The 287,530-nt window shown below is 43.3% G+C and overlaps 7 protein-coding genes across 18 annotated transcripts; 3 read left to right on the forward strand and 4 right to left on the reverse strand.

The window, feature by feature from the left end:
• Positions 1-14,392: 14,392 nt before the first annotated feature.
• LLGL1 (LLGL scribble cell polarity complex component 1) lies at positions 14,393-111,392 on the forward strand. 4 transcript variants are annotated; one of them, XM_072597079.1, is made up of 23 exons: positions 14,393-14,718; positions 30,753-30,850; positions 62,230-62,311; positions 62,508-62,638; positions 69,360-69,518; positions 72,364-72,526; positions 72,944-73,079; positions 76,105-76,159; positions 77,151-77,305; positions 77,434-77,651; positions 78,103-78,170; positions 84,618-84,771; positions 88,953-89,057; positions 90,397-90,689; positions 92,941-93,094; positions 94,136-94,289; positions 95,181-95,464; positions 98,574-98,838; positions 103,725-103,839; positions 104,443-104,537; positions 105,642-105,762; positions 106,848-106,927; positions 109,501-111,392. In XM_072597079.1, the coding sequence occupies exons 1-22, from the start codon at positions 14,638-14,640 to the stop codon at positions 106,924-106,926; spliced, it is 3,165 nt and encodes a 1,054-aa protein (XP_072453180.1). In that variant the 5' UTR covers positions 14,393-14,637; the 3' UTR covers position 106,927; positions 109,501-111,392. The 4 variants fall into 4 exon arrangements, with proteins under 4 accessions (XP_072453180.1, XP_072453182.1, XP_072453183.1 ...); XM_072597081.1 differs by having other exon boundaries at positions 105,651-105,762; XM_072597082.1 differs by having other exon boundaries at positions 62,508-62,623.
• Positions 111,393-111,897: 505 nt separating this feature from the next.
• On the reverse strand, positions 111,898-156,301 carry FLII (FLII actin remodeling protein). The gene is made up of 30 exons (XM_072597078.1): positions 156,165-156,301; positions 145,797-145,907; positions 145,563-145,634; positions 143,260-143,340; positions 136,662-136,747; positions 135,834-135,995; positions 135,634-135,737; positions 134,803-134,978; positions 134,341-134,498; positions 130,711-130,795; positions 129,187-129,334; positions 127,579-127,712; positions 124,437-124,649; positions 123,734-123,913; positions 122,949-123,031; positions 122,760-122,834; positions 122,434-122,517; positions 119,974-120,145; positions 119,224-119,328; positions 118,739-118,930; positions 117,222-117,410; positions 116,944-117,083; positions 116,492-116,747; positions 116,092-116,246; positions 115,696-115,756; positions 115,439-115,567; positions 113,743-113,849; positions 113,474-113,579; positions 113,199-113,264; positions 111,898-112,590 (listed from the first exon to the last, which is right to left on the reverse strand). The coding sequence occupies exons 1-30, from the start codon at positions 156,225-156,227 to the stop codon at positions 112,456-112,458; spliced, it is 3,828 nt and encodes a 1,275-aa protein (XP_072453179.1). The 5' UTR covers positions 156,228-156,301; the 3' UTR covers positions 111,898-112,455.
• A 13,750-nt stretch (positions 156,302-170,051) lies between these two features.
• Positions 170,052-181,532, forward strand: MIEF2 (mitochondrial elongation factor 2). Of its 4 annotated transcripts, XM_072597096.1 has the most exons (5): positions 170,052-170,392; positions 170,484-170,508; positions 175,038-175,191; positions 177,504-177,684; positions 179,257-181,532. In XM_072597096.1, exons 1-5 carry the CDS (start codon positions 170,284-170,286, stop codon positions 180,321-180,323), a joined length of 1,536 nt encoding a protein of 511 aa, XP_072453197.1. In that variant the 5' UTR covers positions 170,052-170,283; the 3' UTR covers positions 180,324-181,532. The 4 variants fall into 4 exon arrangements, with proteins under 4 accessions (XP_072453197.1, XP_072453194.1, XP_072453196.1 ...); XM_072597093.1 differs by lacking the exon at positions 170,484-170,508 and having other exon boundaries at positions 170,058-170,252; XM_072597095.1 differs by lacking the exon at positions 170,484-170,508 and having other exon boundaries at positions 170,257-170,392.
• Positions 181,533-190,139: 8,607 nt separating this feature from the next.
• Positions 190,140-228,215, reverse strand: TOP3A (DNA topoisomerase III alpha). 3 transcript variants are annotated; one of them, XM_072597083.1, is made up of 19 exons: positions 227,931-228,215; positions 223,530-223,589; positions 222,469-222,542; positions 218,111-218,186; positions 217,284-217,392; positions 216,139-216,282; positions 215,717-215,887; positions 215,362-215,462; positions 211,289-211,363; positions 209,274-209,356; positions 204,956-205,163; positions 203,561-203,746; positions 199,812-199,941; positions 198,227-198,340; positions 197,957-198,122; positions 196,250-196,393; positions 194,243-194,365; positions 192,913-193,610; positions 190,140-191,157 (listed from the first exon to the last, which is right to left on the reverse strand). In XM_072597083.1, exons 1-19 carry the CDS (start codon positions 228,117-228,119, stop codon positions 190,985-190,987), a joined length of 3,024 nt encoding a protein of 1,007 aa, XP_072453184.1. In that variant the 5' UTR covers positions 228,120-228,215; the 3' UTR covers positions 190,140-190,984. The 3 variants fall into 3 exon arrangements, with proteins under 3 accessions (XP_072453184.1, XP_072453185.1, XP_072453187.1); XM_072597084.1 differs by lacking the exon at positions 222,469-222,542 and having other exon boundaries at positions 227,931-228,120; XM_072597086.1 differs by lacking the exons at positions 222,469-222,542; positions 223,530-223,589 and having other exon boundaries at positions 227,931-228,120.
• Positions 228,216-229,362: 1,147 nt separating this feature from the next.
• SMCR8 (SMCR8-C9orf72 complex subunit) lies at positions 229,363-248,021 on the forward strand. 3 transcript variants are annotated; one of them, XM_072597089.1, is made up of 3 exons: positions 229,363-231,874; positions 233,495-233,911; positions 247,933-248,021. In XM_072597089.1, the coding sequence occupies exons 1-3, from the start codon at positions 229,503-229,505 to the stop codon at positions 247,937-247,939; spliced, it is 2,796 nt and encodes a 931-aa protein (XP_072453190.1). In that variant the 5' UTR covers positions 229,363-229,502; the 3' UTR covers positions 247,940-248,021. The 3 variants fall into 3 exon arrangements, with proteins under 3 accessions (XP_072453190.1, XP_072453189.1, XP_072453188.1); XM_072597088.1 differs by having other exon boundaries at positions 233,495-233,971; positions 247,933-248,007; XM_072597087.1 differs by lacking the exon at positions 247,933-248,021 and having other exon boundaries at positions 233,495-234,793.
• Positions 238,822-270,490, reverse strand: SHMT1 (serine hydroxymethyltransferase 1). Of its 2 annotated transcripts, none has more exons than XM_072597090.1 (12): positions 270,367-270,490; positions 262,225-262,345; positions 260,703-260,848; positions 259,307-259,422; positions 258,474-258,634; positions 257,215-257,296; positions 253,570-253,782; positions 252,592-252,708; positions 247,210-247,332; positions 242,969-243,085; positions 241,776-241,886; positions 238,822-240,000 (listed from the first exon to the last, which is right to left on the reverse strand). In XM_072597090.1, exons 2-12 carry the CDS (start codon positions 262,318-262,320, stop codon positions 239,828-239,830), a joined length of 1,455 nt encoding a protein of 484 aa, XP_072453191.1. In that variant the 5' UTR covers positions 262,321-262,345; positions 270,367-270,490; the 3' UTR covers positions 238,822-239,827. The 2 variants fall into 2 exon arrangements, with proteins under 2 accessions (XP_072453191.1, XP_072453192.1); XM_072597091.1 differs by having other exon boundaries at positions 270,383-270,416.
• A 14,158-nt stretch (positions 270,491-284,648) lies between these two features.
• On the reverse strand, positions 284,649-286,205 carry TICAM2 (TIR domain containing adaptor molecule 2). Its single transcript, XM_072597098.1, has 2 exons — positions 286,113-286,205; positions 284,649-285,464 (listed from the first exon to the last, which is right to left on the reverse strand). The coding sequence occupies exon 2, from the start codon at positions 285,409-285,411 to the stop codon at positions 284,749-284,751; it is 663 nt and encodes a 220-aa protein (XP_072453199.1). The 5' UTR covers positions 285,412-285,464; positions 286,113-286,205; the 3' UTR covers positions 284,649-284,748.
• Positions 286,206-287,530: the final 1,325 nt, after the last annotated feature.

Raw genomic sequence — 287,530 nt, forward strand, 5'->3', positions numbered from 1 at the left:
AATGTTTCACTAACACATTTATTTTTATTCTTTTTTGGGGTGTCACTCTCACTACTCCACTCCAGAAGTTTAGAACCCCCCCAAAAATAACAAAAGCTCTTGTAACAAACAAATGCATTCAAAAACAAAGCTGCACACTGCCCATGTAAATGTATTTCTCATTTGATACCTCTTCTAGCTTTATTGTAGATTATTATCTGTCCTCTCTTGTCTTCCACATATGTGCCCAAATGATCTTCCTAAGACGTGGGTCTGACCATCATTTTCTTGCCAAAAACCTTCTGTGGCTTCCCGTTGCTTCAAGGATAAAATACTAGCTCCTTAGCCTGGTATGGAAGATTTTCCACAATCTACCTTACCAACTTTATTTCACATTAACTCCCTTCCTTTGTTCTATGTTCCAGTCAAACTGGACTGCCAACTATTGCCCAAACTCAACATCCCACCTCCATACATTCCTATATTCCTAGACTACATCCCATTCCCATCTCTGCCAGTCAGAATCCTTGTTCTCTTTCGTGGACCAATCCTTGGTTCCACCTTATCTACAAAGTCTTCTTGGTTACATCATCAAATTATCTTGTATTATGTTAATCTGTGTACATACTGCTTTCCCAGCCCTATATGGAGACAGCTAAATGGCATCTTTCCTGGAGTCAGGAAGACCTGAATTCACTTAGACACTTCCTACATGTGAGATCCTGGGCAAGTCACTTACCTTTGTCTTAGTTTCTCCAACTATAAAATAGGGATAATGATAGCACCTGCTTGGTTCAGGATTGTTGAAAGAATCAAATGAGATAATGTTTGTAGAGTGCTTAACACAGTGCCTGGCATATACTTGTTCCCTCCTTTCTCTTCCCTTTGTCCCTCTCCCCAACGGAAGTATAAAGGCTATTTCTGCTTTCAGCTTTGTGTCTCTAAAACAGAGCACAGTGGGCATTTTGGAAATATTGATTCTATTAGGACCAAGTGGACATTTAGTAAACATAGGTTACAATAGTATTTGCATTTAAGGATGGAGTGATCCAAGCTAGGTTGTGAGAAACTAAGCTTTTAAGGAGAAAAAAAGAAGATGGCAAAGTGATGGGAGATCATGGTGCTGCATGGGAGGGGGCCTGCTTGCAACAGAACCGCCTACCTTCTCCTATAACAGTGCAGTCTCAGATGACTCCTGGGTCCTATCCAATGGGGGGGACCAAGCTAAGGCTTTTAGCAGACATTGAGCACAATGAAACAAAAGCGATTGTGATGGTGCTTGAAATTATTTAATACAAAGAATTATATAAAATACAATATATTCTATATATAATTGCATAGAATATATTGTATTATATAACATAATATATATTATATAATTACATTATATATAATATATAACAATATATAATATATAATATAATTGTATAGAATATATAATTGCATATAATACAAGGAATTTAATGCAAGGAATGAGAATGTTTATCATCCTGGAGAAGGCCTGATAGTCATTTTCAAATATTCAAAGAGTCCTCAAGTCACTAAATGGAACTGGAGTGTTTGTGGATCCCCAGAAATTGGGGGAATATAATTAGGGGACTTGAGCTGATGACAGAGACAAGAGACCTCCCCCAACCCCTTATGGACACTGGAGAACCTCGGGGAAGGGCAAAATAGACCACACCTGGCCTTCATGCGGTGCGAGTGAAGGTCAGAGTAGTTCGCCATTACAGTTATTGCCCTGACCCCTAGGCAAGGACCCAGAGCCATAAAGTCTCCCACAAATCTTTCCCTGCATCTGTGGTAGGAGGGGGAGGAAGAAATGCTTCCCGACTGAGACCCTTCAGAGAAAAGCTAGGAAGGTAAATGGGATGAGGTTGGGGGTGGAGTTAGAAGCTAAATAAGCCATGTGTAGGAGGCCTGGAACATTTTTCCTTGAATTTTGGCTGTTATGTAAACCAAGTGGCCACTCTCGGTGATTGTTGTCTGATATGGGAGGGGAGTTTGTCCTGACCAAAAGAAGAGGTCCCAGAAGTGTGCACAAGGGAGTGTTGGGGGGAGGTAGATTTTTCTAGCACAGAGCACATAGAGTTCTGTTATCTAAATTATTTTAAGCATTATTGTGTAGTTCCCAGTCTAAATTCAGAACGCACTCTCTGGCTGGGCTTTTCAGTGGCTGTGGGCATGGGAGCACTCTGAGCCCTTGGAGATGAAGTGCCCCCAGGTGGTCAGTGGGAACACTGCAGCTTTCAAATAAGGTCGTAATGTGCACTTTCTAGAGATCCCAAGGTTCTTATAATGGCAATTTATTAGGTGCCTACCATGTGCCAGGAACTGGTATATTCAATCAATAAACATTTAATCAAACCCAAAAGTGAAACAGTCCCTGTTACATTCTTCTATATGCATTACATAAAGAGAACTTATTCTATCAGGGGAGTCAACATGCAATTAAATGTGTGAGTTTGCATGTGTGTGTGTGCGCGCGCGTGGTGAGGAACTGTTGTATCCTAGAAGAGGATATAATCCCACTAGTCCAGAATCAGACCAGCTATATTTTCCCTTCACGTTCCTAGGCGTAGGGTTAACTTGGAAGGACTTAGGGGTATCTCTTCTCTAATGCCTTTGGCTTGAGCCCCCATCAGGGGGAACAATTGTGTTCTTCCCATTGTTATGTGCCAGTGAATGACTAGCACCCCAGTTTCATTTAACCAGTTGATACCAATTAGCTTTTTCAGAGGGATATTTACTTTGAAGAGTTGTGGTAATAAAAGTTCAAACACTTCAACATTGGTGACACTTTCTCCCTACCCTGAAAACGGGCTCAGATATAGCAAAATTTCTATGTAGTATCGATCCCACAAAGTTCAGATGTGAAGTGACTACCAGATGAGCCCTTATCTCAGCTACTATGGAGCCAGGTCCCAAAGGCCATTCCTGAAGGGCACTCCTTTTCAGGTATATATGCTCAGTTGGCCACAAAACCCATCATAGCCTCACACTCCTGGACTCCAGGAGGCTCATTTTCTTGAACTTGCAAAAACCACAAGGTGTAAGCCACCGGATTAATCTCCTAGCAAAATGGAAAAGCAAATGACAAAGCAAAAAAAAAATAGAGACTCATTCTACTCAGAGAAAAGATGCAAAGCTTCTCCTCTGACAGCTTTGTTTTTCACCCAACAATTTACTCTCAGCAATGAAATCGACCCAAGAGAGGGAAGCCACACAGAATCTCCCATATTTTCAATACAAACTTTTGACCTGACATCAAGATCTGGAACACCACTGTCTCTGAATGTTAAAGATGGTCCAGAGGCTCCAGAGCAATTCGGAAAGATCCCTTGGCTACTGGTTGGAGGGCAGTTACCATCAGGCAGAGAAATCAAACATAAATCTCAAATCAATCAAATAAAGCTTTCCCTCTTTGGATCATTCATGAAGTGACATGCTAACTTTCTGTAGGCTTAAAGAAACCCAATGCATGTGGGTTGCTTCTGCCACATGGGGTACTACCTAGGCAGCTGGTTGGCACAGTCAATAGAGAGTTAGAGCTTGGAGTCAGAAAGATCTAAGTTCAAATTCTACTTCAGACACTTCCTAACTGTGTGACACTAGGCAAGTCACTTTAGCCTCTCTCAGTCTCAGTTCTCATCATGTATAAAATGGAGCTAATAATAGCACCCACCTCACAGGGTTATTGTAAGGATCAAATGAAAAAGCCCATGTGAAGTGTTCTGAAACCTTAAAGAGCTATACATATATGCTAGCTATTACCAAGCGTACATGCAGCCCACAGATGTCATATAAGAAAAATCTTCAGAGCAATTAGACATTCCAGAAGGAGGCTTGGCTGTAGATTCCCATCACCAGAGGTATGTAAGTAGAAGATGGATGACCATGTACTGCTTGTATTTGTAACCTAAGTCTCAAAGCCCATTGGTATGAGATTGTTAAGAGATATTGGTGTCTCCTCCTTAGTGTAGCCCAATGCCCTGTACCTGGGTGAAGGGCAGAGCAGAGTTATTGAAAGCAGGAGAGAGGAGAGCTATTCTTTCTCTTCAAGTCTCTTCAGGCTTCAGGCACTCCTGGCTTCCAGCTTTGAAAGAGAAAATGGAAGGTGCCAATTGCACTTCAGGTTGCTGAAGGAAAAGAAGCTGGGAAGAAGCTGAAATGAGATGAGCTGGCAATCTCCATCATGTCCCTGTTTTCCCACTTGCTACACTAGAGATTTTGGGGAACTCCCTGTGGGTGAGATCTAGGATTCCCTCTCCTGATTGAGCTGACTTACCTCACTCCCAATGGGAGAGCTCCTTCTCTCTGAGCAGTCTGGTACATATTCTCCTATGTATACTTTCTGTATCAAATTGGATAAATGGGTTTCTTGGCTAATTGCTGCGTGTATTCATTGTAAAACTGATATTTGGTGGGAAAGGGGTCTTGCTCATCTCAATTAATGAAACAACAATCAGAAGTTTGATTGAATCTGAAAACCACATCAGCTAGACTAACAATATTCGAGGGAGAAAATAGATATAATTCTAGCCTAGTATCCTTTCTCTCCCAGGAAAAGAGTTGCCAAGCTTCTGACCCCCCACCTCTTAATTCTCCTTCTGGTAGGAATTAAAGTGTCCCTTGGAGAAGGGTGGGGGGGAGAAGTGGCTAGAGACCTCTGTTCTGTCTCCCTTTCAGCCACACAATGGCACTCCCATGCTACATGTGGGAGACAGACCCTGTTACACAATGTAGAGGGGATTTCTGTTCAACTGAGGGTTGGACTATTTCATCTTAAAGGACCCTTCCAACTCTGAGATTTTGTGATTCTATGATAGCCCTTTGTGGTAGATGCAGTACAAGATAGACATTGGACTGGTTTTTTCTTCCCTCTAAGCAGCCAGGAAGCTATCCCAGAGATTGGATTGGTCCAAGGGATTAAGGCTCACGCTATTGATTTGATTTAGGGCATAAACAACCAGTACACAAGGAGTCAGTGCCCTCAGACTTGGTAATATTCAGCTGCTGTTTTAAGTCACAGCATCCAACATCCTGCTGCCCAGATGTGTTTTCAGATGATGACTAGAGGGTTCAGTCCCTGAACCAGTGCTGTACCCTTATTGAATTTCCTTTTACTTTGTCTAAGTAAACCCTCTTTTGTTCAATGTTACATGATCTAATAATGTTAATATTCTGCAAGTGGCTCATTTTGTTCCAGTCCAAACCTGAACCACCAGGTCAGCCTGAATCAGGTCCAGCCTATTCATATCCTTCATTCTTAAACTCTAAGAAGTGCCTAAAACTAAAGGAGTATATAGAGATGTGACAGAGACCTTCAGCCTTTAGAGAATCAATATGGAGGGTGAGTCAACCAATTCCAAGCTGGTAAAGTCATCCCTAGAAGCTCAGCTACTGGGTAGAGTTTTCAGGGATTCGGGTCATTGCTGCTTTCTCTTTGCTCCTACCAAAGTGTAGCTGACCCTCCTACCCCAGACTCCCAGACACATCAGTAGTAGCTCTTGGGAGTTTAGGGTTAAACTGTGATCATGGAAGAGAGCAAATGTAATGGACCCATAAAGAAGCAAGCAAGCATGGGACCCACATCTAATTTATCATCACTGTCTAACCATTGAGCAAACCTTTTCTGACGGTTACATATAGTATAAGGGGAGAGGTGAGGGTTTAGAATTCTGCACAAAGGACAGATACCAATGAGAACAATGTTCAGGTTTCCCCTCCAAATGGTCCCACCCTACAGAAAGGACAGGAAGAGCAAAAAATGAAGTGAAATCCATGTCATTGGCTTCGGAATCACTTTTTGCTCTGGGAAATCAGAAAAACCAGCTGCTTCCAACAGAGTCAGTTTGTGAAGCTCACAGAGAGAGGTCAAAGGATAAGAAGAAAGGGCGAAGGAATTGAGGGAGTGGCCCCTCGTCTGGAGCCATGGCTCCAGATGGTTATACTTGTAGTTTGTTATATTTAGCCAGGAGGAGAGGTGGAGAGATAGATGGCTGGGTGCAGCTGCCCCACTCACACTAATGTTTAGGGATAGGTGAGTACGACTCAGGTGCATAAAATAAGCAGATACGTCAAATAAGGAGATCTATAAGGAGATACCTCACACAGATAGAGTGATTTATGCTTGTTAAATCAGGGCCATATCTGTTATCTCGACTGATGCTCACAACGCCCTGGGAGCAGACTGGGCAAATGCTATCTCCATTTGACAGGTAAGAAAATGGAGGTTTAAGAAAATGAGACAATTTGCCCAAAGACACCAGGTGAGCCAATAGCAAAATCTAGATTGGGACCCAGGTCTTCTGACTCTGCCTTGTCTCCTAATAAATAGGATGACAGATGAGGCCATTAGATATTCAAAGGGTTGAAAGTTCAAAGGGTTAGGATGAGTATTTAGAATCTTTGGAGCCTAAGGGCAATGATCATGCATCTTTGTGTCTGGCACAGAGATGACCATGGGGGGGTGGGGGTGGGCCATGGTCCTTTGTCCCTACCACTGCCAATATTCACTTCTTTTTCCCCCCCTTTCTTTTTCTTTGCTTCTCTATAGATTCTTTTTTCCTTCTCCCCTGCTGAGGCCTAAGGCTGGCCAAGGGCATTGGGAGGGCTTCCAAGGGGGACATTCTGGCAAGAGGCATGGGAGGCTTGACTCTGCTTGTAGATCCTGCTCCTCATGTCAGGAATCAGGGGTCCCATGACTGACATTTCCAGTGGCCTCTCCTTACAGCTGCAGGGTGAGAATGGCTTAGGGCTTGAGCTGAGTTCAGCATGAATTCCATTCCACTGGCTCTTTTCCTATACTCTCAGTCCAGCTCCATCCGCCACCCAAGCAGTTTTGAATTTGGCAGTCCCCGTAATTTATTTCACGGGTACTCTCCAACAATTTCAGCTCCAGAATGGGAAGGCCTAGAGAGAAGGCTCCATAGTCTGGGGGGGAAGAGGGGAGAAGGTGGCCATAAACCTTGATAAAACAACCTGAAATGAATACGGATAACCATAGGATCATCGATTTGGAGCTAGATAGGAACTTAGAGTCAAGAAGACTCATCTCCCGGAGTTCAAATCCGTCCTCAGACACATAGTAGTTGTATGACCCTGGGCAAGTCACTTTACCCTGTTTGTCTCAGTTACCTCATCTGTAAAATGAGCCAGAGTAGGAAATGGTAACCACTCCAGTATCTTTACCAGGAAAACACCAAATGGGGTCACAAAAAGTCAGACACAATTGAAATGACCAAGCAGCAACAGAACACCTCAGAACCCAACTGGTCCAACTTATTTTATAGGTGAAGAGACTAAGGCCCAAAGAGGTTACTCAAGTTATCATAGGTATTAAGTAGCCAGAGCACTGGTGTTGGGGGTGTAAGTTCAGTTCCATGTGGACAGTCTCGGGTGGGTAAAGGTGAGAGCTTCTAAACCTTAGAGTTCTCATGAGGCCCCCCAGGAAACAGCAGGGAATTGAGGAGTGAGATCTCGTGTATTTCCGCCTCTTCCCATGAGAACGTGATGGGAGAGAGCATCCCCGCCCTCGAGACTGGCCCGGATCTGGGCACACCTATTGTTATCTAACAGGCACCGTATTCAGGTGCAAACTATGCGGCAGGAGAGCTTAAGTAGGGTCAGGAAAGCCCGAAGGCGCTCTTAGCGCTGAGGGGACCTTACAGGACAGAAGGCCCCTTTTCCTCTCTTCGCTCTTCCCTCCCCCCTCTCTCCCCACTTCCACTTCTGCTTTCATTCTCTTACTGTAAGATCTTTGCCTCCTTGGGAGATTCCCCTCTCTCCTAAGGAAGAGTTCCCCCTGCACATGTAACCAGGACCCTGAATAAAGCCTAACCCTTGTTCGACTCCGGAAAGTCTCTTCTCTCATACGTTTATCCGGTTTGGCCAGCCGAAGACCTGTGATAGGTAAGGTAAGACTCGGGTAGCCCTCAGGCCTCTAGGCCTGGCACACTGGGACTCAAAGTCTGACTCTGATGTTTATTATCAGTACTACTAACTTCCTACTATTATTATTGTGACTAAGTGACCCCGGGTAAGTCACTTAGTCCTGTTTCCTCATCTGTAGAATGAAGGGGTTTGATTAGATGGCTTTGGAGGTCCCTTCCCACTGTAGATTTATTCTCCTATGACCCTAAAACAGAGAACCTTCTGACAAGGAATAGATAATTTAGTAGGGTGGATGTGACCCATGTTGATAATAGTCATCCATATTGAAGATCATCTGGTCCTCAGGCTACAAACTCCCGGATGGTGTGGGCTAGTTCTTTTCCTTCCGCTGTTTTCTTCCTTGCCTATGATAGGGTCTTGCTCCAAGGGTACCCAATACATAGTCTTGTCTTCATTCTTCTTGACCAGGAAGGAGTTAAGGGAATGGAACAGAGGTTTAAGATCTGGGAAGAGTAATCCTCTGGCTGGAGATCTTCCCCCAAATGTACTTAGTTATAAGTTCCACGAAGGCAGGGATCATGTCTTGTCTAAACTTTGTATGTTCTTCCTCTGCCCTGAGTCCAGTGCTGAACACACAGCAGGTGATTAATGCATATTTGTTGGGTTGAATGTCAAAGCACTGGGGCCAGCTGGCATAGGGGCTGGAGTTGGGGAGGTACCAAGGACGATCTTGGCCCATTCTCCAAAGCACTTTCCCCTCCTTCCTGTCAGAGCATGCCTGTCATTCTCCCAGCTCAGTGCTCCTCCCTGCCCACCTGCCTTCCTGATTAACCCCACCTTACTCAGCATCTCTGCAGGCCAGCACACAGGTTAAACTTGATTCATTTGCATTCATTGTATTTTTCTGTGCCAATGTTTATGACTTATCTCCATTCCCCCAGCTAGAGTGGGCCTCCCTGAGGGTTCCGCTGGTGCTTCATCAATGCTGCTGGCTGACAGGTCAGGGACCTGATGAAGGAACAACACTGGTTTGGGAAGGAGTTAGGAAGAGGGTATAAGTCCCTCCCCCCACCTCAACCGTCATCCCCCACATGCCACCCCTAAGGCAGATGAGGATAATGGAGGCAGCAAAAGAAGGGAGAACCACCTTCACTGGCCCTGGGTGCCTTGTGGAACATCACAGTTATAAGAAACAGTAAAGACCTCTGGACCAACTCTATTTGGTCAGTCAAGAAGAATTTATTAAGTACCTGCTCTGTGTCAGGCACTATGTGTTGAGCAATGGGGATATAAAGAAAGGTAAAAATATGGTCCTACCCTGCCCTGACCTCAAGGAGCTCACTGTAATGGGTGAGAAAACATGCAGACAACTATGTACAAACAGATATATACCCCATAGATTGGAGGTAACTGCAGACGGAAAGCCCTGGGAGTGAAATTTAAACAGGTTTTTAAAGGAAGCCAAGAGATGGAGGTGAGGAAGTAGAGCATTCCAGGCATGGGAATCTCATATTTGATCCTGGAGGTAACAGGCAGCAGATGGAGTTTACTGAGTAGGGGGGAGGAAGAAGTGGTTAGGAAGTTGGGAGGAAAAGACGTGCTCTAGGAAGATCCTGTTGGCATCTCAGGGGAAGATTTACTGCAGTCAGGAGAAACTTGAGGCAGGTAGACCAGCCAGGAAGCTATAATACAGGCATGAAGTGATGAGAACCTATACAGGGGAAGAGACTGTGTGAGTGAAGAGAGGGAGGGAAATATGTGAGAGAAGTTAAGGCAGAAATAAGACTAGGCAACATGGCCACGTAGGGTGAGCGTGAGAGCTGAAAATGACATTCAAGTTGTGAGCCAGGCTGCCTGGATGGTGGTGTGGTGTAAGAACAAAGTTGAGATAGGTCTAAGGTTTGGAGACTGAGGTCAGAGAGAAGTAACTCAGCCAAGGTCACAAGACTAGTGACTACATCTGGGGCTGGTGAGAGAGAGGTTTTAGTGAGTGCCTTTTCAGCTATACCCTTCTTGCTTTGTACTCTTTGTCAACAGGTGCATTCTCCCAGCACGGTTCTAGTTTTCCTCAGTGAATCACATTCCATACATAAGGCTGGTTTTGGAACCTACCTCTGCTCCCCAGCTGTCTCTTTCACCCATTGTCCTGTGGACTAAGGACAGCCCTCTTTGCCCTGCTCAGTGCTGGCAGCTGGCACAGAGCCAACTCCCAGCAGCTCTGGTTCAGTGTTGACTTGTATTGACAAATTGGGTTTTCTCTTTATTTCTTGGTCCAACAGATGTCCAGACTCCAGATGGGGTATACTTTTTTAAAAGTAAGTTTTATTAATAGCTTTTGTTTTTATAGCACAATAATTTCTAGAAATATCAGCTAAAATTGAATCCTCCTGAGCTAATAAGGAAAACGTTAAACAAAAACACCTGGTTAGAGGGATGGCATCTGATGGTGTGGCAGTAGTAGCCCCTGGCTGCAGGCTGAGTCAGTAATTCAGTCAGTAAACATAGAGGGAGTTATGCTTCATTATTTTCTCGACAATGATATTATTAATTTTTTTACCTGATTATTTCCTTTTCACTTACATCGTTGTAGCTGTGAATACTGTTCTTTGGTTCTTATAGCTTTCCATATTACTTCATACAAATATTCCCACATTTTTCTGAATTCCTCATATTTATCGTTCTTTCTGCCTGACAATATTCCATTACAATTTCTATGCCACAATTTGTTCACTCATTCCTCCATCAATTGGAGCTATAGATGAGATTGAAACAAAACAAAAACACATCTCTTTTTACAATCCCTACAATGGTCCCATTAAGACCGCATCAAAATCATCACTAAGGTGTGTGTGTTTCAGGGATGGGTACCTTTCTCTACCTCTAATCAGTGGGTAACAGCACTGATCACTGTTCAACAATCCTTCCGCCAAGAAAAAACAAAAGTAGTACACACACACACCACACACACACACACACACACACACACACACACTTTAGCATAGGGACCTCCTCAGACCCAGGTAGAACATATTTCTTTTTTTTTTTTTAATTAAATTATTTTATTTGTTTTCAGTTTTTGATAATCACTTCCATATATCTTAGATTTTTTTTCTCTCCCTTCCCCTCTTTCTCCCCTCCCTCCCCACTCACTCTCTCCCTGAGAAGGCATACAATCTTATATAGGTTCTACATATACATTCCTATTAAATGCATGTTGCATAGAAGAATTAAAATGAATGGGAGAAACCATAAAACAAAACAAAACATAATACAAAAGAAAATGGACTGCTTCTGTCTGCAATCCAATTCCATAGTTCCTTCTCTGGATGTGGAAGGCATTTTGGCTCAAGAGTCCACTGGAAATTTTTTAAGTCCTTGCATTGCAATGAAGTACTAAGTCTACCAGAAAAATGCATGTATGTATATAAAATGTATGCATGTTTTTGTAGCCCTTTGGACATAGTTCAAAATTGCTCTCCAGAATAGCTGGATCAGCTCACAGCTCCACCAACAATGAATTAGTGTGCCAACTCTCCCGCATCTTCTCCAACATTTATCATCTTCCTGTTTTGTCATGTTAGCCAATCTGATAGGTGTGATGTGGAATCTCAGAGTTGTATTGATTTGCATCTCTCTAAATCAATAGAGCATTTTTTCATATGACTATAGCTAGCTTTAATTTCTTCTTCTGAAAACTGCCTGTTCATATCCTTTGACCATTTATCAATTGGGGAATGACTTGTATTCTTGTATATTTGACTCAGTTCTCTATATATTTTAGAAATGAGGCTTTTATCACAGATACTAGCTGCAAAAATTCTTTCCCAGTTTTCTGCTTCCCTCCTAATCTTGGTTGCATTGAGTTTGTTTGTGCAAAAACTTTCAATTTAATGTAATCAAAATTATCCATTTTGCATTTCATAATGTTCTCTATCTCTTGTTTGGTCATAAATTTCTCCATTGTCCATAAATCGGACAAATATGCTATTCCTTGCTCCCCTAATTTGTTTATAGTATCAGTCTTTATACCTAGATCATGTATCCATTTGGACTTTATTCTTGTGTACAGTGTCCGGCATTGATCTATGCCCAGTTTCCGCCACACTGCTATCCAGTTTTTCCAGAAATTTTTGTCAAACAGTGAGTTCTCATCCCAGAAGCTGGGGTCCTTTGGTTTATCAAACAGTTGATTGCTATATTCATTAACTACTGTGTCTTGAGTACCTAACTGATTCTACTGGTCTGCCCCTCTGTTTCTTAGCCAGTACCAAGTGGTTTTGATGATTGCTGCTTTATAATACAATTTGAGATCTGGTAGGGCTAGGCCACCTTCCCTAGCAATTCTTTTCATTAGTTGCCTTGATATTCTGGACCTTTTGTTCTTCCAGATGAATTTTGATATTTTTTCTAGCTCTAGAAAATAATTATCTGGTAGTTTGATGGTTATGGCACTAAGTAAATTAATTTAGGTAGAATTGTCATTTTGATTATATTAGCTTGGCCTACCCACAAGCAACTGATGTTTTTCCACTTACCTAGATCTGACTTTATTCGTGGGAAGTGTTTTGTAATTATGTTCATATATTCCTTGGGTTTGTTTTGGCAGGCAGACCCCCAGATATTCTATAGTGTCTACTATAGCTTTAAATGGGATTTCCCTATCTCTTGCTGTTGGACTTCGTTAGTAATATATAGAAATGCAGATGACTTGTCTGGGTTTATTTTGTAACCTGCAACTTTGCCAAAGACGTTTATTATTTCAAGTAGTTTTTTACTTGATACTCTGGGATTCTCTAAATATATCATATCATCTGCAAAGAGTGATAACTTAGTTTCTTCTTTGCCTATTCTAATTCCTTCAATTTCTTTTTCTTCTCTTATTGCTTCAGCTAGCATTTCTAATACCATATTGAATAACAGTGGTGATAATGGACATCCTTGTTTCACCCTGATCTTATTGGAAATACATCTAGCTTAGGTAGAACACATTTCAAAATGTCCTTGGGGCCAGGAAGGGAAGAAACCCTATGCTGGGGGGGAAAGTCCAGTACTGGAAGCCTGGAGATATTCTAAGTAGCCCACGATCATTATGTGACCTTGGTGGGCAAATCACTTCATCTCTTGTGTCTCAGTTTCCTCATCCATTAAATAAGAGAGTTGGACTAGGTAACTGATAAGATCTCTTCTCATGATGACATTCTACATTGTCTTAACATGGATGGAATGTGGTATCCTGGCTTGTTCATTGGCCTGGGAACTGTCAGCTTTCACAACAATGCTGTGCTAACTAGGATAGTTCCTGCACTCCCAGGATCTTCCACACTAAAAGGAGATATGATCTTCATGTCCAATATCACATTATAGGATCACACGTTAAGTAAGAGCCGAAAGGGACCTTAGAGGTCAATCTGATACAACAAATGCGAAAACCAAAGCCCATAGAGGTCAGGTAGCTTCCCCAAGGTTGCACAGGTAGTAAACATAACAAGGATTGGAACCCAGGTCTTCGGTCTCCAAATCCAGCACTTTCCAATCCTAGCTCTGGCTTTGTCTCCTACTGCGTCACTTAACTTCCCCTGAACGTCTTTATCTATGAAATGGGCATAAACTTCTCCTGACCTACTGGGACTTTACTGTTCTTGTAAAGATCAAGTGGGAAAGTAGATATGAAAAGCGCTTTAAAAGTTCTTGAGCCCTAGGATGCAGGATATTGTTATAATTTCTCCTCAAAACAAGTTTTGAGTTGTTCTTGAGATTCTGATTCCGAATCGCTATCCCTTTTGTACGTATTCTTTATCCAACGGAGCCAGTCTTCACAATAGCCCTGCAAAGCGGGAAGGGCAGATATTATGATCATTTTATAAAAAGAAGTGACTCCCCTGGAGTCAAGAAAGCCGGCAGGTGCTGGATTCGAAACCCGATCTCCTAGTTCCACGTCTCCCCTCTGTGCCCCACTGCGGGCTAATGGGATATGAAAGCGAGCCTCCCACTCAGCCCAAGCTACCGCTCACAGCCCAGCACCTCGATGGCACAGTTCTCCCTACAGTCCTCCGCAAAGTTCAAGTCAAACATCTCAGTCCCTGGCCCAAAGCTGGGACATGGCGTGCCAATCCTCGGGCTGCGTTACAGGGAGAGGAAGGGGGAAAAGCAACAACGCACCAAGAGGGGGAGGAAAAAAAGAATCCCAAACCCCAATCACACACCAACAACAGGCAGGCCCTGCACTGGTGGAGAGGAAAAAAATCAAAGACTACCCCCCACCCAGCACGCACAAGCGATCCGCAGGCGCAGGCTTGGTCCCGGGAAAACTACATTTCCCAGCGAGGCGCGCGGCCTTGGCACATGCTCGCTAAGGAAAGCGGAGCCGGGCAAACCCCGGGCCTTTGCCTCTCTCATTGTCTGGCTTCGGGATGCGGGAGTTGCGGGGCGAGGGGAGGGGGGACGGAGGGCGTTGCAGGGAGTAGAGCTGATTGGTCGGGCGGCGCGTCCGTCACTCCCACCTTCTCTCTTTCTCCCCGCCTTCTCCTCCTAACCCCCACCTCCCCTCTTCCACTTCTGCTCCTCCTGCTCCTGCGGCCCCCTCCCCTCCGCCTCCGGCTTCCCCCGGGTTTTGCAGCGGGGCAGCGCCGCTGGATGCCCAGGCTCCCGCGAGGAGGGCGCGCTGGGGGCTTCTTGCATGGGGGGGTGCGGGGGGGAGAGGCCGGTGCTACATTGTTTCCGAACCCTTCCTCCTGAGACCCACGTCCGGCTCCGCAGCCCAAGATGATGAAGTTTCGGTTCAGGCGGCAGGGCAACGACCCCCAGAGAGAGAAGATCAAGCAGGATCTCTTTGCATTTAACAAGGTGAGGGGATGGACTGCGGGGGAAGGGGGGCGGCGGCCGGGCTGGAGCAAAAGCTGCCTGAGATGGGGGGCGTGCGGTGGGTTTGGGGAGGTGGGGGGAAGGAAGAGGAGAAGGAGGAAAGGAGCAGCCACGTTGGGCTAGGAGGGGCTGGGGCGTTGGGGGGACTGGACTTAGCTCTTCGCCCTAACGACGTCCCAGTCCGAGAAGTGAGAGCCCCGGGGCAGAAAGACCCTAACCCACCCACCCTTCGTGCCCCTCGGAAGTGGGTGTGGAAGCTAGGGCCCTTGGAAGCTGATTCACTCTCGGGCTGGGGATCCGAATGCACAATCTCAACTGCCCCGCTCCCCTCCCTCAGTCCAACTCTCTGACTCCCCATATTCCCCAACCGACAATTTCCCTCTGTGTAAGAGAGAGGGGAAGAACTCTCTGCCTTCTCTCCCCTTTTCTCAGCCTTCACTCCCTTTTCCTCCCTCTCCACCCTGCCGTGGAAGTGTCCCCGGAATGGGGGCACAGCATTTTAGGAGTGGAAGAATAGGTTTGTTTTGCTTTGCTAACTGATGCTGGGAGTTGCTGGACAGGGCAAAGGTAGTTGGGATGTTTGCGGCCGGTCGGTGGTAGAGAGAACTATGACTGGGGCAGCTTGGGAACCGAGGGATCACACAGACACAGGCAGAGAAAACAAACAGAACAGTACTGCTCCCTTCCCCCAATATACACACACGCACACGCACACATACACACTCACACACTCACACACTTTCTCTTTCTCTCGCTCTCTGTCTCTCTGTCTCTGTCTCTCTCTGTCTCTCTCTCTCTGTCTCTCTCTCTCTCTCTCTCTCTCTCTCTCTCTCTCTCTCTCTCTCTCTCTCTCTCTCTCTCTGTCTCTCTCTCTGTCTCTCTCTGTCTCTCTCTCTGTCTGTCTCTCTCTCTCTGTGACTTCAGACCTGCTTCTTTGTAAAGCAGTCCGATTACTCTACCCTCATCTCGTCTCCTCTCCTCACCCCCGAAACAAATCTTTTCACCTAGGGATGTGGTTCATCTTGTCCCCAGGGCAAGCGTCCTGCCACTCTTCCTTTGCAACCGTCTCAACTTTTCTTCTGGCCTCTCTGGGTAATTATAGGCACAGAGATGAGAAAGGAAACAGACCCTGAAACAAATGATTCTTGAGTATTAATTACCCCCTACCTGGGTCATTGGCTACTGCCCTTGGGGAGTAGGGACCCTGAATGTGTGGACCATTTAACAAGTTTCATTTGTGGTAAAATACTGAATACATAATTGATACACACAACAATCTGGTGAGAATAGGTATCCCCATTTTATTGAAATTGAAACTCTGAAAAAAGGTAATTTGACCAAAGGCATTCAGTTATTAAGTGGCAAAGCCAGGAGCCCAAGTCTCTCACTTCAGAGGCCTGTGATCTCTCTATTAAACAAGTGGTTTCTAGGCTTTTAAGTATGAGGAGTCTTTTTAACATCAAATATTGTGGACGCCTACAGGATAGTAGTTGTACTATTATCCCTGATTGAGAGAAATGCATGGTAACAAAGTTGCTGTGAATTCAGCAATACTTTTAAGTTTGTATCTTTTTTAATCACAGCATCTTATGTAAGTTTGCAAAATAGTAAAGAGTGTAAGAGACATTTGCTTATTTCTTTACTATTGTTTCTTATTTACAATGTTGATGCCTAATGAGATGGCTGGAGTTTCTTTGCAAAAACTCCCTGGCCCTCAGGTTGGGAACCACAACATTAGACTGTGAAGTACCTGTAACATATCAGATTTTTTTCTCCCTCTGATTTCTCTGTTTTTTTCCCAGCTAACACAATCTTGACATAGATCCCCTCTTGAAAGTAGCCCGGTTCTAAAGTCAGGGAGCCTGAAATCAAACCCTATTTTTGTCACTCACTGTGTGACCTTAGGCAAACCTCCCCAGCCTCAGTTTTCTCATCTGTAAGAGTGTCAGACTAGATGGGCTCTGAGGTCTTTTCTGACTCTGTGAGCCTGTATGGTTCTCCTGAATCACTGGCCCTTCTCTTTCTCTATTTGTGGTCTAGACATTGAACTTTTCTTTACCCATGACAGTTAAAATTAGGCTCCCTGTGCTTAAAATTCTTAAAGTCTAGTTGAGGGGAATAATAGATAGTTGAAAAGATGTGTGCCAAATGAAAGAGGTAGAATTTGAGGCAGGGATGGTCAGAGAAGGCCATGGAGGGGGTAAAATTTGCTTTGAGATTTGAATAATAAGGGATGCAATTCACCTAAGCAACTTTGAAGCAAGTTTCTTGGGCTGGTGGGAAGTGGGGCTGACTTGAGAAGGGATAACTCATTACCAGGAATATGATTTGTGCATAGGAGATGGGAGGGGAACAATCTTCTGGATGGGTAAACCAGTCCCTGGTTAGTCTCAGCTTTGCTACCTCTTTGTCACTTTGGGGCATTCCATTTCCCCTCAGTGGACTCAGTCTCTTCATCTGCTGGAGTAGGCCAATTCTTCCTAGACAGGAGATTCTAATATCCTGTGGTTGGGAAGCCTTGGAACTCCCAGTGGCAGACAGATTGTGTACAGTGTGTGTGTGTGTTGTGTATGTAGGAATCTTATGCCTTTCTGTGGGAAGAATTATAAAAGGTTGCAAGGATTATAAAAAGTGTGTGTGTGTGTGTGTGTGTGTGTGTGTGTGTGTGTGTGTGTGTGTGTTCCCATGCTGTGTTTCCAGGTAAGCCACTTTTAACTTTTGGGTGACTCAAGAAATGTAAACAGGTTATATAGCTGCAGGCTTGTCTGAGGTCTCTTCTGGCCCCCAAGGAATGTCACCCAAATTGGAGATGAGGAAACACATTTGACTAGGTTTTGGGGATCTTCAGGATCAAATCAAGACAGAGATTGTACAGGATGGGCCTTACTTTATTCAATGGTGTCTTTCCAGGGCAACATGGGGTTGTGGGGGGGTTGAGTAGAGGGAACTTGACATTTGAAAGAATCCCTGCCCAACTGAATTCAAATTATTTCATTGGGTAAAACACATTAAAAACAATTGGCATGATCTCAGAGTGTGGGATATCTGTGTGAAGTTTCATAGAATTTTAGATCTGGAAAGGACTTTAGGGGCCATCTTTCTCATAAGTGGTAGAAGGTTGGGAGCAGCTTTGTAACAAGGAGTCTTTTGTATCACTAGGAGAGGGTGGGCAGCTATCTCTTCTACCCCACACCCCAATCGAGAGTTGACTGACCCTTTGGCAAGCTATAACCTGAGGGCCAAATCTACTCCACCCACATTTTTACTGTACAAAGTTTGTCCACCTCTGCTTTAGAGTTATAGTGGTATTTCAATGTGACCAAAAGAGCCTTGGGCATAAAGTTTGGAGATCCATGTTGCTCCTCCTGGCTCTGCCACTGACTGTGTGACCTTGAATAGATCACTTCCCTTCAGTAGGCCTCAGTTTCCTCATTCAATTCAACAAGCATTTGTTAAGCCCTTCCTAGGGGGCCAAGTAGACAGCTAGGTGGCACAGTGGATGCCACAGCCCTGGCATCAGAAAGACATCTTCCTGAGTATAAATCTGGCCTCAGACAGTAGTTGTGACCCTGGGCAAGTCACTTAATCCTTTTTGTCTCAGTTTCCTCTTTTTAAAAAAGAGCTGAAGAAGGAAATGCTAGACCACTACAGTATCTCTGCCAAAAAAGCCCTAAATGGAGTCATGAGGAGTCAGACACAACTGAAAAATAACAGGGGTCAGACACTGTGTGGCCATTGGATTGCAAAGACAAAAAAAAGCTTGCGTTCTAGTGGGAAGGGTCAGCCAGTGAAAACGATAATTGGAGGAAGGTCTGTTGTAGGGAGGTAACAGTTGAGCCTTGAAGGTAGCTGAGATTTTCAAGACTTGGAGGGAAGCAGGGACAGCATTCTGGGCCAGAGATAGGAGATGGGATATCACTGGGGAGAGAGGAGGTGGACATGGATCTTTAAGGTGCCTACCTCCGTGATGCTATTGAGACAGGCATGGAGGCAACCTCTTCACTCCTGTTTCAGTGATAGAGATGAAACTCCCTGTGGGACATCCTCTTCAGACTCTGGCCCTGTCTTCAGTTCTTTCTTTGGGCCCTTGGATAAGTTCAAAGCAGAGGCCGCATTCAGACCTTTTGTAATGACAGTTTTCATAGTTCTGCCCCTTTGCCATAAACCTTTGGGGGGCAGAGAGGCCAAAGGAAAAGGAGGCAATGTAGATTGGAAGTGTGAGGAATCCATCCCTTCCCCCTCTTCCCTCTTTTGAGTTAATCATTTGGTTAAATTGGCATTTCCTTGTTTTAGGAAATGAGGTGTGAAATGGAGACTGGGGTAAGGGGGGGAGGAGATCTGCAGATGGAAAGAATTGTGAAGAATGCTCTCTCCTTCCCTGTGGTATTCTAACCAATGAGGGGAGACCTGTATATCTACTTCCTTTTGATGAACTTGGTACCTAGGGGGTCTTAGCAGATTCTGAGGGGTTGGGAACTTAAACCCATCATTGGCTCTTTAAAATAATAATAATGAGATAAATAATAATGAGAAAAGCCGAAAACCTCCACCCCAAAATAAAACATTCCATTAAGAGGCAGTCTTGATGTGGTAGAAAGTCTACTGGGGCCTAGGAATCAGGAGTTCTAATCCCAGCCCTGTCACCAAGTAGCTGTGTGACCTTGGATGAGTCACTTCCTCCAGGGTCCTCAGTTTACTCACCTGTGTAAAATGAGGAAGTAGGTAATCTCTAAGATTCCTTCCTTTTATCTTTGATATTTGTGGATTCTATTTGGGCTAGATCTCTGGGTGTGAATGAGTGATGTCATGCAGAGAATGAAATTCTCTAATTCCCAGTCATCCAGGTTGGGCTGGATAGGGAGGGAACAGCCTATGGTATCTATGGTTCTCTGGCATTCTAGGTCTTTTGTAAAGAGGGTAAATAAGGGAGTGTGTCTTAGATGACACCTCCAGGGAAGTCCCCGGAGAACAGGGTTCACTTTGGTCCAGTAGAGGAACCTTGGTCCTGGCAGAGATGTGATATTGGGGTGAGGAAGTAGGAGAGAATTTGTCAGAGTGGGTGGGAATCAATTTCTGACAGTCCCACCAGGCTCCCTACTTTGCTTGGTTTCTAGGTATAACTGAGCCCTCTGCATTCCCCTTCCTCACTTCCCCTGCCCATCAGCCATCTTAATCGGCATCCAATCCTTTGGCTTCAGCATGCCCGCTCTATCCTACACTCTCTCTCTCTCTGTCTCTCTCTCTCTCTCACACACACACACACACACACACACACACACACACACACACACACACACTGGACATGTGGCTAGCCCCTTTGTGGGCTGAGATGTGTTGGGGAAGCAAACTGAAGTGATATCCTTGTCATCAAAACCCCCCTCATTTTGCAGCTGAGGAAACCAAGAACCAATTTGCCCAAAGTCACACTGGTGGTAAGCCCAGGTCCTAGAGGCACGAAGGGAAAACTCCAGGTCAGGGAGGAAGCAGGTGTATTTGCAGTGATCAATACCTAACCTTCCATTTCTCATCTCTATGGCTTTGCTTGAAGATGGAGGCTGTCCAGAGCTGTTGCTCAAGTACCATCTCTAACAGTAGGCCTTTCCTAATCCCTCCACTTAGTGTATCTTCCTCCTCCTCCTCTCTTAAATTATCTTGTATCTTGTTATTTTGCCTTTACAGTTTCTTTTTTATATTTGTGTCTTAGCACAGTATCTAGCTCATAGGAGGTTAATATATATTTGTTGAATTGAAAGAACCTCAGAGTTGGTATCTTAGTTGTAGGCAACTGGCCTCTATTTATAGTGAACTGGTAGACCCTGACCTGTGTTAGGAGGGATCTCTTCCTTTTATACTTGAGGAAATGGAGGCAGAAAGCCTTGCCTCTGGTTACATACGTGGTAGTAAGTAGCAGAGTTGGGATTCCATTCACCTTGGATGCCCTGTTATCTCTCTTTTCTGAATGATTTACCTTTGGCTTAGGGAGGTTAAGCTCTGTGAAGGGACTGGTCAGATGTGGGCACCCACATACACTAGTTGCCAGCAGTCCTACATAGAATTTTAGGGACAGATATTTTGTGAGCTCCAGGGAAGCCCAGGCTTGGGACTGACTGGAAATTTCCTGAGCTCCAGTGCTGCCTACTTTTCTCCACCCTGGTACAACACCAACTGCTCACTCTAAATTGTCTCCCCAGAAGAGAGAACAGATTCCTTAAGCCATCTATACCCTTACCTTTTCCTCCTTGTGCTTGGTGGCAGAGCTAGAAAGCAACCAAGTAGAGTTTAGGGCAACATTATATGGCTGGAGAACAGGGCAATGCTGATGTTAAAGACAAGAGACCCTGCCCTATTGGCAATGTGTGCTCTGAACCTGGAGTAGCCAACCACACCCAGGTACCTCCTAGAAGTCCTGAGGCCACAGGAAGGCCTCCCTGCTGAGGGTGTAGGTTAAAGCAGCAGTTCTCAAAATGTAGCCCCCAGGACTCCTGGGAGTCAGAAAGAACCTTTCAGGGGGTCTGGAAGGTCAAAACTATTTTCCTATAATACTAAGATGCTATTTGCCTATTAAAATACTCCTCTCCAACTAGAAATCTGTGTGAGGTCAGATTTTCTTCATATCCTTAAACTAGTTAGTCAGTAAATGTTTATTAAGTACTCACTAGAAGCCAGGGGCAACTAGGTGGAGCAGTGGATAGAGGGGCAGGCCTACAGACAGCAAGTTCAAATCTGGCCTCAGACACTTACTAAGTGACTCGGGGCAAGTCACTTAACCATGTTTGCCTCAGTTTCATCATCTGTAAAATGAGCTAAAGAAGGAAATGGTGAAGCAATCTCGTATCTTTGCCAAGAAAACCCAAAACACAACTGAAACGACTCAACAAAAATGACAAAAAGCCAGACACTGTGCTAAGCTCTGGGTTTGCAAAGAAAGGCAAAAAAGGCAGCTCCTGGACTCAAAGAGCTCATAGTCTAATGGGGGGACTACAGCTGGCAAACACCAATGTACAAATAAACTGTCTACCGGATAAGTCGGAAATAATCAACAGATGGAAAGCACTAGAATCTTAAGGGATAGGGAAAAACATCCTGTAGAAGGTAGGTTTTAGCTAGGACTTGAAGGAAGCCATGAGGCAGAAATAGAGAATTCTGGGTATTGAGAATAGCCATTAAAAGTACCTGAACTTGGGAGGTGTCTTGTTTGAGAAACAGCGAAGCCAGCCAGCCTCACTAAATGGCAGGGGGAGGATGGAGAGGTAAAGTGTAAGAAGACTGGAAAAGGGAGGGGGTGGTTATGAAAGATTTTATATTTCATCTTGGAGTTGGTAGGGAACCACTGGAGTTTCTTGAGGAGGGAGGTGATATGGTCAGAACTGTCATTTCAGAAAATCATTTTGACAACAGATGGGTGGGCTGGATAGGGGCGAGTTATGGGACAGATAGACCAACCAGCAGGCAATTAGTCTAGATATAAGGTGAGGAGCATAGCAGGGCGGCGGCAATGTCAGAGGAGAGGTAAGGAGGCATATGGGAGACATGTTATATAAGGAAAATTGGCTGATCTTGGCAACAGATTAGATGTGGGACTGAAAGTCCAGAGTTGAGGATGATACCCAAGTTATAAGCCTGGGTAACTGGGAGGATGACCGTGCTCTCAGCAGTAAGGGGGAAGTTAAGAAGATGGGAGAGACTGGGGAAAAAATGATGAGTTCAGTTTGGGACATACTGAATTTGAGATGTTGATGGGACATCCAGTTTGAAATGTCCATTAGGTATTTGGAAATGGGAGACTGGATATCAGGAGAGAGATTAGGGCTGGATAAGTAGATTGAGACATGATGGAATCCATGGGAGTGGATGAGATCAGTCACCAAGTGAAATAATATCCCCTCTATGGAGAAGAAAGAGGGTTAGGGCAGAGTCCTGTGAGATACTCATGGTTATGACGCATAATCAAGATGAAGATCCAGCAAAGGAGACGAGAAATAGTGGTCAGATAGGTACGAGGAGAACTAGCAGAGAGTATTGTTACAAAAACCTGGAGGGAAAAGAACAGACCAGAGGTGGGGAACCTGTGGCCTCAAGGCCACATGTGGCCCTGTAGGTCCTCAAGTGTGGCCCTCGGACTGAATGCAAACTTCATAAATGTGAAAATATCAAGGAGAAAAGGGTGACTGACATTGTCAGAGGTTACAGATGAATCAAGAAGGATAGGAACTGAGACGAGGCCATTAGATTTGGCAATTATGAGATCATTAGTAACTTTAGAGATGGAATTTCAGCTGAAGGATGAAGTTGGAGGCTAGACTCTAGAGAGTTAATAAGAGAGTGAGAGAGGAAAGGAAGCAGAGGCACCTAATGTAGAAATTCTTCTCAGAAGAGTTCAGCCACAAAAAGGAGGCCAGAGATGGGACCAAAATTTACGTATCAAAACAGATTGAATGCAGAAGCAGATATGAGAATCCAGCTGTCTTCTATTAAGTCAGGCCGTAGAGATTTGCAGAAATATGTAAAACAATGATATTCTCACTAATTTTTTTATTTTGGAAAATATACTTGTTTTTCATTTTTAAAAGTTATGTTAACTAATAATGGGTTTATTGTTATTTTAAAGTGAAATCATAAATAAATATTTAACAAATATTTTTAAATTTCTAATACAGTAAATACTGATAGATATAATTCATATAAACCAAAGCTCTTTGGATTAAAATCATTTTTAAGAGTATAAAGGGCTTCTTTGACCAAAAATTTTGAGAATTGATGAGTTAAAGTTTGGGCATATTGTAGGAGAAAAGTAAGGGGTGGCGTAAGGCAGGACCAGACAAAGTCTGAATTCCTCCTGTCAAAACCCACTTCTGATCTCATAGAAACCTCTTCAATCTCTGTGCTGATCAGGGAGGATATAGGGATGAGAGTCTTGGAGAGGAGAGGTTGTTTCATTCTGGAAGGACTATTCAGGGAAGGGCTGTGGAGGTGACTAACCAGCCCTCCTCTCTTGTCCCTGACAGTTTGCCTCCTAGATTCTAAAAACTGTTTTGGCCATTTGAGCAAGAAGAGATTTACATCAAGATCTCTTTAATTTAACTCCAATAAAGTTAAAGTTCTGAGAGCAAGGATTGTCCCTAGCTGCTTCTTCCCCTCCCCAAGCTGAAACGTTGCATTTTTTCACAGGCTTATCTGAGTTGGAAATTTTCAATTTAAGTAGATAGGCTTTTGCCTCAGAATGGAGGGGCAGTGACTGATAGTTGAAGACAAATGGGGATGGCATCAGGCGTGATGGGTTCTGATGCCACTAATCTATCTATGGGGCTTCATGTTCCTCCTCTGTGAAATGGGATCATAGGCTCATATATTAAAAGCTGCAAGCAACTTTAGAGATCCACCCCAACTCATTTTACAGAGGAAGAAACTCCGGCTGAGAGAGATGACTAGACTAAGCCCAAGGAAGGGAAGGGAATGAGTATTTGTATAAGATGTCCTTTGTGCCAGGCATTGTGCTAAGCACTTTTTACAAATATTACCTCATTTAATTCTCACAGTAACCTTGGGAGGTACAAGCTATCATTCTTCCCATTTTACAGTTGAGGAGACTGAGGCAAAGACAGGTTAAGTGATTTGCCCAGAGTTGCACAGCCAAGAAGTAAGGTCAAATATGAACTTAGGTCTTTCTGATTTCAGGACAGGCATCTGTTCACTGTGCCACCCTCCATAGTAAGTGATAGAACCCAGATCCTCTTAACTCCAAATCTAGTTCTCTTTGTACCATAATACTCTCTGTCTTCCCGTTGTCACAGAGCTATTGTGAAAGCAGCAGTATGATGTTAAATTCCTCTCCCCACCCCCGGCCCCCCACAAAGGGGAAGGGGTTGGTCAAGGTGAGGGTAGTAGGGGCTGGGGTAGAGAGAATCCCACCATCAGGCATTGATTGACTCCAGAGCTAGCCCAGAGCCTGGGGGATTGTTTCCTGCCTGCTGCTGTGGCTGTTGCTTCGTGACCTAGTACCAGCACTGGGGAGCACCAGTGTTGCCTGTACCAGGATAACATTTCCCCAGAAGTGAAGGGGAGGGAACTGTAGCTTGGAAATGAGGTGTGTGGTGAGGAAAAGAGCTAGCTAGACACATTTGGAGACATGTTTAAATATAGCCCAACTGAGGAGCTAGGGTGGGAGAGGTGAAAGATAGCAAATACACACATACTCAGGCTGAAACTGTACCGAGTGTGAAGTCATGGGGTGCCCCCCCTTCCCACCCTCAGAAGAAACCTGTCATCTCCAGGAGTTGGAAGGGAAGGAATGAGAAAGACAAACTAGAGGTTTATCTAGTGAGTTCAGCCTCCCACCCAATCAGAGAGTCCCCTCCACAGCATCCCTGATAGTCAGATCTAGCCATTGTTTGAATACCTTTACCGATCGTTGCCTTCATGGTATTCATGAGTGTTATGGTTTTCATGGCATTATATTCATGAGTTTATTACCTCCAGCAGTCTGTTCCTTTAGGGGAGAGTTCTTACGATGAGCTGAAATCTACCTGCCTATAGCTTCAGTGTGCTGCTTGTGGTCCTGGGGACCCTAAGGATTGGACTCGATCGACTCTTCTAGTTTCAGTGTTCTGCCATCCTTTTATCATTATTTCTGTCTTTTTTTCCCCAGTAAGACTATAAACTCTCTGAAGGCAAGAATTTCTTGTATGCCCTATAGCACAGAGCTGGAAACCCAGGATCCTACATTTAGAACTAGAAGAGATCTCAGTCTATTTGATATAATCCCCTCACTTTAATAAATTTAATTAGTTTATTAAATATTAAATAGTTTAATTTTAATATTTTAATATAAACCCCTCATTTTAATTTTTTAAATACTTTAACTTTAATATTTTAGTATAACCCCATCATTTAGATGAAGAATTGAGGTCCAGAAATATTAAGTGACTTTCACACAGATAGTGGTCAGAGGTAAGATTTGAACTGAGGTCCTTTGCTCTTTTTTACTGTTACACAGGAGCGGCACAATATGTATTTGTTTCTTAGTTGGCCCCCTACTGCTGCTCTTATCCACTAGGGAAGTCCTATCTAGGTGACATCCTAGGGTTGGGGGGAATGCAGAGAGCTCTGTGTTGTTAAGCTCTCATAGGGAGGCCCAAAAACTACTGCCCAGGAAAAGGTTTGCACTTTGAGGGCGGGGAGCAAATAGGACAAATTTGACCTTTGGCTGGCCGCTGGATTTGAGTTCTTGGAGGTCTGGCTTGGGTTCCGAATTCATCACAGTTTGGGTCCTGTGAGGGAGAGGTATGGGTGGGCTGAAACAAGGGAAAGAATCCTTTAGTTACCGGAATGTGTTTGTAGCCCAATCCAAGACAAATACAGCATTTGACTGGAGCAGTGACAAGCAGTACCTTTGGGAATGGGGAAAGTATGTTGGGAAGGAGGAGACTGGAGAATGGGGATAGGGCGGTCTGAACCCCTCTGGGTTCTTCGAGGTTTCATTGACACCCAAAATGAGAAGTTGTGGAGGAAATTTGGAGTTGACTTCAAAGCATCTTCTCCACCTGGGTTGGGGGAAGGGGGTATAGTTCTCCATCAGCTGGTCTGAGGTCCCAAGAAGCTTGTTAAGACCACCTGCTGGATGATTTGAAGTTGGAAATGGAAACAGCTGCCAGGCCAAAGCTTCCATCCCTCGCTCTGCTTTCCCCATCACTCCTCAGGAATGCTAGGACTCGTGTTGGGAGTCAGGCCTTGGACATCCCTTGGTCAGTAAGCTCTGTTCTGTCTGCTCTTTGGTTAGTTAGAGTTGCAGGAAGACCTTGTAAAGCTATCTGAACCTGCAGAGGAAGGAGGAGGACATAGTCCCTGCTTCATGTTGTTGGAGGTCCCAGGAAGGGGAAGTTTGTGCTTGTAGAGGGCTCTCTTAGCTCCTCAGCTAAGAGCTTCCCTCTGATCAGCAGGCTCTGGATTTAATGTTGGAAGAGACATTACAAGCCTTAAGGTTTGCAAAGTGTTTTACATACATTATCTGACTGGATCCTCCTAGTAACTATAGGTATTAGTATCATTTTACAGATGAGGAAACTGAGGCTCTGGGGAGACTGCAAGCTGCGGGGATGAAATTTAATCATCAAGCATTTCTTAAAACACTGTGTGGACACTGATGAAATATAAAAAAATGAAATAATCCCTTCCCTCCAGGAGGCTATATTTTAATGGGGGAGGGCATAGAGGGGAGGTGAATAACAACTCTATGTGTATATATATGTGTATATAAAGAATACATATAAGGTAGTTGGGGAGGGAGGACCTTAGCAGTTTTGGAGATCAGTTAAGTGCGAGCTGTTTCTTAAAGGAAGAGAAAGATTCTAGAAGGCAAAGGTGGGGAGGGAGTATATTTCAAGTGCATTGCATGACCAATGCAAAGGCACAGAGATGAGAAATGGAACCAAAAGAAAGCAAAGAGTGTGGAAAGGGGAGGATTGTATAATAAGACTAGAAGGGAAGCTTGGAGTTAGGTTGTGAAGGGCTTTAAAAAGGTAAACTGAGGTGTTTATGGGGCAGCCAGGTGGCTCAGTGAATAGAGCGCTGGGTCTAGAATCAGGAAGATTCATGTTCCTGAGTTCAAATCTGACTTTAGACACTTACTAGCTGTGTGACCTTGGGCAAATCACTTAACCCTGTTTGCCTCAGTTTCTTCATCTGTCAAATGAGCCAGAGAAGGAAATGGGAAACCAGTCTAGTATCTCTGCCAAGAAAACCCTAAGTGGGGTCACAGAGAGTCAGACACGACTGAAAAGATTCATCAAAAAAAAAGAGAAGTTTAAATTTAATCCTGGAAGCACTAGGAATCAAGTAGAATTGATAGGGGAAGTGTCATGGTCAGGCCTGTACTTGAGGAAAATAACTTTTGGCAGCTGAGTAGAAGATGAACAGGAAAGGGGAGAGAGTTGAGGTTAGGGAGATCATTCTGGTAGTTCTTGGCACTAGTCTAAGTGAACTAAGGTGTTGGCTATGTGAGTAGACTGAAGGGGTCAGATAAAAGAGATGTTGTGGAGGTGGAAAAGCAAGATTTAGCAACTGATTGGATATATAGGATGAGAGAGAGAGTGAGGAGCTGGGGTTACCAACTGGGAATTAGCAGCCTGGGAAAATGGGAGAAAAATGTTGGTGTCCCCTGCTGCAGAGGTGTCAAACTCAACTCTAGTGAGACCAGAACCAGATTAAAGTATGACTGGGAAATATTTAGCAAAATAAATCAAAATACAATATATCATAGATAATATTAATTTGTGGTTTTCTAAGTCACACAGCCTACAGGGATCCCTTTTTATTTAAGTTTGACAGCACTGCTCTACAGAAGCAGGGATGTTTGGAAGAGGGAGATGTTCTGAGCTGTGTTTTGAATATGTTGCATTTGAGATGTCTCTGAAACATACAGTATAAATATCCAGGAGGAAGTTGATGAGCTGGGAGTGACACTCAGGAGAGAGATTGGGGCTGGATTTATAGATCTGTAAATCATTTACACAGAGATGATAATTAAGCCCAAGGGAACCAGTGAGATCACAAAGAGAAGAGGGCCCAGGGCAGAACTTTAGTGAATACTCACAGTGGATTGCAGAATGGGTGACAAACCAGCAAGGTGTCAGAGAAGCAGTGAGACATGTACGAGGAGAGCTTGGACAGTGGTGTCACAAAGACTAGAGAAGAGTGAGTATCCAGTAGGATAATGTCAGATATCCCAGAGGTCAAGAAGGATGAAGATTAAGGGAGAAAAAAAGTCAAATTTAGCAATTCAAAAATAGATCTCTCCTGACTCTGTATTCAGCTATACCACTGGAGTCCGCAACACATAGGTTTAAATCCTGCCTCTGACCAGTGACTTTACCTCTCAGCCTTGGTTTCCTCATCTGTAAAATGAATGGGTAGGACTGGATTGCTTTTAAGGTCCCTTCCAGCCTTAAATTCTATGAAGGATTGAGGTTAGCTAGAAGGAAGAGTTTTCCTGAGAAGGGAGAATTGTGCCATGTGTGCCTCTGCTTGGAGGCAGAGGGATGAACTTGATGACTTAAACTCCTTCCAGTTGTGGGCTAGATGAACAGATGTTGCCTTCTGAGCCTAGTTCTGTAACCTCTCTGTGGGGCTAAAGCTGGAGATGTACCCTTTCATATGACCTGGGACACTGAGCCTAGTGGATTTATGTTGGTTGTCATTCGTGACATGGTAGGTTTCTATACCGGTATCAGGCTGGCTAGCATAGGCCTTTTCAAGCTAGGAAGAGTGGGAGAGAACTGAATCCATAAAAATAGTGGGAATCTGTGAGTCTAGTCAACCAGCCATTGGAACTGTTGGTCAGTCACCTTTGGAGCTAGAAGGGAGTGATTTCAGAATAAATGATCTCACCAATCATTGATCTTATTGGTGCAAGCTTGTTACTGTTAGAGGTGAGGGAAAGTTTAGAGAAATTCCTGGATGTCAGCCCCCTGGAGTATCATTTAGGTACATCCCTACCCTCTGAGGTGACGTCCAGGAGCATAACTCTGCCTCTCCCACTCTATCATCCGGGATGGTGAGCTGACCTAGAATTATTCTTGGAGGATGGGAAAAAGGTCAGTTATATGCATAACTTTGAGATGAGCTTTTGTGGGGCCATTCTTTCCCTGCTGTTGGTGTTGGAATCACTAGGCATCTGTCCACCTGACTTGGCTGTCTTTGAATATAGCCAGGCACTTTCTGGGTAGACTTCTGTAATTTAGGCTTTGCAAAGTTGATAGGCAGTATTGGGCCTTGCAAGGATCTACGATTATCTGTTTATGTACATTTGTTCATACAGATATTTTAGTATTTACTAAGTATACAGACTTGGGCTAGATACTATGGAAGGATAGAGCCATAAAGCAGAGACCTTGCCTTTGAGGGACATACAATCTAAATTAGACATGTGAGTAACATACATGGAAGTTCATCCACTGTCTCTAAATTAGACTACGCTTCATAAAGCAAAGCCTGCAAACATAATAAATACTTAAATATCTATGATCAAAGCATGACTTGAATGAAGAGCTTCGAGAGGATAGCCCAACCCACCCCTTTGGGGAGAGGTTTTAAACTCTTTCCAATGTATTGATTGATTGGGCTGATTTTTTTTCTTTCTTTTCCTTTCCTTTTTTGGTCTTTAAAACATGCTTTTTGTTTGTATAGGATGACTCTTGGGAAAGGGAGGGATACTGGGGGAAAATATGGTGATATAAAAAATGAAAGATCAATAAAAACCCATTTTAAAAAATCTATGATCATAGCAGGACAATAGATTTAGAAATGAATGGGATCATGGAAGTGATCTCTCACTTTATAGGTGACTTGGCTAAGGTCGCTCTGGCAGATGTTGCAAGGAGCACTGCTCCTTGTATCCAGTGAGTGTTACAGAGGACGCTGGAATCACTAGAGATTGTCATGGTCCAGGAGGGTATTCTAGGCATGGCACTGGTTTGTGTAGGGTGTTTTTATATTTATATAGAATTTTATTTTTTTAGTTCAGTCTTGTTTTCATTTCTGGAATTCTCTATTTCCCATCTTCCCTACCCTTTGAGAAGGCAAGAAAAAACCTGTTTACATAGCATTTTAAGACTCTCCTTACAACAGTGCTATGAGGTAGGCAGTGGGAGTGTGTCTTCCCTTTTGCAGATGAGGAAATCAAGGCTTTAAAGAGTTATCTGAGATTATTTGACTAGTGAAGTGGCAAACCCAGAGTTTGAACTCAGGCCTGGGTGAATCCTGAGTCTGTTGTAATGCACTCCTTCTCCAATGCCAGACTGAGCTGTTTAGACTTGATCCTGTAGGTAATGGAAAGGCATGTGCGATTTTTATGTTTATCAGTTTGTATCTGTGTGTCTGTCTGGGCATGTGTCTGAACCAATCTGTATAACTATCTCTGTGTGTCTCTGCCCCTTGCCCTTTAATATTGGGGACCCCTTATGGGGGCCTGTAACTCGTTCCCTGAGTCTAGAATGTCACCAACTATTTCCTTTTCCCTCTAGACTGTGGAACATGGATTTCCCAACCAGCCCAGTTCTCTGGCTTACGATCCAAAGCTTCGCATCATGGCCATTGGTACAAAATCTGGAGCAGTCAAAATGTATCCTTTTCCCATCTCTGCCAATATCAAGGTGGCCCCAGAAGTCCCCAAGGGGCTGAGAGGTAAGGCTGACTCAGCATAATTTAGAGGCGGGTTCTTCCCCCTTATGCCCTAGGGACCAGAGGGTGGAAGCAAGGATGTGTGGGCCTATACCTCTGAATTTAAAATATCTCTCTGGCTGTGGTTTTTGGAAGAGTAGATGGGAGAAATAGTTGTTGGGTCTTGAATAGTGGGTAGGATTTGGATCCAGGGAAACATTTTTAACATTGGGAGTTAGCTCACAGATGGGAATGAGCATAGAGTATTTCGGGAGGTTTTGGGGTGGAGGGGGTCTGGGTATCATAAAGGGGTACTGTAAGAAATAAGGTCAATTAGACCTCTAAAGGGTCTTGAGTACCAAGCCTGGGAATTTGGACTTGATTTGGTAAAAGAAAAGAAACAATGAAAAGCTCTTGAACCTTCTTGGAAGGATGATGGGATGAAAATAGTCTTAGGAAGAGAGCTCTGGAAACATGTCAGATGGAGTGCCTCAAGCATGTATTGGTGATTAATAAATGCTTATTGAATGAATGGATGAGAAACCTGCATAGGCTGTGGAGGAAGGATTGAGGTTGTTATTATCCTAATTTTAGCCCGTCCTTGGCTTTTCCTTCACCAACTCAAGGGACATCCCTTCGTTTCTGATTTTGGAGTTCTTCACAATTCATAGGGTAGCAGTGAGCAGAGACCTCATCACCTCCTCATGGGCATCCTTATGTCTTTTCCCATCTGTCAGGGTCACCCAGTTGAGCACACAGCTATCCTGGACCAAAATTGGGTCCTTCTGCCTCAAAGCTAAGTGAGTCTTCCCCTACTACATTGTACCAGGTTGGAAAGATGAGACTAGATGGTGGGGTTATGGTCATGGACTTGGGAGACAAAGGTTAAGATTAAAGTAACAGGGATAAGATTATAAGGTTAGGTTTATTAGGGTTAGAATTCATAAGTATAGGGGTAGCCTTTGGAGGGGGAAGGGATGGAAGTTAAGGGAAAGGTCATGTTAGTGACTCTTGGCCTGAGGCTTGGAAGAGATAGGAATGCCAAGGCTTGGAATAAGGTTACCAATAGTCCTGAAAGGGATATAGGAAAGAGGGTTTTAAGTCAGATTTCCTGTCCTAGGCCTAGGTAGGCAAGGGAAAAGGCAAGAATTTCACCAGAGTATGCAGCTAGAACTTCTGCTATCTGTCATCTTTCTCTTTACCCACATTCCCCAGTCCCCCAGGGTGAATGGGCATTTGGCCCCTGGGGACTGACTTCCCCTCCCCTCCTCCACCCAGAAGCCTGCTAAGACCACCTGCTGTATGATTTAGAGTGTGGAATAGCAATGGCTCTCAGGCTGAACTTCCAGCCCCAGCTTTGTCCCCCATCTTCCTTCTTCTCAGGAACATTGGGTCTCTGTGTTGAAAGTCAGGCCTTGGACATCCCTTGGTCAGTCATTCTGGTCCCCAGTTTGTCAGGCAAGGAGGTCCTTATCTGTCAGGCCTCAGAGAGGCAGGCAGACCTCCCCTTCCTACCTCCCTTCCCCTGGCACCACTCCTGGCCCCTAGCCCTGCTGGGTGGGGGAGGGGTGGGCACAATCAGGGTTCCTGTATGGCTGTGGACAAAGCGGGCATTTTCCACTACACAGTGCACCCAGGGATGGCAGGGTCGGCCCTAGCCCAAGCAGCTGAAAGCTCCCCTCCTCCAGCTCGGGAGAGGCAGCCCTCACGTAGCGGAAGTTCAACTCCAATTTTGGAGCTGGACAACCTGGCTTCATATTCCAGGTCTGCCTGTGTAACTTTGGGCAAGTCTCTTAACTACTCTGGTCTCGGATCCCCCCTCTTCAAAATGAGGAGGTTAAATTAGATGATCTCAAGTCTCTTTCAGCTCTAAATCTCAGATCTTGTGAACAAAGAGGCAGCCTGGGAGTCTGAACTCTTGGCTTTCTTTGTGATTTTTGCAAATCTGCCCCTGACTTATATTCCTCTGACCATCCTGGGAAACCACTCTTAAGTGAGATTGAAAGTTACCTTCCCTAGCCCCCCCTACTTTCCAAGCTGACTCACTGACCCTCAGCTCCAAATGAGAGAATAGCCAGAAAGAGAAGCCCCAGTTATGGTAATGTTTAGGGGCCCCTGTCACAATTAAGAAGCCTTCATTGAACGGTTCTAGATAGTCATCCTTTCTTCTTTTGATTTGATTTGATTTGAGTAACAAGTATTTAATTGTCTCTCCCTCTCACCTCCTCTACTGGAACAAAAAATATAATTATATAAATGCAACATGTGTGCATACATGCATAAACCACTAAACACAGAAATCATACATGTCATTCCATTATCTGCAGGATCAAGTCTGAGCAGCTCAGCCTGGCACTAGAAGGGCATTGGGATACCAATGAAAGCACAGTGGGTTCCGCCTTGGCTCTGCCCCTTGTTAGTCGCATGACTTTGGGTGATTCATTTAACATCTCTAAATCTTGATTTGGTCTAGTAGGAGGAAGAAGCTACTGGCAGAAAATTGTCACAGGACAGTGTATGACATGCTGTGGGATTCCAGAGAGGAGGAAGAGGTTAGTGGGAGTAGACAGGAAAGGTTTCATGGACAGGGGTGGGCTCTGCTTTTCTTAAGCCACATGTCTTTGGAAGAGCAACTGGCCACCCTGCTGGTCACCAGTTGACACAAGGGATGGAGACACAAACAGGTGGTCCAGGGGTTAGACAGAGAAGAAACAAGAGACCTCTGTTCTCTCCTGAAAGTAACCAATTGTGTCTCTGCACTGTAGACCATTCATTCCATTCCACAAACATTTATGGAATGCCCACTGTATACAGGACTCAGTGCACAGTGGACACAGATTTCCTTATTTTCACAGAGGAGGAAATGATTATTCCCCAAAGCCACACAGCAAATTAGTGGTAGAGTGGAGACTTGGAACCCAAGTGCTCTCACTTCTAATCCAATGTTCTTTTGTCTGTTATTTTTGTAGAGACATGCCAGAGATTGATTATAGTGTGTGTAAGGGGGGGTATCTGTGGTTCTGCTCCCCCCCTCCAAATTGCTGTTATGTGTACTTTGGGGGGCTAGAGGGATTGAATGATTGGATATGTGTTGGGGATGGCAGGGGAGTCTGAGAATCTAGACTCCTGCTTCTTATTTGCCCACTGATATCCAGCCTGGTCTGGGTTGCCCAGATTGACTCGTCCGAATGCAGTAAGGTTTCTCTACCCTTACCCAATTTGGGGAACCAAATCTTTTCTAGTTGATCACCTAGTAGCTTCTCTCTTGTCATGGGCCCTGCTTCTGTCATTGTCTCCTGAGAATGAGTCACTTTGGAGCTTTCTCACGTCAGGGAAAACATTTTCCTTCCCCTTTCCAAGGCTGGGTGAGAGCAACTGGCTAAGCTCAGAGCTCAGTGAGTATGAGACCCTTGAGTCAGGCCTAGGATGGGGGAGACACCTTGCTATTGGATTGGAGATGTGTGTGAGATCAGTGATTCCAAGATCCAGCAGTTCATAAAACTTTGTAATTATTGAGTCCAGCAGTAGACTGTGGACCCCCAGAGAAGCTGCATGCCTGGCTTAAGGTCACCCAGGGATTAGTGATGCAGCTGAGTCTAGAACTCACATCTCCTCATGTTGTTGATAGAAGTTAAGTGACTTGCTTGAGCTCACGTAGCATGCTAATGGCAGAGGCAGACCTAGAGTCTGTGTCCTTAGGTCTACTAGATCCTGGGCTAAGGCTTCTGTCTGCCTCGTCCTCCTCCCACACCCTCCCCTCACCCCCATATACCACCAGCCGTAAAATCTCCCACCCTATTTCTGTAACAGCCTTTTTTCTTTTGATTTGATTTGATCAATTAACAAGTATTTAATTGTCTCTCCCTCTCACCTCCTCTACTGGGAGAAGAAAAACCCCTTGTAAATATTTGTAGTTAAGCAAAACAAATTCCCACATTGGCCGTGTCCAGAAATGTACGTCCCAATCTGGCATCTTGAGTATATCCCCTCTTTGTCAGGAGGTTATTTTCTACCCATTCTAAAAAAACCCAAACAGCTGACTAGTTCTTCCTGACGGCACGGTTTGCTGTTCTGAGAACTTTAGAGTTCAGAAATCTAGGCTTCCAGGGCAGCGGTCCAGAGAGGGAGTGGCGGAGCATTTTTTCCTTGTCTAACAACTTTTCCTCCTCAGGAACAATTTAGAGAGGTCTGGAGAAGCTGGGACCTAGGTGTGTGCCTGTGTTCAGTCTCAGTTTAAGCATTCAGTGAGATAAGACAAAAGTTACCTCTTTAGGGGGTCTACTCTAAAGCCTGAGACAGGGGAAGAGAGAGCTCCATATAGGATGGGGGTGGGGAAGGCATCTCACTTGACACAGCTGTGTTCTTGAGAAAGGCTAAGTGCTAATTGCATCTGTGTAAAGCAATCTTGCTTTAAAGTGGGGGTGGGGAGGAAATGGAACCTGCTGTTTAAAGGACTGCCCTAATCTGTAAGGAGTCTTCCCGTAAAGAATTAGCTCCTAATTTTCTTGTTTAAATCTGGATTTTCATATACTCAAAGTATAGTGTCCTGATGGGGTAGCTCTCAGGGTTTTTACCTTCCATTTCCCCATCCCCCTCCTCCCCAGGGCCTGTGGCGTGTTTGGCTCTAGATGGAGCTCTGGGCTGGGTCTCTAAAGCAACATCTGGATCTGGCCCAGATGAGGATCCTTTCTGTCTCCCTGGTCTAGGCCATTCTTACAACTGGGGAATCCTACCCATTGTCCCTGTGGCTCTCAATTTTGGGCTCATTAGCTGTCTATCTAACCAGGCCTGACCCTCCCTCCTGATTGACTCATCTGTTTCTGGGTAGGTCAGGCTGAGGTTGGAGGGCCTGCCTCAGAACAGGGCCCCAGAAGCAGAGTAGGTGAGGAGAAAGGTAATTACTGGGGAAGACAACCTGCTGATTCCCCATCTCCCCCCTCTCCATTTCCACAGGGGGTTAGAAGTGGATAAGAACTCTCTCTCTCTCCTAGCTTCGATTTATCCTCTTCCCATCCCCCTACTCTGTGATTGTCTTTAGTATCCTGGGAAACTCCTAACCTGGTTTCATTCACACATACTCAGGACTATAGGCCCACTTTGACCCATAATAGAAATCTCCTATCATGATCAAAGTCTCATTTTATATTTATATATGTATGTACACATATGGAACAGATTTAAATTTATAAGAATAAAAGCCATTTTGTTATATATATGCACACATACATATGTGTATATACATATATGTATATACACATATGGAACAGATTTAAATTTGTAAGAATAAGAGCTGTGTGTGTGTGGTTGTGGGCTATGAGCAGGCAGTCTTCAGGGGGAAGAAATCCAAGCCATGTGGGGGGGAAATGCTACAAATCAATGGAAATTAGAGAAATGCAAATTAAAGCAACCCGGAGATCCATGATCAATGAGGTTGACAAGGAAAATGACAAATGCTGGGCTGTTGGAAAGCAGGCAGCTTCATGCCCTGGGGGTCTAGGCTGTCGGAGCATCAGCCTCAGCACCTGTATCCAGGTGTTGCGGAGAGGAGGGTTTGGGGGGTGGGGAGAGACACAGAAGGTTGTCTTGCCCCTGTTGGTGCCAGGCACCGCTTTACCATTTTCTCTAGAGCTATCTCCTTTGTGGTCAGCTGGGACTCCTGAGCTAAAATGACTTCTGAGGATCTGGAAATGTTAGGGTAAGGGTCCAGGGAGTTTAGAAAATTGAAAGGCAAGGGTTAAGGAAGGGTTTGGAATAAAATAACCATAAGCCATGGCTGGCTTTTACGTAAATGTGTGCCTGAATCATAATATTGGAGCTGGAAGAGACTTTAGAGAGACTCCATCCCTTGCTTGATAGAGAGAAAATTGAAGCCCAGAAAGAAAGAATTTATCCACTTTTTAAGCTAGAATTAGAACCCAGGTCTCCTAACCATTCCTGGTCCACAACTCTGTTTCCATTATACCTCTAGGACCTAGAGCCTATGGACCCAGGGGTGGGGCCACATGTGACCCTCTAGGTCTTCAAGTGCAGCCCTTTGACTGAATCCAAACTTCATAGAACAACCCCGTCATAAAAGGATTTGTTCTGTGAAACTCAGACTCAGTCAAAAGGCCGCACCCAAGGACCTAGAAAACCACATGTGTGACCTTGAAGCTGTAGGTTCCCAGGTCATTGTTTAGGGGTGTCTCTAAAATTGCATTTTGCCATTTGGGACTGCAGTAGTGTGGCTAGAAGACCTTTCTCACCTCAGCCTTGAGCACTGGTGCCCGTCTCTCCCCCAAAGGTGAATTTGATGTGGCTCTGTATTATAGAAGGGGATATTTCCTTGGGATTCCTCACCCAGGGTAGGTTAGGGCAAGGAGACATACCTGGGCATCAACAGCCCCATTAATGAGAGGCTGCTCCTACTGCTAAGTGACCTGTGTCCTCAGAGCCTAGAAACCAGGCCAAGTGAAGGGCTGCCACTCCCTTCAAAGCCAGTCTAGAGTGCCTCCGTCCCTAAGGTAAGGGAGTTGGGGCCCTTGACCCACATAAGAAGCCGAGGGAGGAGCAGTGCATGTATTCTTAATTATTACCCACTTTGTCTGCCCCCTGTGGATTGGGACTCTCCAGTTGCTCCCTTTTCCTCTGCCCCAGATCAGCCCATCATTCTGGCTTCTTTGGGGGTCAAGGAAGGAATTTATATATAGCAGTGCTGAGGAGTCTGCACCTCGATAGTACCTTCTGCTGCTGTCTATGGAAGGGCTCATGCTGGTTTCAGAGAGGATGGTTCTGGAGCCACACATAAGGACTTTGGCACCGTCCGTACCCTTGTGTCTTTCCTTCTGTTTGCCAGGATGATCCAGAGTAGGGGAGGAGGAATGGTTATGATGGTATTTTATGACCTAGGATTTACACTGTACTCTACCTCCAGGAACCCTGCAAATACACTGTCTCCCTCCTCCCCATTTTACAAACGAGGAAACTGAGCCTCAGAGTATTTAAGTCCCTTGCCCATGATGTCACAGCGCTCTAATGTGAGAGCTGGGACTATCTCACAGGGTTGTTTAAGGATCGAATGAGATCATATAAAATGCTTTGCAAAAGGACTAAATAAATGGCAGCTATTTTTTTTATTAAAGTCTTTCTCAAACCTTTAAGCATGATATGCATGTTAGCTATTACTATTATCATCATGGCCACGACTGTTACTCTGTGTTGCCTTGGCCAGGGGGTAAATAGAGCCACTCTCATTTTGCAGATGGAACTACTAAGGCCCAAAGTGACTTAGGCAAAGCCACGTTGGTGGCTAGGACTGGAGATAACATGAATGTCTTCTGAGACCTTCAAGAGGGTCCTCCATCTTAAATCTGATCTTGTCTCCTTGTTCTCAGTTCCAATCCCTGAGCTGCTTGGATTTTACCAGCTGCTAGCTATTCACATTGCCATTGGACATAGGGGCCCCTAGATGGGATGTCAGAGACAGCCGGAGCATACGTATGTGACCTCAGATGCTAGTCTAAGCTTTGCCCAGGCAACCGAAGACTTGGCTAGTGGGATGAGAGCTCCCTTTCAGTAAATGGCATGGGTTGGCTTCTGCCTGGGGTTGCTGTGAAACTAGGGATGGATTCTGGAAAACACACAGCTCTAGGAAGAGAATCTTGCCCCAAGCATATTTAAGCAGAAGGTAGTGATTTTTAAAATGAAATACCAGCCCTTTAAAGGACTTATCCACGTTTAATATTAGAGTTCATCTAATCCAGTATTTTCATTTTGTAGATAAGGGGTAGGGGGAAAGGGAGAGAGAGAGAGGGAGAGAGAGAGACACAGAGAGACAGAGATACAGAGAGACATAGAGAGAGAGAGAGATAGTGAAAGAGAGACAGACATAGAGAGAGACAGAGATAGCAAGAGAGACACAGAGAGACAGAGATAGAGATAGCGAGAGAGACACACAGAGAGATAGAGAGACAGAGAGAGAGGTGTGTGCGCACACACACACATACACACACACAGAATGAATACAAAACCTAGACAAGTCCATTTCACCCTCAGTCTAAAGACTTTTGCATTATCCTACCCAAGTAGGGATGTGTTTGGTGTGATGGGTCCCCCTGCACCAAAGGCTCTGGTCTTGGGTTACAGGAGGACAGATTGAATCTCTGACTCTGTGACTCTTGTGATCCCCCAACCCCTTCCCTTCTCATTCTTGTTTTCATGTGGCTTCCTGTGTCTTTTTCTATAGCTTCAATTTCCAGGGCACAAGCCCTGGTGCGAAGATGAGGGAAAAAATGATCCCATTTTCTTGGGGAGGAGATGGAGGAGAAAGGGCTGACTTTGTAGGGATGGGCCATAGCCAGCCTCAGAGAGCTCATCCTGTAGTAACTCACCTTTAATCCTTATTCCTTCCTTCAGAAACCTTCACCTGGATCCTTCTTGCATATGGGATAAATTTGAAACTCCTCAGCCTGGCATTGAAAGCTGTCTATAGTTTTGTCACCAGGTTCCCTTTCCAGCTGTAGAGAGACCCTATCAGTCACCTCGCATCAGTAATAGCATGAGCTGTTCTGTGCCAGGCACTGTGTTGGACCCCAGAGGAACAAACACAAATAGGAAAATCTAAAGAAAGAGGTGTGTGTGTGTGTGTGTGTGTGTGTGTGCGCACACACAGAGGTTTGTAAAAACTAATAGCTAATGTAATGGTAGCTGATGTTTATAGTGTTAACAGAATGCTTTACATAATATTATTTCACTTAAGCAAAATAGATACAAGATGATGTGGTTGGGGGTGGGGCTGGGGAAGGTGTCAGCAGGTGTCTGGGATCCAGAAAGCCTTCATCCGAAAGGTGGCGCCTGAGCTGAGGGGTGCGTGTGATGGAAACAGAGTATTCGCTTTCTCTTTCGTTGTTGTTTTGGTTTGGTTTTTTTCCCATCGATTCTAATTCCTTTTTTACAACATGACTAATGTGAAAATATGTTTGATATGAACGTATAGATAGAATCTGCATTTAGTTACACACCATCTTGGGGAGGGGAAGAAAATGTAAAACTCAAAATCTTATGGAAGTGAACGTTGAAAACTAAAAATTAATTAATTTTTTTTTTAAAAGAGAGAGGCTGCATGCTAGGCATGGAAAATGACCCATGCAGAGACACCAAGATGAGAGAGGGAGTTTCCTCCATAAGGAACCTTAAAAGGCCAGTTTGGTTGGAGCAGTGTGCATGAAGGGAAGTAATATGGCATAAGGGTGGAAATGTGGAAGTAGGGGCCAGGTTGTGAAACAGGGGAGTTTAGGTTTGACCCTAGACTAATTAGCACTGGAATAAAACTTAGAGGTCCTTTAGTTTAAACCCTTCCCCCCTATTTCCTATGTAGAGAATGAAGCCTTTATCTGCTGATGCTGAGGCAGCTTCTCCTGAAGGATCATTCAGGCTCAGTGTCTGTCATACCTCTGCCCTCTTGTTTTGCCCTAGCTCCTCCTTGTACCCCCTTGGCATCCTACAAAACAGACTGCAGGTATTTTGTAGTTAAACTAAGTTAGATGCGTCAATCACACAGCACTCCATGACAGAGACCAAGGAATGACCTCCATCTTGTAATTGGCATGGCCACCTCTTTGCTGGGGAAAAACTGGGACATGGGATAGGAATGAGCCCAGGTCAGGGTTATACAGCAATCAATCCAGTCAGTGTGCCCAGCCCTGTGCTCTGTGTGGAGGGGATGAGAGGAAGAGATGGCCCTTACCCTGGAGGTGCTCACAGGTCTAACCAAGGAGATAAGTCTGGAAAACATTAGAGAATAGGCCTGGACACATAACCCTGAGCAACATGAAGGATAGGAAGATTCTTAAATGCATTAAGTGGCCATTTCAAAACTCCCAGATCAACCCTGCCACCACCCTCAGACAATCACTGAAGGGCCACTGTCCAGTGTTTTCTACCACCTGTTGCCCAGGATTCAGGTTTCAGGTGCTATGTTTCTGGTGGATGGGAGTAAGGATGGCCTGTACGTGACATCTTCCTGTGAGAAGAGAGAAAAATAGATCTTAGAGCTAGAAGGAACCTTAAGACACCATCTGTTGCTGGATGTGGGGATGCATCCTATAACCTTGCCTCTGGGAAGGCTGAGTTGGCTGGATTACTTGAGCTTAGAAGTTCTGAGCCTCTGTAGGACTGGAGATGATGGAGAGGTCACCCTCTAAGTCTTAAACCAAGATGGTGAGACCTAGAGAGAAGAAAGGGGCCAACTGGCCCAGGTTAGAAATGGAGCAGGTCAAAACTTCACAGAACTATTCCCCACTTGAGGACCTAGAGGGCTACATGTAGCCTGGAGGTTGAAGGTTCCCCAACTCCTACTCTACACCTTTCCCTAGGATCTTTATGAAATGTAAGATATGAGGAAAGCCATTCTAACACTAGTGTTTGCCTTCCTCATAGCATTCCATAGGATCATAGATTTAGAACTCGAAGGAGCTTCAGTGGCCTGGTATCAGGCCCAACACTTTCATTTTACAGATGAGGAAACAGAGGCACAGAGTACTGAAGAGAAGCTGGAGATAGGCTTCCTGCCTGAGGGACTTGTGATCTCACTGCTTAGATAAAGCTGGTATCTGTGGAGTAGTTTAATAACACCAGGCAGTATGGGCTACGTCCTTCATGAGTGATCATGGATACAGACTGAATATCACTGCAGTTAGCTAGAAAATGAGTGTGGATTCTGGGTCTGCTGCTGCAAAATCTGCCTGACCTGGAAACTCCACTTTGTTGTTCAGTCATTTCAGTCCTGTGTGACTCTCCTGTGACCCCTTTTGGGGTTTTCTTGGCGAAGATACTGGAGTGGTTTGCTATTTCCTTCTCCAGCTCACTTGACAGATGAGGAAACTGAGGCAAATAGGCTCAAGTGGCTTGCCCACGATCACATATCTAGTGATTTGCCATTTCTTTCTCCAGCTCATTTGACAGATGAGGAACTGAGGCAGAGAGGGTTAAATGACTTGCCCAGGGCCACAGAGCTGGGAAGTGTTTCAGGCCAGATTTGAACTTGGGAAGATGAGTCTTCCTGATTCCAGGTCCCCTTTGCTATCCACTTAGCCACCTAGCTGCCCCAACTCTACTTCATTTAATGCAATTAACTGCTGCCTGCCTCAATTTCCTCATCTGTAAAAATAATAATAGCACTGAGTTCTCATTGTTTGAGAGGATAAAATGAGATTTGTAAGGTACTTTGCAGATCTGAAAGCACTATATAAATGCTAGCTAATATTATCCTCATGATCTGTATTAGGCAGATAAAATTATTTAATATTTGTAAAATGCTTTGTAAACCATGAGGAGCTATAAAAATGATTGCTCTTGATATAAATACAAGAGGGCAACTAGGTGGCACAGTGGATAGAGCACTGACTCTGGAATCAGGAGGACCTGAGTTCAAATCTGGCCTCACACACTGTGTGACCCTGGGCAAGTCCCTTAACCCCAGTTGCCTCCAAAACAGAAAATATTTTTTAAAAAATATATAAATGCAAGAGGAGGTCAAAGCAGGGTAGGGATGGTCAGGGAAGGCTTTCCACGTGAGAGAGGTAACTCCTTGGCCCTTGAAGCTTGCCTTTCAGTAGCTGCCCTGGGGCTTGGGGCCTACCCAAGGCCAAGAGCTTCAGGAGGGAAATTCCGAGGCTCCCAAAAGGGGATAGAAGGGGGAGAAGTTTTGGGTAGCTGGTGTGGTCTTTTTTCCTCTTCCCTTTCCTGCCCCACCCCCAGCCTCTCTTCTCGCCATCCTATTCCCCCTGGTGCTGGAGAAGACAGGGTCTGGAAATGAATCTTCTATTATCTCTGAGCCTTCAGATCAGGTCTTTGATGAGGCCTACCCTAGGGCCCTCTATCTGGGGCATGCTCAGTAATCACCCCTTCTTTTCTGCTGCCCAAATGACCTTGTCAAATCCCTTCTTTCTGGACCTCAGTTTACTCTTTTGTACAATGAGAGCATAGGATTAGATGTTCATTAGGGGTAAGGAATAGACATGAAAGTTTATTGGTGTAGAGAACCCCCAAGAAAAGGAGACTTCCTCTACCCACACAGGCTGGCACCTTCTCTTCACCCATGTAGTCTGAGACAGTTGCCCAGGGAGGAGGTATCCATCTCAGCCAGGTCTCAGGCACATTAAAGTGTAATTGGGGAAATATTTAACAAAATTAATAAAACAAAACAAAACATAGCATCGTTGTTCAGTCGTGTCTGACTCTTCATGACCCCTTTTTGGGGTTTTCTTGACAAAGATACTGGAGTGGTTTGCCATTTCCTTCTCTAGCTCATTTTACAGATGAGAAAACTGAGGCAAACAGAGGTTGAGGGACTTGCCCAGGGTTTCATAGTGAGTGTCTGAGATGGGATTTAAACTCAGGTATTTCTGTCTCTAGGCCCATCTCCTGAGCCACCTAGCTGCATCTAACACATGGTTAATTTTTGGTTTTCGAAGTCAATATGGGAGGCAGCTAGATGGTTTAGTAGATAGGAGGACTGGCCCTGGAGTCAGGAAGATCTGAGCTCAAATCCAGACTCAGATACTCACTAGCAACGTGACCCTGGGCAAGTCACTTAACCTTTGTTTGCCTTAATCCACTGGAGATTATCCACTTTGCCAAGAAAACCCCATGAACAGTATTGGCATGCTATGATCCACATGATCACAAAGAAACCCAACTGAACTGCTGAACAGCAAAAGAGTCGATATGGGGCTGCAGGGATCTGTTTCTATTTGAGTTTGATGCCTCTGGCCTAGACCGCTGAGAGCTTAAAAGTGACTTACTTCCTTAGGACCAGGATGTATCAGAGGCAACATTTGAACTAGGTCTTCCTGATACAAGGCCAGCTTTCTATATCACAAAGCCTTTCTAAATGATCTAATGGTACTGATAGTACTACTGTTGAGAACCATGAAGTCTGATTTTGATTCCTGTGTGTTAAATTTCCTGAAAGCTAGAGGATCTTGTCTTATTGTGTAAAGGATAACTCTTCCTACCTACCTCCACCTCCATATTGCTAAACACATGGCTGGGCACATGGGTTCTTGATCTGATCTGTGCAATAAGTGACTATAGCTTGGCTTAAGGGGGTGTGGAGTCCTAATAAAATCTCTGGGCTATTGGACCTGAGCCCTGGCCTGGATGCCAGGCAATAGGAGTGCCAGCTGCAGCTGTATCGCCTTGCAAGTCACACATTCTCTCTAGACCTTGGTCTCTCACTCTTTCAAATAGAGATAATAAATGGCCTGAATGAAGATACGTGCCTTGAGATAAGTCTGAGGTCTTCAAAGAGAAGCTAGAGTAACCAGTGGGCTATTTTTGTTATTATAATAATTATCTTAATAATCACTGTGGAATGACACTCATCTCCGGAATACCTGTCTCCTTCCCCCTTCCATCTTAGAGCTGGTGATCCTGGTGACACCCAGGTCATAACTCCAGGTTCCAAATACACTCTGGCCAAGTGGAAAGAACTATTTACTGGTCAAACCAACAGGCATTTTTTTAAGCCCTAGCTATGTGCCATGAACTGTGCTAAGTGACTGAGAAAGAAATGCTAGCAGAAAGAAAGACAGCCCCTGAACTCATGGAGCTTATATTGTAATGAGAAAAGAGGGTATATAAAAGGAGATTGAAAACCTGTTGAGGGAGAAAGGGTGGGAAGAAGGTACTCCTGAGGGAGCGTGTGGCTGGTTTATCCTTTGGTCCTGAGGAGAACCATGACATCAGGGAGATGATGATGTGACTAGAAATTGACTTTGATTTAAGTGAGGGAGGGCTGTCACCAGCCTCACTTTCTCCTCCAGAGCCACCTGGGTCCAGTGACCAGATATGGATGATGACACCTGGAGATGGCCCGGGATGCAGTGTGAGACCTTGGCCCTTTCAAGCTGAAAGCTGCCTGGTTAACTTGGGGTTTACTGGCTAAATTTGTTTCTCAAAGACCAAGCCTTCAACCCAATTCACTCCGCATGTCATGGATTGGACCACAACAGGTCCCTTGCCCAACCACTTCATGCCTGTTTTTTGGGCCCCTCTGGCTCAGAAAGAATGTAAACAGTAATGGCCAGCACCCCTGAGGGTCTTCCTCTCCTAGTCTTATTTATTTTTTTTTAATTAAAGGGGCCATCCTTTGACTCACTTCTTAAAGAGGCCTATTCCCTGGATGGGCATTACCTCACTCCTGAGAGGGCATAAATAGTAGGAAAAGTCCAGAGTCAGAAGGAGAGCCTGGGGGAGGACTGAAGACATGACTGGCTTGGACACTCTCCGTAAAATGGGGATTCTGCAAGAAATCAGAAATCAAAGGAAAGGGCTGAAGAGTAGGAATGTACTTCCAGTGTGAGAAGTCCAGAGGTAGAGTGCATTTCCAGGGAGTAGAGGCTCCTATGGCTTGGAAGAGGAAGTCTTTAATCAGGAGCGTAGCCTAGAGAGGAATGAAGGGGTGGGAGGCTGGTGACTTGAGTTCTCTACTTAGTGTGAGACCTTGGACGAGTCACTTTTATCCTTTAAATGAAGAGGTTTGTTGGTTATCTCTAAGTAGCTTATTCTGGAGTTGGTGCAATAATCTGCATTCCTTCCAGTTTAATTACTTAACCCAAACTGATTTTGTGTCACCCTTTCTTTGTTGTGGGGAGGAGAAGGGGTGTGAGAGGTGAAGAATGCGGTCATTGGTGGTAGGCTGGGGGAGCAGTGTAAGAATCTGACCTGGGCTGCTGGATGACCACATGGATTCCTGGGATGGGCTGTTTCCTGTAGCTTCACAGGAGTGAGTCTCTTGGGCCTTCTGAGAAGCTGGGTGGGTTTAGTCTAGTGATAATTGTAATAGGGAAGGCTGTTCGAGCCATGCTGTAGGCCTTGAACAGATGCTTGGACTGGTCATCTGTGTTGTTTGTAGAAGGAAATCTACCCTAGCCTCAAAGAAGCCCCACCCTTCAGCGTGATTTGGCCTCTATAATCATGATGCATTCAATATGACCTCTAAGTTGGACTTAGGACGAGTGTTGCCTTCAACTTGGATGGACTCCCTCCCCTTAGTCCTTCTGGTCTTGGCAGCGCAGGACAGTGAAAAGAGGGCTGGAATATAAGTTAGAGAACCAGGGTTTGAATCCTAACTGTGATTTCCTATTTGTGTGACCCTGGGCAAATCACTTAACATCACTGTCTCTATTTCTGAATCTTTAAAATAAGGGAGTTGTACTAGGTGATGTCTAAGATCCTTTGCAGCTTTCAATCTATGCTGATCAATATTCCATGATTCCCCCTGGGAAAAGATCTGAGAAACTTTAACTGAATGTTGATTTTGGGATTCCAACCCTTGGCTGAGAGATTCCAGTAGCTATCCTTAGCTTGATGGGAAGCCCTGTTTCCTTAGCTTGGGGAATTACCAGTTTACTCTCCCTAGAAAGTTGTTTGAGATGATTGGGCTCTGTAAAAACTTCTTAACTAATCAGTACTCACAACTTAAGTAGTTGTAAGAACTAGCTTTTCCAATTCAGTGCAGTGAACATGGAGTTTAGCTGAGATTGGTAGAGATGAGTTCCCTGGAACTCTAAGGATGTTATTGAGTCATTTTTGGTTGTCTAACTCTTTGTGACCCCATTTGGGGTTTTCTGGGCAAAGATACCGGAGTGGTTTGCCATTTTCTTCTCTAGCTCATTTTACAGATGAGGAAACTGGGGCAAACAGGGTTAAGTGACTTGCCCAGCTAGTAAGTGTCTAAGGCTGGATTTGAACTTAGGAAGATGATTTTTCCTGATTCCAGTCCCGATACTTCATCCACTTCAGCTCCTCTCATGACATTGGGGAAACAGAATTTTTGATACCATTTGGGTTAAATGACCAACTTTAACTCAACAATTTGGCATGTCTGATGTGTCTTCTGTGCCATGCTCTGGGGCAAAGAGTGAGACACAGCTCTCAAGGAGTTAGCACCCCAACCTCCTGGGGAGACAGATTGCACATGTGTGACATGTGTGAAAGAGTTACCAAACTGAAGTGTATGATTAATTGTTGGTTGTGTGTTTCAGACTATAAGTGCTATCCAAGTTCCAGGGAGACAGAGGATTTATATGGCTTTGGGGAAATCTAGGAAGGCTTTCTGGAGGAGATCAGGAAGACTGAAGAGTTTAAATACTTAGCCCTCTAGGAGGGGATGGAGAAGGAAAAAGGGCAAATACATGGAGGTAGGATTGTATGTGATGTATTTGGGGAGCAGAGATGAGTCTGGTGTGTTGGGGAAGATGCTGCCAGAACTATGATGAAATCTCTAGCCTGCTATCTTAAGAATACATGTGAGATGAACTTGGGGTTTGGTCCTCAGCTTTGGGGATCTTTGGCCAGCTTTGGGTCTGGGTTCTTGAGAGTCATTAAGAGCCAAGGTAGCACCTGTTACGCTTTGGAAATGGTCGTCAGACTCAGCTGGACTGGGAGACTGATGGTGGTGAATACAAGAGAGATAGTGGCTTTACAGATGAGCTTGCTTTCATTGTGCAGTGAAGTCACTATGGCGTTGCATGTAAATTAAGTCCTCTTTCAATTCAAATGACTCCCACAGGGAATCATTTTGTAAGGTGAAGAAGCAGTCCTTAATTTATTCCCTGTGTCAAACAGGATTTTTACATGCTGGGTATGAGGCCTTTGAGGAAATCTGTGCCTGGCAGGAAAGGTAGTAACTGGGCTTCTGGCTCCTGTTAGTCTTGGGTTGTTCCAGCTAGAGAGGACTAGACTCTCAGAATTGGCAAGGTCCTTCCTTAAAGATGTTTTAAGAGAGGGAAGAATGCTGGTTTTGGAGTCAGAGAATCTGGATGTGAATGCTATCTCTGGTACTTCCTACCTGCCTAGTAGGATAGTGGTATTTGTAATATAGAAATAAAGCTGAGTTATAAGCGCCATTTGGGGCTCCTTAGAGATGGGTGCTCTATTTAGTGAGTTGGATCCGAGGAAGAAATCTACTTTGCCCTCAAGGGAGCCCCACCCTTCAGGATAATTTAGAGTCTATCGATTCCACGGAAATAATTTGAATAGAGAAGATGGTAGGATCAGATGCTGGGCCTGGAGTGAGACCTGCAAGTTCAAATCTAGCCTCAGACACTGTCTTGACTTTGTGACCCTGGGCAAGTCACTTAACCATCTGCCTCCTTTTCTTCAGCTGTGAAATGGGGATAACAGTAGAACCTTCCTCACAGGATTATGAAGTAGAACCAAATAAGATATCTGTAAAGCACTTAGCACAATGCTTGGCATATGGTGGGCAATTAATAAATCTTGTTTCCTTTCCTTGTTCCTATTCCCCCACCCCACTTCTTTGGAGTCACCACTGCAGTTTCTGGTCAAGATTGGCATCTTTACAACCCAGGAAGGACCCACAGTGAATAGGAGGAAACAGCTTCATTCCTTCTTATCTTCTCTGCCCCTGAGGATGGGAGAGGGTATTGATCCCCCACAGCCTTTCCTCATACTCTAGCTACGGGGTGGGGAGAAGGTGTCTGTGACGCTGGAAACACAAAAACAAAAACAAACTAACTTCTAACTGAAAGTTAGCATTTCCTTAATAGCCTTATTCTGAGAAGGGGTCCATAGGCTTTAGCAGACTTGTAAGGAGTCTATGACGCACAAAGAAAAGGTTAAGAAGTCTCAGCCTCTCCTCCAGCCAGATCTTGCCTTTCTCTGTCCCAGCCAAGATGTTAGACTGCATTCCCAGTGGGTGAGAAAGGCAGAAGTGGTTCAGCCAGCTGCCTAGAACTGAGCCCTATCGCAAAAATTCTTCCCTTGGGGTTTCTTAAGAACCCTGGATCCATTGCAGGGAAAATCCAGCAAGCAGCTTTAGAGTCCTATCTCCTGCATTTTCAGTAAGGAGAGGAAGCTGTGGTTTCTCCCTTTTTCCCTGACTCTAAGGATTCTGTCAGTCACTCAACAGATCAGTCAGTGCTGAATGCCTCCTGTGTGCCTAGCCCTGTGTGAGCCCTTTGAGGGAGTCAACAGGAGGAGGAGGAGATGGAGACAAATAGAGCAGCAAGACTGATCCACAGAGAGCTCCATGACACAGGATATGACTAAGTGCTAATGCGTGTGGCATGGAAAATGAGAGCTGTGGGGATTCTGAATAAGAGAGGGATCGTGATGAGAGAGAGAGGCTCCTGAGTCCTGGTAGGGTCTGAGTTGGACCTTGAAGAATGGGAATGATTGGTATAATGGGTGGGGAGTGGAGGATATTCCAATCTTGTGTTCAAAAGTATGGAAGCTAGAAGAGGCAAGAATGTGTCCATGGGTATGTATGGAAGGAAGAGACTGGAACCCTGGCTTGCTCAAGGAGTTGTGAGGACAAAACGTGTATACAGAAAGCTTTAGAAAGAATTACCAAGTTCAGAGAAGGGTGAGATCGATGGATCGGGACAGTGCTTTTGCAGAAGAACAGAAAAGTGATTCTGAGGCATTTGAGTTATATTCATTGCCCTTCCCCCCCCTCCCCCTCCAGCTGGGTGGTGCAGAAGATAGAATGCTAGACGTGGAGTCAGGACAACCTGAAATCAAATGTGGCCTCAGATACTTCCTAGCTGTGTGACCCTGGGTCCATCATTAATATCAGTGCCTGGCTGCCTGCCTGCCTCAGTTTCTTTCAGAAAAGATGATAATAATAATAGCACCTACAGTTGTTGTGAGACTTAAATGAGGTAGTATTTGTAAGGCACTTAGCACAGTGCCCAGAACATAGTAGGCGCTTAATAAATGTTTGTTCTCTCCCTCTGCAACTCCCTCTCTCAGAGGATAAATAACTGCTTTCTCCTCTTGCGTGGACACAAATCACTTACCCTCTTTGTGCCTCCGTTTTCTTATCTGTAAAATGGGGATAATAATAGCACCTACATCCCCGGGGTTGTTGTGAGGGTCTAATGAGTGAATACATGTAAAGTGTTTTTGCAAACTCTAAAGAGTGACATAAATGCTAGTTATTTATCATTATTATCCTTACTGTTATACTTGCCCACGGTTATACTGGCAGTCACTGAGATGATGTGGACATAGCCTCTTGCAGTCTTTAATGTGTAAGTGCTGCTTACTGCTGTTGCTGTGTTACGCAGAACAAGTTTTCTCCCTCTCCCCTTCAGGTTTTTGAAGATCATGCTCCTGTTCCTTCCCAGGGCTTTGTCTTCTAGGTCCCCTCAGCATCCTGGACCCTCCCTTGTCTCTCAGGGACTCTCTTAAAACCTGGTGTCCATCGGGACAAATGTCTAGAAGTTACAGGGAAACAGCACAGGAGTTAGAGCTGAATTTGAAGCATCTGTTTCCTCCCTCTAGTTACAGGAACCTGGTAACTCACATGTGTGGTCCAAGTGGAGGAGAACAGAGCAGGGCGATCTCTTTCCTCTCTGTGGTCTGGGCACTGTGCAGATTCATGCAGCCTCAAATTGTTGGAATGGTCAGGGGCTGGGGGATGGGGAGAATTTGGTGGGAGGGGGAGGAGGATGTTCTCTTCCACTTCTACTGACTGACCTCACTGACAGAAGCTTTTCCTGGATCAGGGATGGGGAGGAGAGAGAAAGAGGGAGAGTTTTTTAGCTGAAGAGGATGTGGATGGCAGGATTTGTACCTGGGCTCCTCTCTATTCAGTATTTGTCACACCCCTAAAGATTCAGGCAGGTTCTGGCACTTGGGTTTTTGCTCCTAGGCTCAAGGAGCATTCCCTTTCTCACTACCAGTGGGACTGATCAAGGACATAACACTTCCTTTCTCTGAATTGCCCTTAAGTGAACCCAGGCTATTCTTTGCCAGCCTCTAAAAAGACCAAGGGCATCTGATCATTGTTGGGGCAACTTGGCAGAAGCAGATAGCTAGTGGATGCCTGGATGGAAGAGTTATCCTGTGATATCTTATGATTGACAGAAACTTACAGATCCAGTGGTTCTTAAACTACTTAGTTTCAGGACCCTTTGACACTCTTAAAAATTATTGAGGAACCGTCGCCTCTGCCCCTTGCAAAGACATTTTGTTTATGTGGGTTATTATCTATTAGTATGTTCAATGATTCAGTCATGTCTGACTTTTCATGACTCTGTGGACCATACTGTCCATGGGGTTTTCTCGGCAAAGATGCTGGAGTGGTTTGCCATTTCCTTCTCCACTATCAAGATTTACTGTATTAGAAATTGAAACATCTTATTGTTATGAAGATAGTTTCAACCTCATGGACCCCCTGAAAAGGATCCTCAGACCACACTTGGACTCTAGTCTAACTGCTTTAGATGCTTTAGTCCGTTTTATAGAGGAGAAAACTGAGAGGGGAAATGATTTGCCCAAGGTCACACAGTGAGTGAATGGTAGAAGATTAAAACTCAGGTTTCTTTTTACTCTGCCATACTACTTTGGGCCAATCACTTAATGAGTTCTTGGGCCCTCGTTTCCTCAGCTATAACAATAATCTCCCACATGTGTTTAGCTCTGTTCAATTTTCTTTTTTTTTAATTAATTTATTTTTCATTTTCAACATTCAGTTCCACAAGCTTTTGAGTTTTAATTTTTCTCTGCCTCCTTCCTCTTCCCCTCCCCACGATGGCATGCAATCTGATATAGACTCTGCACCTACATTTATATTAAACATATTTTCACATTAGTCATGTTGTACAGAAGAATTAGAACCAAAGAGAGAAGGAACAAAACAGAAAAAGAGAGAGCAAAGAGTCTGTCTTCAGACTCCATAGTTCTTTCTCTGGATGTGGGTAGCATCTTCCATCATGGGCCCTTTAGAGTTGTCTTAGACCCTTGCGTTGCTGAGAAGAGCCGAGTCTAACAAGGCTGGTCATTTCACAGTGTGGCTGTTACTGTTGCAATGTTCTCCTGCTTCAGCTCACCTCACTCAACGTTAGTTAATATACATCTTTCCAGGTTTTTCTGAAGTCCACCTATTATCATTTCTTTAGCACAATAGTATTCCATTATATTCATATACCACAACTTGTTCAGCCACTCCCCACCAACTTCCAGTTCTTTGCCACCACAAAAAGAGCTGCTATGAATATTTTTGTACACATGTGTCCTTTTCCCATTTTTATGATCTCTTGGGATATAGACCTAGAAGTGGTATTGCTGGGTCAAAGGGTGGGCACATTTTTATAGTTCTTTGGGCATAGTTCCAAATTGCTCTCCAGAATGGCTGGATCAGTTCTCAACTCTACCAACAATGCATTAGTGTTCCAATTTTCCCACATCTTCTCCAGCATCTATAATCTTCCTGTTTTATCATGTTAGCCAATCTGATAGATGTGGTATGGTACCTAAGAGTTGTTTTGATTTGCATTTCTCTAATCAATAGTAATTTAAAGCATTTTTATATGACTATAGATAGCTTTAATTTCTTCCTCTGAAAATTGCCTATTCGTATTTTTTGATCATTTATCAATAGAGAATGACTTGTATCCTTATAAATTTGACTCAGTTCTCTATATGTTTTAGAAATGAGACCTTTAAATGAGGCCTAGTTGTAAAAACTCTTTCTCAGTTTTCTGCTTCTTTCCTAATCACGATTGCATTGGCTTTGTTTGTACAAAAACTTTTCAATTTAATGTAATCAAAATTATCCATTTTGCATTTCATAATGTTCTCTGTCTCTTGTTTGATCATAAATTCTTCCATTCTCCATAAATCTGACAGGTAAACTATTCCTTGCTCTACTAGTTTGCTCATAGTATCAGCTTTTATATCTAAATCCCCCCTAAATAACCCATTTTGACTTTATTTAGGTATATAGTCTCTTCAGTTTTCAAAGCACTTTCACATTTGTCATCTCATTGGATTGTCACAAATAGTTCTGCCTGAGAGACAGGACAGAGATTAATATACCCATTTTACAGATCAGCAGGATGAGACCCAGAGAAGTAAAGGTCACACATTGAGTTTGTGACCCACCTAGCACTTGTGTTTAGGCATTCTGACTCCCACTCTGAACCACAGTTCCTTATATGGTGGGAATCCTGGCAATGACAAAGTCTAAAAAAGTCACAACACACATTGCTTGTCATTGATGAGATGGCAAGATGGAGGGCCACATATTAGGTGTGTCTGGTGACTGCCAGGGCTGAAAGTCTGTAATACCCCTTTGTTCACATGGGCACTTCCAGTCTGGCAAACCCGATAGCCAACTTTGAATTTAATTTATTCTTTCTTTTCTGTAAGACAATAGGACATCCCTGGTAATTTAGTTGTCTTTCCTAATTAAGGGTGGTATTAAAATAATCTCTCGTTACTCCGGAGGTTTCCATTGGAGCCTCTGTACTAGTTTCCTGGCGATCCCTATAGACTCCCTCTGACATAAGAGATTTTGAAGTGGGTGGTGGAATCTTTTTCTGAGGCTTGGGCCATGAGATTCTGAGTATTCTCTGGCTCTCTAGACTGTCAGAAGGGTGTCAGAGGGGGAGAAGTAAGTGGAAAACGGGATACAGGATATCTTCTAGCTGATTCTGGATACTAATTTGGATCTGTGGGCCTGGTTCTCAAGTAGAATGCAGCTGAGGAAGGGTGAGAAGAGATGGGTTTCTCATGCCTAATTTGCAAATCTGAATCCCAGTGCCCTATTTCTGTTTTGTGCCCACTGCCCCATTGTAATTTTCTCTTGAGTGATTCCTTTAGAGAAGGAGAGATGTCTAGGTGCCTTGCTGGGGGCCTGGGGCAGGGGTTGGAGGTGAGGGAAGCAGGGCTTGGTAGGGGGTGCCTGAGACTGGATTTGTGAATCCAGCTTTCCAGGGAAATGGACCAGACTAAGGATCCATGTCACTTTGTGGGTGTTGTAATCAAGGTGAAATAAGTCTAACATCCTTAAGCCCTGGTGCTTTCCGAAACACAGTGAGATCCATTTTCTCATTTAGCTTTCACAGAGGCCCTGTAAGGGAGATAGTAAAAGGAATCGTTTACCACCTTACTTTCATCAGACTTCCTCTGCACTGTACTGAAAGCACACTGGGGACAGGGACCTAGCAGAGCTGAGCTCTTTTTTTTTTTTTAACATTTTAATTTGTTATGTATAGCATTGTTTTCTTTTTAAATTTTTAATTCCAAATTCTCTCCCTCCTTTCTACCCCCTACCACATCCATTGAGAAAGCATGCAATATCAGTTATACACTAGAAATCATGCAAAACATTTTCGTATTAGCCAATTTCTTTTTTTTTAAGTAATGAAAGTGAGAAAGTGATTCTTCACTTTTCACTCTGGCTGTATCGGTTCTCCCTCTCTGGAAGTGGTTAGCATTTTGACATCATGAGTCCTTAGGGACTGTCTTGGATCATCGTATAGATCCGGAGCAGCCAAGTCTTTCACAGTTGATCACCATTACAATGTGTGTGTTCCTGTTCACAGTGGAGATCTGAGTTCTAATCTCAGCTCTGCCTCTGACTTACTACATGACCTAGCAGAAGTCATTTCTCTTCCCAAGGCTTTCATTTCTTCATTTATAAAATAAGGGGGTGAAGTAGAGTTGAACTAAGTGACCTCTAAGATCCCATTTAACTTGCCATGTTTGATTCCTTGGTTTTGTTCACCCCATTTGAGTGAGAACCAGAGGTTATAATGATTTTCCCAAGTTTCTTTTGGAAGCTGGCAAATCCTGGATAAGAACTTGGGTCTTCTCTCTCCCAGTTCAATGATCTTGCTTCTCCCCTGATCAGTGATTGAACTGTGGTCCTAACCAGCAAGGAAAACATTTAAATATGAAAACCTACAGGTACATAGTAGGCAAGGCACCCTGCTTGACCAGGTAATTGTGAGAATCGAACAAGATAGTGTGTGAAGTACTTTGTAAAACTTTCTAAAAGTGCTCCCTGTTGTGTTTTAAAAAAAATTATTGATGCATTTATTTCTTTTGTTGATGACTTTCTAAACCACATTAATTTCTGAACATGCCTCCCCTCTCTGACCCAGTGACCTTGTTAACAATGGTAAATAAAAGAAAGGAAAGCCAGTTTAGCAAAACTAATATTCCATATCCAAAGTCTTCTACCTCTTCACTGACAAAGGGGAGCTGCACTTTCTCAACCTTTCCCTGAGGTCGAGCTTGATTGTTAGCATATGCAGTCATCTAGCAGAATAGAGCCTGCAAATCTGAAGCAACATGGTGTCTTGCAACAAGCCCAGAATTTGGTGCCCAAGGACCTGAGTTCTAATTCCACATCCTTGCAACCTTGTACAAGTCAGGGTCCTAGTTTTCTCAATTATAAATGAGGGAGATTTCTTCAGATCAGAGATGTCAAACATGTGTCCCATAGTCCACACCTTGCTTGAATGCAACCCAATCCAGATTAAAATGTACCTGGGAAGTATTTAACAAAATAAATAAAAAGGTAATAAAACACAGGTAATATTAATATGTGGTTTTTCTTAAGTCAATGTGTTTGCAGTGATTTTAGGTATGGTATAGTGACTCTTGTTTCTTTTTGAGTTTGACACAATTGGTTTAAATGATCTAACTGGTTTAGATTCCTACCTCTAAATATGAGGTCTTTTGCGTGTCACATTCTATGACACAAAAGTGGCAAAGTGAGGCAGACTCTAGTGCCCTCTCTAGGATAAATACACAACTCTAAAGTAAGGAATCTTGAAGCTGGTCAGATGCCCAGAAAGCAGGGGCACTTAATCAGTGGTCTGTAGATAGATTTCAGGAGATCTATAATCTTCACTGGGGGAAAAAATAGATTTTTTTTTCCCACTGCCTTCTTTATTTGTTTGTTTCCTTGGCAATCCTCCATATTTTATCTTACGTATTTTAAAATAATATTCTGAGAAGGGGTCCACCAAACTGCCAAAGGAGTCTGTGACAAAAAATAAAAAGATTAAGAACCCCTAACAAGGAGAGACGTGTGTGTGTGTGTGTGTATACACATCCTCTCCAAATGCCTTCATCCAACCCTGCCTCCCCTCACATCCCCAACCGATTCCGTTCTCATAGTATTTATACAATGCAGTCCCCAAAGTGGCCTCAGACTTCTCACACCTGCTTCCGCTGGGCTCTGGCCCATCAGGATCTTAAGAACGGAAAAATTCCAGTCAAGTAGGTTCAGCAGAGGGAACTTAATACCATTTATTTTTCTTAAGCCGAAAGATTCCAGCTTTCTCTCCCTGGATTCCCACTCCTCCTGTCCACTCCCTATATACAGATCCTTTCTTTGCTGTCAGAGATCCAGGTGGATTGCACTGGGAACTCCATGAGGCACAGAGGGTGGGCGGCAGACTGTGGACAGTGTTTGCCTGGGGTTAGGGTTCAGGACTCCCCAAATGGGGGTTGGTATTGAGGAGCAGGGCTAGGCGTGGTAAGTTGGGGAGTTGAGGAAGGTGGCACCAGTGTGGGCTTTTCAGGGGAGATGGGTACTTAGGTTTCTTTTTGAGGCTAGAGTAGGGGTAAAACTTGGTAGCTGAAAAGTCCAAGAGCGGCAGGGAGGCGCCCTGAAAATGCAGTTAGAATAACCTTTCCCTTCCTGAACCTGCCTCCAGGGAAGCAGGGAAGGGCAACAGCCCTGGGTGGGAGTAATCACCTCCCCATTCTCAAGATAATGTTAAATTGAAGTCAGCCTGATTCTCCAGGTGACTGTAAAAATGAGGGAGAAATGCAGAATTTGTTGAGCTCATTTGGGGGGGGGGGGGGGAGAGGCCTTGCTGGGCCCTTGGGAGGTAGCGGAGATTGTTGCCAGGGGTAACAGGCTAGCAGTAGAGGATGGTTGCTTGGTGACCCTCAGGAAGGGATTCCAGGATGATTGTGGAGAATACCAAGCTGGGAGGCCCCTGGCCCCAGCAGAAAGAAAGCTGGGGGGGGGGGGAAGGGTGAGGGGAGAGAAGAGAAAGGAGGCGTGGTGAGGAGAAGGGAATGCAGCAGGCTTGGAGGCCAACAAAGGGAGAGGGGACCAAGCTGGGGAGGGAGGATGGGCGCTGATGTAGAAGGAAGGCAGCTGGGGATTCGGGAGGGGCCGAGGAGTGGGGTGTGAAAGCAAGCCATCTTGACCAATATATCCCCAGATCCAGGCAGATGCTCCCCAAAATATAGCAAAACCTTTTAATTTAGGCACATGAGAGTGGGAGGAGGAGAAACAGGTGGGGAGCCCTAAATTTAAATCTTCGGGGTTTTTTTCTTCCTTTTTCCCTGTTTCTCCTTGTCCCTACCTTATTGAAGCTTAGTTTGAGGGAAAGACTCTAAGAAGTTTGGAAGTAGAAGGAGAATGGGTGGGGTGTTGGCAGGGATTTTGGTCCCCAGGAGAGATGGGTGGTGAGTGGGTGTAAGTGGGAATAGGGAGACGTACGGTTCCTTGCCTTGCTTTCCCTGTTGCTGGATCTCTTTCTGGGATCCACACCCCTTCATCCAGGTTCAGGTGTTCTTACAGGTATCAACTGCTCTGCAGGTAAATCTGTCCTGAGTACCTACTGCACATCTGGTTCTGTTGGAGAAACAAAAGAGGCCCTTGCTCTCAGAAAGGCTTGAGATAATGTCATGAAGCAAAAGAACGGTGGCCCGGGAGTCAGGAGACTTGAGCTTGAGTGCTGATTCGTCCATTATGGAACATTGGACAAGTCATTTGTGGGCCTCAGTTTCTCCTCTGTAGAAATGGGGAGATGGATGGTTAATTGTACGTTTTTATTACTCTGTGTTTTATATGAGGCTTGTTACTCCAAAGAGAACCAGATAATCTCAAGGACCTGGGTTTGAAGCCTATCTGTCACTACCTGTATTGGGGGCTGCCTTAGTTGGGCATTTGTCCGTAGTTTTCCTCTTATAAAATGAGACACATGTACTAGATGATCTGTAAAGTTGCTTTTCTTTTTAGATCCGTGATCCTGTGACCTCCCTATGGGAAGGACCCGGGTCTTCTTCTTTCTCTGTGTCTGTCCCAGCCCTGGCCTAGGATGACTGCACCATTAATACTTGGTATAGATAGTTGGCATGAGTGAGCATATGTGTATAGTTGTAATTAAAAAGACCACAGATCCTGGAGCACAGCTGGGCAGTTCTAGACCTGAGTTCTGTCTCTGGGGGCTCAGAGGAATGTTAAGTAGCTCATCCTTCTTGGTGATAGTGCAACTCAGAGTCACAGAACCCAAGTTCCAATTCCAGCTCTGCTGCTAACAGGGTGACCATACTTAAGTCACTCAATTGCTATGGACCTCAGTTTCCTCATTTGTAAAATGGGGTTAGTACTCTAGATGGGTCTCCAAGGTTCCTCCCAGTTCTAGATCTATGATTCTGTGACTCACCGGCCCGTGTTACTTCATGAGTTAGGTGTGTCTTCAAATAGTAGGTTGCACAGAGTAGGTGCTTAATGTTTGAACTGAGCATCTTAGTTTCCTCTCTGTGAATGCATAGGGCTATGCCACTGAAGATTTGCCTTTATTAATTACACTTCCTGACTTGTCTGCAGTTTACAAAATACTTTCATGTTCATTACCAAAGGACTGAGTCATAAAGCAACCCCGAGAGGGAGAGAAGGCCGAGATTTTCATCCCTGTTTGGCATAGGAGAATACTCTGGCTCAGGAGCTGAAGTGACTTAGCCAAAGCCAAACATGAATTGTGTGTGTGTCCAGACTCCTCCCTCATCCAGGCTCCCTTGTACTGCCCTGTCTCCTTGGCATAATGCTTTTCAGTCAAGAAACAAACTTGAAACCTAAAATAAATGGATATGTAGAAATGCAAGGGAGGCGGACAGGCTGTGAATGGGTTAACCTTGTGGAGGAGTTAATTCTGGATAGGGATTCAATACTGACAAAAGTGAAGGGAGGGGTTTTGTTTTGCCAGACAAGATGAAGACAGTAAAGTTTTATTTAGGGAGATGGCAACGCTGTTCTGGTGGAAAAGCCATTTTGGGTTAGAGGTTTGGAGCAAGTGGGAAAAGGGAAGGTAGGGGAGAGGATGGGTAGCTTATCCAGTCAGCATGCATGTATTAAACACGTACTATGTGCCAAGTACAGAGAACACAAAGTAAAGCAAAAACAGTCCCTAGGAGCTCATAATCTATCGAGGGAGACAACATAGGAACAACTATTTAAACCAAGATCAGAGGTGGCCTCCATAAGGAGAGAGGAGATCTGTAGGCATCTTTCCCACCTAACTATTGGGACATCTCCACTAGACAGACTGTATTGGTAGCTTATCCTGTCCTCTTCTGCCTGGGAACCATCCATCTGCAGTCCACAAATGTTCACTGGGGCATTGATTATTTGCATCACCCTGTGGAGGATACTGAGACTAACAGGATTTGGTCCCTGCCTCCTAAGAAACTTACAGTCTAGTTGGGAAGATACATAAAGAAGGAGCTGGGGGAAATGTAAAAGGAAGTAACTACTTGGTGGATAGAACTTTGAACTTGTAAATCAGGACCCCTAGGTCTGAATTCCGTATCAAATATTTACAAGTTGTTTCAGTCAATAAACTTTTGTTAAGCACCTTGTGCCAGGAGCCATGTTACGTGCTGGAGATGCAAAGGCCGAAGACAGTCACTGCCTTCAAGGAGCTCAGTCTAATAAGCTCAGCCTGATAGGCATATGAACAACTATATACCAGTAAACTCTAGGCAGAAAACATTTAGACGTAATCAACAGAGGACAAATTATTTAACTTCTCAGAGCCTGGATTCCTTCTCATCTGGAGAGGGCATGGAGAGGTGGGGAGGGAAACGAGGAGGACCAAACCTGTGATATCATCTAGAGAACCCTTCATGTGGAAACTCTCAACTATTGCAGATTGGCCACTTGTATGCAATTTATAACCTTAGAGAGTTGTCTGGGTTTACTGAGTCGCCTTTGCTACTAATTCAGTATTTAACTCTGAGCTCAGCCACCCTAGATTTCCACTTTCCAGCCATCCTGGATTTACTTTGGATCTAAGAGTAAACAGATACGTTAACTTTCTAACTGGGTTGGGTTGGGTCACTTGAAAGTAGAGAGGAAAGATAATATGTGGTCATAGGGCATTGCTTCCTGACCTAGAGGCAAGTTGAAGTCACTGAAGGACTCCAAAGGATATTAAAGATTCCCTTGGGAAAACTTCAAGGGAAAGCTGAGATCATCTGACTAGGACTTTCTGGATTCCTTACTGAGCAAGCAGAATTAAGACTGACCAGCATGTCTTTTCCCCTCTACAGTGTCAGCTGAAAAGCCCCAGGAGCCTCTAACCAGTCCTCACTACTGCCCATTTGGGCAGGTAGGTGGTGCAGTGGATAGAGCACCAATGCAGGAGTCAGGAGGACCTGAGTTCAAATCTCACCTCAGACATTTGACACTCACTAGTTGTGTGACCTTGAACAAGTTACTTAACCCCAATTGCCTTATCCCGGGTCATCTCCAGTCATCCTGATGAATATCTGGAATTCAGATGGCTGTGGAGGAGAAGTGAGGCTGGTGACCTGCACAGCCCTTCCTCACTCAAAACAAAGTTCAAGTGCAAGTCATGTCATCATGTATCTGATGGCATGGTCTTCTTCGGCAATGAAGGATGAACAAACACATACTGCCCATGTTGAACTTTTCAAGTTCTGGTGATAGTAATATGAGAATGCCCCACAAGCATGTAGAACACAATACACTTCTCTAGTTTCTAAGCTTGTGTCAGAAATACTATCACAATGAAATTTCTAGGCTCTATTATTACCTGGTGTCTGGCACTTGTCCAACCCTGAATTCCCTTCTCTGGGCCTCAGTTTCTTTCTCTGTAAAATGAAGAAGCAGGAATAAGTGATCTTTGAGGTCCCTTTCTGTTCAGATAGTCTTCAGCTTTAGAATGCCTAGAAGTCATAATAAGTCCTAAGGAAATTCAGAGAGGGGAAAGATCAACCCCCTGAGATGGTGAAGCAGTCTGGGGAATCTTAACGGAGGAGGAAAGCCTGGAGGTAGGTGGACACTGAAAGATGCAGAGAGTTTGGGGAGCTGAGTTATAGGAATGAAGGCTGAGCCTGATCTGATCTGAGTTGCTTTCTCTTCAGGGCTTCAAGCCAGCCTAGGTGCCTGATGTTGGCTCTGACTTTAAGGATTTCTCTCATGTTCCAATTCCCCAATGCCCACTCTCTTTCTGAAACACACACACACACACACACACACACACACACACACACACACACACACACACACACAGCACAAAAGCCTGCTGGCTCCTACTAATGCTAACCAGTTTCTTCCCCTGATCTTCATTTCCAGTCAAAAGTAGAGCTGATTAAAGAATAATCATTTTGCAGTTGATGGAAATTTCCCTCTCTGAGCTCTGCATTCTTTGCTATGAATATAGAAATGAGAACAGGGCACAACAGAGAACTGATGCCAGAGAGGGCACCCAGGGCTTCTTAATGCAAGGATTTTCTAGCTTCAGAAAAGGTGGGGAGTGGGGAGCTGGGGTGCAGGACCAAAGTGAGTCCTAGACTCAGGTATGATAGAAAGAAAACGGGATGGGGAATCGAGAATCAAAGGCTCAGGTCCTCTGTCTGCCACTAACCAGTCTGTCTGCCACCTTAGACCACCTTAGACCAGCAATTGAAAGCCTAGGATTCTGGCTTCCTTCCCAACCTTTAGACATTCTTAAGAGCCGAGTGCTATCAAATTTGGCATAACAATCCTTATCATCCCTTTTCCTGAAACCTGTGTTGGGAGGTAGTGGAGGGAGTCCTTTGGATAGGTAGACCCAAATTTAGTTCTTAAAAATCCAGCCCCCAAATGCATCCCATTCCCTAGCCACTGACCCTCCAGGCGCCAAGTCATCGAGTCTGTTCTGGGCACCTTCTTGGTTTCCCATCCTTTGTCAAATGCTAGGAGGAGAGGGTGCAGGTAATGAAGTAGAAAATGTGATCCCTTCCCCCCTGGAACGACTGGTTTTTTATTGGGGAGGCAAGACTAGCTTAAAATGAGAGAGAGCGAAAGGGTAATGTGAGAACACCTGTGAAAGAACCAATGCTATATACAGGATGCATTATAAGGAGGAGAGATGGATATGAGCCAGAGTAGCTGGGGAAGACTTCCCGTTCCTCAAGGTGACGCCAGCTAGGTCTTGAAGCCTGAGCGGTGTTCCTGTAGATGAAAGGTGTCATCCTACCTGGGAAACATTTGGCTCTTTGTGACTGCAAATGCGGAAAGAAGGGGCACTCACTTGTGGCCCAAGAAAGGGGATTGCTTTCCTTTTCTCTAGTTTTTCCTATTTTTAAAATGGATTTCTATAGATAGCCCCCAAAAGGCTCAGCACTCTAGACATTCTACTGTTTAATAATCAGTTAAAAAAATAAAAAACCAAGTATCAAGTTAGCATTGAAGGGGCTAAAGGGGTATAGGGAGGTTGTTTGTACCAGGGTCTCCTTCCTTGCCTGCTGTTATTTTGTCCTTGACCTTACCCTCTGAAGATATGGGGCCCCTGGCGTGGAGTTCACGGGTTTACATAAGGAGACGGCTACAGTCACACAGATGCACTTTTTGCCTGGTCAGGTAAGCCTTATTTCCTCCTCTCTTTCTCCTTTGCTCTCCCTGGCTATTCCAGTGGGACCCCTTTCCTGGAGACAGATGGGCATAGTGGTGGGAATGTCTGTCCCTTAGCTGTGACTTCCTATAGGTAAACCCCCTTATCCCCAACTAAGATTTTTGTTTGGCAAGCCCCTGAAAGCTCTCCCTTCTATCTCCCTAGGGCCAACTCCTCACCTTGCTAGACGACAACACCCTCCACCTTTGGGGGATCTTTCAGAAGGATGGCTACTCCCACTTGGAGGAGACCCACAGCTTCCTCCTGCCGGGCCGCCCAGGGTTTGACAGTGCTAAGTACTCAATGCAACCTTCCCTGCCTCTCTCTCTCTCACACTTGTTTGAGGGGGTGGGAGGGGGAATGGGAGCTAAATTTCTGGGCCAGGTTATAGATGGGTGGGTAAGCCTTTAAGACCAGACCAAGGAATGAGCATGGATGACTAGGCCAATTGTAATTAAAGCTAGCCAGATGCCCCTATGCTGGTGGGATTTCAGAGTTGTTTTCTTTTAAAGACTGCAAAACAGGACACGGAGGTCTGAAACTTCTCAGAGAGATTTCTCCTGAAATCCTCCATCCTTATCTTCAAAACAGAACTTGCCCAGAGGAACAAGAAACAGGTTTTTTTCTGGCTTTTTAGCCTTCAGGATCAGCTCTGTTGATAAATTCTTAAGTTAGATCTTCTTTTCCCAGCTTCAGGGCCATGGAACAAACTGGGTGCCCTCATTTTAGGTCAGAAACTGGCCCTAACTCCCTTGGGGAGCATTGGAGACTGACTTTCTGTTCTATGGCTATGCTGTCCCCAGGTGTTTGCCCCAATGTGTCCCTTAAGCCTCTAACTCTTAAAATTCAGGTCCATCCTGAGATGAGCTACTTCTTTGGGGTTTGCCTGGGCATCTGTGTCAGAACAGGACCCTATTTCTTTCAGACTCAGGTCAAAATGATAGGGTTTTCTGTCCTTTGGGATGAGAGGCATTCAGATTTCTCCATTCCCTTGCTTTTCCTCTGGGCTCAAGTTCAGATTCTGTGTCCACCCTCAACACAGTGTGCTACCAGATGCCCTCCTTACCCTGAAGCCTTAGCTTAAGGGCAACCTTTCTCCCTCAAGTTAAACTCCCATGGGTGCTGCCATCAGCCTGGTTGCCTGGGAAACAGCTTCTCTGGTGCAGGATGAGCAGCCTGCTCGTGGGTAGCTGCTGTCTCGCCTCCACCAACATCTTAGTTTGCTTTTTTTTTTTTTTTTTTTTGTAAAGTGGGGCAAGGTGGAGAGTGAGCAGTGGGTATCATGACTGGCAGGTGGAGGGAGGGGGAGACTGTTGATACTGTGAGCTCCCCCATCTGATCCACCCAGCTGGGCAGCCTGCAGGGACAGCTCACCCAGAATGCATTAGGCAGGAGAGAATCTGGAGTTTCTAATCCCCCTACATTGGCATATGCCTGACTCCCCTGCTTATTCTGGGTCCTAAACTTCAGAAGGAAAACTTCTTCTGGCTTAAGGCAGGGGAGATTGCCCTAGACTTGACCTTAGCTTGATCATAGACTGGTAGAAAATGTTGGGATGGAGGGTTTTGATGAACTTTTAGACCCCAAGCTACTAAATAATTTGGACCAAGAGGGCCATAATCCCCTTGTCTGGACTTCAGATGCTGAGGAACCTGCATTCAGTCAGGAGAATGGTGGAGTTTTGGGGCACCCCAGTGCTTTGCTTTGAAGTTCCTATATAATACTCTACCCTCCCTAATAGAGAAGAGATTGACTGAAGATGTAAAATGGGCATGACCAGTGTAGGGCTTTATTTTCCTTGATTATGCATATTCATTTTTTAGTAGAGAGGAAGAGACATGATAGGGGAAGAAGATAAAAAAAAATTTTTTTAATTGGAAACAACAAAAACCTTTAAGTTCTTAGCTAAGTCTGAATAGGAAATGGGCCTATTTCTGATTGATGACAGCCGTGCCCGGGCTAATAATAGGGACCATCCTTTTCTGGGTTTGCATTATCCCTGTCAGGATATCAGCAGAGGGCTTCTTCCAGCTCTCTGCTTCCCCACTCTGGCCTGTGGAGGCCCAGGAATGAAGCAAAGGAAGGGCCCGTAGGTAGTATGTCATAGAACACAAAAAGAGGGAGAGGCAGAGGGATGGTTTGGGCCCAGATACAAGTGTGATAGGGTCTGGTGCGGGGAAACGGCTTTGCTTTAGGGCATCCTAAGAGGGCCATCAGCTACTTGGTGTCTTTCCTTCCTCTGGTGTGGGAACAAATAAAATTCATGCAAGCTCAAGGAAGTTGGATTGGATCAGGACCTAAGGCTTTTTATCTGTACCAGTTACCTGGATCTGAGCCTTAGAACTACATAGAGATATGTCTATGAGGGTGAAGATTCAGGCAGGGGGTGGGGGTGGGAATGGACTTTTTTGAGTGTTCAGCCCTGTCTGTCTGTCTGTCTGTCTTCATGTATCAATACAAGGCTCCATTAGTTTTGTACCCAACCACCACCACCATCACCACTGCCCATGCCTGCCACCAGGTCGTTCTCTCCCCAGAATCATTTCTAGGAACACAAGGCCTTCTAAAATTAGGTGACATCCACGGGCTGCCCAGCCCAAGGTTCTGATGCCAGCAGAGGCCTTCAGGGGATGAGCTATGAGTGGAGAGAGTTTCAAATATCCTCCTTAACCTCAGTTTCAAAGGTCTGGTATATCTCAGCTTCTCTCAGTAACCATGCCTGGCTCTGGCATTTGTCAGCGGGAGTCCAAAGCCTTTCTGAATACATTCTCACTTCCTGCCTCTCATTTCTTGGGGGGAATGAAGTCCCTAAGCCAGCTGTATAGAACAGTCATTGCAAAGCATTTATTGCTCCCTGGCCTCTAGTCATTCAGCCAACATTCATCTGTTGTCTTTAGGGTTTTAGCCCATCTCCACGCCACACACCCCCCCCCCCCAATTCATTAATAGTTTCTGAGAAAATATCATGTCATGTGAAGCCACATAGGAACAGTGTAATATTATGTTAAATGTTAGATGTTAGACAATAACTGCTCTAGGAAATCAGCGAGGGCCAAGGTGGTCAGGGAAGGCTTCCCGGAGGGGGTGGCACATGTGCTAGGACTTCGAAGGATAGCTAGAATTTGGGTTGGAGATGGGGGGGGAATAAGATGGGCATTCAAGGAGGGGGGAGAGGGATTGTGTGAGTGAAGGCAAGGTGATAAGAATATGGTGTGTGCGTGCCCAGTGAGGATACTTCCTAGACTAAAGTGGAGAGTGTGTGTGTGTGTGTGTGTGTGTGTGTGTGTGTGTGTGTGTGTGTGTGTGAGAGAGAGAGAGAGAAAGAGAGAGAGTCAAAAGACGGTGGGAAATAATCTGGGATGACCAAGCACTCAATCAACAAGCATTGTTAAAGTGCCTACTGTGTGCCAGGTGTGCTAGATGACAGGGATGCCAAAATGAAGCTTACATTCTTATGGAGGAGACAACAAGCATACATAAAATAAATAACTAAATGTGTGTGTATGCTTACAGAGTATGTAGCATAAATATATTAATAAATACACACAGACAGAAGTTGTGCTGGTAAATGTTTAACAACTGGCCCTCCAAGAAAAAAATGCTTGTGTAACACACTTTTAAGTTTAATCTGTATTATTAACACTTTCTTAAGTCTAGGCAATCAGTAAAACACGCCCTCATTTGTAGCATTAGCTGATTTCCTAGATGCAGTGCTCACATGAGAGCTAGTTTGATCTGACTCCAGTCTACCCCTGTATAGAAAACCTATAAGATGAGACCAGAATGAAAGGACCTTGAAAACTAGGACGTGAAGTTTAGGTTAGCTAGGCTGGGGAAAGGGATGTATTGAAGGTCAGAGTGGTGAATTTGGGGTTTGTAGATCCACCTTCCACTCTCTACTTCCTCATCGGTACCCTGGCATCTGTCAAAGAGCTCTTGCCAAAGATAGACCTTGAAGTGGAGATCTGGCAGCCCCTTCTCTGGGAGTGGGGGTAGTGGCAGACCAAGAAATAGTCTAGATTCCAGTTCCTACTAGATCCATTCCAAAAGCTTTCATCCCAAAGCAAGAAATGCAAATTCCTTTCATCAGCCTTCCTATGTGGAACTGAGATCGCTTTGACGCACTCTTTCCTCAGTGTCAAAGGGATTTGTGTGGGTTTTTTCCATGAATGATGATTTTTGCCACTGAAAAAGTTCCTCCTTTCAAACGACTTTTTTCCTTGAATCTTTCCTTCCTGCTCCCACCCACCTTATAGGCCTGAAGAAAAAGATCTATTAGGTAGACAAGAGTCCCTTTCCTAGAAAAGGGCTTCTACTGTCCCCTCCCCCATTCTCCCACTCCCACTAAGCTATCTGGGCCATCTAAATGAATGATGACACATGGAGTTGGTATCACTCTTGCTGACTAGTTTCTGACTTCTTGCTCTGAGGGAAAGCATCTTCTCCTGCTACTAATAATAGAAGGGGACAGCAGGATAGCTGGGGCATTAAATGCCCTGCTCCATCCTGCTAAGGCTTTAGGCTCAGCTAATGAGCTAAGGTACTCATTAAGGCCATGGAAGATACGTAGATTTTGGCCCTCTGTCCCTACCAGCTTCTGGATTCCATTTAAGAAACTATTTACTAATGAATGAGAGAAACCTCACCTGAAACACTCTTTGGGTCCTATAGCACAGTGTACACCCTGGGGAAAAAATGACGCTACTTGAGTGGAAATGCCTGTGACCATCCATCAAGCAGCAAGTATTTATTATTAAACACTCACTATATATGGGGGGTATGGCATACTGGGTAGAGTACTTGTTTTGGAATCTAGAAGACCCAGAGTCACATCCTCACTTCCCTTGAGACCTTGGGCAAATCATTAAATTTCTCTTTTCTTCAGAGAAGTCCCTAGGATTTACCTACTAAGGGGGTTGCCTTGTTGAAATGGTGCCTTCATCATTCTGGTGAAAGCACAGATCCTTCATGTGTGTATCCTAGCACCTCGAGGATCCAAGGGGCTGTGGCCTCCAGGAGTCCCCTCTCTTTGGCCCACAGGCATGTAAAATACTGAAATGAAATAGCCATAGGCTATCTGGTTATAACTGGATGGATGCTGCCAAAGCCTGAAATGATGACAAGAACCTTTCATCTGTACCATGGGTGGCAGGGCATGCTTCACCTAAGGGTCAAAGTAGCCTTCCAGAAGCTGGGAAGGGGGATAGGGAAGAGATTTCTGTAGAAAGTAATAGTAGCAGCAAGTGTGTGTGTGTGTGTGTGTGTGTGTGTGTGTGTGTGTGTGTGTGTGTGTGTGTGTGTGTGTGTGTGAGAGAGAGAGAGAGAGAGAGAGAGAGAGAGAAAGAGAGAGAGAGAGAGAGAGAGAGAGAGAGAGAGATCTTACTACCTTCGTTATTTGGGAATTTATATTTTTTCTCTTTGACCCTCCACTGTAAAAATCCATTGTGTGGAAATGAGAATTTCAGTATGGTTCAAAGAGAGGTCTCTAGGATTAGCTGAGGCCAAGGACAATTTCATCTTCAGTGTGGAAACTGGAAAAGAGACTTGTGGGCCCTAGAGGAGAAATGCTGATGGCTGTGGCCCATCAGAGTGGTTGAGTCTCACTGGGCAGACGTGTAACTGGTCTGTCAGCCCTCCTCCCTTTGCTTCCGTCTCCAGGGACTCCCCCTTTGTCTCCAAACTTTCTGACTAGCCTCTCTGTGAAATGGATGAGCCTGGGAAAATGAGGCAGAAAAAGTCAGTCATAGAGGAAAATGTGATTTTTTTCCCCTCTCTGAAAAGAGAGGACATAGCACAGTGGAAAAGGACTCTGGATTTGGACTCAGAAGACCTGGGTTCAATCACATTTGCCCTTGAATAACTTTATAACCTTGGGTATATCACTTAACTTATACAGTGCTTTCTGGTTTTCAAAGTGCATTACATAGGTTAATTCATTTGCCTCTCACCTTGTCAATTAGATGCCCCTTAATTCCTCTGGCCTCAGTTTCATCAACAAAATGGGCGTCCTTCCCCACTCCTTGCATGGCAACCCCACCTCAGGGTATTAGGAAGAAAAAATGTTTCATTAACCTTAAAAGCCTTCATAAATGTGAGTTGTTATTAACTCAAAATATTTTTACATTTTACTGAAGACAGTATAGGAGCATCAGCTCCAAGGACCTCTCTGGTCTGTGTTTTCCCCAGCCGTCCATTATAGGTGCTCAAGTTCTACTTTCCCCCCCCTCCCCCCCCTGCTTCTGTATAACCCAGAAGAGACTTTCCCTTTTCCTAGGCTCTCTTCCTTCATTCTCTTTCCATATCACAGGAGCATAGATTTAGAGCTGGAAGGGCCATCCAACTCATTTTACAGTTAAGGAAACTGAGGCCCAGATTGGTTTTAAGTGACTTGCTCAGGGTAATGCTTATCTTAACAGGCAGAACCAGAGTTTGAACCCAGGTCCTTTTCTCCAAATCCAGCCCTTTTCGCAGCGCCAACTTCTTCCTTTGATCAGGCCAAAGGAGGAGGGACCGGGACGCCTATTCCCTCAGAGACTATTTTTATAAAACTATACACAGATTCTTAATGACTAATTGCAGTGAATAATTTCAGGTGATAATTATGTACCTCAGAGCTGCCCTCTCCTCCCGATAATTCCTCTTCCCTTTGCAGGTTCCAACACAGTAATTAGCAACTAGCCAGCCCTTTCAAGTCAGAGAGTACTGCCTGATCGTTAGATCATAAAAGTACTAATAATAAGGTCTGAATCCCCTCGGAACCCTTTCCTGAATCCCCTCTGAACCTTTTCCTGGTGGGATTTAGTAATTCACCAAAGGGCCAAGCTCCAATGAGCAGTTCTTTACCATATGGTGGAATAGGAGTCTCTGGGTTGGATTTGGGGCTTGTGGCTGAGCTTGAATGCTTGTGGGCCTTTCTGACCTTTCAGGACTGGCGGTCTTCTCCTAGCCTCCTTTAACTTCTGCCTCTAACAATGGCGTAACTGCTCACCTACCTTTTTCCTTCAATTCTCTGGACAGCTCCCCTCCCAGCATCACCAGGGTGACGGTGATCTTGCTGAAGTCAGCCTGCAACATGGCCTGCTTGGGCACTGAAGGAGGTGGCATCTACTTCCTGAATCCCACCAGCCTTGCCTTGCTAGATGACCAGACCCTCTACCAGGATGAGGTCCTACAACGGTGAGGAACTTCTTGGATTCAACAGAGTGCTCAATGGGAGGAAGACCCTGTCATTTGTGTTTATGTCCCTCACACACCTCTTTATCCCTTGAGCTGAGAGGAAAAAAGAGTGTTTTAATTTAGTGGTTTGAAAACATGTTTAATCTACAGATGACTAGAGGAAGTGCAGGGTAGCATAAAAACCGTGCTAGATTAAGTACCTCATTGCTGCTGCTGAAGGCTCACTCAGACAACCCCTTAGAGCTGGTGTAGCTCTGAATGGGACATCTTCAGGGTGGACTGTGGTTTTTATCAAAAAGGCAATTACATATTCAGGATAGAAACTAAAGAATAGATATCAGACTTCATGAATAATGAATGTGCTACCTAGGATTCAACAAAGGGATGGAAGGAGCTCAATAAGGAACACTTTTTCAGATGGCTTTTTACATTAATAGAAGCACTGTGGACTTGGGGTCCAGAAGACTTGGGTTCGATTCTACCTCTGACACTACATACCCTGGGCTAATCAATTAACTTCTGTGTGCTCTGGGCAACTCCTTGGGACTTACCAGTCCCAGGTGAATTGCCATATATGACTCAATGAAGAGAGTTCCCCTTACTGACAGAATCACTCATCTTTTGTGTTTGTAAGGACATGTATTTTTTTGAAATAAATTTTTGGTATTTATTTTTGTATCACCTACATTTCCCAGTTGTGTCCTCCTCCATCTCTTCTTGGAGAGCTAGCTTTTGGAACAAAGAATAAAAAAGAGGAGAAGAAAAAACGGCTCAAAGAAACTAACCAACACATCAAGACAAGTTGGTTATTATTTGGAATGTTCCACACCCTTAGTCTGTCCTACCTCTGCAAAGAAGGGGGAGAGTGGCCTCCTCACACCACTGCTTTGATCATTAGAATTTCACAGTACTCAGTTTCGGTTGTTTTACTCATTTCATTTATGCTGTTTCCATTACCTGTAGTTTTCCTGGTTCTGCTTGTGTCACTTTGCATCTGTCCATGTAAGTCTTCCTGCACTTTTCTGTAACATTCCATTGTATCCAAGCACCTCAAACTGACTTAGCCGGTGGCCTGTCAGTAGGTAGTCGTCCCTTTTTCAGTTGTTTACAGTTCTTTGCTGCTGCAAAAGGCATTGCTATGAATATTTTGGCTCATTGCATCAACCTCCTTGGGATGTGTGCTTAGCACTGGAACTTCTACACCAGAGGAGATGGACATTTTAGTCATTTTTTTCCAACCTGTTTTCCAGAATGATGAGACTCATTCACAGATCCCTTTACCAAAGTTTTAATATGGTACACATATTTTGAATGCCTGAAAATCCACCATCTATGGAATGAGCATATTTATTTATTTATTTAGATTTGTTATTACTGTTTTACTTGGCCTACAACTTCATTCATTACTATAGGGAATTCCAGGTAAGAAAAGTTCCTTAGCTGCTGTAAATCTGACCTGATCTGCAACTGTATACAGTTGTGTGTGGTAGTAAGAGGTCAGATAATTTGCCAAGAGTCATATAGCCCATATGGGTCAAGAAGCAGAATTCGAACCCAATTCTTCTTGCCTTGAAGGCTGACTCTCTATTGTTGCTTTTTATGGAGGTTTTTCTTGTAAGCCAAGGTGAATATGTTATAATTGAGACTTGACATCTCCAGTGGATAGTGGCCCAAAGGGGCCATGATCTTCAGACCTCACCAAGGGCCCACAGATGCTCTGCTGACCATGTGTCATCCTATCCATAGCCCCCTATCTATTCATGTGGGAGGATAATTTTCCAGTCAAGTGCCCCATTTGGAGAGTTGTTATGGGGCTTGAATAGGCAAGGAGCCCTCAGGTCTCTAGCCTTTTCTAGCCCTGGAAGTGAAGAAGCTTGCCTTCTACTCATGGGAGCATCCACCCCTACCTAGGGTAAGACCATAGTGAAAGGGCTTCATCCAAACACTGGATTCTCGTCCTGGCCCTGCTGCTAATCAGCTGCGTGACTTGGGACCCATTTCAGCCTCTGGGTTATGTGTCCTCATCTCTAACATGGATGTCATAACCTTTACTTTGCACTCCTTGTTAGGGAGTTTTGAAGATCTGATGAGGCAGCATGGTGTAAGTATACCAGATTTGAAGTCAGAGGAATTGGGGTTGAATTCCAATGTTGCCATTAAAATCACCATAGGACTTTGGGCAATTTTCTTCACCTATAAAATGAGGTTTGGATTAGATTAGATTTTCTTCAAGTTTACTTCTAGCTATAGATTCTAGAAGATGATGGATAGGAATGTGTTTTGGAAAGTATAAAGTGTTTTTTAAATGGAAAGGAATAATAATCCTGATAAGTATCAATTTCGTTCTGAGCCAGAGATTTAGAAGGATTTAGAACAGATCCCATCCTCATTCCACGTATCCTTCTCGGCAGGCTGGGGTATGTCCAGGGTCATCTAGGTCAGCACTTGTCTTCTGCTGATAAGATTGCCTGTAAAACATTTCATAGCTTCCTAAGGACAGTAAAGGCAGCTAGGTGGTACAGAGGATAGAGAACTTGGTTTAGAATAAGAAAGATTCATCTTCATGAGTTCAAATCCAACTTCAGACACTTACTAGCTGTATGACCCTGCGCAAGTCACTTAACCCTGTTTGCCTCAGTTTCCCCATCTATCAAATGGGCTGGAGCAGGAAATGGCAAACCACGCTAGTACCCTTGCCAAGAAAACTCCAAAAGGCATCACGATGGAAACGGGTCAACCACAAGCACGATAGGGAAGAAGAAACTTCCCCTCAGGGTTCGTTCCATTAACTTCCACAGCAGGAAGTTCTATATTATGTCTAACTATGTCACATTTTGCCTTGTAGTGTGCCTGATGATTACAGGTGTGGGAAGGCCCTTGGGCCAGTGGAATCCCTACAGGAACATCCTCAAGACCCCTCCAAGATTCTCATTGGCTACAGTCGAGGCCTGGTTGTCATCTGGGACCAGAGTACGAGGCATATTGACCACCTTTTCTTGGGAAATCAGGTATGCTGGAGGACACCTCAGTGTCATTGGGACAGTCAGGGGCTGGCTGTGTTCCTAAGCCCTCTAGTTTACCTTGAGGGCGGTCTCTAAGTACCCTGTGTGATTTCCAAGCAGATCCCTACTATTTACCAGCTAAATGACCATGGACATTTCACTCAACTATTCTGGTCCATGGTCATCTGTAAAATGGGCACAATAACAGCTTAACTTTCTAAAGGCAACCGCCAGCTCCAAAATTTGTGCTTCTGTGGTGCTAAGAATAAGACACCAGCCTGGGAGGTCATATGAAGGACCCCTTCCGTCCCTTTGGCCCAGATAGATTCTGTTCTTCCTGCCAGATTTAGTCCCATGAAAACACGCCAGCACCCTCTTCCAGTTACCCCAAACTGATCAGCTCTTTTCTCTCCGCCTGTGCAGCAACTGGAGAGCCTTGCCTGGGAGCGCAGTGGCAGCATCCTGGTGAGCTCTCACAGTGATGGCAGCTACATGATCTGGTCAGTGAGCGATGACAGTGCCTGGACCCTCCAGCCCACCACCTCCACTGTCCCCTATGGTGAGCAGACTGAATGACACAAATGTGCAGACACACTCAGACATCTGTGTGTGTGCACATGCACGCGCGTGCGCACACACAGAGACAAACACGCACACCCTGATATATCTCTCTGTAACCCCCTGGAGGAGTCAGGGTGAGGCTCATTGTAGCCTCTCTCTTATCATCTCTTGGAGTTCTTCTAGACTAACATAGATGATTGCCCGTCAGATATGATAGCATAGTCAGATGCCTGAGTGCAGGGACTTTGGTCACAGGTGACACTGTGGAAAGAGCCTCAGACTGTTTCAGGAAACCTGAGAGTCCTAGTCGTGTCCCTAACCCTTTGCCTCTCTGTTACATGATGAGTGTGTGCGTGTTACTTCTGATGTCTTTGGGGGTAATTTTTTTTTAATATCATGTTCACTTCCCTATGACTCTTCTCCCTTCCTCTCACCTCTCACCTGGGGCAAGTAGGTGGTGCAGTGGATAGAGCACCAGTGCAGGAGTCAGGAGGATCTGAGTTCAAATCTCACCTTAGACACTTGACACTCACTAGCTGTGTGACCTTGGGCAAGTCACTTAACCCCAATTGCCTCATCCTGGGTCATCTCCAGTCATTCTGATGAATATCTGGTCACTGGATTCAGATGGCTGTGGAGGAGAACGGAGGCTGGTGACCTGTACAGCCTCCCTCACTCAAAACAAAGTAAAGTTCAAGTCATATCATCAAGTCTTCTTCGGCAATGAAGAACGAACACACTCCTCTCACCCTCCACCCTCCCACGTGAAACTCTCATTTCTGATAAATAAATGCACTCAAGAAAAGCAAATCAGCACATTGACTGTGCCTAAAAATGTGTGCCTCATTCTACACCTATGGTCTACCACCTCTCTCCTGAGGGTTGAGAGGCCTGTTTCCCACATCAGTCCTCAAACCACCGTTGAACACTATCTTGACCCAAATTCCATCTGATCCACAGTCAGTGTTGTTTTCTTATGTCTAGTTCTGTGATTCTTCTGTCTTTGGGGGTGGAGAATCCCAGGAAATTAGAGAGGCAATTTGACATAATAGAAAGAATGCTGGAGAGATCTGGAATCAAAACCTATCTTTAACACTAGCTGTGTAACCAAGCAATCAGTAAACATTTATCAGATGCCTGCTGTGTGCTTAGTGCTAGGGACACAAAAAGAAGCAAAAGGCAATCCCTGCTCTCAAGGAACTCAAAGAATATGGAGACAAACAACAAACGAATATGTACCAACAACCTATAAACAGGATAAATGGGAAATAATCAATGGAGAGAAGGCATTAAACTTGAGAGGTTGGGAAAAGCTTCTTGTAAAAGATGAGATTTTAGTTTTAGATCACATCTCTCTGCGCTTAGGTCTCATATAAGTTTTCTTATCTGCAAAATAGGAATTATATAACTCATGATACCTATGCCCTGGGTTGGATGATCAGTGTTCAGGTATAGGGAAGGAGAGAAGGGAATAAGCATGTATTAAGTGCCTGCTGTGTGCCAGCCACCACATTAAGCACATTTTACAAATGTTACCTCATTTGTTCCTCGCAACAACCTTAGGAACTCAGTGCTTTTATTACCCCCATTACCCAGTTGAAGAAAGTGAGGCAAACCAAGGTTAAGTGACTTGTCCAGGATCTGAGGCCAAATTCAAACTCAGGTCTTCCTGACTCCAGGCCTGGCACTCTATCCACTTTCATTCCCCAGCTGCTTTATAGATGCTTACGTATAAGTGAGTCCCTTTGCATACTTGAAAAGTACGATCTAAATGTCAGCTGTCATGATGGGACCCTGTGGTCCAGTATGGTCCTGCCTCTAACCTCTCCATCTGACTCCTATAAGTAGATATTCATCAGGATGACTGGAGATGACCCAGGATGAGGCAATTGGGGTTATGTGACTTGCCCAAGGTCACACAGCTAGTGAGTATCAAGTGTCTGAGGTGAGATTTGAACTCAGGTCCTCTTGACTCCTGCACTGGTGCTCTATCCACTGCACCACCTAGCTGCCCCATGGATAGCGTAGGAGGGGAGCTAAGGCATGGAGGAAGATGATGACCCTGATACAAGATGGGTCCACTTGCATGAAAGGGGGAAGATGTGGCACAGTTAAGCCCTGAGTTGGGCAAAATTTTGCTGAGTTAAGACTTAGGGAAAAAGTTATAGGCTAAAAGGAAGCATTTGAGCTGATAGAAGCAGCTAAGGACCAGGCCATTCTGGCTGGATCTCTCTGAATACATATAGCGAAATTATTGGTAGGTTAGGAGGCAGCTAAATGGCCTAGTGGATAGAGCATGGAGCCTGGAGTCAGGACGACCCAAGTTCAAATGTGCCCGTAAACACTCACTGGCTACGTGGCGCTGGGCAAGTCATTTAACATCTGTTTACCTAATCTACTGGAGAAGGAAATGGCAAACCACTCCCTGTGTCTTTGCCAAGAAAGCCCTGGACAGGGTCACAAAGGGTCAGACATGACTGGACAACAGTGACTGGAAAAGTCTCTTGGGCCCATGCAGGGCAAGCCTTGAATATTGGGCCAAGGACTTTATTTGGGGGATGAGAACATGGTTGTGGAAGATTCTTGAGTGGAGAATGGAGGGATATGGTCAGGATTCATCACCTAGTTGCCTTTGTCATTGGTGTGGAAGTTGGATTAGAAAGGAGAGAACAAGAAAGCAAGGAGGTTCATAGAATGGACCCTGTGAAGGATACAAGATTTATAAGATGTGGTGTCCTTGGGATGCTTGTAGTTTGGTTAAGGAGAAAGAAACAGGTAACAAGCAACAACAGGGGATCTCTGTACTTAATCACATAGTGAAAGCTGGAGTTGGGGAGATCACTGTGGACTGGTAGGGGATGGGGGAGGTTGAGAGGGAAGGGTCAAGGGAAGCTTTCTTGTGTGTGTGTGGGGAGGTAGCACTTGATTTGGGCTTTACATTTTCATAACATTTGCCAAGAGGTCAGCAGTGCTCCCGGGCACAGTCCCAGTTGGTGCTGACAAATCCAAAATCTTTCTTTCAGGTCCCTTTCCCTGCAAAGCCATCAACAAAATCCTTTGGCGCACCTGTGAGTCTGGGTAGGTTGTGATCCTGGGGCAGAATCACTGAGGGAGGGCAGAGGTGGCTAGTCAAACTTGGAGGGATCTTTTCTCTCCTTCCTCTTGTGGGTCGTTCCTTAATCTTAGGATTAAGGGATGAGAATGAAGGGTTGCCCCCGATCTTTACCAAAAGTAGCATTTGGAAGCCCCCATAGAGGATATAAACCACTGGCTTACATTCTTCTTTACTTGTGAAATAATTTATTTCTCCCCAGTCCATCTCTCCTGCTGGGCTCTCGTAGCCACGATGCTCTTTGTGACTCTAGCTCAGGGAGGCCATTTAATCACTTGTGCCTCTGTTTCCTCATCTGTAAAAAGAAGGGAGTTGGACTAGATCAGGTTAACCCCATTAGTAGTCTGATGGCACAGTAGATAGAGTGCTGGGCATAGAGTTAGAAAGAAGGAGTTCAAATCCGGCCTCAGACTCTAGCTGTGCGACCCAGGACAGATCACTTAACCCTATTTGCCTCAGTTTCCTCATCTGTGAAATGAGCTGAAGAAGGAAATGGCAGACCACTCCAGTATCTTTGCCAGGAAAATCCCAAATGGAATCACAAAGAGTCAGAAATGACTGAAACAACCAGACACTGACAAACCTACACACCCTTTCTCTGAATAATGTTTTTGAATGCATAAAATGCATTTTAATATAGGATTACAAAGGAAACCAATTATATGGGAATACAGTTTTTTTTAAAAGACTCTCCTAGATCAGATGATCTTTGGTTCCCTCTGACCCAGATATTCTGTAGTTCCGTGGAATGGGTTTAGGAGTCAGAAAGCCCTGGGTTCGAAGCCCACTTCTGATATATTTGTGACCGTGGGCAAACTATTTAATCTCTCAGAGCCTTAGTTTTATATCTGTAAAGTGGTGTAATAGTGGTTCACCTCAGGCAGATGTTAAGTTCAGTTAATATAATTCTTGCTTATTATTCCCATCATAGCCATCTTCTCTTCTCTGTCTCTGCAGGAGCCACTTCATTATCTTCAGTGGGGGGATGCCCCGGGCCAGCTACGGGGACAGACACTGTGTGACGGTGCTGCAGGGCCAGACACTGGTCACTTTAGACTTCACCTCCCGGGTGATTGACTTCTTTACAGTGTACAACACAGAGCCCAAGGATGGTAGGTACTTTGGTCCTTTTCCAGCTCTCAGGTCCTTCCACAGTCCTACTTTTGTTGTAACTCAACCCACCCAGCTACCCCCTCCTTGTACCTGGCATCTCACCCCTGCCTCTCCTCCCAAACTGCAGAGTATGACAACCCCAGCGCGCTGGTGGTGCTGGTCGAGGAAGAGTTGGTGGTGATCGACCTGCAGACTCCTGGATGGCCCACAGTGCCAGCCCCATACCTGGCCCCCCTCCACTCCTCAGCCATCACCTGTTCCTACCATATTTCCAACGTCCCTCTCAAGCTCTGGGAGAGGATCCTAAGTGTTGGCAAGCGGCAGAGCCCCCAGCTTGCTTCTATGGTGAGTAAACTGGGGAAATGGGATGGGGACAGTGGGAGGCCCACCTCTCTGGAGGTGGTTTGGAGGGAGGGGCTGGTAGCTTTTAATTTGGGGGAGGGTCTCCTGTTTGGTTTTATGACCAGAGACTTTCAGCGCTAGTGTGGGTAGAACCCTAAGGTATGGGTTTTGTGACTTTAGATTGGTCCATCTATCTTTACAGGACAAGAGGGGAAGAGTAAAGAGTTTGTATACTAACATTCCTTTCTTCTTTGTGTGGCTGTGATCTCTCCCCTCTTTTTTCTTTCTCTTTCCCCCTCTCCCTTCCTTTCCCTCTGCCCCTCTTCTGCCCTTTCCCTCTCTTCCTCTCCCTTTCCCTTCTCTTTTACCCCTGTCTCCCTCACTCTTATTTTTCTCCTCTCTTTCTTGTTTCTCTCCCCCTCTCTTCTCTCCTTTCCTCTCTCTCTTTCTCTAGAACTGGCCCATCAACGGAGGGAAGAACTTAGCTCAAGAGCCTACCCAGAGGGGACTCCTCCTGACAGGGTAGGGATGTTTGTTCCCAGACTTTTACTTTTAATGTGTGTGCTGACCTGCCCTTCACCCACCCTGCTCCTAGGGCCATGCTTCCCTCATGTTCGCCCCCCAACAGGGCCTCCAGAAAGGTGGTCATTCTCACTGAGGCACGGTGATCTGTTCTCCCATCCCTCACCTCACCTCCACTTCCGCTGCCAAATTGTTCCTGGACTGGCACCTGATGGACACCCTGAGGAAGGGGGAATAAGGGTGGGAGTTTGGGTAAGACTAAGATCCAGCTGAGTTGGCCTTTGGTGGTGGGAGAGGAGCCTGGGGTACCAGAGACTTTGGGTGAATTAATGGAATGTACTGTGGCCTTTGGCCTCTCAAGTCATCTGTTAGCAGTTTCTCCTCCCACCCCCACCTCCCCTTCTTTGTTCAAGTGTGTGTGTGTGTGTGTGTGTGTGTGTGTGTGTGTGTGTGTGTGTGTGTGTGTGTGTGTGTGTGTTTAATTTTGGCAAAAACCAAAGCCCTTTGGAGCCAAACACATCATATGCTTAATTCAGCTCAAGGCCTTCAGAGCACACAAGCCTAACTTGTCAGTAGCAGCAGATGTTTGGGGGGAGGGAAGGCAGGGATGGGAAAATTCGAGACAGGGTGCCAGCTTTGCAAACAGCAACACTGGTGCCCCAGATCTACGCTCCTTCCCTTGCCAATTTCTTCTTCCCTCTGGCGCTCGCTTCCTCCCCAGAACCCCAGGAAATGCTTCTTGGAGAGCAGCAGCCCCAAGGGCACATCTTTCCAAGATCCAGAACGCCAGCCGAGTGGCCCTTTGGCCAAGGCTGCTAGAGCCCAGACACTGCTGTGATTTTCTTCCTGTCTGTTCCATGAGATGTGATCCATCTCAGCCTCCAGGGCTTGGGGGAGCAGTCATTGGGTTGAGAGTGAGAAGCTCTGAAATTGGGCCAGGCCCCAGCCAAGGCGTTGGCTCAGGGCTGGCTGCAGACTCCCTGAGGAGGAAACCCTGAAACAATCTAGTAAGAGGGAGAGAGAGAAAAGGGAAGTTATTAAAATAGTTACAGGCTGAGAGTCTGGAAGATGTTTCCTCCTCCTCTTCCCTATGTGGGCCCCCCGGGTCTTCCTGCTGAGTGAAGCTGCCAGACTCAACCTCCGTTTGGTGTCTGGCCAGTGCCAGCTACTTCTTTACCTGCTTGACATGTCAAAGGATGGGGCATCCTGAGGGATGGAGATGCTCCCCCCTCGAGGCTTTGTTCAAGCTCCTCTGCCTCTCAGAAGCTGCCTCCTACCAGCTCTTTCTCTTCCCCAGATAGAACCCTGGGCCAGCAGGAGTCCAACCAAGGTTTCTTGAATGTAATTTCCAAAGGCTCAAAGAAAGACCAACAAAGGGAAATCATAAGGCCGGCTAGCTGACTTGGGTTCGAGTCTTGGCTCTGCCACCAACTAGCTTGTGATCTTGAGCAAATCACGTTAGGAGTAAGGTTGGGTTAGATCAAAGGTCCTTAAACTTTTTTTGGGTCATGGTCTTCCTTTTTAAGAAATTTTTTAAAATTCAATTTATTTTTAAGTCCAAATTCTCTCCCTTTCCCTTTCCCTCCTCATCTCCCATTGAGGAAGCAAGAAAAACAAAACCTGTTACAAACATGAATGACCAAGCAAAACAAATTCCCATCAATCATGTAACTGTCTGGTAGTCTGGTGAAATCTGTGGACCCCATCTATCTCAGAATAAGTTTTTAAAAAATTCATAATTGAAGGAAATGCTTAATTTCGTTAATGAAAATAAACATGTAATTTTTTTTCCCATCCAAGTTCAGACCCTCTAAAAATCTGTTCATGGACCCCATGTTAAGAACGCCTGGGCTAAATTATCTCTAAGGTTCCATCTAGGTTTAAGATTTTTATAATAACCCCTGGGCTTAGACCCACAAACCCTATGTGTGATTACCAGGAAGACTGAGTGCACACACATGCCCACATAGTATAAGTTGGGGCTTGTGTCAGTGGCCTCTGAGAAAATATGCCAGGTTCCTGGGGCTGGCCTGGCACGAGGTAGAACTCTCCCTACTCCATAAAACCACAGGTTTAGTGAGTAGGGGAATTGACATGCTGTGAAGTGGTAATTGTGGGCTACCTGAACTGTATACTAGATTATCAATGACCGAGGGAGGGGAGGTTCCAGCCTAGCCAGAGTCAGCATTGCTTACTTATGTGCCAACTCAAGCAGCTGATTTCCTTTGCAGCCCCAAGCTCCCAATCCTTTCTCCAAAACATAAGCCCTGAATTCCCAGAAGAAAACTCTTGCACTGAACCCTTTGGTCAGATGTCTGGACTGTAGCTTAAGTAAATGTTGGGCTGTTCTTAAAGCATTAGAAAGTAGAAAGATATTCCTTGATGTCTTCCTACTCTTTTCAGGTCCAGGAGTGTTTGGTAGGAATTAAGTGATAAGATTATTCCCCACAGTTAACCATTCAGAAATTGCTTAATATAGTGGAAAGATCTCTGCCCTGTTAAAAAAGCTGGATCTAGTCCTACTGCTAACTCAATAGATAGTCTTAAACAAGTCAGTTATGGGACACAGCTAGATGGCCCTGGAGTTTGGAGGACCTGAGTTCAAATTCAGCCTTAGACACTTACTAGCTATGTCCTCAAAAAATCCTGATTCCTCAAAAAACAGAAAACAAGTCAGTTATGTCCTCTAAGCCTCAATTTCCCTCCCTTAAATTGAAATTGGGCTGGATTTCGAGGTCTCTTCCAGACCATGGCAAGGTGGATATAGCTCTGAACTTGAGCCAGATTGACCTGGGCACATACCAGCTCTGTGACTCTGAGCCACTCACTTAAATTCTCAGTTTCCTCATTTGTGAAATGAAGAAAACCGTATAGAATGGCATAGTACATACGAGGTGCTTTGTAAACCTTAAATTACTGTACAGCTTTTGGCAGGGACGGTATTTCCTGACGACCTTGCAGGGCCAAGGCTGTCCTGGACATGGACGCCATTGACTGAGGTGATCCAAGAGGACCAGATGCAGAGCAAAGACTTGTCTCTTCCTGCTGCCCCTTGGTTTTTCCCCTTTACACTGGTCTTGATCCCAAGTTCTACTCAGGCTTCAGGTTATTAGCCTGGAATAAGCCTGGGAGAACTCCTGAGTGTTCCCTCCTCAAGAATTAAGCAGGATTGGTTTGAGATTTGATCTATTTCTAAATGGCCCTTCCCCAGCCTGCTCTCCCTGAAACCAAGAAACCCAGGAGACCAAGTCCCTTTCCTGCTCTCCATCCCACACCAGAAAAAAGTTGGGGCAGCCCTTCTCTACCATTCTGCCTCCCACCTTGAAAATAATAGCTAGCATTTATCCAGGCCTGTGCTGGAGTCACCTCATGAGAGCTGATTGTTAAATATTTTGTGTGAGCATTTACTCTTCAGAAATCAGCAAATGCTACGAATCAGGGCTTGATTTATTGTTTTGCCAATTATTTAGACTGAGGAAAGTGATGGAAAAAATGTTAATAATACAGATTAAACTTGAAAGTGTGTCATGCCTGCTTTTTTCCCCCGGAAACCTAGCGGTTAATCATTTGCCAACATACATGGCACTTTGAGGTTTGCAAAGTGTTTTACAAGTTCTCTCTCTTTTGATTTTCACAACAACCTTGGGAAGTTGGTATAATTCTTTTATATCCTTTATTTTATATATTTATGTAAATTATACATATTTTATTTTGTATTTATTTTACTCATTTTCTTAATGAGAAAACTAGAGCAAATAGATTTAACTGACTTGCTTGGGGTTGCACAGATAGATTTTTGTGGTTGTCAAGTTGTTTCAGTCCTGTCCAACTCTTTGTGACCCCATTTGGAGTTTCCTGGAGGGTTTGCCATTTCCTTCTCCAGTTCATCTGACAGATGAGGAAACTGAGGCAAATAGGGTTAAGTGATTTGTCCAGGGTCACATAGCTAGAAAGTGTCTGAGGCCGAATTTGAACTCAGGAAGAGGAGTCTTCCTAACTCTAGACTGGGGACTCTAGACATGGCACCACCTCAGCGATTCCTCTGCTATTTCAGAGAGATGATTACCCTGGGGACCCAGCTAACTTGTCCATGGTCACATTTCTAGAATGCGTCAGAAGGAATTGAACCAGAAGAGTGCCACAACCAGTCCTCTATCCACTATGCCATGACCCGCATTTTATAGATGTAGAAACGAAGGCTTAGAAAAATTAAGACTTGCCCAGGATCACACAACTAGTTAATGTCAGAGGTGGGATTTGAACCAAGTCCAGCATCCTCTTCCTGCTGCCACACTGTGCAGTATGCATTAAGGTTTGTGTGGTGCTTTATAATTAACAACGTGCCTTCTCCCATCTATGATCTCATTGGAATCTCTCAATGGCCCTGGGAAAGAGGCAGTGCAGATATCATCTCCATTTTACTGAGGTAGAAACTGAGGCCCAGACTTAGCCAATTCCATAAAGTTAGTGGTAGAGCCAGGGTTCGAAGCCAGGTCTCCATCTCAGTCATTCCTGCCCCTCTGGTCTCCTTCATCCTTCCTGGCACTTCTCTTCCTGAGATCCTATGGCAAAGCCTTCCCAGGAAGAAAAGGACTCCTCCCTGGAGCCCCCAGGGGCTTTCTCTGGGATGGGTTTATTTAGATTGCTCTGTTTTTACAACCGGGGCTGGTTTTTCTCCCCATTTCTTCCTGAGACCTGAAAATCCAGCCGTTCCTCGCCTCAAGGGTGAGAGAGTCTTTGCTGGTGTGGTAGTCTGGATTGGAAACCACCCTGGGGCAGGAAGAGAGGTTGTCCCGGAACTGGGGAAGTCTCAGCCTCCTACAGGATCGAACCTGCCAAGAAGTGACATCAGCAGAGGTGACTCAGCTCCATCCCAGGAACAGTGAAACTATTCCTTACTTCCTGTTTCCTGACTCTGGCTCCCCATGAATTCATGCCTTTGAATCCGTTTGAATGGGGTTCCTAAACTGGGTTTCCCTCCTTCTCGTTTCTCCCCTCCAACCCATATACTGGCACTTGGTAACTTCCCTGTGAAGGTGGATACTATGAGGGTCATAGCCAAACCAACCCCTCCCCCCCCAAAACAATCCACATTAATGCAGCTAAATACCTTCTAAAACTCAAGTCTGAGTTTTTTTCTGAGTCATATGCCTTCCCCTCACCTCAAGGACCTTCATTGCCTTCAGGAGAAAGTCAGAATTCAACCTGGTCCTCATAATCTTCCCAAATCTGGGCCCAACTTAAATTTCTAGTCTTGGCCACCTTTTGCTTCTTGTGGCCCAACTTTCTACGTCCCTCTCATAAGCCAGCGTTGTTCCTCGGTCTATAATGCCCTTCCCCCACCCTGCCCGACCAGCAAGGTTCAGCCCAAGCCTCCTCACCTCCTGTCCTGACAAGATCCACCCCCTCCCTCTCTAAGCTACATCAGCCATTGGCACAAAGCCTGGTGTGAACCAATATTTATCGACCATCTAGTTCATGTCTAGCCCAGTGCTGGGACGGTAAAGTTTCATTCCTACCTTTCAAGAATTTAAGATCCATATATCTTATGGATGTCTTATGAGTGTCTGTCTCTCAAATCGCACTAAGTTCCTTGAGGGTAGGGACCATGTATTCTGTTTCTCTACTCAACCCAGGGCTAGGCACCTAGTAGGTACTTAGTAACTACTTCATTGTGTGGCAGTCAGTCCATGCTTTTGACTCAACCGATAAGATTTCACACACAAACTTATGGAACTTATTACCCCAAAAGTCTGCAAAGTCTGGCCTTTTGTATTCAGAAAGGCTTTGAGGAGAGAAGGGAACAAACAGTAAGTTATGAAGTACCTACTATGTGCTAGACAAGTGCTTCACAAATATCTTATTTGATTCTCACAAGACCCTTTATCCCCATTTGGGTCACACACCAGGGGCTGAGGCAGGATTTGAACTCGGGTTTTTTAGCACTCTCTCCACTTTGCCACCTGTGTGCCTAGGTGCCTTCAGACACACGGATGAATGTCAGTGGCACAATGGAGAAGCAGCTCCTTTTCTGTTATGGGCCTCACTGTCAAGTCTTGGAGCATGGCCTCCTGCCCCTCATCCCTTTCCTTCACTGCTCAGAAGGGGCTGGATGGCCATCGTCTCCAGCTGGCTGCTACATAGGATCCTTGTGGCTTTCGCTGTCAGTTTTTAAATCCTCATCTAATTTGCTCCTAATTGGATAATTATGCCTCCTGGAAGCCCGGGAAACTCACTAAATGTGCTTTAGACTCAGCATTGAGAGACAAAAGGTTGCTTGCTCTCCAACTCCCAACTTCTGTTTTGAATCCAACTTGGTAGGCCAGACCTGGTGGCATGTAGGGGTTCTAGGGCAAGGGTAGCATGTCACCTTGGGGCTTAAGAACCCCATTTTCCTGGTGCTCTTCCTGATCCTTCTGAATCTTTCCTTTCCCCTCCCCACCCCAGCCACGAAGATGGGACAGTACGGTTCTGGGATGCCTCAGGAGTGTCACTGAGGCCACTCTACAAACTGGGAACAGCTAATATCTTCCAGACGGACTGCGAGCATGCAGACAGCCTCAACCAGGCCAGCGAGGAAGAGTGGCCCCCCTTCCACAAGGTAACTTTGCCTTTCCCCAAGCACTTGCCTCTCTCTTTCTTAGTGGGGCCCCCTCCACTCTGTGCCCACTGAGGAAGTATTTCCCCTTACCCCCTTCCGCAAAATAACCTTTCTTGCCACTGTGACCTCTTGAGGGACTGACCTCCAGAAGAAACCCTGTCCCCTTTAGTTCAGACCCTTTGGGAGATCTGTTCCTTCTTCTACAAGGTAATGTCTCCCTTTGCTTTTTCCTATCACTGACCCTCTAAGGGAATGATAAGGCAGCTAGGGTGCTCAACTTCCCAGAATTGATCTAGGAGACATTCTCCATGAGCCAACTTCCCAAGGATCCTAGAAGTGAGCAAGAGGTTTCTTGCCCTTGTTCCCAGGGCTCAGTCTTATCTGAAGACTCATCTTCCTGAGTTCAAACCTGACCTCAGAACTTACTAGCTTGACAAGTCACATAACCTTATTTGCCTCAGTTTCCTCATCTGTCAGATTAGCTGGATAAGGAATTGGCAAACCACTCCAGTGTCTTTGCCAAGAAAACCCCAAAAGGGGTCACAGAGAGTCAGACATGACTGAAAAATGACTAAACAGCAAACAGTTTGGGACAGTGAGCCCTCCTGACATTCCTTGCCCCAACACTGCTCAACTCTCTAAGTTTAGAATCCATCTGAATGAAACAAGTGATAAATATCACTTCTACCACTGCCATCATAATTAGATACCTCACTCTGGGATCTGCTCCTCTTCCCCTACCCCCAACTGTCACTCATTTCAGGCCACAAGTATGCTTTATAGGATTTATTATTCCTAAAGAATTTCCACAAAATCCTCCCTCCAATGTCTCATTTGTGTTTTAGATATAGTGGGTTCTCAGAGATTCCACCTGTGGCACGTGAATTCTAGAAAGGCCTCAAGGATGGTTGTAGCAACAATTACCCTGTTGTGTGAGGGCTGGCCTGGGTAAATGGAGAGAGGCTTATCACCGGAACTGGGAGGCAGAAAAACCTATGAAGCATAGCAAACTGCAAAAATAATAGACTTAGAACCTATGTGCCTCCATCTTCCATTCTGACAAGGTGTCAAGTGGTAAAAAAAAAAAAAGGGGGGGGGCATGTCTCTAACATTTAGTCATGGATGCTTTAAATGTGAGGTCTTTGTCCAGCAATCAATAAGCTGACGCACTACTAGGGACACTGTGCTACATCCTGATTGACTTTCTCATTTTAAGTGAAACCAAGAAATATAAGGTCATAGCAGTTAAGTGGAAGGATGCCTCAAGATCTCACCTCAGAGAAGTGAGTAGAGAACTTATTTTCATCACATGCTCTGAGGCAACAAAATTCATTAAGAATAGTAACCAAGCATCTACTAAGCTCCTACTCTGTGCTCAGAGTTGGAAACAGAAAGAAAGGCAAAAGCAGTCCCTGCCTGAACGAGCTCAAAATCTATTAAGGAAGACTGTGCAAACCGCGCAAAACATTCAAGTTAAACTGGAGGTAATCTCAAAGGAAAGACACTAGCATGAACAGACTGACTTTTTGTAGTCTAAGATTTTAGCAGAGACTCGAAGGAAGCCTTTGGAGGTAGAGAGAATCCTAGGCCTGGGGCCACCAATGAAAATTCAGGAAGTTACAAGATAAAGTAGCGATGGGGAACCTGCGACCTCTAGACCACATGTGGTCTTCTAGGTCCTCAGGTGACTGAAGGTCCACCCTCAAGGACCTAGAGGACCTTGAGGCCACAGGTTCCCCACCACTGAGATACGGTGTCTTGTGTGTGGAACAGCAAAGAGGCCAGTATTGGTGGTACATAGAGTATGTGGAAGGAAATAAGGTATAAGACTGAAAAGATGGGAAGGGACCAAGATATGAAGGGCTTTAGAAGTCAAGCAGAAAATTTTACATTTGGTCCAGGAGGTAATAAGGAGTTCCTGGAGTTTATCAAGTAGTATGTGTGTGTGTGTGTGTGTGTGTGTGTGTGTGTGTGTGTGTGTGTGTGACAGAGAGAGAGAGAGAGAGAGACAGACAGTCAGACTGGGGCTTTAGGAAGATCGATTGGGTAAGACTTAAAAAGCGCTGGATGGGGAGAGGATCCAAACACCATCGTAAGAAAGGAGATTGACTATTAAGACAAAAACGGCTGGTAACTGATGTGGGAGTTATTCCAGAATCAGCTGTTGAAGTGCAACAGCCTCAACTGGTATGAGCCAAAGTCAATGCCAAGTTAGTAGACAGGGTTAAGCTGAGAAGACACTATATAATCATAGCTGCTTAATCCTGGCCTGATTAAAAGGAGCCATCAGTTCTTCAAAAATGTTTGTTGTTGTTGAGTCATTTTCAGTCATGTCTGACATTATTCAGAGAAGGGATGTTCAGTTGTTTTGGTCATGTCTGACTCTTCGTGATCCCATTTGGGGTTTTCTTGGCAGAGATGCTGGAGCGACTTACCATTTCTTTCTGTAGCTTGTTTTACAGATGAGGAAACTGAGGCAAGCAGGGATAAATGACTTGCCCAGAGTCACTCAGCTACTAAGTGTCTGAGGGCAGATTTGAACTCAGAGAGATGAGTCTTTCTGACTTCAGATCCAGCATTTTATCCACTTTGCCACCCGTCTTCAAAAACAGACAACAGTAAAGACCTTGATTGCAGAAGGAAATGGCAAACCACTCTAGGATCTTTACCAAGAAAACCCCAAATGGGGTCATGAAGAGTCGGACATGACTGAAAATGACTGAACCGCAACTACAACTGAAAAAGACCCTGATTATAGTTTCCGCAAATTGGAGTGGCCCAGATATGCCATTTTTTTTTCCTTAGGACATTCATAAACACAGCTGGAAGGAGCAAGCATGGTACAGTATCAAGATGATAGGCTTCAGAGGCCCTAGGTTCAAATCCAGCCATACCATTTAACTTCATGCAAAACATATTTCCGTGTTAGGTTGTGAAAGAAAACACAGACCAAAAAGAAAAAAAAATAGAGTGAAAAATAATATGCTTCAGTCTGTCTTCAGAGAGCATCAGTTTTTTCTCTGGAGGTGGATAGCACTTTTCATCACGAGTCCTTTGGAATTGTCTTGGATCATTGTCTTACTGAGAAGAGTCAGATTATTTATAATTAATTATAGTACAATATTGCTGTTACTGTGCACAAAGTTCTCCTGGTTCTGCTTATTTTGCTTCGCATCATGTAAGTTTTTCCAAGTTTTTCTGAAATCTGCTTGCTTGTCATTTCTTATAGCACAATAGTATTCCGTTATAATCATATACCCCAACATGTTCAGCTGTTCCCCCATTGATGAACATCCTCTCGATTTCCAGTTCTTTGCCACCCCAAAAGGAGCTGCTGTAAACATTTTTGTACAAATAAGTCCCTTTCCCCCGCCTTTTTTAAAAAATCTCTTTGGAATTCAGTCCTAAAGTGGTATTGTTGAATCGAAGAGTATGCACAGTTTTATATATAACCTTTTGGGCAAATTGATCTCCTGAGTGATTGGATTACTTCACAATTCCACCAATAATACGTTAATACATTAAGCGTGAGAGGGTAGTTTTAAAGACGCTCTCAGGACTGATACTTCAAGACATTGGAAAGAGTTGTGCAGATTCCAGAAGAATAGAAAAGGCCATAAAAAGTTCTCTTAGTTCTCCGTAGCACAGGAAAAAAGAGGTAACAAGAGCTGGTAACCCTGAATTACAGTCTTACGTTTTCTTGTTTCTATAAAAATATCAGAGGACAATCCCAGGGCATCAAAGGCATCCTTCCTGAAAAGATGAGAAGTGAACAGACAGGCTTTTGCAGACTTTCAATGGAAGACCACACCTTCACAGTCACCCAGGAGCAGTACAGAGCCAAGAAGATCCCACTGACTATTGTTTGCGAATTACCTTTTTTAAAAAATGATTCAGCCAAATTCAGCCTCAAAGGCTCTCCACCATGGAGTGTCTTTTTGTGTGTGTGTTCTTAACATCTGCCACAAACATGAGCCCGTCCACCTTTAAAGTTCTGCTGAATAAACACATCCAGTACCACATGATACCATGGCACTGCTGGCATCTTTTGGCAGCTGGGCAGCTGAGGGGTAGGGGGAATGAAGAGTTGGGGGCCACAAAGCCTAAGTCTTCTGTGTGGTTATACCCTTGGTCTTCATGCCCCTCCTCTGACCTCTATTCTCCTTGATCTGTCCACTCAGGTGGGGTGTTTTGACCCCTACAGCGATGACCCCCGGCTTGGTATTCAGAAAATATCTTTGTGCAAATACACAGCCAAGATGGTGGTGGCAGGCACCGCTGGACAGGTAGGTGGTTCTCTCTCAGTCTGATCCCAGTCTGAGGTCTCAGAGAGAAGACTTTGGAAGAGGTGGGTAAAGGATCAACGGGGCTCAGGAGAGAGCAGGCTGGCTTCACGCCCTTCATTCAACATCCTTCTCAAGGACCTGGTAAGGGCCATGAATGAAGTTCTGCCCAATGGAGCCAAGTAGTGTAGCATCTCGAGCTTCTCACTTGAAGTCAGGGAAGCTTGGTTTGGATCCCACCTCAGATGTGACTGTAGGCAAGTCACTTAATCTCTCTCTTGTTCTCAGTTCCTCTGCTATAAAATGAAGGGACTGGACTCATTGCAGTTCAGTTTAATTCAGTAAACATTTATTAAACACCTACTATGTGCTAGGCATAGCACTAAACACCAGGGATACAAAAAGAGATAAAGGACAGTCCTTGCCTTGAAGAAGCTTATGGTCTAATGGAGAAGACCACATACAGACAGTTACATACAAAGCAAGTTATATATAGGATAAATGGGAAATAATTCATAAAGGGAAGGCACTGGGAAGACTTGCTCTAGGAGGTGGGATTTTATTTGGGACTTAAAGAAGGCCAGGGGAGTCAGTAGTCAGAGAAGAGGAGGGAGAGTGTTCTAGGCCTGGGGACAGTCAGAGAAGATGCTCAGAGCCAGAAGCTTCCTGTGTGTAGCTCAGCCAGAAGGCCAGCATCATAGGATTGAAGAGTGGGCTTCAGAGAGTAGGGTGAAAGAAGACTGGAAGGGTAGGAGGGGACTCAGGGTATGAAAGGCTTTGAAAGTCAAGCAGAGAGAACATTTTGTATTTGTATCTGGAGGCAATAGGGAGCCACTGAAGTTTATTGAGTAGGAGGTGATGTGATCAGACCTGTGTTTTAGGAACATCTCAGTGCCCCCTAAGGCACTTTCAGCTCTAAGTCTATGGTGCTACGAGTACAAAGAAGTCCAAAGCATGATTCCTGCTTACAAGGAGTCTCTAGTCTAGTTCAGGAGATGCAATGGACATGGACAGCAAATTAACAGTACCAGGCAGAGCATGTGCAGAGTCATCAGGGTTTGGTGAAGGGAATGATAGGAGTGATCAGGGAAGACTTCTGCAGGAAACTAGATTTGAATGGGCAGGGCTTTGAGTAAGGAAGCTATTGCATAGTCCAAGCAAGAAGTGATGAAAATGGGACCAGCGGTCATAAAGAGGAGAGGATAGATTCAGGAAATATTACAAAGAAAAGCCTGACAAGCCTCGATCGCTGACTGGAGGGGAGGGAAGGGGTCCAAGTTTTGGGGGAAGTGGGATAGAAGTGATGACCTCTCACCCTCCTGTGCCTTCCCTGCCCCCCCAGGTGCTTGTCATGGAGCTGAGCGATGAGAATTCTGAGCACCAGGTCAGCATTGCCACCATGGACCTGTTACAGGACCGGGAAGGTTTTACGTGGAAAGGCCATGACCAGCTGAGCCCCAAGAACGGCTCCCTGGCTTTTGCCCCAGGCTTCCAGCCCATTGTGCTGGTGCAGTGCCTGCCCCCAGCAGCTGTGACAGCAGTCACCCTGCATTCTGAGTGGAACCTCGTTGCCTTTGGGACCAGCCATGGTTTTGGACTCTTTGACTATCACCGCCGGAATCCAGTGCTGGCCAGGTATGGGACCTCCAGCAAGCAGAAGGTGGCCAGGGGCCAGCTCCTCATGACAATGAGGCCCTTGGCTGTTTGGAAGAAGCACTTCTCAGTTGGAATTTTACAAGGTGTTGGAGTCTCTTAGTGAGCCTTTCTTTGCCATATGGCTGTAACTGCTTATGGGGAAGTGGGCACTTATGGGCACTTTAAAGTGCCAGGGACAGGTGGAAAATGACCAGGGGCCACCCTTGAACTTGAGGTGTCCGAAGGAGTTTTCCTCTCTTCCCTCTCTCATCCTAAAAGGCTGTATGTAGCAGTGGGCAAAACCATTCCTTCCCTCTGTGATCTGGACCTCCAGGCCAAACCCAAAGATTGTGTGGCCCCTTTTCCCCAAGCCTTTCTCTTTTCCTGCTGGGCAGATGCCTTCCTGCCTGGCCAGAGGAAAGGAGAAAGCTGAGAATTAGAATCCTGCTGACCATTAACTTCTCTGTGGTTATTCAGGTGTGTTTGACCCTTTGTGACCCCATCGACAACATCATACTAATACTGTCCTTGAGATTTTCTTGTCAGTTCTCTCTTCAGTAGATTAAGGCAAACAAGGTGAAGTGATTGGCCATAGCTAGCCAGTGTCTGAGGTCAGATTTGAATTCCTGACTCCAGGCAGAGCATTCTATCCACTGAGCCACCTAGCTGCCCCAACCCCTTCTCTACCCACAGCAAATTTGGCAAAGAGCCACCCACAAAATATGTTCATACATGATCTGGACAGATCTCCCGTCTGAGAAGCTTTTCTCCTACAATTTGTCATAGTACCTTAAAATTTACCAGAAGAGTTTCATTCCTTTGACTCTTTAAAATTTTTCTGACTTTCAAAAATCTCTCGTTTTAGGTACCTCTTAGATTGTTATCAGTGCACATCTAATATTCGTTTGTTGGCTTTTACTTTTTCTAAGTCAGCCAGCTGAGAGTTGGAGGTGGGTAGGAAACAGACCTTTGAAAGTGAGAAAGAATCAATAAGTAAAGGAATAATCATCATAATAGATAATATTTATAGTGCTTACCCTGTGCCAGGAATTGTGCAATTTACAATTATCGCCTCATTTGATACTCACAACAACCTTGGTCGGTGACTTCTATTATGTTACGGGTTATCATTTTATAAATGAGGAAACTAAAGCAAGTAGAGGTTAAGTGACTTGCCCAGTGTCACATAGCTAGTAGGTATCTGAGGCCAGATTTGAACTCCAGTCTTCTTGACTCTAGGTCCAACACTCCATCTACTATAGCATCTAGCCACCCCTTTAAGTAAAAAAACCACTTAACCCTTTTTCTGAGTGCTCACCCTGTCCCTACTCAGTTGCTGCTTTCAGTTTCTTTCTCTGAGATCCCAGGACTTGCCTGGATTAAGTTCTGTGGCATCCATAGCTCCCCTTTGCTCCCATCCCCATCCCCATCCCCTGATTCTTGTACTTTCTCTTGGGTCACACTTTGCCTTAGGCAAGTCAGTTACCTTTTTGAAAACTCAGTTTGTTTACTTTTATAATAAGAGGATTGGTATTGAAGAAGAAAAAAATAAAATTAGTCCAAAAAATAATAAAATACAGGAATTGGACTGGATGATCTAAGATACTTTCTAATTCTGATATGTTATGAAAGTAATCTTTCCAGAGTGGAATCTGGATTATTGAAGAAAAAAAAAACAACCAAGGGCTTTTTAGGTAGTGCTTAACCTAAAAGAATGAATTGCTAGGGTAAAATTTGTTTCTTAAAAAGCCTGATGAGGAAGTCATTAGAACCCAGAGCCTTCCTTGGTTATCTATAAGATACAGTCCAGGAGAAATAGGACTATCTACTTGGTCTACTTGTACTCTACTGGGGAAGCTGGTAGAGCTCCTTTCTAGGAATGTGAAGAAAGAATTGAGAAGTTGAAATAGCTCCAGTTCTGGAAAATATTTAACAACCAGCTCAACAGAGGAGGTAGGGGAAGATGCATGCACGACACCCTTTTATATTTAATCTGCATTATTATCCACCACTTTCTTTAGGCTGGACAATCCACAAAACAGTTGTTAAGGGAACTAGAATGAAATCAAGCCCAGATTTGTATATAGCATTTGCCAGTTTCCAAGGTGTAAATGCCCACTCTGAAAATTTAATGATCAGGTCTCAAGAGCCAGTCTGAACTGGCTCCAGTCCACCCCTGAATAGCTTCCAAATTCCCTATTGATCCCTCAGCCTGGTCAGAGAGGTGAATGAGCTTCCTGCCTCCATCCAGGTGCACCCTTCATCCCAATGACTCCCTAGCTATGGAGGGGCCGCTGTCCAGGGTCAAGTCCCTGAAGAAGTCCCTGAGACAGTCCTTCCGGCGAATTCGTAAGAGCCGAGTCTCTGGCAAGAAGCGGACCAACCCAAATAGCCCCAGCAGCAAGGTAAGAAGAAGGGATGGGGAGAAACACAGCAGTGACACTGAGCTGCAGGATACAATGGAGGAGTCTTATCCAGTGGCCTCAGACTACTCTGGTCCTTCCTATAGAGGACCCTGGCCCAGGCTCTGCCAGGCTCATGGCATGATAAGTAAGCCTCCTTTCTGAACTTCAGTTTCCTTATCTCAAGATGAATGTTATAGCTCTCACATTCAAGGGACTCTGCCACCCTTGATGTCCCATTCATTCACACTGCTACATTTGGGACTGACTGTGGTCCGCTACCAGAGGAATTTTTAATTATAAAAGAGGAGACTAGAGAGAACAGGGAAACTAATCACTAATGGTGGAATTTCAAGCATTAGCCACAGGCTAATGGGGGAGATTGGGTGGTGGGTTTGAGGGGTGTTTTCCAGCCCTTTAGGAACTCCAGGGGGTGGGAGGCTGGGATGAGAAGAGTGAGATGGAGACAGAAAGAAGAATCATGGTTTGTCACTTCATCAATTTTTCCAAATTTATGTGTTTTCAGTTTTCAACATTTCCTTAAGTTTTAAATTTTCTCCCCCTCCCCCCCAAGATGGTATGCAGTCTTCTATGGGCACTACACATACATTCTTATTAAACACATTTTTACATTAGTCAGATGGCATAGAAGAATTATAGTGAAAGGGAAAAGCAAAATAAATAACAAAAGAGAAAATGTTTCATTCTGCGTTCTGCACTTTACAATTTTTAAGAAGCAAATATTTGGTGATAAATGTTTTGTGAAATGGTGGAAGCATTGCTTTTGGGGAGAGAAAGCTCCCATCAAGAAGGTGTTTGTCCTTCCTGAGGGACTAAAGGGCCAAATGGAACCTTATTGGATGGGATCCAAGTAGTCAGTCAGTATTTAAGTGCCTACTAGGGGCCAGGTACTGTACTAAGTGCTGGGGATAGAAGAAAGGTTCTTTATGAAGAATTATGTATCCCAAGATGAATGTGATGTGCTAATGACTTGGCCTGATCCAAGGACATCGGAACTTCATCCTCATGTTCCCTCCTGGCCAGGTACAGGAAGCCAATGCCCAGCTGGCTGAGCAGGCCTGCCCTCACGATGTGGAGATGACCCCTGTGCAGCGGCGGATCGAGCCCAGATCGGCCGATGACTCGCTCTCAGGCGTGGTGCGCTGTCTCTACTTTGCCGACACTTTCCTCCGAGATGGTAAGGCTAGTGTGGACTGTGGAAGGAGGTGGTCTCTGATCTCTGCTCCATTGCTATCCCTCCACCCAGAGGCAATGTGCATCAATGGAAGGATTATAGGACCGGGAGCAGGGAGACATGGGTTCTAATATTCTCTATAATTGCCCTTCCTACCTCTCTATTTTTTAAAATGTTTTTATATTTTCTATGTTTTTAAATAGTATTTTATTTTTAAATTTTTTATTACTTATTTTTATTTTATTTTTAAATTTTTACTATTTAAATAGTATTTTATTTTTTCCAATTACCTGTAAAGATAATTTTTAACATTCATTTTTTAAAATTTGAGTTCCAAATTTTCTCTCTCCCCTTCCCTTAAAACAGTAAGCAGTTTCATATAGGTTATATATATGCAATCGTAAATATACTTCCATATTAGTCATGTTGTGAGAGAATAAACAGACCAAAAGGAAAAAATTATGAAAAAAATTAAGTGGAAATAGTGTGTATCAATTTGCATTCAGACTACATCAGTTCTTTCTCTGGACGTGAATAGTAATTTCCATCACAAATCCTTTGGAATGTCTTGGACCATTGTATTGCTGAGAAGAGCTAAGTTATTCTTCGTTGATGATCGCACAATGTTGCTGTCACTGTGGACAATGTTCTGGTTCTGTTTACCTCACTTTGCCTCAGTATCAGTTCATGTAAACGTTTCCAGGTGTTTCTGAAATCTGCCACGGTTATAATGTTTGATGAATGTCCTTTGGAAAGTATGAAGTACTAGATAGATGCGAAGAATGTGTTAATGTCATGATTGTTCTGGGCTATATCTTAACTGCAGTTTGGAGAAGAGGACATTTTGAATTCTTGTCTCTCTCTCCCCTTCCTATTGTGTTTTCCCCTTCCTAGCCACTCACCATGGCCCGACCATGTGGGCAGGCACCAACTCAGGGTCGGTGTTTGCTTACGCCCTGGAAGTTCCATCTCAGGAGAAGTTCTCCGAGCGAGCAGTGGAGGCAGTCCTGGGAAAGGAGGTGCAGTTGATGCACCGTGCCCCGGTGGTCTCCATTGCTGTGCTGGATGGGCGGGGAAGTCCCCTTCCTGAGCCCTATGAAGTGTCCCGAGACCTAGCCAAGGCCCCCGATATGCAGGGAAGCCACTCTGTGCTCATCTCTTCTGAGGAACAATTCAAGGTAAGGGAGACCAAGGGGCTCTTAAAGAACCTTAAAGAACATCTTCCCAAGAACCTCTGCTACCACCTCCTTTTTATCGGTCCTTCCCAAATCCACTCTGTTGTTTATTATATTGCTTTAAGAACATCACTGCCCCTCATATCAAATACAAACTCTTCTGCCTGGCATTGAAGGCCCTCCCCAAGTTTAACCTCATACCCTTCCACCCTGCTTTCTGTTTTTAAATTCTCTTATTTTTTAACTAATTTAATTGTTTAATTAGCAAGCATTGATTTCCATTTCTATTCTCCCCACCCCCTCAGTCCCCAATTTAAAAAACAAAACAAAACCCTTGTAATAAATATGTATAGTCAAGCAAAAACAGATTCCCAGATTGACGATGTCTGAACGTGCCCGTGTCATTTTGCATCTCCAATTCATCACCTACCGGTCAGAAGATCAGTTAGTCAATTAGCATTTATTATGCACCCACAATGTTCCAGGCACTGTGCTAAAGCAGTAGGAATGCAAACCAATCTCATCTCCCAAGGATCCATGGTCTAATAGAGCAGGCAAACAACTATGTTCAAACAAGATCTAGATAAGTTGGAAATAATCAATAGCGTGATTATAATCAGAGCACCAGCCCTGGAGTCAAGAGGACCAACCTCCGACACTTACTAGCTGCGTAACCCTGAGCAAATCACTTCATCGTCTTTGCCTCAGTTTCCTCATCTGTAAGAGGAGCTGTAGAAGGAAATGGTAAGGCACTCCAGTATCTTTGCTAAGAAAACCCCAAGTGGGTCACGGAGAGTCAAAGATGACTGGAATGATTCCACAGCTACAAAATCTGTAGAACGAAGGTATTAAGGTGTTAAGGGAAAGACTTCCTGCAGAAGGTAGAATTTTAGCTGGGATGAAGGAAACACAGAAGGCTAGGAGATAGAGATGAGGAGGGAGAGAGTTGCAGGCATGGGGGAATAGGGAAAATATTCAGAAAACACTCTGAATACTCAGAGTTGGGAGATGGAGTATCATGTGCAAGAAATATCCAGGTGGCCAGTGTCACTGGATTGCAAGTATGTAGTGGGAAGTAAGATATGAGAATCCTGGAAAGGTAGAGAGGCACCAGGTGGTTAAGGGCTTTGAATGCCAAACAAGATTTTCTATTTGACGCTAGAGGTGATAGGAAGCCACTGGAGATGGAACAGCATGGTCAGACCTGTACTTTAGGAAGAACAAATTGACAGCAGAGTGGGGTGGGGACAGACTTGGGGCAGGGAGACCAAGCAGAAGTTCTTTGCAGTAGTCCAGACATGATATGATGAGGGCTGGAAGTGTACGTTCATCCTTTGTTGCGAAGAAGACCATGCCATCAGAGGAATAATGACATGACTTGTACTTGACTTTGTTTTGAGTGAGGGAGGGCTATGCAGGTCACCAGCCTCACTTCTCCTCCAGAGCCATCTGAATCCAGTGACCAGGTATTCATCAGGATGACTGGAAATGACCCAGGGTGAGGCAATTGTGACTTGCCCAAGGTCACACAGCTAGTGAGTGTCAAGTGTCTGAAGTGAGATTTGAACTCAGGTCCTCCTGACTCCTACACTGGTGCTCTATCCACTGCACCACCTAGCTGTCCCCTGATGGTCATATAAGAGAGAGAGAAATAACCTTGTTAAAATGATTTCCATTGAACAAGCAGGGTGGTATCAAAGGAGAGAGAGGGGTATATATGAGAGAAGGTAAAACTTGGCCTCAAATTGGATAAAGAGGTGAGAGGAAGGAGTTGTGGATGATACTAGGTTGTGAGCCATGGTGATTGGGAAGAGAGGGAAATTGGGAAGAGGGGAGGATTTGGGGGGAAATATGATAAGTTTGGTTTTAGACATGTTGAGTTTAAGATGTCTATAACACATCCAGTTCAAGATATCTAATAGGCATTTGGAGACACAGGCTGGGACTAGATAAGTAGATCTCAGAGACAGGATAATTGAGTGGGTAGCACAGTTCATCTGGAATCAGGATTGGTCATGGCATTGACCCAACCTTCTTTCCAGGCTTCTCTCCACAAACCCTCCAGAGGGGCTAATCTCACCACATACCATCCACAGTCCACACCATGTTTATAGACCCCTTGCCTTTGTTCATGTCGCTCCCCTTTACTCCTTCCTTCCATCCAAAATCTGCCTGCCCATCTCAGCACCTACTTCTTAGAACTTTCCCTAATCACCCCTAACTATCAATGAGCTCTCTTCTCCCAAAGCATTTACTTTCGGTATACCATAGTCTCTCACTTGGTTTCTTTAGATATTTGTTTCATTCAGTATTTCCCAATTACACTAAAACAGTTTTTTCAACATTTGTTTTTAAAAATTTTGAGTTTCAAATTTCAAATTCTCTCTCTCCTTCCCTTCCCTCCCTGCTTAGGAAGGCAAGCCATATGATATCAATTATGCATGTCTCACTTGATTTCATGGTTCTGATTGGCTCCCTGAGCTTCTTGCTTTGTGGTAGTTTGGTTTCCTCAGCTGGACTGAGGTACTGGAATGTGTACCTGCTGTCTCTTACATCCAGACTAGCACAATAAGCCCCAGGTGCAGGCTTGTGGAGTTGACTTCAATCTCCAGTGTTTTATGATGGGAAGAGCAGTAGACTGGGGAGTCAACTGGGTTCTAGTCCTGACTGTTCATTATGTGAATGGCCAAGTCACCCACTCTGAGCCTGTTTCTTCCTTTACAAAATGAAGTGGTCAATCTATATGATCATTGACCTTCCAATTCTAAGAGTCTTAAGATTCCAAGTGTCCTTCCCCAGGGGTCAATTCTTCCCCTTCTATTGGCTCAGATAAGGCCAGCAAGGTTGACCAGTGAGGATTCAGCCTAGTCTCCAAAGCTCCTAAGATATAAGGAAATCTGTCCCCAGCTCAATGTCCATCAGGCCTGGCATTAAGTCAGATCTACACCCTCCCTGCCTTGGCCTAGCCCGCTTCACCCAATTTACCTCCACTATGTTAACTCTGGGCAGTTTAGTCTTACGGGTTGCTCTGGGAATCAGAAGGATAGGCCAGCTACCTGTAAAATCTTCGCATGACACCTGTTGGCTTCTTTCCTCTCCTCCTCCTGCCAAGGTGTTTACGTTGCCCAAGGTCAGTGCCAAGACCAAGTTCAAACTCACAGCTCATGAGGGCTGCCGGGTACGGAAGGTGGCTCTAGTCACCTTTACCAGTGTGGCCTTTGAGGACTACACAGAGAACTGCCTGGCCTGCCTCACCAACCTTGGCGACATCCACGTCTTCGCCGTGCCATCCCTTCGGCCTCAGGTGCACTATGACTGCATTCGAAAGGAGGACATCAGTGGCATCGCTTCCTGTGTCTTCACAAAATATGGGCAAGGTAAGTGAAAGGGCAGGGGAGGCACTGGCACCTTCTCTGTTAGAGTGTAGGAGGGTGGGGAGGGAATCTGCCTCCCAGGCATCCCCTTGGCAGAGTTTCTCTTTGGGGTTTTTTCTTCTCCTCATGGTGTCTAGACTGTGCTCTGTTTCCAGAGGGCCTTGCTCTTGGCTGCCAGTCAACCAATCACTGATAAAATAATCAGCAGATTAAGAGTTCAAGGTGTTCCTTATATGCATTTTAACACAGGACTCTTAGAAGATTCCGTAGTACAGTTATCCCTTCTACATCACTGGAGTGAGTGGTGAGGCAGTGCCCCTGTGATTGAGAAAATCCACATAAAAATTTTTGGCCCTCCCTTCATACCAGAAAAGTCTGAATTTTTCTTCTTCTTCTATAGGGTCTTTTCAGTATTGTTTTGTAAAATTTCGGTTAAGTATCTGATCATAGGCTCTGTGTTATCTGTTCGCCTTCGCTTCTACAAAACTCCCCCAACACTCCATTTAATTTCTTAGGCTGACCTGAGATATATCAAAACCCTGTGTTGGGGAAAGTCGATGTGGAAGGGATAACTGTACACGAAGGGAGACTTTGAAGCATTTTGCTGGGCAACAGCGGAGACATATTTTAGCTAAGGGGGCTGTTCAAAACACATCCTATAGGCAGCTATCTATTTCACCTAGCCATCAGCCCAACCTTGCTTGGATCACTGTGTTGACCGTTTTAAAAAATCTGCACTTATTTAATTCTCTTTGAGTCAGGTGGGTTTTTGTTGTCTACCGCTCCCAGCCCAGAGAAACTCTTTGGTTGTTGGGTGGCAAGATGGCTTCACTCAAGCAGAGAGAATACTTTGCCCTCCCATTTCTTCCCCTACCCCATCCCACTGTGACAAAATGATTTGTTATTTCTGTATTTTAGTTGGGTCAGGGAAGGACGACACATCTCTCACTTTGTGGGTAGAAAATCCAAGGGTGGGGAGAGAGAGCACAAACTTGTGAAATTATTCAGACCTGGGATTGGATTACTTTAAAGAAGGGGTCCGAACGAGAGGTCAGTGAAGAGGGAAATTTCCACTGAGCTTTGAGACTAGGTAGGAAGGAGACTCATGACCTGGATCCCAAAGGTATTATGGTAGAAAACATGTATGCTAGCTCCTCTTGTGGTTATGTGATGGGTATGGGTCTAAGGAGATCAGAATGTTTGTAAAGCACTTTGTGGCTAAGGAGTAGAGTTCTATGTAGGTTCTGGGGGCCAGGGCTTCATTTCAGGTATATATCTTGGTACTATTTTGTGTATATATGTATATATGTGTGTGTGTATACATACATACATATTATATATATATTTCTGTCCTTTTCCTTATGACTAATAAGCCATCGCAGATGCCCAGTAGCATTCTAACAGCCTCCTGTTTGGGGGTTTTGGTCACATTATGGAGAGTAGCCAAGGTAATGTTGGTTAACATTCTAGCCCTGGCTCTTATGGTACTTATTTTGTGACTGTGGCCAGGCCACTCTTGCTCTCTGAGCCTCAATTTATTTTTCCAAAAAATGGAGTTGGTCTCTAGAATCGCCAAGACCCCTTCAAATTTTGACAGTCTTGATTCCTAAATGACCTCATTCAACAGTTTCTTCCTCTTCCTCTGTTGGCACAGATAAGGCCAATAAGGCTGACTACCCCTGACTTTGGCCTAGTACCCCAAACCCTGTAGTGGACTGTAGCATTGGACTAGGGAGGCACCTTGTCATGGCCGAGAGAGCTCTGGCCTTACAGTGAAAAAGATCCTGCTCCACCACTTACTAGCTAGATGACAATTTTAAGCCTCTTAGGGGCAAGGGCCTATTTCATCTTTGTCTTCCATTTCCCCAGCCCTAATTTTAAGAATGTCTAGAATGTTAATAGGTGCTCAGTTAAAAAAAAAAATACTTGTTGAAATGCTCAGAAGTCACTTGTCCTTTCTGTATCTGTGATTCCTCATCTGTGAAATGGGGCTAAAAATACTTGCTAGGTGGTACAGTGACTAGAGCACTGGGCCTAGAGTCAGGAAGATTTGAGTTCAAATCTGGCCCCAGACACTTACTAGCTGTGTGACCCTGGGTGGGTCACTTACCCCTATTTGCCTCAGTTTCCTCATCTTTCAAATGAACTGGAAAAGGACATAGCAAACCACTCCAATATCTTTGCCAAGAAAACCCCAAATGGAGTCAAGAAGAGAAAGAAACAACTGAACAATGACATATAAAAATACTGATCTTCCATCATGGGATTGTTGTAAGGGAAGCATCTTGTAAACCTGTGAAAGTCCAGGGTTCTTCTACAGCACTGTGTTGCCCCTAGTCAAACTTCAGTGCAAAAGAACTACAAAGTTCCAAAGAGATGGAGTTTCGGAATTGCTCTGTTGCCTTCCTGGGAATGATGGGTTTAGAGGGTCCTGGCATTTCATGTACTGCCCACCCCAGCCCCACCAAACTGGCACAGAATGAGCTGCTGTCGGTCCCTGCTTAGCCTGGGGCAGCAGGCCCCCCCACCTTGGGCCAAAAAGTAGCTAACAGAGCTTTGTGCAAGGAGAAGACACATTCAGAAATAATTGTTATAAAATAACATATATCCAGTGGGGAAAAAAGGTGCCATGCTGAGCATAGCCAACGTAGCTAAAATTAGAAAGGAAGCAGGTTAACTGGAAATAATCTCATTTCCAGGATATATGAAGAATTAATTTAAATTTACAATACTAAGACCTGTTCCCCAATTAATTAATGGTCAAAGGATATGACAGTTTTCAAAGGAAGAGCTCTAAGCCATCAATGGCTTTATCCAGAAAAGGTGCTGTGTGAGGTGTGGCATGGAGGGTTACCATTTGATAGGGATCAAGGAAATCTTCACAGAGTAGGGACCATTTGACTTGAGCTTGGAAGGAATTCAGCAGATAAAAATGGCGTATCTTCTAGGCATCTCAAGAGGAGCTGCAGGCAGGGCTCCTTCATTTTCTTAGACAATGGTATGAGGCTAAAGAAATGAGGCTGTCTTCCTTGTAGGAAAGCAGGTTCAGAATTCTCATAGCTCTTTCCCCAGCTATGCCTTGTGACTTTGGGCAAGTCACTATTAATAACAGCTAGAGTTAAAATAGTAATAGATTTTAATAGATTTTTAATTTTTTAAAATTTTTTTATTTTAATTTTAAACTTATTTTTAAAAATAAGCTTTTAAAAAATGAATCTTTTCTCATTTTATCCTCACTTACAACCTTGGGAGGGGGGAAAATCCTTGTTCAAAGCTATTTTTAATCTCATTTTACAAGTGAGAAAACTGTATGACCAGAGTCACACAGTTAACTGTTTTGAGGCCAGATTTGAACGCAGATCCTGGTGACTGAGGGGCCAGCCCCTATCCACAGAACTGTGTCGTTTGTTGTTCAGTTGTATCTGCCTCCTCATGGAGCCCATGGAATTTTCTTGGTAAAGATACTGACATTGTTTGCCATTTCCTTCTCCAGAGGTTAAATGACTTGCCTAGGGTCCCACAGTGTCTGAGAGAAGATTTGAAATCAGACCTTCTCGATTCTAGGCTGAGTACTCTATCCACTGAGCCATCTAGCTGCCCCACAGCACCACCTACCTGCGTCTAAGTAGCTAGCATTTCTATAACACTTCAAGGTTTGCAAAGTGCTTCACAAATACCTCACAATAGCCTTAAGTGCTGAGGTTATTTATATCCATTTCACCAATGGGAAAACTAAGGCAGTCAGAGATTTAACTGACTTCTCCAGTTTTACAGTTTTTAAGTGACTGAGACTGGGTTCCAACCCAGATCATCCTGTCTCCAGGTCCCACTCTCTAAATCACTTTCCCTCTCTCTTTCTCAATGTCTCCAAACAGCTACAGGGGACTAGGAGTGAGAGTGAGGGTCTGAGAGAGGGCAGAGGGGATGATTAGCCCTGATTCCTACTTAACCCTGAATAAGAATTAATAAGGCTAACTTGAGTTGTTTGTTTAGACCAGGGGTGGGGACCCTGTGATCTTGAGACCACATGTGGCCTGAATCCTGGATTCCGTCAGAGGGTCACACTGGAGGACCTAGAGGGGCACATGTGGCCTTGAGGCCACAGGTTTTCCCATCCCCTCATAGGCTTTCTTGGGGAACAGGCACATGAAATTCATTTCAGTCATTTTTTTCAGTCATGTCTGACTCTTCTTGACCTCGCTTGGGATTTTCTTGGAGTTGTTTGCCATTTCCTTGTCCAGCTCATTTGACAGATGAGGAAACTGAGGCAAAAAGGGTTAAGTGACTTCCTCAGGGTCATACATCTAGTGAGTGTCTGGGGCTGGATTTGAACTCTGGAAGATGAGTCTTCCTAACTCCAGGGCCAGTGCTTTATCCACCACGCCACCTAGCTGCCCTGCTTGAGACTCAATTAACAAATAAATATTGGGCCCCATTTAGTAATACAGAACAGAGAGGATTCAGGTCTATGAAACAACTAGAAAAGACCAAAGGCCAAACTTTGTGGTACAGCCTTTAAGAGCAGTAGGAGGTCAGAAGAGGGAGGAGGTCACTGGCCATCAGAGATACTGGGGAATCCTTCCTGGAGGATGTAATGCTCATTCAGTGCCAGAGAGATGGGATGGGAGGTGTGGCGGGGGAGAGGAGAGGCTCCTGGGAAAAGAAAACAGAGCAAAAGTGAGGATACAGGAATGAGTAGAGGGGATAGGAGACTAGATGGAGAAGTGTTTGTTTTTATTTAGTGTGACCTGATGTATTAAAGGAGACTTTCTGTCCCCTAGGGTATGTCTGTTCAACAAGTGTGGAAGGTGAATGTGGGGGTGGGGGGTGGGTAGGCATTGGCTAACTGGGAAGTTGCCCACTTCCCTCCTCCCCATCCCTCCCAACAGGGTTCTACTTGATCTCCCCATCGGAGTTTGAACGCTTTTCCCTGAGTGCCAAGAATATCACGGAACCCTTGTGCTCCCTAGATTTCATCCGACCTCATGATACCACCTGTGTCAGGTGCCAGGGGTGGGTGGGATGCTGGGGGTGGGGGAAAAGACTCATCCTGCCCAGGGCCTGATGCACAGTGAGGAGGGGTCATGGGTACTTGCCACCTCCTGGCAGGCAGAGACTCCAGAGATGCCTGCTACTGCCTCTCTCCCTTGAGAAGGATCCTGCATCTGCTTAGGGCCCTCTTCTAAGCCTCTCCAGGTAATTGAGACTCAAAAAGATGCTGTACCAATGCCCTCCTCAGGCTGACATTTTCCAAGTGGCCGCTAGTAGTACTGAGTGCCAGGAAGCCCCTGTTGGCAGCTTGGGTGCAGGCATGAGAGTTTGATATTGAACCAAGGGCAAGTGAAAGAATCCTTTGGAATCCAGATGTGTTTGGTGTCTAGATGTGCCAGCCTTTCAGGGAGAAGGGTTCTGTACCACGGCAAGATTGCTAAGACTTATCCTTGCCTGACACTTATGAATAATCTCTCCCTGTGAGAGCTAGAAAACTAGCTGTCCATGCTCCTTCCTCTTACCCCTGCATCCACAGTCTGGTGACCCTCTTCCAAAGAAATGTTCCCCCTTCTCGACACCTCTTCCCCCCCATCATACCTCTCCCTTCTTTTCCAGCAATGATTACAAAGGATCACCCAAGGTGAGCCAGGCCAATGGAACCCACGTGCTTCCTGTGTCTGAGGGGAACCATTCCTTCGTTGATGAAGCTGGTGAGGGTACAAGTCTTGGAGGAGAAAGAGATGAAGGGCACGGGGGAAGAGGGAGAAGGGCTAGAAGTGGAAGTAGGTGGTTTCATGAATTTGGAAGAGATCAGTGTGGTTGAAGTAGGTCCCAACCAGGGAGTGGGACTTGACCCAGTCCTTTGACCAGAGCCATGAACTGAGAATCGAGAGGTCTGGGTTTTAGCCACACTAACTTTTTTTGTAGATATGTATACAATATGTGCATACTTATCCATGTAGACTACTTCTCTATTAGTCTCTTCATCTGCCTAAATCAAAGGAGGGGGTTGGACCAGAAGATTGTTAAAGGCCCTCTTAACTCATTTTTTAAAATCTACAGTTCTGTAGACTAGATTTAGATAAGCAGACAGCAGAAAAGATACATTAGGCAAATGTATACATGTGTGCATATTGTATGCAGTATGTGGATATGGCGTGTCCAGGAAGCAATGAGACATGACACATTTTCCACCTGTTCTGTGGGAGCCTGATACCAGGGGACTAGGGAGGCCCAGGAACTGAAACAAGGCCATGCCTAGATGCCCTTTCCACTCGTTAGCAGGGAGGAGTAGGATCCTTAAGACTTTATGGATCCAGCAAATCCCTAGGGGAAGAGAGAGACCTAAGATCTAGGGTGGAAGGGTTCATGGCAGTCTAGTAGAGGGTAGAAATAGAACCCAGAGCCACTGGCTTAATATCCAACACAGAATCACAGCCAGACAGACCCTCCCCAAAACCTTGGGGGAGGTGGACATGGTGAGCAAATGGACCAGTGGGGTGCTGTAGTCCAGTGGCTCCACATCCCATCTTTGGCTCTCTCTCTTGGCTTGCCACATCTTTCCCCTTCCCTCCATGTTCCCTGGGGATCCTGTACAGGGATTTAGTCTCTTTAGGCATTTAGCTCTACTGTCTCTGTGTGACAAGTCTTCCTAACTCAGAACTCTGAAGTGGGGCAATGGGTGAAGGAAAGAGGGTAGGGAGGATCACATTCTTGGTCCCCTTTAGATCCCTTGTCCTGGCCACCTTGTGCTAGGAAATGCCAGGGTGATGTGTCACATCTCAGACCTAACTACTCCATTCTGCTCTACTGAGGAACCCCAGAGCATTCCCAGGCCGCCCTCTCCCCAGCATCCATAGACTCTCCCAACAGCACAGAAACCACGCTGGACAGCACCGCTGATATCACCGTGGAAGAAGTGAAGGATTTCTTGAGGTGAGGACAGGAGGAGGCCCATTTGTTTCCCTTGCCTGGCAACTGGGAAGCCCTTGACCTACTCTTGGCCAACCTTGGTCTCCTCGACCAGATCTTTCATCTTAACGCTAAAGCTGACCTAGCCTTGGCCTTAGAAACCTGGATCTCTGGAGAGTCCAGTGGGTGCCCAGGTCATTCTCAGTGGTTTATCTCAAACAAATTCCCCTTAGGGAAGGAAAAGGAAGATTTCCCATAAGGAAAACTACTACCCCTCCCCCCCAGCTTCAGCCCATCCCTGCTGCTCCCAGAAAAGGCACTTTACATATATCAACTCATTTGACCCTTGCAAAAACCCTGTGAGATAGGTACTATTATTATCCCACTTTACAGATTTGGAAACTGAGGCACAGAAGGTTAAGGGCCCAGGGAGGTACTATTATTATCCCACTTTATAGATGTGGAAACTGAGGTGCAGAGGGTTAAATGACTTGCCCAGGGTCAGTAATAAGTGTCTGAGATCAGATTTGAAAACTGAAGTCTTCTTGACTCCAGGCTCAGCACTCTATCCACTGGGCCACCCAGCTGCCTCTCCAAAGTGCCTTGTGTTGCATTCTGACTCTGCTTCTAACTAGATATGACTTCAGGCAAGTTATTTCCCTGTTCTTCTTTTAAATGAAAATGGGAATTTCTGCTTGACGTATTTCTTGGGCTTCATGTGAGATAATTAAGTGGGATGATGGGAGAGAGAAGACTTTGGGAAGTAGTTAGCACTATGTCCCCGAGGTGGTGGCAGTTGTTAGGCAGGTAGGGAAATAAAGTCAGAGTGAGGTCAGAATCAGGAATGGGCAGGGAAGGAAGAAGACAAAACCTGGACCTCTTAGCCTCACTCTTCCAAGCCCCAGGGTCCTCTCCTCCCATCCTCAGAGTGGTGACAGAGAGGATAGGGCTCTGTAGGTTTTGGCCGTTCTTCCCCATCTCACCCCATGCCCAGTGGCCTCATCCTTCTCCATGGTGTACTGGGACGTGTGTTCTTGCCATCCTGGGAAATAGGAGAATGGGGGTCTTTCTCAGTCTTATGAGTTTCTCTCCTCAACCCTTCTCTCTAGCTCTTCAGAGGAAGCAGAGAAAAATTTAAGAAATATAGCAGAGGACGATGCCCGATCTCCAGGAATCCTGATCAAATAAGGTGAGGGGGAGCTTGATTGCTGGAGGACTGTTGTCTAGGCCTGGGGGGAAAAGGAGATTTAGGAGGGAAAAATGGAGTTGCTGAGTCTTCAGGTCTGTATTTGCATCCTCTGTAGGCTGCATGCTGAGACCTGGGGGAGAAGAATCTCAGAATCTTTGAGCTTCCAAGTGAGAGAGCCTTAGAATCATAGACTTTCAGAACTGAGCTCAAGACCTCAGAAGTCATGTAGTTCGATATCATCCCTGTACCAGAGGCCCAGTAATGTTAAATCACTTGTCTAAAGTCTCATATCAAATTAATATTAATCAATTAATTAATAAACATTTATTAAGTGCCTACTATGTGCCAGGCACTGTTCTAAGTGCTGGAGATACAAAAAGAGGCAAATGACAGTCCCTGCCCCACAACATGTAAACAAAAATTTACAAAACAAGTTATACATACATATATATACATATATACAACATATATATACCCATATAATTGCTTCCTATTTATCATATATATATATATTATATGGGATAAATAGGAAGGATAGGAGGGAAGGCACTAGAATTAAGAGGGATTTAGAGAACTTTCTATGGAAGGTGAGATTTTAATTGGGACTTAAAAGAAGCCAGTCACAGCAGAGGAGGGAGAGCATTCCAAACCTGGGAGACAGAGAAAATGCCTGGATCCCAGAGATGGAGTATTTTGTTCATGAAACAGCCAGGAGGCTATACTGTGCAGGCAGATGAGTTATCTACCTGATAATTTAAGGAGGCAGAAAATACTAACGGTGAATCAACCAGTCGAGATAACTAGCAGTGCCCTGGACCTGAATCTAGGAAATCCTGAATTCAAATCCAGCCTCAGATACTTACTAGCAGTGTGACCCTGAACAAGTCACTGCCTGCCTCAGTTCCTTCATCTGCAAAATGGGGTGACAATAATAGCACCCCCCTCTCAGGCTGATTGAGAGGATCAGATGAGGTATTTGTAAAATGTGAGAGCCCACACAAGAGCAGCTGTTTGGGACCAGAGATGGAGGGGGATCAGGCAGCCAGTGATTCCAGGGCGAGCCAGCCCACCTTTCTTTGTCAGACACTAGGCGACAGTTATGTCTCGGCCCATGAGCTGACATTCAGTTGGGGTCTGTGGGGCCTCTTTAAATTCTAAATCCAGGATCACCATTCAGCTTGTCATGTGACCCCATCCTTTGTTCTATAATAAAGCGCCATAGTCCCATGATAAAGATGGCCCACCCCCTTGACTGCTTACCACCTGAAGAGTTCTGCCGGGGGAAAACAGGAGCATGTACAGGGAGAAGATCAAGCCCTTCTTTAGTAGGTTGTGACCCAGATTTAACTGGGACATGAGGAGAGAAGGTAGCCCAGTGGTCATTCCTCTGGGAATCAGGAGTTCTGGGGCATGGCTCTTGGTTAAATCGTTTCCATCTCTGGGACTCAGTTTCCACTCCCCCTAACAGAAGGAGTGAACTATTACCTCTAAGCCTCGTAGTTCTGGCAGTCTGCAAACTTCAGTATACAAGGTTCAGAGGTGATTTTGACACAAAAGGATCTGAGTAGTTACATCTTTGTACCCCATTCCTAGCTGGATGTGGCTTTATTTTAGGGGGTATCTCCAGCAGGGGAGATAGGCCCTGTGTCCTCCTCCACTCCATTGGGTGGGTAGCCCCAGAAAAGTCCCGACCTGCTGAAGACCCTTGTCCTCTATAGTCCCGTGCTGGTAAGGTCACCCCGAGGCATTCAGGCAGGGCTTCCCTCCTCAGGCCTTAGCTCCCGGCTGCTAAAACACATGCTTGGTTTGCTATTGGACGCTCCCCAAGTCTGTACCAGTGCCTGCCATGTGAGAATGCTGGACTGGTTAGTGAGGAGACCCAGGTTTGAACCCCAGGTTTCATACTGCCTGTGAGGAAAGCACTGCTGTAAATGTGGCTTATTTTAGCGGAGTTACAGAGGCAGGAAAGGAGAATCCTTTCTTTCCACCAAGTTCATATAGGTTCTTTACAATTTGGAGACCCTCAGCTGTAACCAACAGCTTTTTCCTGTTGATGATGCCAAAGTCCAAAGCAGAGTGGGGACCGTAAAAGTTCATTTCCACAACCACCACTGAAGCCATACTGAAAAACATGCACAGAATCCTGCACACAGATGTACTTGGCATACAGCACCCTTCCACTTCTAAGCCCCAGGAGTCTCCACCCTAGGTGGTACAGTGCTGGGCCTGTAGTCAGGAAGTCCTGAGTTCAAATTTGGCAACAGACATTTACCAGCTTTGTGACCCTGGGCAAGTCACTTAACCTCTGTATACTTCAGTTTCCTCATCTGTAAAATGGGGATAGTAATAGCCCCTACCTCCCAGGACTGTTGTGAGGATGAAATATGATTATTTGTAAAATACTTAGCACTGAGCCTGGCACCTGCTCTCATCAGCTGTTCATCTCTGTCCTTGCCTGGGGAAGGAGGAGATGGAGAGAGCTGGCCCTCCTTGCCAGCCCCTGGAAAGGGAGAAGGGAAGAGGATGTGGTATATGAACCAAACTAGAGGGGTCACCCCTGTTTCTTCCTTCAGGATAGATGCTGTCGCCTGTGGCTCAAGCCTGGACCCCAGTGAGGAGGATCATAGCCCACGGCCCAGCCAGGGGCCCAGCAGTCCATGCACACCTGCCCAGAGTTCTTTGGATACTGTCCCTGTAACATAGGCTTGTACCTTCTAACTGTGGCAGGGCAGGAGCAGTGCCCTGGATCCCCAGAACCCCTGCTCGCCCTCCTGGTCCCCTGAAACAACACTAAGAAGAACCTTCTCCCAGGGGGTGGGGAGAGGCGGGGGAGGACAGCAGGAACCAAGGAAGGAGAGAGCCCTGCATGTACCTCCCCCTTGCCCTCACCGCTCATTTCCTGTCTGTTCTTCTAGGAGTCATGTTTCTCACATCTAAGACTGTTTCTGCCCCATGGACTGAAGGGATGGAATCCTCATTTCCTAATACCTGTTACTTTCATACAACACAGCCTCCCTTGGGAGCCAAGGCTACTGTTTTCCCTGCTTAGGCTACCTCAGCTCGCCCAGAAAGCCTATCTGTGGCAGAGGGGCAGGGGTGAGCCCCATGCACTCCCACTTTCCTGTGTGCCCCCCACCCCTCATCATACTTATGTCCTGGGAGGACAGTGGACTATGATGGGACCCGTATACTGTGGCATTTTCCTACAGAGGAGCCCCCACCCACGTCTGGGGGGCTTGGTCCCCCTCCTCCCATGCTGCCACCATCCTGGATCCTAAATTCTCTCCCTCAGCTCCAGGCTTCTGTCCTCAGGACCCTCTCCCCCCCACCCCATTTTTCACCTGCTAGACCCATGCCTTGCCTGAGGGGCTCTGGTTTCACATAGGAGTCCGTCATGCCTCATACCTACCTACCTACCAGAAGTGGATTAGAGGACCAGGCTGCTGCCTCCGTCCCCCAGTTTGAAACGAGTCATTTTTTTTTCTTCCCCCCAGAGGTGGCCCAGTTGGAAGTTGGCCTCTTTATCTTGTCCAGAAGCACAAATCCAACCTAGTGGCCCGTAATCTTATCTGACCCCGGCTCAGTTCAGAGATCACAAGAGGCTTGTTTTTGTTTCCTAACTGTTAACTAAGTGGTTGATGTGTCCTAGGGGAACCAGGCAGAGAACAGCGGTGGTAGGTTCCTAGCTATTCTGAGAAGAATCATGCAGCCCCTTCCCAGGAATTTCTGTATGATTTCTATGGTATTTGCCCCAGGGAACTGAGTAGAGGGAGTAACTCCTATCAGGCTGAAGGGGGTGGGGGCAAAGATAGGGAGTCAGTTCCCTACTTTTAAGGACAGACCCAGAGGCTGGGGCCCCATTGTCATCCTGAAATCCTCACTTCTTCCCAGGCTAGCCAGAATGGGGGCAATTGCTGGGGTACAGGGGAAGGCACGCATGACAAGCCCGCCTCTCCCAGTCCAGCTTCTGTAACCACTCGCATCCTGGGCCAAACCTCAGTCAACAAAGCCACTTTGAGAGGCTGGGGGGGAGCTTGAGGCCCAGAGTTCAGCCCAGGGTGAGTCCCTGGTCAGGAATGCTGGAGCCTTTGCGTATAGGGTTTCATTCTTTCTGTTTTTTTGGTTTTTTTTTTAAACAGCCAAGGTTGCCTCATTGGGGCTTAGACAAAAAAAGATTTCTAAAGTTATTTTGATACCCTTGCTCCTGGATGGTTCCCGCCGTGAATGTGTGTACAAGTGTGTCTGAGCCCCTCTCCAGGCTAACAAACGCGCCCACTGACCATGCTCCCAATTTATGTCCTGGGGGGTTGGGGAGAAGTGGTGGTAGGGGGCTTCTCTTGTAGAATGTATCTTTTTTTTTTTTTTTTGAGGGGGGGGGGTCTTTTTGTTAAGATTAATTAGCATTGTTTTAGGTATTAAAAATACTGGTTTTTAATATTGAAAATAAAGCATTTAGTATCTTAAAGGGCCAATGCATCTGCTTCCTGCCATGGGGATGTTCTAATAGAGGATCAGACCTCAGATGTGCCACATGGCGGGGTTCTGAGATGTAGGATCCCAGCAGTCTAGCATGTGGACTTGGGAAGTCAAGAAGACCTGGGTTCAGATTTCACCTTTAACCCTGATAAGTGGGGTGTCAGCTGCATGGTGCCTGACTGAACACCACCAGGGTGAGCAAACATACTTATCCATAGTACTGCTGTCGCCTGGCCCAGACAAGAGGCCACAGAAACGGCATCCACAGCTAGCTGGAAGCCAGTTTCCTTCCTTTAGAGCCTGCCAACACCTGTTTCACTGCACACTTATTCAATTCTCCGAGAGTTCCCACCGACTCAGCTATTTCCATCAGGAAAAAGGAAGGCTTTGAAGTAGCAAAGAGGGCAGGTAAGTCCCCAGGACATCAAGAGTGGGTAGGAACAGCCCCATCAGCACACACTTCTCCCTCACCCCTAAGAAACCACTACTCCATGTGTCTGCACTCACAGTGCCAGAACCAGTTTTTATTCCAATAATACATTACACCAGGTGCTGCTGGGACTGATGGGGAAGGAGCAGTGAGTCCAGAGTGAGGGGGCCCCAGGCAAGGGGAAGTGCAGGCCTGGGTAACAAGGTCAGAAAGCCCTAATAAGTCCTAGAGGGGAGAAGGGAGCAGAATGGGTCATGAGATGTGGAAGAAGCAACCTCCCATCTTTCCCTCACCCAGCACTGTCCCCTTCTGCCCGCTAGACCTTGGCGTACTCCCTCCCCAAACTCTTGAGATTCCCCCGGGCAAAGTTAGACACCTGCTTTGGCCACAGAACAGCTTAAGAAAACGGGGTGCAGGCAGACAGAAAGATCCTAGAAGCCTGAGAGGAATGGGAGAGAATGAAGCAAGGCATCCTCCCCAAACGTGAGGGCCGATGGCAACAGGGGCTGCTGAAGGCCCCTCCTCCTCTTCTCACAGGTAGGAAAACCCTTTTAAAGCTTGTGGTGATGTTAGCAGCCTTGACTCAGGGCAGGAAAAGCCTAAGCTAGTCGTCTGTACCAGGCTAGGCAGGGGGTTTCCGGAAGGTACTCCAGGCATGGAAACATCGGGTGAACGGGTGTTGTTCGTTACCCTTGCGGACCAGTCGTAGCTTTCGAGGATGCTCCTGGTCCTTGGACCTCATGTGCTGGATGTAAACCTGCCAAGGAGGGAGAGAGAGGAGACAAACCACAGAGGTTAGAGAAATGGCAGCCTCAATCCCATTAGATTTTAAGCTGTCAGGACTCAGGTTATTCAATCTAACCTCTTCATTTTATAGATGGGTTTGAGATTGTATATATCAAGGTCCAGGTCAGCTTTCTACTACCCTCCCCTGCCCTGAAGGGGATAGGCGTTGAAAAACCTTCATTGTCCCTCAGCTGTAGGCTGGGGGAGGAAGGAGGGACAGCTCAAACCAATAAAAGATGGGATTAAATGAAAAGTCACGGCTTAGGTTCTAACCCTAGCCCAGTCACTCACATGCTGTGTGAACTTGGGCCGGTAACTGGCTCTCTCAAGGCTTTGGTTTGCTTGAACGTAAAATGAGCAGGGATTCTTAACCTAAAGCCAGAACTTATTTCTTTTTAAATATCTTGTTAATTATGTTTCAGTATAACTGGTATCCTTTGTAAAGTCTATGTATTTTATGCGTTTACAAATGATATTCTTGAGAAGGGATATCCGTGACACAAAAAGATGAAGAGGTCCTGGTCTAGATGGGCCAAGGTTTCAGCTCCATGGCCGGCATGGCCGGCAGCAGACACTCACCTGACAGGCCTTCAGGCTCAGCTTAATCTCCACCTGGCTCGTCTGAGTTCCCACCCACATATAAACCTGCAAGATGGGGTAAAGAAGAGACAGCTGAAGTTATCTACTTAAGGGCATCCTGGCATCCCACAAGGCAAGCAGGATGATCCAGGTGCCGTTCCCAAGTCTGTCACTAATATGCCTGTGTGACCATGAGAACAGCAGTCAGAAACCCTTGTTCAGGAAGGGGCTAGAACCAGCAGAATAAGGGAGCCAGGATGGAGGGAGGGGCTCACCTCACGACCGTTGTCCAACAGCATAATATCATCATCAGCCAAGTCGTCCTGGCAGAAGTCAGAGCACTTCTCTGACACAGAAAAGTAACCTTTCTCATTGGAACACCTGCACCAGAGATGGAGAAGGAAAAGCACTGAATGGGGAAGGAGGGGAATTGAGATTCTGGGCACCAAAGTTGGGGGGAAGGGGTTTTCCATGGAGTGATGGATTGAGGAACCCACAAAGGAAAGAATTAGGGAGACAGGAGGTCAAGGAAACTGAGGCTCACCTAAAGAGTCGAGCGTATTTCATGTAATCGGCATCTTCATCATAGGGTTTCTGAGCTCCAATGCCCACCCAGAAGAAATTTTCTGGCTCTTCTCCCTCATTAATCACCTATTTTAAAAAGGCAGAGCCAAGGGTGCTGGGGTGAAGGTGGGAGTCAAGCAAGGGCAGGTTTGGCTATACAAGCTTAGACTGCACCAAGACTTTTGGGACTCCTGTTAGAGGACTGAGAGGGGTCCCTTGCCATTGTTTAGTCATTTCACTTGTGTCTAAGTCCTTGTTACATTTAGGGTTTTCTTGGCAGAGATATTGGAATGACTTGCCATTGCCTTCTCCAGCTCATTTTACAGGTGAGGAAACTGAGGCAAACAGGGTGAAGTGATTTGCCCAGGGTCACACAGCTAGTGAGTATCTGAGGCTGGATTTACGCTCATGTCTTCTTCAACACCTAGTGCTTTAAGGTTGAAAGGGGGCTTTGCAAATAATTATCTCATTTGATCCTCCCAATCCCATGACGTAGGTGCTGTTTAAAAGGAGAAATCGAGTCTTGGAGAAGTTAAGGGAGGCAGCTGGCTCTGCAGTCGGAAAGGCATCTTCTCTGCTTTTTACTTGTGTGATGTTAACCTCTTTGAGCCTCAGTATCTTCTTCTGTCTAATGAAGGAGTTGGACAGGATGACCTTTGAGGCCCCTTTCACCCTTTATCTGAGGCAGTGTTTGAACCTAGGCTTTCCACACTTGGTTCCAAGCAGAGTGTTCTATTTATTATACAAGAGTGCCTTTACCAACCCCTACAAGGGTCTGTGACTGTGATCACATTTAAATAGTACCTTAAGGTTTACAAAAGCACTTTCTAAATATCTCATTTGAACTTCAAAACCACTCTGAGAAGCTATGTGCTATTATCCCCATTTTACAGATGAGGAAACTGAGGCAGTAGAGATTAAGTAACTTGCCTAGGATCAGATAAGTGTTTAAGGCTGGATTTGAACTGAAGTTTTCTTGACTCTAGGGCTAACAGTCGATCCAATGGAAAGCCATGCTTTCTCAAGCTGTTTGGTCTCCCTTTACGCTCTTAAAAGTTGTAAAAAAGTCCTCAAAGAGTTTTTGCTTATGTGAGTGATAGTTATTGATATTTACCACATTTGGAAATTAATTATGAAAACAGTTTTGACTTCATGGACCCCCAGAAATGGTATAGGGGACCCCCGAGGTGTCCCCAGACCAAATTTTGAGAACTGCTGCTTTTGATTAGCGGTACTTGCCTCAGTCCACGGAGAGATTTCAGGGGGTATATGAACTTGGATGGGAAAAAAGTTACATCTTTATTTCCACTAACCTCTAACTGAAATTTAGCTATTTTCTTTAGTTAGGGACATAGGCACCACATCACAGCAGTGCGAGCAGTGCCTGTGACTTTGTCACCAGTAGAAGTAGCAAACACTTTCATATGACATGGATAGCGGGTACAGATATCTTGAACTATAATTTATGTTCTTACTGCTTCGAAATTACTATAGTTACTGGACCCAGCATTAGACTTTAGGAAAGCAATTTTTCTGTTTACAAATTGTCAAAGGGGTCCCATAACCCAAAGAAGGTTAAAACCCATGTCCTGGAGATGAGAGAAGTAACGGTTCCTCTTCCACCCCTGAGGTCAGCTCAGACCAGAGGGGAATCCCCATCTCGTCCAGGCCCTTACCTGTTTGCTGTATGAGTCATTGAACATGTGGTTCATGATGTCCTCAGCTAACTTGGCCTCTTCAGGGTCAGCTGCCCGTCCTACCCACGTGTACACGATGCCTTGATTCTCTGTGCTCTCAAAGGGGACCTAAGAGCCAGACCAGGAAAAAGAGAGGCTTCATCTGCCCAGAGGACTCCGATCTCCTTCCCCTACCCTCACAGGGCTCCCCAACCATGCCATGGCCGGGCTGCCCCTGCCCAGACACAGTCCCTTACCTTGAGGATAAAGCAGAATTCGGAGTTGAGTAAGCTGGAATCTGTGTTGATCTGGATACATCTGTAGAATGGCCAGGCCAGGGGGGGCAGAGGTAAGCAGGGAGACAAAGGGCCAACTCCAGCCTCTGCCAATCCCCACCAAGTAAGCCCTGGGGCAGCCCTAGCAGGCACCTAAAAGCATCTCCTCTAGGTCCCAAGGAAAGCAGCATGAGTCCCATAATCTCATCCCCAAGGCCTCTTCTACTGAACAACTGAAGTCACAAGGACATTCACCTGGATTCTTGCATACATATGTGATCCAGGGGCGGACATACACAGACACACAAGATCTAGGCCCTGGGCAAAGTGGGTCTATGACTTATGGATAATGGAGTGGGGAGGAGAGGTGCCAGGTACCGGGTGCAGAGGGCACTGCCATTGGTGCGAATGTGGTAAAGGCTGGGTTGCTGAGCATTCTCTGGAGCTTTTCTCTTCCCCTTGTGGATAATGAACTTTCTCTTGAAGTGGGACAGGAATTTGGGGTTCTCTTGCTGCTGAGTCATTCGGACCACCTGGGAGGGAAAGGGAGGGAAGAAAGGCTGAGGAATCTGCCAGATGGATCCCAGATGCCTGGCCCACTGCCAACTCCCTCTCCCTCGGCGCCTCACCAGCCACCCTGAGGAGGGAGTCCAGCAGGAGTGATCTCCAGTGCAATGTGGCCCAACACAGACAAAGTCCCCAGCCCTATTCCCCTCTAGAGGCTTTAATGAGGAACAGGGGCAGAGACTAGGCCTCAGCAGGGGGGTCGGGACCTCACCTCCAGTTTGCCCGGAAAGAGACTCTCAAACTTTTTCTGTAAGCTAAAGGTGAAGGTGAGCCAGCCCATGTTGGAGGCTTCCCGGCCTTGCCAGAAGTAGACCACACACTGAAAGTCCTCCTCTGGCTGCTTCTCCTCTGCCGCAGCTGCCTCCTCCTCCTCCTCCGCATCCTGTTCTGCTTCCCCTTCCCCTTCCGGTGCCCCAGGGGCTGTTTTCTTCTTTTCCTCCTCTTCATATTCCACAGGGACCCAGTACCTGGGAAAGGGACAGGGAAGTAGAGATGGAAAAAGGATGGCCTCCCCTCACCCCCAGGCCCCGAGCTCCTTTCTCCAAGGTAGGACAGATGTGGGAGATATGCTGCAAGGCTCAAGGACCACAAATATGCCCACCTCGTGCCCCAAATGTGAGCCAAGGAAGAAGATGAGGCTAGAAAGAGACAGGGAAGTCGTACCTGCAGAGGAAGACATAACAGTCTTGGGTGTGGAAGTGACCAAACTCCTCCTCAGGCAGACGGGCAAACTTTTTGCCTTCGAGGACAAAGCCCTCCATGCCATCCAGGTCCTCATTCCACTCCTCCATCAGCTGTTCTGCCTGTTGGGCCACTCCGTCATCAGGGCTTTTCATGGATGTCCCCCCCCATTCCTTCCCTTCCCCATCCAGCCTTCTCTCATGTGGAACCCTCCCTCCCTCCTAAGCTGCCTTCCCCGCCGGGCAGGTCCCCCACAGCACCTCAGCCAAAGCCATGGGTGGTTGGCGTGGAAGGAACAGGGCTGTCAGATCTGCCTTCATCTGGTCCTTCTTCTCCGTGTCCTTCTTCACCTTGCCAACCAAGCCGTCCCCTTGCACCACCGATTCAGCATTTCGGGTGTAATCCACTTTCAGCACATCATCCCAGTTCTTAAACTTGGCCTTAAAAACCTAGTGAGTTTTTCAATGTATGAACAGTTTTGCCAACATTCCTCCCCCTCTACAAAATACTATTGGGCATTTGGGATGGTTCTTCTGGGAGAGGGAGGGATACATGGGATAAGATGGTGATGTAAAACAGAAAATATCAAAAAAAACCTTTACATGTACTTGGATTTGGGGGAGTGGGGAGGAGTTTAAAAAGTATGGGCAATTTCATTTTAATTCTTCTATGCAACATGACCAATGTGAAAATGTGTTTAATAAGAACGTGTAGAACCTACGTAAGATCACTTCATCTTGGAGAGGGAGCAGGAGAAAATTTAAAACTTGTGGAAGTGATTGTTGAAAACTGAAAACAAATAAATTAAGTTTTTTAAAAAAAGAAAATCAAAGGTAGGGGCAGTAAGCTGCAGGGAAGGAAGAGAATATGAATGTTGGTTTGTCCCGTGCCCAGCTGATGGAGAAGTTACAGATCTGAACTTGGAATCAAGACAAGCTGGGCTTAAATCCTGCCTCAGATACTTACCAGCTGTAAGACCATGGGCAAGTCATTTAATGTCTGAAAGCCCCAGTTTCTTCACCTTTAAAACGAGGGGTAACTAACAGACATCACAGGACAAATGAGGTCAATATATAAAAGTGATCTGTGAACCTTAAAGCACCAAATAAACGCTAGCTATCGTTACCGGCGCTGATCTGGGATTTTAAAGTTTATCTACGAAATATATCATCTTTGATTTTCACAACTCCATCCATCCACAGATATGGCGATTTTGTGGTTGTTGGTCAGTCATGTCCTACTCTTGGGGACCCCATGGACCACAATGTCCATGGCACTTTCTTGGCAAGGATACTAGAGTGGTTTGCCATTTCCTTCTTCAGTGGATTAAAGAAAACAGAGGTTCAGTGACTTGCCCAAGGTCATTCAGCTAGTAAATGTCAGAGGCCACATGTGAACTGACTCCAGGCCCAGCAAGCTAGCTATCCACTGAGTCACCATACTGACTCAGTGCCCATGATTAAAGAGCTAGCAAATACACATGAAAGGTAAGATTACAGAGGCAAAGGACCTCAGATATCAGCTGGGGCAACCTCTTCATTTCAGATAAGGAAACTGAGGCTCACAGTGATTTAAGTGACTTGTCCTAGTTGACACAGGGCCAGAGCAAGGATCTGAACCCAAAGCCTCCAACTGCCAGGTCATCCTACTTCCCATTATGCTCCGGCAGCCTTATATGATGAGGACTGACAACCACCCACAGGGCCAAGTGGATCAGTCTGGATAAACAAGTCAGGGTAGAAAGAAATGGAAATCCAGAAGCTGCTTGTGAACCCACCTGACACTCGGTGCCCTCAAGGTTGCGGCTGACCATGGCATGCCGGGGTCGGTGCAGCATGCTGCAGAGCTCCTGACCCAGTTTCAGGGCAGCAGCCCGTACAAGGCGTGGGGACTTGCGGCCAACCCAGATGAACACATCAGACCAGCAGTCCAGGATGTACACCGACTTGGTATCCAGAAGGCTCTGCAGCTGGATTGCCAAAGGCAGGGGAAAAGGGGTGGAAGAGACCTCATGAGCCCTGTACCAGTAAACCCCCTCACTTGAGACACCAACACCCCAACCCCAATTCTCCCCAGTGGCTACACAGATGAAGCTTTTCCCACCCAAACACGAGTCAGGATCAAGGTTCCCAGACCCAGGACTTTCCTAACTTGGCTACTATTCCCATCATTACCAGAAAGCTCTAGGGCCTTCCCTTCTATGGCCCTGTGCTGGACTTAGAGAACTTGGAAATCTCCCCTGGGCTCAGACATCAGACCTACCAGCCTCATCTCGGGCATTAGCTCCACCTTTGGCCATTTCTTGTGTTCCACTGAGAGTTTGTAGTTGATTTGGGGCAGTTCCAGGTAACCTAATCCCAGGCCCACCTAAGCCAAAGGTGGAGAAGGGAAAGGTTAGAATAAAACGATGTCTCCTGCATCTCCCCTTCCCACGCGTGCATTCAGTCACCAAGGCTTTCAATTTTTCCTTCACACAATTCCTCCGAGCCAGCCAAGGTGGAATGAAGATAAGGTCCTCGACATAGAGCTCTGGCCTTCAGAACCTACCTCCCATCTTCCCTTCTCACACACATCTGTCCTACACACATTACCAGAGAGGCACAGACCTCATCATGTCCTTGAATACCAGAGTGCACAGGAAGAGGATTGTGGGACAGAAGATTAAGCCCTTCACAGCCTGAATCCCTACTCTTCTACACATGTCCAATACTCCAATCAAACAGTCTTACCTAGGTGCTTAAGTCCCTGCCCCTATATATGTGTCCATATTACTCCCACCCTCCTGGACTATGCTCTTCCTCAAACACTTCCCAAATCCTAGCCAACTCAAGTCCACCTCCTTCATGAAGCCTTCCTTGATCAACCCCAGGCTACAGGGATCTCTCCCTTCTCTGGCCTCATTTACTCTGTGGCTGTGCCCCAGACTCACACCCAAAGCCAGCACAGACCTGGCAACTGACAAGAGCTCAACCAGGTTCTTGCAAAATACCAGACACCCAGGGCCTTACTTACCTTGTAGAGTTTGGGTCGGGCAGGACGGAAGTCATCAGGAACATGCTTTGTAATCTCCTGGGGCTCCCCACCCAGTACCTCCCAAAACTCTGGGACTTCCTGACCCTGCGACAACAGCGTGATCTCTGCTTTACCCTTCCGCTCATTCTTGTTGATTTTCTCTGCAAATAACCTAGTAAGTCAGAAAGAGGAGAGAACTTTTAAGAAACTAAGAAAATGCTTAGTGAGGAGGGTGGGTTGTTGTCATTCAATCGTTTTAAATCATATATGACTCCCCGTGACCCCATTTGTAGCTTTCTTGGAAAAGACACTGGAGTGATTTGTCATTTCTTTCTCTAGCTCATTTTACAGATGAGGAAATAGAGGCAAATTAATTTTAAGTGACTTGCCCAGGGTCACACAGCTAGCAAGTTTCAGAAAAAGGACTGAAGCCCTGGTCTCCTGATTCTACGAACACCACAACTTCCACTGTACCAGCCTGCCTTATGCAGAGATGCCAATTTCCCATACCACACATTAAGAGTTTTTCCCTTTAAAAGTTAGAGCTAGCCAAAGATAGAATGAATTGTCTTGGGAGGTAGTAAGTTCCCTGTCACTGGAGGCTTCAAGTGCAGACTAGATGACCATTTGTTGGGGATATTGTATTTCAGTATAATTGTTTTCCTTTGTAATCCCAAGTAACTTTATACAATGAAGACCATTATTCTGAGAAGAGGACCATAGGGTTCCATGATACAAAAAAAGTTAAGAACCTCTGACCTAGGTGATATGTCTAAGGTCCCTTCTAGTTCGATATCCTCTGGTACAAATGAAACTCCAGCTTAACCAGCCCCTCTCTGAGAGATCTGTGGTAGTGCCTTTAAAAAACATGGAGAACCTCAATACTGACAGTTAGCCTATCCTTAAAGGAGTCTGGGAGAAACTCTGGGAGAACTGTGTGAGCTGTTAGGGAACAAAGTCTTGGCTGATGAAAGCAAGTAGAATTGGCCATTGATTTTGGACCAGAAGGATCCAGAGGGCAGTAGAGGAGGCTTACAGTAGGCTAGGTCAGATTCCAGGAAAGATGTGTTGAGTAAAGACACACTGACCATTAGCCTATCTCCCAGACTACTGGTTCCTCGTTCAGTCATTTTAGTCCTGTCTGACTCTTTGTGACTCCATCTGGAGTTTTCTTGGCAAAGATCCTGGAGTGGTTTGCCATTTCCTTCTCCAGCTCATCTGACAGATAAGGAAACTGAGGCAAACAGGTATAAGTGACTTGCCCAGGCTCACACAGCTAGTAAGTGTTTGAGGTTGCGTTTGAACTTGGGTCTTCCTGACTCCAGGCCCAGCGCTTGGTCCACTGCACCATTGTTGCCCCTTCCAGATTGCCCATACTTCAGAATAAGATTCCCAAGTTCTGTCACTTGAAAATTCTGTGCTCCATGTTTTTTGCAATACTATGCCTGCTTCTGTCTTCTTTTTTTATAAGGGGATGGACAAGGTCTGTGATTTGATGTCTTTGGTTTCCCTGAAATTCCTAGTGATGAAACTCTCTCTACCAATGTAGGCCATCACCTGCTCTGTGATTTATCATCTTGGCAAAGTGTCTGAGGCACTGAGATTGAAACACTTGCCCCAGGATCACAGCCAGGATACGTCAGAGGAAGAATCTGAACCCAGGTCTCCCTGACTCTGAGGCTGCCTCTCTATCCACCAGGTCATACTGACTCTTTCCCTTAAATCCAGGATTCTTAACCTTTATTTTTGTCAAGGATCCCTTTCTCAGTGTGGTGAACCCTATGAACCCCTTCTCAAAATAATGTTTTTTAAATGCATATAAAATAAAATACATAGGAAACCTAACAATGGAAACCAATTTTGCTGAAATGCAGCTGATCGAAATGGAGGCAGCTAGGTGGTTCAGTGGATAGAGCACTAAGCCTGGAGTCAGAAGACCTGAGTTCAAATCTGGTCTCAGACACTCACCAGCTGTGTGAGCCTGGACAAGTCATTTAGCCTCTGTTTGCCTTAGTCCACTGAAGAAGAAAATGTGGCACACCACTCCAATATCTTTACCAAGAAAACCCCACAGAAAGTGTGGTCCATGGGCTCATGAAGAATCAGATGCAACTGAATGAATAGTAACAACCAAGTTATCTAAATATTATAAGTTCCAAGTTCACAGACTCCCTAAAATCTATCCAGGACTTCCAGTTTAAGAAATTCTAACTTAAATATTAATAAAACTCTTCTAAGGAAAAACCCAACCTCTGTCTTGTGGTGATTAAGGAAAAAAAGGCATCCAGACCAGCTCAGGGGACAGTTCTGGGGCCAGCCAACAGGGGCCAGGTACAGGAAAGAAGGTAGAGAGTAGAAGAAGAGCCAAATTCAAGGGGAGGCTGGCATGAGGATCCTGATCACCTCCCAGCTCTGCTTCTAATGGGGAAGGTGGGTGGGGACCAGGGGTGGCCCCTGTACCTGGCTTTGGTAGAGCCATTCAGGGTGGCTTGGGCCCCTCTCCAAATATAGATGTCCAGCCCATGGTCCAGAAGGAAGACAAACCTGGAAACAACAGAGATGGGAGTCTTAGAAGATCACCCATCACCACCCCCCATTTCCCTCTACCCACCTCACCCTTGAGCCAGATGAAACACACTGGAAAGAGAAGCCCAGCGATTCAGGCACTAAGTATGGTTTAAGAGCCCCGTCTCTAGGCTCTCCTTCCACTAGCACTGGGGGCCAGCTCCATCAGTGGCCACAGGGAACTTAGCTGAACCCCATCTCTGGGAAATTAGAGGACTCACCGAGGATCTAGGGAAGCAGCCTTTAGGGGCACAGGCTCCAATTTAATGTTCTTCTTTCCAAAGACTCGGTATAATCTGTAGGACTCAATGGTGGGAGAAAGCTCAGCTGGCACACCAAGTGGCTAAATCCCCCACTAGGCAAACCCACCAGAGCTTCCTCTGTCTGCCCCACCTACACCTCACCCTCACCTGGTGACATAGTGTGTGTCCTCAACAGTATAGAAACCACTGGCTGTGCCCCCCTCAATGTAGGAGATATCATGATCAAACACCTGTGGAAAGGGGAACATTTACTGCCGTGGCCTTGAAGCCATGGCCCACTCTTGGGACGCTATCCTAGTGGAGGGAGGAAGGAGAGGGCCAGGGACATGATAGCTAAGGGATAGGTGTGTATGTGTATTGTATATATATATATACATGTGTGCATATATGTGTGTGCGTATATGAATGTTTCATGAACTAGGAGTGAGAAGAGGAAAGAGTCAGGGATATATGTATGTACATGTGTGTGGGGGGGGTGTACATGTATGCATGTGCACATGAATGAGTGTTTCATGAACCAGGAGTGAGAAGAGGAAAGTCAGGGACATGATGGATAAAGGATATGTATGTGTGTGTGTGCGCGCGCGCGTGCACATGAATGAGTGTTTCATGAACCAGGAATGAGAACTGGAAAAGAGTCAGGGACATGATGAATGAGAGTCTGTACGTATATGCACGTTTGTGTGACAGGGACATAATGAATATGATTCTCTGTGTGTGTGTGTGTGTGTGTGTGTGTGTGTGTGTGTGTGTGTGACACATGTATATTCACAAATGGGTGTGTTTCATGAACAAGGGCCAAGTATGTGTACTACAATGTGAATGTGTTTTAATGTAAGGGCTTAGCAATAGTGATGGCGGTGGGCAAAGGGAGAGGGGAGGTACCCTAGCAGCTTAAAAAGAGCATTTCTCCTCCCTGGGCCAAGACATGCCTGGAGGAACTCCTCACTCTCGTCGCCCATCTCCTCTCGGATGGTTCGGCATTCGGCACCCAAGTAGTTCCGAAGGTTGACTGCATGGATGGCTGAACAGGCTTTCTTGTCCAAGGTGGCTTCCCCACCAATCCAGTAGTAGATCTCCCAGTTCAAGGAGCCGCTCTCATCCAGGTATGTCTATGGTTGGAGGTGGGTCCTCTGTCAGTCACAGTGGGAGCCAAGCTAGGCTCCATACCTGTCTATGTGGAATCTTCTTCTCCTCCTTCCCTTTCCCACTGCACCCCCTGCCACCCCTCAAGCACAACAGCTTAATGAACCATCCCAGGAGACCATGTACATGTGTCTTCTTCTCTATCTTCCCCACCAGCCTAGGTGCTTAACAAATGCAGGGATCAGATCTCCTGGGACTTGGTGCTCCTTAAGAGCACAGGAGGGACTCTTCTTGTAAGATGTCAGCAAACTGATTCCTTCTCTTGCCCCAGGTATCCCTCTCCTTCCCCCTCCAGGCTGATTTCCCAGCCCATCTCTAGAAGAGTTATCCATCATCCTCTCTAAGTCCCTTCCCCAAGGCTGCTTTATACTTCTGTCCCCTGGATGACCTCCAGCTTCCTCTCCCCTCCTGCCTCAAGTCTTTCCCATTTCCCACCTTCTCTCTACCCCTGCCACACCCCCACATGCCAATCCTACAGACCGCACTAACCTTTAACACAATGTAGCAGTCGGCCTCATAGAACCGGCCATGCAAAGCTTCATCCACCATGGTGGGAATGAAGTTCTCAATCTGCCAGATGGTGAGTCCTGGCAGCTGACCCACATCTTCTGTGAAGAACTCTGAGTAGTCCAGAGGTGGCTTCTCTAAGCCCTGATCCCAGCGTTTGGCTTTGGTATCTGACATCTTCACATCTGCATTCTCCTGAGGATTGAGGGAGGGGAGGAAGTTAGGGAAAGACCTCTACCCGGCTGAAATATGTGGGTCAGGGCTGGGCTTTGGGGCCACCTGGACGCCCTGGATACCCTCTGGGTACATGTTAAGAGACAATGCAGTCCAGGGATGTACTCCTAAACCCTTCTCCTCTCTCCCCTTCCCTCTCTCCAGTCAGCCCAGAGCTCTCACTGAACCTTACTCATCAGTCAGTCAGTCAACAAGCATTTATTAAAACCTTACTATGTGCTAAGTGCCAGGGTAAAAAGATGGAAAACCATGGTCCCTACCCTCAGGGAACTCACATTCTAAAGGAGGAGATGACAAGCAAATAATGATGAATAGGGAGAATGGGAGGTAATCTCAGAGGGAAGGCACTGTGGTACATTCATGTCAGTGTCTTTCCTCCCCTACGAAAATCCTAGATTAGTCTTTCATTGTTAAACAGAAATCTAGCTGGAGAGATCTCAGAGGGGTCAGTATGGCACAGCAGAAAGAAAACCAGATTTGAAGATTTAAATCCCAGGTTCAGACTTGGGTTCAAATCCCAGAGCTGCCGGTGTGACCTTGAATACTTAACCTCTTTGGGCCTCAGTTTTCCTTCTGTGTAAATGGAAAGGGATAGACTAAATGACCTCTAAGGTCTCTTGGGGCTCTAAGTCTATCAATACTGCCAGTCTAACCCACACCTAAACAAGAATGTCCCCAACAATATCCCCAGCTTGTCATCCAGTTTTCCACAAAATACAATCTGGTTATTCTCCGAACTGCAGATGAATCTAACTGCAGTCCTTTGAGCACACAAGGACCCCCATTAGGCCGATCCTAAAACCTTTCCCAGTGTTGTTTGCTTGACTTTATAGTTATAACAAGGGGCTGGTTTTTGTCCTTTTCAATCAGTAGAAGGGGAGAAGAGAAAAGAGAGAAAATAAATGCTGGCAAATTGAAAAACGTTTTTAAAAAAATAATAAAAATAAAACCTCTACTCCTCACTAACGATACAAATTCTTTTGAGCCTGGTTCAACTATCGGTTCTAAGAAACCTTCACAAACAACTCCATCCCCTGGTGTTTTCTCTCTCTGCATGCCTGCTGGTCTTTCTCTATGAAGCCCACAGCCTAACACAAAAATCACATTCTGTTCCCTATCGGTTTGCATCTTAGATGAGGGCTGTGAGGTTCAGAGGGCAGGGACTGCCTTCTCCTGTCTCCTTCACACTGCCCAGAGGTTCAGTAAAGGCTTTTGGTCAGTGAAGTCACCCAGAGGTTAACTGAGCTAGGAACACGGGGAAATTAAGCTGTATGAACCAAACAGGACACTGGATCAGGGTGTCAGATCTGGACAAGATCTAACGAAAGCAGAGGATGAAGGGAGGAGATACGTTAGGAAAAGTTCTCACAGTTTTGTGGAAGCCACTGGGTCAAACAACTGAATGCTCAGAGACCACTAAAAACTAGGGAATTAGGCCTTACATTAAAAGCCTGGATACTCTCTTCTAAACCTCTTGACAACATTCTCTTTCCTCCTGAGCTACTTCTTTAGCTTGACCCCTGTTTCTGGGAAAGGATCAGTGACAGACACCCCACCCTCTGAACATGTGCCGCTCCATCCAAGCAAGGGTTTAGTGCCCTGAGTCCCAGAGGATAAAAGGCACACCTGCCTGTGCTGGGCTCACATTCCATCCAAACTGGCTTAGGGCTGCTTCCTAAGAGTGACATTCCATCCCTCACCTTTGGGCTCTTGCATGGGCTGCGTGCCATGCCTGGAATTTTTGTTGTTCAGTTGTGACCAACTCTCTTGGGGTTTTCTTGGCAAAGATTCTAGAACAGTGTGCCATTTCCTTCTCTAGCTCATTTTACAGATGGCAAACAGTTAAGTGACTTGCCCAGGGTCACACAGCTATTGTCTGAGGTTGGACTTGAACTCATGAAGATGAGTCTTTCTGGCTTGCCACTGACATGCCTCGAATGATCTCCCTTTTTCAATTTTATCACCCAGCTTTCTTCAAGACTCAGTGTAATGTTAATGCAAGATTAATGGTGGGTGGGGGGAAGAGTTAAAGATCTTACCCACCCATTAACAGGCCCCAATACTTTGTTAATTTCCATTGAGGCACTGGGTCAGAGGTTTGCCCTCCAGCTCTGAAAAGTGTATAAATACTCAGAGGTGAGGTTTTACTTAGGGGCTCACTCACTGGAAGTGTTTGTTTGGCCAGATGAGACTCTGGATAGCTGGAAGGGAGTCTGCCGGCTTTGAAAACTCAGATGTTGGTGCTTCACTGTCTGGTAACTGTATGTATGTAATGGTCAGACAGTTGGATCTGTCTGTGATCTGTGATGTGTGTACTGCTTAGGGTCAGACAGTTGGAAGGCCTGTCTGTTGGTCTTCATTTCTCTCTTGTATCTTCTCTGTTGATGAATATAATTAAAGAAGATTGCTGATCCCCCAAAAGCTGCTTTCCTTTTAGAAAAACAGATCTAAGAACCTGTACAGCAGGCCCTCCTGTGTATGCCGGGGTGTTTGCTGTTACATTCTTTCAGGAAGCATCCTAAAGGCCTCTTCTGATTTCCCTGGACATGAGTGCTCCCTCACCCCTGAAATTAGGTTGCATTTTTTCTTTTGTACATATTATGTATTAACTACAATGTTCCCTGAGACCAGAGACTTTCAATTTTTGTCCTTCTATTTCTAGAACTCAGCACAATGTCTGGCAATAAATATACGATAAACACTTACTGAAATGAACAGGTTATAAACCTATTGATAGCCATAAATTCAAACCTACATACTCCAGACATATAAGTTCCTTATTTCCCATGTGACCCAGGGCCTCCTCCCCCGGATTATGAAATCTGTGAGTTAGAGGGTAGGGAAAGAAGGTAGGAATGGGGCCAGGTTGGAATGGGATGATTTTTCCTACCTCCAATTTTTTGTTCTTCTCCTGAGCCACCTCTGACATGCCCTTTAGCACTTGCTTTGCTTGGTCATCCTGGGCTGAATCTTTACGCCGACGAAGGCGCATCTTTCGAGCCAATGGGTCCTTGGGACCACTCCCTGAGGGGCAGATGAGAAGCATAATTAAGACTGAAGGCAATATCTCACATCCTTCGGATTGGCTAACATGACAGAAAAGGAAAATGACAAATGCTGGAGGGGATATGGGAAAACAGGTACACTAATACATTGTTGGTGGAGTTGTGAACTAGTCCAACTATTTTGAAGAAAAATTTGGTACTATGCCCAAGGGCTATAAAATCTGACCCAGCAATACCACTGCATCTCAAAGAGGTCAAAGAAAAGAGAAAGGATTCATATGTACAAAAATATTTATAGCAACTCTTTTTGTGGTAGAAAAGAACTGGAAATTGAGGGGATACCCAACAATTGTGGAATTACTGAACAAATTGTGGTATATGATTGTGATGAAATATTACTGTGCTATAAAAAATGACAAGTAGGATAGTTTCAGGAAAACCTGAGAAGACTCGCATGAAGTAATGCAAAGTGAAATGAACAGAACAGGATAACATTGTACACAGTAACAAACATACTGTTAAGGATGATCAACTGTGAAAGACTGCTCTGATCAAGATAATTGAGCCCAGACAATTCCAACGGACCATGACAAAATGCCATCCACATCCAGAGAGAGAACTCATGACGTCTGAGTGCAGATGGAAACTTTTTTTTTTTTGCAACACAGCTAATGTGGAAATATTTTGCAAGACTTCACATGCATAATTGAGATCCCATGGCTTGCCTTCTCAATGGGTGGGGAAAGGGCTGAAGGAAGGACAGAATCAGGAACTCAAAATTTTAAAAAAATGAATGTTAAAAATTAAAACAAAAAAAATGAAGCGAATGACACTCAGGTCCTGACAGAGAGGTGATGGGCGTAAGATGTACCAGGAGCCAGACATTTTTGGACGGGGTCAATCTAGAATGTTTTGCTTGACTATACAAATTTGTTATAAGGGTTACTGTTTTTGTTTACTCCTGGGGGGTGGGGAAGGGAGAGGAAAAATGCTTGTTAATTGAAAAAATTATAATTAGAAAAAAAATGGAGAAGGAATATGACTTTAGTCAAGTCCTACCCCTCTCAAGACTCTACCTCTATGAGGGAAATTGGCCACTTCTGCCCACACCACACAGGGTGTCCCAAATATCTCATGACAGAGAAGTGATGTCATCTATAAACGAGACACACATTTTTGGATGTAACCAATGTGGGAATTTATTTTGCTTGATTAGGACGGAATGTTACAAGGGTTTTGAATATCTTTCTTTTTTTTCTGAGGGTGGGATAGAGTGGGAGATCTGGGGGGAAAAGCTTAGAATTTTAAAATTCTTATCTATAAATCTATAAATCCATCCTTTTTCTAAGGCAGATTAAGCACATTAAGACTTAGGATTTACACTGACTGCTCTATCCATTCTTGGTGGGGAAGGGAAGGGAAGAGAAGGGCGGATGTCCTTGCCCCCTCCCTGTGCGCCACGCTCTGCCCCAATAGAGGGCCCAGAGACCCACCTGCGCCAGCAGCAGCCACAGTAGCAGGAGAAGCACCTGCCAGGCGCAATTGGTTCTGCAGTGAGAAGTCAATGTTGTACCATTCAGAGGAATGGTCTGTGGGCTTGGGGGGCATCACCAAGTTGGGGTTCTCTCGCACATCCAGAACCTAGTTGGGAAGGCCAGAGGACATGAAAATTATAATTACAACCATAATAGTCAGCACTTATATGAGACTTTAAAGTTTGCAAAGCATTTTACAAATTTCATATTTTATCCTCATAACAACCCTAGGAGGGAGGTAATATTATTCTTATTTTACAGATGAAGAAAGTGAGGCAAATAGAGGTCAAGTGACTTGCCCAGTGACTTCACAGAACTATTAAATATATGAAGCTGGATCTAGATTCTGATTTTCATGACTCCAGGGCTCCATCCACTGGATCACCTAGATGCCTCTATTTTTAGCAGTGGAAAGATGCTCCCCACTCTCAGTCTGGTTCATCAGAGTGGATTTTAACCCTAACCCTCCCAGCCAATCCTAAGGAGAGATGGGGTGAAGTAGGGGCAGGAAATTCAAATACGCCACCCCAGTGAATTCAAACAATCCACAGAATGGGCTGGATCCACAACTAGCCCAAACTTCAGGTCCAGTCAAGGAAGACAAGACTTCCCAGAAAAACTCCTCTCTACCAATAACTCACTTCATTAACCCACTTCCATTAGTATCAGAAGCTCATCATTCTCATCTAGTAGAGACAAAAGAGACACTCAGCAACTAGGGAAGGCTAAACTATGACACGTGAATCTAATGGAATTACTGAGAAAGCAGAAACAGTAAAGATGAAGCAGTTAGGGAAGCCAAACAGAGGCCATCTGAACACTGCTGGACATGCACACCCATAAAGGAGCAGACTTCCAGAGGGTAAGGGTAAGGGTAAGTCATTTTTCAGTCTTGCCCTACTCATGGTGACACCATTTTGGTTTTCTTGGCAAAGGCAGTGGGATGGTTTGCCACTTTCCTCTCCAGCTTATTTTACAGATAAGCAAAGTGAGGCAAACAGGGTTAAGTGACAAGCCCAGACTAGGTAATAAGTGTCTTAGGCTGGATTTGAACTCAGGAAGATGAGTTCTCCTGGCTCCAGGTCCAGCATTCTTCAGCACTCTATCCACTGCACTACCCACAGGTATATCTAACCAGGATTCTATAACATTCTCTTCTGTTATTTTCCCAGAAAGATACCCCATTTAATAGAACAGAACACCTTCTTAAAATCTGATTGTGGAGTTGAACACCATCCAATGACAAACAGTTTCAGGAAAATAATTATGAGTAGGGGGAAGAAGGCTAATAATAAGATCCATTTTAAAGAATGGGTAAAGTGACTTGTCCAGGGTCACAGTCAGAGGGAAAACTATCTTCAACTCAAACCCAAACCTTCTCACTCCAAATTCAGTGTTAAAACAGGCACCAGGCCTTGGCTCCATGACCAGCATAGACTTTTGCTAGATTCTGACCCTGCCAAGCTCACGACCAACACTTACCTCTACTTCCGTCAGGAAGTGGATGGCCTCAGGCAGGGTCACCAGTCGGTTCTTGTTCAGGATCAGCTTTTTCAATTTGGCACATCTGTGGGAACCAAGCAGGGCTGACCTCAGAACAAGGACTCTAGACTTGTGGCTCCCAAGTGCCCCAGAACAGGGGCTCTGGGTCTACTGGGATGTCACTGGTCATATGAAGCATCCCCTAAAGCAAGGATTCTAACCATCCCCAAAAGAGTCCATGGATAGAGTTTAAAAGGTCTTGTGAACTTGCACAGGAAAAAATTAAATCTTCTGCTGCTCCTGTGGTTCAATCATTTGTCAATCGTGTCCAACTCTCCATGACCCCATTTGGGATTTTCTTGGCAAAGATACTGAGGTTTGCCATTTCCTTCCTCAGTTCATCTGACAGATGGGGAAACTGAGGTAAACAGGGTAAAGTGGCTTCCCCAGGGTCACACAGTTAGCAAGTGTCTGAGGCTGGGTTTGAACTTGGGAAGATGAGTCTGCCTGACTCCAGACATAGCACTCTATCCACTGTGCCTAGCTGTCCAAAAGAATAGTAATTTTGTAGTTGCTGTTGAAGCAAACAGGATTAAGTGACCTGCCCAGGGTCATGCAGCTAGTAAGTGTCTGAGGCCAGATTTAAACTCAGGTCTTCCTGACCGTAGGCCCGGCTCTCTCTCCACTGTGGCACTTCCCTGCCCCCAAGTGAAATTCAGTATTTCCTTCAATTATTGGAAAACATTATGCTAAGAAGGGGCCCTAAGACTTCACCACTCAGGCAATCGATAAACATTCCCTGTGTGCCAGGTTCTATGCTACATGCTAAAAATACAAATGAGCTCATTATCTAATCTAAATTAGCAGCACCCATCAAACTGTCAAATTTCATAAATTTTATGACACACAAAAAATTAAGAAGACCTACTCTAATGAGTCCTTGGGTAGGAGACAAAGAAATCTTACCCATCCAGCCACAAGCTTCTCAGACAGTCAGGGCCATCTGCTAGAGGATGACAGCAGCTCCTACCCCAGTATGATACCACTGCCCTCCCCACCTCCAGCCTTTCCCCCAATCCTACCTTTGAGGAAAAAAAATGGATTTCTCTTTTGTCTAAATTTAACGTACTCTATTGGTTTGATGGTTTAACTTAGTTTAACATGTTGTTTTGGCAGTAAGATGGTTTGGCTACTGAAAATATAAATAAATACAAAACCCTATTTTAAAATACTGGGTTGTTCAATCACCCCAAAAGGCTGTGAGTTGATAATGGGGGCAGCTCGGTGGTACAGCAGATAGAGCACAGGGCCTGGAGTCTGGAACATTCATCTTCCTGCATTCAAATCCAGCCTCAGACACTAGCTGTGTGACCCTGGGCAAGTTACTTCAACCTGTTTGCCTGTTTCCTCACCTGTAACATGAGCTGGAGAAGGAAATGGCAAATCACTCCAGTATCTCTGCCAAGAAAACCCCACATGGGGTCAGTAAGCGTCGGACACAACCAAAAAATGACTAAACATGAGTTAATAACAAATAGCTTAAGGTACATGCAGTTTGGATTCTTATTTTAATGAAAAAAACTGTACAGTAGAGGTATTGGGAGTCTGGCGTCTACCAGATTAAAATGTAATTGGAAAATGTTTGACAAAATAAATAAAATTACAATACAACATAGATAATGTTAATTTGTGGTTTTCTAAATCAATATTCAGACTCTAAGGGATTCCTTTCTGTTTGAGTTTGACACCACTACTGTATAGAACCCAGCTGCTATGAAAAGAAAGAAAATAATGAGAGTGGGTAAACTTAAGAATTATCTATTATCATTAATTCAGTGAATGTGGGAGCAGGTGGAAATGGACCTGAGATTTTACTAGTCTAGGGGCAAGGGTTAACTTGGGGTTAGTGAACTTAAAAAAATTTTTTGGATACCTGCATTTCAATATAATTGATTTCCTATGTAATTTTCTTTTATGCATTTAAAAACATTAATTTGAGAATAGGTCCAAAGGCTTCACCAAACTGCCAGAGGAGTAAGTCCATGACACCAAAGAGGTTAAGAACCCTGCTCTAGGAAAATTCTATTGAAGAACTTCCTTTACCAACAAATAGGACAGGTCAGCAAATTGTCCAGAAGTTAAGAATTTTACTTACATGGTTAACTTCTATTTAACAGGCTTACCCAATATCAACACAGCAAATATAAATCAGGACTGAGGATTGCAGGTCTAAATGTTCTGCCCGATATCATTAATTACAATAAAACTATTTTTTTAAACTAACGACAATAACGATGATGCCACCTTATAGCTACATAACGTCTTCTTAGTTCCCAAAGAGCTTTCATACATTATATAATTTGATCAGATTCTCACAAAATCCCCATGAGCCACTTGGGATGGAAATGATCAGTACAACCGTAGAGTTAAGAAACCAAAATCTCAGAGGTTTTTTTGCCCAGAGGGCTTTTTGCACAGGTCACATGGCTATAAATGGCAGTGGTGACTTTCTGGAGTATCCCAAGATACCAAGTAGGCACAGAGTATTAAATTGGAGTAAGCTTGTGATTTCTTCAGAATAGGGAACTCCTTCTACCAACGCAGTTTGGCACCATCTTTGTGATGCAGTCTTGGAAAGTTGCCTTGGGGCACTCACTGAGAGGCTAATAACTTGACCAGGGTCACACAATCTGCATGTGTCACAGGGAGAACATGAATCCAGGTCTTCCTGCCTCTAAGGATAGCTCTCTACCTGCTATACCATACTGCTTCCTTACTACTGCTCCTGCTAGGAGAAACCAAATAGCCAGCATAGCCTGGACCTCAACCACTCAACCCTTTAAGCAAGATGGAAACATCAGATGTCCAACGCACTCAGAAAAGGAGACACATACCCAAATTCATCATGAAGTCTGAAAGATCTGAGATTGGGACACCAACCCCTACGTCAGAAGAGTGGCAAGCATTTGACTAAACCAAGGGGTTCTCAATATTGCCAGGGGTACATGAACTTAGAGGAGGAACACCTTTACATCTTTATTTAACATAACTGGTTTCCTTTTGTATTTTATTCTATGTTCTGCTAGGTTCTGATTAGTGCAAATGATGAGTGGTCACGTATTCACATCTAAATTGTTGGAATTTAGAATGATGTAAAATATGGTCATCGGTCCAGGTCAATGAAAATATGCTGCACAAATTCACATAACATGATCACTTTACAGGATTCATTATTAGCACCGATTGAGTCCTGGCTATGTTTAAAAACACTGATTCTGAGAAGGGGTCCACAGGTTTAAACAGATTGTCAAAGGGGTCCATGACACAAAATAAAAGTTAAGAAGAATTCCTGCAAAGGTCACAAGCTGAATGCCTTTAGAAATTGGTTTTTTTTAAACCATTAGCCTTAGTCCCCCTAGAGGAAAGAAAGACAAAACAAAACAGATTTAGATTATACCAAGAAGACTGAGCTAGACCTATATCTCAAGACTTGAGACACTGCGATGAGTATCCCAGGCTGGTTGTGAACTATCCTTCCCTAAGGCCTGATGGTTTCTTAGCTGAGCTTTTTAAGAAGAAAGAGGGATTAAAGCACTTTTCCTCACCCAGACCCTTACCCCAGCCTCCTACCTGCACAGGCTCTCAGGAATGAGTTCCAAGTTGTTGTTGGCTGCCATAAACTCCTCCAGGTTGGCCAGCTTGCCAATACTGGAAGGGATGCCATCAAAATCCACCTTGTTGGAGTTCAGGTATAACTTTTTCAGCTTCGTCAGCTTGCAGATGGCAGACTAGAGACAAAGAACTCTGTCAGGGTCAGGCTTGTGGTCCACTGGGACCATACTCTCCCTCCCTCCCAATTCTCCTACCACTTCACAGAAATCTTCCTTGTGGGAAGTGGATAATATATGTTTCTCCCATCCATTCTCTACTTCTTTCCCCCCAAGGACCACAGCCCCAGGTTATCCCCATCCCATCAGACCACATGGTACCATCTGCTTTCCATTTCCCAAGACTATGGCCCACATCCCTTTCTACTCCACTCCCCAAAAGGTACTCACAAAGGCCTAGGTCAAAGATGCACAGGCCACTTACTGGGAGAGAGGTGAGCTGGTTTCGGGACAGATTCAGTGTTTCCACCTGGACCCACTGGTCAATGCACAGAGACAACTCAGAGATCTGGTTGCTACTCAAGTTGAGGCGGCGAAGGTTGGGGAGGGTGTACAGGCACTCGGGCACCCAGGTCAGGTCATTGCAGGATAGGTCCACGTCTGTTTGGGAGGGTGACAGCACTAAGAATTTGGCAAAGAAGGGCCACACTTTGGGCAGAATGGGAGGAACAGATTGGAAGAGACCCAGAGCTATCCTCTAACAGCCTGGGGCCTCACCATGAATCCAACTCCAATAAACCTTTCCCCTGGTGCAGGATAGGTAGGGGGAAGAAGGCTTCAGGACAGTCAAGAATGCTGAAGGAAAATCTCTCTGGAAGCTTGTTCCCTCAATGACCTCCTCAGGCCAGGTGAGCCTGGCCACAACCCCTCTGGCCTAAACCTAACACTATGCATTTGTTTTATAATTTACAAAGCACCTTTATACCTGCCATCTTACTAAATCCTCAGAATCCAGACCCAGGCCATAGCAAATCAGAGGAGCAGAAATGAGGATCTAGGTCAGGGATAGGGAACCTTTGGCCCTCTAGGTCCTCAAGTGTGGCCCTTTGACTGAATTCAAACTTCATGGAACCAATCTCCTCAATTTGTTCCATAAAACTTGGACTCAGTCAAAAGATCGCACCCACGTGTTCTCTACCCCTGTTCCAGGTCTCTGAATTCCCAGTTTAGGTTGTTATCTGTGTGTCTCCTCCATTCACCTCTCCCTCCCCATCCTAAGGGCCACTCTGACCCCCTAGACAATCCTCTGCCTCACCAGCAAGGTTGATCAGGCCCTCCAGGCTGGTGGGGAGATTGCTCTGGGTGCGCTGGGTGTTCCGGAGGTGCAAGGTCTGCAGGGCTGTCATAGCAGGGAGCTGCCTGGATGGGGAAAGAGGGGAACCATGCAAACAGTAAGAAGGGGAAAGGGTAGGGCAGAGGGTGCGTGGGTGGGAACAGGACCAGGGGAACCAGTACCTGAGCTGGGCATGCATAAGGGGATTGTTATTGAGGATCAGCGTCTGTAGATGCACAAGGCGCCTCATCTGGGGGGGCAGGCTCTCCAGCTTGTTGTCACTCACATCCAGGTACAGCAGGTCAGTCAGATTGATGAAGAGCTGATTGGGGATGTTATCGATGCTGTGGGGAGAAAGGGGGAGGGGGGAAATCACAGCTCACCTCATCAATCTATTTTTTAATTCTGCCCCTCACCAAACTCACACTGTCCACCCCCCCATCCCTAATTATCCTTATTATTAACAGTCTATTAAAGCCTGGCTTCCACATTCCCATCCTCTTATCAAAATGATTCTTTGAACTTTAAGACACTATCTCTATTGAAACACTCCCATCTATCCTCCACTGTTATTTCAGGGGGTCTTCATACCTCTAAGTCATCATAGCTTAAGAGACTAAATGCTATATTCCATGTTATGAGACCTGAGTTCTAGTATTAACCATGACATTAAATTCCCCATGAGATCATGAGCAGGTCACTTAACCTCCCTAGGCCTCATATGTAAAATGTGAGGCTATTAGATCACTTCTAAGGCCTCCCCCCACTACTCCCAAAGTCTGGGTTCTATCACCCCCTCTTATCAAAATGATTCTCTGGAGCTTTGGGATAGCAACACTCTCACCATCCCCCACCACTGCTGATTTTATGTGTGTGTATGAATATATATAAATAATCATAGAAAGGGTCCCTGGGTCAGCCTCAGGCCAGGAAGGGCAGGGGTGGGGAGGAAGCTGGAGATTTCTTCCCTCCCTGTCTTTCTTGCTTCCCTGTGTGACTCAGGTTGGCACCTGTTGTGACTGAGATTGAGCACCAGCATGTTCTTGGCATTCTCCAACTCCCGTGGACATTCTGTCAGCTGGTTGTAGCTCAGGTCCTATGGGTCAAAGGCAAAGCAGAAGGTAAAAAACAGGAGCCCTGGTACCTCCTGCAGCTAATCCTGCTGCAGGCGAGCCTCTATTGTACAGAACTGGGAGGACCCCTTAACCAGGTCCATCAATAACAGATCAGAAAATGGGACAAAAATTGTACTGCCCCATCTTGGACCTAAAGAAGAAATATAGGAGCATGTCCATCCTTGCAGCACTGGGGAGCAATGGTCCTCAACTGATAAATGGTCAAAGGATAGGAACAGGCAGTTTTCAGATGAAGAAATTAAAGATAGCTATAGTCATATGAAAAAAATGCTCTAAATCACTATTGATTAGAGAGATGCAAATCAAAACAACTTATCACACCTATCAGATTGGCTAATATGACAAAACAGGAAAATGATACATGTTGGAGATAATGTGGGAGAGTGTTCCAATTCATTGTTGGAACTGTGAGCTGATCCAGCCATTCCGGAGAGCGATTTGGAACTATGTCCAAAGGGCCATAAAAATGTGCATACCCTTTGACCCAGCAGTACCATTTCTAGGACTGTATCCCAAAGAGATCATACAAATGGGAAAAGGATCCACATGTACAAAAAAATATTTGTAGCAGCTGTCTTTGTGGTGGCCAAGAAATGGAAACTGAGGGGATGCCCACCAATTGGGGAACGGCTGAAGAAGTTGTGGTATATGAATGTAAGGGAATACTATTGTGCTATAAGAGATGATGAACAGGTGGATCTCAGAAATAATTCTTTAGACTTATATGAACTGATGCTGAGCGAAAGGAGCAGAACCAGCAGAGCTTTGTACATAGTAACAACCAGTGTGCGAGAACTGTTTCTCACAGACTTAGTCCTTCACAGAAATGCAAGGACCTAAATATTCCCAAAGGACTCGAGGTAAAATGCTACCAACATACAGAGAAAGAACTATGGAACTGGAATGCAGAATGAAGCAGAATATTTTCTCTCTTGTTATGTTTAGTTTTGCTTTTCTCATGGTTTCCTCCATTCATTTTAATTCTTCTGTGCAACATGACTAATGTGAAAATGTGGTTAATAAGAATGCATGTGTAGAGCCTATATAAGATTGCATGCTGTCTTGGGGAGGGGCGAGAAGGAGGAGGAGAAAATTGAAAACTTATGGAAGTGAATGCTAAAAAGTGAAAACAAGTAAATTAATAAATTTGGGGGGGAAAAAGAAAGAAAGCAGCAAATGAGCTGCTTTTTCCCCCTCCCAAATAATGTTTTTAAAAACTAAAGGCATTCATCTCAGAAAAAAAAGGGGGGGCAATGGGTGTGGATTGTTGAATACAATGCCAGCTTTGGTCACAGAGTCAGCTGGTTTTTCTTAAATTTTTTTTCCTGTTGTTGGTATTGTACATTCCCTTAGAAAGGGTCATTGGTCAGGGAGAGGGGTAAATACTGAGCAGTGAACGTTTCATAAAAACCAGAAGACAATGATTAAGTTTGAAGAAAGAAAATATTAAAAACAAAGAGTCAGCTGATGAGATCTCTAGTGCCAGCTCTTAAATAACCTACCCTGTGAGACCTTGGACAAGTCACCTCATCCTGGGGTCTCCATTTTCTCATCTGCAAAATGGGGATAGTAACGCCTGCCCAGCATTCCTTATGGGATTGTTTCAAGGTGGGCAGATGTGAAAACACTCTGTGAGAGTGTATGGAGAAATAAGAGATTTGTGGCTGTTATCCAGAAAGTATTTTAACAGATTGTCACAGCTTTTATAATAAAGCCAACCTCAATTACCCAGAAGGCTTAGGAAATACTATGGTATAGGGGTTAGAGTGCTGCATCTGCAGAAGCCTGGGGTCAGATCCTACCTCTGCCTAGCTGCGTGATCAGGGACAAGTCACTTATCCTCGCTACAAGCCTCAAAATCCTCATCCGTAAAACTGATAGAGCAAAATCTACTGTTGTGGTATGTCCTTCATTCTAAGAGGATCACGTCATCAGGAAGGTGATGCCACGATCTGCAGGTGAATTGGACTTTAGTGAGGCAGGGCCTCACTCTCTACTCCAGAGCCATCTGGCTCCAGTGGCAAGATATAGAGCAGAATGACTGGAGATGGTCCCTGATACAGTGGGAGGCCTTGGCCTTTTTACACTCAAGTCTTTCCAAAGTCTCTGCTGGACCAAGGCAATGTTCATTCAGTGATTAAGGCTAGGTAAGAAATGAGGCAAAGAATGTCTCTTTTACCTAGTCAAAAACCTCTTGGGTTCAGGCCAAAACTGAAATAATGCACTTACTCTAAGCCATTAAAACCCAAAGAATGACCAAGTGAGGCTTGGGCTGGGACCTACTATTGGCCAAGCAGCACCTAGGGTCACACAGCTAGTAAGTATCAGAAGTCACATTTGAACTCAAGTCTTCCTGACTCCACGGTAGCTCTCCATCCTATAAGGAAACTCCCTCTACCAATGCAGTCTAGCACCTACTTTGTAACTTATAGTCTTGGAGAGCTGCCTTGGGGTACTCACTGGAAGGCTAATGACTTAACCAGGGTCATACAATCTGTATCTATCAGAAGTTAGATATGAACCCAGATCTTCCTGGCTCTAAGAACCCAGGTCTTGCTGGCTTTAAGGATAGTTCTCCATCTGCTATACCATACTGCTTTCTTACTACTGTTCCTACCAGGAAGAAGCAAATAGCCATCGGAGACTGGACCTTAACCATTCAACCCTTTAACCAAGATGGAAATACCAGATGCCCAATCCGCTCAGAAAAGGAGGAACATGCCTAAATTTGTCATGAAGTTTGAAGGATTAGAGCTTGGGATACCAACCCCAAGGTCAAAAGGGTGGCAAAATTTATACACCTACATGATAGGGTACCTCTGTGAGTACCAAATGAATGAACAAAAAATGCTTTATAAGATAACACAATATAAATATATATTATATGACAATTATATATGCTATGTAATATATCACAGAACATATAATGCTTTAATATGTTGTCATATAGTATTGTATAATGTATATTATATTAACATACTGATACTATTACAATTATCTTAAAAGTATTATAATTGTGTTGATATTATTTTATTAATATTATTATAAATGTCAGCTATTACTTAGTTTCCTGGTCAACAAAGCATTCATCCTTCTTTGCAGAGGTGGACGACTATGGGGATTGATCACAGCATATACTGTCAAGTCTTACTTAGTTGATATGTTGGCTATGAACTGTTTCTTTTTTTATTACGTTACAGGGGGAGGGAGGAGGAGGAAAAGGAATAGATTCAGAAATTAAGGTAACCAAAAAAGAATTACTGATATCATCTGCTTTTATAAGTGTTCAAAACCCCTTCTTATCCCAGTTCTTGATGCTAAAAATCCAGTTGAGGAGTCTTAAGTCAGGGGTGGGAAACCTGCAGTCTCAAGGCCACATGTGGCCCTCTAGAGCCTCAAGTGCAGCCCTTTTTGTGGCCACAGATGTTCTATAAAGTTTAGATTCAGTCAAAGGGCAGCACTTGAGGCCCTAGAGGGCCACATGTGGCCTTGAGGCCAAAAGTTCTCCACCCCTGGCCTAAGCAACATCAACAAAGCATGAAGAGATTTCTAAAGACCAAGGGCCATTAGATAAAGGTAATTGATTAACAAAGGGAACGTCCAATGATTAGCAAAGAAATCAGCTTGTGACCTATCTAGATAAAAATCGTTGTGCTCTCACTCTGAGTTAGTCAGCTCTGGAGAAAGGAATCAGCTGCTTTAAGACAACTTTGCCTGGTCCCATGGTTATGTAACCACAGCTATGTACCTAGGAGCACTAGGTGGTGCAATGTAGCCAGGTCTGGAGTCAGGAAGATCTAAGTTCAAATCTAGGTTCAATCACATTAGCTGTGTGACTCTGGGAAAGTCACAACCTTATTTGCTTCAGTTCCTTACCTGTAAAATAAGCTGGAGAAGGAAACAGCAAACCACTCTAGTATCTTTGCCAAGAAAACCACCAAAAATGGCCATTAAGAGTTGGATATAACAGAAAAACAACTTAACAGGGGACTGACCAACAACTAGGCCCCTGCTAGCCGCCTCTCCTTATTCATATTTTTGTATTAATAATATAATAATAATAAAATTATGAGTACAGAAGTGGATATATAGATGTATCCCTAGAATACTACTGCACCGAGAACAAATGCTGGAGGCTAATCCATGATCATTTTTTTTTATCTTACTTTACACAGATTTAGACAACATGTCCAGCTGCATTATTAGTCTAGTCAGCTTGTCTAAGATCCTCATGGAGTGCACATCCCTGAGCCAAGCTTAACTTAATAGCTTAGAAACGCTGAGCATCTAATTCTAATCTAATCAACCCCAAGTACTTTTTTGTGAACTCTACCCTTCTGCATTTCTTTCTGGAGTTTGTTGGATTTCTTTTAAGCTAACCTTGTTTGGCCTGTCCTGAGGCAAGTCCAGACCTCCAACCAGAATGCTCTATGTGTTGCATGGATTAATAGGAGACATTTCTGTCCATTTCAAACTCCATTTCAAATACCCTGTGGTTCCATTTGGGACTCGCTTTTCCTATCTTGCCTAGAAATACAACCACAATGGAAAGACCTCACTACCAACAGCCCCAGAAGCTTTGACCTGCTCTGTTTCTGACTTGGTCCAGTTCACCCCTCTTGAGGCATCCTAGTTTCAAAAGGCCCATCCCGAAGGGCTCACCAATACTGATACAAGAGCTAGTTTGGACACCTGATAAGTTCGAGGCCCACTGCTGCTAAGAACTCCGGGAACTCAAGTAATCCCCCAACCTGTTGTGGCTGAGACTCAGCCATTTCAGTCACATCCAACTCACCATGACCCCATTTGAGGTTTTCTTGTCAAAGACACTGGACTAGTTTGCCGTTTCCTCCTCCAGCTCATTTTACAGATGAGGAAACTGAGGCAAACAGGATTAAGTGACTTGCCCAAGGTACCACAGCTAGTAAGTGTCTGAGGCCAGATTTGAACTCAGGAAGATGAATCTTCCTGACCCCAAGTCTGGTATTCTCTCCACTGCATCACCTAGCTGCCCAACTTACAAGCCTTGGCTTCTCCCTGGTAGTAGATTCTATTACTATCCCTGCAGGTAAAGAGAGTACAAATCCATCATAATGAACAAGACATTTAAAAACGAAAAACCTTTAAAAGTTTGGAAAGAGAATTTCCCAAACCACTTAAAAATCTTCCAAACAAAGGGTTTCAGTGGGTTTTGAACCTGTTATTCAAAAGTATAAAGACAAAACCCCTCCTGATACATTTGCAAAAACAACTGATTGACATCAGAAGCTTGCTAGTCATATTTCAATAAAAACTCTTGCATACTCAGTGGCTAAAATTGAAAAATGGGTATTTAGTAAAAACAGCCAATGGTTGCCTTCCTAAAGTATCTGTGTCTGTGCAGTCTGTTTTTCCATTACAATAACTATTAAAATAAAGTACTGAAATAAAATGAACTTAGAATGAGCCCTCTGAGTTACATCACAAAGTGTTAAACCAAGATTCTTTTTAAAAAATGAAGCCTATTCAATTACTTCAACAAAATTAGAAATTTATTATTTATAAAATAATTATTTTATGATTAAATATTTTAGAGATAGCAAAATGTTTTTTGTACCATTAAATTAAAATTTTAAATTCTTTTAAAAATATTCACTCTGTCATCTTTTTAAATGTCCATATTGGATAGGTGATAAGGATTAACATGATAACAATACATATACACACACACACACACACACACACACACACACACACACACACACACACGGTAGTTTGTAATTTATAAACTTCATGTTTTAAAAAGGTTTTTATTAATGGAGTATACAATCAAAAGTCTGGAGACTAGTGTTCTAGACCCTAGTCAGGGGTGGGGAACTTGCAGCCTCAAGGCCACATGTGATCCTCTAGGTCCTCAAGTGTGCCCCTTTGACTGAATCCAAACTTCACAGCAAATCCTCTTAATAAAATGATTTGTTCTGTAAAACCTGGACTCGGTCAAAAGGCCACACTTGAGGACCTGTGAGGCCACAGGTTCCCCACCCCTGCTACATGGACACAGAGAAAGAAAGCGGGCCAGAGTTGGGATGCAATATGAACCAAGCCCAGAACATGCTTATAAGCTGATTTTGTCTTTTATTCTTTTAAAATAACATCCCTTACCTCTACTTGTTTTCCTGTGATTCTCTGTTTTCTCCTAAATCCAAGGAACCAAGAAATTGAGGGTTTATAGGATAGCAGAGTTCTGGGCAACAGGTTTGACACACAATCATTTAAAAACAAAAAGCAAAACCCATTCAAAGGCAATGAGGCATCTCTGCATCACCTACACAGGCTACTGATAGCTTCCCTTTTGCTCCAGGCAAGGCTATGGTTTTTTCCTCTGAAATATACTCAGAAATTCAAATGTTGGGGGTCTGATTTATAGGCTAGTGTAGCTTCTTTGGAGAACCAAACAATCCAGGAAAAGCCTGGAGGAAGTGGGGTTACATACCAGGACGGAGAGATCATCCAGCTGGAAGATGTCATCTGGCACCCCTGAATTCTTCAGGCTGTTGGCTCGAGCCACAATTGCCTACAAAAGAAGAAACATGACTTGGGTAACCTCAGTCTGGAGCTGAGGGATGTGAGACACTCTCAGGAACCTCCAATAGGCTCCTAGGATGGAAAGAAGAGAAGAAGGAAAGGAATGCATTTCTTCTGGGGACCTACAGCTGAATTTGAGGGGAGAGCGGCTTACGGAATAGAAAAAAAAATAGAAACTATCAGGCTTAGGAATCAGGAAGACTTAGATCTAATGGCACCACCTGTAGGTGACTTGCTGTTTGACCTTGGACAAGTCACTGAACCACATTAAGCCTCAGTTTAAATTTTCATCGGTAAAGTGGGGGGAAGATTGGACTGGATAATGTCTAAGGACCTTCCTGCTCTGATATTATAGGATTCTGTGATCATGGTGGGGAGTGGAAGGAAAATAGCATGTGATAAAGCCTCAAAAGAGGACAACTTTTTTTAAAATGAAAATATTATTCTCCAAAGAAACAGAACAGAAAAGACTCACACATAAAAAAACATTCAGAGAAATATTATCCATGATAACAAACGGTTAGAAACAAAACACGCGCCCAACAGCCAAAGAATGAATGACTTATCAGGCTGCAGTATATGTGCATAAAGGAAAGACAAGGATTTAGAAATCAGAGAAATGGGAGATATATGCAGAATGATGAAATGAAGGAAACAGAGCCAAGAGGGCCATCCACACCGTGACTGCAACAAGAAACATAAAGGCAGCACAGAGAGCCACAAAACTTGGATCAAATACAGCGTTCAGTGTCAGCAGAAGTCAGAAGTAAAGCGCACATCTTTCCTCCGTCCTATTATTTAATACAACGATCCAAGTGCAAAGTGCCACGTGTCATCTGTCACAATGACAACAGAAGACAATCATGCTTAACTCTATTTGAGGAAGACACACTGTAAGATCTGTCCTAAAACAAACTATCATAAAAGCACTATCCTGGAAGCGATGTGTGTTGCCATGGGTACTTGGGATCCCAGATCCAGAGGGGACCTGTGGAAGGGCTGGAAGAGACCTCTGGAGCCTCATTTCACAGATGAAGAAGTGAGGCCTACAGCCGTGAAGTGACTTGGCTAAGATCATATAGGCATTTAGCATGAGAGCTGGTATTTGAACCTGCCATCTTAACCATTCCGAGACTTACAGATAATACAACAAATATTTATCGAATGCATACTCTATGTGGAGTGCTGTATTTGGTACTTTTGGGGTTGCTCTCTTTTTTCAGTCATGTTCAATTATTTGTAACCCATTCTGGGGTTTTCTTGGCAAAGATACTGGAGTAGTTTGCCATTTCCTTCTCTAGTTCATTTTCCAGGTGAGGAAACTGAGGCAAACAGGGTTAAATGACTTGTCCAGGATGACACAACTAGTGTTAGAGATCAGATATGAACTCAGGTCTTCCTGACTCCAGGCCAGCGCTCTATCCATTGTAGCACCAGTACTGAGTACTTGGCGGGGGTTAAAATGTTTACAAGAGGGGAGGGATGATGTCTTAAGGGGAGATAATTTTAATAGCTGAAAGACCCAGAAAAATCTGAAAACTCTTTCTATAAGACTGGTGGGAGAATCAGGGTAGACAGAAGCTGGATCCCTCTCCTTCCCCCCACTCTCTCTGGACTACTCCCCACAATCTCTGGGGTAGCTGAGGGTGACACATGCTGCAATCCTGGCCCACAGGAAATCCACCCTGTCTGTGCCTCTGCCTACTACCCCAAAGCCCAGATGGCCCAAGGTGTCATTTTAACTGCTAAAACTTCCTCTTCTTTCCCTGGCCCAGGTTAACAACAATCAGAGGGAGAAGCTCACAGTTCAGAGAAAGCACTGTTGTTGGACATGCCTCCTCTGTTCCAGATCCCCACTGTCCTTCATTCCTGGCTTAAGGGCCACCATCTCCACAAAGCTTCTGCTGACCACCTCAGCCCACTGTGGCCTCCTCCTCCCCCTCCAAGTCACTACTAAAGTCACTGTCTGTTTCACACATTCTAGCACTTGATGAAGCACAACTCCCATAATGTTCCCTATTGTTTCATAAGCATGAATCTTGCTTCTCTAACTATATAGATTATGGGTTCTGCAGGACAGAGACTGCGTGATACCCAATCTCTGCCTCCTCTGTGATACCCAGGCTTGGACATTTGATACAGACTCAGGGTCAGGGCAGAGAGGGCTGTTGGCTACCTCCCTGTGACTCCTCTTCCGGGATGGGGACTCACCCGCAGGCAGGGAAGGCTGGACAGTTCCCCGTGGAGAGTGTTCAGGTTATTGTGGCTCACGGACAGGTGTTCCTGGAGGCAGAATTGAGAGACAGTTCATACAGAGTCTGAGGAGCAGGGGGAGATATGCCTCCACAACCATTCCTTCCCATTCACCCCAGAGATCCCACTCCCTCCACTTGGCCCCTGCACTTGCTCCCCAAGGCCCAAGGAGAGAGTGAGAAATGTTCTTACCAGTTTCTGAAGTGCAGCAAGCTCTTCAGGCAGGTAGCAGAGCCCAGTCCGGTTCAGTTTCAGCCACCGCAGGCTGGTCATAGCTTTTACATGTTCGGGAAAATACCCACCCTAGGAGCAGACAAGGAGAAAGCTATGAGGGGACAAGCTTAGGGAAAATCTGACCAATGCAAGGCCCTCACCCACCAGCCTCGATCGCCGGCCCCCACACCATTTCTAAATAACATGTTCTACTCGTCAGGATGTGGCCTCCCCCTCCCTCCTCCAACCCATCTTGCACACACTCCAACACCAAAGGAGGGAGCTAAAATTAAGAAGCATGGCATAACAGCTTGAAAGCAGTACACTCAAAGTCACGAAGACAACCTTTCTGGGCCTCAGTTTTCTCATCTATAAAATGGAGACAAGAGCACCTGCCTCATAGGATTGGTGTGATGATCAAACAATGAAATCTATGCAAAATGCTCTGCATTAATGAGAACCAAAATTCCTTCCAGTCCAAGAAGAGGAAACATGGTACGGGGAACAAAACCTTGGAGGTAGAGTTGGGATTCTTATGAGCTATATGACCTCTGGCACAGGGGATAGAATGCTGACCCCGGAATGAGGAAACCCTGAGTTCAAATCTGACCTCAAACACTTACATGCTGTGTGACCCTGGGTAAGTCACTTAATTTATATGCCTCAGTTTCCTCCTCTGTAAAATGGGTATAAGCATAGTGCCTACTTTTCAGGGGGCTGTTGTGAAGATCAAAGGGAGATAATAATCGTAAAGGGCTTAGCACAGTCCCTGGCACACACTATATAAATATTAGCAATTGCTATTATTTTAAAAAATCTCTCAAAGCCTCAGTTTCCTCATGGAGGTCACATGACACACTGAAAAGAATTTAAAGTCAAAGGACCTGGTCTCACCTCTGCTGCTTATTGCCTGAGTGGCCTTAAACCAATCATTTCACTCGCTATGACTCACTTTAATTATCTGTAGAGGTTGGACTTCAAGGTCCCTTCCAGCTCTAGGACCTATAATCTATGATCTAACATTCCCCAAAGAAACTCTGTTGCTACCCCCTTGCTCAAAAACCCTCGACAGCTCCCTGTGGCCCAAAAGAATGAAGTCCAAACTCCTCAGCCTGCTGGTCAGGTTCCTCTATAGTCTATCTTTTTTAGCCTTATTTCCCACACTTCCCCAAGATGAACCCTCTGCCCACTCAACCTAAGCCAGCCTTCTCACAGTTTCTGGAAAACATTCTCTCTTCATCCCTTCTCCTCCTGGGGACCCTATCCCCAAAGCTTAAAGTGCTGCCTCTTTCTTCTCCCCTGCTGTCTAAAACCCAATCCATCCTTCAAGGCCTGGCCTAAGTGCCAGGTGCATTGTGAAACCTTCTGTGACCCCTTCTTCCCCATACCCCTTTAGTACCACATTAGTGGATAGAGCACCAGTACAGGAGTCAAGAAGACCTGAGTTCAAATCTCCCCTCAGACACTTGACACTCACTAGCTGTGTGACCTTGTGCAAGTCACTTAACCTCAATTGCCTCATCCTGGGTCATCTTCAGTCATCCTGATGGTATGTGGTCACTGGATTCAGATGGCTCTGGAGGACAAGTAAGGCTGGTGACCTGCACAGCCCTCCCTCACTCAAAACAAAGTCAAGTGTAAGTCATGTCATTATTTCTCTGATGGCATGGTCTTCTTCAGCAACAAAGGACAAACATACACACATACTGCCTACACGCTCATCTTAGACCATCCAGTTTTATTCCCTAATTATTTCCTGTATGTGTCTATCTCTGACCTTGACAACTAGAATCTCAGCTTTTTTGCTGTCATTTAGTTATTTTTAGCTGTGTCTGACTCTCTGTGACCCCATCTGGGGTTTTCTTGGCAAAGATCCTGCAGTGGTTGGCCATTTCCTTCTCCAGTCCATTTGACAGATGATAAACGGAGGAAAACAGAGTTAAGTGAATCCCTTTTCATAATTTTAAAATATTTTTCAAATATTAAATTAAAAAAATTTTAAATGCATTAACACGCATTACAATAGGGTTCCCATCAATCAGGGAACGACTAAACAAGTTGTGGTATATGATTGTACTAAAATACTACTGTGCTAGAAGAAATGTCTAGTAAGTGTCTAAGGACCGATGTGGACTCAGGTCTTCCTGACTCCACGCCTGGCATTCTATCCACTGTACCACCTAGCTTCCCTAGAACCTAAGGTAAAGATTCTTAATCTTTTTTGTGTGTCATGGACCCCTCCTCTGGCATTCTGGTGAACGCTATGAATCCCTTTTCATAATTTTAAAATATTTTTCAAATATTAAATTAAAAAAATTTTAAATGCATTAACACGCATTACAATAGGATTACAAAAGAAATCAATTATGATGAAATAGTTACAAAATATCAAAAAAACAAATCTGTGAGAGTAATATATCTATCAGTTCTAATAACTACAATAGTTTCAAGGTACTGATGAATGTCAAGAGCCTTGTGAGATATTTGTAAGCATTGTAACCATGCTACGAAAATAGCCATGATTTCTATCAACAACAGTCATGGGTACTGTTGTTAGCACTACTCTGGTTTGTTAGCATGCATAATCGAAGGAAATGCTGAAGTTCAGTTACAGGTAAAGGAAAATAAAACTTTTTTCCCCATCCAAGTTCAAGCCTTTCCTCCCTACCCCAAATACCCCAAAGTTACGTAGACCCAAGGTCAAAAGCCCCTGCACCAAAAACTACAAAAACAAAGACTTAATCTTTCTTGCCTCTCTCATTGTACCAGGCACACGAATTCCCAGCCCTGTCCCATGTGTTATCACTATTTGCCCTGAAAATGACTAGTACAGGTATGCGGGGGGCTGGACCCTGATTTAATCAATGGAAGGAGTTCCCCATGAAGAAACCTCCTCTGCCACTGCAGATCAGCAGTTACTTTTATTCTTAGAACTGCTGGGAACAGAGAAGTTAAGGAATTTGCCCAGGATATCTCTGCCAGTATCAGTGTCGGAGGCAGAATACACACAAGCGTTCAGTTGTTCAGACGTGTCCAACTCTTTGTGACCCCACTTAGGATTTTCTTGGCAGTGGTTTGCCATTTCCTTCTCCAGCTCATTTGACAAATGAGGAACCTGAGGGAAACAGGGTTAAGTGACTTGCCCAGGGTCACACAGCTAGGAAGTATCTGAGGCCAGATTTGAACAATCAGGAATATGTCTTCTTGAATTCAGGCCTGGCTCTGTAACCACTGCACCATCTAACTGCTCCTACTACTTCCATCTGAGAAACGAGGAATGCCAAGGCCCAGGAAGGTAAAGTAATTTGCCCAAGGTTATGTGCAATGAGTTGCTGGCAGATGGAGGAGGATAAATGCATTTACCAGCATTGATGACCACTGCCTCCAGAAGTAAAGGGCCCTTTTTCCTTTAAAGGCCCAGGTGAGGCTAGTTATGAGGGGAGAGGGAGAAAGGCAAGTCAGCCAGGATCAAGAGGAATCAATTCAATGAGTATTTCTGAAATGCCATGCTGAGAACAAGACAGCAGAGCTGCAGAGACAGAAACCAAATGGTCTTGTTTATCGGGCCCAATGATCATTCATAATGTGGGCAAAGGGATGTACGGCATGAGTACTAGGAAGCCAAGAATATACATATAAATATTTGTGGCAGCTCTTTTCGTGAGGACAAGACTTGGAAACACAGTTTTGCTTCTAACTCTACCTAGAACTCTTCGCACAGTCTCCAACTAGGACTTGGTTGGAGTTCCCATCAATCAGGGAACGACTAAACAAGTTGTGGTATATGATTGTACTAAAATACTACTGTGCTAGAAGAAATGACGAGCAGGGTGGCTTAAAAAAAAACCTGGAAAGATTTATTATGAACTGATGCAAAGTGAAGTAAGCAGAACCAGGAGACCAGTTACATAGAAACAGCAACATTGTACGATGATCAGCTGTAAATGACTTAGCTTTTCTCAGGATGACAGTGACCCAAGACAATTTCAAAGGACTAGTGATGAAAAATGCTATCTGCCTCCAGAGAGAGAACTGATGAAGTCTGAGTGCAGAATGAAACATCCTTTTTTCCCTTTCTTTGTTTTTCTTGCCTTTTTTTCCACAACACGGCTAATATGGAAATATGACTTGCATGATTTCATATGTATAACTGATAGCCATCTCAAGGGGTTGGGGAGGCATGAGGAGGGAAAGAATCTGGAACTCAAAAAAGAATATTAAAAATGAACAAATAATAGATCTGGTTGGTTTTTTTTTTAAAGAAACGATGAAACCTGGGATGACCTGAACTGATATAAAATGAATTGAGCAGAACCAGAATAATTTATGTAGTAATGACAATATTATAAAGATAAAGCAACTTTGGAAGGCTTGGGAACTCTGATCAACACAACACAACAATTATCATTCCAGAGGACTCACGATGAAACATATTCTCCATCCCCAGATAGAGCGGTAATGTACTCAGAGTACGGATCGAAGGATATTCTGGGGCACATGGCTTTTCTTTCTGTACATGAGAAAATTTGTTTTGTTTGACTATACGTATTTGTAATGGGTTTTATCTTTCTTGCTGTCTCAGTGGGTAGGGGAAGGGGAGGTGGGAGGGACAGAATTTGGAACTGAAAAGAAATTAAAATTGAATTTAAAAAAAGAAACAAGAAGATAGGTCAAGAGGATATAATTTAAGAATCACTGGACTCCATGAAAACCATGAGCTGACGGAGTAAATGCTAAATATGTCTATTCAGGAAATGATTTGTTCAGATCCAAAAACCACTCAGCTGTGTACTTACTCATGCATTTCATTCACAAACATTTATTGAATCAAATGAGATAATAATATCTGTAAAGCATTTAGTGTGTGTCTGGCACACAGTAGGTCCCTAAAAAATGTTTATTCCCCTTGTCTAACCTCCCCCCTCACTGTACTAGGCACTTGAGGAGATGAGGGCAGATAAAAAGATAAATGAAATTATAAGAAATGTTCAGTCTTCTAAAGGAGGAAAACAAGTACATCCATAGCTACAATGGCTGTAAAATGGGGGCGGGAGAGAACAGCTGGATTTGGAGTCTAAAGACCTGGGTGCAGATCCCAGGCCTTCTACTTCCAGCCTTGGTTTCCTCATCTATAAAATGGGAGGGCTGGATCAGATGACCTTTAGAGTCCCCTTGAGCGCTACAGCTATGAACCAGGATGTGAGAAGCGCCACAGGAAAGGTATAAAATGCTGCCATGGGAGCACAGAGGAGGGGCAGCTTTTTTCTTGCTGGGGGCTCCAGGAAAGACTTCATGGAGGAGATAACATTTGGGAGGTCTTGAAAGACAAAAAAAGATGTCAACAGGCAAAAGATGGATTCAGAACAGCATAGGTGCCCCTGGGATCTAGGTTTTCCTTTCTAATTCTGTTCGGCTATTTTTAAACTGCATTTGCATTCCCTGAATTCCCATGGACAAGTCTATGGGGCAGGGGGAGAATAAGCTGGGGATTAAAAATTGTACCAGTTCACCCAAAAGTGAAGGCTTCAGGGATTCTAATCAATGCCCTTTCTTCGTCCTTCCCAGGTCAGAGCCCAAACACAGAGTCAGAAGGAGGCTGGTGGCAAAGTCTTCCATGTGCCCCTGGTGATTCCAGCCAACCGTTCCCTTAGGCAAGGAGTGGAGGCCTCAGAGAGTGCTTTCCACTGCCCTCATGTTCCTCCCCTATGATTCAGCCACTCCCCCAGCTGATAGGAGACCCAGTGGAGGGCAGACAGCTCCCAGTTCCCTGAAGTTGACCTGTATTCCCACACTCTAACGTGCACCAAACTACCAAGGGGTCAAAGTGGAGCGAGGCTGGGAATGGAGGAATGGGAGGCAGGGAAGAAGGAAAAACCACTACAGCTTTGTACAGAGGGCAACTATGTGAAGAGGCAGAGATTGAGGTAACCATCACTGGTCCAGTGAAAAGGATGCTGGATTTAGTCTGAGGACGTGAATTCAGATTCTGGCTCTCTACTTGTGTAACGATACCATAAGGGGACATTAATAAACACACACACACACACACACACACACACACACACACACACAGCCCAATTGTGTGCCAGTGGAAAATTCCATGGGCAGTATTGGCATGCCATCTCAGAGAATTGGACAAGACTAAACATCAACGTAACTATGTGCCAGGCACTGTGCTGAGCATGTTTTGGAAAAATTATCTCCACTGATCCTTACAACAACCTGTGAGTTAGCTGCTGCTATTATTCTCATTTTACAGTTAAGGAAACTGAGGCAAAAAGCCAATTAAGTGATTTGCCCAGCCGTCACACAGCCAAGAAGTGTCTGAGGTCAAATTTGAACTCAGGTCTTCCTGACTCCAGGCCCAAGGCTCTCTTCACTGCCTTATGTGGGTTGAATAAGATAAAACTTCTCTGGGCTTCCTTTCCTCAACCACAAACTGCAAGGGGTTGGACTAAATGATTCCTAACATTCCTTCCAGCCCTACAACTCAGTCCTACCTGTGAGACACATTAGGGCTTAAACTCTCCTAAACTGGCTCAAGCTGTCACTAGTTACATGAGGGACCATGGCAGTGACTGTGGGAGTTCTAGGAAAATCTCAAGATTGTAGCTGGAAGGAGCCTTGGAGACAACTCAGTCCGGCTCCATCACCTTTATAGAGAGGTTGTGCAGCCTACTGGATAACATGATAGTCTTGGGGTCAGAAAGGTCTGGATTCAAATCCTGCCTCAGTCACCATCTGTACAGACCATGAGTAAGTCATTTAAACTTCTCTGAACTCCAGTGAAATTGGACCTGCTTCTCACAAGATTGCTGTATGAGATAATATATTAGCAGGCTATTTTGTTCTGGAAAGTGGTCCAGGCCTGTGATTTCATCAGTATGCAAACTCCCTCTATTGATACAGAGGAAACTCACTGGTAACCTATGATCTTAGAGACTGGTTGAGGGGTTAGCTTTATTAAATACCCAAAGACCACAAGGCCAGTAAGGGTCAAAGGCAGCACTTGAATTCAGGTCTGACCCTAGGACTGGCCCTTTTTCACCTTCCAGGCCAGTCACTAACTAGCCCATGCTGCCTCTCATTATTAGATTATGACAACAGAGACTAAGCTAAATGACTTGCCCAGGGTCACACAGTTAATAAGTAGCAAAGTCAGAACTAGAGACTAAACACAGAATATAAACCCAAATTAAGATGTCAATACATTACTCTTTTCATTTCAACACAGTCAATAAACATTTATTAAGCACCTACTGTGTGCTAGTAGGGCAGCCAGGTGGCACAGTGGCTGGAGTGCCAGGCCTGGAGTCACAAAGACTCATCTTCCTGAGTTTAAGTCTGGCCTCTAACACTTACTAGCTGTAACTCAGGCCAAGTCACTTCACCCTGTTTGCCTCAGCTTCCTCATCTGTAAAATGACCTGGAGAAGGAAATGACAAACTACTTCAGTATCTTTGCCAAGAAAACCCCAAACAGGGTCATGAAGAGTCAGACATGACTGAACCACAAAAGAAAAAAAGATGTGCCAGGCATTGCGCTTAGAGCTAGGATACAAAAAGAGACAAAAGACAGTCCCCATACAATCTAAAAGGGGAAACAATGTCCAAATGAAAATTAATGAACAATTATTAACAGCCAAAGTGTTCCAAAGGACTTATGATGAAAAATGTTACCTAGCTCCAGAAAAAGAACTGACAGAGTCTGAATGCAGATTGAGGCATACTTTTTAAAAATTTCTTTACTATACTTGTTTTTTGGTTCTGTGTTTTCCTCTTGCAACATGGTTAATGTGGAAATGTTTTGCATGATTGCACATGTATAATCTATATAAAATTGTTTGCTTTCTCAAGGAGAGAGGAACGGAGGCGGAGGGTAAATTTGGAACTCAAAATTTTAAAAAATGAATGTTAAAAGTTTTTGTTTACATGTAATTGAGAAAAAATAAAATCATAGGGGAAAACGGGGTGGGGGGAAAGAGCCTACTATGTGCCAGGCACAGTGCTAAGTGCTGGGGATAAAAAAAGAAGGAAAAGATAGTTCCTGCCCTCAGTCTAATACTGCCTCTTTAACTAATGGTGGTATTTCTGGTAAGAGTGGGTCTTCCCAGTACCTCTGATACATCACAAGCTCACTGATCTAGAGCTCGAAACAATTTCAGGGGTCATTTAATCCACTCCCCTCATTTTACAGTTGAGGAAATTGAGGCCTAGAGAGGTTAACTGATTTGTCTAAAGTCAGTAGCAGAGCCAAGATTCGAACCCCAAACCTTTAACTCCAAATTCAGTGCTCTCTCCACTATGCCACCCCACTATCCTTTACATTTGGAAAGACAGAGTCAATATTTAAAAACAAAAACACTTTTGAAGTCTTCAGCTCTCTGGGACAGAAAAAAACTCTGAGAGATCCTTATAGACATTCCTCTGATTCTATCCCTATTATCACTGAACCTTCAAGGCCTCCAGAGACCTAACCCTAGCCCTCTACTTTTAGAAATTCCACACACCAATGAGGTTAGATCCTGAGTCAATTTCTAAGAAAGGCATATTTTTTTCAGTTCCCCTCTGATGCTTAGCTCCTGCTCTGCCCCACTCTCAGAAAAGAACATGACTGTTAAACATTACAAAATAAAAAAAAAAAAAAAGAACATGACACAATACTCAGAGATCCCAGACCAACCTCCCAGATCCATCCACACAGATCTTGGGACTCATACATATATGCATATTCTCCAGCACCTCCCCAACACACAAACGTTGACATACATATATACTCTTTTTCTTCAAGTCTCTCAAAGCTCAAGACTGGGGGAAAATGCATCACCAGATCCCAACTGTGAGTCATATTAATATTTTAATACTTAACATCCCAGGAACGGAGATCATTTCACTCAGAGGCTGGAAGGCCTCTAAGATGGCCCTTACACGTTCCTGCCTAATGGGCTGACAGATGATTATCTCAGGGGGGAAAGAGAAAAATGTGTCTGTGCAAAGACTGAACCACAGACTATCAGAGAAAGAAGAGACCTCAGAACCCCTGTGACCCACAGAGGAGGAAATGATTGAGGCCCAGGGATTATAAACAGGTCTCTTCACACACAATAATATCCAATCCCCTGCATTGGCCATACCTACTTCTTCCCAGCTTAAGGCCCTGATTTATCAATCAATCGATTGGTCAGCAAGCAGTTATCAAGCACCTGTGTGCTAGCCAAGCAAAAATGAAACCTCCCTTCCCTTAGAGTTTACATTCTATCTGGTTATCCAGGATATTTTCTTGACTTCCCAAGAATCTCTGATTAAGTTCCCTGAGTAGACTCAGCACCTGACAAATTGATTTTTGTCCTAGGTAATATGATGCAGATGAACTAAGAGTCTGGACTCATTTTAAAAGTAGGGGTGATGGTGGGAAGTGTCCTTAAAAGGTCACTTGGTCTCTCATTTGGGGGTGAGGGCTGAGGATGACTGAAGCAGGACAACAGGTCTAAGAGGGTCCCATTTAAAAGAACTCTTACCAAGTGAAGTTACTTAAGCAGAACCAGAGGGAGCTTGGGGGCTCCACAGGGGCCTGGCTGGATGAGAGCCACATGAGGGACAGGAAGAAGGCCTAGACCCTCCTCCTGACGAAACGTAATAGAGCAGTGGGATTTAGCCCTGGGTTGGGAAGTCAAGAGTCTTGGATTCTCTGGGAAGGCTGGTCCCTTCCCCCTTTTACTCTCCAGAGTCTTTCACAGCTCCGATGTTCCATGCTCTCAGCTTGGGTGCTTCCCATTGGATGAGTGGTGCCCGCCCTAAAGGACCGGCTCTGTGGAGCGGGTCCGAGGGGCTCCTGAGCACCCGTGTATCTTAGTGTGAGGGAAGGGAAGGTCACTCAAAACTGGGCGGTTCGGTGGAAAATGCACCCAGTCTGAAGTCCGAGGTCCTGGGTTCCGTTCTAGCTCTATCATTTGCTACCTGTGTGACTCAGGAACAAGTCACTTAAGGCTCTCCCTGGGCCTCAGTTTCCTCATTTGTATCGCACTGGGTTTGGATCCTCCAAGGTGCCCTGCACCCCTAAATCTATGATCCTGGGACCCTTAGGGTACGGAGTATCCGTCCCGCCGCAGGATGGGAGGCAGATCTGGGAAACAGGCAGTTCTCCCCTTGGTCCGGCAGGCCCCTAGTGAAATACACCCACTCCCCGCCCCAGAAGGGGAGCACGGAGGAAGGGCGGAGGGATCATGTCTTTGGGGGGGCCTGAAAACAGTTCCCCAAGCCCTGGGGGTTCGGTGGCCGTGTGGGCGTGCAGCTGGGGGACAGGCCCGGCAGGGGGGCCGCCGGCCCCTCGCCCCCACCCCAAGCCTACCTTAAAGTCGTTTCCGCTGAGGTCCACGCCCCGAATGAAGGGCAGCACCCCGGTGGCGGCCATGGCTGCGGAGGTTGCGGCTGCGGCTTCCCGGAGACTGGAGACGGTTCCTGGGGTGGGGCGGCCGCGGGGCAGGGCCGGTGGGGAGTTGGGGGGCGGGATCAACCGGGCTACCCCGCCCCCAACCCCCGCACCGCCCCTTTAACTCGCGCAGGCCCGGCCCGGGGCGAACCAGGAAGCTGGGAGCTCTAGATTGTGGTCCGAGAGAGGAGGAGCAGCGCAGGGCCTCAGCGAAGGGGAAGGAGCTCGCCCAAAATCCGAGGTGGAATTTGAACCCAGGTCTCTGGCTTCGGGGGACTCTGGAGTCGGGGGCGGTGTCAGTCAGCCTAGGCGCAGGAAAGCTGGTTTTCACATCGGTTTACATTTATATGGGTACGCACCCCATGCAATAAATGCTTAATCCAGGCCTCCTTCCTTCACAAAGAACCATGTAGAACTGCAAAGGACCATGTGGATGAGGAAGTTCAGCCTCCTCTTTTTACAGGTGAAGAAACAGGCTCAGAGGTTATGGAATCGTAGACCCAGAGCTGGAAGTGACCTTAGAGGCCATCTAGTTTACCTCACTTTACAGATGAGGAAACTGAGACCTGGGCCGAGAAATGATTTTCCCAAGATCACACAGGTCCCAGGTGTCAGTGATAGTCTATGAACCACCAAGCCTAGTGCTCCGGAGTACCCTTTGCTAAGGAGTAGAGCCTACAATCTTAACTGACGCCAAACGGGCACCCTTCAATCCCAATTGCTTTTGATATGTACAGACGAAAAGGGAAACAAGCCCAGCGACTCGGGATGTTTGAAGAATCAGCCCTGAGGGGCTTCAGGAACCCAGAGCCCTGGAATCTCCGATAAAGGTGATTCCTTGGGCTCAGGTCCCTTGGGCTGGTTCCCTGAGGCCCAAAATCCCTTTGAGTAGGGGCTTTGGGTCCCTAGGGACTTGTGCTTGTGCCAACCCCAGCACAAAAGAGAGATCCTCATCCCAAAAGGCTGGGGAATATGACTTACCCAGCCCTGAAGGGGTGGGAGTCTCTTTGGCAGAAAGACAAAGGTAAAATGAAACAAAGTTGTCAGATTCTGCAACAATGTATTCATCAGCAAGGGCAGAGGAACCACCACATTCTAACCCAGATACCTCAGTCTCCCATATGTGATTATACTGAAGGAGTAGGAATGATACTTACATTAGATCGTACACAAGTAAAACTGCTTGAAACAATACGATCTTGAAAGCAGTGAGGGCATAACTTGCTTAGATGCTTCAGGGAGAGGAAGATACCAAAAGAAAATGGGGGGAAAAATCAGGTGGTCTTCTTAATGCACCCCAAAAGTGGCTGAGAAACCTCAATTGGTAAGAAGTCATAGCCTTACTTTAAAAAAAAAATACAATCTTTATGAGTTTATGTTTATCAAGAGTGTACCTGGAGGCAAAAACATCATGTTTAATGAAAATATTAGAAGGGAACCGGTTGATTTTTGCAAAGGATTCTTTTCTATCTTTTACAATGAGATTATTATAAAGCTCTTAGCACAGTGCCTAGCACATAGTAAGCACCTACTATGTTGGCTATTATTGTTTGAATATGTTTCTGAAAATGTTTCTTACAAATTGACTATCAATATAACTGATGAAATTTACCTCAGACCTATTACATTTAAATTGATCACTTTCCACACATAAAATAACAATTTTTTATTCAGGATACTGTAAGGATTCTTTTTTATCCAAACAATCTCACTCACATTTCCTTGTGTATGGTGTTAGCATGTATACTCTGTTCTTCGGGGTCTTTGTTTTTCTTTGCATTATTTCATAAAGGTATTTCCAGATTTCTTTGCCTTCTTCATGTTTATTCAAGATTATAGTATTATATATACATCATTTGGTCAAAATTTAACCATTCCCATATTGTGAGATACTGAGGTTTCTTCTAATTTTAAAAAATTACATATAATGCTACTATAAAAATGCTTGAACAGATAGCTTTTTCGTTTTGATAACACTTTCTGGGTATATTTCTAACAGTTGGATCATTTGGCAAAAAAAGGAAATTCCTGATATGGGGTGTAAAATAATAAATAATTAAATTAATTTCATCCCCTAGTTTAAATTTGGAACCTAGACATTATAGATTTTTAAACTGCCCAGCCCTTTGGATCCCTGTGGTACGCCAGTGTGGGGAGTCTCTCATTGCCGCTTTCTGAAGAGACACCTGTCAGAGTACTCAGTACTTACCCCATGCACAGGCAACCCATATATGTGTCATGAAAGTATGATGAAGCATGGAATATGATAAAGACAAAGAAATTTTGAGAGGGAGAAATTGCATTTTCAGCTGGGAAGATGAGGAAGGTCTTTGTGGAAAAGGTTCCTGAGCTGGGCTGTGATTCACCAAAAAAGATCATTTTACAGCTGATAAAATTCCTGACCGACCTGTCCTATGTCCCATAATTCTCCCTCAGGAGACTGTCATTCTTCCTTCATTGGGCCACTTTTAATTCTGAGGAGTCATTTTGAAAGACAGCTTTTAAATCCCCCTTCCTACCCATTCAGTCACCAACCCTCTCTGTAATGAGGCAGGATGCTGTAAGGAAAGAAATGAACAACCACAAGAAAAGAACTGATAAACCAAGAATCAGGAGACCTAGTTCTTGTCCTGGGTTTCTCGGGTTCCTCTTCTATAAAATGAGATTAAACAAATCCATATCCAGCAGAGCTCCAAAAGTCTAAGATCTCTTTACCGGCAATCTTTGCTGGAATGCTTTGTAGTCAACATATTTTGTAGTAAAACACTAATAAAGCCTGTAACTTTATCACAAATTATAGTATTTCTATGAGAGGGAGAGAATGAGAGAGATATCATATCTGTTCCCATGGACAAAGGCTTTCCAGAATCCATGTGGAGAAAAGTGTGACTGTTGGATGAGATGTGATAATGTCTGAGGAAAGATACTAGGAGTCAGTAAGAAGGAAACTAACCCCTCAGTATGACTGGAGCTCCCAGAATCTGTGCTGTTCCCTTCTGCTCATTGATCGGCCAATAAGATATAGTTCAGAAAAAGTTTGGACGAATGCCTGGATGCTCAAGTCATACCAAGTTATTATTAACTGACCTTCAAATACTGAAATCAGAGAAGGAAGCCCTGGTCTCCAATCCCTGGCAGAAGAAAGGATACTCAGGGCTGATTTAAGAGAGTGATTCTTGTGTTTTGTTTGTAAAGCATTTATATGGGCATGGGGGTGATGGGGAAGACATTCTGGGATAATTTCAGCTGCAAATGTGAAGTATACAGTTTCACTAAGCACTAGTATTTACACTTAAGCCAGTTTGAAAAAAGTCTGGCAAGAGCCCCAACTAATCAAAAATCTTTCAAGTTCATTCAGAGGTGAAAATGAAAGCACAATAAACCAAAGAAAAATGGAAAAGATCTGGAAAGCCATGAATAACGAGCTGTTTTCCGTAGGCAGCATGTTATACAGAAAAACAACCACCTAGGTTCAAATCTCATAGTTCTGGCCTCTGCTGCTTATTGCCTGTGACCTTGGGCAAATCACTTAACTTACCCAAGTGGGCCTCAGTTCTTCCATCTGTGTCATGTAAGGCTTTGACCTCTGGTCTCTGACTTCCCTCTCAGCTCTAGATAAATGGCCTTATAATAATGGGAGTAAACTACCACACTCGGTCCCTAAGGTCACAATACCAGATAAAGAGAACGATAACAGGAAATGCACCTGGAGTAGACCAAGTATACAAGCAGAATATACATGCTAGAGGCAACACAATTATCAATGTATGGAGGGACTGATTTACAGAGTATTTTAAGGACAGGAAGATACCAAAAAGGTTGAAAAAACTAAAACTACTTTATTAATAATGAAAAACTATTGGCATTATATGCCTACTTTCTTACTTATATGAAATTTTAATAAGAATCATTTATACACCAAGGATAGACTTTGGCAAACAGCATGATCATATTTTTACCATTACAAAACTGATAGAAAAATAAATGGAATTCAAGATCTCATTGTATTTACTTTGTTGATTACAAAAGAGCATTTTATTAAAATGCAACTCTAAGTTAACATCTCACACTGATCAGATTGGCTCATATGACAGAAAAGGAAAATGACAAATGCTGGAGGGGATGTGGAAAAATAGAGACACTGATACACTGTTGGTGGAGCTGTGAAATGGTCCAGCCATTCTGGAGAACAATTTGAAATTATCCCCAAAGGGCTATAAAACTGCACATCTGTTGACCTAGAATATCACTACTTGGTTTGTATCCCAAAGAAATCAAAGGAAAAGGACGCATGTGCTCAAAAATATTTGTAGCAGCTCTTTTCATGGTGGAAAAGATTTGGAAACTGAGGGGTGTCCATCAGTTGGGAAATGGCTATACAAGTTGCGGTATGTGTATGTTCATTCTTCCTTGCCAAAGAAGACCATGCCATCAGAGAAGTAATCATATGACTTGCACTTGACTTTGAGTGAGGGAGGGCTGTGCAGCTCACCAGCCTCACTTCTCCTCCAGAGCCATCTGAATCCAGTGACCAGATATTCATCAGGATGACTGGAGATGACCCAGGATGAGGCATTTGGGGTTAAGTGACTTGCCCAAGGTCACACAGCTAGTAAGTGTCAAATGTCTGAGGTGAGGTTTGAACTCAGGTCCTCCTGACTCCTGCACTGGTGCTCTATCTACTGCACCACCTAGCTGCCCTGCAAGTTGTGGTATATAATTGTGATGGAATACTATTGTGCTATAAGAAATGACAAGCAGGATGGTTTCAGAAAAACCTGGAAAGACTTTTATGAACTGATGCGAAGTGAGGTGAGTAGAATCAGGAAAACATTGTACACAGTAACAGCAATTTTGTATAATGATCAACTGTGAATGATTTAGCTATTCTCAACAATACAGTGATTCAAGACAATTCCAAAGGACTCATAATGAAAAATACTATTCACCTCCAAAGAGAGAACTAATAAACTGAGTGCAAACTGAAGTATAATTTTTCACTTTATTTTTCGTTTGTTTGTAGTTTTTTGGCAATGTGGCAAATATGGAAATGTGTTTCGCATGATTTCATATGTATAATTGATATACTGCTTGCCTTCTTAATGGGTGAGGGAGGGACTGGAGGGAGAGAATTTAGAACTCAAAAAAAATTTTTAACATCTAAAAAAATAATTTAAGAAAAATAAAAGGAACCCACCAAAAAAGGGCATTTGATTCAGTGGAACAAAACATGACCTTTAGGGCTATATTCCGAAAAAGTGACTACTATCCACAAGTCAAAATTATTCAAGATTCTTTGAAATATATGACAACCAGGACAACCTCATTCTTTAAAAAAAAAGAAAAATATGATGAGTATGAGGTGAGCAAGCCAAAATGTTCCACTAACGTCCTCAGATAATAGGAAAAATGGAGGAATTACACCCTCTCCTCCAGAATGTTGGGTTGACCTCCTGTAGTGAACTCATGGGAAGATATGAACCAGTCACACAGGATGGGTAAGTGTAAATAGGCTACTATCTGCACTGTTAGAAGGAAAGTCCACACTGATGAGTTCACAGATACATTTAAGCATTTATACTTATCCTTTACTCAGTTCCTAGCTCAACAGAGGCACTAATTTTGTGACCTGGAGTGTCACTTCCCCTCTCTGGGCCTCTGTTTAGCTCTAAGTTGGTGGTATCTTCCATCCCAAAGGATGTATGTAGTTTCCCTCTCTGAGCTTGTGAGTTTCTAGGTAAGTCTCTTACCTTGGTTTTCAATGATGTTACAAGTGTTAGAATAAGTAAGCTACTTGCTAGCTGGTGAAGTTTTAGGGGCAAAGTAAATCTCTCCACCAGGCTTCTCAGAGTTCCTTCTGCTGAAAGCATTTGCATTCCTTCAGCAGCACAGAAATAACTGATTAGCACATCATCAAAATAGGAAGCTACCTGATGGTACACCCCAGATAAACAGTTCCCCAGCTCTACTTCCCTCACCGTCATTATTTTTTTAAATTTTATTTGTTTTCAGTGTTCTACAATTACTTCCATATATCTTAGATTTCTTCCTCCTTCCTTCCCCTCTTTCCCCCCTACCTCCCCACTCCCTCCCTGAGACGGCATAAAATTTTATATAGGTTCTACACATACATTCCTATTAAATACATTTTCACTTTAGTCATGTTGCATGAATTAAAATGAATGGGAGAAATCATAAAACAAAACATAATACAAAAGAAAATGATCTGCTTCATTGTGTGATCGAATTCCAAAGTTCTTTCTCTGGATGCCTCACCCTCATTATTGTAAATGGTGGCCATTCCAGTCTGCTCTTCTGGTATCCCAGGGTCTCTAGTCGTAGTGGTGCAGTACCACAGGGAAGTGAAATGTCTTGCCTCTTAATTTAGCTCAAATCCCATCTCCTGCAAGGCGCCTTTCCAGGTCCCCTTATCTTCTAAAGTCTTCGCCTCTAATGTTATCTTACATCTACTCTGTATATATCTTTTATTTATCAATTTATCAACATGTTGTCTCCCCACTAGAATATAAGCTGCTTGAGGACAGGTGTGTGTTTGCCTTCCTCCATAGCTTGAGCACTTAGCACCTTGCCTATAAGTATTTAATAAATACTTGTTTACTGATTTTCACCTGTGCCAAATCCTACAACTGAATTTTCTTTAAAATAATTGAATTATTCTGAATCGATTTCTGTCAGATGGCTTTACAGTTTTTCTAGCAATTCTGGTCAAGAAAGAACCCCTTTTCGGCTAATTTGTGTTTTGGAAGTGTGTTGAGAGTTTATCTTTTTCTCATGGACTATGTGGCTAACTGAAGCCTACTTCCAGTTTATATTAGCCTCGCTTGGCTGAAACCTGACTCATGGAATGACAGTTAAGGGATGACTTTTGACATTCCTGAGATAAGAAACCAAGAAGAATGAAATACAGCATCTTTAAAAACCTCCCCAAGGATTTTATTTGTGGAAGGATTCTCTGTCTACTTATGGAAGAATTTCCCTCATGCTGAACCTTTAGTTATCTTTCTGATCCGTAAATAAATCCCTTCCCCTCAATTAGCCCATTATGACTTCTTTAAAATACAGCTTTATAGCTTTGTAAATAAATGTAGGATTTTGCAAACTCAGTGTTTTAAATCAGTAACTTAGTCTGTTTACAATTTGTTCTTAGTTTGTTTCACTTTAATTAAGGGAAGCATGAGATAATGAATCTATTTAACTAGGCCTGTGTGATCTTTTTGGCATGAGGCCATAAACATTTTTACATATTAAAAAATTATTTGTCTCTTTGATGTAATTTTCTCTATAAAGTCTTGTCAGAAACTCTAGTATGGGTTCAGGGTTATTTTTCTACCACCTGAACCTTTGCTTAAGCATAATAAAACAGGTTTTTACTTCCCTAATTTCTGCATTGTGGCAGATTTATTCAACAACAGTAACCTATTACATGAACTCAAAGAGGACATATTTCTCCCATAACAGAGGTTATAAAACCTGGGTTTTATAATCACCTATCAGGCCCTTGGGGAGGAATGTGTAAGGGCAACGAGTATGACTTCCTAGCTTTTGCTGGGATGGCACTGCCTCCTATTTGTGTCTTCTTCCCTTCAACAGAGAGCCTCAAACATTGTAAGATGAAAGCAGCAGAGGTCCAGTGATGGGATTCCAGGCCATAATTTGACAACAGCCAATCCTGATAGGCAATTGGTGTAATACTGAATTTTAAAATGAATTTTGGTAGTGATGGGTAAGGGATCTGAACCCCAAAAGGAAAAGACAATGTCTTTGGGATCTGGACCCCAAAAGGGAAAAGCCCCTGGACTTTCCCACATGGCCCAGATCCCTGGCATATGCCTGGGGCAATCAGCAACACTCCCCCCCCACCCAGTGCACCTGGCCCCACTGTAGACCCCTTAATTCCATCTAGACCTCTTCTCTACGCCCAGTCTTTCTGTATATAAGATACAGCTTGCCTCCATTAAGGTGCTCAGATTTAATCTGGCCCACTTATGAATACTGCTCAGATTCCTTGGTTGTCCCTCATTCTTGAAGAGGACCAAAATGACATAATGCACTAGAATCAAGTTTCAATGTGTCCAACTGTGGCTGATCAGACCAATATGAGGTTGGAATGCTCTACCACAGATCTGGCACAAATAGTCCATGTGAACATTTGGGGTGGATTCTCTAAATTTGCACATCCTGCATTTTCTTTGAGGTGTCTCAATTCTGTTTTACTCATGGACCATAGCACCTTCTCTGATATGGGCACGCCATGCTGAGCAGTCCTGTGCCAGTGTCTCCTATGTCATACAATCAATTCCAAAGTTCTTAAGAGAGACCTTGACAGCGTCCTTATATCACTTCTTCTGACCACCATGTGAATGCTTGCCCTGTTCTCCATAAAATACTCCTTTTGGCAAGTGTATGTTTTGCATTTGAACAATGTGGCCTACCCATTGGAGTTGTGCACTCTGAAGCAGAGTTTGATTGCTTGGCAGCTTAGTTGGCAAAAGGACCTCCGCGTCTGGAATCTTATCCTGCCAGATGATCGTCAGAATCTTCCTAGGGCATTTCAAATGGAAGCAGTTCAGTTTCCTGGGATGGTGTTGGTATACTGTCCAGGTTTCATAGACACACGACGAGATCAGCATAATGGCTCCATAGATCTTGGTTTTGGTAGTCAATCTAATAGCTCTTCTCTCCAATACTTTCATTTGGAACCTTCCAAACACTGAGCTAGCTCTGGCAATGCATGTGTCAACCTCATTATCAATGTGTATATTCCTGGAAAGTACACTACCAAGGTAAGTGAACTTATCCATGGCATTCAAAACTTCTTCATTTGCTATAACTGATGGAACATGTCTGGATAGTGTGGTGGTGGCTGATGGAGCACCTGTGTTTTCTTGGTGTTGTTAGCACAAGCAGCAGATCCATACTTTGTTGTGTCTCCCCTTCAGAGGTTGCAGTGAGTACACAATCACCTGCAAATAGAAAATCATGCACCAACACTTGCTCTACTTTTGTCTTGGCTTATAGCCTTTTCAAGTTGAAGAATTTACCATCAGCGCAGTAAATTAAGCTGATCTTGAAAGCATTTGACAACATGGCTGAAAACATCATGCTAAAAAACATAGGAGCGAGCATATAGCCTTGTTTCACTCCACTGGTGACTGGGAAGGCATGAGAGCATTGTTCACTATCCAGAACCTGGGCAAACAAGCCATCATGAAATTGACATAAAATATTGATGAACTTCTCTGGGCAACCAAATTTTGACATAATTTTCCATAAGCCCTCACGACTAATAGTGTCAAAGATCTTGGTCAGATCTACAAATGTTGTGTACAGACCTCTGTTCTGCTCCTGGCATTTCTCTTGGAGCTGTTGGGCAGCAAACACCATATCAACTGTTCCTCGGCCCTTTCCGAAGCCACATTGGCTCTCAGGGAAATGACCATCTTCCAGGTGAAGGTTCAGCCTGTCAAGGAGGACTCTGGCAAGAATCTTCCCAGCAATGACTAAGAGACTACCAGACTTGGCAGGGAGTCCTAGGGAGGAATGGAGTTGGAAACAGTAGCAGCAATGGTCATTTGCTACTGAAGACTTGTGCATCACATGACCTTCTATTTATGTGAACACAATAAAACTTTGTGGACGCACCCTGGCAACAAACCCTGGCATCTAATAGACTATGTGATTGTAAGAAGAGACAGACAGGATGTGACAGTGAGAATTGATCACAGACTTATCCTCTCCTAGCTAAATATTCACATTCAACAAAAGGGGTATCCCCAAGGCAAAATGACTATCGAATTCATGTCAGCAAATTAGAGCTCATCTCTGAGTGAAAACAGTTTGTGACTAATTTGGAGGGAAAGTTGTGTTAACACACAGTTGGCAACAGTGGGGCAGAAAGGGAGTGGGCAGCTTTCAGAGATTTGGTGTATAGTACTGTATTTGCTCATCTGGGTCAGAACACTCGCAAACACCAAGACTGGTTTGATGAAAATGATAGGGAAATTCAGAAACTGCTAAACAAAAAACGAGAACTTCACAAGGTTTACCAGCAGGACAGTTCATTCATCTCTAAGAAGGCAGCATTTAATTCCATCAAAACTGAAGTACACGCAAAGCTTAGAAAGATGCAGGATTCTTGGCTCGGCAGGAAGGCAAATGAAATTCAGTTTTATGCTGACAGTAACAATCCAAAACACTTTTGTGATGCCCTGAAGGTTATTTATGGGACAAAGATCTACGATTCATTTCAACTACTCAGTGCTGATGGAAGCACATTGATTAGTGATAAGGACATGATCTTAGGGAGATCATGGGCTGAACACTTCCATAAGGTTCTCAACAGACCATCATCAATCAATGCTGAAGCCAGTGACCATTTACCTCAGGTTGAAATCAATCCCTCCCTAACCGAAGAAGTAGTAGGCTCCTTTCCTGGGACAAAACACATGGTGCTGATTCTCTTCCAACTGAGATTTACAAGGTAGGGGATTCATTGCTCATACAAAAGTTGACTGAAATTTTCCAGAAATATGGCAAGAGGAGTTTATCCTCCAGGAGTTCAAGGATGCCTCCACTGTCTATCTCTATAAAGGTAAAGAGAATAGATTGTCCTATAACAATTACAAGGAAGGGTGTCTTCTCAGATTCCTTAAGAGTCTAAGCCAATGCTCAGATTCCTTAAAAGTCTGGCCAATGTGGTAGATTTTTAGAATTATGTTCACCCAGTTGGTGTTCTAATAAAACTTGTCATTGGCTGAAAGAAGGTTTGGGATAGAGTTTATTTGGGCAGGACTCACTTGTCGCTATTTTGGGATCCTAGCACCCCTGAAACTCAACTAGTATTGTAACTTTTATTACATTGGTATGATCCAGCTGTGAATACTGAATATCCTTTCCACTATTTAAGTTGTTCTTTATCTCTTTAAGAAGTGTTTGTTTTATAACTGTATTGATTCAAGTATTGGGTGTTCTTTGGTAGAATGACTCCCAAATATTTAAATTTCGTAATTATTTTGAACGAAATTTCTCTTTCTATTTTTGCTTTCTGGATTTTTCCTCCTATACAGAAATGCTCTTGATTTTTTGAGTTTATTTGGAAGCCTGCAACTTTATTGAAATCATACATTGTTTTTCAATAGTTTGTACTGTTTGCCTCTTCAGCCCATATGGCTTTAACTATCATCCTTCTGCAGATGAGTTCAAGGTCAATATATCCAGTCCCAGTTTCTACCCTAAATTCCAGCCATGAATAACTAATTGCCCAATGGACATTTCAAATCAGTTGTCCCAAAAATATCTTGAACTCAACATCCCCAAAGTTAAAATCATCTTTTCCACTCTTCCAAATTTCCCTTCTTTCTGTCAAAGGTACCATTATCCTTCCAGTCTCATGGGTTTGTAATTTCAGCATCATCCTCAACTTTTCACTCTCCTTTACTCTATATATCCAATCAGTTGTAAAATCATGCCATTTTTACCATCACATCTCTTACATCTGACCCAATTTCTCACTCATACAACTACCAACGTTTGTTCAGATTCTAATCACCTCTCACCTAGATTATTACAGCAGCCTCAATCCTCTCCCCACTCCTGTCCATCTTCCAAACCCATAGCCCAAGTAATTTCCTTATTCTATTTGACTCTCCTACTCAACCAGCTCCAGTGGTTTCCTATTGCCAATAGGATAAAAATATAAACTTCTCTAGACTCACCAGACATTTATCCCCCTGCTACACCATGAGATCCAGCCCAACTGGAATTTTAATTGTTCCTCACACACAATGTCTTATCTTCCTGCCTTTGCACTGGTTGTCTGACCCACATGTCTAGAATGTATTTTCTCTCTTCTTAACTCTGCCAATTAGAGACCCTTACTTCCTTTAAGAGGCAGTTCAAGCACCTTCTGCATAAAGCCTTTCTTGACTCCCTCAATCATTACTGCTCAAGTTCCCAAAGTACCTTGGATTTAACTACTTTGTATATATTTGTACTTATTCATGTTATATATGTTATCTATTTCTACATGCATTTGTTCTCTCCCTCTTTGGAATGTATGCTACAACTTTGTAAATGGAAAAAATAACAAAAGATTCAAAATTAAATGCTAACCTTGTCCCCAAATAAAAGATATGAGAAAGCAACTTTTTTGTAGAAGTTGTCAGGACTATGGGTGTGGAACACTGCATATAATGTCAGACTTCTTTCCTTGTCCTGATTGGTTTAACTGTTATTTTTTTCTCTTTTTAATTCTGCACTATAAGTAATGGCTCTCTGAGAGATGAAGGACATACACTAAAAAGTACAGATTATGAAAAACAAAAAAAACCAATAACAATATATACATATTTTTGAAAGTTGGCTCTTTGGGACTCAGATACACTCTGGCCTTTGCATGGGGTCAGGATTTGATCTCAGTATAACAGACTCTCACCATAGAAGTAAGGATCCTCAGAGGTTGGTCCCAACCCTTTACCTGAACAGTAATTTTCCCCCACATTCCTAATGGAGGGACAAGCTTGTCTCAGAAATTTGCTTTTCACATTGATAATAGTGGTCCAAGTTATTGCTGTCCACTTCTTTTACCTGTAAAGTGCCTGGCATGGTTGGCCTTACAATACCCACCTAAAAAGAAGAGACAGAGTTGATAAACCATCACATTAGGGGAGGGAAATATCAGTCTGGAGCATAGGGTAAGAGTAAAACTTTTTTTATTTTGTGGACCTGACAGGTAGGGGCTCTGGAACCTCTCCCCCCGCCCCCAACTCTCCCTGAACTTTCCATACGGTCAAGTCTCCGTCGGTCACCTGAGGCATCCCAGTCATCCCCTCATCTGGCCTTTCACTATGGCCTACACCCAATCTCCCAGTTCTCTGTTGCCCAGCTCCCCACTGTCTGTTACCTCTGGTTCACCCCCAGCCACCTCCCACCCTTGAGTCTATCTAGACCCCATTCTCTTGGTCTAGGTCCCTGCTTTCAGGCTCCAGTCACTCCAGCCTACCGGCTCCTGCCATCAAAATCCTCCCTAGACCCCGCTCCTTCGGTCACCCCAGCCTACTGGCCACTTCTAGAGCCTGATCCTTCCCACGGTCTTCCTGTACATAAGCTCCAGCACGCCTCCAAGAAATTACCAGTACTTGGATCCCTTAAGAGTCTAGCCTGGATGGCGAATCTTCAGAATCACACCCTTCTACCTGCGCTCTAACAAACCTTATCTTTGGCTGAAAGCTTGGGGCCAATTCATTCAGGCAGGCCCTGCCCGTCTCATCTCGGGGTCCCAGCACCCCTAAACCTCAACAGACCCAACTTGGGACGGAATTCCCAGTAACCGTCCCCATCCGGGGCAAGGAGAGGCTCCGCTTCCTTTCTGGGACCCTCTCCTCCTCTGCGTCACCTCCCCAGGTCCCCGGCGTCCCCCACCTTCCCAGGGAGCCCTCCCAGTTCTCCTCAATGCCGGCGCCTGCCTTCTGGGCCTCCCCAATTTGTCCCAGTGGTTTCAGGTTTTCTTCTCGTTAGACTACACGTGCCTTGAGGACAGGGGCTGCTGTTCGGCCTTTTTCTGTGTCACTGTCCAGACCACCGAGGGATTCAGAGCCGTGTGGTCCCGGGGGAGCCGAACCTTGGGCCCGGAGCCGCGCCCAAGGCGCGTCCGAGGCGCCTCCAGCACCGGCGCTCGGGGCCGGCCTTTAGCCATGAAGTCACCAAGCCCCGACTCCTCCTACTGCCACGTGCTCCAGGCCTAGTTCTCGAGAGCCCGGAGGTGACGTCACAGACGCGTTTCATCACAACGACCACTTCCGCCGTAGGAGGAAGCGCAGGCATTCCAAGCCGGAATCCCCACGGGCTGCCGCGGTCCTTCGGGCCGCTCTTTGAATCCTGTGCCTTTAACGCCGAAGACACGCCCCCGCAGCCCCCGGGGACGCCTCGCCCCGGCCGGGAATGCCCGTTAGGGAGGGGGCGTGGCCTCTGGGTGATTGGCCGTTCGAGGTCTGTTTTGGAACGTGCGGGACGGGAAGGCATGCCTCTGATTGGGCGCATAGGTAGTCCGTCCGGCCCGAGCCGGGCGTCAGGGTTCCGCCCCCTTGGCTTCGAATTTGCGGCTGCGCGCTGGGAGGAGAAGGTTGGAGGTTAGAGAGGGGGCCGGCCCTGGGTCTAGGAGTCGGGGGAGAGGAGGAGGAGGACGAGGGACTCACCGTGGGCCGGGCCTTCTCTTCCCAGGTGATGCGGTGAAGCGGCAGTGCAGGTAGGAAGGGCCTTCCGCTGTCCGAGGGGCCCCAAAGGCCGACGTCCGGGGCCTTTCCGGGGCGCGGGGGAGCGTGTGGAGGTGCGAGGAGGGAGAGGAGCCCTTCGCCCAGCAGGGGGTCCTTGTCCCGCACCGGGGCCCAGGGGGAGGGGAGAAGGGAGCCTCCGCGGTGACTGCGCCTGCGCCGGCCCCGCCGGAGCCCGAGGCTGAGAAGGATGCTCCCACCGCCCTCCCCGCCCCTTACACCAGGGGCGCCCCCGGTGCCTGCGGGGATCCGACTTGACCGGGGCGGGGCACGCGTCCTAGGTGGGCCCCGAGGCCCTCCTGCCCTGGAAAGGATAGGAGGTAAGCCGGCATCGGAGGTAGAGGAAGAGGGATCTTGGGGAGATCGCAGATCCAGAGCTGGGACGTTCAGAGAGGTCAAGGGACCTGCCCAAGGTCACAGAGCGAGGCCGCCCCTCTTTAGCCACGACTTCCGGGGTGCTAGCCTGCAAAGCCTGGGCTGGGAAGCCTCCCTGGACGGACCAGGGCCGGGTCTGCGAATTACGGACGTGGAGGTCTGCCTGGGGGAGCGGGCAGAGGTTTGGGTGGGGGCGGAGGAGGGGTGAGAGGAGTTGGGAGTGGTCCAGGTGCGACTTGGGGCTGGGGGTCAGGAATCAATGCCCCCCATTCTGTTGTGGTTCTTAGGTGAGTCCTAGGTAATGGACTTTAGAGAGCCGGTAATCCGGAGCCTGGTTTTGCTATATAGGATCCATCCATTTTGTAGTAAGGGAAATTCAGTCCAGAGAAGGGGCGGCAAACTGCCCAAGGTCAGGCAGCTACTTGTACTCCTAGCAAAGCTGGGAGGAGTTTAGTCCTTTACACCAAAGAGGGCCCCCTTAGTTGTTTGGAGTGTTTGCTAGAGTCAGCTTTGTTTTTAACTGGGAGGGTCAGAACTCCTGTACTTCCCACGCTGACTGGTTCCTCTTGCCCAGCAGCTGAATTGTGGGCCTGCGGCTGAGCTGTTTAGACTCACTGTGGGGAACTGGATACTGACGGCCCGATTGTCCTCATGAACCCCAGGGGGACATTAAGAACCCTACTTGGGCTTAGCCTGGCTCCCTCTTCCCCAGCCTTACCTGCTGGGAATGGGAGTGGCCTGGAAGATCCTTTCTGAGGATACTGGAGCTTTCCTGATAAGTTCTCACCCTCTGAAGTACAGTCTGTGTGCCTGTGAGAGAGGGCCCCTTGGGGTGAGTGACTGTTCTCCAGAGTGGCTGATACAGCTCTAGGATTACCGGCCAACCACTGTCCACCAGTCTCTGAAAATACAGGTCATGTTTGCACAATTATCCTCTGCAGAAAACTAGAATGTCTTAGCTTCAAGGAACCATCTAGCCTAACCCCTTCTTTATACAGAGAAGGAAATTAAGGCACCTCAGAGTGGGAAATGACTTGTTTGTGGCCACACAGTTAGTAGTAGAAACTGCAATCCAGGTCTCCTGACTCTTGGTTTGTTGTTTTTTGCACTATTCTGGAGTCTCCTTTAAAGAACACTAGAGCACTTCCTAGGTTTAGACTTCTTGGTGCAGTGACTGGAATCAGAAAACCTGAGTTCCAGTCCCACCTCAGATCCTTAATACCTTTTTGTTGTGACCCTTTAAAAAGTTAGAGAGACATAATTTCTGGGTAATTTAATCATTTTATTAATAAGGCTAGCAGGTTATTAATAAAAGAATGGCCATTTGTCCATCCCTCTTCTACATTTCAGAGAGGAGGTGTTCCCCAGGGGTGCCTGCTCAACCCTGATTGGTTAATCAAATGGGAGGTAGGCTATCTTGGGGTACTTGACCTAGGTCACTCAAATCTTGGTCAAAGAGACATTAGTTAATATCACCTGTCTTGATAATAGGGAGAGTCAACATTTTCTCTGGACGTATTTGTAAGCTAACATAATAAGCAGGAATGCATCCTTTAGCCCAAACTTAGAATTTCTTTTACTGTCTGATTAGATCTTGGCCTGGATAAATCTCTTAAGAGAAATTTCCCACACTGGTTGATTTCTAGATGAGGAAGTAGAAAAGGGGAAGAACTTTGGTCCTAATATTATAATTATTAAAGTATAAGAGAGAAATATTCATTTCTCACATTGTCCTTGAAGTAAATAACATAATCTCCCTTACTTTCCAATCTGTAAAATGAAGAGTTTTGGACTGGAAGCTGCTTAGGTCCCTTCCAGCTCCAAGTCTATAAACGTTTGACCTCATCCTGCTACAGTGAGAAAAATGGACTAAGGGATGGAACGTAGGAGCAGTTCTGTGAGAGGGTATTAGCATTGGACCAAAGACCCCAGTGAGTACTTCTAAGTACTGTATTTGTCCATTTTAGCCCCACCTTTTCTCTGATTTTGGAATCTTGTGAGAAGCCTCCAAGCAAAAAATCCTATTTTATTTTACCATCTGCCTGGTAAAAAAGTAGAGTTGATACTATTTCATTTGGCTCCAGCGTAGAGAAGTACAGCCCAGGGTAGGTGTGCTCTTGTCTCTCTGTGAATTTGATATTAACAAAAGCTTTGCTTTTGACTCTTTTTGATTGAATCATTAGAACTGAGTGGAACAGGACCTGATTACTTCCTTGAATCCCATCAAAAACCTTTGTGTGGGAGTCTGGGATTCTCAGGCAGAAACCATTTTCAGGGAGAGCAGAACAAGATTCTGGGCTGTTGGAGCAAGCATAGATTGAATGGATTGAAGAGATAACTGAGCTGTGACAGAGAAGAAACATTGGCTTTCTTTTGGGGCTTGTAAGGCCTGTCTATCCACAAACACTATTATCTGCTATTGTGTTACCCACATGTGCCAGTAAGCTAAATTTTGCTTCAGTCACAGACACCCCACTTAGATATAGATGTACATTCTAATAGTTTGATTTAGTCAAAAAGCATTCTTACCCAGTCTTGGCCTCTGCCAATGGGGTGCTTTCAAATCCCCTTAGGAGAGGATACCACTTCCATAGTGTTTTCCTATCTGTCCTTATCACAGTGCTAATAAAGATGGAGGTCAGGAATTATCCTAGATTTTACAGTATAGAAAGATGAGAAGTGTTTTGCCTAAGGCCATACATTAAGGTTGACATAGAGCCAAGACTTGAGCTAAGAATCCCTTCGTTTTCCTGTGTTCCTCCCTTAAGAGTTATGACTTTGGGCAGAGCAGGTGGCAGTGGTTCTAGCTTCCTGTACACCACACCACAAGAGCCACCCAGGCTCTATTTTTAGTCTCTGAAAGGCAAGGGTCATGGCAAAAATACTTGTGGGGGCTTGAGCTCTCTCTGCCTGATTCATTTCTCTGGCATTGATGAGTGGTAGTATTTGGTTACCTGGACAACTTCACTCAAGGCCCAGATGCCTTGAGAATGAGTAAATCATAGACCCTGAGAACTGAAAGGGAGCATGAGAGGTCAGCCCGTCCAGCTCTTCCCCTCACGATGTCCAGAGTGACAATCCCATAGCCTCTAGTTTCTAGATTTGATCAGGAAATTCTCTGATCTAGGGGAGTTAATCTTACTGTTGTTGCCTGAGTCCTTCCTCCATGTCGGTACTCGGTGGGTGTACCTTTTTTGTTGGTTTTTGAGCTCTTTATAGTATTGGCTTTCATCCTGCTTTTCCTGAAGGTCCTGGGAGAGTGTGTGTTTGGGGAGTGAGAGGGGGTGGCTGGCGTTCATTTATCAAGGGCCAAATGTGGGGACAGAACAATCCTTAAAACCAGCTGTTCTCACTTTTTTCTCCCCAGTTCTATGCCAAAGGTACGTTTAACCTCTCCTTCCTGGATTACCAGGAATCTGATGATGTCTACATATCTGTCAGCATTTCAATGAAAAAAAAAATCACTTCTCTCTCCAAGCCAATCCCCTTATTTTAGACCACATTCAGTAAAACCAAATTTCTCTACCCCCAGGTCCTTGGGGACAGGGCTTAACTTTTTATTTGAATTACAAATTGGATGTGCCTTACTCCTGATTTGGCCCCTTCCTTTAAAAAGGTTCTAGTGCTGGTTTCAGTATCTTTGATCATGTTCATTGGCTTAAGATGGTTTTTGTGAGTCTTCAGCCTTGGAAGGTGGAGTGAGGAACACAAAACAGAGAAGGGTCTTGGGATAGATACACCAATGTCCAGAATGGGACCGTTAACATATAAACCCAGAATCAAATACTGACCTGGGAGACCCAGTAGGAGGGAAGGCTTCTTAATAGGAACATAAGTCATAAATAATAACCAATGTTGGAGCCTCACGGGTGCCATTTTTCTCTTGTCTGCATCATGACTGGGGGTTGTCTATGCCCTACTCAGTTGTTTTATTTTTGAAGGGAGGGAGCAGTGGCCCTTCTATATACAGGAAAAAGTGAATCTATCCTACTTGGTTTAGCAAACTTCTCTAAAAGGCAACAAATCCTTCCCTCTCTCCTTCTCAATCCCTAGTCATGGCCTTCTGTCTTTTCCCTCTCAGAGGTATACTCTCCCCAGCCCTGCCTCTATCCTTTTCCTGTCTCGGCAGGTGGATCATGGCAGAGTTCTCCCAGAAGAGGGGGAAGCACCGAGATGACGACCCGCTAAGCAGTGCTGTGGACTTCCTCCTAGCCAATGCCAGGCTGGTGTTAGGTGTGGGTGGTGCTGCTGTCCTGGGTATCGCGACCCTGGCAGTGAAACGGGTAAGACCAAGGGGTCAAGGAGAGGTTATTTGCCCTTTCTGAAACCTGTTTTAAAGGAAGCACTTGGGGGTAGAAACAGGGTATAACTCAACTGACTACCCTGAGTACCTAGTCTCTCCAGGATGCTAGGGGAAACCACTTCCCCAGTCATAGTCTGAATCTTAGCACTTGTCCCTGAATACTTCAAAGCTACCTCAGGCTTCCTTATGAGTTCCTCAAATGACAGAGAGGGTTTCTTATCCTGTTTTACAGGTTCTGGGTTTCTAAACACTTGAAGCTCTCTTCCCTCTGTACTCTTTTCTCTTAGGTTCTATGTGATCTAGTATTCTGGCTGGAAGGGTTAAGGATGTATTGGGAGGATGGGCTTCTAAATGGGTTGTTGAAATCTGGTAAACCTGGATGATCTAGATCACTTAACTCTATTAGAACGCAGGGCTAGTGATGAACTGGAAGTTCTAAGACCACAGATCTTAGGTGCTTAAGAAGCTCATCTTATGTGTGCTTCTGGTCAAAAGTGAGATTGTGATTAGTTCAATGAAAATCTCTCTCCTCTTTTGGAGAACACGCAAAACATAATTTGATGGCCACCATTATTGTGACCTTTTTATAAAGTAATGTGATCATTGAACCAGAACTCTTCTACCTGAAAGTACCTACCCCCTTCTTTTGCTAAGAATGGTTTAAGAATGAATTATTATTTTCTAGTTCTGATGGGGAGGCAGGGAGAGGAGGTTGAGTTTTTGTTTAAGGAATGTCTTTAGAGTTACCCTGTATAGAGAGAGGGCAATTTTCTGCCTTTTCCACCAGCAATCAGTCATCACTTGAATGAAAGTCTGAGGAAGAGAGAGTCGTCACTGTCTGAGCCAGCCAACACAAGCTTTTCGTTACTATACTTGGTAGGGCCTCCTGGCCCCTCTTCTCCTAGGTCACCTTCCTTCAGGGCTACTTTGTTCTAGCAGATAGTCTTCTCAGAGCAGGAGGCTTAGGCCGAGTATTTGGTGCCTCTGTATTTAATTTCATTCCTGTCCCTCTGCCAAACCAGAAAGCCTGAGGTGGTGAGGCCAGGAACAGAGCTTAGTTTAAGGACTTGTCTCAGAAGAGAGATGGCAGAAATAGGGGAGATGAGCCATGGAATCAAAAGAAAAGTCTAACTTTAGAAGTCCAGTTGCTTGTGGCTTTTCTCTTAGCACCTGTCACAGAGTCTGCATGAGGGGATCTCCCATTCTTCCTTCCTTGACCATGTCTGCCCAGAGGAAGGCAGGGTATCCTGCAGAGAGCGAAATGGTAGAGAAGGGACACTAACGTCCTACTTCCCCTTCTACATGACTGCTATTGTTTTTGGAAACCCACCTCTAATTGAATGTGGCCCTTGGAAAATCCTTGGTTACCAAGGGCTGAGACTGAATGTTTAGGTTGCTAGATAAAATGAGATTAGTTTACAAATCCAATTCCCCCTAGAGCTAATTGCCTCTCCTATTGTTGCTCTGTGAGAGTCGCCCCTTTTGGTGGTTCTAGGACTGGTTACTCAAGGGTTAGAACACAAAGCCAATGAGGCCAACGTCATCTTGATTCCAGTGGCTGACAGAGCCAGGCCCAGTGGTGTGGATGGCAGGCCTCTCCCTGCAGTTGGATACAACTCAAAACTCTATTCTGAGCAACACTCTCATGTAGAAGGCAATAGAGCTTTTTAGCTACTGCCAAAATGATAGAAGTGGGTCGTTTGAGTCTGAATTACAACTGGAATGATTAGGGTAGAGTACAAAGACAGTAACTCCCAGCTGTCCTCCCTCCTCCTTCACTGTTCAAGATTCAGTTGAGTTTTGATGTGGGTTTGCCCCAGTCGGCAAAGAGCCTCTAACCTGGGTTGGAGGAGTGGATAGTGTTGGATTTGGAAGTCAGGCAGACTTGAATTCAATCTAGCTTCATAATACAGGATTTGCTAGTTGTGTGACCCTGGACAAATCACTAACCTTAGTTTGTTTTCTCATCCATAAAATGGGCACAATAGCACCTGTTCCACAGTAAGGATCAAATGAGATTGTATTTCAAGCACTTTATAAACCCTAAGAGGTGTGTGTGTGTGTGTGTGTGTGTGTGTGTGTGTGTGTGTGTGTACATGTACATGTGTTACGTACATATACATACACATGCTATATATATGTTAGCTATAATTATTATCAATGGTATGGAATTAACCATTTTAAAGGTAAGAAGGATGTTAAATATTGTCCATGGCCTGGCTGGTGACGAGGAGTTTCCAAAGATTTTCTTCTTCCTTCTGCCCATTTCTGACTGTGTGATCTGTCCTTCAGCTCATTGACCGTGCCACCAGCCCGCCTGACAAGGACGATGTCAAAGCTGAGCAGAAGTCCATTGAGGAAAGTTGGCAGGAGCTGAGTTTGCTCACGACCTCAACTAGACCTCAGCCAAAGCAGAGGCGAGATGACCTCAACCAGCTACAGCCTTCCTCAGCCCAGTCTCCTTGTGCCCCAGGTTGGCTTTGATTCCTTCCAAAACATCCCTTCTTCTTTTTGTTTTGTTTCTAATTGCTGGATTGTGGCCTTCTGGCCAGGAATTAAGTGAGGTGGGAATTTGGTCTCGTGTCAGATAGTAGGCATTGAGACTCCTTAGGTGTCAGAGCAGAAAGGAATCTTAGAGGTTATTCTCGCTCTGTATTAAGTCTGGAGCATGAGTGAGTCATTCATCGAATTTGTTTTCTAAGCTTTAAAATAGAGGTTCCTGTGTATCTCACAAGGGTGTTACAAGGATTGAATTTTTAAATAATTCATGTTTAAATAGCTTTCTCAGATTTACAAATTGAATGCTTTTAAAACCAGATTTGGCCTGAGTTGAGAAAACACACTTCTTTTCAGAGGTGAGAACCTGTAGGTCTGGCTTGTTACATACACTGTCAGACACAGTGTACATTGTACTTTGTTGAAGTGCTCCCCCCTTGTTTTCATTCTGTTTTAGGGAGCTCACTAGGTATGGGAGAGATGTATTGGGAAAGGAAGGTGATGTGAAAACATGCCATCAGTAAAAATAAGATGAGAAATGCTTTCCTTACAGCAGCCCTGTCAGGTAGTAGTGCAAATGTCATTTCTAATTTATAAATGAGGAAACTGAGGAGCAGAGAAGTGCAGCGATTGGCTTGTGGCTGTATAACTAGGAGGTGTTGCAGCTGGAATCAAAAACCTAGTCTCCTGACTCTAAGCCTGGTTCTCTCCCACTATACTCTGCTGCCTATAGAGTGTTTTATAAATATCAATTAGGCTCATCATCTAGTCTAGGCCCTCATTTTACAGAGGATGAAACTGAAATCTTGAGAGAGCACAGGACAAGTTCACAGACTCCCAAAGACCTTTCTGAGGTTTCTGAATTGTCGTAGGAGCCACCACTGGACTCAGATTCAGTCATTCTCAGTCTTTCTGGCCTTTAAGCACTTTCAGAATTTAAAAAAAAATTGAGAACCTCTACCACTCTTCCCCCTCTCCCCCCAAAAAAAGCTTTTGTTTATGTGGGTTAGAACTACCAATATTTCCCATATTAGACAGGAAGATGTCTTGGTATTGTTATGAAAGTAGTTTGGATCTTGGGATCCCCAGGAGTTCCTGGACCACACCTTGAAAGCTGCTGCTCAGAGCTAGACTGCTGGATGATAGTATTTCTGATGTAGGCAAGGAGAGGGACCTTTAGGCCATGGTAGCCTGATGTCTTCCCAGAACAGTGCAGCAGGGGTGGTTCTTGCCTCTGTTCCACTGACAGGACAGTTCACTGTTGAGCTGAGTGACCATGGTGATGGCTACTGGGTGAGTATTGTACAAGTGTCTTTGTAAGTCTTTCCTCCTTTTGAGATACTAGGTTTTTATTCATCTCTGTTCTACCAATGGAACAAATGGAATGGTTGGATTTTGTTCCCTAGTCCTGTATCTTATCTATGGTGTTTTGAGTTTTCACAAATCTGTCATGGCCAGAATAGAATGTGTGTGGTTTAAAGGCCCTCTTTTGGTCCTGGTCTAATACTGGAGTGCACAATCTGACTTTATTCCTTTTTCCTCTCTGTAGAACCAGAACCAGAACCACCCAGAGACCCTGTGGCCGTGACTGTGTCCAAACTCAGCCCCAGTCCCCCAACGCCATTATGCCTTACGCTGCAGGAGAGACTCCTCATGTACTATCAGAACCGTGTGGTTGTCTCTGAATCTGACATCACCCTGGCCAAACAGCTGGCTGGTGACATTGCCCACGAGTTGCAGAATTTCTTGCGCATTAAATTCCCAGAGCTGCCTTTTGGGGACCTGTGTCCAAGCAGCACCCTGTATGATGGGCTAGAGGCTGTGGCTGCTGACCACACTTGCCTGCTGGTGCCGCTGGTACTTGAGCCCAATCTGTGGAGCTTCATTCCAGGGGAAGACACCATTGCCAATGATCCTTACTACTGGGTGATTCGAAGGACTCAGTTGGAGTACTTTCCCCGAGGGAGTAGCCCCTGGGACCGCTTTGTAGTAGGTGGCTATCTCTCTTCCAATGTCATCCTTGAGGTGCTCCGGAAGGTCCTGGTAGGCTCTGTCAACTGGCCAGCCATTGGTAGCATGCTGGATTGCCTCATCCGCCCAGGAGTGGTTTCAGAGGAGCTCCTGCTGGAGGTTCAACATGACCAGTTGGAGCTAAGAATCATCATCTTTCCCACTGCAGAGAGTGAGGATAGAGCCCTGCTGGCCAAGCCTCAGGAAGGACCGTTGGAAAACCTTTGGCAGCAAGACTTCTACCAGGTAGAGGTCTCTAAGCTACGTGAGCTGGATGGTGCAGATTCTGGTGCCCGACGCCTCTGTCTCCAGCTCCTGCTTGGCATCTGCAGGCACCATCCCTCACTGAACAGGCTGAGCGTAAGCCACTTGGCACAGGTCATTCTCCACCTCAGTGAGACAGTGACCGACTGGGCTGTGGATTCCTTAGCAGACCGGTTCCAACAGGTGATCATGGAGCTGATTGGCTACCTGGAGGAGGGGTTTTTCCCCTGCTTTTTTAATCAGCACATCAATCTTTTTGGCAGTTTGCATGAAGAGGAGATAGATGACATGGGCTTTGCTCTATATAATGCCGTAATAGCACCAGAGCTCTTGTTATCATAGACAGAAAGGATTAATGAAATGTGATCTTGGAAGATTTTTTTAAATGTATAGCTCCTTCAGCTCTGGAAGTCTAAGGGGACAGGTAAAGAGTTTTTCCTCTTACTTTCTAGCCAGCACAAGGTAGCCATTTTGGAGAAATAAAAAGAGGGTACATTTCTTAAGCACACTGAGTTGGCAGCTGAATTGGGCATAGATTGGTTCAAACTTAGGGTTCTATGTCTCTGAGCTCACTCAGGTGTTACCAGAACCCAAGAGCCTCACAGGGAGCCGTCAGCCAAACCCAGGTGAAGGTGACCAGGCCGCTGCCTCGCTTCACTTGGTCCTTCTCCCTTGGGACAGACAAAGCCCTGAGCCTTGGACAGAGACTGAACAGCCTCTCTGTCTTAGGTGGCAGGCAAGAGCCATAGGACAGAAGATTCCCTTCCTCCATATTGTGAAATCAAATCCATACTTAGCCCCTTGGGACTGAAAGACAAGGGTCTCTGGGTTGGCCACAAAATGCATTATGTCATCAGCACTGAAGTGATCATACGTAAATTCCTGAAGAGTGATGGGAGGGGAAGGAAATTAGACCTTTTTTTAACCCAGGAGAAAGTTATTTATTTGTTCCAATTATTACAGTGATTGAAGTTCCAAACTTTCTGGGGATGGTAAAGACGAGTATAGTTTGCCCAAGGGGCAAGGAGTTCAAAGTATTCTACGGCTCTCTGAAGGAAGTAAACGGTGCTTTAAAGGCACTGGCCAGCTTTTACCTACAGGCCATTCAGCCAGATTCTCTTGCATGCTTTGGTGTGCTGGAGATCTCATTTTCCTTCAGATAGCACTTTCTCCAGTGGGATTTGTGTACTGAGATGGCCCCAAACCAAGAGCTGAAGTCCTTGATGCTGTGTGTCTTGCCTTTGAGAAAGAAATGTTTTCTAGTGGCTGCTATTAAATTAATTTGGGTTCTTAAGAGCATTATACAGAAATGAAGTTTTCAAAGAGGCCTTGTTTTCAAAACCAGGTGATTTGTGTGCCAAAATGTATTATTCACGGTTAACACATGACTCCTTTCAGTTGGTTAAAGTTGGTATTTGGTTATCAGAGGGGGAAGTTTTTTTTCTCTGAGTACTGAAATACTTGTCATTTGAATGTGTCTTTGGTCTCCCCTACTGCTGGAAGAAGTCGATTTCTCAAAGAATGTGATGGAGAATAAAGGAGAGAAATAATCTCAGTTGTATAGAAGTGAATTGTTTTCCCACACAAGCGTTTATGAAGTTGCAAAGTTATTGCTGTTCAGACTGTCCAGCAGAACGAAAAAGCAATTTGCCTTACTTTTCCAGATGAAGAAAGAGATTTGGACAAGGTGGTCTCTAAGGTCCATTTCAGCTTTGATTTCCTCTGATCTAGGCTGGATGAAAGATACAGTCCATTATATATGCCGTACCAAACATTGTTCTGTCTTGGAAGGACCTACCAGAATACAATTCTGTGAGCATTGTGAATCCAGGGTCAGTCACCTTCGTGGCAAAATGAGACACTGGATTAGGCAAGGATAAAAAATCATTTTACAGATAGGAAAGCGACTTCATAAAGCAATTGTGTCTGGTATTTCAGTGGCAAGGGTGGAGATTAGAGGTTAACTTCTACTGTTGCAGATAACTGGACAGAGCATTATTATTCAGTGTTCAGTAACTAGCATTTCTATAGCACCTATTACGTGCCAGGGACCATACTAAGTGCTTTACAGATATCTCATGTGATCTTCACAGTAACTCTGGGAGGTGGGTGCTATTATCCCCATTCTACAGTTAAGGAAACTGAGGCAAATAGGTCAAGTGACTTGCCCAAGGTTACACAGCTAATGTGTGGGAGGCCCCATTAAGATTGAACCATTTAAAAAAAGAATAGATCAGGCCTGATCATCAAAGTTCTTGTGCCTTTCTTTTCAACTTTAACCTTGTTGAAATAAGGTGAAATTTAATTGTCATAGAGTATCGTGTGCTTTTTACTGCTTGATTTGGATGTACACTGTCATGCTTGCCTCAGGGTTCACACCAGGGGATCACTTCATAGGTGATGTAGGTCCTGTTACAAAAAGATCCTCATAATTAATTCCTGAACTCCAGTATACACTTCTCAAACATAGATTTGCTCTGTAGCAAATAATAGTAAGACAAGGTTCTGGTCTTATCTATGGCTTTCCTCTGGCAGTCTTCACCTGAGGCTTCATTCAAGGATCTGTAATTTCACTGTGACACTTTCTCATCTTTGCACATTACAGTTTTGCCAAATGCCTTAAGTAGATAAGTCTTTGTGGGTTGCTGTGGCTAAAGAAAAAACCACTAGGCTGGCAACGTGGTGCTGAACTTCTGTCCACATTGACACAATTGAGAACTGATTAGAAGCATTTCCAGATTGGGGAGTCAGGAGCTTCATTCTTTAGCACACAGTATGGCAGCTCTACTGACTATAATGGTTGGTGTTTTCCTTGAGCATTTGAAACTCACTATTCTTTTCAACATAATTTTTCTTTTTTTTTTTTTATGGATTGGGTTTGTGATTTATTTTTTTTAATTCTTAAATTATTTTATTTTTTTAGTGTTCTACAATCACTTCCACGTTCTTAGATTTTTTCCCCTCCCTCCCCACTTCCTCCCTGAGACAGTGTTCAATCTTACATAGGTTCTACACATACGTTCCTATTAAATATATTTTCACTTTAGTCATTCAGCATAATTTTTCTGAAGCCTGATTTGAGGCAGTGAGGTAGCATAGTGCTTCTTAATCTTAAGAAGACCCAAATTTGAATCCTTTACAGGGGCCTCAAGGCTGCAGATTCCCCATCTCTGCAGGCCTTTCTTGGTTCCAGTTTCCTTATCAGCAAAACGAGGACAGTTATAGCACATGTATCATAGACTTGTGAAAACCAAATGAGATTTTATTGAGGTACATGTTGTAAACCTTAAAGCACTCCATAAATGCTAGCTTCTAATTCTTAGATCTCAGTAAACAAGATAGGGAAGGAGGTATATTTAGCCTAATCATAGTGGAAAGAAGTGATGCCCAGAAAGGTTAAATGAAATCCAAAAATGCTTCTGATTAGAGAAGGGCTTGAAGTGAACCTGACATTTTCCAACTAGGTCTTTAAATGAACTTTGCTGACTGGTAAGAAGGAACCAGGGATTCTAAGAAGAAAGAGTCCTTACTTAGAGAGTGACAAGAACGGACCAGGTTGGCTGGACCGAAGAGTGCAGTAAGGGGAGTATAATGTATTTATCGGGCGAAGTAGTTTGGAGTCAGGTTGTGAGGGTCAAGCCAAACCTGAGCTTTAGGAGTGGCACTTTTGGCAGCTATGAAGGAGATAGGCTAGGGAAGAAAGAGGTGAGGCATGGAGGCAATGATCCTAGAGAAGGGATGAAGGTCTGAACCAGGGTAGTAGCTGTGAGTGAAAATAAAGGGGATGGATTTGAGACACATCGTGGAAGTAGAATCCATGATTTGGCAACTGGAGAAATGGAGTAACAGCAGAGATTTAAGGATGACTCCCAAGTTTGCAAACTTAGGTGACTAGAGTACTGGTGCCTTCAGCAAAAATAGGTAAGTTTGGAGGAGAGTGCATTTGGAGGGAAAAAGTAGTTGTGTTCACATTTGATATGCTTATGGAATATCCAGTTCAAAATATCACAAAATATTTGGTGGTATAGTTATGTAAGTCATCTGCAAACAGCTGATAATTAAGCCCATGATGCCACCAAAGGATTATGAGTATAGACAGAGGAGAGTCCAGGACAGAGTCTTAGACTACACCCACAATAAGAGAAAGGTATTGTACCTCAGTATGTAGATGTGGAAGTATTTGACTTGTCCTACATGTCATCAGAGGGCAGAACAAGGAGAAGCAGGTGGAAGTTATAGGATAAATTTAGGGTCCTTTAGTGCAAGGGGAAGAACTATTACAGCTATTCAAAAGTGGAATGGGCTTGAGGTAGTGGCTTACTCTTTTTCCACGGTACCTGCTCTGGTCATTTGTGGGTAGGCCAAATTTGTGATCATGGATTGGGAAGACCTCTCATTTGAGGTCTTCAGGTAAAAATTATTTATTGGGGATATTGCAAAAATTATTTTGGAATATATTTTGGTATAAATTGGACTAGATTCTAAAGTCCCCTCCCACTTAGATTCTGTTTGTCAGATGCCCTATTTCTAAAAAGCCTATACACAGTTCTCATTTATTCCTCAGCCAGTATACACTTTAAGTTCATATGGGCTCAGGGAATAAAAACTAGTTTTAATCTAAGATAAACAGAAATGCAAGGTGTCAGTATAAAGTAATACAGCCAGTTTATGGGCCATGTACACAAATGCATCTAGTCACACCTCACTTTAGATCTAAACTAGCATTAACTTACAGGATCACCCACCTTATTCACCAGATTTAGCTTACTTTGAATGACTTCCAGTTGTTAGGGGTGTAAGCTCAGTTTTCACATGGACAGTCTCGGGCAGGTAAAGGTGAGGACTTCTAAACCTCAGAGTTCTCATGAGGCCCCCCAGGGAACAGCTGGGAATTGAGGCGTGAAACACGGGCTATCTTGTGCATTTCCACCTCTTCTCAGTGGGAAACTTGCTGGGGAGAGCATCCCACCCTTGAGATTGGCCTGTGGTCTGAGCACACCCGTTGTTGACTAGCTAAGGGCTGAGAGCAGGCACGGTATTCACGTGCAAACTATGCGGCGGGAGAGCTTAAGTAGGGACAAGAAAGCCTGAAGGCTCTCTTCTGGATGCGGAGTCCCCTCCGGGGGCTCTTCGCGCTGAGGGGCCCTTGGAGGGAAGAGGGTCCCCCCCCCCTTCTGCTCCCATCCTCTTGATGTATGATCCTTGCCCCTTGGGAGGAGGAGGATTCCTCTCTCCTGAGGAAGAATTCACCCTGCACATGTAACCAAGACCCTGAATAAAGCCTAACCCTTGTTCGACTCTGGAAAGTCTCTTCTCTCAATACGTTTATCCAGTTGGCTACCGAAGACCAGTGAAAAGGTAAGACTTGGGTAGTCCATCGGCCTCTAGGCCAAACATCCAGTTATTTCCAAAAACCAAAATCACACAAGATGAATTTTTGTGAAAGCTGAAGAGTTTTAAAGAATGCTCGAGATTCTAAAGCCAGTTAAGAAACAGGAGTGTCACACACATTTTAAACAATGGTTGGTTGGTTGGTCGTCCTTTGGCTTTGAAGAGGACCAAGATGACATCACCATTGTTCGTCCGACTGTGGCTGATCAGACCAATAGGAGCTTGGAATGCTCTACCACAGGTTGGACACATAGAGTCCGTATGAATATTTGAAGTGGATATACAATGGTAGCCTTAGTGAGATGAGGATAGAGTAGAGTACAGCTCTGCCTGCACCACACCAACAAGATCTAAGAGGACTGCTATGAGTCATTTCTCCAGCCCAAATTTGGCCTGCAGAAAATTGACCAGAAATTGTACAACATGGGCGGGTTGGCTCTGAAGCAGGCTCAGGAATGCGGACCAGGGCTGGGCTGGCAGCTCTATTGCTTTAGTGCTGGATCCAAGGCTGCCCAGAGTCTAGTGACTATGTATTTAATGGAGTGTCTACGGAACCAGGAGTCAGCCTACACCTCTGCTGTAGGGCTGTAGGACCAGGGGTCAGTCGTGTGCTTTGCAGCTAGTCTTGTAGTTAGCTGACCGGATCTCTACCCAGGGCAAGTGTGCAGCTGTGTGGCCTAGACACAAATCATGGTCTGGAGCCTACAAGGCTCAGTCCAGGCTACACCCTACCTTTGACCACTTGGAGCTTGCAGGTTAGTAGCTACCTGGCCTGAACTACCCTTATGATCTCTGAAAAAATACAGTACTCAATACTTGGAGAAGGGAAATGGTAGGACCCCAGATAATATAAACTATAAATGCTCCCTAGAAGTATACAGAACCTGGCCCTAATACAGAGTACCAATGGAAGAAGTAATGCTGGAAGAATGGGTAAAAAGACTCACAAGCCAGAGATGCCCAAGTCACAGATCTAGAAGACGTTAATTCTAAAACATCTACAAGCAAAGTTTGGGAAAAAAAAAACCACAACTTGGCCACAACTCAACTAGAATTTCTAGAAGAAATGAAATAAAAATTTTTAGAATTAAAAAAAATGGAATTAAAAAATGCTAGCTCAGTAGCTAGGTGTTAGAATGGATAGAGTACTAGACCTGGAGTCAGGAAGATCTGACTTCACATCTTGCCTCAGACAGTAGCTGTGTGACCTTGGGTAAGGCAAACTGCCTCAGTTTCCTCATCTGTAAAATGAGGCAGAGAAGGAAATGGCAAACCCCACTAGTATCTCTGCCAAGAAAACCACAGATGGGGTAAGAACAGCTGAACACAACTGATAAACTTGGCAAAGCAGACAGGGCAGGTAGGTGGCACAGTGGGTAGAGTTTGGGGAGAAGATTTAGAAGAATTAACAGTTTACTTTGTACAAGAGGTACAAATCCTTAATTATGGAACAGACTTCTTAAAAATTAGAATGGACAAAACAAGTTAGTGACTCCAAGAGAAAAAAAGTCAGAAAACTTTTTTTAAATGGAAGAAAATGTAAGGTATCTCATATCGAAAACTTCTGATCTGATCATGAGGGAATTTAAGAATCATTGAATTACCTGAAATTCAGAACCAAAAAAGAGCCTGGATATCATTTCCAGAAATCATGAAAGACAACTGCCTAGACATAATAGAACAGGAGGACAAAGTAAAAAAAAAAAAGTAACGCCAAAATGGAAACTCCCAGGAACGTCATAGCCAAAATTTGGAGCTTCTAAGTCAAAAAATACCACAAGTAGCCAGAAAGTGTTCAAAGACCAAGAAGCCATAGTCAGTCACACAAGATTTAGTATTAAGATTTACTCTAAAGGAGTAGAGAGCTTGAATTATGATATTCCAAAAAACAAAGGACATACATTTTTTAAAATATCCAGGAAAACTAAGTATAATCCTCCAGAGGGAAAAAAAGACTTAAAATTTTCAAGCATTTTCTGAAGAAAATACCAGAGATGAATAGGAACTCTGGAGTAAACATAAGTGAGCCAGTGGAAGGAACTATGCAAAGAAGTAAGTATTTTCCTTCTGATAAGGAGACATGATACAGATGTCCCTTTAGCATGTTAAATGTTGTCTGGGTCATAGAAGTTAAGACAGAGGGTCTAGGAATGGTTGGAAAAAGGAAAGAAAGGGGGAAGCAGGGGGAGGGATTCATTCTACATGATCAACATGCACAAATAGAAAACTACAAATAAGGAAGAAGGTATGAGGGAAGCAGGTGTTACGTGCACTTCAGTTTCATCTGAACAGGTCAGAGATGGGTAGGACACATAAGAGTTTGGTATAGAAATAGATTCAATTAAAAAAAGGAAATATGTAATGGGGATGAGAATAGATTGAGGAAATGATTAGTTATAAGCAAAATAAACTAAGCTCAGGGTAGAGTATGAAGAGGGATTTAAAACAAAAGTTAAGAATTAGGAGTCTGGGTGAAGAGAAGAGAAGCAGGGGTCTGGAAGTTAATTGCACAGAACAGTGGTGCTGAATTTATTTCTTCTCACCACCTGCTTCTCTCTTTAAAGGAGGTAGGGAGGAAAGAGATGAAAAAGCATAAGAGAATAACATGGAGGAAAATCTATGTATAAAAGACAAGTATGAACGTGAATGGGATGAAGTCACCCATAAAATGGGTAGTAGTGGATTAAGAAGCAGAATCCAGCAAAATGTGGTTTAAAAGAAACACCCGAAACAGATTCTCAGTTAAAAGTTAAGGCACAGTTAAAATCTATCATGCTTCAGTTGAGTTTACAAAAAGCAGAGGTACCTATCATGATCTCAGATGAAGCAATTGGCAAAATTAGACTTCATTTAAAGAAATGAAAATGTAGCCTCCCAAAGTGACACCAGCCATTTGAATAGGTGACTTCCAGCATGTTTGCTAAGGAATCATACTGTTGCTGCGAAAAGCATTATGTCCTGCAAAGTATAGTATGAGACTAAAAGTCACTTGTTTTCTGTTGTCTATGCACTGCTTGCTTCCTTTACTATAAATAACAGTAGAGCTGAGTCAAGCCAAAGTAGGGTCTTTAACTGAACAACTGTTCTAGTCACAGACTTTACCCAACGCCCAGCTAGATGTCCCATGCAAAGCTCTGTCCAATCTGGGTCAAAGCAGTAGAAAACAGGTTGTCAAGTTTAATCCATCTCTGCTTCTAAAAACCAAACTGCACACTTTCCTGATGGTGAGTTAGCTGCCCTGTGTCATGCACAACCTCTTCCATTTCAGTGCAGAAAAATAATTGCTCTTATTATGACTTACAAGATTTCTGCCTCAAAACAACACTGTGAATGGAGGAGAGCCCAAGTAATCCCGTCTTGCAGGTGCGGGAACGGCAATTCAGAACCATCAGGTAAATCATACTGCAAAGGAATTTGGCAGTGTTCTCTAATTCTAAGGTGCTATAAACTGACTATGATGAAGTGAACTTAGTATTACTACTCGGTGCAAGTAAGGCCGATGGGGATCTTTTCTGATATGATGTCTGAAAGTCTGATCCAGCCTTTGTGTCTGTGACCTTGACAATACCTGGATCATAAAGTGCCTTTGTTTGTCCTCAAGACTAGATGTAGAGCTGACTTTTAGAGACTGGCTGTCCTGTAGCCAGTCAATCTGGGACGCCTTAACACATTAAGTTAGTCCAGAACCTAGTTGAAGAGATTAGAATGGATGCTCCAAAGCCAAAGGAAAGATTTTAGCAATTCTCTCTGTAACACACAGCAAAGTGTGTGGGAATTAAAAGCAAGCTCTGTCTTTAGTAATGAGTAGCATGGAGGTAAGTAGGAAATCAAATTGGGGATACTTCTTAGAAAAATCTTTTCTCTACCACCCAAGAGGCATGCAGGTGGCCCTGATATATCTTTTCTTCCCCTCTGCACCCATCCTAAAATGAGCTTTCAGATATGAGTCTTGAACATACAGATCAAATTGTACACAATAAACTCTATATCTAAGCTTAAGTAAACATCCTCATTTTACAGATGAAGACCCTGAGAGTCCCCAGAGGTGACATGATTTGCTGGAGTTCACAAAGCCCATAAATGGCTGCTCTATGACTAGAGCCCACATCTGCACTCCCCATCTGCCTACTTTTCATGAATTCTCCCTCAGTAGGACTTTCCCCTTCTGTAGAGTGAAAATGCTTCCCTGTGGCACCGTGAGAGTGCAGGGGATAGTGGCCTGTAAACACGGAACTTGGTCCTAAGGATGTTTTTTCTAATTACACTGAAGTTATACTGCACTAAATTGTTCAAACTAATTAGTCCTCAGCAGGGGCTTGGAAGTCTATCAGATTTCACTGAAAATTTTTCACTGAAAATTTTTCACTGCAGTGATTTTTAACAGACTCCCTATTAAAAGGAAATATGTGAGTTGAAGCTGATTCCAAAACTGGAAAGGCTGAGCTAGGAATTAAGACTGGCCAATCTATAAATTCCTTGTATCTATTTCTTCACCTATATAGTGAAAAATACCTGTCTTATCTGTATCTCAATGTGATATAAAGATAATTGGGATACTGAACGTGAAAATTAGCTGAAAAAGATAAAAGACCAAACGATGTTAGGCTTAAGCATTTTCAGTGCTGGGCTGGGGAGGGTTAGCTGTAGTACTATCAAACTGGAACTATGGGTGTTCCATAGGCAGTTCACAAAGCTTGGTCTGCAGCTGGTGCCACTCCCAAGTACTGCAGCACACATTTACCCAGCAGCACACACACACTGTAGGAGTTAAGAGGTAGAATTTCTTTTTATTAAGGCACATAAGCTATGTTTGGAGCCCAATAGCCATAGTAGCCTCCTGGACGAGATAAACAATTCTTCCAGAGATAAAATTTCAGAACAAGCAGCAGCTTTTTAAACCAAACTCCACTTTCTCAACACATTTGCTGCTGCTTACTATTATGGAGTCATCTGTAGAAAAACCCATTACCACCTGAAGAAGAAAAAGGTTTGTCCATGAACAAGCTAGAGGTCCAAGCAGACCCAAAATCTTGGCACTCTGACTCCAGATTTTACCCTAAGCATTTCTCACCCATGGCTAGCTTCCTGGGGAAACATACATATGTGAACTAAGAGCTAAGAGCCTCCAACGCTTTGTCTTCAAACATCCCTTCACCTACTAAACACCTTCATGGGTACAAGGAAGACACATTACCCCAAGCAGACCTAACAGCCATTTTCTCCTCTGCAGTTTAGGAATGGATTTCCCTGTTACCATAAATACTGTCTACAGCAAATTTTCAGTTTGCAGGGCAACAACTTTGAGCGGAAGGATTATACTGGAGTTGCCTTCTCTGCTTCTGCACAGCATCTCCTAAATGGCCCTGGGGCTTTTCTTTTATCAGACATGAGGCTGCTTGAACTGGTACATCCCCGACCTATTCCAGGGCCTTGCAAACCAGAGTCCATCTGAATTAGGAAGGCCAGGTGAAAACTGGACTCCAGGCTGAAGGTCGTTCTCCAAGTTCCAATCACAACAGGGGTTCTTTGCATCTTGCTGATTTCTTATTTAAAAACTAATGGCCCTCAACAGAACAGCAACGCCTCCCTGCCTCACCCTTCCTCTCCCTCAGTCATCTGTTCTGAGGGCAGGTGAGCCGGGTATGTCCAGGCTGGTGACAGAGGCCACATTTCCGTATTTTCTTTGCTGTGAGCTCGGTGTCTGAATTAGTCCTAGGTCTTTTGCTTTTGGCGTCTGACCCTTGGCCCTGCCTTTGGCCCCCGAACCAAGGTGGTCCAGAAGTTCCTGAGGAAAGAAACAAAGGCAAAATCAGTTTGCAAGCTGAGACATCAGGGTAATAGGGAAGGAACGTCTCAGTGTCAAGTGAGAACGGTGTCTGACCAGCATCTTTGTGGAACAACACATCTTAAAGTATAAGTATGTCTTTTACAAGCAAAAACATTTAGAAGCAACAATGAAGTTTTGTTTCAGTCTCCAGAATGGTAATGACATAAAAGTACAATAAACACCAACTTCTGAATACATAAACTTTCCCAAAGATCATGAAGTGTTTATAGATTACAATTCCATGCACTCTCGCAGTGCCACAGGAAAGGATTTTCATTTTACAGGAGGGGCAACCCATGTTCATGGAAGACCCTTGGCAAGGACATTAAAAGACTCAGTGTATATCTTAACTGGTGTCTTTCCTATTGTATTTCTCACTGATCATGATTAAAATGCAGTGAAACTCTTCCAAGTTTAGAATTTCTCTGCTCTCCACAGGTAAACCTCTCGACAGCTATCAACTTTTAGCACAATTCTTTGTGAGGCACTGTGGTGGTACAGTAGGAAAAGCACTGGCCATTGAGGGGGGCGGGGTGTCAGACCTGGGTTCATGGCCTGGCTGCAACCATCACTTCGTAACTGTGAGCAATTGACTTAAAACTGCAAGCCTCAGTTTCTCATGAAGAAAACTGACATAATGTTTACCCTGCCTACGACAAGAACAAACACTGATAAGTGCCTTATGTATGTGCAAGTCACCGTGCTGGGTGCTAGGGATAAAAAGACAAAAATAAACAATCACTGTTAAATGCCAAGATGTGATTAAAGGCAATTGGAAGTGCGAGAGGGCACCAACTGGGCCATTAATTAAGGTTTCATGGAAGAGGTAAAACTTGAGGAGACCCTTAGTTTTGATAATGAAAGGCAGAGAGAAGGGAGTGTATGCCAGGCTTGGGGGACAACGTCTGAAAAAGGACAGGCGTGGCTAGAGTGACAAGTGCAGGGAACAGCTTAGCTGGTAGTTCTGTCTGGTCAGAAGACAGAATATGTGAAGGGGAGTAATAGGCAGGCAGGTTAGAGCCAGCCTACAGAGGGCCCTAAAGTGCCAGGATGCATTTGTACTTAGTGAAAAGGGGGCCTCCCAATGTTTCTGAACAGCAAAATGATCTAATCAGACTGAGACCATGCTGCCTGGCAGTCCTCACAAAAGGTAACAAGGACCAAACTTCATGGAAGGTAGCGGCTCAGTAAGTGGGGGAAGGGGGCAGACATTATAGATGTGGAGGGCTGGCATCAGTAAAATCTGATAAATGACTGGACGTGAGGGGAGTGAAGGAGAGGGAAGAAACAAGGATGCCTCACAGGTATGAACCTGAGTGTGGTGCCCTCGACAGAAAGAGAAACGTCGGAGGCCTGCCTCACAGAAGTGGTGAGGGCCAGAAGAGAAGTTAGAAATGGCGCTGTCAGCCATGAAGTGCTATATTAACATAAGTTATGATCGTCACGTCAAAAAGACTTGAGAGGGAGGTGCTCCTCTTTCATGGAGTGAGATATGGCCTTGGGAAGTGAAGTGTGTAAAAACTGAGACTACCCTTCACAAAATGTAATGTAAAAGTGAGCTTCTGTGCCTCTGCCCTCTCTTGTTTTCTTCTTCTTTGGCTCATGGAGCAGAAGAGGTGGGGATATGTTTATATGTACAAACACACACACACACGACAGCAGCACAAACTTAAGAACATAAAGGTGTCTGTCCATCCCCATGACTTGTCTCACCCGGCGCCATGTTTTCATCAGCCCACTGAAAGAAGCCGCACTGCTGCTCCCTCGGTTTGGAGCACGTGTGGAACTGCCGACCCTTGTTAGGTCCCTCCTTCTGGACTGTCCGTGTGATGGCGGGTTGGTTGCACATGCACGTGGCACTGCTGCTATTACTGCCATGGCTTCCAAACCTATCTTGCCTTCCTCCAGAATTTGTGGAGTTGCCTTGGAAGTGATTAGGAGTCCTTGTTCTAGAGGGAGGGGTCATTTCTGTTCCCTGCTGACTGTCAGCCCACAGGAAGAAGTTGCAGCTGCCCGTGCTGCATTTGTAGAAGTGCCTGCCCTGATTGGGACCTTCTTTACGGACAGTGAGCAGGAGGGCCTCTTGGCCACAGTTACACATCACAGTATTATGATTCTCTCTGGTGGCTGTTGAGGGTGGAAGCATCCTGGCCAAGGGCTTAGGGGCTCCAGTTTGTCGTTCTGTGGGAGAAATGCAGTAACTGCCCTGGTTGCTGCCCATTCTGTTCAGGGACTGGTTGGTCTGTAAGTGGTTTGTAGGTTGGCCTGCTGGCTGGGAAGCTGTGGAAGGACCGCTGGAAGATCTCAGGTCCAGGACCTGCATCAGGGTCTCATCACAACCTCCAATGCAGCCCACAAACTCCAGAGGCATGGTGGGTGGGACGCTTCCTCGCTTGAACTTGAATTTCAACCTATTCATTCCAAAGGAGAAGAAAAATTAAAACCAAAATATAGATTATCTTGCTTAATTAAGGAGAGATATTAACTTTAAATATCTCCTTATTTTTTCTTTATAACTTTCCCCACCCCTCAGGATGTAGTAAACCTACCTATAGCAACTGCAACTGTTCATGTGCAGCAATTCTTATCCTTTCCAGGAGACCAAGAGACTGCTAAGTATTTCTGCAGTTCCTAAACTCCAATTTTGAACTCATTTGCAAATCAAATCAGCCTAATCATCCAGTTCAAAAATTTCAATTGTCTATGCTATATCCTTGATGTTTTTTAAAGGACACATCTGATAAAAAAAAATAAATGAACAGCAAACTATTCTTGGAAATAACACCAAAAAATATCTGGGAGAAAGAGTAAGAAAATGATACCATATTAAGAGAAGCCAAGAGATTAAGGGGATTGTTGCCTGTTGAACACCCCAACTCCCGGTAAAGGAAAGCCCTGATGGAAATGAATGAAAAGGCCTAGGACCAGGACCAGGCCTTCTGATAATCTCTACTTGATTAAAACCAAAAGCAGTCTAATTCGCTATGTTGTCATTGCAATAGAAAAGAAAGAAAAAAATACTCTGTTAATTCCTCAGACTGACCTGTGAACAGGATGTGGTTTGCAGACTGGACACACACTTTCATCCTTACTGGCTTCTAGAACAGAATCTGGAAACCATATAGCTTTTCGGCAGTCCGGGTAGCCCATGCAACTCAGGTAGAACCTGTGGAATAAAATCAATCTGGTTTTCTGAAAAGATCTCTGTTACCATGAAACTAGAGTCAAACATCTAAAATTTGCTATTCATCTGAAACCTAAGATTTCCCTAATTAGCTATGATAGTGGATTATTCTGAGAGAAAGCTTAATGGGATATTAATGGGACTAATGCTGAACATCTAATAAGAATGTATAATAAACCTATTTCTCACATATAGGCAAAATGAAATAGCTTGGTACTGATATTAGTATGTAAAACTTCAACTCTTAGTCACAAAAACTCAAGATTTACTTAGAGACTATATGACTTAATTGACTATTTCGTTAAAGTTTGTCTTATTGGATATTTTTACCAGAAAAAGCAAAAATAATTTAAAGGGCAAATTCTCATTCAAATATAAACTATTGCTGATTAATACAACTTATCAATCTCAACCCCCATCCCCCTCAATGAAGTTAGCATTTCTTCTCTGTCTCTAGTGCAGGATCATCTATATTCTGTCCTCTAATTTTGGGTGTGATTCAAGATTCTGTCCTGGGCCCTCTTCTCTTTTCTCTCTAAACTCTTTCACTTGGTGACATCATCAGCTTCCATGGTTTACTTATCATCTCTATGCTGATGACTCTCAGCTCTATATAACTGGCCCTGGTTTCTCTTCAGCATTCCCATCCAGCATCGCCAGCTGCCTACAGGGCATTTCCCACCAGAAGGCCCCCAGGCTTCTCATACTCAGCATGTGCAAGAAGCTTCATTATCTTTCCCCCAAAAGCCATGTCTCCAGAACTTTCCTATTTTTTGTAGAAGATACAACAATCCTTTGGGTTTCACAGGTGTGAAACATCAGAATCACCCTCAGCACTCCCCCTCACCCTACACAGCCATACCAGTTCTCATTCATTGCTCTCCACCACATCTCTCCAGCCCCGCTTCTCTCCTCTCATGTGGTGCCCATTCTAATTCAGGTCCTTATTACCTCTCACCATGGACATGGCTGCCAAAGTGATTTTCTAAAGCACAGGTCTGATCATGTAATTCCACAGTGCATTACATCCCAGCAGCTCCCTATTACCTCTGGATTAAACATAAGCCCCTCCAGCATGTAAAGCCTTCCATAACCTGGCTTCATCTTACCTTTCCAGCCTTAAACATTATTCCTCTATATACATTTTTCAGCAGCTCAGTCACACTTGACTTCCTGCTCCTCTTGACACACGACAGTTCCTTTCTCCTGTTTCTGTGCCTGAAACGAACTTCCCTCCCCACGTGGCTTCCTTCACAGCTCAGCTCTAGCACCATCTCCTATATGTAACCTTTCCTGTTCCCCACAAACTACTATTGTCTTCACCCAAAATTACCTTGTTTTTAATGGTACATATTTTGTATTTTTTTATATATGTTATCTCCTGAAACAGAAGGTAAGTTCCTCCAGGTAAAGGACTATTTCACTTTTTTCCCCCCTCTGATGCCTAGCACATAGTAGGTGCTTTTAGTGCTTACTGTTTAACTACTTCTCTCTCTCTCTCTTTGGAGACGGAAGGAGCCACAGGCAAAGGCAAATATTCTCTCCCCTTGCATTGCCAAGCAGCCTGTTTAACTGTCTATGTGTCCAAAGTCAAATGGTCTCCTTGATTCAAATTCTGAACCTGCAGGGGAACCTGATCAAAAGTAAAGACTGCTGAATGAAATGCATTACTCTGAACATTCATGGAAGTCAATGAAGCCTTCTGTAGCTCATCAATCTATTCGTACAGTCCCAGCAGACCTACCGCATTTAGAGTGTAATGACAAGCATGGAGGTCTCTCAAAGACACAAAGTAAATGCATAGAGTAAGTGCTCAAATACCACAAGTGGTAACTTTAGACACACAGAACATTAGACAGAACAGACCCGCCATTCTTCCTCCTCTTGAGCACCATGTCTTTGTTACATTGTGGACATTTCTTGATAGTTGCCGGCATAGCTGGGTAGATCTCCTCTTGGTCGACTGCTGTGGCCACTTCTCCAAAATACTGAGACAATGCTTGATCCAGCCTGCAGTGAAGACATGCATGCACATGCATCAGCCTGCTTACTCTGTGGGTATTTTCAGAGTTGTGTATACATAAGACACACACTTTCCTGGCCACTGAACCACAGCAAAGGGACTGCAAGTCAGCAATGAGCTGACGGCTCTTTACTTTGGTTCTTGGCACATGCGCAGCTAGAGGCAGATGGGATAGTGTCGCCACTTCTACCACTGTTCATCCCACAGTTAGCACCGGGGTACCTGGGAGAAACAGATACACCACAAACGTGCCAAGCACAGTCTCTAAAAGTAAACCAGATCACTTGGGTTTCCAACTAGCTTTCTAAATCAGAGCAGGGAAAGCAGGATGTGGCTTCCAGTCAAAAGCAATACAAGCCTTTCATTAACAGCAGCTAAAAAACAAACACAACGTTTGCCCAAACTAAGACTAAGAGCCCAATTAAAAACATTTCTGGGGTGAAGAGACAGACTTTTAAAAATCTGTTTTTATTCTGAACTTAACAAGGACTGCATTGTCTGCAGTTCAAGGCAGAGTTAAGATCATCATAACAAATGCCATTCAAGGTTCAGCCCAAGGGTCCCCTCCTACACAAAGTCTTTTTTGACTCCCCACCCCAAATCTGTCGTTGTTTAGTTGTTTCAGTGATGTCCAACTTTTTCTGACCTCACTTGGGGTTTTATTGGCAAAGATACTGGTTTGCCATTTCCTTTTCCAGCTCATCTGACCAATAAGGAAACTGAGACAGAGTTAAGTGACTTCCCCAGGGTCACATAGCTAGTGTCTGAGACAGAATTTGAACTCAAGTCTCCCTGACTCCAGGCCAGGACTCCACCCACCGCAAATTGTATCCATTCTGCATTGACTTTTCTGGGTGCGTATTATTTGAACATGTAAAGGCCCTTCATACCAGGGCCTTTTTCATTTCTTACCTTTATATCCCCAGCACCTAGCACAGTACCCTGCAAAAGCTTATTGAATGACTGATTGTTTGCTGTACTTTTAAAATTTGCTAAGTGCCTTACAAGTATCTTACTTGAGCTTTACAGCAACCCTGTGAGGCAGGTACTCCCTGTGTCCCTATCTCTGTTTTATAGATGGGATAACAGAGGTGCAGGTAAGTTAAATTTGCCCATGGTCAGTCTGCTAGTAAATGCTGGAAGTGGGGTCCGAACCTACCACTATGTATATGACACTATGTTGAGTGAAGCTCCTGCTTAATTTTTGAATCTTGAGTATCTGAATCTGATCTATTTATAAAATATTTTCAGACAAATACTGGTACCAAAACATGAGAAATATTCAAAGTCAAAGCACCAAGGGAAGGGGCCCCACCCCTGGGCCATTCACCATAAGGCATGAGTTCATGGGGAAAAAGGAGCTAACCACAGGTTAATAATCCAAAGCATCAGCCATGCTGATACCCAGCCCATGTCTCCGCTGACTCACTCCTGCTGTCGGCTCCAATAGTCATTTTAGATAAGAACAGGAAGCAAATATATCCTATGATTCCCTCAAAGGATCTCAAGTAACATGGTTCTTGGACTGGGAAAGTCTCACTGATACTCACTGGTTGGCATGGGCCACAGCTTCGATGAAAACTTGCTTATATTTCTGAATTTGCTGTCTCAGGACCACATGCTTATCCTTTTTCCCCTCACAAATAAGTTTCAGGTCAGCTTCTAGCTCAGCCCGGAGGTCAGGCTTAGACATCTCATAGCCCATGGAATCATAACCTGCCAAAGAAAGGACTAACATTAGTAAGTCCAACATGGCTTCTCCATGGGAGTAGAAAGATACCTCCCACTATCCCTGAGCGGAGAGAGGACTCTGATCTTACCTTCCACCAGCCCCATGCCCAAATGTCCTGGGAGGAATCGTTTATCAGGGGTGAGTCCCACATACATCCGTGATTTGATGGTCTCGATATGCTCTGCATGAGTTGCATCCGTCCCTGGAAATAATTTCAGTCACTTTGGGAGTGCAGATAAAATCCCAGGTTAACAATCTATTACAACTGAACTACATTTAGTGTCTGTCAGACCCAAGCGGCAACAATGGTTTTCTGAAAATATGTTGCCCTTTTTGAACGTCCAACTTTTGAAGGTACTTGGGGAAAGAATTAAACGATCATTTTTATTAAGTATCTATTATGAGCCAGACATCGCACTAAGCATTTTACAAATATTATCTCATTTGATCCTCCCAACCGCCTGTGAGGTAGGCATGATTTTTGTCCCCATTTTACAGATGAGGCAACTGAGGCAGAGGTTAAGTGGCTTATCCAGGGTCACACAGCTCGTTGGAGCACATCTGAACTCATGTCTTCCCAAGCTCCGGCTCAGTGCTCTACACTGCATCACCTGCTGCCTCTTGGGGACTAACTGCTGGTGAAGATCCCAAGCCAATGATGTAGAGAATAACATAAGCGGCTGGCCAAAATAAATAATAATCTTTGTTGCCACAATGACAATGAAGCATTAGACAAATAGAGCTGCTTTATTTGACCTCGTGGCTCAGGTTAAAGCAAAGACCTGGATTTGGGAATTTACAGAAAATCGGTACTTGGGAAGTTAGGACAAACAAACTTTATTTTTATGTGGTATAGCAAGCAGGCAAAAAACTCAACCAAACAAACATATATTACATGGCGATATAAACAGACAGGTTCACCCCCATGGATGCAAGAAACACACTCACTTGAGAGGGACTTGTGTCACAGACAGAACACACTCAAAGTTGGGTTCAAGCAGGAAATTTTATACCCTAAAACCAATTCCTGTGGAGAAGAGGTAGTAAGTGCAGACACGGCAGGGGGCATTCCCAGGCACACCTAGATGTGGTGGGAAGTTCTCCAGGTGACTAACTGATCCCAGATTTGGGGACCAAAGATTGAGAGAGGGTTTGAGTCAGTTATCTGAGACAGCAGGGAATGACCAGAAGCTGCTAGCATTAACTGCTTGACACGGTTAATGTAAGTCCATACAGTGGAAAAAATACAAACCTGTCTGCCACTGCCTATGTGCTTTATGGGCACTGAGACTGCTCAGTCAAAGTGGCTCCATATTGGAGTCCTATCATTAGAACATCAAATAATATAAGTATTACAGTTATCACAACAATGAAGCTCTTATTAAAATTTCTAATTTGTGGAGCTCAGTTGGAATTACTTCCAGTTGCTACACATATGACAGGAAAAGTCATTTCACCATATTGGGCCTGTTTCCTTCTCTATAATGAAAGAGCATCAATCTAGATGAGCTTTACAATCCTTTCATTTTGAAAAGTTTATGATTCCAGGCTTTTTACAAAATGCCAACAGAGGAAATATTCCACTGCAGCCAAATAACCTGACAGCCCTTTAGCTAAAGGAAATGCCCACTCCTACTAGAGTTCCCCAACGTGACACCACAAAGATTCCTGACCAATGCCGTGTTTCTCCATGAGGGCAATAAGATCTGCTTCTGTGAGGAGTTGGGGTGGGCTGGTTTCACCATCCACCATTTCTATTGTGGTTGGCTGGAAGCAGGAACCTTTCTCATAGATGGGAATGACCTGAAAAAAAAACAGTCTCTAGTCAAATACTTCTTTAGTCATGTTAATATAAAATGCAATATCAAAATCAAAGAAAGTCTGTATCTGGCCCTGACCTGCACAACCCTAGGGTCAGTGGGATACATGAAGGGTCAGACCAATCGGTACTGGAGAATGCCATGAACACCATGCACAAAAGAGTCTTCACAGGGTTTTAGAAGAGAGATAATTAAAAATGGAAAACTCCACTAGCTACTAAAGGCATCTAAATCAAAACAATTTTAAGACTACCACTGCATGCCTGTTAAACTATCAAAAATAAATTAAAACCAATAAAACCTAATGTTCAGTCAACCAACATACTTAAAGTCTCTGTTATGTGTCAAACTGTGCGCTAGGCCAGGAGAATAAACACAACAATGGAAGCTCATTCTTTTGAGTAAAACACATACATATGTATATGTTTACACATTCACAAACATATGGAAAACATATACAAATACAATGTAACTTAAGGGTAGGGATATTAATAGGTGAGAAAATCAGGAAAGGCCTCATGTCGAAAGAAGGACTTATGCTGAGCTCAAAGTAAACTAGGGATTCTAAGGGGTGGAAGGGACTGGGCATGGAGGTAAGAGATGGGAGTATGGTGCATGAAAAATAACAAGGCCAGGAATGAGTAATAAGGCTCGAAAAATAGACTGCAGTCAGGTTAAGAAGGGTTTTAAATGCCAAACAAAGAAATCTGCATTTGATTCTAGAGGCAATAGGGAGCTATTGGGTGCTTCTGAGTAGGGGATTACATGGTGAACCTATGCTTGAGCATTTTAGCAGCTGAGAAGTTGGAATGGAGAGGGAGAGATATGAAGCAGAAGTCTACTTGCAACAGTAGTACAGTAAATGAGGGCCTGACCTCTTGTGGTGGCCACATGAGGAAAAGGAAAGGGAGAGTTGCTGTGGAGACAGAATCAACAAGAATCCAAACACATGACAGGATATATGGTATAAGGGGAAGTGAAAGTTGAGGCTGACAATGGTTGTTTTGAACATGTGGAGTTGGAGATACCTGCAGGAACTCCATGTAAGACTACTGCTGAGACATAGAGCAGGGCTGGATACACAGATCAGAGTCATCTGCACAGAGATGAGAACTGAATCCATGGGAGCTGATGAGGTCACCAAGTCCAAGTATATCAACAATACATGCCAACAAAGGAAATATTGCACCATAGTCAAACATATGATCCCCCTCTGGCCCAGGACAGAGACCCATATGTTACCCATAGTTACAGTGGAGAATATAGGTGGTGATAAAGCAAAAGCACACTAAAAAAAGAAAATGAAGCAGGTCAAGGAGAACCAGGAAAGAACAGTGTCATGAAAACTCAGAGTGGACAGAACAGTCAACAATACCCATTCCTTCAGAGAGGTTAAGAAGAATGACAACTGAGAAAAAGATGCTGGATTTAACAATTAACAAACCACTGGTAACTTGGGAAAGAGAAGTTTCAGCAGCTGCATAAGCCTGATTGCAGGGGGTTAGAGAAGTGAGAGTACAGACAGCTTCTTCGAGAAGTCTGGCTGTGAAAGGGCAAAGCAGAGAACAGGATCCTGAGGGGACAGAAAAATCAAGTGAGGATTTTGTTTTTTTTTTAATGTGTGGAGGAGAAAAGGATGTGTTTATTTATAGGCAGCAAGGGGGACAATAGACAAAGACTGAGGTGGGGAAGCTGAATCCTAAAGAAACCCAGCTGAGGAGACAAGAGGGGACAAGTAAAGGAGGTGGCCTTGCTGAGACAGTCCTCCTACCCATCAGAGGCTGTAGTAAAAGAGGTGAGGCGAAGGGGGGATGGATGATGTCAAGGCGTTTTGAGATGGAGGGGAAAGGAAGAAAGCTCATGGAAAGAATGGTTTATACTTTCTCAGTAAATTGTGAAGTGAAGACCTTTGCTAAGAGGGTGAAGGGAGCAGGTGCTGTAAAAGACCTGGAGAAGGGAATGCGTGTATCAGCCACAGTGGAGAGTGTGACAGAGAATCAGTCAGGGAAGAGTTAAAAAGACTGTCTGCTGCACTGGGAGTAGAAACACTGTGTGGTATCCCACTAAGACTTTCTGTTATTTCCATAACCACTGTCCAGCTTTCATATAAGTAGGACCTAAGGAGATGGCAGGGGTAATCCAGGGCTAAGGCTTGGCAAGGAATATGAGGCAAATGCACAAGAAGGGAGTGGCTCTAAGGGTAGAAAACTGGAATGGTGAAAAGTTAACTAAGTCAAGTTTGGGAAGGGAAGAAGGTGAATCCAGAGGGCAGGAGAATGATGTAAGAGAGACCCACATAGAAGGGGTAGAAGTCACAGCTGAAGAAGAGTGAGGCACATGGGAAGATGGAAAGATAGAATGCTATAGTCAGAAGAATTTTTAAATTACTGGTCATAGAATCTCCCTTATTTCTGTCTTTGTAGCTCTAGCCTTTAGTACAAGGTATGACACATAGTAGGCACTTAATACACGCTTGCTGATTGATTAGAAGTGAAATGCTTGTGGGTGATGAAGTGAAGGGGTGTGACTGTCCCCTGTGTGCGGCTGAGGCAGAGAGGAGGAGGAGGAGGTCTTCAAGGGTGGGGAGAGCAGCAAGCTACAGACTCAGCAGGATAATGCTAGTATACTGGAAGAGGGCTTAGCATTACCAGAGGGAATTCTAGTAACATGTATTAAGACCTATAAACTGTTCAATATTTCTTTCCAGGTTATTCCAGTTTGGTGAACACCTTACTCAAGGAAATAACACAAAAGACAAAAAAAGTAATTTGTACAAAAATGTTCAGAACAATGCTATTTATGGAAATGTAAAATCTGGATCCAACCTGAATGACAAACAATTGGAAAATCAACTAACAAACTATGCTATATTAAGTGAAGAGTAATACTGACTTACTGAAAACTAGTATGTGAAAAATGCCAGCATGCAGAAATGATTAGAGGCATACTCTATATGAAAGCTGTGCCAACCAACCTGATTCTGAAGTAAAACTGTTACTGCGTCACAACCTTGCTATGTTATTTGGCTAATCCACCATTTATAATATTTATTGTTCCCATGAAACTATTCCCTGAGACTGTTTTTTGCCTAACATGTTCTCCAAGAACCAATCAATTGAAGGGGGGCATACAAGTATTTAAAATAGTAAGTGGGAAAAAATTAGGACATAAAATGGTACGTGCACGTGGATCACAATGATATGAAAATGTGCATGTGTACTTTAACAAAACCTGGGAAAAAGACATAATCAAAGGTACCAAATTCAGAATGGGAAGTCCTGGAGTCAGGTCCAGTTCTAACATTTCTTAACTGAGTGAATTGGAGTACCTCATTTTACCTGCTGAAGCCTCAAACAAATAGTACTTTACAATTATCTCCTTTTTAGGGCTGTGAAGAATATTGTCTAAAAACTTTAAAGTGTCATTATTGTTGAGTTGCACTGAGTTTTGTCTCTGCAGGGAAGGAGAGTAAATTCAGGTTTTGTTTAGTTTCTTTAAAAAAAACCAAACCACCTGGCTTTTGGCTAGGGTAACTTCCCTAGCTTGATATATAAAAAAAGCTACTTCCTTAGTTAATGAATGTCTGGATTATTCACACGCACCTTGTCACTCCATTTGTCATATATGTAAACATCCAGATAGTTTCTGGCCAGAATCATGAGACCGTGAGCAACGAAGCGCTCTTGGGCAATGTCAATCTCCACGGTTGTTTCTTGTCCCTGAGCGTCTTGAGAGCAGCAGGCCAGGAAATGGCGAACAATAAACTCATACAATCGCTGTTCATTCCCCTAATAAAATAATTGGGGGGTCAATTAAAATTCATTCCTTTTCCACTTTTCAGTTAAAAATTCTGAAAGCATTTGGTACCACATTCCCTCTAACATTGTGTACAAATGTGGGGAAAAAAAACAAAACAGAATTTCCAGTTGTCTAAAATTTTTGATTACTTTAAAACAACATTAATCAAGACAAGGGAGTCACGAAAAGAAAAATTGAGTAAATCAACCTAATAATGATGACAAGTAGTCTCATTTTGTCTGTTTTAAGGGATTAATTTAAAAAGGAAAATGATATAATTCAGTTCATTTTGCTAAGGCATAATACATACATACACATATCTAACTTGTTAAAAGAAATCTAACACAAATTGGACTTGAAAAAGGTTTTCATTTCAAAAAAATGACTGAGTTAACTTTAGTTACTTTGCATTATTAATTAATCTCTTCACAAATTATTTACCAAGTATCCATGAAATCAGCAGTATGCTAGATCATGGCAGTAGCTGCAGAATAAATACCTTACATAGTTTAACATCCTTTAGGAGCATACAAACTAGCCAGCATACAGGAAACAATAAATTAAGTATGTGGTACTGACTATATGTACAACATTTAACTATATGATACTAACTACAGTAGATATGATACTGACTATACATTTACAGTTTTTAACTATATGGCACTGACTATAAGTACAATAGTTTAAAGGAAGGAGAGCTCTGTTTGGGCTTTGTAGGAAGAGGATGAGATCTGAGTTGGATCTTAAGACATGGGTAGAACTTGAACAGGCAAAGGGAAAGAAGGCGTTCCAGCAGAAGGCAGAGGGATAGAAGAGGGTACAAGTCTGTGGACAAAAGGGAGACCAGAGGATATATCTTGAGGTGTAACAGGAAGTAAGGTTGGAAAAGTGGAATAAGTGAGCCCAGTTAAGTCACCAAGCATTTTCAACGCTTATAATGAGTCCTGCATTATGCTGGATGGACAGAAAAAAATTGATTTGATGCAACTGGCAATATGGACAATTACAGCCTCTGATTTTTTCTTCCTGTTTAAAAAAATTATTTCAAAGGTGAAGAAGGACCCACAGAGAAAATGCTAATGCACTTACTTAACAAAGTAAATTCCTGCTTGCCACATTGGGATATTCTAGATGGTACAGGAAACAAAATTAATGGGAGAGCTCCTAGCATATGACTAATGAGACTTGTCCAGACTTACCTGCAGGTTACAAGTGTATTTGGTGGGGTGAATGGGAGGATGAGCTTGATCAGATTTTTTCCCATTACGAGGGGTAGGGCCACCCATATCTAGAATTCTCTGGGCAAAGGCGCCCCATTGTTGATCATGTATCTGCTGCTGCACCAAAGCTGTCAGGTTTAAGTCCTGGGGGAAAATATTTGTCTCAGTCCGGGGATAGCTGATATACCTTAAAACAAAAGCAGACAGATATTTGCAAACAATTCTGAACTAGTTCAATTGGTACCTGCAAAAGCTAACAATTTGAAAGAATTGGGATTCAGTTGATATTAAAGTTAGTGGAACTAATAAATATTTATGAAATGTTTGCTAAGGAGGCACTAAATGATACCACAATACTTTAAATATCTGATTTTATCAGGGTATGTATCCAGTGATGAAGACCACAATCCCTCTACGATTTAGCAAAATTTAAAGCTGCTCAGGCTAAAAAAATTAATCATTCTGTAACCAACATGATGATAAGCCTCTCCAAACTGAGTTAGAATAATCTTTGGAAAACAAATAGATATGTATTGCATCTTTCCATCTTGGCAGGTCCTGCCAAAGTTTGTGCTCCAATGGCACTCACAGCTTTTGAAAAAGCCAGGGCCACCTCCATCTCATGATGAGGCACTAGAGTAAAACTTTAGTGACAGATATACAAAGATTAAATTAAAAGTCCCTTCCTTCATAAATCTTACAATCTTGTGGAGGAACATAGTCTACAAAAGATACAAAATGGTCTATGAAGTCCAATGGAGAAAAAAAAATCATTGCTACCTGGTACGAGGATGGGGAGAGATCAGGAAAGTTTTTGTGAAGGAGTTGGCATTTAGGATGGGCCTAAAAATATAGTTAGGATTTCAGGAGGTAAGGAAAAGCATTCTAGGCAGAATTTCAACAGACAATTTTATTAAAGGAACAAAGGTATATCCAGTTTGGCTTAGCAATTGAAAGGATGGTGAGGTAAGGAGGAAGAGTCTTGAATACGAACTGAAGGAATCTGATCTTTAATTGATAGGCAATGGAGAATCACCAAGATGCAGAGTGGTACAATGGAGTGAGTGTCAACCTTTGAGTCAAAACATCTGAGTTCCACTATTTGACAAAAACTTCTGGGAAAACTGGAAAATAGCATGGCAGAAACTAGGTATAGACCAATATCTCATACCACGTATACCAAAATAAGGTCAAAATGAGTACATGATTTAGACCTAAAGGTTGATACCATACGCAAATTAGGAGAGCAAGGAATAGTTTACCTATCAGATCTATGGAGAAGGGAAGAATTTATGACCAAACAAGATATAAGAGAGCTTTATGAAATGCAAAATGTATCATTGTTTTCATTAAACTAAAAAGTTTTTCCACAAATGAAAACAATGCAACCAAGATTAGAAGGAAAGAAGAAAACTGGGGGAAATTTTTTACAGCAAGTATCTCTGACAAAGGCTTCATTTCTCAAATATATAGGAAACTGAGTCAATTTTATAAGAATACAACTCATTTCCCAATTGACAAATGGTCAAAGAATATTAACAGGCAGTTTTCAGATGAAGAAATCAAAGCTATCTATAGTCATGTGAAAAAATGCTATAAATCACTATTGATTAGAGAAATGCACAGTAAAACAACTCTGAGGTACCACTTCACAACTATCAGATTGGCTAATATGACAGAAAAGGAAAATGATAAATCTTAGAGATGATGTGGGAAAATTAAGACACTAATACATTTTTGGTGGAGTTGTAAACTGATCCAATCATTGAGAGCAATTCGGAACTATGTCCAAAGGGCAATCAAATTCTGCATACCTTTTGATCCAGCAATACCACTACGAGATCTGTATCCCAAAGAGATCATAAAAAAAGGGAAAAGGTCCTATATGTTCAAAAATATTTATACTATCCCTTTTCATGATGGCCAAATATTGGAAATTGAGGGGAGGCCCATCAATTGGGGAATGGCTGAACAAGTTGTAGAATAGGAATGTAATGGAATATTACTGTACAATAAGAAATGGTGAGCAGGCAGATTTCAGAAAACCCTGGAAAGATTTGTAAGAACTGATTCGAAGTGAAATGAACAGAAGGAAACCACTATACACAATATCAGTAACACTGTGTGATGATCAAATATGATTGACTTAGCTCTTCTCAGCAACACGATGATTCAAAACAATTCCAAAAGCCTCATGATGGAAAACGCTATCCACATCCAGAGAAAGAACCATGGAGTCCGAATGCAGATCAAAGCAGATGATTTTCACTGTGTGTGTGTGTGTGTGTGTGTGTGTGTGTGTGTGTGTGTGTGTGTGTGTATGTTTTCCGTCTGTTCTGTTTCTTCTTCCACAACGTGACTAATGTGGAAATGTTTTACATGACTGCGCATATATAATCTATATCAGATTGTTTGCCATCTTGTGGGGAGAAGAGGAAGAAAAATTTGAAACTCAAAATCTTTCTAAAAATGAATGCTGAAAATTGTCTTTACATGTATAATGAACAAAAATAAAATACTGTTTTATAAAAAACTACCCAAGTCCAAATCCTGCCTTTGATAGCTACCAACAAAGTAGTAACCCTAAGCAAGTCGCTTAACTTCTTGATTTTCCAGCATTGCCCCAAGCGAACCTCTAAGATTAAAGAGCTAGAGAACAGTCACTACTCCACTCTGGCAAAGGGAGCATCCTCACTGGAAAGCTCCCTACAACTGATGAAATGATAGATCTGGACTGAAAAAAGGCAAAAAGAAGTGAAGGGTTTTAAGCAGAGGATTTGATATCAGATGCATGCATGAGAGAGGATAATCTGGCATCATTATGAAGAATGGATTAGAGAAGACAGCAGAACTAGTGGGAAGTCTCAGAAGGCTCTAACAACAATTCAGGTAGTAAGAACCTACCTAGGTAGATAGCAATGGAACCAGAAGAGAAGAAAAGGATATGAGATACTGTGGATGTAGAATTGATAGGATTTATAGCTGACTGGATGTAGAAAGTGAGTAAATGGTAGTGTCAATGGCAGAAAGAGGCAAGTATAAAGGAGGAACATGTTTTTTGAGAAAAAGATACATTAACACTGGACAAGTTGAACGTCAGCAAGACATCCAGGCAGACCTAAAATCTCAGTGATTCTGGGATAAAGTTTCCTAAAGTGAAAAGCAGCAGGTGTTTCACCAAATCATCTTATTCAAAAAAGTAAAGGACACCTTAGAAACATAGGTGATAGCAGGAAACATAATTGATAGCAAGTGAGGTTCACTGGCTCACATTTTCGGCCTGGATACCAACTGCGATTTTGGACAACTCACTTAACCTCTCTGTGATTTGGTACCAGACAGCTGGAAGAGGCTTTAAAGATAATCTAGTCCAGAAGTTCTTATTTTTCTGTGTGTCATGGAGCACTCTGGCAATCTGATAAAATCTAAAGACCCCTTCAAAGAATAATGTTGGTTTTTTATATCAAAAAATAAAGTCAGAGAACTAGTTTAAGAACTCCTCATCTAATCTACCCCTCCTCCATTTTACAGGAGAGGTCAGCAACCAGATGCCTAGGTACTCTGACAGACTCAAACGCACGCTCTTAGTCCAAAGATGTTTACATTCCACCACTGAACTCTTCAACTGTCTCATTTTTCCAGATGATACATCTCTTAATGATTCAATTCAACAAGCAGTTATTGAGGATTCAATATACACCACAAATTGTCCTAGGTACTGGGACAAAGAAAAGAACAAACCACTCTCTGCCTTAAAGTAGCTTATATTCTACAGGAAGAAGGAAGAATCAACACATACACAGGTAAATACATACAAAATACATACAAAGTAATCTTGAGAGTGGGGGTGAGACAACTAACACCTAGGGAGATCTAGAAAGGCAGTGTATAAAGAGAGTCGCTTTGGCTCCATCCTTAAGGGAGGCTGAGATTCTAGGATGTAGAGGGGAGGATGAAGAACATTTCAGGGATACACGTTGGACAGCCTAGAAAAAGGCATTAAGTTCTGAAATTCTATGATTCTATAGCTATGCTGGAATAAGATAAAATATACATTTGTCCTCTCAAATTCTAGTAGGAATACTTTGCAATTGGTAAATAACATCATTTATGAACAGCTGTGTATGTAAAGTGAGTGGAAAAGGTAAATAACAATTAAAACCTAGGCTTTCAGTTCTGCATGCGTCACTATGAAAACCAGATAGTCCTTTGGTGTTTTACCATAAGATTCACTTCTTAAATATACAGTTCTTGTAGAGTTACACTAAACCTCATCTCTTTAATCCATAATACCTACCCCTGAGTATAGAGCTTTTCAGCAATTTTCATGGTTTCTTTGGCATTTATCTTCAACTTTCGAGAAGCCAGTTTCTCAAGCTCCTGTTGCATGAATAAAAATTTCACATTAGGAACCAATGAAATGCATGAATCAAGAGTAAAAGAGCTAGAAAATTCACCCTTCAAAGATAGTCTGTTTATTCAATATCACTGCAGCTATCACTTTCTTATAGTTGTAACCATGGAGAAATAAAAAGCATCACTGGTTTTAAGAAAGTATAAAACAAGTTAGAAAGATAATAATATGAGACTATGCCATCTGAAACTTGAAAGAACCTAGTAAAATTTTCTGATATGGATATGCGTCATCACAAACTTATTATTTTTTTAGACAACAATATAATCACAAATAATAATAAATATTATTATATATATAACATTAAAACAAAATAATCACAAATAAATCAGCTATAAGAAAGATCAAATCCAAAGTTATTTATAATTATCAATTGCAACTACTGACTTCTTCACAGACACTGCAAAGTTAACCTCCCATTCAGTTCTCTCAACATAGCAGGCAAATTCTCCCCAGAATTCTTTTTAGTATATTTTTTCCCACAATTATCTGACACACAGGGTAACAGTTAATCTCTGTTATCTCAGGAAATGTCTCTTCAGTCTATCTCAAAAATGAGTTTACTCACTCAAGTCTTCCAGGAAAGAGCACTTAATCTTTATTCTCCATGATATTAGTGCAGGCTTTTCCCAATTATGACAGTTAACTCTCCTGATGACAGTTAAACTATAAATCCTCAAGATTAGACAAATATTACAGTCGGGACCAGGGGGGAAGAAACAATAGTAGTTAAAACTTGTATTATGTGTTTGTTAAAAAAGAAATTTTATTTGCAACTAGTTTCATGGGGAAAATGGGAAAGAGGAAGACGGAAAGTTCTAATTCAGAAAGCTAGGTGAATCAATGGCAGGCAAGAATACAGAAGTTTCACAGGGAAAGAAGGAAACAGACAACAGACTGAGGCTATAAACCACCTCTCAACAATACTCAGCCTGATCTGAAAAACCCAACGTGCCGTTCGTGATAAAGTTTCTAAGATAAACTTATTAGTAAGCAGCATTGAGAAAACTAGGTACAAAACTTATATGGAAGATAAAACAGAGAAACTGTCATTTGTTTTTTTGATTGAATACAAACACTTGGGGGAGGAGTAGGACACCTCTTTTTCTGATTTCTGGGAATTAAACCTATTCATAATCCCCCTCCTAATTTGGACAGGTCCCTAATCTTCCCTCCAATCAGAAATTAGATTACCTAATCTTGTATCCTGGTTCATATCTTATTTTTTTTTTTTAACGCATAAAAACCTATTTTCCACTGTATTTGGGGTCCAGTGCCATGCTGAGGAGCCCTGATCCAAATCTGTTATGCAACTGGCATTCATTGCTTAATAAACTGATATGCTCAGCCAAGCTCGAACCTTTGTTTACTCAGTTATTCCAGATTTCACCAGTCACAAAGTAAAGAGTGGCACATCCACTTAGCGCTAAAAAAAGCCTGAGGCTCACAGACACCCTACCATCAATAAAACCAACCTACTTTTAACATACTTCTTCAGGCTAAATGTTCATGTGACTTCTCTTCTTTTCAAATTTGTCTTGAGTTTTATTTTAATTCACTTTACAAAAATATTAGGCGTAAGGACACATGGGTAGAGAGTTCAATGAATTGTGATTTGCCCTGAACTCGAACTCCTTTGGATTAACCCTAGATCAAAAGTAAGAGCTATGTATCTATGGCAGAATAGATTATTATTCTATACTAATCTATATTAAAAGATCTATATTAAAAGATCCTGGTCACCATCAAGTGATACTTACTTAGCGCTTTCATAAGTAATGATACTTTAATCATATTTCTACCCTACAAAAAGACAGTGAAATACTATTTCTTAGTAATGTAATGAATCAGAAGTTGACATTTAAAGAGATAGCTAATAGCACTTAGATTCTACATACCACAGTATCCAAGGGCAGGGGCCTCCATCTGCTTTTCGGCTTAGATCCAACTTCTACCACTGTGGCTACTGGATTCTGAAAAATCAAGGAGAAAAAAGTAAAGGAATCTTCTATTACAGTGTCCTGATGTGTGTGTGTTCATCCTTTGTTGCTGAAGAAGACCATACCATTAGAGAAATGATGACATGACTTCCACTTGACTTTGTTTTGAGTGAGGGAGGGCTGTGCAGGTCACCAGCCTCACTTCTCCTCCAGAGCCATCTGAATCCAGTGACCAGATATTCATCAGGATGACTGCAGATGACCCAGGATGAGGCAACTGGGGTTAAGTGACTTGCCCAAGGTCACACAGCTAGTGAGTGTCAAGTGTCTGAGGTGAGATTTGAACTCAGGTCCTCCTGACTCCTGTACTCGTGCTCTATCCACTGCACCACCTGGCTGCCCAATGTGTCCTGATGAAGAGGTGATAAGGATCCCTTCCCCTCCTACCTGCTCCCTTAATCATATCCCTTCCTGTCTTTTTTGTAGATTGTCCCTCCTCCTCTTCCCCTAACTTGCCTGCCCCCATCTCTGATCTTCTCCTAGGTGCTGGCTCCTTCCCTGCTGCCTACAAATCCACTCATGTCTCCCCTTATCCTCAAAAAAAGTCATCACTGGACCATACAATCTCCTCAAGTAAAAGTATCATCTTTCTCTTCCTTTTCAGAGTCAAACTCCCAGAAAAAATGTGTCTACACTTTTAGCTCCCACTTCTCCTTTCGCTTGCTTCTCAACCCTCTGAGGTCTTGTTTACAACTCCATTGCTCAACTAAAACTGTTCTCTCCAATGGTGCCAATGATGTCATAATTATCAGGCTTTTCTCAAACCTCAGCCTTCTCAACCTGTGCACTGAAACTGCTCATCACCCTTCCTCCTTGATACTCTTCTCTCCCTCACTTCTCAGTGAAATTACTTTCTTCTTACCTGTCTGACCTTCTCTGTCTTCTTGTCTGGCTTACATCCACATCACACTCCCTACATGTGAGTATGTACCAAGCCTCTGTCCTGGGCCCCCTTTTATCTGTTCTACACTTTCTCAATATGAGGCCTCATCAACTTCCAAAGATTTATCTCTAGGCAGTTTATACCAAGATTTATATACCTACCTCTCATCTCCTGAAAGGTGACAAAAATTGAAACTCCTAGCAACATCATATTTGAAATCCAGAGGTTCCAAGTCAAAGAAAAATTACTGCAAGGAACCAAAAGGAAGGAGTTCAAGTACTGGATCTATGTATAGAGTCCTAAAAGTCTTCGTGAATGTTAAGGTTGATGAGGTCACTAACCAGCTTAAGCTGCACTAAGACTTTTGGGGACAAAGCTTAAAGCTGCATTAAGACTTTGAGGACACCCTGTGTTTAGACCTAGTCTCTCTTCTGAGCTCCATTCTTGAATGTCTATGGGATATTTCAAACAGAATATTCTGTAGATACCTCAAACTCAGTATTTCTGGACTTCTAATCCACAATGACAACATGAAAAGCTGAAGAAGAGCCCAACTCTACCACATGTACTCCAACAAAGATACAAAAAGGATATCAGAGAAAACAGTGACCAAGAAATCCAAAGACAACTAATGCTAAGCACGTAAATCCAGCCTAGAATTGCACAAAAAGAGCCAGCTTTTTTCCCAGAGCCAACTCTGTCAAACAGGCTGTGATGATAGAGGTGGTCCAACCCTGGAGTAGCACAGGGATTGATGAGAAGGGACACTGGAAATCCAGTGCTAGGATCTTGGGCAATTCAGGATGACTTGAAACCTACATGTCTTCTGAGAGCAAATACGCTAGAGGGGATGGCAGCCAGCAGAAGCCCAGGAAACAAAAGCCTGACTACTCCATCCAAGAGTGCAAATAATTACGAAGCTCAACTTATATATTCTGTTTACATTATTTGCATCTAATTTTACTTCTACAAACACTTCTGGGAATAATAAAACATTGGGGAAAACACAAAAACTCAAAACATCAGTTCTATTTTTCTTCATATTTCAGTAAGGTAAAAATGGGGCAACAAATGTCAATCCAATTCAGTGATTGTTCAAGTGTTTCTTTTGCACAAGGTTCTGTGGCTATAGTTTGTCTGAGGGTATATGCTGTTTAGTGGAATAAGGAACGAAGTGCTGAGCACAGTGCCTGGCACGAAGCAGCTATTGTTTGTCCTTCATTCTCAAAGAGGACCATGACGTCAGGAAGGTGATGCTATGACTTACAAACAAACTGGATTTAAGTGAGGCAGGGCTGTGTAAAGTCACCAGCCTCACTTTCTCCTTTGGAGCCATCTGGGCCTAGTGGCCAGATGTAGATCAGGATGATTGGAGATGGCCCCTGATACACTGCAAGACTTTAGTCTTTTTAAGTTAAGGTCTTTACCAGGTCTCAGTTTAATTAAAGCAACACCCATTCAGTGATTAAGGCTAGGTAAGGAATGAAGCAAAGAATGGCCTATTTTACCTGGCCAAAAACAAAATCAAATCAATCTGGGAGGGGAAGACCCTCAGAGTTTCTGGCCAAAACAGAATCAATTGCCATTTATACTCACTCTGAGCCATCAGGGCCCAAAAAATGACCAGGTAAGGCTTGGGCTGGGACCTATTGTTGGGCAATCAATGAGAACCACAGTGATTTGGGTTTAAGGCTGATCCTTAGGAAAGAAATCTGGCCTGTAAGCCCCAAGGTATCTTTTGAGGTTTCAGTAGTCAAAATTTACATTCCTTTGGGCAGAGCACCTGCAGGTAAGGATATTAATACCCTCCCTGGACAGAGGGAGAGGAGGGAGGAGAGGAAAGGAGAACGGAAAGAAGGAAGGAGCTGTGCTGGCATGTAGCAGGTACTTAATAAATGCTAGTTGACTGACTTACAAGGAATAGAGTATATATCTCAAATTAAGCCTCATATAGTTTTCTTTTTTATTATTGTTATTTTTAAATTTGTTTTCAGTGTTCTACAATAACTTAGATTCCATATAACTTAGATTTTTTCCCCCTTCCTCTCCGAGTCGGCATACAGTTTTATATAGCTTCTACACATACAATCCTATTAGATACATTTTCACCTGGGTCATGTTGCATAGAAGAATTAAAATGAATGGGAGAAATCATAAAACAAACCAAAACGTTATACAAAAGAAAATGATCTGCTACATTGTGCGATCAAATTCCATAGTTCTTTCTCTGGATGTGGAAGGCGTTTTGCCTTAAAAGACCATTGGGAATAGTTTAAGTCCTTGCATTGCAATGAAGTTCTAAGTCTACCAGAAAAAACTCTCACACACTGTGGTCGTTGCTGTGCACAAAGTTCTCCTGGTTCTGCTCCTTTCGCTCAGCATCAGTTCATATAAGTCTTTCCAGGCCTCTCTGAAGTCTTCCTGTTCATCATTTCTTACAGCACAATAGGCTTTTATAATTTTCAAAAGCATTTCCCCTTATATGGTCATTTGGAGTCTGAAGATATGAGTTTTGGTCCTAGATTTAGTTCTGCTACCAACCAGCTATGTGACTGGACCACTCATTTCATTTCTCTAGGCTTCACTTTCCTCTTTTGTACAATGAGAAGGTCTGAATTAGATTACCTCTGAGATCTCTTCCACCTATATACTCCCTACTCTATGATTCTATAACCACCCCACAGTCTCATTCTGGCTAGTCTTTAGTGCATCCTACTTCAGGAAGGTACGTTTCAGTTCCAACTTCTGACTTCTAGAATCTGCTCCCAAATTCTGACAATCCCAAAGCTCTGGTCTAGAGTCTAATAATTCAAGGAGTTTGTGGGATCAGAAGCAGGACTTTCCTCTCCTTCTCACTTCCTCCCCTAGAGCTGTTTCCATTCAGTTCTAGTTCCCTTGATTCACAAAACTCTCAGCAGGGATTTCCTGATCTGCAGAACTAAAAAAAAGTAGCTTAGAACTGGGAGGAAGTGTAGCAGAATCAAATAGTAACAGCTGCATAAAATATTCTGCCAAATCAGAGGAAGCAGTTATGAAAATGTTCAGTTTGTTATTCTTGAATCATGGAGATTTTAAAAGGATTTCCTACCTCCATGCACATCTGATAGAGGACAAGACATGCTGTATGGTTAAAGAGACGATGTCTTTTCCAGCTGAAGTCCACAACGCCATCTTCATGCTCATGAGTCACTGCATTAGAAGGACAAAGATGAAGGGGATGGACAAAAATGAAAACTGTTATAGTTAAATGGATGGAAAGCAAAACTGAATTAAAGTGAGACTGTAAGAACTGTGGATTAGAAAATATAAGAGCGTCCTGAAATCAGGAAATGGCATCCCAAACTAGCTGAACACAACAAGGGTAGATGAATGTTTATAAGACTTGTTGAAATTCTTTTCCCACATGGATCATGCACATTCCAACCCCTAAACTGCTCCTTTACCTTTTATTTTGTGGAAAGTCTCTGGCACAAAAGCTTGGATGGCTTTGAACCTTTCTACTACAAATCCCAAAGTTGGGAACTGACAGCTACCATAACTGATCAGCTGCTCTGCCAATACCTCTGGAAAGATTTTCTGAAGTCTTAAGGTCTGGAACCTTGTGAAAGCAGCACCTGGGAAGGGAATGAGTAAAACAAAGGAGAAAAAAACAAGAAATGTTTAGATTTAGGTTCAGTGGCACATTTCATTTTCTTGCTAAGCTTACTTTTGGTTCCTCAGCCAAAGGCATATTCCAACGTTCCCAAAATGAACCATTACCCAAATTCTGACAACAAAATAGGACTGGGACATTCCTGGCCTGTGACCATGGATCTCAGCTGGGAAAAAATTAAAGGAATCTCTTAAGAAAGGGATGGCTTCTCACCTATCCTCAGGTCTAGTTCCTGTCTCACATCCACAGCATCGCTCACTCTCTGATCAGGCTCAGTCAGGTGCTGACAGGCTGACCTGACAGCATGTGCAGTGATTTCAGAGAAGCGGGCTCTAAATACTCGGAGATTTGGTTTCACTGTCAAAAAAAAGGAAACACATAACAGAGTCAAATCCCAAAGACTGATTCAACACTCTCCTCAAAAGTAATATTTTCTTAAAAGGCTGAATTAAAACTAGTTTGAGAGTTTAAAGTGTATCTAACTGAATCTGCTTTAATAGTCATTTTATTTCACTTAATACTTAATGGAACAACAAATCAAGAATTATTGTTTTTTAGGTTAGCTCTGAGTCTTATCGGTTTTGTGGAGAAAAAACCCCCCAAAATGAGCTAGTTGTTTCCTTTAAATTGGATGTGTTACTACAACGAACACAACATAAAAAAGCAACCAAATTTTGTGTTAATAGGAAAAATATTCAAATGTAACAGATAATATCCACAACATACAATCAAAGTGTCTGTAAACAAAATTACAAAGGTGGAAAATAATGGGTAACATTGGCCAATCATACTATTAAGCAGTTCTGTTCAGTTGATTTCAGGGAACCTACTTTATGTGCAGGGTTTTGTGGGATAGGGTCTGTTGTGTTAACACAAAATGTATTAATTTTTTAAAGTAAACTTTAAAAAAAATTAAACTGGCCATGTTAGAAAAAAAGAGAGACTGAAAAGAGAATACACTCTCTTTGGGGTCAGCTATTGATCAAGATGCTCCTGGCAAGTCTTTTCACTGAGATACAATCTCCCTTTTCCTTACAAATCTTTGTAGGAAAGAGAGAGTAATCTGCTAGTTAAATAGACTTGAGGAATTTTTTGATTGAAATGAAAAGACATGCACAGAGGGTTCCTGCTCTAATGGAGTTTACTATCCACTGCAATAAGGGATAATAACTCTTCCTTCCAGAAAGCAAATAAAGAACAACATACAAAAAGAGAAAGAAAAAAAAAGCCAATCCAAGGTTGTGAGCATAGTATGAGAGTTGGGGGCATTCAGCAAAGGTCAGGCAATTAGTGGCTGACTGGGAGAGTTTGAGAGATGTGCATTAAAATTTTAAATATTATGCAGAGATATTATTTACCAGCTTTGCACACATGGATGATTTCAAACCCAATGTTCTCTCCCTCTCTGTCACAATCAGTCCAGATTACCAGAGACTGGCACTGTCTGACCTCTTTCTCCAGGGTTCTCTGAAATATGAATTTGAAAAAGAAAAATGTTGATAGCACAACCCATAAAACAAAGAATTAAATCAGAAATCAGTAAATGAAACTGTCATACTTTAACTTATCAGACTAAGTAATGAAGCAATGGATTATAAGTACAACAATACAACTAAGTATACCACGTCAAATCAAGTCAAGAAGCATTTATCAAACACCTGCTATATACCAGACACTGTGCGAAGTACTGGGGATACAAAGAAAGGCAAAAGACAGTCTCTGCTCTCAATGACTTCACAGTCTAATAGTGGAATACCATAGCAAACAGAAGTGTACAGGACATATAAAGAGATCATCGTAGAGGGAAGCCCGGAAAGTTAGAAGGTGGGGGTGAGGAGGGAGGGCACACCAGGCAAGGGAGCCAGGCAGCGAAAAACGCTCAGAGTTCAGAGACAGACTGACTTGTGTGAAGAGCGGCACACATTCTGTTATGCGAGTAGGTGGGGTTTGGGGGTGAGAGTCTGGATGGAGATGCAGATGCAGAAATGATTGTTATGTAAAAACAAAAGGCATTAATAAAACTTATTTTGTTGAAAAGTTATTACAATTTTATTTTTTTTAAACTTACTATTAAAGTATTAAAAAGACAGAACATAAGGTTCTTGGGCCCTGAAGTTCAAAACTGCCATTGCTCAGAAAATGGTTAAGATCCTGCACGATCAGCCTTCTCACAGGCTCCTCCTACCTTGATATCTACAAAGTTCTCTGGACAGTATTTTTCAATTTGAGCTTCAAAGAGTACAAGAGGGTTGCAGCTCTGCCTAGAGAACAAACAGCAATAGAAAAACATATCAGTGGAACGGATAAGACATGCACAATTTAGAATCAAACCCATGAAACAGTGTAGTCTTCAATTAATCCAAGAATACGAATTACTGGGAAAGGAAATTTATCATTAAATGAAAACTGCTGAGAAGTTGTTTAAGCAGTGGGGCATAAAATTCAATTAGACCAAAAACTTAAACCATCTGCCATAATATATTCCAAATGGATCATCCCTCTAAATATAAAAAGTTACATCATTAAAAAAAGAAGAAGAAATGAGAGGTTTGACCTTTTCAAACAATAGTCAGAAGAAAAGTTCTTAACCAGCAACAATATGGAGAGAATTACTAATGACAAAACAGATCATTTCAATTTTATAAAAATAAAAAGGATGTATAAATAAAAAGCAATGTAACTGTATTAATAAGAAAAGATGAAATGAGAAAGGATACTTGCACTATTTCTGATTAAGTCTGAAATCTAAAATAAAAAGGAAATTGGCACATATTTATGAGATTACAAGGTGTTTTCCAATAGTTCAACAGTCAAAGGATATGGACAGACAATAATCAAAGGAAGGAAAAAACCTAATCAGTAAGCTGTGATCCCAGGGTCAATCATTTGTAAATTTTTTCATCATCTCAAATAATAAGAAATGAAAATTTAAACATCTCTGAGATATCAACTTATATCCATTGAAATGACAATAATGGTAAATTCAATACTGGTAGGGAAAATATGACACAGCAAGTTATTGCTGTAGGAGCTGTGAATTGGTCCCATCGTCTAGGAAGACAATAAGAAACTACACAATAAAAGCTTTTCCTTTCTTTTTTGGGGGGTGGGGTATTTACTTTGTATCTTTTTTACATTAAATTTTATTTTTTCAATTAACAAAAGTCAATTTTCTCTCCATCCCATTTACCACCATTAAAGAAACCCAACAATATCCTTTAACAAACATGTATAGTTAAGCAAAACAAATTCTCACATTGGCTGTGTCAAAAATTTTATGTCTCACTGTGCCCCCTGAGCCCATCATCTCTCTGTTAGGATGTAGGCTGCAAACTTCATCTCTGGTTTTCTGGAAGCATGGTTAATAGTTGCACTGCTCAGAGTTCTCAAGCTTTTCAAAGTTTTGTTTTTATAGTGTTGCATAAATTGTTCTCCTGGCTCTTCTCACTTCACACTGCATCATTTTATATGAGTCTCCCCAGATTTCTCTGAAACTAACCCCACCATTTTTACCACACGTAAGTATTCTATTACATTCACATACCATAATTTGCTCAGCCATTCTCCAGTTGATGGGCATCCTCTTAAGTTTCCAGTTCTTTGCTACTACAAAAAGTGCTGCTATAAATAATTTTGTACATATAGGTCTTTCTGCTCTTCAAAAACACTTTCTAAAAAATTCATATTTGACTAAAATGTTCCAGTCCTTTAATACCAAGATACCGCCGTTGTTGTTGGTCCTTCATTCTCGAAGAGGGCCATGACATCAGGAAGATGGTGCCATGACATGCAAGGGAGGGAGGGAGGGAGGGCTGTGCAAAGTCACCAGCCTCACTCTCTCTTCCACAGTCATATGTATCTAGTGGCAAGATGTAGATTAGGACCATCCAATTCACTCTGGCTCTCACTGACTGAACAACAGGTCCCAGCCCCCGCCCCACTTGATCATTGTTTGGGTCCTTATTGGCTTAGAGTGAATGTAAATAGAAACTGTTTCTGTTTTGGCCAGAAACCCTCAGCATCTTCCCTTCCCAGATTAATTTTTTTTTACTCAGTAAAGAGGTCATTCTCTGCCTCATATCTTACCTAGCCTTAATCAATGAGCCAAACTGAGACCTGTTACTATACTGAATAACAGTGGTGATAATGGACATCCTGATCTTACTGGAAATGTATCTAGCTTATCCCCATTCATATAATGCTTGCTGATGGTTTTAGGTAGATACTACTTATTATTTTAAGGAAAGCTCCATTTATTCTTATACTCTCCAGTGTTTTCCACAGGAATAGATGTTGTATTTTGTCAATGGTTCACTCTTTATAAAAACAACCTTAAAACATAAAGCTTTCCTCCTAAGAAGAAATTATCTAGCTGTGAAAATATATTCAGAGAATTATTTGTAATCAATCAATAAATATTTATTAAGTATTGACTAAATGCCAGGCAGCAAGGTGAAGAAAGTTGGCCTTGGAGCCAGGAAGACCTGAGTCTAAGTGCCACCTCTGACACACAATGGCTATGTAAATATGGGCAAGTTACTTGACTTTTCAGTTCTCCAGGCAATTCTCTAAGACTCTAAGTTGCAGAAGAGGTGCCAACCTACACTAGTTGAGAGAACTTCCTCATCTAAAAACACTAAGAGGTTAAGTGACTTCTCAACAGTCACAAAACCAGTTATGTGTCAGAGGCAAGACTTGAACCCAGGTGTTCCTGGCTTCAAAGCTCATTCTATAAGTACCTGTGGAACCCATCTGCTCCACAGACATACTCTTCTATGTGCCAATTGACATTTTTTCTCCCAGACTAGGCTTTTTCCTTTAATGTATGGAATAAACTTATGTTCTAAATTGTAATAAAATGAGGATTTTTTTTTTACCACAACACCATCATAGACTTTCCTTAGGGACCTTCTGAAGATAAAATCTTTATTAGATCTTTAACTAATTCTGTCCCATGGAAATAGTAACATTAGCTAGTTAACACTACAGTGAAGATGAATTGACGTGAGCCACTCATTAATATTCAGTCATGTGGAAGGCCTAAGATAACTAAGACAGAAAGGTTGTAGAAAAAAGTCCAGAGCTAGGGATGCTGTAAGTGATCAGATGCCTTCAGTAAAAGGTACAGTGACAGAGAAGCCAGAAGCAGGGCAGAACCCAGCTCAATTTCAGAATGCATGCCAAGGTTTATAAAAACCAATTTTCATTTTAAGTCCGTTATTTTAAAAATTGCTTCAGTTCAATAAACAAGTTCTCTGGATTAAAAAAAACCTCCAAAAGACTTGAATTTTCTGCTCTTTTTTTCTTTCTTCTTTATTTATTTATTTAACTTTTAACATTCATTTTCACAAAATTTTGGGTTCCAAATTTTCTCTCCTTATGTCCCCTCCCCCCACCCCAAAACACCAAGCGTTCTAATTGCCCCTGTCTGCCAATCTGCCCTCTCTTCTATCATCCCTCTCTGCCCTTGTCTCCATCCCCTTTACCTGTATTTCTTATTTCCTAGTGGCAAGAACAGTACTCGACAGTTGTTCCTAAAACTTTGAGTTCCAACTTCTCTTCCTCCCTCCCTCCCCACCCCTTCCCTTTGGAAGGCAAGCAATTCAATATAGGCCAAATCTGTGTAGTTTTGCAAATGACTTCCATAATAGTAGTGTTGTGTAAGAACTAATTATATTTCCCTCCATCCTATCCTGTCCCCCAATACTTCTGTTCTCTCTTTTGATCCTGTCCCTCCCCATGAGTGTTGACCTCAAATTGCTCCCTCCTCCCCATGCCCTCCCTTCCATCATCCCCCCCACCCTGCTTATCCCCTTATCCCCCGCTTTCCTGTATTGTAAGATAGGTTTTCATACCAAAATGAGTGTGCATTTTATTCCTTCCTCTAGTGGAATGTGATGAGAGTAAACTTCATGTTTTTCTCTCACCTCCCCTCTTTATCCCTCCACTAATAAGTCTTTTGCTTGCCTCTTTTATGAGAGATAATTTGCCCCATTCCATTTCTCCCTTTCTCCTCCCAATATATTTCTCTCTCACTGCTTAATTTTCTGCTCTTTTTAAAAACTCTTTAACTCCCCAAACAGACACCATAAGTTCTGCAAAAACCAGGAAACTTAGAATGAAATGAATTGTTGATTACACACTATAATAATTACCATTCCAAATGACTTTAGACTAAAACAGTAGATAAGGCATTTTTGTCTTTCTCTTGCTTTAGAATGAACAAATCCTATGTAACTAGAACATCATATGAGACAAGGATCAAAAGCCTTTCTGGAACATAATGTTTAAGGAAGTAAAGTAAATATAGAAACAAACTTCTTGAACTCCTCTATTAATATGTACAACAAATGTAATATCCCTTGTAGTTATGGGCAGTGTCTAGAATTTACTGAGTGTTCCAAAACTCAAAACAATAAAGTTAACCTTAAGTATCTGATAAAGGTTTATACCCACTTGGTCCCTTAGAATTTTGTGGTATTTCACAGCTCTGTGTAAAGTGAAAACACCCACCTCCCTCTTTCCACCAAGGTAAGTACTGACCATTTTCTAAACGGCATCTGGAAATCATGAGCGAGCAAATGTCCAGAAACAGAAGTCATTACCATGGTTACATTCTGTGGGGGAGATAGGGAGTGAAGGAAAAAAATGATTATAGCATATCTATTTTTTTAATTTAAAAAAATTGTAAATTCAATTTTATTTTATTTTTAGGTTCAATTCTTTTCTTTCCACTCCTCACTAAGAAAGCAAGAAAAAATAAGTTACAATCAAGGAAAATAAATTTCCACATTGGTCATGTCCAAAGAATTCTTCCAAGTAATGGAAGAAGCATCAAGCATCTTCTATATGAGCCTTTCCTGATCCCTACAACTGCTAGTGTGCACCTTTCCACAATACCCTGTATTAATTACTTTGCATATAACTTATTTACTAACTTTACATTTATGCTATATAGACACTAGTATATTCAAATATAGAAAGCAAAGTAACTACTGAAAGGAAAAAAATGACCTATTAGACAGCTAGGTACTACTGTGAATAGTTAGTGCTGGACCTGGAATCAGGACGACCTGAGTTCGCATCTGGTCTCAAGACACTAACCACTTGTGTGAGCCTCTGTTTGCTTCCATTCCCTCATCTGTAAAATGGGGATAATAATAGCACCTAACCTGCACAGTCATTGTGACAATCACATGAGATAATAATTGTAAAGTGCTTAGCGCAGTGCCTGGCACATAGTAAGTGCTACATAAATATTATTACCTATTGGTACAAAAATGTTCATAGCAGCTTTATTATTCATCATAGGAAGAAACTTAGGAATAACATGGTTGAAATGACCAGAGGATGAACAAATTGTGTTATATGATTGCATTACCAGAAATGACATATGAAGACTACAAAGAAATATGGGAAGAGATATAAAGTGATGCAGAGTTAAGAAAGTTGGATTAGAATATATCAACTACAAATACGTAACTAACAAAATCTGAAAAGATGCATAGAAATGATACGGAAATGTTTCTTAAAACAAATTGTGAAAAAAAGGAATTTTTGATTATGTAAAATTTCTGTTTGTGATAAAGTACTTCAGTACCTACCTGGCCATACAGCTGATAGTCAAACTCATAGATCTTATTGAATTTGGACAGTCCTTCTCTCTATTTAGAAAGAAATAAAAATGAAAAACAAAACGAAGCAAAACCTAAAGCTTTTCAACAAACTCTAAACCATTGGCAAATGAAAATCACACCAAAATTTTAACTGTTGATTCTGAAAGACTCGCAAAATCAGGCATTTCATTGCTTTCTTTCCTTCCCTCCCCTTCCCTACTCTCCTCGCCCATAAATTAAAGGTGCATTACATCCCTCAACTCCTCCCCAAGGTGCCGAGAGGTTTCAAAGTATAACAGGGACTAGGGAAATGGGCTCAAATACAGCTCTGCCAATAATTTACTATGGAAACCTACAAATGGTATCATCCCTCTGAACCTTAATTTCTTCATTAATAAAATTCTGAAGCTAGAATAGATGGTATCTAACATTCCTTCCAACTCTAGCATCGTAGGATTCTATAAATGGAGGTCAGTGGGATCAGAGCATCACAGACTACAGAACTAGAAGAGATGTTAGAGGTTAGATAATCTAAACTCTTCATCTTACAGATGAAGAAAATAACGTCTAGAGAAGGGAAATGACTTGCTTATATTCATAGATGTAGAAAGTAGAAGAGCCAGGATATGAATATAGGTCCTACATTTCTGTCTTAACTCTGGATAAAATATAGAAAATGAACCAGAGATACAACAATTATATGCAAACCTATAAAACTAGTACAACATGGTGAATTTTTGTTGGGAGGGGCCAAAAAAAAGGCTAATAGAAAAATACCATAAATTTGTAGACATTCTGGGAAGTTTCCAGGCTGGGAACATCAGTCAGTTAATTAATTGATCAAAAAAAATGTAACTGTGGAATCTGTTACAAAAATACATATTAATTAGGTTCTGTGGATGCAAGAACAAGTTTCATTACAGCAAAAACCTACTGAAGTCATCCTTCAGTTCAATTAAAAAGACATTTATTAAAATATATTATGTGCAAGGCATAATGCATATTAGTCACAGAAACCTCGTTCTCCCTAAGACACTTGATCCCAGGTGATTCTCTCCTGGACTAATGAATGCACCTTCTCTCCCATCCCCTGACATTAGTTGATGGGCTCAAGTAGATCTTTTGCTTGCACCTCCCTGCCACTCCCAGGTTCCTCTCCCATGAGTCCAAAGGAAGGTAAATTTGGATGGCCAAAAGATGCCTAGTTGACTTGGGTTTTACTGGCTAGTTTCCGTTTCCTTTCTTTTCCTTTCCCTTCCCTTCCCTTCCACTTAAACCTACTGCACAGTGAAGCTCAGACATCATGAGGCCCCTGCCCCCTGCCTAAAGGCTCTCTTCTGGACCCTCCTGGCTTCACAGTCATTATCAGCAATAACCGTTGCTGTTTCCCTCCCAGTCTGATGTCTTTATTTTTCTTTGCCTCATTAAAGGGGCTGTGCCCTGGCTACTTCTTAAACAGGCCAATTCAAAGAATGGGCGTTATCTCACCCTAAGTGAGTTCCTGTATAGACCTTGGCCTAAAGGGCCCAAGGTCTCCCAGTGCATCCTGGGTCATCTTCAGTCATCCTGATGAATATCTGGTCACTGGATTCAGATGGCTCAGGAGGAGAAGTGAAGCTGGTGACCTGCACAGCCCTCCCTCACTCAAAACAAAGTCAAGTGCAAGTCATGTCACTATTTCTCTGATGGCATGGTCTTCTTCGGCAATGAAGGATGAACACAACAACCCACGTGTCACTCAGTGACCTCTCCTTTAAGGTTGACTCCATCCAGACATATCACCCTATTCATCTTCTGGAAGTTATCAATCTTCTAGCCCCCAAAGTCATTCTCCCTATAACCCAGCCCCTCTCCCCACCATGATTCCTCAGGCCATCACTCCTACTCTGGCTTCCTCACTTTCCTCACTTCAGACCTTTTAGTCTTCACTGTCCCTGACCCCTGAATCCCTTGTCCAATAGCTGCTCATCCCTCTTAAAATCCCAAACCTGAATTATTCGCACTTTCTCTGCTTTTGCTTGCTGGAGTCACACAACCACTACAAATTTGTTATTCAGTCTCACTACTTCATTAAACAATCCTTTTAATCTCTATACAAAATATCCCCAACCACTATTGCAAACCTTCTCTTCTCTAACTACCAGTCCTCCCTCCTTCTCAGCAGAGGACCTTGAATGACATCTCACAGAAAAAACTGAAGCTATCCATTGTGAGCTGCTGATTCTATCAATGTCACCTTTCAAATCACCTCAGCATGATCCCCTCAAATCTCCTCCTTTACTTTTGTTTGGAGAAAAAAGATGACCCCTCCTGTTGCCAATAGCAAACTCTGCTTCTACCATAGATCGCATCCCCACTCTTCTCTTCCCCAGGAAACTGGTCATTTGATTATGCCTTCTCTCCTTGATTTTCATTTCTCTTTATCCACTAATTCTTTCTCTGATATCTTTAAACATCCTCCCCTGATATCCCTAAAAAATCCCATTTGACTATCATCCTCTTCAATTTACAATTCTATAGTTCTCTTTTCATAGTCAAATTCTCATTGGGGAAGGGGGTACTGCCTGTGAATTTTAAAAAATATTTTGATAAATGTATTTCAATTTGTTTTCATTGTAAACTTATTTTATTTTATGCACTTCAACGTGTTCTTAGAAGGAATCCTTAGACTCCAGCACACTGCCAAAGGGGTCCATGATACCAAAAGAGTAAAGAACCCCTATTGTCAAAGAAGATGTCTGTACTGACATTGACTTTCTCACCTCACAAATCCTTACAATCTAAATTTTAACTCAACAAAAACTGTTCAGAACTATCAAACCCTGAGGCTGCAAGCCAGAGGCCTGAACCAGATTAAAATGTAATTAAGAAATATTTAATAAAATAAATAAAAATACAATACAATATTTGATGTTGTTCATTCAGTTGTGTCTGGCTCTTTGTAACCCCATGGACCATCACACACCAATACTGTCCATGGGGTTTTCTTGGCAGAGACTAGAATGGTTTGCCATTTTCTCCTCCAGTGGGAAACTGAAAGGCAAACTGAAGTTAAATGACTTGCCCAAGATCACAAGTCCAAGCTAGTGTCTGAGGCTGGCTTTGAACTCAGGTTTTGCTGACTCCAGAGCTCTATCCAATGAGCCATATAGCTGTCTCACAATACAATACAGGTAATATTAACTTGTGGTTTTCTTCATCAATGTGTAGCCTGCAGGGATCTCTATTTTAGCTTGATCCCCACAGCTCTTCAAGATCACCGATGATCTCTTCATTGCCAAAGGCAATGGTTTCTTCTCAGCTGTCATTCTTGACTTCTCTGCTGTCTGACATCACTGATTGCTTCCTTTCTCTTCCCTGGGTTTCCACAACATGGTTCTCTACAATTCCCTTTTTCCTGTCCAACCAAACTTTCTCCAAGTGTCTCTTACAGGATCAGCATCTATCCCTCAGCGTACCCCAGGCCTTTACCCTGGTCCTTTCCTCTTCTCTATCTCTACACTTTCTCTCAGTCAGCCACCGTCTCTATGCAGATAACGCCCCAATCCAATCGCGCTCTCTCTCCAGAGCTCCACTCCCACCTCTCCACCTACCTGCGGGACAGGTCTAGAAGCAGTCCCATAAACAGCTCAAACCCAACTTATCATTTCCTCTACACCCACCCCTCCTGCTAACCTCCCTCTTTCTGTGGAGACCACCACCATTCTTCCAGGTTCACAACCTGGAAAGTCATTCTCAGCTCTTTACTTTCATCCATTCCTCCTCTGCCCCCACTACCCAATTACTGGTATAGGGAACACCAAAGGGAGGCAGGGAGACTTGCCCAAGGTCACACCACTTCAGAGGAAAAGATAACACGTTACTAACGGGGGAAGCAGTCACAATGGTTTGGAGAAAACTGGCTTAGGGCACTGAGAGTTTAAGTGCCTTGTCAAAAATCACAAGACTGTCATGCGCTGGCCAGACCTAAGCCAAGGGGCCTGAATTCAAATCCTGCAGTGAAGAAGTTGTTGTTTCTCGGTGAGTTTCTGGCATGTTAGGCTCTTCATGGGTTTTCTCGGCAAAGATCCTGGAGGATTTTGCTACTTCCTTCTCCAGCTCATTTTACAGAGGGGGAAACTGAGGCAAGCAGGGTGAGGCGCCTTGCCCCGGGTCACACGGCCAGCTTTAACTTCGGGCTGGCCACTCTCCAGAGGCCTCGGACCCTCCCGCAGCTTCTGGCCGCCTCGCCTCTGGGAGGACCACACCGGGGTGAAATCTGCCTCCCGAAACAAGACAGCCCAAAGCGGGGTTCCCCGTGAAATCCACCCCTGGGCACGTCACTTAACCCGCCTGCCTCAGTTTCCCCCGCTGTGAAGCGCGGCACGCGGCCGGCGGCCAGCCACTCACCCTGCGCATCCTGCTGCCGGACAGCAGGTCCGCGATGCCTTTGGCCGCGTCATTCTTCTCCGCCACACACAGCACCCGGCGGCTGCCTCGGAAAGCCACCTCCATGGCGTCCCGGGACAGGGGGCGGCTCGGCGGACCCAGCAGGCTCCGCGCAGCGCGGAGGCCCAAGCGGACGGCCGGGAAGATCATGCCGAGGCAGCGGGCCCGCGACCCCGGCCCCGGCCCATCGTCCCGGCCCCGGGGGGCCCTCGAGGCTTATGCCCAGGGCAGCGCTCCTCACTCCGTCACCACCGCGTCGGCCCCCGAGCTCCGAGGGGGACGAACTAGACCCGCCGGGACGAGCCCCAGCAGCTCATCCTGACAGCGAGGAGGGCGGACCCTCCCAGGCGCTTCTGCAGCCCTCAGAAATCTCAGCTGGCGGCCCCGGAGCTTTTCCCGCCCGGCAAAACTCCAGCCCACGACTTCCCGTCGGGCCTCATATTTGGAACTACAACTCCCAGGATGCTTTGGCACGCCGAATAGAGGCCTTCCTCCTCCACTGGCCACTCTCAGTATCGCGAACTACAACTCCCAGCATGTCTTTGCGCACGGCATAGCTGTCTTCCACGTCCACCGGCCTCCCAACTGTCTGTCACTTCCAGTATCAGGACTACAATTTGCAGGATGCCCTGGAGTGTGATATAGTTGCTTTCCGCCAGCCATTCAGCTTCTAGTCCCCGCATCCGGCACCACAACTCCTGGGATGTGTTGGCGTCTAGCGAGGTTGCTTTTCCCCCAGCCATTCAGCTTCCTGTCATTCGCGATGGGTCGGGGACTACAACTCCCAGAAAGCCCAGGCGCAGTGGCGTAACAGCTTTCCACGGATAGGCCTTTTTTCTCTTCCTTAGGAATTCCCGCCCATAGGAACATTTCCCAATTGGTTCCCAGTCCTTTTCCCGCCCGGCCCACCTAACACTTTATCGCTTTCGTTTTCTTTCCTCCTTCCTTTTTCCTTCCATAATGCTCTTCTGTGAAGAGCTCTACGTAGGTGCTTCCGGTTTACGAAGGGGCCGGTCTGTGAGTCATGTGATCCTAAGATGGCGGCCCCGCAGTAGCTCGCCGCTGACTGTGGCGTCCGAGAATCCGGGACGGTTTCATTCCTGCGAGCTTCAGTCGCGGGGACGGCGGCAACGCTTGATCGGACACCGCGGCCGCCCGCAGCCTCGGGCCGGGAAAGCCCCCGGGCGCCGCGGCGGCGTAGGTGGGCCCCGCTTTGCCCGGCTGAGGGTGAGTTAGCCGCGGGTGTGAGGAGGGGCGGACGAGGCTTTCCCTTCCCCGGTCCTGGCCCCTCCAGGGGCCGCAGCCGACCGCCTGGCCCGGAACCCGGCCTCGGGGGCACCCGGGGCGCGAGGGACCCGGTTGGATGAGGACACCGAAGCCCCCGGAGGAAGCGGATGTGGTGAGGAGCGGGGGCCCAGAACCCCGGGGCCGCCACCGAGGGAGCCTGCGGCGCTCCCGGGTCCTCCCGGTGTTCTGGGCTGACTTCCTGCTTTCACTTCTGCTCCCTCATGCCCTTTCAGCATAACTGGAAATATGATCAGCGCCCCTGACGTGGTGGCCTTCACCAAAGAGGAAGAGTACGAGGACGAGCCCTACCATGAGCCGGCGCTGCCGGAGGAGTACTCCGTGCCCCTCTTCCCCTTTGCCAGCCAGGGGGCCAACCCCTGGTCCAAGCTGTCGGGGGCCAAGTTCTCCCGGGACTTCATCCTCATCTCGGAGTTCTCCGAGCAGGTGGGGCCGCAGCCCTTGCTGACCATCCCCGACGATACCAAAGTCTTTGGCACCTTCGATCTCAATTACTTCTCCCTCCGGATCATGTCTGTGGATTACCAGGCCTCCTTCGTGGGGCATCCGTCTGGCTGTGCCTACCCCAAGCTGAACTTCGTGGAGGACTCCAAGGTGGTCCTGGGGGATTCGAAGGAAGGAGCCTTTGCGTACGTGCATCATCTCACCCTTTATGACCTGGAGGCCAGGGGTTTCGTCAGGCCGTTTTGCATGGCCTATATTTCCACTGATGAACTTAAAATCATGCAGCAGTTCCAAGAGCTCTCAGCTGAGTTCTCTAAGGCTTCAGAGTGCTTGAAGAAAGGCAATAGAAAGGCTTTTGCAAATGAACTTGAAAAGAAATTGAAAGACCTGGATTACACCAGGACTGTGCTGCACACGGAAACAGAGATCCAGAAAAAGGCTAGCGATAAATGGTTTTATTCCTCTCAGGCCATTGAGAAAGCCAACGAATTGGCCAGTGTGGAAAAATCCATTATTGAACACCAGGACTTGTTAAAGCAAATCAGATCTTATCCTCACCGAAAACTGAAGGCATCTGATAGCTATCCGTGTGAGCCCGAGCGTGTCCAGGATCAATCAGCTGACCAGGCATCCACTACCTCTAACCCTGATGAGTCTGCTGAAAGAAATCTTTATAGGCGAAGAACCTCATATACCCCCAAGCTCATCAAGGCAAAGTCTGCTAAATGTTTTGACAAGAAGCTGAAAACCTTGGAAGAACTTTGTGACACTGAGTTTTTCACCCAGACCCTGGCTCAGTTGAATCACATTGAACATATGTTTAGAGGAGATTTATGCTACCTTTTGACCAGCCAGATTGACAGAGCTCTTTTGAAACAGCAATGTGTAACTAACTTCCTCTTTGAAGACTTGGTCATTTTAGATGATAAAGTAGTAGAGAAACAGGATAATACACCCATAGAATATAGTCAGGACAAGCTGCACTCCAGATCTTTGGAAGACTGTCCAATTCCTAAAGTGTTAATTAATGTGGGATCTTTTAAGTCCAGTGTGGAGTCTGTACTTATCAAGATGGAGCAGGAAGTTGGAGATGAATTCAAAGAGTCTGAGGTGCCAGAATCTGGCATTTATGATCATCAGGAGAACTTGGATTACCTTGACATGGATATGAAAGGAAGCATCAGTAGTGGTGAAAGCATTGAGGTTTTGGGCACTGAAAAGTCTACTTCTGTTCTATCTAAGTCAGACAGTCAGGCAAGCTTGACTATCCCATTGAGCCCTCAGGTGGTCCGGAGCAAAGCAGTCAGCCGGAGGACTATCAGTGAGGACAGTATTGAGGTTCTTAGCACTTGTCCCTCAGAGGCCTTGATCCCTGATGACTTTAAGGCAAGTTACCCAAGTGCCATTAATGAAGAACCTTATGTGGAAGAGCCTTATGCAGAGGATGATGAAGGAGCTATTCACTTTAGTGCAAGTGTCAGCCAACAGGATCTTGGTGAGACAGAGGGCAGTTCAGAAAACATGTTAGCACAAACAGATTCTGCTTGTTGTATTGGAAAAGAGAGTTCAAGTCTTCTCATACCAAATTCTGACCAAACACAGAAACAGTTCGATGAAGATGGAGTGGTCAGTATTCCTCCACAGCGTTACAAGGAGAGGCAGCAGGGATTTCATGTGGACTTCTCAGTGGACAATATCAACTCTTCTTCCCAGGAGAATACAACAGAAGGCCTTTCTCCTTATGACCTGGACCCAAGCTGCCTGAGAAGCAGCAGGGATGTCAGTAAGATCAGCCTTAATGAGTATGGAGATTCCACCAGCTACATGAGCAGTGCAGCATCCACCAGTTCCGATAGGACTCCGTCTCCTGCCCATCACATTGGCCTCTTTTCAGAAAGGCATAAAAAAAAGGCTGGGCAGAATGCCTTAAAATTCATTAGGCAGTACCCCTTTGCACACCCTGCAATTTATTCTCTGCTTAGTGGGAGGACTCTCATTGTGCTAGGGGAAGATGAAGCAATAGTGAAGAAGCTCGTAACAGCTCTGTCCATCTTTGTTCCCAACTATGGCAAATATGCCAAGCCTGTGAAACATTGGGTCTCTTCCCCTTTGCACATAATGGATTTTCAGAAGTGGAAACTTATTGGCTTGCAGAGGTAAATGATTAGAGAGAGAACTTCTTCATAAGGTAGATAATGGGCATATATTCATTTGGTCTCCTAAGCAGGTCTCAAGACAGTAGACAGATAGCTGCCAGCTGAGTATAATTTTAAGGGCCTTGGCAAGGTCCCTTCCCTGAATCTCTGCCCCCCCTCCCCCCCATACCTTTCTCACCTGCTTGGCTGTTACCTAAAATTCCTTTTATCAGGTGATCTAGCCTCTCATTCCATAGCTAATGCAGAGAACATGTTTAACCTAGTTGAAGTAATTACTTATAAGTACTTTAGCACACTGATTACATGCCACCAATACTGCCAGTTATAAATATTTCTTATGTGTTCATTGCAGTAGAACTTCTATTTGGGAGTACTTTGTCAGCAGTTTTCAGGACAAGTTTGATTCAGACTTTTCATTATAGTATCTTTCTTCTGCCTCTTTCTCCCCTTCCCCCAAATTCGTGAAGTTTGACAACTTTATTGGCATGTATAACAAGCTTTAATATCAGGATCATGATATAAGACAGAAATGGAATATAAAGTACAAGAATCAGATATAGAGATACATGGGTGATAGTGTTTAGGTTTTCTCTAATTTTTTTCTGTCTTAACTATTAAAAAGACTTTTTTAGGAAAAACAACTTGAAGAAGGGTTTGAAAGAGTTTGCTAATAATAGCTTATCATAAGGGAGGGAAATTGTCAAAGAAAGGCAACTTGAAGAATTCCGAGGACCCCTAGGGAAGAAAGGTATGGGCTGTGATTATCAATGGGACAAGATGTTTATAGGATAAGAATAAGAAATGCTTAATCTGGAAATAAACCAGCTGTCTTGTGCGAGTTAAGACCTAGGTTTTAGTCCTAGCTTTTCTCCCAACTAACTGTGGGACTTTGGAAACGTTTATTCCAAATCAGAGCTTCAATTCACTCATCTACAAAATGGTATTCATACCTGCCTTTTTACTTCACAGTGATATTTTAAGGGCAAGAGGTTGTTTTATCATGGAAGATGACTCATGGGGGAGACTTAGAATTGTGGAGGCAGGGAAGAGACACATGATGTAGAATGAGAGGGATGATCCTGGTACATTGTCCAGTGCCTGACATATGGTTGACACTTGCTAAGTGTTCATTGAATTTAATAAAATATTTTAGTCCTTGAATGCCATGATTCTAATTCTACCTTTGCAATCATTGAAGTATTGAAGATTTCTTTGGGTAAGTGACTAAGGAAATTGGATGTACTCAGGTGATCAGTAGCATAAAGAACTATAGAATCTCAAAGGAGGAAAACATTGTGAGAGGTTACATTAGCCAGTACTTGCTCCCTGGATTGAGTAATCCAAAGTATTTAATAGCATGTCAGTAAAAACTTAAAAAACAACAACACCACTATTTACATTTCTTATGTAAACAGCTCCTGTTTCTCTGCTCTATAAAACAATAATTTATAGAAGCTCTCTGCAAAGGTAAACTCTAGTTTCTGGAGAAACTTTTAAATCTAGAAAACAGTTTAGAGGAAAGAGGTCATTGAAGATGCCCAAATCACCTAATTTTCCTGTCTTGTCTTCTTGTATTCCTGAGTCTCACTGTCCTTACTAACCTTTGCCCATCTATTTCAGAGTGGTTTCTCCAGCTGGTGTCAACACCCTCCATTCCCTGAACCGATACAGCCGTTACACTAGCATCCTAGATCTGGACAACAAAACACTGCGGTGCCCACTCTACCGAGGCACTTTGGTGCCCCGCCTGGCAGATCACCGAACCCAGATCAAACGGGGGAGCACATACTACATGCATGTGCAGAGCGTCCTAACCCAGCTATGCTCTAAGGCCTTTCTCTACGCTTTCTGTCATCACCTACACTTGCCCATCAATGAGAAGGAGACAGAGCAGTCTGTGGTAGGCCGACAGGTGAACTTCTTGAAGCTGCACCTGGGCCTGGTGAATGAGGATGTCAAAGTGGTGCAATATTTGGCTGAGCTGCTCAAGCTGCAATACATCCAAGAGCCTGTCAGGCCCAATCCCTCAATGCTCAGGTTTGACTATGTTCCCAGCTTTTTGTACAAAATCTAGGCCTGTTCCCAGCTGTTTCCCAGGTATGTTTCCCAGAAACATACATGACTTAGGGTCCGAGGGTGCAATGGGGATGACCAAACATTTGCCTGAGTTTGACTTTATATTTCTGCTATTCATTGGAAAAGAAAATTAGATGGTGAAAAATGTTAGTAGCATCAGGGCTTCTCCAGCTGGGGAAATGCAGGTGTCTAAAAGGTTCCTGACACTCAGGAACCAAGTATGGGATATTTTTCACAGCCGAGCTTTCCTTGAAGATGTTTTAAGAGGGCAGTCAGCTACCATTAGGTTCTTTGTTGTGTCAGTTGTTTGTTATGGTCAGGCTCCTAGATTCCAAGTAGCTCTTCATTTTACAGCAATGGGGGCAAGGGTCCTTTAAAGTCAAAATGCCCCTTGATATTGCAAAAACTCACTATAAGCTACATCAGGACTACATATCTCTAGGCATCATAGAAAACCCAAAAGGAACCCCATCAAACCATCATCACACTGAGGGGCAAAATAAGCAGGGAAATCAACCTAACTATGGCAAATAGAAGCTTAATGTATTAATTTGCACATTAGTGATTTCTCATTAACAGCTCAGGTAATTGGCAGTGGCCCTGTAATTATCTGACATCACTGGAGCCTGTTGTATTTAAAGGAGGTATTTAACTGTAGTCCCCAGAAACTGATTGGTCCTTGACCACTGAGATGGAAAGAGTGAAAGCACAGCAGCTGCCATTTTGAAAGCACCTACAGACGGGGTAGTTTGAGGAAATGTCTCAAGCAGTCTTCGCTGAGTGGTGATGAATGTGTGTTAGAACCTTCAGTTGTTTGTCGTGCCCACAGAGAAATTCATCTGTGCCTTGTCTGCCTGTTTCATTATTAAATTTTAATGGAGGTGGGGGGGGAGTAGGGGAGATATTCCCAGACTTTTTGAGCTTCCATCTGCAGTGTGTCAGCAGAAATGATTGGAAGATAATGATTTGAATGATTCCAGGACAACCAAGAGTAAGGCAGAGGGCATAGAAGGGGTGGGGCCAAAGTTACCAGTTTGACCAGTACCATCAAGCCACTGATTGGCAATTAACATGGTTTTGTTCTGCTGTCTTCTCTCTGATCATGATCTAGTTGGCTGTCATGGCAAAGCTCTGGGGAAGTGTTAAAACTACAGATCACCACTTTCAACTCCAAATCCTTTTATCCATCAAGCCTTCACAACTTCTTTACTGCCTCTGAGAGGGTGGGATTTACTAGCTGAACTAAGGGCTGTGGTTCATTTCATGTGACTAGCAGGTTTCTTGTGTTCTAAAATTCCCTGAATTAATTTTGGTCAGATTGAAGAAACATTTGGAAAATGGACTTAGACTAGCCCATCCTTTGATGATGGTGATGGGTTGGAGAGGATAGTGCCTACCTCTTGACCTTTTTCTGTTCTCATAGTGTGTCCTCTATCTCCACAAGGGATTTATAGGTAATTTTTTAATAGGTGATGGGGAAGATTGCATTTAATCTCAAGACTAGATATCACTCTTGGCTTTCATCTTCACTCATTCACATCTGCCACCAGAATATGGAGACTAGTGTTTTCTTGCAACTTTTAAATTTTAAATATTTTCAAAGAATGCTGTTTTTATTTCGAGCCATGAGGTTTTACTGTTTTTAATTTATTCCACAAAAAATGTAATTATAGATGTGAAGCAACCCTGAATTCTGCACTTGAATGTGGTGTTGCCATTGAGCCAATGTCAGTGGAAGATTCTAAGGTAGTATATTTGTGTTTTCCTGTTGTGTTTCCAAACTTTTCAAGTTTGATGTACTGTTCCTAGTGTCCTAACCCAAAAGTGTTTCTTTGAAGCCAGACCTCATTCTGCTACTGCCCCTTTCCATGAACGGGGGTATGTATCATGTCCCGTATGCTCTGCAACTCCCAAAGGGAATGTGGAGAAGGAATTTATTTTTGTATTTTTTTCTCTCCTCCACTAGCTGTTCAGCTTAAGAGAGGGAAAGGACAACCATGCCCTCTCCCTTCCCATTTTCCCATGTAATTAATATTGCTTGTCAAAATGATGAACCTGGGGACTTTTTCCACAATGGAGCAGCTTGGATTTCTTTGGGTTTTTTCTTTCTTTCACACATTTCCATAGCAAAAAACATAGGGAAAGAGTTTCCGGGTGCCTTTGAAATGTCAGGCATAAATCTTATTCATAACATAGACTTATTTGGAAAGTCTTGCCTCTCAAATCTGTCAAACACTTGTGTATCTTAGCTGGGTGGTCAAACAGTGCTTTTGCATCCACTAAGGAGGCAGCTGCAGTTTCTCTTTAAAGGAAAAGATTGGTGAAAGACCAGAAAAGTATCATCAGAACTGCCACTGCTATTTGGATTTTAAGCTTTCCACTGCAGGACTCCCTCAATGCAAAAGGTAATAGTGATAAATAATTGCTTTAGCTAGAAAATAGGTAAAGGCAGCAGATCCATTTCTGGTGTGTGATGCATCTGGCTTAAGTCATTTACTGTGGTGGTTTTTGAATAGAGTAGGTTGGGGAGTAGGAGTGGAGAAAGGAACTCTTTCCCAATCTTGACCCCAATGGCATTTTGGACGGTGTTACCAAAATTGTAGACAGTAAGGTATGAAAATCCATGACAATGAATAGGACAGCCTTTTTCCTATATGAATTTGATTGCAGCTCATGACTCTGAAAGACTCTCAAAAAAAACTTGACAAAAGTCATCGTTAAGAAAGGTGGACTGACAAGTTTTTGAGCTGTATTTCAAATGGAAAATAATTTGGGGGAGTATGAATTCCAAAAATATTATTCAGTAAAAGAATTTCATTTTCAGCAGATTTTGAAAAAATTACCAGGGGTTGTTTGCAACTTTGGGTATAAGTCTTTAAAAATCCCCACAAAATGGAATTATCTTAAATGCACTCAATGGTAAGACCTGTGGTAAGACTTTTTTTTTTTCCCACAAAGTTGAATCTAATTATTACACATTTTTTTTAATTGGGGAAGGGCAGGGATGTAAGAGTCGGATACTCAGATAAAATGCTTAACATTTTCCTTCAAAGTTTTTCCCCCTTGTAATCAGCACAATAAATATCATAGAAAACATTTAAAAACAAAACTCAAACTTGGGTAATTAATCACATCCCAGAAAGTAGGTCACATTAGCCCTACCTTTTAATCTTTGTTGTTGTCGCCACCATGATTTGTTTTCAGGTAACAGATAAAGCTTTTGTTTTTAAGTTTGAGGTTTAAATCTTCAGTATTTTCTGTTTTCTACCACCTTTTGAGAGGAAATCAACTAAGTCAAGAATTAGGTGATGTAAACCTGATTATCAGACTTGTTAAGGATTTACAGGTACATGTTTTAAAATCCCTGTTTAGAAAATTAAAAGGCATGTATAAAGCCATATTAATCTCCTATCTCCAACTTCATCGCTTCTCCAAGCCAAGTGTTCCCCTTCTGGAGTTGGAGATTTTCATTTTTACATAAATGTTGCCAGGAAAAATTGGGTGGTTTCACATATTTCTCAATTTTAAAAATTAGTCTCCAGTCAACCTAATTGGAACATGTAATTTTCCAAGCATACTTTTTATTTCTATTTATGTATATGGACAAATCTTTATTTGGAGTATACTAGAGTATAATTCAAACCTAAATGAATAACCTGACCCCATTTGAAGACCGTAGAGGGGGCCAGTGGTTTTTAATATGCTTGCCAGGGCTGCTAAGGTTCTTTGAAGTGTCCTCTAAGGAAAAATGATTGCTTGCTTTTGAACAGTCTGGTTTTCTGTCAATACCAAGAGCATGTATCCTCCCAGCAAACCCTCAGTGTTGCATGTCAGGTCATAGTCCCTAGTGTTACCTTTGTGGTGTCTGTCAGTGCAACAACTGGGCACACCTTCTCAGACTAATTGAATTCATCAGAGCAGCCTTTGGAAGAGTCAAAAAAGGGTTGAGGTCAAGTCGTTTTTCTCAAGTTTGCCTCCCTAAGAATTCAGAAAGGATGTCTTGATATGTGCTTTAAATCAAACTTTTCTGGCTTTCCCCCAAAATTGTACTTTGTATTAGGAAATAGGAGAACTTATTACACAGGCAAAAAGAGGGAGGCAACAGGGTTTTCTTTACTCCTAAATTGGGACATAATACAACAACTGAAATTTCCAGCACCTTAAGCTGTCTCTGTCTCTGCTTTGAGAAGCTTGTGGTCTTGACTCAGTGAGTCTGTTATGCTTCTGGTAAGGGAAGGCAGTCTAGTTAAAGGAAGTTAAAGGTTCATGAGTACCTCAAGACCAAGTAACTAGTCCTGTTGGGTTTGTTCCCTTACTCAAGTGAAAGAAATGAACTCTTCCAAAGCAGTAGTGCTGTCAACCTCAGTCCTGTAAAGAATATGTTCATCACTTTAGGGAGAGGGAGCAGTTCACTGCCGTTGTATGTGTGCATGCACTTTAGACCACTGTACAAAAGTCACTACTGATGCCAGATCCCAGATGGAAGCACAGATGGGAAAACTGGTGAATCAAGTCAATCAAGTCATCCACAGGGTGATGGGCTGATTGATGTGAGAAGGCAGAGGTACAGGGTACAGTCTCCCTGACAATTCCAACACTGAGGAATTGGGAATATTGATTGGGTCAAGATAAATACTGCCTTTCAGGTTGCAGTGAGGAACATGGGCTGTGATGAATTCTCACTTATTTTAAAGAAAAACTATTTTATTATTGCATGTTCACTTGTTTGTAAGTTATGTGTACACATTGTGTAAGCAGTAGTTTTAAACAAGTGCCCAATGGAAGTAGTATACTTGGCATGTCTGTAATATCATTTTAGAGGTGTTGCTGCACAAGTATGAGTTAATGCCAAATGAATAGTATGAGAAATGTACTGTAAAAAATTAATTTATTTGAGTTCAGATATTTTTGAAATACAAATTTGGTTGTATTTTTAAAGCTATAATTCTTGTCACATTCTGTGGTTAATTTTATTGTGCTTATTAAAAAGTGGTCATTACTGTTTTGCACTCAGCTGTTTGAAAGATAGTTTCTTTGGGAAGGCACCAGCTTCAGGTACCCTGAGTGTAGAGATTAGACCAATGTCTGGCACTGGAATAGAAAGCTGTCATTGCCAAGTACCACAATCTGTCCCCGTAGAAACAAGGGTCACCCTTGCACCTTCCCCTCCAAAGCTCCAAGGATTAAAGACACCATTTACTTGGAGCGCCTGCATAATACTGTAACAGACACAAAACTTGTTAGGCTTGTAATTTTATGCTCAGCTGAAGCTTCATAATAATTTTCTCTCCAACTAAACTGGACATGATTCAGCTCTCCTGGCATTCTACTGAACAACATGATACTGAGATTGAATAACTTTTACAAGCTATTAATGTGGGTGTTTTCTGAGCTGCCGCAATAAGTCACAAGCCAGCCAGCTGACCACTGCAGAGAAGGTTAAGTAAAATTATTTAAGTAATACTTTAAAATTATGTCACTGTTCATTTGGATAAAGGCCAAAAGGCTATTCCGATCTTATACAAAAATTAGGTAATTAAGATTCATAATAAATTCACTAATTCATAAAGTATACCCCCAAAAGACCCATAATGAACTTTTAAAACTGAGAATTGTGATTTGGAGGAGTACATGACCAAGTCCTCAGTGACTGCCAAATGGTAATTTTTTCAATATAGGGATGTTAGAAACACTCACTAAAAAGCCCCACCTCCCACCATAAAAAAGTCGAACCTTCTTTTCCCCTTAGCCACCCTCCCAATTATACATTCTCCTTTCCTTTTTTTAAAAGGGGGATTTTGGCACTTAAGCTTTCAGGCTTAATATTTCCAATCTGGCTCTGAAACTCAGAGACTGTTGGCAGTGTTCAGTGTCATTTTAAAAATCAGGGATCCCAGGCAGGGGAAAAACAGCTGCAAAGCTCTCCACTTTTTCTCTGATGGTCTTGATAATATCCTGATAATTCGCATCCCCCAAAAGTTTCTCCTTGAATTCTTTCATGGTGGCCTGGGGACCGAGGTCTTTCTGAATCTGCACAGTCAGCTCTATTCCTGCAGAAACGACATTGCAGTAAGGAAGCTACTCTGCTTACCAAGAAGCTGACGACATTTTTATAAGGCATATGCTACAATGAAGTTACACATCAAAATACACAAATCCAGATCACAGTAATGCACTCTCTATACCAAAGATATGGATTCAGGAATAGGGACAAGAAAATCCTTGATGTCCATAAACCAAGTGGTGTAAATCCTGGTGCAGGCCCAGCTAACAACTTCACTATGTGACCAGAGATACAGAGAATGATTGTTATAACCGCCATGTAAGTCTTGCAAGTCACAGAATTTAAAGACAGAAGGAACCTTAGAGATCATTTAGTACATCCTCTGTGGATGAAGAAACAAAAAAGATGCCTGAGGCCACACAAAATGCTGGAACCAAAGTCTTGATGCCAGATCCAGTGCTCCTCTCAATAAGAATCATCCTACTTAATTAAAAAGCATTTAACGGAGGGAACTGCTGATTTCACCCCTCAGCTGAGTCATCAGTGAAGAGTTTTTGCATATCAAAATTAGGTTTCTAGTAGTCTCTGATGACTTGAGCCTTATGAACCTACACATCAGAAGGAAGAGTAAGGGCAGTGTGATCCCTTGGAAAGAGCTCAGTTTGGGATTAAAAGACCCGGGTTCCAACTTTGCCGCTGACTGTCCATGCACAAGTCATTTAACCTGGGTCTCAGTTCCCTTCATCTGTAAAATGAGGGGAAGAGGGGGCTAGACTAGATTGCTAAGGTCTCACCAGTTCTAGGTCTACAATTTTATGACCTTAAAGCAGGCTGGCTGAGGTTTATAAAATATACCTAATGGAAAAGAGAAAAATAAGTGACTTCTACCACTTATGCCTTGGCAGCAATTCAATAGCTCAGTCTCAACTGCTAGGTCAAAAGAGGGACACCCCAGATCAATCAACCAGATCAATTTTTCCTGAAACTTCAGTTTATAGAAGGGATTAACAAATGTCATTTAAATCTAGGTTCTAGCCTGGTGTCTGACTTTTAAGGAAAAGAAAAAGGCAACGTATTCATGTATCTTCTAGACCCACATTAGAATCTTTAAGGGTCTTAAGGCACTGGATAGAGCACTGGGCCTGGAGACAGGAAAACCTGAGTTCAAATCTGGCCTCAGGTATTGAGCTCTGTGATTCTGGGCAAGTCATTTAATCTCTTGACCTTAATCCACTGAAGAAGGAAAAGGCAAACCATTCCAGTTTCTTTGCTAAGGAAATCCCACTGGTGTGCTATGGTCCACGGGGTCACAAAGAGACACAACTGAACAATAAGGGTCTTAAAGAATCCTGTGGAAAGTTTGATTTTGCTAGGAGAGTGTAACTTCTAGAGCAGTGGTTCTCAAATTGGTTGGTCTCAAGACTTTTTATACTTTTCAAAGTATGAGGACTCCCCAAAGGGCTTTTTTTAATGTGGATATTTACCATATTGAAAATTAAAATGTTTTTGTAATAAAAATAGTTTTGACGTCACAGATTCCCCTGAAAGGGTCTTGAGGCCACACCCTTGGGGCCAACCACTGTTGCTGAGTCATGTCACATGAGTGATCTTCAACCCAGCCCTTCACCTACACTTTGAGCAGGTACATGAAGTAAGAAACCTGAAGAACCTTGAAGTCAGCCCTCAGTGAACAGTATCATCCAGTATTTGACCAACCAGAGAAGTCAGTGGAAACCAAGGCTGTGTTGCCAGGAATTTGTTGAGCCCAAGTGAGAATAATCCACAAACCTAGTAACGTCCTTCATAATACCTCATCCTTACCTTCATGAATAAAATGGGCTACTTTGTGGAAATCTTTTTCCAGCAGTCCTCGGGAGGTCAGAGCTGGGGTTCCTAGTCTCAGTCCACTAGGTCTTAATGCACTTTTGTCTCCTGTGAAGTAACAAGAGAGCAATGAATTCTTCATTTGCCAAAACTACTAACAAGTACTTAAAAACCTCACTTGAGGGTGATGACTTACAGTACAGATTCTGGCCCAGCCCATCTGTGTTCTAATACAACTATGTATATGGTTTTGAAACAACCAGTGTTCTCAGAGCTCCTGAAATCAGGGATATATATGGTGATGGGGAAGAGCTAGAAAAATGAATATTACAATGAAATTAACTTTGGTTTAAAAGTTGCCTTGGGGCTAGAGACACCAAAGGTTATTTCCCCAGATATGCGGTACTTACAGAGGGTAAGCCATTACTTTGTTTAAGGTAATTCTTAGATCACAGCCCACAAATCTGGAAAAAGTGATCCTTCTCATCAAGAAGTCCCTATTTACCTTCTCCCAAGTGGCTACAAAAACTTTCTAAGCAGAAGAAAACTCAATATTCCAAGTTAGTCCTTAGAATAATTTGGTCTTATAGCTTAACTTTTGAAAATTTCCCTGGTTGGGTTAGAATTCATTCTGAAGTAAATGGATATAGGGAGACACTGCGCATTATCTCCCATTCTAGAAAGGGTCAGAACATCCTCATTGTAGCATAGAAACGCATCACAGAATCCTATCAGCTGAAAAACAACCAGTTGATGAAGTCTGTGATTTCCTGAATCTCATTCCTCAGACAGGTTTATAAAACTGATTATTTAAAGAAAGTTCTTCCCTACATAGAACTAAAAGTCGCACTCATTATACCTAGTGATATAACACTATTTTAAGAAGTGTTCCTAATTCCTTCTATATGCTAGGTTATAAGATACGACAGTAAAATGAATTTGGTATCACTGGGTTCAAATATGGATTCAAACCTTATTCTGCTACTTAGTAATTTGCCAAGACACCTTTTGTCTCTCCAGGTCCCTTCCCTCTTTTGTAAAAGGAAGGCTAGATGATCTCTATCCAATTCTAACAAGTTCTTTGAACAAAGTACCTTCTGTGGTTTAAAGAAAACAATAGTCCTTGGGAAGGTGGAAGGAGGAAAAGGATGCGGTTGTTTTTCTCCACTTAGGTTATAAGGGACTCTTACCTGGGCAGGTGTTCTTGTTACAAGCAATAGAACAAGCTTCGAGCACCTTCTCAGCTCTTCCTCCATCTGTCCCTTTGTTTCGTAGGTCCACAAGGATCAAGTGGTTGTCAGAACCACCTGGGGAAACAATTTTGATATATAAAAATTCATAGAGCTGAGTCCCTCCCTCTGTGTAAAGAAAACCAGTAACAACCACAGATTTAGAGCTAGAGAGAACTTTAGAGCTTATGTAGTCCAAGACTTTAATTTTATAAATAAGGAAATTGAAGACCAGAGAGACTTAATTGTCCAAGGTCACACAGAGAGTGACACACAAGATCTGAGCCCCTGACCCCAAAGTTAGGGTTCTTTCCATGCTGGCTTACTCTTTGAGAAATTGATGTCTAACCCAATGGCAGAAAGAAGCCTCACTGCCATTTCTGTAACAATTCTACCTTTAGTGATTATATGCCCCCTTATCAACTGATGCTGCCACCACCCTTGTACATGCCCTCATCACCTCACACCTGGACTCCCTCTCCCACAGTCCAACCTCCACTGAGCTATCAGACTCATCTTCCTAAAAGGCAGATTTGACATTCACCATACCCCATAACCCCCCAGTTAATAAATTCTGGGATCAAATATAAAATCCTGTTTGACATTCAAAACCCTTCACAACCTGTCCCATTCCTACCTTACTTTCCTCCATGTACTCGGCTACCCAACTTTGGCTTCTTTGGGGTAGTTCACACAAGATACTCCATCTCCAGACTCTGGGCATTTTTACTTACCTGTTCCTCATGCCTGGACTACTTGTTCTAGCTAAAATCTCATCTATGAGAAACCTTTCTTCTCTATTATTATCTTGTTTGTACATAAAGACAGTATTTCCCCCATCCTGTCTGCTCCATTAGATTGAACTCCTTGAGGACAAAAACTGTCTTCCTTGTATCTCTAGTGCTTAGTACAGTACCTGGTACACAGTAGGCATCTAATAAATGCTGACTGACAAATTTGCTTTTTATCACTGTACATGCTTCCAGAAAAAGGAAACCAAACATGTCTAAAACTGGACTCAGCCATCTTCCCTCCCAAAAGTGGACCCTTTCTGCAAATCTCACTACTTTGGCTGTTCCTACTCAGCCTAATTCATAGTGCCAATTCCTGTTTGATTCTGCTTCCATGGGAGATTCCACATTCTGTCCCTTCTCTTCACTAATACCACATTACCTAGTAGTTCAGGATTTCATCACCACTACTCACATGGACCATTTACAACAGACTTCTGTCTATTATAAATTTTTGTGTCTCCCGTTTCTCTCCTCTCCAACCCATCCTTCACACAGACTAAAACAAACTACGAAAAAATTGTTCCCCAAACTCAACATTCCATTGCCAGTCTCCATATATTCACATGTACTATTCCCATGCCTGGAAAGAATACTCTCATTCTCCACCTTTCAAAATACTTATCTTACTTCAAGTATCAATTCCATGGTCACCTCTTCCACTGTCTTCCCCAACAGCACCACCCAAACTAAGTGTTAAGTGTTCTCTGCCTTCTCAAATATTCCAAAGCACTTTGATCTCTCCCTTGCCTCCTTCACTTCCCACCCTGGATTATGTTTGTTTGAGTCCTGTCAGAGGGTTATCATGTGGATCATGGATAAGCAAGCCACAGAGCAAGGGTAGGTGTCAGCTAGAACCCAGAGATGAGTTGTCAGAAGAGGAAGAGCTAAAGGTATGTCCAAGAGGCCCTGTGAATATTCAAAGTGAAAGGGCCTGGGTAGAATGTCATCCCAGTGGGAACTGATGGGGGATAGAAAACTCAGGGCCAGCTTCCCTAGAAGCTTCACCAGCCCTCCTTGTTGCTGCCAACTGGTCTGTGGTCCATGCTGCTTATCACTTATGTGTTGGACTCTGGCATAATACTCTTAAATGCTGATCTCATCCATTTAGGAAGGGGACTCGGGTGGGAGACAAGGGCTGAACAACGAGCTCTTCAGTGGAAATGGAGGTGTCAAAGGGCATATTGCCTCTAAACTGTAAATGGTTACACTGGTTTATTGTTGTTAGTTTTAACGTTGTCATGGAAGGAGGGCTGGGAACATCAACTTGTCACATGAGTAAATGAATTACATCTTTAGTTGAGGCTTGTGCCCCTCTCTAACGGCCAGGGCATTTTGTTGAAAAAAGCACCTTGGTAAGTGGAAACTCCCTTAATAACTACAGAGGTTTTCGTTATGCATTGACGAAGTTACTGAAAAATCCTAGGTTTATTTTTGTATGAATTAATTGCTAAGAATTAGGAACATAGTAATAGGACTGCTCTGATGGAATACTGTAAATTATAAATAAAACATACAAATGTTTAATTAAAAAAAAACCATTTGTCATTTTATTGGGAAAGACATTGGAGTGGTTGCCATTTACTTCTCCAGCTCATTTTACAGATGAAGAAAATGGAGCAAACAGTGTTAAATGACTTGCCCAGGGTCACACAGCTAATAAGTGTCTGAGACCAGATTTGAACTCAGGAAGATGAATCTTCCTGACTCCAGACACAGCACACACTCCACCTAGTTGCCCAATTATTTGTTTACATGCTGTCTGTCTCAAATGGAAGGTCAGCTCCTTAAAGGTAGACTGTTTTTTTCTCTTTGTATCCCTAGTGTCTACTTGGTCCTTGGAGGTCATCATCTTTCAAACTCGAGTGGAGGGTAAAGGAGGGGCACAAGACCCTCTGGAAGGATCTGAAGTACTAGTCAAAGTGACTGATTATAGTACAGGTAGCTGGGTGATGCAGTAGATAGAGCACCCACCTTGGAGTCAGGAGGACCTGAGTTCAAATCTGGCCTCAGTTACTAGTTATGTGACCCTGGGCGAATATCTTGACCCCACCAGACAACCCTCTCCACCCCCTGCCAAAAAAAAAAAATATTGACTAGATTTGAATACAGTACAACTACTATTACTTTTTTTCAGTGAAGATACAAGTTTTCAAATAAAAGTAAGCCAGAGTGAAACTAACGGTAAATCTGCTTTCCTTGGTAGGATTTGCCTGTAAGAGGTAGGCAGCCTCCCCTCACACTCCTGGGGGCTCCATGCACGGCCCTAGGCCTCTTCCCTGGGGAGAACCCTGGATGAAACAATGACTAGGACCATCCACTTGTGAGAAGGTAGAAGTTCTTACAGCACTCCTAGTTCCCATGGGATGTTCCCCACAAATCCCACCCTTTGGTGATAGTGAGGAGATCTGGGGGGCTCCCCAGTGGGCAGGCACTATAGCAATGCTCTCCTGAGGAGTACTTTTTGAGTCAGCTTTAACACCACCTTCAATATTCCATAGCCACCATGATTCTCCTTTGTCTTTGGGGAAGCAAGGCAGAATAGTGGGAAAAGTGCTAAATTTGGAGTCAGAGGATCTTGGTTCAAATGCTAACTCTGCCCCTCACTGTGTGACCTTGGGAAAGTCAATGAACTTTTCTGAGAAGCCTCAGTTTCCTAAACTGTAAAACAACAGGGTTGGACCAGATATCCTCAAAGTCCCCTTCCATCTCTAAATCTGTGCTCCTATGATGTGAGGACCGTTCAGCCGTTATTTAGGTTGTTTATACATTGTTTTCATTAGATGTTTTGAGAGTTAAGTGTTGTTTTATAAAAAGAATAGGGCATCGCTACATAAAATTTGGAAACCACTGCCCTAGGAACAGCTCTGATTCTGCCATCCAGAACTGTTAATAAATAATAACAATAACAATTTTGTTGTTCAGTTGTTTTCCGTTGTGTCTGACCCTTTGTGACCCCATTTGGGATTTTCTTGGCAGAGATACTGGAGTGGTTTGCCATTTCCTTTTCCAGCTCATTTGACAAATGAGGAAACTGAGGCAAACAGGGTTAAGTGATTTGCCCGGGGTTACACAGCTAGAAAGTGTATGACTCAAGATCCCACATTCTATCCACTTCACCACCTACCTACCCCTAACAATAAAAATAGCTGACCTTTGTATAGCATTTATTATTGGTTGGGGACTGTGCTAAGCCCTTTACATTTATCATCTCATTTGATCCTCACAACCCTAGGATGTAGATGCTGTTAATTATCCCCATTTTACAGATGAGGAAATTGAGGCAAAAAGGGTCACACAGCCTGAGGCTTTTACCTGAACTTAGGTCTTCCTGACTCCAAGACCACCCCACTGTCCCATCTTAAATGATAGACAGGATCTCCAACAGACCCAGTGCAAGTACTTACTTACCTGTTACTATGTGGTAACCCAGCTCTATCATGGCTGCTGATAGGGCCTTGCAGTTGGCAACCACCTGTTGCTGATAAGCCTTAAATTCAGGTGTCAAGGCTTGCTTCAGAGCTACTGCAACTCCTAGTCAGGAAGAGATTCTATGTCAACAATTGGGCAAAAATGTTTATTGTTATCAAGATAACTCTTATCTATACCTTTCCCTCAAGTCCCACCCCCACAAAGTCAAACCAGCAAGAATGAGCTACTATACCTTCCACTTAGTATCTGAAGATTTTCCTCAAATTCATATTTATAAATGCACAATTACTAAGCAAAGCTTTCATTCTGTCCAGCACAGGCCATCTCTGCCCTGGAGGGTCCTGAGGCTGAGACACAGAACAAAGGGGATAAGGACCATCTTATCCAGATGGAATCTTAGCCCCTAAGAGGTCAGCAAGTCCAACCAAGCGGCTCTGTGGCACAATGGATAGAGCTGTTGGGCATGGGGTCAGGAAGATCTGAGTTTAAATTCAGCCTCAGGCACTTACTGGGCAAGTCACTTCATCTTTTTTGCCTTGGGTTTCTTCATCTGCAAAATGGGGGTGATAATAATAGCCCCTACCTCCCAAGGTTACTGTGAAGATTCAATGAGATGATATTCATTGAGAAGAGTACCTGACATACAGTAGGCACTTAATGTTTGTTCTTTCTCTTCCTTTTCCATCTCCCTCTGCCAACTAGTACCTGAACAGGAAGCTGTTACCCAACACAGAGCCAATCAACCTCTGTTGGAAGATCTACAGTGAAGGGAAATCTACTTTGACCTGAGGCAGAAGGAACCACTTTGGGACAGCTCAAATACTAAATTTTTCCTTTGTAACCAGCCAAACTCTGCCCCTTTGCAACTCTCTTAGTCCTGTCCCTCAAGACCAAGTATAATCCTTCACGTTGGTCCTTTGACCATCACAATAGTTTGTCCTTCACAATAGTTACCTTGTCCCCTCTAAGTACTCTCTCCTTCAAGCTAAGCATCCTGAGGGAGTTCCTTCCATCAATCTTCCTATGGTATTATTTTCATCTCCAGCAGGTACTACTATCTCCTCTAAGGTCACTCTGGCCAATAATAGGTCCCAGGCCAAGCTCTAGTGGTCATTGTTTAGGCCCTGTTTGGGTGAGTGAATGTAAATAGCAATTATTTCTGTTTTGGCCAGAAACCCTGAGGGTCTTCCACTCCCAGACTGATTTTTTTTTTTAATTAGGTAAAGAGACCACTCTCTGACTCATTTCTTACCTAGCCTTAATGACTGAATTAGTCAAGGCCTCCCTCTGCATCCAATGCCATCTCTAGTTTTCCTGATCTTTATCTCACCTCTGAACCCAGATGGCTCCAGAGAAGAAAGTGAGGCTGGTGACTTTCTGCAGCCCTCCCTCATTTAAATCCAAGTCATTTGCATATCATGCCTTCACTTCCCTAACGTCATGGTCCTCTTCCAAATGACAAACAACAAAAACCTCTCATCTATGTTCTGATTTGTACGTAGTCTCTTCCATTAGAATATAAGCTCCTTGAGGGCAAAGAATGCCCTTCTTTGTATCGCAAGCACTTGGCACAGGGTCTGGCATGTAATAATCGCTTGTTGGTTGATTTAGAGCCAGCTTCTCCTTGGTAAGGAAAATAGAAACATTAATGGTTTAGTAGTTCCACCTTCTGTTCAGTATTTGTTGGCATCCCAACCACTCCAAATAGTCCTGTCCCCTCCTTGATCTTCCTTTTACTCCCAACATGATTTTTAAAAAGTCTTTTTGGTTATCCTTCACACTCTAGATCTCTTTTTAGATTTCTAAACCTCTTCCTACATCTCTTTCTACCTTTCTAGATCTCTTTCTAGGTTTCTTTCTAGATTTCTTTCTAGATTCCTTGCTAGACTTCTTCTTTTCTAGATTTCTTTCTTTCTAGACTTCTTTCTTTCTTGATTTCTTTCTCTCTACATTTTTTTCTTTCTATCTTAAACCCATTTTACTCTGAAGATTAGACAAGTCCCTGCCCAAGTAATTGTTTCTCTTTGAAACAGCCACCCTGAGTGTCTTGCCCTCCCACCTTGATTTTTTTTCTTTTTCTAATTAAAGGGGCCATCCCTTGACTACTTCTTAAAGAGGCCTCTTCACTCTCTGTGAGTATTTGAAAAGGCTTTAGCCTAAAAGGGCCAGGGGGTCTCTCATTGTATCCTGGGCCACCTCCAGTCATCCCAGTGAATATCTGGTCACTGGATCCAGATGGCTCTGGCGGAGAAAGTGAGGCTGGTCACCTTCCACAGCCCTCTCTCACTCAAATCAAAGTCAACTACAAGTCATGTCATCATCTTGATGTCATGGTACTCTTTGAGAAGGGACAAATATGACAACATTCATCGCTAGCCTAAGCACATTCTGAGCTCCTGACATTATCCTTTGTGTTTAAACTCAGTTGCCAGCCTTAGCATCTACCATCTTTCCAGGCATGCATTTTAAAAATCTAAGATGGATGAAGAGTGCCCCAAGGGTACATCCATTCCAGTCTCTTTAGACCAAGGGTTCTTGTTAGGGTCATGGACACCTCTGGCAATCTGGTGAAACCCATGGACCCTTTTCTCAGAATAATGTTTTTAAATACACCAGGATAAAACAGAAATCAATTATACTGAAATAGTTACCAAACACATACAGGAACCCCAGGCCGCTAAGAACCCCTGAGATCTCTAAAACACTCCGTTTTTAAAATTTGTGTTCATGTTCTCAGCATTTCATTTCTGAGATATTCCCATTCCTCCTGTATTGAATTCTCCCATACAATTTTAGATTAAAGTCCAGGTCTCCCTGGATCTGAGGTTAATGTTCTCTTTTATACAATGTAGTTCTTGTCAAGGTTTGAAAACTGTCGTTAGAAGAACTGAAACTTACAGACAGAATACGTGGCTACCCTGCTGATCATCTTTTCCTCTGGTTTTTCTTAACACTGCTATCTCCTGGTTTTCTTCCTCATATGCACCATCTTCCTCATATCTCCCACAGTTCTGTCTTAGGCCCTCTTCCCTCAATTGTCTTCCTGAGTGATCCCATCAGTCTCCATGAGTTTAATGGATCCATATATCTAGCACCAGTCTCTCCTCCATGCTCCTATTCCACATCATCAATTGCTTATTGGACAGTCTTCATTTCCAGTCCAAGAGATATCTTAACTTCAAACATATCCAAAACAAAACTTTTCCCCCAAACCTCTTCCTTTTCCACCTTCCTTCCAATCCTCCAGGCTCATATTCTTTGAGTCCACCCTCTCCTTCATACCACACACCCAATCTTGCTGTTTCTTCATTCACATCCCCTCCATCTGACCTCTTCTCTTTACTCACAGTCACTATCTCAGTTCAGGCCCTCATCACCTCTTACCCAGATTATTACAATAGCCTCCTACATGGTATCCCTGCCTCAAGGCTCTCTCCATTCCATCTTTTTCAGAGCTGCCAAGTGGATTTTCCTTAAGCACAAATTTGACCATGTCACTCCTCTACTCCATAAACTTCAGGGGCTCCCTACTACTTTAAGATCAACTATCAACTCCTCTAGTTAGCTTTTAAAGCCTGTCACAATCTAGCCCCCAACACAGTTTTCTAGCCTTATTGTACATTAATCCTCTTCTTGTATATGATCTAAACTGTTCTCTTAATTCCTTATGCACTCTCCTCTTCCACTTTTCATCTGCCTGTTTTTGCAGAGGATATGCCTCGAACCTGGAATTCACTCCCTCCTCACGGAATCCTTCCCTTTCCTTCAAGTACCACCTTTACATGGAAGGTTTCCTGATCCTCCTAAAAGCTAGGTATTTATCTACTTTGTATTTCTTCTCCTCATGTTTATTCCATACATACTTGACTATGTACTTGTTATCTTCTTGCAACATAAGCTCTTTAAGAGTAGGGATTGTTTTATGCTTTGCATTTGTATCCCTAGCACATTGTCTGCCTTAATAAAGGCAGGCTGACTCAATGAGACACCAGGAAACAACCTAATTGATTTTAATCATTCAGAAAATGCCCCCTGCCAACTCATCTGTTACTATTGGTGTTCAGCTACTTCGGTTGTATCTGAATTTTCATGACCCCATTTAGGGTTTTCTTGACAAAGATAATGGTTTGCTATTTACTTCTCCAGCTCATCTTACAGATGAGAAAACTGAGGCAAACAGGGTCAAGTAACTTGGCCAGGGTCACACAGATAGTAAATGTCTGAGGTCAGATTTGAAGTCAGGAAGAGGAGGCTTGCAGACCCCAGGCCCAGCACCCAATGCACTGCGCCATCTAGCTGCCCAATTCACCTGCTGCTGCTGCCTAAAACTTCACAACTTAGCTACAGTTTCCAAAAATGGTTTCTAGCATCTTAGCAGGAATTAATTACATCAAATGCTTTCTTCTCTAACAAAGATACATAGGTACCTGGAAAGTGTAAATTAAAAATAAATAGGTTTTTTTTTTTAAAAAAGAGGGGATTAGTAGTGATGGTTTGGGGCAGGAACCGAGGCTACGGAGTCAGTTTTGGACAGGAAAAAGTCATGAGAGCCATATGTGGGACAAGTTCTTAGCAGAGTTAAGGAGTCTGAAAAGTTTTTCTAAATTTATTTATTCTGTATTTATCCCACTTTTTTTTCTGGATTCCTGCCCCAAACCATCACTACTAATCCCCTCTTTTAAAAAAAAATTTATTTATTTTAGTTTACAACATTCAGTTCCACAACTTTTGAGTTCCAAATTTTCTCCCCCTCCCTTCTCTCCCCACTTTCCAAGAGTGCATGTAATCTGATATAGGCTCTACATATACATTAAACATTTTCACATTAGTCACATCTAATCCCCTCTTTTCTTTTCTTATTTCTTTGTTTATAAAAGATACTTCCCAAACAATCTCCCTGTATCCCCTCCAAAAATATATTCCCTGAAAACAATCAGGCTAAAGTACACCTAGTCATACATAGCACCGTCCATTCTTTCCTAATCATTTTGCAAGCTCACTACTCTCACAATACTTTGTGTACTTTTATCAATACCGACTATATCCTTCCCTATAAGCCCTACTTAGGCAAAACAAATAGAGGAAAAAAACCCCAAACTTCTTCTAACTTTCATTCACAGCCCTCAAAATTCAACACAGGGACCTACAAAAAAGACAGAAGTGAACCTAAGAGGTCTGTCCAATAGGCTGCCCTCCATGTTGATAGCCTACAAATCCTGACACTTTTTTCGGTGAAGAAATAAGTTGGAGGCGATCCAGAAAACTGAAAAGTTCTGAGAACCACAGTGTTGTACACACGTGCTACTGACTGTGGAATGCCTGACACAAGGACACAAGAGGGCGCCAATCTCTAAGTTTTACCTGCTATGGCATGGTTGTGAGGCCCTCCCTGAAGTCCTGGGAAAACAGCTGAATTAATGAGTGACTCCAGATTGTACATGGTCTCTTGGCCTGTTTTAGAGTCCACACTGCGCACTCCTAGAGAAGGAAAAAGTGAGAAGGAAAATCACTCAGCCATCCCCCGATTCTTTTCTCCCTGAGTTCAGATGGATTAGAAAACGCCAAAGCACGCTGAAGCCTTCTCTAATAGGTTAGAGAAGACCAGGCAGTGAGATGTAACTTTAGAGGAATGAGCACACTCATAGATGGGAAATCTGATCCAGGAGAGAGATCTCTTGACCTTCTCTTTGGCACTGACTGGCTACTCTGCAGACGGTCATTTCACCTGAAGTATTAGCCATTATAATAAATATTAGAAGGATTTATTAATCTCCTGGAATCTATAGGATCCTACAAAGGATACAGAGTCTATTGATAAGTAACCACAGTAAAAGGTAGAATGTGATTAGTGTGAACAGAAGAGATGAAAAACAATGTGTCCAGAGATCACTTCCAGCTTGAGGGCTTGGGAAAGACGTGAGGGAAAAGGCTGGGCCTTTAAAAACAAATAAGATTTTAATAGGTGAAAGGGAGAATAGTACAGGCAAAGGTATGGATGGTATGAATGTATAAGGTCAATTCAGGGAACAAGGAGTGGTCCCCCATGGCTGGACTACAGAGAGGATGAAAGAAAATAGCTGGAGATAAAGCCAAAGATCTACTGAAACCAAATCCTAGAGGGAAATAAATACCAGACTTAAGGAGTCTGGGCTTTATTTTGTAGGTCTACCAATAAAGTCACTATGGCTTGAACCAAAGTGGCTCAGAGCTTCCTTCGTGACCTGAGCTCCTATTCCTGCCAAGGTAACAGAATCACAGGTCTTTCACAAGAGGGGCTGGGTCTAAACAAGCTGGGCAGAAATGCCAGTGTGTTCCTGTTTAAATTTTATGGAGTCCCACCTTTTCTGTAGAAGATCATGCCAGCCCGGCAACCTCGAAGAGTTTTGTGTGTGGTGGTGGTCACCACATCACAGTGTTCAAAGGGGGAGGGGACGACCCCAGCGGCCACTAGTCCGCTAATGTGGGCCATGTCAGCCATAAGATATGCCCCATTATTATCTGCAATCTTCCGCATGCGGCCATAGTCCAGATTCCTGGAATAGCAGCTGATTCCTAGGATGAAAACAAAAGAAATGTTAGGTTTCAAAAAGCACTGGCAGGCTGAGACCCAATCTGAATGCTTGACTACAGTGTCATGTTTAAAAATACGTATTTCTGAAAGCTCTCCCTTTACTGCTACCCACACCCCAAGTCATTGGAAACAAAGATGAGATATGCATCTAGAGAACATTATTTTACCAAGTACAAAAGATCTACCCTCTTGTCAGTATCCAAGTGCCCCCCAAATTGTGCCACTGGGGATTCAGAACCACCAGAAAGCAGAAGCCAAATGCTCCATGTATGGCACAGCTTTGGTCAGATCTCTGGACAGCTGCCCACCAGATATTTTACCCACTCTAACACTCAAGCAACCTCTCTTGTTCATTTATTTCAGTCATGTCCAATTCTTTTCCTGGCAGAAACATTGAAGTATTTTGCCATTTCCTTCTGCAACTCATTTGACAGATGAGGAAACTGAGGCAAACAGGGTTAAGTGATTTGCCCAAGGTCACACAGCTAGTGAGTGTCTGAGGCCAGACTTGAACTCAAGAAGATCAGTCTTTCTGACCTCAGGCCTGGTGCTCTATCCACTGTACCACCTAGCCGACCCTGCTCTTTAATCCCCATCCAGGTAAGCCCTACCCTTCTCAACTCCTTATCCTATTTTGTCTTACATTGTACCCTCTGGAACCCCCATTCTTTTATTAAACCAGCTTCCCTCTCCTACATCTATCTATCTCACATTCCTTCCATCTTCTTTCACTCAGGCAGAGCTGGTTCCCTCCGAAGTACACTTCATCCATATCATACCATGTCCCAGAATCACACAACTAGAATGGGAGGCTAACTGGAAGTTAAGTGAGAAGTCATCTAGTCCAATGTGCTAATTTTAAAGAGACTGAGCCTAAGGTTAATGAGGCAGGTTGGATGCTTCTTCTGATATGCCCAACCAGAGCATGGTAGAGTGGGCACGCTCTCTTTGCCAACACTCCTGAGTCACTTCTCTTTCTCTGAGGCTCACACCATCCACCTCTATCACTGTCCAGATGTTGGCTGAAGATAACTACCAGCCCCCAAAGCACTTCTCCCCTTCCCAAAGGAGTTCAATAACTGGCCCACAGAATTCCCTTTAACCCTTGCCTAAATGTTTGGGGACTTCAATGTATACTTTTATATCACCTCAAATACTGTGGCTTCCTAGTCCATCAACCAAAAACACCACAATCTGCACCTCTGCTCCACCTCAGCCACCTTTGATCTCATTGATGACCTGTTTGAACCTCCATCCAGAACAATCTTTCCTTGGACCACAACCTCTAATCCTTTCACTTCACCCTCACCCGCCCTCCTCCTAGACCCACTCTTCATTCTCACTTAGCTCACCAGGGCCTCCACATCTTCCTCTATCCTCAGTCCATTATCCTTCTTCCAGCCTCACTTTTCTTTCCTCACCATTCACTAGTTAAACTCTACAAGATCCTTTACCCTTGGTTGCCTTATCCAATTACCACTCATGCCTTGCCAAACCACATGCCCGTCATCACCCAACTTTTACAGTCCTACTCACATTGTCCTAAAGACTGCAGGCACATTGGAACTACCTGGATTCATTACAAACTTGTGCTATCATATCTCAACGATCTAATCCCACTGCTGCACAAATATCCTTTTATGGTTGGTTCTACTGTTCTCCAAACAGCAGCGGTTCCAAACCTCTTCTCTTCTCCAGTCCCCTTCTCCTCTCATCTATTCTACTAGAAAATCAAGGCCATCACAAGCTTTGACTTCACCCCCATTCCATATCTCAAACCCAACACCATCACCCACTCGTTCCTCCTCTGCTTCAGTATTTAACAAGGAAGGGTCCCTTCTTGCTTAAGGCCATCTGCTTTACCCCCGTCTTAATCCCATCCTCTTCCATCTCCTCTAGTCATCTGCCCCCTTGATTCCTCTCTCTCACCTTTAATCTTTCCTTATGCACTGGATCCTTCCAGACCATCTAAAGACATGCTCCCTTTTCCCCTCACCCTCTTGATCTTTCTTGGCTGCTGGCCTCTTACTTTTCTTCCTTTCGTAGTCAAATTTCCAAAAAGAGTTTGTCAACATGCATATGCCATTTACTCCCCTCCAATTCACTTCCAACCACTTACAATCTGACTTCTGACCCCAAGGTTACCAAAAATCTCTTCATTGACAATCCAAAGGTCTTACTTGACCTCTCAACAACTTTGGATACTGTCAGCCAAGTTTTTTCCTCCTTGATATTCTCTGTTTACTTGGCTTCTGACCCTCTGGTTGGCTTCCTACCATTTCCTTCTGAGTATCCTTTGCTAGATTTTCATAATTTTCTGGTTTATAAGTTTGGGAATTCCTCAAGACTCTATCCTACGCCCTCTCTTCCTCTCTCTTTATATTCCCTTGGCTATCTCAGCAGTTCCCAGGAATTCAATTACAATTCTATATAGATATCTCTGAAATCAATATATCAAGTCTAATTTCTCTCTCAACTTCTAGGCTCATAAGTCTGCTGGATATCTTATAAACATTTCGGACCCAAATCATGTTTTCTTGTAAACCTATCCCTCTTCTAAATTTCTCTTTTTCTGTTAAAGGTACCACCATATTTCCAGTCACCAAGGATGGCAACCTCAGAGTTACTTATCCTTGTCTCATTCTTTGCTGTTACCTCTAAACTGCCAAGTCTTACTACTTTCCACATTATCTTATGTCTGTCCCCATTCCTCATTCTACACAGCCTCTACACTAGTTCCAGTTCTCATCTCCTCTCAACCAAGCCAGTTCAATGAATAAGTCTCCTTGCTTGCAGCCTCTTTCTTCTCTAAACTGATATTCCTATAACACAAATCTAACCAGGTCACTCAAAAATCTTCAGTGGCTCCCTACTGATTCTTGAATAAAATATTAAATCCTCAGCCTGTAACTTAAGTTTTCCACAATTTGACTTTTACCTATTCCAACCTTATTCCATATTATTACCCTTTACATAATCTATAACATTCTACCTCCAATCCATGTGCTTTTGTGGAGGCTGCCCCTCATGTCTGTAATACATACATACATATATATACATATATATGTTTGTCCCTCAAAATCCCTGGATTCCTTTAAAACATAGCTCCTTCATCCACAAAGCTCCTGATGGAAAGCAATGACATGTTTCAAATCAGTCATGAAAATCTCTCCAGGAGTTAACCTATTAGGCCTCTCCGGGCTCCAAATTCCTCTACATTTCTAAGGAATTTGCAGGAAAACTAACAGCGCCCTTCTAGAATGAAGGCAAGATTATGCTCAGATTCAAGGAACTCAGTGAAATCAAGGAAGAGCCTCAGCAGTTAAATGGGACTAGAGAGGGCTTAATCTGACAGAAGGTCATGTCATATGGTTCTATCAGAAGGTGAGATTGCTTTCTTCCTAGCTAATTACCTGCAATAATCAGCTTTGGGTGGAAGAGGCGGGCATTTTCTTCTAGTTTGTCATAGTCAATATAGCCAGTATCTGGGTTCACCTGTCAAAGGACAGTAAGAAGACAAAGCTCGTCAAGTTAAACAAGAAGTTCCTCTCTCCCTTTAGACTCATCCCACGTAGTAGATGGTCAATAAACATTTATTCAGTGCCCACCATGGAGCACTGTGCTAAGTGCTGAGGATACAAATAGCAAAAAGCTGGTCCCAGTCCTCTGGGAGTTTACAATTTAACAGGGGAAGATAACACACCAAAGAAAGAAGGGCAGAAGGTAACAGCACCACGGTAACAGTCAAGGAAGTTCAAAATTACTGCAGCAGGGAAGGAAACGAGTTTGTGGTTTTGGTTGTTAGTGAGATTTCTTCCTCTACACCAGGCCTGCACAACCTTCGGCCCACGGGCACGCCAAAGGATTTCAGGTGGTCCATGAAAAGTGTAGAGGAAATCCTTGGGTGGGCTGCAGGTTGTGCAGGTCTGCTCTAGACAAATCAAGGGACACTCCTCTACTCAAACATGTGCAAATATAATCATGTTTTCTTCTGTCCCAAAAGGCAAATTAAGGTGACTAATACTGAGACACTTAGGGCATGGAAAGGAAATAACCAGCAAATCGGAGGTGTAGGAAAGACAAACCAACCTCCTAGATAGTGGATTAGCCAGCAAGAGAACACTTGTTACTTCTTAATGTCACCAAAAAAGTTACAGCCACAAAAAAGGCAATACTTTGTCTCTAGGGCTGCATGTCTGGCTACAAAGTAACCAAAAGTGTCACATCAGATCAAATTTAGATCATAACATGACCCTTCAGCGGTGGCAACAAGGAATTCACTAAGTCATAAAGAGAATTTTGTTCAACAGAAAATTGAACTATAGTCAGAAGTTGTCATCTTGAGTTGACTTCTTCAGGACCAACAAAGGTATGTAGAGTCACAAAATCACTGAATCAGAAGCAGTCTTAAGAAATTTAGTTCATTATGAAATCTCAACTACAGGTACAATGGTGTCATTTGTCTCTAAATGCTGTTGTCAATTGATGAATGAGGATGCAGCATGCAGGTCTTTATTACATCTCATCTACTGATAGGTGAAGCAGAATGAGAAGCAGCCGAAAAGCAAGGCCTGTCTTCAGTGACTGATGTATGGACCCACTATCTTCCATTAGGCAATACTAGAGGTTTCAGAAAAAACTCTTACTAGGAAACAAAGCCTCCCTCCCTTACCTTATACGGCATGGACTCAAAAAAGATGGAAGTGGCAGAGACTTTCTTCTTATCTGTCATGAACCCATGGGTGAGGTGACCCCCATCAGGCAGATCTAGACCCATAATCCTCCCATGCGGTTCCACCAGGGCTGTGTACACAGCAAAATTTGCAGGAGAACCTAGAACAGAGAGCAGATGACCTTTACTGTCATAGTGCCCAAGTTCAATGCCACCAACTGGAAATTAAGCCTTCAACCCTGGCAGCATCCCCCCAAAGACTGTGTACCAACTTTCTTACCCCAGGGTGGCTGCGGGCAAGGATGGCCTTACTTATCTATGCTGTTTCTATAGTATTACTTTAGGAAGACCAGGAAACCATTCTTACCCCCACCCCATTCCAAAATATCTTCCTTACAAGCCAAGTGTATCACTGAAGTCTGAAATTCCAACACTAGAGAATCCATTAACTTTGTTCATTCTTAAAATGCAAATACTCTTACAATGACCTACGCGTTTTTCACACCTGAGTTTGAATTAGTGATCAGATCCCTCTGGGGCAAACTAGGAGCGCCCATGGAGAGATAAATAAGGAAGGTTTTGAGAGATAAAGTAGAGTCAAGGCAGTGCTATGGGAGGACAAGCTTAGAAAGCCTTTGGTCACCAAGGGGCATGAGTAAATGGGTCAGATATTGGGGAATGTGCTGAACATAGGGGGGAAAAGGCTGTGTTTATTTCAATGCTGCATCCAGAGCCAGTTTCAGGTTGGTATTTCAAACTTCTTTCCTAGGGCATGGAAGACATAAATCCATATAGTTCTAAGCTGGATAGAACTACACAGACATGGCAATTACCTGAGTATGGCTGAACATTGACGCCCCAGCTTTGTGGATCCAGGCCATAGACCTGCAGGGCCCTCTTCTGACACAGAATCTCCAATTCATCCACAAACTGAGTGCCACCATAATACCTAAAGCATAATTAGGAAGAAAGTCTTACAAACATCCCAGGACTTAGTAAAATGTCTAAATTGAATACAGAGAGAACAGATTTTTAGGGAATTCAAGCAATTGGGCACCTGAGAAGGAAGGAATGAAAACTCTCTCAAGGGGACATTTTCTAATTCCATGTCCATTTGAAGCAGAATTGTGGTAGTGGAATAAAGGGGGGACTTGGGAGTTAGAAGATATGGATGTTTACTCACTAGCTGGGTCACCTAGGTTAAATCTGAAATGACTGGACTTCAGTTTTCTCATCTGTAAAATGAGAGGATTATCCCTATGATGCTAATGTTTTTATTAATAACTGGAACCTGCTTCCTGTTGGGCAGTAATCTCTGGAGAACCAAGCTAAACTGGGGAGGGACAAGGAAACCACTCAATGTTAAGAGTTGGAAGGCAGCCCCTACCACTAGAGGCTAATCTTCATCAAGTCAACTGACCAGTAACTTTCCTAGGAGTTATGCCTTAACATCCTCGTCCTCCTAATTGGCTTCCATCATTCTGGAAGACAGGAAAACTAGGGTAAGAAGGAACTGAGATCTAGAAATCTGCTCTAAGCAGGCTGACCACACTGTAGAGTGGTAGTAAAGGCTAGGAAAGGTAGTAAAATAGGAGTGGGATGAGTCATGGCTTAGTCAAAGGCTTGGTCTTACTCTGAAAACTTCAGTTGTGTTGACTCTACAGGAATTCAAACTTTCAGATTCCCTTACTTCCTAAGGAGTAAACCTCAAGCATTGGGGAAAATTATGAAAAATCTTCTGAGTTTCTTTAGAAAAATGAAGAAATCACATGTCCCTCTAAAGTCCTTTCTAAAATCCTTGGAATGGCCCCTTGGGACAAAAAGGTTTTTCTTAGGGTAGTAGATATGATACCATAAGACATTAACTCTGATCTGGTTCACACCATTGCCTCTATCTTTTTTCCACTAAGAAAAGATTAAGATATCAATGGAAGGAGAAGGTGTATTTAACTTCAAAGGAATGAGAGTGTCTAGGTTGCTCAACTTTCTGGTATGTTAACCCAAACTATATTTTAAGATATCTTTTCCCTGTTCAAGATTCTTATAAATGTTATCTCAACTCCTGGAGTGAAGTTATGTCAAAGGGCACAGGAGACTACACCAGGTTGGACATCTCTCTCTTTAAGCAAGAAGGAGTTTGGATGTAGATTAATGTCAAATTAAGCCTAAATCTCAAAGTATAGTTTTAATATTAATTTTTTTCTTCAATAACCAGCTCTGTTCACATACCTCTGGCCTGGGAATCCTTCTGAATACTTATTATTCAAGCAAGAACCCAAAGCTTCCAGAACTGCTCGGCTTGCAAAATTCTCTGAAGCAATCAGTTCTAACCCAGTCTTCTGGCGATGATTTTCTTTCTTAATGATCGTATATACCTGATGAGAGTAAAATATATCATGAAAAAAGTCAAATTTTCCAAACCACAAATCTGCTTCCACCAAAGTAACAGCATCTTAAAAATAAGAGTTAAGAAAGTAGGTCCTGTTTTTTGGTAGGTCCCATTTTGGGGCTCTGGTGGCTAGAAGCCCAATACAATCCTAAGGGGGAAGGTGTGAATTTCACTTGTTATCTAAGAAAGAACCAATAGTTTAGAAAAGGAGCTGAGGGAAAAAAATAAAATAAGATTACGATGGTTATCATTATGGTGGAATTTATTTCTATTGTATAGGTATCATTTGATCTGTTCTAACTGTACAATGTACATATTATGTATAAATATGATATATTTATACTTAATATGTCATTATGATGAAGCTAATTCTAAATTACAGCCCTTCAGGATCTTAACCTTTAAAGGACTTATATAAGCATTTGTTATGAGAGGAATCCGTTGATTATAAAGGAAAAAAAAACACAATGGGAAACAGGAGACTTGAATTCTAATCTCAGGGCTGCTGTTACTTACTTAGGTAACATCTGGCAAGTTCTTTACCTTCTCTGGGTCTATTTCCTCATCTGTAAATGAGCTTAGACAAGATAATCTCTAACCTTAGAGATAATCTCTAAGGTTCATTCTAACCCAAACATTTTATGATTCTGTAATCTAGAGAGGCAGCCCAATGTATAAAGCGTTGGACTTGGAAATCAGCAAAACCTCAGTTCAAATCCCACCTCAGACAATTTCTATCTGGGGGACCTTGGGTAAGTCATCTTTTCAGGAAAGTTATCTTTTTTTATCAGCCTCAGTTTCCTCATTTGTAAAACTGGGATAATAGCACCTAGTCTTACCAGATTGTTGTGAGAACCAAATAAGATATGTAAATCACCACATACATGTTGGCTATTATCATGTAAGCATTTTTCCTGGTGTTGCTCAACTTTCTGGATATCTTAGATATAGATTTACATGAACTGAGCCCAAATCTCAAAGCACAGTTTTAGTATTAATATATTCTTTCAACAACCTCTGCGTTCACATTTATAAGGCTGTCTTTTATAAAATTAATTCAATAAATTCAATATAGATAAATCTGTCTTTAAACAAAAGTCCCAAAGTGATAATAGTGAAAGCAATAATGTTAGCAATAACAGCTAGCATTTATATAGCACTTTGTGATTTGCAAGCGTTTTACATAAATTATTTCATTTGAATTTTCACCCCAAATCAAAAATTTCACAAAGAATAAGTATAATAAATTATTGTTCTCCAAGGAAAAAAATCCTTTTTAGTGGACAATGACGAGGACAAGCACATTCCTACACATAGGTGTTCTCCAGCATAAGCATTCATTATTACCAAGTGGTCTCTTACCTCCACATCATTGTCTTTCAGGGGCTGTATCAGCATGTTTCTGTGGGCCTCCCAGAGGTTACCTTTATAGTTTTCTCCATTGACTGTTGATGCCATACTTTTGGTCTAAAGATTCCTAAAACTGAAAGAGGGGGGTGCAAAAAGAAAAAAAAAGAAACTGCAAATCTTCAAAATGAAAGACAATGAAAACTCTCCCTAGCCCATAATATTTCCATTATTACAAACACGCTGAATGAAAACTTGTACTCATTTCAAAAATGTTTGCCTATTCTCTCCCTATAACCAACTTGAAATAAAAATGGAAGTTAGTAAACAAGCTACAGATTCATAACAAGAATAGTTCTCACGTATAAAACAAGAGCTCTTTCTTTACAATAACCCTATGAGATTAACAATTCTAGAAAACTCAGGCTCTGAAAGACGGTATCACAGTCACATAGCTAATAAACTGGGATTGGAACCCCAAGGCTAGGGCTCTTTCCAATACACAATGTTATTTTCTTAAAAAGACATAGCTAACCCATACATTCTACACATTATTTAAATTCCACCTCCCTCAAGAAACTTTTCCTCACCCCACCAAGCCAGAGGATCATAAATTCCCTTCTCTAAATTCCCATACATAATAATACTATTGTGGTTACTTGTAATGGTAATTAACTTTTCCTTTCCTCGGGGCTAAGGGCTAAAACTGTGTATTGATTAATATTAACAAGTTAGATAAGCATCAGCCAAAAGAATGGGGATGTTTACCCTACAGAAAAGAAGATTAGGGAGGCCAAGGTAACTGCCTTCAAGTGGTTAAGGCTAGGCAAGATATGAGGCAAAGAACGGTCTCTTTTACATAGTTTAAAAAAAAATATGGGAGGGTAAGACCCTGGCCAAACCCCTAGCAGAAACAAACTGCTGTTTACACTGAATCTGAGCCACCTGGGTCCAAACCACTGCCAAGAGAGGGCTTGGGTTGGGAGCCATTGTTGGCTAATCAATAAGAGTCAGAGTGGTTTGAGTTTAAAGTATGTTCCGTAAGAAAGAAATCTAGCTTGTAAACCCCAAGATATTTTTCGAGGTTACATTCCTTTGGGCAGAGAACCTGCAAGTAAGCGTATGATACCCTTACCAGCAAGAGGAAGAGGAGGGAAGGAGAGAAGGAAAGAGGGAGGAAGAAAAGGAAGGAAGGATAGAAGGAAGGAAGGAGGGAGCTGCACTGCCCAACTGGAACTAGCCAGTTGAGTCCCCAGTGGGCAGTTCCTACTACTCACAGTTGTTATTTGTCCTTTGCCCTGGTAGAAGACCATGACATCAGGAAGGTGACATGCAAGTGAATTGGGTTTGATTGAAGGAGGGCTGTGTCTCCTCCAGAGCAATCTGGGTCCAGTGGTAAGATACAGATCAGGATAACTGGAGATAGCCTTGGAAGCTGTGGGAGACTTTGGCTTTTTCAAGTTCAGGTTTTCCCAGGTCTCAGTCTGACTGAGGCAATGCCCATTCAATTATTAAAGCTAGATAAGAAATAAGGCAAAAGAACGGCCTCTTTTACCTAGTCAAATAAATAAATAAATCTCGGAGTGGAAGACCCTCAGTCAGACCGAGATCTCAAAAAGATCTTGGCTTAAACAGGCCAAAGTCTCCCACAGCTTCCAGTCATCTCCAGTCATTCTGATCTGTATCTTTCCACTGGACCCAGATGGCTCCCTAGTGAGAAGGTGAGGCTGGTGAGGGCACAGCCCTTCCTCTCAATCACCTTCCAGATGTTATGGTCTTCTTCGACAAGGAAGGACAGACACCAACAACATATAGAAGCCAAACTGTTCCGTTTGGCCCCAGAGAGCAGAACTAGTAGAAATGGGTAGAAGTTGAGAAGAGGCAGATTTAGGCTTGATGTGAAGGAAAACTTCATATCAATTACAGTTATCCCAAAGGGGAATGAGTTGTCTTGGAAGGCAGTGAGATCCTCTTGCCCTGCTTCATTAGAAGTCTTCAAGGAAGGGCTAGGTGACCACTTCCTGTTAAGTTGTAGAAAGGAGATATTCTCCAACTTCGAAATTTCATGAAAAGAAATAGGTTGCCTCCAGACTCACGTAAGGGGTATAGTAGACATATAAAGGCAGCTAGAGGGCACAGTGGATAAAGTACCAGGCCTAAAGTCATCTTCCTGAGTTCAAATCTGGCCCCAGACACTTACTAGCAGTGTGACCCTGGGCAAGTCACTTAACCCTGTTTGCCTCAGTTTCCTATCTGTCAAATGAACTGGAGGAGGAAATGGCAAACCACTCCTGTATCTTTGCCAAGATAACCTCAAAATGGGGTCAAGAAAAGTTGGACACAACTGAAACAACTCAACAACAACAAATATAGGAGGGAATGACTGAATAAATTAAGCATGACTGTTATTAAATATCATTGGGCCATAGGAAATGACAAAAGGAATATATTCTGAGAAGCCTGGGAAGATTTGCACAAACTGGTACAAAGGGAGACTTATAAAAGAGTATCAGTGAAACATTAAAAATACAAGGAATAAGAGGAATTTCACAAGGAAATAGAGACAAGAAGGGGAGTGTTGGTACGACTATGTTAAATTTAATATACACTTTGTAAAGAAAAAACAAGCTACACATAAATGAGATTCATGATTTCAGTGTTCATTAACTTCCATTACAAAGAAAAAATTTTAAATTGTATAAAAGAAAAACAAGGTTTTTAAATCACAGGACAGGTGAATACTACATCTCTATAAATAATACAATAAATTTTATTGCTACTAGAAAGTATATTGCTAAAAAATATAATAACTCTTAACTGGGGCTTTCCAGTAAAGATAGATAGTAATAAGAGATTTAGAAGGCAGCCAGGATCCCCAGATAGCCTTCAAAACAACAAATAGAAACACCAGGGAAGAGAAAAAAGGCTACAATATACATAATAGAGAACTGGCAGATGGGCTCCTTCGTCCTCAGAGACTGTGCTGGTGAGTCTTCTTGTTGGTTTCAGAGCCTCCAGGTTATAAAATATGGCTCCCATTGACCTCTCCAGCCTTCTAAGATCCAGAAAAAACTGGACTGCTCTATGTTCTCACTTGGTTCCTACCTGGCCTCTATGCATTATTAAATACCAAGTTTCTCTGGCTGACCATCTTGGTTTTGGCTCTGCTCATGGGCCCAGCCCCACAGAAATTTCTATTAAAGCCTTCTCAGGTGTGTGCAAGCCCAGGGACTCATCCCCCTTCTTCTTTTCACTGATGATGGGTAAGGCCCAGAGAGTGAAGAGGGACCAGGGCAAGGTCTAGGACCTCCAGCCAAAGAAAGTATTAGAAGTAAGAACTTATAGAATCATTCTACGAATGATGGTGACATTATACTGATGGTTTCTACACACTTCTTCTACCCTTCCAAGAAAGGGAGAAGAAAACCATCACATAAGGTCCCTAGAGTCCTAGTTTCCACTGTGTGTGAAGGGTAAGGAAAATGGTGGATGAAAACAGTAATCAATGACCAACAGGAACCCCCCCCAAATATTTTTTTAAAAAAGATATCTACAATATTTCTGGCATTTATTTGTCTCCACTTTTCTGTTTCTATTATCACCTGCCTAGACTATTGGGGGGCAGGACTGGGGGGGGGCAGCTGTGCAGTATCTGGTGCTGTATCAGGCCTAAGCTGAGTTCAAATACAGCATCAGACATTAGCTGTGTGACCTTAGGCAAGTTACTGAATCCTGTTTGCCTCAGTTTCCTTATCTGGAAAATAAACTGGAGAGGAAAATGGCAAACCATTCCAATATTTCTGCCAAGAAAACCCCAAATGGGGCCAGGAAGAGTCAGACAGGACTGAAAATGGCTGTATTACAGCATCATCCTAAAAGTTATTCATGGGGCCATTCCCTTCCCCGCTCCAATCCATCCTTCATGTCACAGTATCATAGACTTAAAACATTTAGAAGGGACTTGGAGGTTATTTAGTGCGAAACCTTCATTTTATAGATGACAGAACTGAGTCCCAGAAAGGTAAAATAAGTTGCCCAAAGTCATACAAGTTAAATAAGCGGTAGAGACACAGTCTGAATGAAGGTTCTCCTCTCCTTAAATCAAGGCTTGTTCTAATGCAGCAGATTTTCTCAGTCACTGTCAGAATAATCTTTAAGGAGATATCTGGTCAACCTTTGACCTGGAAATCTTCAGTCTATTTTTACATAGGATTTACTAGCATGAATATTCTCCCTGCAGGTGTAAGGATTCTAGGAATTAACGTGTCTTCTAAACTATAAGCTTTCTGGGTTGTTTTTAAAAACTGCCTTTGGCAGCTACTTTTTCCAGCAAATATTTTTTTGTAATGAACTTTGAATAATTTTCACCTAAGACAGACGTTTTATGTAAATACTCAAAGGACAGCTTATTTGCTAAAGTTACGTAAGAAGTGTTAAGTGCACTTTCCTGCATTCCAAACTCACCATTTCTGGGTTGGGTAACTTTGAATAATTGCTAACACTTATCAGGCTTTACAATTCCTATTATCTCAGTTGATCCTCACACCAACCCTGTGAGGTAAGTGTACTATTATCACCATTTTACTGATGAGGAAACTAAGGTAAATGGAGGTTATTGCCAGGTAACACAACTAGTAAGTTTCTGAAGCAGGATTTGAATTATCTCTGCTTCCCGGCCGAGCCTTCTATCCCCTTCTATCACCTAACCACCCAAATCTGGATCTCACTTTTCCTCATCTGTAAAACAAAGAGGTTAAACTATGTACTTCCGAGGGCTATACCATTCCAAATCTCTGATCCTGTAACTATCTGCTAGGCAAACACGAAGTTAGAAATAAAAAATATCAAGGTTATTATTTAACTCCACTTATTTTCTGACAGTAACAAAAAACCAAACAGAGCAACCCCTAACCAAGTTTGACCTTGGGCCTGCTTTCTTGTTAGCATTTTTATAAACCCAACCATCCCAGAAAAATACGAATCTTTGGGAATTATCAATTTAAATAAAGTCTAACAACACTCCAGTAACAGAGAGGAATTACTTCCCACTGATAAAAGTATTTCATATGAGTATAAAGAGTTAAATATAGTCCATGTTCCAGAAAGAGAAGGCAGGGCTTGAAATTATATCCTGGTTGGTCCTATGCCTAACTTATCTGCAGCAACTCTGAGCTCGGCCCTCAAGTATAGGCGATGCAGCCCAGGAAGCTTCATATTTGCTAATATACATACATTCCGCAAATCAAATTCATGTGAAAACCACAGATTCACTGAAGCTTGCCTCTTATGGTGGCTGAAAACACTCCAATCCTAGAACATAAAAACTTATATTTGAACATTAACTACTCAAGGTCAAAAAACATGAAAAGTGCAAAAGCAGCATTTCCCAGTCACCAAATAATTAAAGTCCAATGAGAAATGCCCTCTGCTAAGTGGCAGACCTGTCTTTAAAGGGCTTGTGTTCCAACAGCCTATTTCCTAACTCACTTTCACAAAGCTATTTATTTCTCTGTTGGACAATAAGTCCTTTGATTCATGACAAAAAATATTTCATCAGTGTCACTAGATGAGAATATGTTCAAAGAAAAGTTAAGAAGGATCTAAGAGAGAACAGAAATCTAAGCGAGGCAAGAGTGGGTACTGAGAGCACTGAATGGGCATGGAGAGTACAAAAGAGGCTATTTCTTGAGTCAGGAAAACCTGAGTTTAAGACCTGACTGATACATACTGGCCAAGTCATTTATCCTAGGCAAACTCTTTTAAGACTCAAAACTTTGAAGCAGTTGTCAATGTGTAAGGATGGAGGAAGTGCTATCAACCTAACTTAGCAATATCAACTTTTGTTGCACCAAATCTAATCAAACCTAGTAACTTTCAAGTTGATACCATGACATGTTTTTGTCCTTCCTTCTCAGAAAAGACCAAGACATCAGAAAGGTGATGTTATGACTTGCAAGTGAATTGGATTTAAGTGAGGGAGGATAGTGCAAAGTTTCTGGGTTTCTGGCCAAAACAGGAACAATTGCTATTTACCCTAGCTCTGGGCCATCAGGACCCAAACAATGACCAAGTGAGGCTTGGGTTGGGACCTACTGTTGGTCAATCAAAGAAAGTCAGAGTGATGTAGGTTTAAGGCATGGTCTTTAAGAAAGAAATATAGCCTGTAAACCCCAAGATATCTTTTGACGTTTCAGTGACCAAATTTACATTTCTTTGGGCAGAGCACACAAAGGTAAGGGTATGATATCCTATGTGGACAGAGGGAGAGGAGGGAAGGAGAAAAGGAGGGAGGAGGGTAAGGAAAGAGGGGAAAAAAGGAAGGAGGGAAGGAAGGATTTCACTCACTACATCACTACTCACAGTCCTGCCCCAATCCCTCTAACTACTGAATAATTCATTCACACCCTCTTCATTCAAGGAAAACACAAGGGCTAGGCTTATCTACTAGCACAAGACACAAGATTTATAAGCTGGACTCTGGATCTTTGCTATCAGCTTGCTTTTTTGAAACACCAGACTAAGCTTCTTCCCCTAAAATAAAAGTCTAAGCCTCAAGACAGAGTTGCACCTTGATGGTGAATATTTTGTCATTTATACAAGTACTCAGTGAAATACTCTGCCTTGGGTTACTTCTGTTGAGTTCCCTGGGGGTAAAGTTACCGCAGAAATGTTAAAACCCAAAGGTCAGCAATGTTAAACTCAATTTGTATAGAACAGAGGGGAATCAAAACCAGGTGGAAGAAGACAGCATAAGTTTAGGAAAAGGTATCATTCATCCATTCACTCAAGAAAAGCACAGAGATTTGGAGTCCGAGAAGTATCGCCATCAGTCACTTCCTGTGTAACCTTAGTTTATCTATAAAACGAGTGGATTGATTTAAATGACCTGAGATTCCTTCCAGCTCTAAATGCTGCGCTTCTCCAGTAATCTACTACACGAACACAACCAGGCTCTGGGGACAGTAGCAAGCAACTGGAATTTCTTCCTGGTAGGAAAATTCTCCCCCCAATCCATATTGCTGCGAATCTTTAGCGAGAGAAATCTTAGATCTAAGTAGTGAGGCTCAGACAAGGTACAAGGCTACTAAGCGCCAGAGACAAGATCTGGAAAGCTTTCTTTCAATCCAGTCCAGTACTCCCCACGTTCAGACAAGCAGCCTGTCCCCGGAGGACAGAAGATCAGAACTCCGGAAGACACATGCACACACTTTCCCCTCAGCTTGAAAAGAAAAAGTACGAAATCCATCCCTCCGAAATCTTCCACCTACTTTCGGATAGGCAACACACGCAAAGAAACCAGGTCAGGTGAAAGACCCCAATTCATCACCACCCTTTTAAGGTGATCTTCCTGGGCATGTGTAATCTTTGGCCTAATATACTTGACCTTGGCTTTGGGGGGAAAGAGCGGAAATCGGCTCATTCACCAGAAGCCAATCTGGTTCTCTGCTAGTAAGACATGCAGCCGGGCGCCCGAACTTGTGTTTCCAGTCCCACCTGGTGCCAGATGTGCAAAGAAGCCCCAGGTCCTTTCTCTCCTCACCTCTCCATAGCTTCTAAATCATCGAAGGTCCCCCAGAGGGCCACCTTTTTTATTGGGGGGGGAGATTTTTTTGTATCTAATCTGTATATCTTTGGTGAACAAATGCACGAAATGAAATATACAAGATTACAACCGAAACCAGCTCTGGCGAGATACAGTATCTAAACAGGAAAACAATAAATCCACCAAGTTCAGCCGCCACGTGAGGAACCGCAGCCCCGGAGTCACACCCGGGCTGCAAGGAGAGCTCCCCAGCATCCCGGGGAGGCTGGGGTCCAGGGCTTTGAACTCGCCCAAGGTCGGGGGGCGCGGGCGCAGCAGGTCCGGCCACGCTGATCTGGGGGAGGGGGGACCCTTCCGCTTTGCAGGACACAGAGAGGGCGGGAAATCTCCGTGGGGGGGGTGTCTGAGACCCTCTCCCACGGGCTACCCGTTAGTTGCTAGTCTCCACGGCAACACCCCCCCACACTTAGAACCCCGGGACCCTCGGAGACCCCCCAAAGACAAGAGCGCGCGTAAGCCACGTGACGCGGCGCCCCAGCGCAGCCTTGAGCGGGGCGAGGAAGCCGCGGCGGGCACAGCCCGGAGAGCCCCGACGCCGGCCCCAGTCCCCTTACCTCGGCGGGCACTAACCGGTGAGTTGCAGCAGAAGCCCCGAGCGCGACCGCCTTCAGCCCGCGGTCAGAGATGTCCCTCCGCTGAGCCCCGCCCCCTTTCCAGCCCCGCCAGATACTATAAGCGGGAATGGCTGGGGAGAGGGGAGGAGGGGGGCGGAGCCTACTCTGTCCGAGAGTGGGCACGAGGAAGCAAGCTTTGCTCCGCCCCTTCCCGCTCTGCCGGACGCTATAGGCGGGAATGGAGGTGGTGGGCGGAGCCACTCAGCCCGGGAGAGGGTACGAGCTCCGCTGCTCTGCTCCCGCCCCCAGCCCCGCCTCTTCTCGGCTCCGTTCGACGCTCGGGGCAGGAATGGCAGGGGTGGGCGGACCCCTCGGGTCCTAGGAGAGGGTACCAGGGTGCAGATTTGCAGAGAAAGGGAGGTGACCGGGCCCTAATCTGGCGCCTCTCCGTCTGGCCAGGCTAATAGGGGAGAAACAGATGCTGCTGTCAGGTGCTCCTAGACTGGAGCCCTCCCCATTTCAAGCAAGATTTTTAAAAAATTAGTTCTCATGGCATTTTCATGCCCCGGTGGGCCAAGTTCAACCAACTTGCCAACTCTAAAACTGAATTAACCTATTATTTCTCAACTGAGCACTCTCAGTTCTCACAGCTACCACCCGAATCCAAGTCCTCATTTCTTATCTGGATTTAGGCACAGCGTCAGCAAGCAGTTATTAAGCATATGTGTGTTTGTATATATAGATAGATGTGTGTGTAGATGTGTGTATATGTATATACATACATACATATGTAATTGCATATATGCGTGTGCAAATAAAGACACACATACATATAGTTCAAAACTACCATCCCCTTACCTGCAGATACTTTGTCCAAAGGAATATACATTTTGATCTCTGGAACTCCGCGAGATATCTTGGGGTTTACACGCATGATTTCGCTATTAAGGACCCAAATCACTGTGGTTCTCATTGATTGCCCAACAGGTTCCAGTCCAAGCCTCACCTGGTCATTGTTTGAGCCCTGATGGCTCAGGGTGAGTATAAATGACAATTGATTCTGTTTTGATCAGAAACCCTGAGGGTCTTCCCCTCCCAGACTGATTTGATTTTTGTTTTGATCAGGTAAAATAGACCATTCTATTAAATAGTCTCATTTCTTACCTAGTCTTAATCACAGAATGGGCATTGTCTCAGTCAAACTCAGACCTGTTAAAGTCCTTAGCTTAAAAAGGTCTCCCATTGCATCCAGGGTCTTCTCCAGTGGTCCTGATGTATATTTTGCCCCTGGATCCACTGGGTGAATGAGGCTGATGACTTTGCACAGCGCTTTCTCACTTAAATCTAATTCACTTGCAAGTCAGGCATTGCCTTCCTGGTGTTATGACGTGGTCTTCTTCCAGAACAATGGACAAAAAGCAACAGGGGGACAGTCAGTGAAAAGGCATTGAGTCAGCAGATGAAATGTCATAAGGGAGAAATAGGAAGCCAATGTTTCTGGATTGTAGAGTGTGTGGAAAGGAATAAAGTGCAGGAAGCCTGTAAAAGTAGGGGAAAAAAACCTTCCAATGTGAAAGGTTTTAAAAGTCAGAGGAGTTTATATTTGATCCTGGAAGTGATAGGTGCCACTGGATTTGAAATTGCCATGGGGAGAGACTCGGGGTAGGGATATCAATTAAAAGTCTGTTGCAGTAGTACAATCTCTGCAAAGCCAATGGTCAAATTTTTTGGAATTTTGCAAGCCAGTTGTTAAACACAGTCAGTATGAAATACAATCAGTTCCTGCACCAGAAATGTTATTTGTCAATTTAAAAGAATTAGTCCAACCAAAGCAGATGTTATTTTTAATATATTAATTATTTTATTATAATATATTATTTTAATATATTAGATTATTGTGTCTTCAATAATGAATGCTTGACTACCAAAAAATACTTTATGGAGCTAGAAAAAACAATAACAAAATTCATCTGGAAGAACAAAAGATCCAGAATATCAAGGGAATTAGGTGAAAAGAAATGCAAGGGAAGGTAGCCTAGTTGTCCTAGATCTTAAATTAAATTAATTTAATTTAGTTATATTAAATAAAATAAAATTATATATTATAAATATAATTTATAAATTAAAGTATATATTATAAATTATATTAAATCAAGTTTAATTATTTATATATTTATTGTTTATTTTTATATATTTATTATATATATTTAATATATTTATTATATATATTTAATATATATTTATTATAAAACAGCAATCATCAAAACTACTTGGTACAGGCTAAGAAGTAGAGTGGTGGATCCGTGGAATAGGTTAGGAACTCAAGATACAACAGTCAATGACTAAAGTAATCCACTATTTGATAAATCCAAAGACTCCAACTTCTGGGATAAGAGCTCACTATTTAATAAAAACTGCTGGAAAAACTGGAAAATAGTATGGCAGAACTAGGCATAGACCAACATCTTGTACTCTATGCCAAGATAAAGTAAAAATGGATACATGATTTAGATATAAAAGCTGATACTATTTAAAAAAACTAGGAGAGGAAGGAATAGTTTCCCTGTTAGATCTATGGAGAAGGGAAGAATTTATGACCAAACAAGAGATAGAAAACATTATGAAATGCAAAATGGATGATGTTGATTACATTAAATTGAAAAGTTTTGCACAAACAAAGCCAATGCAACCAAGATTAGAAGGAAAACAGAGAGCTGGGAAACAATTTTTACAGTTAGCAAAGACCTGATAAAAGGCCAGTAAAAGTCCTCTAATAAAGGCCTCATTTCTAAAATATGTAAAGAACTGAGTTGAACTTATAAGAATACAAGTCAGTTCCCAAGTGATAAATGGTCAAAGGATATAAACAGGCAGTTTTCAAATGAAGAAATTAAAGCTATCTATAGTCATATGAAAAAATGCTCTAAATCACTATTGATTAGAGAAATGCAAATCAAAATAGTCTGATGTACCACATCACACCTATCAGATTGACTAATATGACAAAATAGGAAAATGATAAATGTTGGTAAAGATGTGAGGAAATGGTTGTTGGTGGAGTTGTGAACCAATTCCAACCATTCTGGAAAGCAATTTGAAACTATGCTATAAAAGGGCAATAAAACTGTGTATATCCTTTGACCCAGCAATACCACTTCTAGATCTGTATCCCAAAGAGATCATAAAAAAGGGAAAAGGACTCATATGTACAAAACTATTTATAACAGCTCTTTTTGTGGTGGCAAAGAACTGGAAGTTGAAGGAATGTCCATTAATTGGGGAATGGCTGAACAAGTTGTGGTATATGAATGTAATGGAATATTATTATGCTATTTAGAAATGGTGAGCAGGAGAACTTCAGAAAAACCTAAAAAGACTTATATGAGCTGATGCTGTGTGAGGGGAGCAGAACCAGGAGAACATTGTACTCAGAAACAGTCACATTGTGTGATACTGACTTTGATAGACTTAGCTCTTCTTGGCAAAGCAAGGACCTAAGACAGCCCCAAAAGACTCACAATGGAAAATGCCATCTATATCCAGAGAAAGAACTGATGGAGTTTGAATGCAGACTGAAGCATACTATTTGCTCTCCTTTTCTTTTGTTGTTTTGTTTTATTTCTTATTTCCTCCCATTAGTTCTAATTCTTTACATCATGACTAATGTGAAAAATATGTGAAATATGAATGTATAAGTAGACCCTATATCAGATTGCATGCTATCTTGGGGAGGAGGGAGGAAAGGAAGGAGGAAAATTTTAAACTCAAAATCTTATGGAACTGAATGTTGAAATCTAAAAATAAATAAAGTATAAAAAATAATGAATGTTTGAAATTGAACTTAATTGCATTTTATTTGATGGTGCTAATACATTGCTAGGAAAAAAATTTGCAGTAGCTACAAAATTCCCTAGAAAATTTATCTAAAATTATTTGACACTGTTTAAATAGTTGATTGCAATTATAGTTTGACAATTCAGCATCTGAAATAAAACTAATCATTTAAAAATATTTCTGGATAAAATTTATGCTATTTTTCAGCAATCTGTTAAAAATCAAACCAAGCTAGAAACTATAGCTAAAGAAATTGAACTTAGTAAAATTAGTCGAGTAAGAGGACTGAGATGGGTTTACCATGTAGTGTATGAATTGTTACTGCTTTATATGGCACTTATTCTGCATTACATGTGCATTTTTCTCCTGGTTTGCCAAAGAGATTAGCTAACATTACTTGCTTCCAAGAACTTGCTTTAATGATTGACTTTCTTGAGGAATTTTTATTACTTTCAACAGCATTGCAGTGAAGATTAACATTCTAAAAGTACAAAAATTAATCAAATGCATCATGAAAGCTCTGGATACTTTAAAGGTTGTTACTGGAAAAGAAGAATCTCAAATTGATTATTAAATCAAATAGGTTTAAAGACATTCCATTTTATAAAAATAATAAGTTTAATCCTTTTCCTAGGAATATATTATTAGAAAATACAGTTCAATATCTGAACCTATATTGCTTATCAGACCAAAATAATGAAAGAATTTTTAATTTTTTCAGTTTATTAGATCTACTTGGCCTTAAGGGCAGTTAGGTGTCACAGTGGATAAAATGCCAGGCCTGGAATCAGGAAGGCCTGAGCTGAAAGGTAACCTCATATACTTACTAGCTGGGTGACCCTGGGCAAGTCATTTAACCCTGATTGCCTCAGTTTCCTTACCTGTAAGATGAGCTGGAGAGGGAAATGGCAAAACACTCCATTGTCTTTGCCAAGAAAACCCCAAAAAGGAGTAAAAAAAGAATTGGAAATGACTGATAAGGACTGAACAACAACTTGGTCTTATGAGCTTTACCATGAATAGTTGGTGAAAAAAAAGGTGTCATTTAAGCGATATTTTAAAGCATGAAATTGATTTGAATGATTTTCAGAGTTTTGTAATTAATGATGTAGAAACAAACAATATTCCAGTCACTAGAACTACAGTATACAAAAAACTAAAAAGATAGCTAGTACTATTGCAATTAGTAGTGTGAAAGCTGAAAAAGAACTCAATTTAAGGAATATAATTATATTATATATATTAAAATATGTTAAATATACATATGGAACATAATTACATTTTATATAATTATAAGGAATATAATTTGGGACATTGGGTCATATAAAATTTAATGACAATAAATTTATTGGGAAAAGATCAGATTGGGAGGCAAACTTGAATTGCAACCATCAGTTGGCTATGAATAAAGAGTTGGGCAAAAATCATCTAAAGCATTCTTTTTGGTTTGATTTGTCAGTGGGAGCCAGTCCTCAGGGCATGTGTTGGCCACATAATACCTGCTGCCAACCCATGTGGGGGATTGATGAGCATGATGACATGTAATGAAGGACCTAGATTCAGAACATGGGAAAGAATTTTGTAACTGCTTCTTGTTCTCTTACTCCCTGGTGCATGAACAGGCCAATCTCACTCTTTCCTAGTGGCAAATGAGGGAAGGACTGCTGTAAATCTCTATATAGAGGACAGAGATAGCCCTACCCCAGGCTGACCTGTGGCCTTGAATACATGGTACTGCTGTTTCTTCTCTCTCTGTTCTTTCTTACTCCCCACTCTTGGGAATGTATATCTGAGATGGCCTCAACCTTTGAAAGGTTGGAAAATCTACCAGGGGTGATTTGAGAGGCCTAAAGTGACATGACCAATGTGAAAATTCATTCTGTTTGATTAGACATATTTATTATTTGGGTTGATGTTTTTTTTTTAAACAGGAAAAGATGGTAGGGAGAGAAAAAAGATTTTTGTATATTGTGCAAAAATTAATTTTTAAAAAAGGATGATAAAGTAATTAAGTTGCTACAAAACTTTCCCCTCATAACCCTGGACTTCACTCTTCCACAAATATATACAACATCCATAGGAAAAGTAGATTCAAACGTTATTGTTCAAACATGTCTTCATGACCCCATTTTGGATTTATCTTGGCAAATATACTGGAGTGGTTTGCCATTTTCTTCTCCAGCTCATTTTACAGATAGGGAAACTGAGGCAAACAGTGTTAAGTGACTTGCCTAGGGTGATACAGCTAGAAAGCATCCGAGGCTGAATTTGAACTGAGGAAAATAAGTCTTCCTGATTCCAGGCCTGGCACTCTATCGACTGTACCATCCAGCAGCCTTATACTGAAACTTAAGAGTTTTTGTTGTTACTGTCAACATGTCTTTCATTTTCAGAGGCCTAATGCATTTCACAGGGTGATGTCATCACTTGCTAGTGGATGGTGAATTAGATTTAAGTGAAGCGGAGTTTCACAAAGTTGTTAGCCTCATTCTCTTCCAGAGCCATCCAAGTCCAAGACAAGACAAAAGTCAAGACAACTGGTGATGGCTTGGGATGCAGTGGATGACCTTGGCATCTTTAATGGTAGACCAAGCTCTAATCATGAACTTGCCTCACCTGCCTTCATGGTCATTGGAACAAGTTGTTCTCATTCACCCATTCTGCAGAAGGAAGTCTCCACATGCTTGGGGTAGATATCCCCCTAACTCACCAAAGAGTTTGAGGTACCTTGGTTACCTCAACCTAGTTTATCCCATCTGTGAAGACTGTTTACCAAATTATGGCTGCTGCACATGCTACAGTTTCTTGGAGCAGGTGGATAAGTCCTTGGAGTACTGGATTTTAGTGAAGCATACATGAAGGGAACACATAGGGCAAAGGGGCAACCAACAACCTTTAGTACTGCTAAAAATTCTTTCTCTCTTCTCCCTGAGTCCTTACTCAGCTGTCTGATGGGTGAGCTGTACATCTGGGCTCTAGGGACTGGTTCCTCTTTTGGAGTCTATAACTGGCATTTCTACCACAACAGGCCCCATATCACTTTTCTTGGGTAACTGTCCTTTCACATCCATCTAAGTTTGGTGTGTCTCTCTATTACTGAGGGAGACACTTCCCATGCTATCAGCCACTGCCACTTCAAGGATGCTGTAGCTGTTTCCTGACTGGGCCTTTGAGAACTCATTAAGTTTATCACCAGCCCATCATGAGACACTCTTTCATTTAAGATCAGGAGAGAAGAAACACAAGTAAGTCAGGGGAGGCCCCGTCTTCACAGACATATGGACTTGGGTGAGAGACAGGGCAGTTGCCTCCTCTGCCTCCCCCATCCTTCTCCTCCAATTCTCTGGATGAGGCTGGAAATTATCCATATTCTCCACAGCTGGAAATCAAGAGAATGGGTGGACAGGAAGAATATTCAGATCTTCTGTCTTATAGCAGCCACTTACTAGACTTTTCACCATCACATTTTACAAATGCATCAGTCATGCATAGTTAGAAGTAAGCTCACCCCTGTGCTTCCGTGTAGTCACAGGCAGAGACATCTGTGAAGGCATTATACTTCTATGAGTTGATACAGAGTATAGAAAATAGAACTAGAAAAACAAGTACAAGACTAACAATGTAACTGATTTTAACACCATCAATCAGAGGAATTCTGATTAGTTGCAAAGACCAATTTTGGTTCTGGAGAACAAATGATGAAACATACTTTCTTGGAATGTTACATAAGTCATTAGACTTGGTTAGTTTGGCATAATTTTCTTTGGTGTAAGGGAAAGTTCATTTGGGGTGGGGTGGGCTGTAGGATGAGGAGAGTCATGATTTTACAATGTGGACATTTTTCGTCTATCATGCTTATAATTCCAGAGAACCAAGTTCAATCACTGCCTCTCTAGCATACCACAATTATCAACATTAAAAGCAAATCCTTATTCAGGGTCAGTTTCAAATTCTGGGACTCCGTTCAGTGGCAAGTTTATGTCTACTACCTCCAAACTTAAGCTGCAGTAAATGGCAGGGAGGAAACATGATATAGTGGACGGACAACCAAAGGTGGAATCAGGAGACCTGATAGGGTTCATATCTCAGTTTTGACCTGAACCATGCGGTCACTTATGGGCAAGGTTCATCATATCTTTGAGCCTCAGTTTCCTCATCTGTCAAATGGGGATAATAATCAAGCATGAGCTATTGTATCAGAAGGCACTCACCTCCCCCTAACCCCAGATTGTTTGAAAAGATGGGAAAACATGGATATGGAACTTTTCATGTGACATCAGACTTTGGGGACATGTCAGTTTTGGAAAACATTTTTTTCTTCCTTTTTTATACTTTATTCTAAAGAGTAGCTCTCTGGAAGGGAGTAGAGGGAGAGGTGAGTGGGAAATTAGGAGATAAAAAATAAAAGATATCAAAAAACAGTACGCAAACATATGTACAGGCATGCTTCAACAAATACAGGGAAAATGTAACATTTCAATTGCTGATTAGTCTCATTAGACTCTACATTTCCCAGACATTTGGGGAGACTACTGACCACATTCACCTCAGACCTGTACCATCTAAGCAAATCACAGTAATATCATGGTTGGTGCAGATACTCTACATCTCCAGCTGCAGGAAAGGCTTCTTCTCCTTTCTCCAGACTTCAGCTATTGAGAAAATCTTTCTTTGGGAGGTCGCAGGCCCTGTGCCCAGTTCTCCAATTTAGGAGCTTCCACACTCTAGATTAAGAACTAGGAAACCTCCAAGGCTAGAAATGTCCATTTTCAAGAGCCTTTGACCGTGACTTGGGCTCAGAAAAGCAAACAGAGGCAGAAGAGACATCCGGAATGGCACATTCAGAAACTGCCCTCAGGCTCACCTGACAGGCTGCTGCTTCTCAAGTGACTATTTTTTTTTTTTTTTTGCTTCTGAGATTGAGGCAAAGGAAATAATCCCCTTCCTTCCAACCCTTGCTGCCCCCTGGTCTGAAAGTCTAAGAGGGAGAGGAAAGGGAACAAGCATTTATTTATTAAGTACCTACAATGTATCAAGCACTGTATTAAGCAGTTTACAATTTTTTTTTTTTTACAAATATTTGATCCTTACAAGAATTCTTACAAGAATTATGGTTGAAGAAACTGAGGGACACAGGTTAAGTGACTTGACCAGGGTCACATAGCTAGTACCTCTCTGAAGCTAAATTTGAATTCAGGTCTTCCTAACTTCCAGATATATAATCAGACCTTCTTTTCAACTCCAGGCCCATCACTGTCCACTTTACCACCTAGGTGCCTCTAGAGAACAAGGATCAGGATTGCTAAGGATATTTAGGCTGTTTGGCTTCATTTAGTGTCGTGTTCATTTACATTATTGCAGTCGTTGGCACAAGGACAAGTCAGGAAATCAGGAGAGTTTTCAGCAGGAAGGCCACACCTGTCTTCTAGAGTCTGGGTAAAAAGAAGCAACATATAAAGAGGAGTATTTTAAAAATTACTAGGAAAATTTTTTTAAGTTGCTAGGAAACACTAGGAATTTTACCTGTGGAATTAACAAAAGCTTCAGTGGCAGCAGAACTGGTGAAGAGTTCAATGAACAAATATTTATTATCTATTATTGACCTGGCACAGTGCTAGGCACCGAGCATACAATAAATTTGTTAAATTGCTTTGTCTGTTCACACGAATAAAGTCAGATCTAAACAACCAGAAACATGTTAATTGCTCATGAGTAGGCTGAGTCAATAGAATAAAAATTACAAATCTACCTAAATTAATCTACTTATTCAGCGCCATACCAAACTAACCCAAAATTATTTTGTAGAGCTAGAAAAAATATTAACAAAATTTATTTAGAAGAATAAAAGGTCAAGAATATAGGGAATCAATGAAAAAAATGCAAAGGAAGTGCTCTAGCTATATCAGATCTATTTTTGGAACTATGTCCAAAGGGTGACCAAAGTCTGCATACCCTTTGATCTAGCAATACCACGACTAGGTCTATATCCCAAAGAGATTATAAAAAAAAGGAAAAGGGCCCACATATACAAAATATTTACAGCAGTTCTTTTTGTGGTGATAAAGAATTAGAAACTGAGGGGATGCCTATCAATTGTGGAATGGCTGACCAAGTGGTGGTATATGAATGTAATGGAATACTATTGTGCTATAAGAAATGACAAGCAGAATGCTCTTAGAAAATCCTGGAAAGACTTACATGAACTGATGCAAAGTGAAGTGAGCTTAACCAGAACAATGTACATCATAACAGCAATATTGTATGAAGAAGAACTGTGAATGACTCAGCTGTTTTTAGCAATACAATGGTCCAAGACTCTAAAGGATTCATGATGAAAAAATGCTATCCACCTCCAGCAGAAGAACTGATGGAATTTGAACGCTGACCAAAGTATACTATTTTCTCCTTTCTCCCTCCCTCCTTCCCCCTCTCTATCCCTGTCTCTCTCTCCCTCCCCTCCTCCCTTTCCATCTTTCATTTGGTCCACAAAATGACTAATATGGAAATATGTTTATATAGTTGCACATGTATAACCTGTATCAGATTGCTTACCATCTAGGAAGGGGGAAGGGAGGGAGACAACTTGGAACTCACACTTTTTTAAAAAAACCCAAATGTTAAAATTGTTTTTATATGTAATTGGGGGAAAATAAATTTTTTAAAAAATTTAGACAAAAATAAACTGCTTCATATGTGTGGCACTTTGCCAGGAGGTCTAAGGAACAACTCAGAATATTAACCACTTTCTTAGTGCTAACTAGGTATAATTTGTTTCTGAATACTCCTTAGCCTTCCATTAAGTTATGAATAATAACATTTAGTTGAGAGGTAAAGAATCAGGAAATTTGGTTTGCTTGGGGCTGTCCCTTCCCTGGTATTATCCTTTGTCTCAACCCTCTTTATCCCTTCTTGTTTCCTTGTAGACTGTGTCCTGGGCACACCCTTCTTTGAGAGTTGAGATAAGAGTGAAGTTCATTTGATGACCACTATTTTCCATCTCTCACCCCTATTTTTGTATTTTCTTCTCACATTCAATCATGAGAAATATAAAATTCCAGGCTTAAGGAAACAAGAAATTTTATTAGAAGGGAAAAAATAAACCTCAACCAATTTTAGAAGGTCACATAATTGGGGCTGGAAAGCCATTGAGGGTATTCTAAGAGGGGGTGCCTATATATTCCATAACCACTAAAAATAGGATTAGCTTTTACAAAGGAATATATTTCAAAGATATAAAACAAATATGGGCAGTGAGGTGGTACAGTAAATAGAGTTCATAGTCCTGACTTCATCTTTGTAAGTTCAAATCTGGCCTCAGACACTTATTAGCTAAATGATCCTGGACAAGTGATTTAATCCTGTTTGCCTCAGTTTCCTCCACTGAAAAATGATTTGGAGAAAGAAATGGCAAACCATTCCATTATCTTTGCCAAGAAAATCCCAAATGGAGTCAGGAAGAGTCAGACATGACTGAAAAATGACTGAGAAGAAAACCAGTTTATTCTCAAAATGTGGGAGACTTAATCCTACCCACTTTTTACCACCTCATTCTCTTGCGGGGAGAAGGGGATTAATTCTACAGTTTAGCTCTGTTTCTATATTGCACAATCTCAGTTTCCAATCCAAATACCTTTTTGAACTCAAGTCCCAAGTACCCTGGCTCTCCTGCCAGGCAGACTCACATTCTACCTGGAATCTTGGCTTCAATCTTGGCTCAAACTCTGGGTCCAGTGCAGATCGTATCTGACATCTGAAACCAAGAACAAATCAAACAAAACAAGACAAATATTCCAGCGACACCATGTTGGTGTGGAGTTGGGTGGTTGGAGTCAGGGATAATGGTGGAATTTATGCCCCCTTCCAGTTCAGTTCATGGTTCTGATAGCAGGAGAGAGTCTGTCCAGTTTTATAGACCAGACTATTCCAGTTATAGGCAGTTAGATGGCTCAGTGGATAGAGTGCTGGGAGTTCAAATCCAGCCTTAGACACTCACCAGTTATATGACCCTAGCTAAGTCACTCGACTTCTGGTTGCCTTAATCCTCTGGAGAAGGAAATGGCCAACCACTCTGGTATCTTTGCTCAGAAAACCCCCTAGACAGTATTGTCCACCTTCTCATGAAGAGTCAGACAGGACTGAACCTCAACATACCAGCTACATGCTCAATCAAAGGAGGCTACTCCCACTCAAGTGACTATCAGGGTACAGGGCTGTTTCTATCTACATCATAATGTCTCAGCAGAGTCCACTTAAAATTTCAGATTTCTAATTGGAAAAAAAAGTCACTATTTCTCAGAAGCATTAACAAGTGTGTTAAAGAAAGTTAGTGCCAGAATTGCCTTCAACCAATGCTCTTTTTCTTAATGAGCTGAGTGGTAACACGCTGTGGTAAGGGTATGGAATAGAAAACAGAACCCTTTACCTGGACAGAACTTTGGACCCTAATCCTTGTTTGGACATTTACTAACTTATGACCTCTCTGACCTTCAGTCTTCCTCATCTGTAAAATGGAGATAAAATGTCTCTATTAACCTACATCTGAAGATTTTTGTGAAGCTCAAACAAGAGGTATGTGGAATGCTTTGGAAGAATTTTCAGGTCCTTGCTAACCATTGCACAAATAAGCCAGCACAGGTTTGCATCTCAAAGATATTTTTTAAAAAGGGGAAAGAACTTATTTATTTAATTAATTTTTTATATTATTTTATTATAATATATTGTATAATATTATGTGTTATCAAATAAAAGCTACTATTTATTTATTAAAATATTTATAGCAGCTCTTTTTGTGTTGGCTAAGAATTAGAAATCAGAGGTATGCCCATCAATTGTGGAATGGCTAAACAAGCTGTGGTATAGGATTGTAACGGAATATTATTGTGCTGTAAGAAATGACAAGCAGAATGATTTCAGAAAAACCTGGAAAGACTCACATGAACTGATGCAAAGTGAAGTGAACAGAACCAGGAAAGTGTTTTACATAGTAACAGCAATTTTGTTTGATGATGCACGGTGAATTACAGCTATTCTCAGCACTACAATGATCCAAGACAATCCCAAAGAATGAGTGACAAAGCATATTATCCACCTCTAGAGAAAGAACTGATATTGATTGAATGCAGACTGAAGCATGCTATTTTTTGCTTTCTTTCGTTTTTCTTTTATTTGAGTCTTCTTGTACAAAATGACTAATATGGAAATGTTTTACATAATTGCACATATATAACCTATATCTGATTGCTTACCGTCTCAGGGAGGGATAGAATTTGGAAACACACACACACATCCCTTCCAAATAAATCAGCATAGGTTACAGACAGTCATATCGCAGTTTATCCACCAAAGAGTGGGACACATCCCATCAGTAGGTGATAGATACGTGACATATACAGATTTATATAGATATATTTAAAGTATAATATACATTATTTATACACACATATATATGTGCACACAGACGCAATGCACGCACACAATAAACATGCATACACATACACACACATATACATATATAGATTTATCTATATCTATATCTGGGGCAGATAGGTTGCGCAGTGGATAGAGTTGGGCCTGGAGTCAGGAAGATTCATCTTCCTGAGTTCAAATCTGGCTATTCTTCTAAATGAATAAATAAATCACACTTATTAGCCGTGTGATCCTGGGCAAGTCACTTAAATCTCTATTTGCATCAGCTTCCTCATCTCAAATGTTTAATGTGTGTATGCACACACATATATATTTTTACATTTTAGAATGGTAGGCAGATGGATTTGGCCTCCCAGCAAATATTTACTGAATAAACTAAATTTCAATTTTCAGCAAAAGTTTCCTCACTAGGAGGAGCTAGAGATACACAAAAGAAATCAAGCCTTTAGAATTTTCAAGAGATTATGAAAGTAGAGAGGCCAAGCATTAATCCCTTTGAAAAGAAAGAGCACATATATGTCAAAGATAATTTTAATTAAAAAAAGGAACACAATTTAAAAAAATTATATAATATCCATAGTCATGGGATCAGAAATAAAGAGTTAGAAGGGACATTAGAAGCCAACTAGTTCAATTCCCTCATTTTACAGATGAGGAAATTAAGGCAGAGTGGTTATCACACACATATTAAATGCCAGGCCTGGGATTTGAACTAAGGTCTTCTGACTCCAAAGCTGGTATACTTTCTACTACACTACACTGACTCAAAGGAGAACACCCTTCAAAGAAGAGGAGAAATCAAGGAATGCCAAAAGTTAGTTAAAAGTACATCTTTGGTCATATTCTTAAATCAAGAGAAAAAACACCAGACAAATGTTCCTGGGAAAAGAATAATGAAAATGGTTAGTCCTTGTCTAGAGAAGCATGCTAATTCCATAGGTTTTCAGTGCTAATGATTTTTCCCAGAAAAAGTATCATACTTATTTCTACTTTCTTAGAAATTTTATTTTAACTTTCCTGGAAAATGTTAGAAAATTGACAATATCATTTTATCCTCCCCACCCCCAATTATGTAATTTTGTTTTGTTTCATTAGCTAAAATGTCCTACTCTTCTTACTTTTCTAAGAATCCACCATAGTTTTTGAATCTTTCCATATGGCTTTTTGTTTCTCATACACAGAATCCTGGAAAATTTTTTCTACTTGTTTATGAAAGCCCCAACTTTTTTCTTCCAGAGCATTGATAGTCTGTAAGGCAAATGGAGTCCTATCCCTGGGGAGAGGATTATTCAGTGGCCTCATTGGTATGACAGAATTATATTTATGCTGTCTGTTAATGGAATTCATTAGGGATGTATAGAACTGGAAATTGCACCAAGTATCCCTTAAAAAATTTTCAGTCAATAAAAAAATGGTCCATGCAGACCCATTTACGGCATCGTCTAAATTCTGTAAATGTTGTTTGCCACATGGCATTTCAGCATAGATTATTCCGGGTTTAATGCCAAATTGATTTTGTAGCATCTCTTGGACCCTGAGGGCTTCATCGGTGTCATCCTCAGCATGAAGAATCACAAACTTAAAGAATACTTCTTCTTCCAAGTCTTCTTTAGATAGTTCTTCTGCCCCCTCCTCCTCCTTCTTTTCCTCTTCCTCTAGTTCTTTCAGGTCCTTATCATGACTGCACTCTTCAGAGTGTCTGACCTCTTGTTTAGAATCCATGCTTTTTTTCCTTGGAAAAGTGGAAAGAGGGCAGGAATCTATTTTAGAATTTTGGATGCCCATGATAAATATCCAATCAAAAGAGAACTTTGCTTAATTTCAGCATTTCTTCTGATCTAAAATAAGAAGAAAAAACAGAATTGGTAAATGTGTTAAAAGTGTTCAAGATAGGAAAAAAAAGACTGAAGCCTTTCTTCAACTTGACAAGTGCCAGGCACTGAGGATAATTATGATTCAAGAAAAAAATGTCAAATGAGTAATTCAGGAAGCCAATGATTTTTTTTTATTTGAGAATTTCGTAAGGTCTAGCATAGTAAAAAGTAGATAGAAGACCTGTTTTACATCTGGAATTTTCAAACAAGATACCAATATAACAAAACATTACTAAAAGGAACCGAATGGATTTTGTAGTTAGTTTTGCCAAAAAGTGCCCATCACTCCATTTTAGCTGTATGTATGGAAAATAGTACCTCTGCAGTAACTGTTGGTGAACTGCTTTACAGGATATGATATGTGTTCTATTTTGGGACTTCTCTGAATGACTTCACCACCATGCCCCAGGAAGCTCACTCTTGAAATAACTTTATCATCCTGCAAGACTCCACTAGCCTTGGTTTCTGTTGGTCAGCTGTTTCAGTCATATTCAACTCTTCATGAACCCATTTGAGGTTTTCTCGGCAAATATACTGGAGTGGTTTGCCATTTCCTTTTCCAAATCATTTTAGAGAGAAAGTAACTGGAGCAAACAGAATTAAGTGACTTACCAAGCATCACACAGCTAGTAAGTGGCTGAGGCTAGATTTAAACTCAGGTCCTCCTGACTTTAGGTCAGGTTCTCTATCCACTGTGCCGCCTAGCTGCCCCCACCAGCCTTGGTACTACACCTCATCACTCCTCTGCCTCTCCAATTGGAGGGCGGCATCATGAACTCCAAACCTATTTAAAGAGAGAAAATATAATGAGAATAATAATACATGGGAATAATTATATTACCAATCTCATGAGGTTATTGTAAGGAAAGCACTTTGTATGTTTTATTGTGATATATTAAATGAGTTTTTAATTAGAAACAAGAGAAGAATAAGGTGTATCTTTTCCAGCTACTCTTAAATCCTTAAACAAAACATACTTTTCCTCATTGGTCTGGACCTGTGAGAGACTTTGTGGATAGACTGGGCTATCCTTGGAGTCAGGATTCTGCTTCCATCCTGGCTGGGTGACAGTGGGCAGGTCACTTATCCTCTGAATATCCCAAAGCAACTCTCTAAAAGTATCAGTTTGATGATGATGATGATGATGATGATGATGATGTAGTAATGGAGGGACTGGCCCAGGGTGTAGAGGAGGTACCATATCCATGTGGAGCCTTGGTGAGTCTGCTTCTAGAAATGACTGATGGGGGAGCATATGGTCCTTTGTCTGGCTGACGGTGGTGATTTAAAACCTTTTAACTGACTTGTTTACTTATTCATGACCGACTCTTTGTGGTCTCATGGATCATACTGTCCATGGGGTTTTCTTGGCAAAGATATTGGAGTGGTTTGCCATTTCTTTCTCAAGGAGATTAGGCAAACTGAGGTTAAGTGACTTGCCCAAGGTCACACAGCTAGTTAAGTGTCTAAGGCCACATGGACCATCTAGCTGCAGAGCAGTAATTAAGCTTGTGTACAAACTCTGAACTGCAAACACAGAAATCAATAGGAAAACTAGAAAAGATGGCTCACATTTGAGTAAATGGAAGGCACTAACAATGAGAAAAGGTTTATATTCAAAGGGAGTAGAAGCGACTGTCTCTTCAAAACTCTTGCTTTCTTCAGGGGTAAAAGACAGAATCAAGAAACATATAATTTCCTGGAACTGGATATAGTTTTGTTTCATTTCAATAGTTTTGAGAGAAGAAAGAAAAGAGGAAGAAAGGAATACACCAGATAAGAAGTTGGGGAGGAACTTCGTAGTTCACATAATTGGGATTCAATGAGAAGAAGAACATTGTTGTTGTGTTTGGCCTTTGGTCTCATGACATCAAGATGATGACATGACTTGCAGTTGACTTTGATTTGAGGGAGGGAGGGCTGTGCAAGGTCACCAGCCTCACTTTCTTCTCCTGAGCCATCTGGGTCCAGTGACCTGGTATTCATCAGGACAGCTGGAGATGGCCCAGGATGCAACGTGACGAAGACTA

This window comes from Notamacropus eugenii, chromosome 3 (genome assembly GCF_028372415.1).
Source record: "Notamacropus eugenii isolate mMacEug1 chromosome 3, mMacEug1.pri_v2, whole genome shotgun sequence".
Lineage (NCBI taxonomy): Eukaryota > Metazoa > Chordata > Mammalia > Diprotodontia > Macropodidae > Notamacropus > Notamacropus eugenii.

Excerpts from the sequence above, each read along its gene's own strand:
- SMCR8 (XM_072597088.1), top strand. The coding sequence starts at position 229,503 with ATGATCAGCGCCCCTGACGTGGTGGCCTTCACCAAAGAGGAAGAGTAC. Across the intron at positions 231,875-233,494 it reads AAACTTATTGGCTTGCAGAG|AGTGGTTTCTCCAGCTGGTG; the intron begins GTAAATGATTAG and ends CATCTATTTCAG.
- FLII (XM_072597078.1), bottom strand. The coding sequence starts at position 156,227 with ATGGCCGCCACCGGGGTGCTGCCCTTCATTCGGGGCGTGGACCTCAGC. Across the intron at positions 129,335-130,710 it reads ACTTCCTGACGGAAGTAGAG|GTTCTGGATGTGCGAGAGAA; the intron begins GTAAGTGTTGGT and ends CTTCCCAACTAG. Across the intron at positions 120,146-122,433 it reads AATGGCTCTACCAAAGCCAG|GTTATTTGCAGAGAAAATCA; the intron begins GTACAGGGGCCA and ends CTGACTTACTAG.
- TICAM2 (XM_072597098.1), bottom strand. The coding sequence starts at position 285,411 with ATGGGCATCCAAAATTCTAAAATAGATTCCTGCCCTCTTTCCACTTTT.
- MIEF2 (XM_072597096.1), top strand. The coding sequence starts at position 170,284 with ATGCCTCTGATTGGGCGCATAGGTAGTCCGTCCGGCCCGAGCCGGGCG. Across the intron at positions 175,192-177,503 it reads CGACCCTGGCAGTGAAACGG|CTCATTGACCGTGCCACCAG; the intron begins GTAAGACCAAGG and ends TCTGTCCTTCAG. Across the intron at positions 177,685-179,256 it reads CCAGTCTCCTTGTGCCCCAG|AACCAGAACCAGAACCACCC; the intron begins GTTGGCTTTGAT and ends TCCTCTCTGTAG.
- TOP3A (XM_072597083.1), bottom strand. The coding sequence starts at position 228,119 with ATGATCTTCCCGGCCGTCCGCTTGGGCCTCCGCGCTGCGCGGAGCCTG. Across the intron at positions 218,187-222,468 it reads CAGATGCCGTTTAGAAAATG|GCAGAGCTGCAACCCTCTTG; the intron begins GTCAGTACTTAC and ends TTTGTTCTCTAG. Across the intron at positions 203,747-204,955 it reads AATACACTTGTAACCTGCAG|GGGAATGAACAGCGATTGTA; the intron begins GTAAGTCTGGAC and ends TTATTTTATTAG.
- LLGL1 (XM_072597079.1), top strand. The coding sequence starts at position 14,638 with ATGATGAAGTTTCGGTTCAGGCGGCAGGGCAACGACCCCCAGAGAGAG. Across the intron at positions 72,527-72,943 it reads ACCTTTTCTTGGGAAATCAG|CAACTGGAGAGCCTTGCCTG; the intron begins GTATGCTGGAGG and ends CCGCCTGTGCAG. Across the intron at positions 98,839-103,724 it reads CTTCACAAAATATGGGCAAG|GGTTCTACTTGATCTCCCCA; the intron begins GTAAGTGAAAGG and ends CCCTCCCAACAG.
- SHMT1 (XM_072597090.1), bottom strand. The coding sequence starts at position 262,320 with ATGGCATCAACAGTCAATGGAGAAAACTATAAAGGTAACCTCTGGGAG. Across the intron at positions 252,709-253,569 it reads CATGATCTTCTACAGAAAAG|GAGTGCGCAGTGTGGACTCT; the intron begins GTGGGACTCCAT and ends TTCCTTCTCTAG. Across the intron at positions 240,001-241,775 it reads AGCCCATTTTATTCATGAAG|GAATAGAGCTGACTGTGCAG; the intron begins GTAAGGATGAGG and ends TCGTTTCTGCAG.